Source organism: Cnephaeus nilssonii, assembly GCF_951640355.1.
Source record: "Cnephaeus nilssonii genome assembly, chromosome: 1".
Taxonomy (NCBI): domain Eukaryota; kingdom Metazoa; phylum Chordata; class Mammalia; order Chiroptera; family Vespertilionidae; genus Cnephaeus; species Cnephaeus nilssonii.
The window spans coordinates 117,859,336-118,138,363 of NC_137072.1; the positions used below are offsets into that span (position 1 = coordinate 117,859,336).

General features: G+C 55.2%; 14 protein-coding genes across 29 annotated transcripts; 9 read left to right on the top strand and 5 right to left on the bottom strand.

Annotated features, from left to right (window-relative positions):
• Nucleotides 1–18,376: 18,376 nt before the first annotated feature.
• On the top strand, nt 18,377–22,070 carry CPLX1 (complexin 1). The gene is made up of 2 exons (XM_079772557.1): nt 18,377–18,612; nt 21,766–22,070. The coding sequence occupies exons 1-2, from the start codon at nt 18,451–18,453 to the stop codon at nt 21,961–21,963; spliced, it is 360 nt and encodes a 119-aa protein (XP_079628683.1). The 5' UTR covers nt 18,377–18,450; the 3' UTR covers nt 21,964–22,070.
• Nucleotides 22,071–30,044: 7,974 nt separating this feature from the next.
• Nucleotides 30,045–58,673, bottom strand: PCGF3 (polycomb group ring finger 3). Of its 4 annotated transcripts, none has more exons than XM_079775226.1 (11): nt 58,476–58,672; nt 48,280–48,317; nt 47,874–48,018; nt 47,003–47,120; nt 45,880–45,976; nt 45,603–45,658; nt 44,339–44,449; nt 42,768–42,856; nt 40,536–40,673; nt 33,754–33,834; nt 30,045–33,236 (listed from the first exon to the last, which is right to left on the bottom strand). In XM_079775226.1, exons 4-11 carry the CDS (start codon nt 47,109–47,111, stop codon nt 33,189–33,191), a joined length of 729 nt encoding a protein of 242 aa, XP_079631352.1. In that variant the 5' UTR covers nt 47,112–47,120; nt 47,874–48,018; nt 48,280–48,317; nt 58,476–58,672; the 3' UTR covers nt 30,045–33,188. The 4 variants fall into 4 exon arrangements, with proteins under 4 accessions (XP_079631352.1, XP_079631350.1, XP_079631351.1 ...); XM_079775225.1 differs by lacking the exon at nt 30,045–33,236 and adding an exon at nt 33,254–33,643 and having other exon boundaries at nt 58,476–58,673; XM_079775224.1 differs by lacking the exon at nt 48,280–48,317 and having other exon boundaries at nt 58,476–58,583.
• An 8,944-nt stretch (nt 58,674–67,617) lies between these two features.
• Nucleotides 67,618–74,640, top strand: SLC49A3 (solute carrier family 49 member 3). Its single transcript, XM_079775254.1, has 10 exons — nt 67,618–68,158; nt 70,810–70,968; nt 71,084–71,297; nt 71,440–71,516; nt 72,151–72,288; nt 72,425–72,541; nt 72,930–73,082; nt 73,298–73,455; nt 73,562–73,671; nt 74,399–74,640. The coding sequence occupies exons 1-10, from the start codon at nt 68,024–68,026 to the stop codon at nt 74,626–74,628; spliced, it is 1,491 nt and encodes a 496-aa protein (XP_079631380.1). The 5' UTR covers nt 67,618–68,023; the 3' UTR covers nt 74,629–74,640.
• A 450-nt stretch (nt 74,641–75,090) lies between these two features.
• On the bottom strand, nt 75,091–80,636 carry MYL5 (myosin light chain 5). Of its 10 annotated transcripts, none has more exons than XM_079775268.1 (8): nt 79,340–79,511; nt 78,448–78,538; nt 77,428–77,535; nt 77,209–77,284; nt 76,522–76,626; nt 76,053–76,131; nt 75,491–75,539; nt 75,091–75,226 (listed from the first exon to the last, which is right to left on the bottom strand). In XM_079775268.1, exons 1-8 carry the CDS (start codon nt 79,375–79,377, stop codon nt 75,125–75,127), a joined length of 648 nt encoding a protein of 215 aa, XP_079631394.1. In that variant the 5' UTR covers nt 79,378–79,511; the 3' UTR covers nt 75,091–75,124. The 10 variants fall into 10 exon arrangements, with proteins under 10 accessions (XP_079631394.1, XP_079631392.1, XP_079631397.1 ...); XM_079775266.1 differs by lacking the exon at nt 75,091–75,226 and adding an exon at nt 79,966–80,096 and having other exon boundaries at nt 75,370–75,539; nt 79,340–79,465; XM_079775271.1 differs by lacking the exons at nt 75,091–75,226; nt 79,340–79,511 and adding an exon at nt 80,589–80,636 and having other exon boundaries at nt 75,370–75,539.
• Nucleotides 80,637–80,685: 49 nt separating this feature from the next.
• Nucleotides 80,686–81,979, top strand: ATP5ME (ATP synthase membrane subunit e). The gene is made up of 4 exons (XM_079775356.1): nt 80,686–80,825; nt 80,993–81,047; nt 81,507–81,605; nt 81,909–81,979. Exons 1-4 carry the CDS (start codon nt 80,790–80,792, stop codon nt 81,932–81,934), a joined length of 216 nt encoding a protein of 71 aa, XP_079631482.1. The 5' UTR covers nt 80,686–80,789; the 3' UTR covers nt 81,935–81,979.
• Nucleotides 81,980–85,195: 3,216 nt separating this feature from the next.
• On the bottom strand, nt 85,196–104,944 carry PDE6B (phosphodiesterase 6B; the record flags this gene model as incomplete). The annotated part of the gene is made up of 22 exons (XM_079778967.1): nt 85,196–85,257; nt 86,095–86,248; nt 88,217–88,300; nt 89,678–89,752; nt 90,045–90,108; nt 90,587–90,694; nt 90,902–91,002; nt 91,263–91,350; nt 91,521–91,630; nt 92,123–92,230; nt 93,582–93,728; nt 94,116–94,181; nt 94,504–94,647; nt 94,862–95,011; nt 95,845–95,892; nt 96,059–96,125; nt 97,045–97,109; nt 97,307–97,381; nt 97,452–97,592; nt 100,747–100,836; nt 100,968–101,120; nt 104,477–104,944. The coding sequence occupies 22 exons, from the start codon at nt 104,942–104,944 to the stop codon at nt 85,196–85,198; spliced, it is 2,568 nt and encodes an 855-aa protein (XP_079635093.1).
• Nucleotides 104,945–112,242: 7,298 nt separating this feature from the next.
• TMEM271 (transmembrane protein 271) lies at nt 112,243–113,725 on the top strand. Its single transcript, XM_079777208.1, has one exon. The coding sequence runs from the start codon at nt 112,251–112,253 to the stop codon at nt 113,334–113,336; it is 1,086 nt and encodes a 361-aa protein (XP_079633334.1). The 5' UTR covers nt 112,243–112,250; the 3' UTR covers nt 113,337–113,725.
• Nucleotides 113,726–127,486: 13,761 nt separating this feature from the next.
• Nucleotides 127,487–157,142, bottom strand: PIGG (phosphatidylinositol glycan anchor biosynthesis class G (EMM blood group)). Of its 3 annotated transcripts, none has more exons than XM_079775124.1 (13): nt 156,867–157,142; nt 155,887–156,092; nt 151,509–151,718; nt 150,149–150,337; nt 148,940–149,081; nt 144,773–144,985; nt 142,930–143,147; nt 142,458–142,736; nt 141,135–141,592; nt 139,014–139,205; nt 130,916–131,225; nt 130,087–130,296; nt 127,490–128,762 (listed from the first exon to the last, which is right to left on the bottom strand). In XM_079775124.1, exons 1-13 carry the CDS (start codon nt 157,009–157,011, stop codon nt 128,490–128,492), a joined length of 3,045 nt encoding a protein of 1,014 aa, XP_079631250.1. In that variant the 5' UTR covers nt 157,012–157,142; the 3' UTR covers nt 127,490–128,489. The 3 variants fall into 3 exon arrangements, with proteins under 3 accessions (XP_079631252.1, XP_079631250.1, XP_079631251.1); XM_079775125.1 differs by having other exon boundaries at nt 127,493–128,762; nt 130,133–130,296; XM_079775126.1 differs by lacking the exon at nt 139,014–139,205 and having other exon boundaries at nt 127,487–128,762.
• A 6,662-nt stretch (nt 157,143–163,804) lies between these two features.
• LOC307102960 (disintegrin and metalloproteinase domain-containing protein 21-like) lies at nt 163,805–166,334 on the top strand. Its single transcript, XM_079776762.1, has one exon. It carries the CDS (start codon nt 163,891–163,893, stop codon nt 166,084–166,086), a length of 2,196 nt encoding a protein of 731 aa, XP_079632888.1. The 5' UTR covers nt 163,805–163,890; the 3' UTR covers nt 166,087–166,334.
• A 14,637-nt stretch (nt 166,335–180,971) lies between these two features.
• Nucleotides 180,972–183,167, top strand: LOC307115212 (disintegrin and metalloproteinase domain-containing protein 21-like; the record flags this gene model as incomplete). Its single annotated transcript, XM_079798313.1, has 1 exon — nt 180,972–183,167. The coding sequence occupies one exon, from the start codon at nt 180,972–180,974 to the stop codon at nt 183,165–183,167; it is 2,196 nt and encodes a 731-aa protein (XP_079654439.1).
• Nucleotides 183,168–189,685: 6,518 nt separating this feature from the next.
• Nucleotides 189,686–263,556, bottom strand: LOC307096797 (uncharacterized protein). 2 transcript variants are annotated; one of them, XM_079766392.1, is made up of 7 exons: nt 263,281–263,556; nt 262,301–262,506; nt 235,429–235,516; nt 233,819–234,024; nt 196,937–197,095; nt 193,531–195,503; nt 189,686–193,044 (listed from the first exon to the last, which is right to left on the bottom strand). In XM_079766392.1, the coding sequence occupies exons 1-7, from the start codon at nt 263,423–263,425 to the stop codon at nt 192,714–192,716; spliced, it is 3,108 nt and encodes a 1,035-aa protein (XP_079622518.1). In that variant the 5' UTR covers nt 263,426–263,556; the 3' UTR covers nt 189,686–192,713. The 2 variants fall into 2 exon arrangements, with proteins under 2 accessions (XP_079622518.1, XP_079622519.1); XM_079766393.1 differs by lacking the exon at nt 193,531–195,503 and having other exon boundaries at nt 192,922–193,044.
• On the top strand, nt 213,434–216,242 carry LOC307096813 (disintegrin and metalloproteinase domain-containing protein 21-like). The gene has a single exon (XM_079766427.1). It carries the CDS (start codon nt 215,009–215,011, stop codon nt 216,101–216,103), a length of 1,095 nt encoding a protein of 364 aa, XP_079622553.1. The 5' UTR covers nt 213,434–215,008; the 3' UTR covers nt 216,104–216,242.
• On the top strand, nt 241,971–250,812 carry LOC307096808 (disintegrin and metalloproteinase domain-containing protein 21-like). Its single transcript, XM_079766422.1, has one exon. It carries the CDS (start codon nt 243,335–243,337, stop codon nt 245,693–245,695), a length of 2,361 nt encoding a protein of 786 aa, XP_079622548.1. The 5' UTR covers nt 241,971–243,334; the 3' UTR covers nt 245,696–250,812.
• Nucleotides 263,557–271,262: 7,706 nt separating the features above from the next.
• LOC307102318 (disintegrin and metalloproteinase domain-containing protein 21-like) lies at nt 271,263–274,150 on the top strand (the record flags this gene model as incomplete). Its single annotated transcript, XM_079775832.1, has 1 exon — nt 271,263–274,150. Exon 1 carries the CDS (start codon nt 271,778–271,780, stop codon nt 274,148–274,150), a length of 2,373 nt encoding a protein of 790 aa, XP_079631958.1. The 5' UTR covers nt 271,263–271,777.
• Nucleotides 274,151–279,028: the final 4,878 nt, after the last annotated feature.

The window sequence follows — 279,028 nt, forward strand, 5'->3', positions numbered from 1 at the left end:
CCGAATGCTGCGGGCCGTGAAGGCGCTGCAGAGGCTTAGGGCCAGGGCTCAGCAGGACAGCAGGGTCAGGGTGGCTTATGAGCCTCCTCCCGGCCGCTGGGCCCTGGAGACCGGCTCCCGGCGCTTTGAGGAGGTGACCCCTCCTCTCCTGGTGGTGAGGCAGGTGAGGGGGCCCCACCGCTCCCGTCAGCAGGCCCCGATGCCCACATCCTTCACCCAGTCAGGTGCAGGCGGGGGGTGGGGGGGCGAAGCGTGTGCATGTCCCTGCCTGGTCTGCGGGAACCGGGCACTGGTTCCTCCACTCTCGCCTGGCTGAGCTCTGCTGGGTGCCGGTGGTGTGAGCACCTGGCCTGAGCTCAGGCCCACCTCCCGCTGCTGGAGGCGAGCTGGTCGGAGACTCGCACAGGCTGGGCCAGGACCCCTGTCCAGTAGGCGGACGGTGCTAGGGGGAAGGAGAGGCCCCAGATGCTCGGACCCAGGGCAGAGCCTGCGCTGGACAGTGCAGCCGTGGCAGCCGTGCCGCTGGCAGAGAGGAAGGACCACGTTTGTTATGCACCCGCCACTATTTTTAGCTTTTACTTCTTTTAAGAAATGATGAGCAGCCTCAATAGTCCTGCGCTCTCGCAGGAAGGTCTCGGGCCGGAGCCTGCAGGAGCCGTCTCCCCTTCGGTCTCCGAGGCCCTCGCCCCTCCTGCCTGACTGACTCCCAGGTGGTCCCGGATCCCAGGTGGCCGGCCAGAGCGGCTCCTACCCTACAGGCCACAGGCTTGTCCACTCCAGGAACGGGCTGGCCTGCGCCCAGGGCCTTGCCCCTGCCCAGCTCTAAGGGACATTCTGCCCACACCGCGGGACCTGGGTGGCCCTCACCCAGCCCTGCAGGGCCTTGCCCCAGAGACAGGTTCTAGGCTGGACGTGGGCTCGGATAAGGGGCCTGGTGCGGGATGCACCTCCACGCTGCCTGTCCGGTTAGCACTCCAGACCCGTGGCCTGGGCTGGTGGTCGGCCCTGCCGTGGGGCTGGTCTGGGAGCCCAGGTCTGGGCAGAGCCGGGAGTCCCCCACCCCCGCCTGGGTCCACAGGGTTGGGCCTCCCTCCCTCTGTGACATCCTTAGAGCCAGCCTGGGTGCCCGGTGGCTGGGGGCAGAGCTGACGGGCCTTGCTCTGAGCCCCCAGTGCCCGGGCCACTGCCAGGAGCCACCCTGCGTTCCAGCCTGGGCCTGCCCGGCTGGCTGCTCTCCGTGCCACAGGAACCTCCCACACAGGCAGCTGTGGGGGTGGATGGGAGGGCAATTCACAGGGGTGTTGGCTCTGTTCCCACGAGGGCCCGGGATCCAGCAGGCCCTGGTGCCCCTCACCTGTGGGCCTCACGCTCAGGCCAGGAGCCCTCCTGGGCGGAAGGAAACCCTGCCGCTCCCCTGGGGGAGGGGGACGCAGAGCGGCTCCTGCAGCTGCCCTGAGCCAGGCCTTTTAGGCAGGAGTGGGGGCCGGCCCACTGGGCAGCACCCTGGGGCCCAAGTCCCCACTCAGCTGTGCGGACACCTGGGGCCTCGTTGCCTGCGGATGGTGTGATGGTTCCCACTCCATTCCCACCAAGGCCGGGGCTGGGCCGCTGCCGAGCTGTTATTCCTCCTGGTTTCCGGGCGGACTTGTCCTGGGGTCCTGAGCAACTCAGCCTGGGCCCCGATGCCCCCACCCGCCAGGCCCCGATGCCCCCACCCGCCAGGCCCCGATGCCCCCATCCGCCAGACCCCGATTACCCCACCCGCCATGCCCTGATGTCCCCCACCATCGAGGCCACAATGTCCCACCAACGACCAGACCCGGTCTTTCACTCACTTGGTAGTGACCCTCTGTGGCCCTTAACGCCATCGGCTTTCCGTGTCACCTAGATTACCGTGGTCGGCAAACTGCGGCTCGTGAGCCACATGCGGCTCTTTGGCCCCTTGAGTGTGGCTCTTCCACAAAATACCACGGCCTAGGCAAGTCTATTTTGAAGCAGTGGCGTTAGAAGAAGTTTAAGTTTAAAAAATTTGGCTCTCAAAAGAAATTTCAATTGTTGTACTGTTGATATTTGGCTCTGTTGACTGATGAGTTTGCCGACCACTGGCCTGGAAGGTACACTTTAGGAGGACAAAGCTGTACTGCCATCACCAGAGCCACTGCTGAACCCCCAGGATAAACCTGGGAACCCGAGCCCTAAACTTAACCCTATCCTAATCCTCAACCTGACCGTACCCTAAACCTAACCCTAACTATCCTAATCCTGACCCTACCCTAAAGCTAATACTAACTCTACCCTAACCGTAACCCAAAACCTAATCCTATCCTAACCCTAACCCTAACCCTAACCCTACCCTCACCCTAACCCGAACCCGAACCCTAACCCTACCCTAACCCTACCGCTACCCCTAACCCTCACCCTAACCGTAAACCTGGCTGGGCCCGCCTACCTTGGGGGAGAGGGGGTGGAACAGGTGCCCCTGAGGCTCCCGAGATGCTCTGCTCCCCTGGGTGAGTGTGGGGCCTGGACTTCCGCTCCCTCCTGGCGGAGCAGGGCCCTCGCACGCTGCGCCCACAGGTTAGTGTGAGGCTGTCTGCTGTCCGCGGTGTGGCCTGGGCACCTCCCCGGGCCAGGAGCCCTGCTGGGACGGGGCTGCCCTCCCGCCCACCAGACCCTGGGCCCTGCCGGGCAGCCCTGAGGGGACAGTTCCCAGCCCCTGTGAGACCAGGGCCACCACCCTCCTGACCCTGACCTGACCCACCAGCTCTGCGGCCTCTGTGCTGTGTGGCAGGGCTGGTGTGGGGTGAACTGCCCAGAGCGGAGGCCAGGTGTGCAGGTGAGTGTGGGAGGGAGCAGGAAGCGCGGCCCCCTGAGCGGAACAGCCTGGGGGGCAGGGCCTCTGTGGAAATGGACAGTGAGGACACCCGACTGGGCCCATGTCTCAGCACCCCAGGACCGGATGGGGTCTGGGGATCGAGTTGGTTCTCAAGACTGGGCAGCACTGAGCCTTGGAGACTGGACCTGCCCCGTGGAGGCATCAGGGAGGCACGCGCGATTCTGCCCAGCTGCTCACGTTCCTGCTCCCTGTTGCAGCCTTTTAAGTAATAACGGGATCCCGTGGGAAGATGGCCCGGCGGTGGGCGGTGCCAGCGACTATTATTCAGCTTGTTAAATTATTAAGTTTGCATTTGAAATGTCTGGGGAGTCCCAGGTGTGCCAGGAGCCCCTCCCAGGCCCCCTCAGGGTCTGCACCCCCTGCCCGCCCCCATGCAGCAGGGTGCCCTGGGGCACGGGAACGCCAGGGAACAGGCAGGCAGCTGGCACCAGTCAGGCCTCCTTGGAGGGAGCAGAGGGGTGCCCAGCAGGGGCTTCCCGAGAGGCGGGGCGGGGGCTGGAGCAGGGAGGGCAGCGGCTGCTTCTGCCATCTGGAGTGACCGTGGGGGGCAGAGGGGACCTGTGGACGGCAGGGGTCCCACAGGCAGCACCAGGTCTCCTTCAGTCATGCTCTGGGTGGGACTGCCGGCCGGTTTCTGGGGAGCAGTGCTCTGAAGAGCTATTGGGGTGCTGGGCTGACCTGGTGGGACACCTCCCCTCACCCAGCTGCCTGCCATATCCCTCCCCATCCCACCTCCGTCCACCTCCCCTTCCCACCTCCGTCCACCTCCCCATCCCACCTCCGTCCACCTCCCCATCCCACCTCCGCCCACCTCCCCATTCCACCTCCGTCCACCTCCCCATCCCACCTCCGTCCACCTCCCCATCCCACCTCCGTCCACCTCCCCTTCCCACCTCCGCCCACCTCCCCATCCCACCTCCGCCCACCTCCCCATCCCACCTCCGTCCACCTCCCCATCCCACCTCCGTCCACCTCCCCTTCCCACCTCCGTCCACCTCCCCTTCCCACCTCCGCCCACCTCCCCATCCCACCTCCGTCCACCTCCCCTTCCCATCTCCGTCCACCTTCCCATCCCACCTCCGTCCACCTCCCCATCCCACCTCCGTCCACCTCCCCATCCCACCTCCGTCCACCTCCCCATCCCACCTCCGTCCACCTCCCCTTCCCACCTCCGTCCACCTCCCCATCCCACCTCCGTCCACCTCCCCATCCCACCTCCGTCCACCTCCCCATCCCAACTCCGCCCACCTCCCCTTCCCACCTCCGTCCACCTCCCCGTCCCACCTCCGCCCACCTCCCCTTCCCACCTCCGTCCACCTCCCCGTCCCACCTCCGCCCACCTCCCCGTCCCACCTCCGTCCACCTCCCCGTCCCACCTCCGTCCACCTCCCCGTCCCACCTCCGTCCACCTCCCCGTCCCACCTCCGCCCACCTCCCCGTCCCACCTCCGTCCACCTCCCCGTCCCACCTCCGCCCACCTCCCCGTCCCACCTCCGTCCACCTCCCCGTCCCACCTCCGCCCACCTCCCCGTCCCACCTCCGTCCACCTCCCCGTCCCACCTCCGTCCACCTCCCCGTCCCACCTCCGTCCACCTCCCCGTCCCACCTCCGTCCACCTCCCCTTCCCACCTCCGTCCACCTCCCCGTCCCACCTCCGTCCACCTCCCCTTCCCACCTCCGTCCACCTCCCCGTCCCACCTCCGTCCACCTCCCCATCCCACCTCCGTCCACCTCCCCATCCCACCTCCGTCCACCTCCCCATCCCACCTCCGTCCACCTCCCCATCCCACCTCCGTCCACCTCCCCATCCCACCTCCGTCCACCTCCCCTTCCCACCTCCGTCCACCTCCGTCCACCTCCCCATCCCACCTCCGTCCACCTCCGTCCACCTCCCCATCCCACCTCCGTCCACCTCCCCATCCCACCTCCGTCCACCTCCCCATCCCACCTCCGTCCACCTCCCCATCCCACCTCCGTCCACCTCCCCTTCCCACCTCCGTCCACCTCCCCATCCCACCTCCGTCCACCTCCCCTTCCCACCTCCGTCCACCTCCCCTTCCCACCTCCGTCCACCTCCCCATCCCACCTCCGTCCACCTCCGTCCACCTCCCCTTCCCACCTCCGTCCACCTCCCCATCCCACCTCCGTCCACCTCCCCATCCCACCTCCGTCCACCTCCCCATCCCACCTCCGTCCACCTCCCCATCCTACCTCCGTCCACCTCCCCATCCCACCTCCGTCCACCTCCCCATCCCACCTCCGTCCACCTCCCCATCCCACCTCCGTCCACCTCCCCTTCCCACCTCCGTCCACCTCCGTCCACCTCCCCATCCCACCTCCGTCCACCTCCGTCCACCTCCCCATCCCACCTCCGTCCACCTCCCCATCCCACCTCCGTCCACCTCCCCATCCCACCTCCGTCCACCTCCCCATCCCACCTCCGTCCACCTCCCCTTCCCACCTCCGTCCACCTCCGTCCACCTCCCCATCCCACCTCCGTCCACCTCCGTCCACCTCCCCATCCCACCTCCGTCCACCTCCCCATCCCACCTCCGTCCACCTCCCCTTCCCACCTCCGTCCACCTCCGTCCACCTCCCCATCCCACCTCCGTCCACCTCCCCATCCCACCTCCGTCCACCTCCCCATCCCACCTCCGTCCACCTCCCCATCCCACCTCCGTCCACCTCCCCATCCCACCTCCGTCCACCTCCTCCAGGCCCAATGCCATAAGGACAGAGGCCACCCCCAGGGCCTGACGAGCCCCCCTGGGGCTTCAGCCACCCTCAGCCCAGCCTTGCTCACTGGTGCAAATTCCCACTAAGCCCCCACAGTCACTCAGCTGGCTGTGGGTCTGGGTCTGTCACCAGGACCGGGTCCTCTTCCCAGCACTCGCAGGACCCGAGTCCTCCTGGGTACGGCTCCGAGGCCCTGGAAGCCTGGCTCGGGGCCCGCCCATCGCTGGGCACCCGGGTGTCGTGTTCTCCCTCCTGCCAAGCTGCACTGCGCCCTCCAGTCCTCTGCTCCCCGCCGCCCGCGCCCGCCTTCCTCCTCCCAAGCACCCATCACTCTGACCCACCTTCCCATCCCACCTCCATCCACCTCCGCCCACCTCCGTCCACCTCCGTCCACCTCCCCATCCCACCTCCATCCACCTCCATCCACCTCCCCTTCCCACCTCCATCCACCTCCGTCCACCTCCCCATCCCACCTCCGTCCACCTCCCCATCCCACCTGCCAGCAACCCGTCTCCCTGGGAGGGCTGGCATCCCTGGCTCGGGGCCGGGCAGATGTGAACTGAGGGCCCGCTGTGTGTGGCGAGGGTAAGACGGGTAACAACAGAGAGAGAGAGAGACCGGTAGGAAGAGACAGCGAGAGGGCGGGAGATGGTGACCCCACAGCTGACCTCTGAATGGTGACCCCCAGGGAGAAGGGGGGATGGAGACAGACGTGGAGGGTCGGCAGCGTCCAGGGAACAGCAGAGGCCTCTGTGCCTGAGCCTGTCCCGGGCAGTGAGCCCCGGCTCGGGGTGGGTGCACTGGGGGCTGCAGACTCCAGCACTGGGGCTGGGCCCTGCCCTGTCTGCTCTGGCAGCCTGCCCCTCCCCGGCCTGCAGGCCGCACCCGCCCAACCTGGGGCCTTGAGGTCAGGGGGTGTCTCTCTGCAGGTGGCTTGTGGGGTCCTCTGGGGGGTTGCCCGCAGGATGTCAGCTGTGGGTCATCCCATCAGTGGGGCAAGGACCCTGAGCTGGGGATCCTCAGACCCTGGAAACGGGTGACCCCTCCACAGCTCCTGTCCCCAGACCTGCACAAGGCCTGACCTTTGACCCATCTCATAAAGAGATGAAGCGGCCAGGGCCAGCGTGGCTCCGTGGTTAAGCGTTGATCTATGAACCAGGAGGTCACGGTTCGATTCCTGGTCAGGGCACATGCCGGGGTTGCGGGCTCGATCCCCAGTGTGGGGTGTGCAGGAGGCAGCTGATCCATGATTCTCATCGTTGGTGTTTCTCTTTCTCCCTCCCCCTCTTTCTCTAAAATCGATAAAAAAGAATATTTAAAAAGAAAACAAAAGGCAGAAATGTGCTCCTCCCACTCTTGGAGGTCTGCAGCCCTGGCGGGAGTCCGCTGTCCTGCCCTCCCCCCCCCCCCCCCCCCCTCCGGCTGGCTCAGTCCCGCCAGGGCCTGGAGGGGTCAGAGGGCAGCAGCCGGGCAGAGGGGTGGCGGACTGGGACCAGGCTGAGGTCCAGGGCAGCAGCGGGAAGGGGCGCGTGAGGAGTGGCCGCCCCTCCGTGGGGGCAGGGGCCGGGGCAGCCCCAGGACCCACCCCTTCCATCTCGCCCCGCGACTCCCCATGACTCAGCCTGGCGGGGCCGGTGACAAGTGACTGCGGCCACCAGGCAGCCGGCCCTGCGGTTCCGGGAGATGCGGGCCCGCAGCCCTCTCCCCGCACGAGGCCCGCGCAGGGACCCCGAGAGGGGCGGGCGCAGGAGGCGGACCTGCGACCTTGCAGCGACCGCCAACCGCCGTCCCGCAGTGCAGCTCCGCAGAGGCAGCGCCGCGCAGGGAGGGGGCGGCGGGCGGGGCGCCGGGGAGCAGTGCTCTCCCCCCTCCCCCTCCCTCCTCCCCCCTCCCCCTCCCTCCTCCCCCTCCCTCCTCCCCCCTCCCCCCTCCCTCCTCCCTCCTCCCTCCTCCCGCGGACCGGGTCTCCCTTGGTCACTTTCATTGAAAAAACAGGCCAGGGCTCGTCTGCGGGTCTCTCTCCGCCAGGGGAGGGGGTTCAGAAGTCGGGGGGCTCCCTTCTCCCGCTCAGAAGAGGCCCGAGAGCGGGGGTTGGGGTCACTCGGGTTCGGGACCGCTGCGCCTCCCCGCACCCGCGCTGGGAACCCCCTCCCGTGGCGGAGCGATTGGGGAGGGGGCGACCCCCACCGCCAGGCCTGGCCCTCTTCAGCCCAGGAGGGACTTTCCCACTAGCTTTGCGGTGTCGGTCCCGCACGCGCTCACGAAGGACCCGGCGAGGGGAGTGCGGACCCTGCGGGAGGAGGGCGGCCCCCACCGGGTCCGCACCGCGGGGCGCAGCGGCACAGGGTCTGGGATTCAGGCGGCCGGTCCCCCCGAGGACCCCCGACCCCCGCAGCCGGCGGGGGGAGGGCTCTGGAGGAGGAAGATGGGGGCGCGGCTCCGCAGTCCCCGCCCCCGCCCCCCGCGCCGCGAGCCGCGCGCCCCGCCCTCCCCGTCACGCTCGGGGGGCGGGGAGGCCTCCGTGTGACGCGCCTCCTCGCGGTGCCCTTCAGCCGCCGCCGCAGTTCCTGGGGCGCCACATGGACCCGGTCGGCCCGAGCGCGCCCCGCCGCTGACGCCCGCCCGCTAGCCCGCACCCCGGCCCGGGAAGGTAACCGGCCCCGCGCGCAGCCCCGGCCCCGGCCCCGGCCCCGGCCCCGGCCCCGGCCCCGGCCCCGGCCCCGGCCCCGGCCCCGGCCCCGGCCCCGGCCCCGGCCCCGCTGGGCAAGCCCTCGGCCGGCCGGCGCTGTCCACCCGCGCGGTGCTGAAGCGGCCGGCCGGCGCGCCCTGCCTCTGGCTCCGTCCCGGCTCCTGCCTCCCGCGGCTCCCGCCCGGTCCTGCCCCCCTGCCCTCCCCTGTCCTCTGTCTCCTTTCCTCCCCGGGTGCCCCCCCCCCAGGGCCGCTCCGCAGAGCCGGGCAGCTCGCCCGCCGCAAAGCCCAGAGGGACGGCGGCGACGGGAGCCAAGCCCGCGCCCTGGGGGAGCCCAGCAGCACCCCGACCTCTGCGGGGGCCCTGCGGTCCCCTCTCCCCAGGAGCCAGGGGAGAAGTTTGGGAGAGAATCTGCTTTGCGGCAGAGGCGCCCTGCGCGCCAGCGCTCTGTGGGGGGGACTCCCGCCCCCTGCCCAGCGCACAGCGGGTCCCTGCAGAGGAGGGCGCACAGGAGGCAGCGGCTCTGCGGGGACCACCCCCCCCCCCCCGCACAGGCAGGTTTTACAGGAAGCACCTCCCCACCAGAGTGCCACCTGGCCTGGACCCAGGGGCGCCCCCATTTAGAGGCAGGTGGAGGGGTGGTCTGCCCAGGCTGCCCCCCCCGGCTCTCCCACCCCCCCTTTGTGGTGGGCGGGTGGCAGTGGGTACGGGGTCTCCCCTGGATGGAGCCAGGCCTCCCAACACCTCCACCAGCAGCCACAGGGCCCTCCCCGAGGAGCACCCCTTCGGGCCCCACCCCCCAAACCTGACTCTGGATGGACCCCATCCCCCGTCCCCCTCCCCCGGCCCGGGCCCATCAGGAAGCAGCAGAGCCAGTCACCTCCCAACGCCCCTGCTTCCTGCAGGCCGGCTTCTGGGAGCCGTGCCTCTCCCCGCCACTGACACCCCACCCCGCTCCAGGACCTCGGGGCCTGAGACCACTGCAGACCCAGCGGGCGTCCTGGGACCTGCTGCCCTGGCCAGGGTGTCGGGGGCGGGGAGCCCCTCCACAGGGACCCGCCGGCGTGTCCCCTCCCGGCCGGGGTCCAGGGAAGGATGCTCTCCCAGACCCCAGCGCACACTCGGGGGGAGGGAGGCAGGACGAGGAGGAGGCCCCGCAGGTGGGCTGGGCGGCCTGTGACCGGCTCCTCTCTCCCAGGCCCAGGACTCGGCGGCCACACTTGGTTGTGAGTTGGGACCCCCCGGAGCTGCCGCTGAGGAATCAGAGCCGGTGCCATGGAGTTCGTGATGAAACAGGCCCTGGGAGGTAGGAAGGAGGGGGGTGGGGCACGGTGCACCCAGCAGGCGGCAGGCCGCACACTCGGCGGCCAGGGTGCTGCAGGGGTCGAGCTGAGCGAGCAGCAGCGCCTCCTTGGGCCTGGGCACTCCCAGGGAGGGTTTCAGGGGCACGAGGGACAATCCTCCTGCAGGTGGTGGCCCCTCGGGGAGCAGAACCACCGCGGCTGGACCTGGGGTGGGGGCAGCAGGGGACACAGGGGACGGGGCTGGCTGAGCACAAGACAAGGGACGTGTCCCAGACAGCGGGGAGCCGCCCCTCCGTGCCCAGTGCGACCTCCTGTGTTTTGGGGGAGGGGACCCCTCAATCTGCTGACCCCCATTTGAAGTGCATCCTGTGCCTACAGGGCTCCAGGCATCCTCATGGCCGGAGACCCCGGCCCCAGGGGTGGGTGAAGAGGGGGCCCGGTCCACACAGAGCAGGGGCGCTCTGGTCAGCCAGGCGGTGGGCCATCCCGCGCTCCTGCCCGGTCTCCCGTGATGGGGCCCGGCTCCTGGTGGCCGTGACAGACGCTGCGAGGGCATCTCCCTTGGCCCCACCCTGGCCTGCTGCCGTCCACTGCGTGGCATGAGGTGCCGCTGCTGTGTCGGGGGGGCCGGGAGCTTGCCCGGAGGTGGGCGCTGCCGTCAGGGACGGGGTGAATAGAGGGGCTCGCATGGGGCATGTCTGCTAGAGAAGTGACGTGAGCAGACACGGGGCCTGGCCCGGGCCGCACGCCCCGAGACTCCAGGGTCAAGGATAGACAGGCTCCAGGCTGCGTCTAATTATAATGATGACGTCACCGGGACGGGATTCAGGACCGCGCAGCATCCTGGCACCGGGGCCGCGTTCCGCCAGCCAGCGCAGGCTGCTGCAGATAATTAATGAGGCGGCTAATTCGGGCCCAGAGGTGGGCTCGTAGGAAAACCCAAGTCTCTGATGTGGCTGTCGACACGGCGGCAGTGAGCTGGGTGCCTGCCAGCCGCATGCCCTCTGCGTGTGTCACCCAGAGTTTCCCCTGCGGCGGCGATGGGGCGCCCCGGAGGGTGTGGGAGCTGCGAGGGGGCGGCCCCGGGGTGTCCTGGCTGCCCAGTGCTCCCGGACATTCGCTGTCCTGGCTCTGGGGGGCTGGGGCTGCGCTGGCCTCCTGGTGAGACTGGACTTCTGTCCTGTTTGCCGCCCCTGGGCGCGGTGACAGCGAGACGGGCAGAGACCAGGAATATTCCGAGGGAGACAGACGAGCCCCAGGCACAGAGGAACCTGCAGGACTGACCCGGAAACCGTCAGAGGGGGTGAACCCAGAGAAGCAGGGACAGGGATGGAGCCGGAGAGAGGAGCTACGGAGCAGAAACGGGGGGGAGAGAGAGAGAGAGAGAGAGAGAGAGAGAGAGAGAGAGAGAGTGTCAGGAAGTGCCCCAGGACGTGCGAGACGAGATGGAGGGAGACAGATGCGAGACAGACAGCAGCGAGGCTTCTGGGAGCCAGGCAGGGGCGCCAGCTGCCCGAGCCCCGGGGGAGAGACGGCGCCTGGACGCAGGCTGAGGACCCCGCGGAGACGGGGCCGGGGTGTGCGAGCAGAGAGGGCTGAGAGGGGCCACGGGGAAGGACAGAGACAGACAGACACAGGTGCGTCCAAACAGGAGTGGAGGGGCAGAGACCCGAGCCAGCTCCTCAGGCAGCCGCAGCAGGAGGGGCAGGACGCCCTGCGGCCGAGGTGGGCGCTGGCCACCTGAGGCTGTGCCCAGGACACACTTCCAGCGCCTCCTCCCCTGCCCGACCCCGTGTCCCAGGTGACCGCCTGGTGGGGACCTGCAGGAGACGGGCGGGGGGGGGGGGTGACTGCGGCCCCCGGTGCACTGCTGGCTCTGCTGGGCCTCGTCTCTCGGGCTGTGGAGGAGCCGGTCTGGACGAGCCGGGCCTGGCACGCGGCAGGTGCCCTCCGTCTGTGGGGCCTCACACCTCTGGCACCTCTGGCACGGCCCTGGGCGGCGAGCAGAGGGACCCAGGTGCCAGCACATGGACTGTCCGGGCCTGCCCACCCCAGCAGGGCCCGCAGCACGGACTGTGGCCTCGTGTGGCCTCCTGGCGCCACGCTGTTTCTCGAAGGGCGGGGGCAGCTGTGGCCGGGGAGGAGGAGACGGGCACCGAGGGCCGCCCCCCCGAGACGGCAGGGTCGGCCCAGACACGCCAGCCGCGGCCCCGGAGTGGACGTGGGAGGCGCACACGGTGTCTCCAACGCAGCTGGAGGGGACTGGCAGGGCCTGTGGGAGCATCTGCTCTCGGGGCCTGACCAGGGCTCCCCGTCCCCTCCAACCAGCAGACGTGACCCCAGGCACAGCCGCTGGGCCTGCCCCGAGGCCAGGGCGCCGAGGGGGAGGTGGCGAGAACGCTCCTGGGCCAATCATTCAGGAAGGCTCCGCGAGGCCAACTTCCCGCCACCCCACGGCGCCTTAGACAAACGCAGATTCACGTCAGCCCAGGCTCAGTCCTGAGAAGGGAGGAGGTGCCCCCGGGGCCGGGCCTCGGCTCACGGCCGCCTCCCGCTGGGCCTGGCATCCATCACTGACCTGCAGGGTCCGGCCTCCAGCGGATAATTTGAAGGAACTGTTTCCCCCGAGGCCAGGAAGTGCGCCCGGCCTGGAGCGACTGGGCAGAGCGTGGCCTGTCAGGTGAGCGTGGCCGGGTCGACGCTCCTCAGGCCCAAGCAGGCAAAGTGGCTATTTTGGCCTCAAAGCCCCGGTTCAGGCGTCTGTGCCGTCACCCGCCTCAGGGCGACACGGTCTGTGTCCAGAACATGCCCAGGCCTTGGGGCCTGTGGGGGTGGGGGAGCAGGGCGGGCTTCCTGGAGGAGGGGACGTCTGAGCTGGGCTCAGGGCCCCCCTCGCCGAGCCCACGGCAGCCGGGGGTCGAAGGAGAACTTTGCAGGACCTGCCATCCGGGGCTCCGGGGCTGGTCAGTGCGGACGGGCCTGCAGGGAGTGAGGGCCCTGGAGGCACAGGCTGTTGTGTGTGGGAGGAGGAGGCACTGGGCTTTGTGGGGCTGGAGGGGCTGGAGGGAAGGACCTGCCTGCAGGCGGAGTGGGTGGGGTGCCCCGGGCGGCTGCTGTGGGGGGCTGGGCACAGTGCCAGGAGGGCCTCGGGGGCTCTGCGGCCAGGGGCCCCGACCCCTGTGGGTGGTGGGCCATTCACTCTCGGCCAGGTCGCCCTGGGGTTCCGTGTCCAGACCATGACAGCCCGAGAGAAGGGAGGGCGTGCCCACCCAGGGGCTCCCACAGGTGGGAGGTGCTGGGGTGGGGAGGGCAGGGGGTGGTCAGAAGGGGCTTCTGTTTGCCAGACCCTCGGGGAGGGAGCCACCGGCCACTGCTCGCTCGGCCGTCTCGGGGGCCAGGAGGTGTGGGAGGGGGGTCAGGAGGGTCAGGTCCCCCCGGTCCTGTCCCCTCAGACAGGTGCCCAGGCGGTGAAGGGTGGTGAGTGAATGGCAGAGAGAGAGGCTGAATGGAGGGACAGGCGACGGGATTACTCCTGTCCCTGAAGCCCGGCCACGCCATCTGCTGCGAGCTTGTCTCTGTCGGCTCACTAATTGGCGTCTTCATCTCGCCTCCGTCTCTGTGTGTCCTCTCCCCAAAGCCAAGACCAGACGCTCTGCCTACGGCCACAGGCGGGCGGGGCCTCTGAGGTCAGGGCGGCCGAGGGGAGGGGCTGTTCCCAGCGGGAGCCCCCAGGCCGATAACAAAGGTTTGCAGGACCACAGAGGGGTTGGTGGGGAGAGAGCCTGACTCCCGCACTTGGAGTGGTGAGTGGCTTAAAAGCTGGGGAAGCATCCCGTGGGGGCAGCGACCCTCGACCTTCCCTCAGGTCACCTTCAGGAGGCGGGGCCCTGGGGCCCCCCTCACGCAGGAGGGGTGGGCTCGCCTGTGCTGGCAAGGACGGCGGGCGGGCGAAAGCAGCTTCCTTCTAACCAGGCCGTCCTTGCTGGCTGGTCTGACCTTGGCCGGCAGGGAGGGGGTGGACGAGCGAGTGGGAAGCTCTCCTCGGAGCCTCGTTAGTTCCCCACCCTGGAGGGCCCCTCCCGTTACAGGGCCCGGGGTGCGCGCCCTGCGGGGGGCGGGGTGTCTGGTGAAGGGACTTTGCCTCAGCAAGAGGTTTCCTGTTCCCGGGGTCACACCTGACCCTCCCGACTGCGCCCCTAAAACGCTTCCTCGGTGTCACTGAGTTTCGTGGGCCGAGGGATCGCTCACCCTCTGCGTGGAGCAGACGTGCCCTTTGACAGCTTCGCTTCAGCTCTAGTTGTCAGTCGAGGCCGCAGCCGCGTCGTCGGGGCCCTCGCCTTCCCCGGGGCTCTGCCCGCACGCGCCCCCCCTTCCGGCTTGTGGCTCAGATCCGGAGGACTGTGTTCCTCACACAGAAAAATCTTTCAATCTTTGCATTCAGTTTTATTAGAGACATTTACACACGGTTATTTTTTTTACCGTGAGAGTGAATTTTCCCGTCATTAACATGGTGACTGTTCAGCCCTGGCCGGTGCGGCTCAGTGGATAGAGCCTCGACCTGAGGACTGACGGGCCCAGGTTTGATCCTGCTCAGGGCACAGGCCCGGGCTGCAGGCTCCATCCCGTGTGGGGCGTGCAGGAGGCCGCCCATCAGTGATTCTCCCTCATCGGGGATGTTTCTCTCTCCCTTCCTCTCTGAAATCAGTAAGAGGAACAGTTCACTGCAGGGAATTGAAGTTCTGAAGGAAAGTGTGAAGAATGACGTGGAAAGTGGAGGCACCGTGCCGTCCTGGCCACGCCTGGCTGTGTGTTGTGGACAGTGTTACAGATGCCCCCCACCCCCCCTGCCCTGCCCCCGGCCGTCACCATCCATTGTCTGGGGCCCCGTCTCCCCTCCTGCTGGATCCTTGGGGACCTTCTGAGGGGGGCATGCGAGGCCAGGGGCGTCTCTGTTCGGCTCTCACGCGTGTGTGGGCGTGAGGCTGGGTCACGTGTGTGCTCCACCCCAGAGGTCGCACCGCCCTGCCCCTGTGAGAGGGCCCTGGGGGCTGGAGGTGGCGTGGGCAGGCGGGAAGGGCTCGGTAGTCACAGGCCTCCTGGAGGGGTGAGCTGTGGCAGGCCTGTCTGCACCCCACCCCAGCGGCACCCTCTGCAGGGAGGAGGGCGAGGGGGTGTCAGGACGCACAGGAGCGAAGGGTTCTCTCATAGCGAACCTCCACTTCCTTAGAAGGAGCCCACGGAGCCCGAACTCTGAACAGCCGACTCCTCGCCCGGCACGGCCCGGCCCCCCCCCCGCGCCCCCTCAGCTGAGTGTTGGGGTCGTGCTCACAGAAACAAACTGCGGGATCTTCCTCTTTCCCTCCCTCCCTTCATCCGTTTTCCAACGGGCGGGCACAGGTGGTCAGGCTGTTCTCGCGGCAGCCATTTCCCACGCGTGTCCCCCGGATCCGCTTGTCTTTCCGCTGTCCTTCCGTCCCCCGGAGCCGGCTGCTGTCGCGGTGTTTCAGGGTTGAATTGTGCGCCTGAGCCCGGCTTCTCCCCCAGAGCGGGAGCCGTGGGGAGCGGTGCGCAGGCGTGTTCCCACGCGTCCTGCTGACCTGGGGGCGTCCGGGACGCCAGTCCCCGTGCTGTTGCCGGACGGGCGGAGGCTCGGACCTCGGTTCCCAGACGTTGGCCACGTGGTCAGACTCATGTTCTGACTCCTCTGCCTCGGAGCAGTTCTGCCCGGGCCCCTGGTTCCGCCCGGGCCGTGTGGCACGGCGGCGGTGTCTCCGAGCCTGACCTGTGCTTCTCCCCTTTATTGTGATAACGACACAGAACACACAGCCGCCCTCAGAGCCCGGCTCAGGGGCAGAGGCTCCATCGCCCCAGGGCTCTCCACCTGCCCCATCGCACACGGATGCCCCGCCCTTCTGTGGGTTTGACACCCCAGGGTCCGTGAAGGACATCACGCAGGCCCTTCACACGCCGCCTGTTCACGGAGCACGAGAGCCGTGAGGCTCGTCCACGTTGCAGCCGGTGCCACTTCTTCCTCTCCGGGGCCGGACGCCATCCCACCCGGGGCTGGACGCGCCCTGTCCACCCGCCGTCCGCCGGGGCACGGGCTGCTGTGAACACAGGTGTGCGAACATCTTCCACGCTCTGCACCGAGGGCCGCCCGCTGGGCCACGCGCTGCTTCTGTATGTAATTCTTTTGAAAATGTTTTTATTTATTTCAGAGAGAGGAAGGGAGAGGGAGAGAGAGAAACATCAAGATGAGAGAGAATCGGTGACCGGCTGCCTCCCGCAAGCCCCACACTGGGGATGGAGCCCACAGCCCCAGGCCGGCTCCCGGACCCGGAATCAACAGTGACCTCCTGGCTCCCAGGTGGACGCTCAACCACGGAGCCACGCCGGCTGAGCTTCTGAGTTTGCCTGCTCTCCACAGCGGCTGCCCGGCTGTGCCTCCCCGGCACGTGCCGTTGGCGGTGTTGTGTGCCTGTGAGTGTCCGTAACAGCCACTCCTGGTGTGCGTGGCCTCTCGCTGGGGGTGGACTGGCCTCCAGGAACATCCCAGTGGCCTCTGAGAGGAAGTGCCGGTCAGGCGTGGGCCCGGTGTGGCCACGATCTCTTTTCTATCCTTAATCATGTTCACACGTGGGGCTTCCTCCTCCTCCTTTTCCCAACACGGCATCGCTGGGATCCTCGTGTCCACCCCTGCCCGTCACGGCACACACGGCCCCTCACGCTCACGGCTGCCTGGGCGTCCCTGCCGCGGCGCCTGGTGGCCGGTGCTCACGCGGCCACGTGCCCAAGGTGTCACCTCACCTCCTGTCACTTGCCGGGGCCGTGGCGGCGTCTGCAGCTGTGTGCCCACGGAGGAACGCGTGTTTTCCTGGCACGGGCCCGGGGCAGGTGGCGGGCGGAGGGCTCTGTGGGAAATTCGGACCCTCCCAGCAGGCACGAGCGAGCCGCGCTTCCCCGTGGTGGACGTCCTCACAGACCGCCTCCCGCCTGCGGCCTCCGCGGTGTGGGCTGGGCTTGTGTTCAGCGTGAGGCGGGCGGGAACGGAGCTGTTGGCCGAGGGAACCTCAACACCTCGGGGCCGCTGTGGGAAGACTGGCCTTCCCCACGAGTTAACTTCGCGGCTTTTTAAAAAGTCAGTATCCTGGCAGGTGTGGCTCAGTGGATAGAGTGTCGGCTTGCGGACCAAAGGGTCCCGGGTTCGATTCTGGTCACAGGCACGTGCCGTGGTTGCAGGCTCCTCCCTGGCCCTGGTCGGGGCGCGTGCAGGAGGCAGCCCACGGATGATGTGTTCCTCGCACATCGAGGTTCGCCCTGTCTCGTCAGAGTGGCTGAGGGAATGGCCTTTGAATTCCACATTCCCGTTGTTTACGCACCTCGTCTCTCCAGAGTTTGCTGTTCCCCCGGGTCCTTCGGATCCTCTGCACCGATGAGCATGTCCTTTGCCAACAACCGTTTGCTTTTCATTCGTTAAGAAATATTTTTTATTGGTTTCAGAGAGGAAGGGATAGAGAGAGAGAGAAACATCCATGGTGAGAGCGAATCATGGATGGGCTGCCTCCTGCACGCCCCCCACTGGGGATCCAGCCTGCAACCCGGGCCTGTGCCCCGAGCGGGCGTCGAACCCTGACCTCCTGGCTCGTAGGTTGGTGCTCACCCACGGAGCCCCGCCGGCCGGGCTGCTTCTGTCTTATTGACCTTCACGCCTTCTCTTGTCTTGCTGTGGTGCAAGGCCTGGGTCCTCCGGGGGAGGGGGCGCGAGGGGCACCCCTTCTTGTGACTGAGCCGCGAGAAAGGCGTTCAGGACCTCACTGTGGACTGTTAGCTGTAGGCGTGCGAGGTCCCCTGACAGATGATGCATTTCTCTGAAACGTAAAAATTCTTTATCAGCCGGATATTTGCTGAGCACCTTCCGGGCACGGGTCCGAGTCCCTGGGTTGTGGGGTTTGCGCCTGCCTCCCCCACACCCGCCAGAGAGGAGGCCGGCGGGCTCTGGCCTCGTTACCAGGGGAAATGTCGGGAGAATGTGTAAGTGACTCCGTGACCCAGTTTCCCTTGAGTCTTTGGCCCCAGATCTGCTCTGCAAAGCTGTGCAGAGGTGGCTGAACCCGGACCCCAGGCGCTCCGTCGGCCTGGACCCGTGCCCACGAGGCCCGCGGTGACCGGGTCACCTGGACCTCCTCACACCCCATGAGCCACAGAAGTTCCTGGCGCCAGAAAGGCCCCCGGGGGATCGGCACGGCCCAGAGCCAATCCAGAGCTGTGTTTCCCGCCAACGGCCGGTGGCTTCCCGGCCGGCGCCCTCTGCCCACACGGCGGTCAGGGACTCTGCGTCTCCGCCTCAGGGTGTAGTCCCGAGGCGCGTGCTGGCAGCCGCGGGCAGCACTCATGGGGGCGACGCGAGGTCAGAGGAGGGGACGCCCTTCAGAGACGGAGGATCCCAGTGCGTGGGGGTGGCCGGCCCTGGGAGCAGTGAGCCGCCAGCCCCTCCATCCACGGTCCTCTCCGCGGTCCTCCTCCAGTCCTTCCGGGGGCTGGGCCGTGGCCGGACACAGGCCCCAAAGAAGACACACACCTGCCCGCTCCGGGGGCTCACGTGCACACTCACACACACACACATGCACACACACACACACACACACACACACACACGCCTCCTGCTTCCTACACAGGCCCGTGCACACACACTGCCTCCCGCCCCCACAAGCCCACGCTCCCCGTGTGGACAGAACCGGTGAGTGCTGGGCGGCCCGTCTGAGCAGGGCCTCCGTGGTGGGGCTGCCCCGACTCGCCCGCTTCCTGTTCCAGGGGCCACCAAGGACATGGGCAAGATGCTGGGGGGCGACGAGGAGAAGGACCCTGACGCGGCCAAGAAGGAGGAGGAGCGCCAGGAGGCCCTGCGGCAGGAGGAGGAGGAGCGCAAGGCCAAGTACGCCAAGATGGAGGCCGAGCGCGAGGCCATGCGGCAGGGCATCCGCGACAAGGTGGGCCTGAGGGGTGGGCCGGACAGCTGGGTCCCAGGACAGGGGACTCTCCCAGGGACCTCACCACTGGGGGTGCAGGACCCAGCTTGGGGGCTGGGGGCCTGCCCTGGACACAGGGATGCTGCCTGGGTGGGGCCTGTGGGCTGGGGGGCCTCTCTCCACCCCCCTCTTTTTCAAAAATTACATTTTTATGGATTTAAGAGAGGAAGGGAGAGAGAGAGAGAGAGAGAAACATCCATGATGAGAGAGAATCATTGATGGGCTGCCCCCTGCACGCCCTGCCTGGGGATCGAACCCTGACCTCCTGGTTTGTAGGTCGATGCTCAGCCCGAGCCAGGCCGGCCGGGCCCACCCTCCTCGTTAAGCTCCAGGGGACAGAGCTTGGACTGCGGCTCAGGAGCCGTGGGAGCTGTCCCCGGGGTGGCCGTGCCCTCGGTCCTTCCTGCTCCCGACGCGGAGCCGTCCTGCCCTCGTGGGTGGGGGCTCCCAGGCGCCCCTGGGGGTGGGGGCTGGGTGGGGGGCCGTGAGCCTCCGAGGGATCTCCATGGTGCCCGGCCCCGGCCCCGCCGAGATGCCTGGATGCCTCGGTGTTCCCAGTGAAGGGCCTGGCACGGAGCCGGGCCTCGCGGGGTGGGGGGGGGGTGCGGGGGGGAGGGGGGGGTGCGGGGGGGCGGGGGGGGAGGGGGGGGTGCGGCGGGGGGGGCGGGGGGGGCAGCCTCTGCGCCCGTCAGTGGACACGGGGGCCACACACCCAAAGGTCCTTCCTGGCACCTGCAGGCGCAGCTCACAAGCCCCGCCCCAGACGGCGGCTGCAGCCCGGAGCTGTGGGGGAAGAGCCGGGACAGGCTGTGCCGGGGGCTCGGGGACTGGTGGGGAGACGGGACCCGATGGGGGTCGTCAGAGGACAGGGAGTCAGAGTCAGAGACAGAGACAGAGTGAGGAGCCAGAGGCGGCGGAGGGTCTCACAGGCCCAGGTCTGCCCCTCACGCTCCAGCCTCCAGACCGTGGCCTCTCCCGGGAGCACTCACCTCAGCAGAGGTGCCCCTTGACCTGCTGGGGCAGGGCGCCCCTGGTGGCCAGCGTGGGCTTAGAGCCTGGCACCTCCTTGCCGACCCCCACGGTGACCCACGGTGTGCCCAGGTCCCCGGCACCGCCCAGTGACCCAGCGCCATGACAGGTGGGCAATGGCCCGTGACCGCTGGTTGGGTCATGGCTCCGATTCTCACTGTCCAGCAGCATGGCGATGCCCCTCCCAGCCCCCAGGGGTAGGTCACCAGGGGTCAGCGAGGACGGCTGGGCGCCTGGGTGGTCAGTGCCCGGGGAACAGCTGTGACGTTCACCTGGGCTCTGGGCATGGGAGCCGCAGACACGCTCCCAGCCAGGACACGTGGGGCCAGGCTCTGAGGTGGAGCCGGCTCAGGAGCCCCTCCCCTTCGGGGTAACCTTGACCCTCAGGTCAAGTCCAGGGTGAGTGGCCTTGGCCTCAGAAAGCCCTCGAGCCTCCGGAGCAAATGGGCTGGGTCCTTCCGGACCCCAGAGGGGATGCCCCCGAGGGTGCTGGCCCACAGGTCCCCTCCCAGCCCCTCGTCAGGGTCTCTGCTCCACGGGCACCACATCCTCCGTTACACGTGTGTTCCCGCCGCCACCCTTGCTTCAGCGAGCACCGCGTGCTCCGGGGCACGTTCCCCTCTGCTGTGTGGGTGTGGGCTCTGGGCAGCACAGCCCCTGGGTGGCCCCGGCCCACGCGTGTCCCCGCCACGTGCACAGCGTCCTGTGGGGGAGGAGGCTGCCGGGCTCCCTGCCCTGGGCTGGAGGGAAGCGCTCGGGTCTGACCTACTTTCCGGCGGCGTCTCTCTCCCCCACGCTCTGCTCCACTGGCTCCCGCACACGGCCCTCCCGCTCGGCGCCCTGGGCTGCCTCCCCGTCCTGCTCCCCTCCCCGGGGAGGTCCCCCCAGAGCAGTGACTCAGGAGAGGGCTGTGCTCGCTGCACCCGTCCCAGGGGAGAGCCTGGGCCTGCCGCCTGCTGACCCCATGTCAGTGCTCAGTGGGGGGCCCTCTGGGCAATGTGCCTGCCGCTCCAGACATTCTGGGGTGCCCACTGCCCCTCGGGAGAGAGACCCTCCCGGAGGTCGGCTCGGGTTCGGGGCTCAGAGGGGCGCGGAGCCGCACAGGAACCCAGCCCTCGCCCCCTCCAGCCGCAGGCGCCCTGATCCCAGAGCCGGAGCGTGGCTTCCTCTCCTAGTCCCCCTGCAGAGGGCAGCCTGCTCCTCCCTGAAGCCACCCATGCACCCCAGGGAGGGGGAGCTGAGGGGCCCCCAGCGGGGGTGGGCAGTCAGCCCCCCTGAAGCAGCGGGACGGGCTGGAGAGAGCTAATGAAGAGAGATAAGGGGGGAGGGGAGAGGAGGGCCCCCCCCCACCGGTGCAGAAACCCCCATCAGCAGGCCCTGCAGCCTGTCAGCAACTGTCAATCACTGACCCCGCACCCTCTCCCCATCATCCCTCTTTAGAACTTGTGATCCAGTGCCTTAGGCCTGACCGAGGGGCACCCCTCCCCCAGCCTTGGCGGGTCCTAGCTTAGTCCATGGATGACCCTGTCTCCCCAAAGCCACGAGGCCAGCATGGCCCTGCCTGGCTCCCAGCAGCCCTGAGGCCGGAGGTCCTGTGGGCTCAGGTCTGTCTGTGACCACAGGCTCCCCTGGCCAGTGCTCCGGGGGCGGGGGCACCGATGGGTCCGGCAGGGGGTGCGTTCCTCCCAGAATCTGTGCTCAGTCCTGGAGCCTGCAGGCCAGCTGTGCTCCCTTGAACCTTGTGGGGAGCCCGTCCCCCACCCTCGGCAGCCCTTGGGGTCCCGGGCTTGTGGCAGCATCACTCCCACCCCCTCTCCGTGTGCAGGGCTTTCTCCTGGCTCCTCTCTTTGTCTTGTAAGGAAGCTGCCTGGACCAGGACCCAGGGCTGTCGGGTTCCTGTCTCTACCGTAACTACACCTGCAACGCCCCGTTTCCCACTTAGGTCACGGTCTGAGGTCCCGGTGACAGGGTTTGGGCGGGAACACCATTCAACCACTACAGCGGGAGACTTGGGTAGGGGGGAGGCCTGGCGGGATCCCCCGGCCCTCCCCGCTGGGGAGCCCCCTGACCCCGCTGTCCCCACAGTACGGCATCAAGAAGAAGGAGGAGCGCGAGGCCGAGGCCCAGGCCGCCATGGAGGCCAACGCGGAGGGCAGCCTGACGCGGCCCAAGAAGGCCATCCCGCCGGGCTGCGGGGATGAGCCCGAGGAGGAGGACGAGAGCATCCTGGACACGGTCATCAAGTACCTGCCCGGGCCGCTGCAGGACATGTTCAAGAAGTAACGCCGCCCCCCCCGCCCCCCACCCCCCGCCCTGAGCCCCCTCCCCTCTTCCGAGGCCCCGCAGGGAGTCGGGAGCAGAGTGCAGCCCCAGCGCCCACATAAGCCATAGTCCCAGGTCCCCCGCCCCCTCGCCTCGGGAGCCTCCGCCCCTCCCCACCCCGCCATCGCCGCCGACACAGGGCCCCCTGTGGCCCGCGCCGGAGGCCGGGACAGCGCACCCCAGCTCCTCCAGACCCTCCCCCAGACCTGGAACCCCTACCGCTCCCGCCCTGCACCGCCCACCCCGCAGCGCCTGAGGCGCCCCCGAAAGGGCCAGCCCCCACCTCCCTGGGCGCTAGTCCCTGGTCCCCGCGTCGGTGCGCGCTCGTTCGGCCCAAACTCAGGAGCACAGCCATAGGGGAGGGGGGCGGCCGTGCTGGGGGGCGGGGGTGCAGCCCCCCCATGTCGGGTCAGCCGGGACCCCAGGACCTCCCCGGCACTGACACCTGCCCACGGCTGCCCGCGTCTCTCCGTCTGAACGCATCAGGTTCGTGCGTGTTCGTCTGTCCTTCCCTCTTCCTTGGCCTGCTGTCCTGCAAGGCTTTGCCGCTTATGAACGCCACGGCCCAGACTAAGGGAAACACAGCAATACGATCAGAGGGGACATCCCGCCCGAGTGTGCACAGAGCGCCCCTCACACACCCTAACAACTCCCGGTGGCCACCTCGTCTTCCCCGAGGCTGCTGGGGAAGTACCCGCCCCCTCTCACCTCTGATACCCTCCCCGGCAGCCGGCCCGGAGGGGACCCAGAGTCCCCCCGCCCCCCCGCCCTTGACAGCGGCGTCTGGAGGGGCGTCCTGCCCTCCTCCATCCCTTCCGCAGGGCCGGGCCCCTCCAGGGGCGGATTCGACAGACACTCTGACCCGCCCAGGCCTGGCCGCCTCCTTGCCCCGTCCCCACCCTTGTTTGTTGAATCTCAGGTAAATGAGGTCGAGTGTGTCTGGGGGTGTATCTGGCCAGAAAGCCCGCCCAGCCCTTTGTGTCCACGTCCGTTCATCATGTCCACGTGCTGTGGCCAGGGCGCGGCCTCCCGCTGTTAGAGAAGCCATACACGAGACTGCAATACCACCGCGCGCCGTCCAACGCGCCCCGCGCCCTGCGCCCGCCCCTCCCGGCTCCTGTCTTTCACTTACAAAGCCAGCTCAGAGCAGACACCCCGCACCCGTTCCCGCGCATGGGGCGCCCGGAGCAGCCAGCTTAGCTAGACCTCGGTGTCGTCGTCCGTCTGTCCTTGCGCGGCGCCTCCTCCTGCATGACGGGGCGTCGCGTGTGTCCTCTCCGGATGGAGTCACAGCCAATAAACACAGTGATTTCACGCCTGCTCGCCAGAGTCCTGACTCCTCTGGGAGGGGTGGCGGCCCCACGGCCCCACAGGGGTCCACACCCCCGGCCGTGCCAGCTGGGAGACACCCTCCCCTCTCGCTGGGCCACGGCCGGGTCTCCCCACCACCCTGACCGGCCTGCGGAAGGACGCACCTCCCTGGGGAGCAGCCAGGGTAGCCATCTAACACGCAGACTGGCCCGCAGCCACCCCCTCGCTCACACCGCCTGCAAGACCCGTGCGGGTTTTCCTTGCCCTCAGCCACCCCAGGCCCTGGGGGCCCAGGCCCCATCGCGCTGACCACGTCCAGGGCCCTGCGCCGCCCAAGGGTCCTGCCCCGCGTCTGTCCTGGGTCCTCAGGCAGGCCTCCGTGCCCTGCAGCTCGGGGTCCCACCCGCAGGGGAGGCCTGCCCCTCTGGGCTGAGGCCATTTGCGGTGCCGGGGGACCTGCTTGACCTTGAGCACCCCGACCCAGCCCTGAGGTCAGCCCTGCTGTCCTTCTTGTGGACGCCGCCCACGTCCCTCCCGGGCCCACAGCCACCCCGGAACGTGCCGCAGGCACTCTTGTCCCCAGAAAGGCCTGCTGAATCCCACTTTTGGGGGCCTCTCTCCAGGTAGGTGACGAGTTGGGGACACCTATGGTTTTCCTCCTGCTGCTGCTGGGCACGCAGGGAGCCCGGCAAAGCCGTCCAGTCTCCGAGGTAGAAAGGCCGCCTCGTCCCTGCAGGGGAGCCAGCACCGGCCCTGCCTCTGCCTCAGGCGCCTGGGAGGAACCCAGCTCTCCGCCCAGCACAGGGCAGGGGGCGTGTCTCCCATCCCCCTCCTGCTGCCTGGGGGTTCAGGGGGCTCGGGTCCTGGGTACCGCTGAGCCGTCCAGTGCACCCTCCACCTGCGGAGGGAGCAGCTGTTCACCCTCTTTCTCTGGATCCAGAACTCAGTCTTTGCAGCCGCTCCGTAGTTGGGCTCTACAGGCCGCCCCCTGCAGGCCGATCCTAGAAGGGCACCCACCATGCAGCCTCCCCGCCCCCACGCCCCGCCTGGACCCGGCTTGGACCTAAGCACCGACCCCCGGTGCCTGGGGACCTTCCCTCAACCCTGCCAGCCCGTCCTCAGAGCTGGCGGGCGGGGCCCCTCCGGTGCTGGGTCCGAGGGCTCCAGGGAGAGCCCGCCCTCATGCTTCCTGAGCCGGCTGTGTGTCCAGGGCAGTGCTAGGCGCTGCGGCCGTGGGATCTGGCTTTCCCGGCGGCAGGTAAACAAGACCGGGCCGAGCGGTGCCGTCCCGGGGGCGCGGGGCAGGGGGCGGAGAGGGCGGCGGGGCCCTGGCTCACTGGAGGGTGGTGTCCGCGGGGCGTCGTGGGAGACAGCGTTTCAGGCGGAGGAACGGCCAGGCCAGGGCCGGCTCCCGGGCCGTGACGGGGCCCTGTCCGGCCTGCTTGAGGCCACGCTGCCCGTTGGCAGCTTCTTCCCGTCCGGACGTTTAACTGCGGGACAAAGCCGAGCCCCGGGCGGTGCGGGGCTCCCTCCAGGGACGTCCCTCCCGGGGCAGGAGGCCCCCTGACGGCCCCTCCCCGGCCCGGGGCGCGCCAGCCCAGGAGCCCTGCCCTGGGCGGGCGGCCGGAGTCACAGCCGCCGGCCCCCAAGGCCGCCGGGACAGAAGGTGGAGGTCGGCCACGAAGGCCATGTGTCCGGTCTGCTAATCCGCAGCCAGACGGACCCTGCTGGGCACGGTCGCGGCCAGCGCGGCGAGCCTGGGTCCGCGCCACCTGCCGCCCGGGAGCCGGCCCTGCTCCAGGCGCAGGGTTCCCCTCGGCGGCGAGGTGGGGCCCCGGGCGGGATCGGCTCGGGCGGGGGCGGGGCGGCTGCCTGGAGGCTCAGCTAGTGCGTCCCGTCCGCGCGGCTCCGAGGACGGAGGCGCCTCGGAGCAGGACCCCAGGCCGGGGCCGCGGAGCTGCCGCGGGGAGGAGGTGTCTGAGCCGGGCGCGCGGGGCTCCGGGTCCCCTCCGCCTCTCTAGGCCCCGCCCCCGCCTAGCTGGGCCAATCGTGATTGGCTCCGAGGCCACGTGGCAAAAGCCTGGCCAATTGGAACCGGGAGTCGCCCACGCCGTCTCGGTTTCCCCGGAGCCGCGGGCCCCGGAGGCCGGTGGCGGGGTGGCTCGCGGGCCAGTGCAAGACTCGTCCTGGGCCGGGGCCGCGGAGGGGCCGTCCTTCGCCGCGAGCCGGAGGCAGCGCCGGTGGGGCCTCCCTCCCGCTGCCCGAGGACAGCCTGGGGGACGGGGGCGCACGCAGTCCCGGGGCCGCCGCCGGGTGGGAGGGCGCGGTCGGCCCGGAGTCCTGCTTCCTCGAGGGGGGCCGCTGAGGCCTGGGCACCGCCCTTAGCCCCGGGCGCCCGGGCGATCGCTTCCCGCCCCGAGGACGAGGCCTGGGGGCCGAAGGCTGAGTTCTACAAAATAAAGCAATTTCCTGCGCCCGAGGGAGACCGCGGAGATTTACGCCGAGCGGCGGGCAGAGGGCTCTGTCAGGAGGCGGGCCCGGCCTTCAGGAGACCCGGGCTGTGGGGTCGGGAGCCCGCGGCCCGGAGCTGGTGCGGGGCGAGCAGAGGGGGCTGCACACTGTATTCCTTGGAAAGGCACGTGTTAATGCTCTTTCCCATTGATTTTTAGGGGGAGTGTGCGGGAGAGGGAAAGACAGAGAGAAACACATCCACTGGTTGCCTCCTGCACGCACCCAGACCGGGCCCGGGCCGGGGAGGAGCCCGCCACGAGGTACGTGCCCTTGACCGGAATCGAACCGGACCGAAGGGTCCGCAGGCCGGCGCGTCCTTGGGGGGTTTGCAGCGGGAGCGCCTCGGCCGGTGCGTTCCCCTGTGAGGCTCCCGCAGTGTCCGCGGCCACTCCCACCTCCATCTGAGACGTCTCCTTAGAATCCTTCGTCGTTTTAACCAGTTGGGTTGTTGTCTTTATGAGAAAATTAATAGACTTCATATTGAGCAGTTTCAGGTTCACAGAAAAATCGAGTGGAAAGTACCCAGCATTCCCATGGACCCCCGACCCTCGTCAGCCTCCCCTGTGGTTAGCATGGCCTTAGTGCGAACCAACACTGAGTGTCACTAACTGAACTTCCGTTTTTCTTGCACATTCCGTGGGCTGGACAAGGGTGGGACATGGGTCCAGGAGATGTCACACAGACCAGTGTCACTGCCCTCGAACCCCTGAGCTCCGCCTGCCCCTCCCTCCTCCCAGACCTCCCGCTGCGCTCCACGGAATGCATAGCTTTTGCAGGACGTCACACAGCGGGATCACGCCCGGGTGGCCTTTTCTCGTTGGCCTCTGTCACTGAGTGACATGTGGTTAAGGTCCCCCTGTCTCTTCCTGCTGAATCACATTCCTTTGTCGGAGGTGACATAGTCCATCCACCTGCAGGGGACAGCTTGGTTGTTTCCAAGTTTCCGAGACTGAGTAACGCTGTTCTAAACATTTGTGAAACGTGTGTGTGGCTAGACGTTATTTGGATAAATACCAAGGACGCGGCTGCTCGGTCATATGGTAAGAGTAGGTTTAGTTTTGTCATAAAACGGCCGCACGTCACACCCCACCAGCACTGGGCGAGGTCCTGCTGCTCCACGTCCCACCAGCACTTGGTGGTGCCAGTGTCCTGGATTCTGGCCATTCTGACAGGGGTCTCATTAGTATAATCTGCAGTATTCCAATAACATGATTTTGAGCATTTATTCATGTGCTACTTGCCATCTGTGTATCTTCTTTGGTGAGGTATCTGTTCAGGTCTTTTGCACATATTTAATTGAGTTGATTTCTTATTTTTGAGTTTTGTTTTTTTAAAAAAATATATTTTATTAATTTTTTACAGAGAGGAAGGGAGAAGGATAGAGAGTTAGAAACATCGATGAGAGAGAAACATCGATCAGCTGCCTCCTGCACACCTCCTACTGGGGATGTGCCTGCAACCAATGTACATGCCCTTGACCGGAATCGAACCTGGGACCTTTCAGTCCGCAGGCCAATGCTCTATCCACTGAGCCAAACCGGTTTTGGCTATTTTTGAGTTTTAAGAGTTCTTTGTATACTTTGGATGACAGTCTTTTATCAGATACTAGTGAGGTTCCTTGGCCTGGCCTGTGGGGATCAGGCCGAAACCAGCTCTCCAACATCCCCCGAGGGGTCCTGGATTGCGAGAGGGTGCAGGCCAGGCTGAGGGAGGGGTGCACAATTGGGGCCAGGGAGATTGGCCAGCCAGGGAGGGACTGTGGGAGGGTTCCAGGGTGTGTCCCTGGCGATAGGCCAGACCCCAGCAGCAAGCTAACCTACCAATCAGAGGATCTGCCCCCTGGTGGTCAGTGCATGTCATAGTGAGCTGTTGAGCAGCCTTAGCATATTATTAGCATACTAGAGGCCCGGTGCATGAAATTCGTGCATGGGGGGGGTGTCCTCAGCCTGACCTGCACCCTGTCCAATCCGATAGCCCTCAGGGATGTCCTACTGACGGCTTAGGCCCACTCCCCGTGGTTCTCTGCTCTCTGTGGGGCCTGCCTGCTCCACACTGCAGCAACTGCCAAGCAGGCCCTGCTGGGTGCTGCCTGCAGGCTGCACTTCACTGCTCCCGGGTCGCTGAGGCTGTGCTGGGTGCTGCCTATGGGCGGCACTTGCCTGCTCCCAGGTCGCCACGGCGATTGCCAAGCAGGCCGTGCTGGGAGCTGCCTCCGCCCTGTCAGAGGCAATGTGGTTAATTTGCATATGCACTCCTGATTGGCTGGTGGGTGTTGCGAAGGTACGGTCAATTTGCATATTTCTTTTATTAGTATAGATTATGCTTTGATTGGTTGAACAGATGACCGGACACTTAGCATGTTAGGCTTTTATTATGTAGGATCAGTGATGTGCAAATATTTTCTGCCTGTCTGAGGCTTGTCTTCATTCTCTTAACTGTCTTTCCCAGAGCAGAACCTTCTGCTTTAATGAAGCCCAGCTTACCGCTTTTTTCTTTCGCACATGTGATGTTGTATCAGAGACCTCATTGCCAAACCCAAGGTCATTTGGAGTTTCTTGTTATCTTTTAGGAATTTTATAATTTTGTATTTTACATCAGGTCTGTAATCCATTTTTTTATTATTTTAAAATATATTTTTATTGATTTCAGAGAAGGGAGAGGGAGAAACATCAATGATGGGAGAGAATCATTGATCCACTGCCTCCAGAATGCCCCACACTGGGGATCAAGCCCACCACCCAGGCATGTGCCCTTGACTGGAACTGAACCTGGGACCCTTCAGTCTGCAGGCCAACGCTCTATCCACTGAGCCGCACTGGCTGGGCAGGTCTGTAATCCGTTTTGAGATGATTATTGAGGAAGGCGTGAGGCTTGTTTGTTCTTTATTGTTTGAAACCGTTGCTGCAGCACCACTTGTGGGGACGACCGCCTTTGTGGGTCTTTGGGGCGTCTTTCTCTGGCCTCTCTATTCTGTTCCTTTTACCGACACCACCCGCTCCATCGCCGCACCTCAGCCTGGAGCCGGGCAGTCCAATCTATCCTCCGACCTTGTTCTCCCCCTCGTATTGTGTGGGGGCCAGCTGGGCACTGACTTTTTGGGGAAAAGCACTTCGTAAGTTACATAAACACCTAGTCACTGAACTGTACACTTGAAACTAATATATTGTACATCACCTGTAATAGAAAGTTATTTTTAAAACTAAGGGTTGTTTTTTTTTTTTTGCCCTAGCTGGTTTGGCTCAGTGGCTAGAGCTTCAGCTGCAGACTGAAGGTCCTGGGTTCAATTCCAGTTCAAGGGCATGTACCTCGGCTGCAGGCTCACTGCAGGCTAGATCCCCGGACTTTGGTAGGGGTCGGGTGCATATGGGAGGCAGTCAATATGTCTCTCTCACATTGATGTTTTAGAAAAAAGAAACTAAGGTTTTTGAGCCTAGGCCAGTGGTCGGCAAACTCATTAGTCAACAGAGCCAAATATCAACAGTACAACGATTGAAATTTCTCGAGAGCCAAAAACCGACTTCTGCACATGGGCCACGAAGTTTCAATCGCACTGTATGTGCGCGCCCGCACGTGGTATTTTGTGGAAGAGCCACACTCAAGGGGCCAAAGAGCCGCATGTGGCTTGCGAGCCACCGTTTGCTGACCACTGGCCTAGCCCTCTCCCCTCCAAGTGGTCGGATGGGAATTTCATGTGAGCATGATGGGCCCTGGACCCCAGATTAAAACTATTCTCGGCATGGGGGCTGCTTTGGATGAGCTGAGCCTTGGCATCGAGTCCTCCCCAATGTGTGGGCACCGCTCCACCCCCGCAGGCCCGAACAGAACGAAGAGGCTGAGTGGGAGGGGCTGCTGCCCACCTGATGGCCGAGCTGGATGCAGGCTTCTCGGCCCCTGGGTGCGCGGCCTGCGTCCTCCTGGGATGCTGGGCCTCCACATCCTGTGAGCAAACTCCTCGGAGAAATCCATGTCCACAGAGCGTGTCTGTGTATCACCCCTGCCTGCCGGCTGGCCTCCCGCCAGCCAGCACTCACCGCCTTCCCCGCCAAACCGCACCATCCCCGGGCCCCTTGACAGCACTCTGCGTCCTAGGTGCCACGTGGAGCCACGTGGCGAAGGCCTGAACCCCGGGATCCAGACCGGGGCGCGCAGCCTGGTTTCCCACGGCAACCTTAGACTCTTACAGATATGGTGGAGGATAAGCCCCCAGCCTGCGAGACTGAGCTGTTTCCTTTGCTTTTATTACAAGCATATAATATTAATTGGCAAAACACTGAATACAAGCTTCACTGTCATAAAATCAAAACATTTAAGCAATATTCCAAAAAAGATTTTAGACAAAACTAGCCACCAATAGTACAAAAGTTACACACCAACACAAAGCATAAAAATGTAAACTTTCAAATTAAACAAAAATATGCATCCGCATTGCCACCCCATAACCCATGGCAGCCGCGTCGCCACGGGCGGCAGGCTCCGCCCGAATCCGCACCGACTGGGAAAACGTGGTTTTCTTACACCCAACAAGCTGTGGGGACAGACACCTGCCCCTCCAGGGACACCCTGATGTGGGGGCGTGGCCCTCCCTGCCCGGCAGCGCCTCACGGGAAGGTGTGGCCTGGACCTTTTCTCGTCTGCTCATCCCAACGCCTTCCGTGTGCTGCAAGCCGAGGCAGACACACCTTTAGGGCTAAGGGCACAGGTGATGTGTGGGGTGCACATGGGTTCCCGAGGAGAGAGAGAAGCTGTTGTCTGCACTAGCGTGATTGCCCATGTTGAGAGCACATCCAACATCGACAGACGTCATGGAGATCAGCTGTTTGCCCCTAGACACTCAACCCAATGACACTTGGGTCAGCGGCACAGCCGCGTGCTTAGGCACCGGACGGTTGGAAGGACTCCTAACCAGGCCGCCCGAGGGCTTGGGGCCTGGGACTGCACCTCACACCTGGGCTGCCGAGGTGTGTGTGCGTGCACGCCAGGGCCTGAGCACGCGGGGTCGGTGCGAGGCCCACACACACGGCCCGTCTAGATGGTGCCACAGGCCCGCGGCCGCTTGCCTGCCGGGTCACCTGTTTGTAATATTGCTGACAGGCGATGCGTAATCCCGAGAACAGCATTCTTATCATAACAACGAAAAAGGAAAACCCAAGTAGCTTAGTGTGCAGGTTTGGAATCCCACGTACATTCCCGTCCGATTCGACGTCGGTAACACGTGTGGAGCCTATTGCACAAAAGCATAAAAGCATAAACAACGCTCCTCATCGCACAAACGGAAACAGGACGACCCCCGAAAGCAAAGGAAGAAGCTTGCAAAACATCCCTTTCACCTTATATGCCTGTAAACAAAGCGGGCACGGACCAGATGACTGATGGGAAAATAGGATAGAACGCTTAAAATAGAATAAATAATTTTATAAAGTTAAGTTTTCTTTTTCAACCCCCCAAACCTTAAATTCCATATTATATATTCTATCTGAATTTTCTGTTTTCGTGAAAACCGCACGGTGAGTCCCACGGCTGCTGAGGGCGCAGGCGCTGAGCGGCCGTCCCAGCCGCACACACGGGAGGGAGACGTCACGGGAACTCCGCCTGGGAAACCCCGAGGCCTGCCACTCCGGCCGCCTCTCACGCAGGAGAAAGCGACTCAGCCTCCCGAGCCGAGGCCACGGGCTGCAGTCCGACCAGCAGGTCCCGCGTCTGTGTGAACAGTCTCACGAGGAAATCGTAGAAAAATAGGCTCTGCTGCTGGGCTCCCCGGGTCCTGCGGCCAGAAGAGCGGCCGGCCCGCCGCACCTCTCGGCGTGTCTCAGGTATCAGCTTAGCACCATAGCAAATGCAAATTCAAGTGGTCGCACCGAGCGACAGGCCACAACGTGCGTCGGGCGGCTGCAGACACCATCGGCCCAGTCTGAGTGGGAACCACGTTTCTGAAGGTGGACTCACGCTGTTCACCCCTCTTCACCCCCGGGAACCCCCTCCCCTGACGCTTGGAGACCGCACGGGGGTCCTGGGTTCGACAGATGCGCCAGCGGCAATGTGTGTTTTGAGGTAGACAGGTCATGGTTGCTCACACACATCCACTCGCCAGGCCTCGGAGAGCAACGGAGAACCGCATGGATGAACAGGACGGGGCCATGGCTGACACAGCGATTCGACCAATCCCTAACAACGGGTTTCGATGGTTTTAAAGGCCTTACGTTAAAATTGCCTGGACTGAATTAATTTGGAGATTTTTCTTTTTGCTGACGGCTCATCAGTAGCTGCTTCTGAGCCTTGTGTACATGGAACAGGAAGCAGCAGCCCACGAGCCCACAGGTCTGGAGCCAATCAGAGAAAATTCTAGTCCCTGAAGTGAGGACTTCATGGGAAAGCCAGCCCAGAGGCAGGGTGGGTGTAGGGCCAGGACCACAGGCCTGAGGGGCAGGGACGGTGGGAGGGGCAGGGGGACCTAGGAGTGACCATGAGCCCAGGACCACACTGACACGGGAACGTGACCACGGGAACGGGCCTTTCTCCCCGATCTCGCCTTCAGCATCCCAAGGGACTGTTTTAAAGGAACACGTTTGTGTGCTGTCAAATGTTTTTTCTCTGATTCCACAAAAATATGAACGCTTGGGTGGAGAAAGGGGTGAGAAAGCGAGCGTCCCTGGGGCTGGGTTTGGGTCGCTGAGCGCTGTCCCCATGCCCGGCCCTGGTGCTCGGGGAGAACCACCGGGACCGGCAGGGAGGGCGGGCACCCCGGCAGCGGGGACGAGGGGTCTGGGACTCCCTGTGGCCACCAGCTCCCTCTCCGCGGGCACGGGGCAGCGGGAGGGAGCGTGCTCTGACGATGGCGCCGTTCAGTGGTCAAAGTGACTTTACTGAGACGGCTGTGCACACAGGGCCAGGCCCGGGTGCCGGCAGGCGCACGGGGGCTCCCTCAGGTCACGACAGGGACACCAAACCCCGCGGGAACCGCACTGTGAGTGGCAGCCTCTTTTGTTTTGCTCTTGAAGCAAATCCTTCTAGATCTCCCGGGAGCTAACGGCAACAAAGTCATCACCCACCATGAAAACGCTTTTCAGTGACTTAGTGAGGACCCAACCAACACACGCGTGTTTTTATCATGAACCCTAACTCATGAACGGAAACGACGGAGACTGTGGAGACCTGGGGAGCCGGGGAGGCCGCGGGTCCGTGAGCTGAGGGTCGTGAGGGCCGGTAGCCGCGGGAGCCGTGAAGTGTGTCGCCACCTGTCACCGTGCTGCTGGTAGTGTCTCGTCGAGTGTGAACTCTCGTACAAAAGTGATAAATACTCTCTGTTCAGAAGTCTGGCCCCGGGCCTCGGGTCCGCGCCCGTGCTCCGTGCCCGGGCCGTCTGCACGTCACAGCAGGTCCATCTTGGGTCTGTAGTGCAGCAGGAGGGGCGCCTTCTGTAAGACAGGCCGCGGGGCCACACACGGCTCAGCTGGACCAGAGCGGCGCGCGGGCGCCCGGGGAGGGAGGGCGAGCGGAGGGTGCGGGCTCCTGCCCCCGTCTCAGACCTCTGAGGGCCCCTCCCCGGAGGACAGGGCGCCGCCCACCTGCTCCCACCTTCACAGAGAGCCCAGGGAAGGCTGGAGGCGCCCGGCAGCGGCACCCCCCACGCCACCAGGAGGGGTGCGGGAGGCGGCTGGGCTGCGCTTCACAGCTCCTGCGACTGGACCTTTATTTCTAAACGCTCAGACGAAGAGGTGCAGCCCGCCGGCGGCTCCCTGGCCGAGCGTCATCCGCGCACGGAAAGGCTGGGTCAGTCCCCGGTCGGGTGCATACGGGAGGCAACTGATGCGCGTTTCTCTCTCTAAAAACACGGACGACCACGCCTCGGGTGAGGACGAAAGCGCGTGCACAGACAGTGTTGGCGGTCGTAGCAGGTCCTAAAAACCACACACACCAGCACGAGGGCCTCACCTTGAACCTCCACCGCGTGACGACCACGAACTTGAGCGTGTGGTCCTTGCCCAGGATCTCCTCGTTGCATAAGATGTCCAGCTGGCGGGAAAGACGCTGGGTCAGCGGGGCCGGGCACTGAGGGCACTCAGCACCGGGGCCTCGCCTACCCAGCCGGCGCAGGGGGGAGCGGGAAGCTTGGCCACACCCCCCGGGCAGCCCGCCTCGTCCACCTCCCGGCCAGGCTTGTCCCGCCCACCTCCTGGGGAAAGGGAATGGGCTCCCTGTCGCTACTTTCTTTTTAAAAAAAGGTTTTTAGAGCCTTTTAGGTTCACAGCAAAATTGAGCAGATGATCCAGACTCTCCCACGTGCCCCGTCGCCCCCCACCAGCACCCCTAGAAGGGAGACGCCCGTCACCACCACCCAGAGTCCACGAGGGTCGCCCGTGCTGACGCCCTGTGGGTTTGCACAAAGTGCCCAGCACAGTCTCACGGAGAACCTGGAACCCTCGTGCTCCGTCGGCTCAGCCGCCCCCTGGTGACCAGGCCGCCACAGGGGGAGTCCCGGTGGGCAGCCTGGCACACTGGCCTCCGTCACTGGGCCACAGCGTTGACGGCTCCCCCACGGCTCCCCCCGGCTCCATCGCTCATTTCCTCGTCGGGCAGAAGGATGCCCGGGGTCCGGATGGATCGGGGTAGTTACCCCACCTGGTGAGGGCACCGTGGCTGCCTCCAGTTTAAAAGGCTTGGACTGATTACGAGTAAAGCTGCGACAGACATCCGTGTGCAGGTCTCTGCAGACGTGCGTCTTTAACTCCCTTGAATGTTGACTGTGGAGCCTGATGCTGGGCTGTGTGCGCACGTCTGGTTTTGTGAGAAACGACCAAGCTGCACGGCACTGAGGCCCTGCTGCTCCGTGCCCAGCACGTGGGGTCCGTGCCCAGGATCCGGGCCATTCCGACACCGACACGTGTGCTGTGTCGCTGCTGCTTCAGCTTCCACTTCCCCGGCGAGACAGGACGCCAGGCAGACGGTTGTAGGCGTCTCCTCAGGCAAGAGTCTGAGGTCTGAGCCTGAGAGGGCAGTCGCCCGCGGACAGACCGTCGCCCGCGGACAGACCGCCGCCTGCGGACAGACCTTCAGACAGACCGTCACCCGCGGACAGATCGTCGCCCGCGGACAGACCTTCAGACAGACCGTCGCCCGCGGACAGACCTTCAGACAGACCGTCGCCCGCGGACAGATTGTCACCCGCGGACAGACCTTTGGACAGATCGTCGCCCACGGACAGACCTTCAGACAGACCGTCGCCCGCGGACAGACCGTCGCCCGCGGACAGACCTTTGGACAGACCTTCAGAGAGACCGTCACCCGTGGACAGACCGTCGCCCGCGGACAGATCGTCGCCCGCGGACAGACCTTCAGACAGACCGTCGCCCGCGGACAGATTGTCACCCGCGGACAGACCTTTGGACAGACCGTCGCCCACGGACAGACCTTCAGATAGACCGTCACCCACGGACAGACCGTCACCCACGGACAGACCGTCACCCGCGGACAGACCTTCAGACAGACCGTCACCAGCAGACAGACCGTCACCCACGCCTGAGCTCGCTGCAGGCAGTTCAGCAGGTGGGTTCCAGGCTCCATAGGTTCCTGGCTCTGAGCCCCTGGGGTCAGGCCCTTGGAGAGCTGCCACCCTTTTCTCCCCACTCATCGACCAGGCTGAGACTTCCGGGCACAGATCATGCTGGGTTCCTCCCAAAAGCGGGGGCACCCTAGGATTCACAGTAGCTGTCGGAACAGCCGATCAGCTCCTCACAGCTGCTAACAACACGTCAGCGCCTGCGCCTGGCGCCTGTGCGGCATGCAGGTGCCTCTGGGTTGAGGACGGTTCGCGTTTAGAGAAGGCAGTGCGTCCAGCGGTGGGCAGCGCTCTCGCAGCGGCTACGTCAGCCCTGCGGCCGCGTTCCACTCTCCCTGGGCTGCATTGTCACCGCCCAGCCTCGCACCGAAGGCGACTGGCCTGCGGGGGAGTGGGGCTGGAAAGCTGGGAGCAGCGTGGCCCCCTCACTTCCAGGGGAGAAAAATGAAAAGGGACCCTGAGCCTGGCCGGTGGCTCGGGGTTGGGCGCTGTCCTGTGCACCGAGAGGTCCTGGCTCATTCCCGGTCAGGGCACATGCCTGGGGTGCAGGCTCGCTCTCCAGTGCGGGGGTGCAGGAGGCGGCCGATGTCTCTCTCCCTTAAATCAATGAAAACACATCCTTCGGTGAGGATCTGGGAGAACATGTACCGTCTGCTGTCCTTGAGGCTCCAGGACATTCTCATGTGACTCCCGAAAGCTCAGGGCCACCACCTGTGCGTTCGGCGGGGCGTGTGGCCGTGGGAGCCAGCCGCAGCCACCCTGGGCAGCGACCAGAGGGGTAAGAATAATGTGGAAACGGCATGCAGGGCGCCCAGGCTCCGCCGACCACTCTGTGCACTGACCGCGGTCCACGGAGGACAGCGCTCGAGACCCAGCAGTGGGGAAGGCGGGAAGCACCACCTCCGGTCCGCCTGTGCCGGTGCCGCCTGGGAAGCTGTCCACACGGCCAGGGCGTTCCCAATAGCCTCACGGACACGGGAGGAAAGGTGACTGAGTCTTGGTCGGATGTGCCCTCGCTGGGGAAGGACCTCCTTGTGCACAGGCCCTGCCTCGGCTCCGGCTGGCCTGTTAGCGGAGCTCCCGGCTGGGGACCCGGACCTGCCCGGTGACCCAGAGCCCCTCACCGGCAGGTGCTCGGCACAGTCCCACCTCCACTCACGCACCACCTCAGCCTCAGGTGCGGGCGCATGCTTGAGGGTGTTACGATTCAATAGGCAGAGTTACACGGACTCTGAACACCGTGGCCCAAGACAGGACCCTGTGCATCTGGCTCGGCTTCTCCACCCGCAGGCGATGGCGGGAAACACATTTCATCGTTCTCAGGGCCCAGCTGCTTTTCCGGGGTCATGGCACACATGCTCTGCAGAGCAGTCTCGGGGCGCCCCGAGGGGGGGTCCTGACCTATACTCTCAGCCGGCTGTTTACTGTAGACACACCTCCTGCCTTGAAGGGCCCGGGGCTGCGGAAGGACAGGGAGCGGCCGCTCGCTCATGAAGCCATCAGGGCCAGGGTTTTCCTTGTGGGAGATTTTTGACGAATGATTCAATCTCCTTCTTGGCTGTAGGACTATTCAGATTTCCTATTTGTTTGTGGTTTAGTCTTGGTAAGTTTCGTGTCTCTAGGTATTTGTCCATTTCATCTAGTTGGGTTATCCAACTTGCTGGGGTACAGCTGTTCACAGTATCCTATATAATAAAGAGGTAATATGCAAACTGACCCTCACACCCTCACAAATATGGCTGCCACAAGATGGCCACTCCCATGTCATCACAAGATGGCTGCCCCCACGTTGTCACAAGATGGCAGGCAGGGGAAGGCAGTTGGGGCAACCAGGCTGGCAGGGGAGGGCCGTTGGGGGCGATCGGGCTGGCAAGGGAGCAGTTAGGTGTCAATCAGGCTGGCAGGGGAGCAGTTAGGGGGTGATCAGGCAGGCAGAGGTGGTTAGGGGCAATCAGGCAGGCAGGCAGGTGAGTGGTTAGGAGCCAGCAGTCCCAGATTGTGAGAGGGATGTCCAACTGCTGGATGTCTGACTGGCAGTCAGACATCCCTCGAGGGGTCCCAGAATGGAGAGGGTGCAGGCTGGGCTGAGGGGCACCGCACCCCCCGTGCATGATTTTCGTGCACCGGACCTCTAGTTCTCTTATAATCCTTCTTATTTCTCTAGAATCGGTAGTGATGTCATTTTCATTTCCAATTTTAGGACTTTTTATTCTTCTTTTCTTAGTCCATTCTAGCTAGACCTTTTTGAAGAACCACTGATTTTCTCGGTTGTTTTTCTATTCTCAACTTGCTTATCTGCCATAACCTCTATTACTTCATTCCTTCCGCTGCCTTTGGGTTTAGCCTGTTTCTCCTAGTTCCGTAAGCTGTGAATGGAGGCTGTTGAGGTGAGGTCTTTCTTGCTTTAAATTTGATTGTTTACCGCTGTAGCGCTCCCCCTCACTGCTTTGCTGCTGCCCATGCGTTTCGGTACGTTGTGTTCTCATTTTCCGTCATCTAAGTATTTTCTCATTTCTCTTTGATTTATTGATAAATTGTGTGTTGTTTAATTTCCACAAGTTTGTGTATTTTCCAGATTTCCTTGTGTTACTCATTTCCACCTCCGTTCCTTGTGGTCAGAGGAAATATAGTTTGTGTCTGCCCTTCTCTGATAAGACCTATCACTGGGTTTAGGGCACCTCCTGGGTAATTCAGGATGATCTCCTCACCTCCACATTCTTTTTTTTCTTTTTTTCACATCCACATTCTTAACACATATCCGAGGTCATTCTAAGTCACACTCACGTGTTCTGGGGGTTAGGAGATGGGCATATCTGTTGGTGGGGTTGCCATTCAACCTACTACAGGCAGCTTTGGTCGCCCAAACCCACACCCATCCACTCCATCTCAACATCCCCAAGAGTTCACATCCAGATACCAGCAGCTTAACATCCCAGACCTGTCTCTGACTCACACTGACCAGGTGTAGTGAGCTCCAGGTGGGGTCCACCCTGGGCAATGCCCTCTCCCGCCTCGGACCTGGAACACGAGGGTGAACAGGCACGGGGAGACGGGCCTGTCCCACGGGGAGGTGGACGAGGAAGCATAAGGGTGACTGGTCTCAGCAAGCTTGAAGTCCAGCAGGGGAAACGCCAGAGGCTGCAGGAGGAGTCACCACAGGGGCTGAGGGTCTGCCCTCTGCCCGAAGCCCTTCTCCCTCTTCCTGAAGGGCAGCTCACGCAGGCACCGAGGAGCTCCATCTGCTTAGACCCTGCATGAAGAGCTTGGAAGTGATGGCCTCTCCTCGCTTCCTGTCCAAGTTGGCGGCGTTTCTGCTGACACAGCACTCTCATCAACCCTGTGGGTCTCCCGTGGCTGTCACGGACCCAGTCTCCCGGGATAGCTCCTCTCCTCTCCTCTCCTCTCCACTCCTCTCCGCTCCTCTCCTCTCCTCTCCTCTCTTCTCCTCGCCTCGCCTCACCTCGCCTGCAGCTCATCTCTCAGCGGAAGGCTGTGCAGCCACACCTGGCCCTCTCCGTGGAGCATGCCTTCCTAACATGGCGTTCCTGACATAACCATCTTTTTGCGTCTCGATAGGCTGTGGACGTACAAGATCATCAAGTGCTAGCTTGCTTTTGCTTAGCCGTTCTTTTCTGAGCTCATCTCTCCTTGCGTACTTTATTGTATGTAGAGAAACTAGGCCACGCGTTCAATACTTTGCTTGGACATCTCAGCTAATTATCCAAGTTTGTCACTTCCAAGGTCTGCTTCCCACACACGGCAGGAACCAGCCAGCCGCATTCTCCGTTTCCACACCACACTCCTCGTTCCCTCCGAGTCCCCACCAGAGTGTCTTCCGTGCCCGTTTCGGCGACATGTACCTCTAAGAAGCCCCTCACTTCCCCCGGGCCATCGCCAGAATCACCTGGAAGGGCCGGACTCCTGCAAGTCTCTTCAAGGTGACCTCCACGGCGTTTAAAGTTGTTTCTCAAAATTCTTCTCATCTCTACCTATCACCCAATTCCAAAGCCACACCCACGTTTTTGGGGATTTGTTAAGCATCACCCCACTTCCGGTACCAAAATCTAGTTTGGTTTTCTATGGCAACTGGCGGCTTAAACAGCTGAAGTTCACTCTCTCACGGATGTGCCGGAGCAGAGCTCCTTCCTGCCGCTCCAGCTCCTGGGGCCCGAGTCCCGAGCTTGTGTCCGCCTCCCTCTCTGTCCTCACACCACCTCTGTGTCTCAGGTTTCCGCCTGCCTCCCTCCTGTGAGGACACTTGTGATTGGCGTGAGGTCCACCAGATGACCCAGGGCTACTTCACCTCAAGGCCCTTCGTTACATCCGAAAAGATCCTTCCCCCAAAAGGTTCCATTCACAGGTTCTGAGTTAGGCTGTGGCCACAGCTGGGTCGGGGCCACCGCCACCCCACTGCTCTCTCTACAACGCACCTCAAGTCCGTCATGTCTCACCACTCTGGTCCCTCTCCCCTGGCAGTCCTGTCAGAGAGCCCCCCGCTGGCCGCCCTGGCTCCCATTTCTGTACCCCAGCTTGGGGACTATTTTAACCCTTTGCACTCGCTTGCTTTTTTCTCGATTCCTTTATTCTAATGCTAACCGTGTCGAGTCACACACGACATCCGAGTGCAAAAGGTTAAAGCCACAGCTCAGATCAGTGTCCTGCGCTCAAAGCCTCTCCTTGCGCCTCTTCACGCACAGCTGGCTCCTGCGGACAAGGTCACCCTGGCATTGGTGCTGCTGCAGGAGGGCCTGTGACTCCTCAGCTGTGTGCTCCCAGCCCCCCGCCACTGAGCACACAAGCCACCAGGCTGTGTTTATTCTCGGCATTTGTCACAACTGCACAGTGTTTTACCTACCTGCCTACCCACCCAGTCATCCCACCCACCGCCGTCCATCCATCCGTCTGTCTGTCTGTTGAACTTAAACCTGCAACACATTTTAACAAGCTCTCTCATCACCCCCACTCCCATTCGCGGTCTCTGGGCCATCCTGCCTCACTGCTTCCTGGTAGACTCTGGGCATAGGCAAAACAGACAGATTTTTTTTTTCTAATTTAAACTCTCCAAAGAAAGTTGTAAAAAAACCCACCAAAACACAAAGCTCGAAGCATCACTCTGAAATAAGAAAGGCTGTTTGGCGCCCGCTGCGGGGCCCAGTACCTCGTTGAAGGACGAGAGGTTGAGCTTCTTGGCGATGAACTTCTTCAGGTGCAGCACGGTGGCCTGGGCGGAGCAGCGGATCCACTTGCGCTTCAGGCCGCGCAGCTTGCTGCTGTTGCACTCCAGGCAGATGCTCACCTTCGGGAGAGAAGGCAGCGCTGGGCGGCTCGCCATGGGGTGTCGGCGCTCTACGACCCCCTCACAGCCAAGAAGGCTGACTTTCTCCAAGTCAGAAACCAAACCGACCCCAACACCACAGGAAAGGAATTTTAAAAATCACTTTCACACACATTGTCTTAAAACCCACGGACTGTTTGCCACATTGTGAAAGAGGATCTGACGCTGCCAGGTCTGTCTGACTCAGACTTCAAGGGGAACCGAGAACTCTGCTCCCTGTGGGCTCTGTCTGGTCTCGTCAGACCCCGAGGCGGGAGCCGTCTGGAAGCTCCTGTGCGGGACACAACGTGCCGTCTGCCCACACGCTGTGCTGAGCACCCTGCTGTCGAGAGGCCCACAGCACGACAGGCCCCGCGCTCTGCAGGACGTGTCGTGTGGGGAGCGGTGTCCTGTTGGCCACTGCAGGAGCAGGAGCCGGGGGCAGCCTGTGGTTCACGAGGCCCCTCCCGACCATCAGCAGGGCGGGGGAGGGAGGGTGGGTCTGCGTCCGTGTGGGTGAGAGGAACCAGGGTACCACCCTGAGGGAGAGGGGCCTGGGGCCTGGGAGCCACAGTGTGATGACTGTCAGCTGCCGAGTCACCAGGTTAGAGGTCGACAGGACACGGGATTCATCACGTTCTTCTACAGAACCCGTGTTGCCTACTTTTCCCTTCTTAGTCTAATACTGTAGTAAATGACGTGAATAGATGCCTCAACGTTAACATTTTAAATTACCTTTTACGACCCACTAGGTGTCATGTTCTCGTGAATTATTTGCAGGGAAAATGCCTGCACCAAACTACTCAGTGACAACCAGAGACGGCTCAGGTGGCCCACGGGGTGTGGAGGGTGAACTTTACCCTTTTTATATTTAAAATGTTTTAAGTGAGCATATGTTACTTTGACAATTAAAAAAGAAATAAAAATAAAGGAGGTGGCAGGAAAAAACTAAGAAAATGAATGAACATTTTGTGTTTCTACTTTCTTTCCCTCATGGCCTTTCTCTGTTTTAAATGAGAGCGAGTCCCACGGGCGTGCTGGGCTGTGCTCTGTGGCCTTAGGGAGTGGGACCTCAGGGAGCGGGGACCTTAGGGAGCAGGGACCTTACGGAGCGGGGACCTTACGGAGCGGGGACCTCAGGGAGTGAGTGACCTTAGGGAGTGAGTGACCTTAGGGAGTGAGTGACCTTAGGGAGCGGGGACCTTAGGGAGCGGGGACCTTAGGGAGTGAGTGACCTTAGGGAGCGGGGACCTTAGGGAGCGGGGACCTTAGGGAGCGGGGACCTTAGGGAGCGGGACCTTACGGAGCGGGACCTTACGGAGCGGGACCTTAGGGAGCGGGGACCTTAGGGAGCGGGGACCTTAGGGAGCGGGGACCTCAGGGAGCGGGGACCTCAGGGAGCGGGACCTTAGGGAGCGGGGACCTTAGGGAGCGGGACCTTAGGGAGCGGGGACCTTAGGGAGCGGGGACCTTAGGGAGCGGGAACCTCAGGGAGCGGGACCTCAGGGAGCGGGGACCTCAGGGAGCGGGACCTTAGGGAGTGGGACCTTAGGGAGCGGGACCTTAGGGAGCAGGGACCTTAGGGAATGAGTGACCTTAGGGAGCGGGGACCTCAGGGAGCAGGGACCTCAGGGAGCGGGACCTTAGGGAGCGGGACCTTAGGGAGCGGGACCTTAGGGAGCAGGGACCTTAGGGAGTGAGTGACCTTAGGGAGCGGGGACCTCAGGGAGCAGGGACCTCAGGGAGCAGGGACCTTAGGGAGCGGGGACCTTAGGGAGCAGGGACCTCAGGGAGCGGGACCTTAGGGAGCAGGGACCTTAGGGAGTGAGTGACCTCAGGGAGCGGGACCTTAGGGAGCGGGACCTTAGGGAGCGGGACCTTAGGGAGCGGGACCTTAGGGAGTGAGTGACCTTAGGGAGCGGGGACCTTAGGGAGCGGGACCTTAGGGAGCGGGACCTTAGGGAGTGAGTGACCTTAGGGAGCGGGGACCTTAGGGAGCGGGACCTTAGGGAGCGGGACCTTAGGGAGCAGGGACCTTACGGAACGCGGGGGCACAGGGGGCGCCAAGGCACCGACCTGCTCGTCGCTGCGGTGGTAGTCGCTGTCCTCCTCCTGCTTCTCCTCCGCAGCCTCCGTGTGGGAGCTCTCGTCTGCTTTGGCTTCCCCTTTCAGCAGAAAGAGAACGTCCTGTGTTTATTAAACCCAAAATGCTAAGCCGTCCACTCCTCTGTACACTTGAAATGCTAGGAAACCAGGGTAAGGCCCGGCCGGCACGGCTCAGTGGCTGAGCATCGACCTATGAACCAGGTCACAGTTCCATTCCCAGGCAGGACACACACCCAGGTTGTGGGCTTGATCCCCAGTGTGGGGCGTCAGGCAGAAGCCAATCAGTAAGTCTCTCTCATCATTGATGTTTCTGTCTCTCTCTCCCTCTCCCTTCCTCTCTGAAATCAATAAAAATATATTTAAAAATTTTTTAATTACATATGTTTTTTAAAAAACAGTGTGGTAAGAATTTGCACCACAAAGCACACGCCAGAGGCTCCTCAGTCGGGGCCCCCGAGGCGGGCTCCGCATGTGGTCTGCAGCGGTGGGAGGGGCACAGAAGGCGGCCTGGGAGGTGACAGGGGCCACCGCGGCTCGGTCACCACTGCTGCTCCACACGTAATGCCTCCACACCAGCCTGCACGGTGCCCCCACCGGCACAGCTCAAACCACTATTTAACCAAATAACTGCCACGGGTCCAAAACGGAAACCACCTCCACATGCCACGGTATTTTGAATTTAATTGCATCTATCGATGCTTATGGCGTACAAAGGGTTAAAAATAGATTTTTATTGATTTCAGAGAGAGGAAGGGAGAGGGAGAGAGAGAGAAACATCAATGATGAGAATCATGGATCGGCTGCCTCCTGCACGCCCCACACTGGGGGTTAAGCCTGCAACCCGGGCCTGTGCCCTGGCCAGGAATTGAAGGGTGACCTTCTGGTTCACAGGTCAACACTCAACCACTGAACCACACCGGCCGGACTCATCACCACTTTGAAATGAAGATGCCCATGGTTGCCACGCGGGGACAGACTCCCGGGTCCCCAGCATGTTCCCGACCGCCTCCCAGGGCCCAGTGGTGCCAGCAGCCGCGCTTTCTCCCGACGGTTCCCGAAGCGCAGGAGGCCTCAGGTTCCCAGGGATTTGTGTGGTCCACAGGAAAACACCACACATCAGAGACTGCTTTAACTTGTTACTCGATGTACAGACTTAAAGTGCCATTGACTTTACATGGAAGCCACACTCCACTTTGCCATCCTACAACACAACTCCCCAAACTCAGGGAACTTGGAGCCACTGGCCATACCCCCCAGGTGCCCTCTGTCCCCAACCCCAAGGGATAACCATGTCACTGACGTTCACAAAGGTTATTACTCTGCACTACAAACTGCCTGGGGGTCGAAAGAGGCAGGCGGGGACGGGGGGACGGGCACGGGATGAGGACAGGATATAGGGGACAGGGGACGGGGTACGGGGACAGGGGACGGCGGACGGGGACTGGGACAGGGGACGGCGGACGGGGATGGGGACAGGGGACGGGGGACAGGGACGGGGACGGGAGCTCTCAGGAACAGCCTGGCAGCGATCCATCGCTCACCGTTCCGATGGGGGTCCGAGTGCTGCTTCGCAGAGCCAGTCTCGCCCTTGATGTCCCCAGGCACCTCCAGGCCCAGCTTGTGGTAGAACTCCCTCTGCTTCCGCATCTCGGCTGTGAGAGATCAGTGACAGCCTTTACCCTTATGCAGGCCATGCGTCATGTGAACGCTCGAGTCACAAACATCACACGAAGAACACAGATGATTACAAGTTGGAAGATGCATGAAAGGGAGTAACCTTGAACTGGGGTTCCCAGGGCCCCGAGCGGCCCAGCAGAACGGACAGGGGTCCGGGTGTGACTGACTTTGCCCACGGCTGCACGCCTAAAACCTTCTCTAGTGACTTTGCCGGTTCCAGGACTAACACTGCTCACGTCAACACGCGTCAGGGCGTTTCAGTCCCACATGGATGCATGCGGGACCAGGAAGGACTTTAACATCCAAGTTACATATTAAAGCCAGACATGCTCTCTACTGACCTAAGGCAGTAGCTGAATCTTCAACTATCACCCTCTCTTGAACCTTGGCACTGAGAAGATCCAGACTCCCTACCAGCCTCACCGTGGAGGGCACCTGAGTCTCGCCAGCAGGTAGCGCCCGCCCGCCTGCGTGGAACGGAGCTCGCCCCCCACGCCCGATAAGGGTGAGGACAGTCTCAGCCTTGAGCACCCCGCAGAACTTTTATATATATATATATATATATATATATATATATATATATATATATGTTATTGATTTCAGAGAGGAAGGGAGAGGGAGAGATAGAAACATCAACAATGAGAGAGAATCGTGGATCGGCTGCCTCCTGCACGCCTGCTACTGGGGATCGAGCCCACAACCTAGGCATGTGCACTTGACTGGAATCGAACCCGGGACCCTTCAGTCCGTAGGCCGAGGCTCTATCCATTGAGACAAACCGGCTAGGGCTAGGCAAAACTTTTGAAAGAATGGCCACTCCCACTTTCAGGATGGGCATAGCCCAGAGCATTTCTTTTCAATTCTCCATGAAATCTGACTGTAAGTACAGTTATTCTGCTTGGCACCCCTGTGCCCGCTGTGCCCCCACAGCCCAGACAGCACTGGCCACACAACGCCCACACCAGGGCTGAGGGTGTAGACGAGGGACAGACGACGGATGAGACCAGCGGGAGATGCCAGTGAGTTCAGAGCAGGGACAGATGGCGGTTCTGCCAGAAGCTGGGGCCTCGTGTCCAGCCCCGCCCCGCCCCGCCCCGCCCACTGCGGAGAGAGGCGCCCGACACCCACCTTCCTGCAGGCCCGGCACCAGCTTGTACACGATGTCCTGCATGGTCCTGTCATGCCTGCAGGAAGAGCAGCACGGATTAGCCGGCAGGATCCTCGCCTCTCACACTCCTCAGCAGGGCCTCCCGTGGCCCGAGTTCCCTCTAGGCGAGTCCCCCCGTGGCCCGAGTTCCCTCTAGGCGAGGCCTCCCGTGGCCTGAGTTAATGCCTGCTGGACTCCTCAGTCCCACGGACGGCAGCCCTGAAGTCCCCGGACCCCGTGTGTCCACCAGGCGCTCACCCGATGTACTGCAGTGGGTGGCTCTGGTGGATGACGATCCTGCAGGTGGGACAGGTGTTGTTCTCCTCCAGGTACTTGACCAGGCAGCTCCGGCAGACTGCGGGCAGAGGCAGAGTCACCGGTCCGACCTGGGCCCAGCCCTCCCCCCGGCGCTGTCAGCCGCACCCCTGCTGTCTCACGAGGAGACGAGGAGCAGAGGCCAGAGCGCGGGAAAGCGGCTGGGCCGGTCTCACTTGGGCTCGCGGTCCAGTGCTATGCTGGCCTGAAAGTTCACAGGACTTTCTTTGTGCATCAGAAATTCAGTGAAAACAACATAAATTATACCCCCATTATCTAAAAATACAACTCACTTCAAATAAAAAACTACTGAAACTGGAAAATACCTTACTTTCTAAAGTGAAAACCACAGGATCAGAACGTGCCAGGGCCCTGGCCGGGCGGCTCAGTTGGCGCGTCGTCCGTGCACCAAGAGGCTGCGGGTTGGATTCCCGGCCAAGGGCATGTCCTGGTCGGGGAGCATATGGGAGGCCAGCAATAGATGTTTCTCTCTCACACGACGTCTCTCTCTCCCTTCCTCACTCTAAAATCAGTGTAAAACGCTAGAAGGAATGGCAGGTATTACAGGACTCGTAGTTAAAGATCCTGTCTGCCATGCCCTGAACAACTGCATCGCCAGGGAGCCATGCTGGCTGCTTGCCCGGCGGGGCCACGTCCACACAAGCCAAGAGCCTTCCCCATTCAACCACATAAGGCGGAAGTCCCCGACCCCCGTGTAAAACGTGTAAGAAAGCAAGCATTCCTGCCCGTCAGGAATGAATTCCACGCCACAGCTGTCTGTTCTATGCAAATCACACAACTTCACAGACTGAGCTTTCTGAAATGGTATCTCTATTGAAACACCCACAGTATTTTTAACTTGAAATCACTTTTCTGATTTATCCTCAAGATCGTTTTTATTCCTGCTTCTGTGTCCTGCCTTGTACTTGAGCTAAAACTTTTGGTTAAAAAAAAAAATTGCCAAAGTATCCAAGAACAGATGACTAGAAACTGTCAGTGTGCACTCGGTCAGACAGTGTACAGGCACACGCTGTCAGAGGCCACATTCTAGAACATTCTCACATACACGTGTGCAGACACTCGGTCACGGTGGTCGCGTCGATGAGGTACCCGCTGCACAGACGGCAGGTGATGTGGGCGTTTATGTCCCAGAGTTTAATCTTTCTGGTCAACATCTTTGGCTTCTGCAAGAGAAAAATGCGCATTAATTAATATCTGAAATATTCCGGTGCATTTCATCCAAGGTTCAGGTTCCGAGAAAGGAAGTCAGAGGACGTCCCTCCAGGAGGCCTCGGCGTGCAGAGGGCAAGGCTGCCCCACACCTGGGCCAGGCCCAGGCCCCTTCCCAGCTAACGGCACAGTCCTGCCCCCGCCGATCAGGGCCGAGGCGCCCAGACACCACCTACCGAGTGACAGGCGACCCCAGGGGACCAGAAGGATGGCGGTGTGCCGCACTCGGGGACACGTAACCGCGACGGGACTCCTGCTGAGAGCCCGAGGGCGGGAGGCCACCGTCCACAACACCAGGTCACGAAGGCCGGGAGGGACAGGGCGTGGATGCAGCGCCGCCGGAGGGCCGCCTGCCCAGCTGGAGAGGAGGCCCTGTGTCCACTGACCACGGCATCTGCGACAGGACCGCCCTGTCCTGACGCCTGTCGCCACCGGTGGGCAGAGGTGGCCCTGAGCACCCTGCGCGCTGCGTACTGACACCGGAGGGGCCTGTCTGCTTGGACCAGGGCAGCGGCTCCAGCTGCAGTTTAGTGCCCGCTCCAGGCGCCCACCTTGCTGCGCCTCTCACAGGTGCTTTCCAGGGCGGAGGCAGAAAGCCTCAGTAGGGAACAACCCTGTCCCTGAGCGCCGCCCCCTGACGTCACCCCTGTGAGCGCCCCGTGAGCACCGACCTGTGACGTCATCCCCTGAGCGCGCCCCACGATTACCTCCTCTAGACGCCTGGGTCCGCCGCTCCCTCCGCATGGGCGCTCAGGCCTCGGCTGTGCCGCTGAGACGCCCCGGCTGCCGCGCTCCGCACTCCGCGTCTTCACCCCTGCGCCTTCCTTCCGTCCTCTGCTCCTTTTCCATTTTCTGCACAGAAACAGCCGGTTCAGTCACTCACGGGCGACGTGCACTCCGGCACCGAGTTCTGGCCGGGATGTTTAGATCCCGCACAGCAAGGAGCCGGCAGGACGCGTGGATTCCATGCCCCAGCGGCGCTCTCCCGAGCTCTCAGAAAGCTCCTTTCAGGAGTCCCCAGGCGCCGCCTTCCTGTGGCCACAGGGCCCCACACGGAGGGAGGCAGGGCACACCCAGCCCTCCGCATGCGGAGGGAGAACCAGCTGCTCTCACCTGGATGGGTGGCCGGACCCTCTGCTACATGCTGGGGCCTGTGGAGAGACAGACAGCAGGTGTCACCAGTGCTGCCGGCCGGGCCCCCCCACTGTGACCCCCACTGTGACCCCCACTGCGGCCCCCACGGCGGCCCCCCACACTGTGACCCTTACACTGTGACCCCCACACTGTGACCCCCACACTGCGACCCCCACGGCGGCCCCCCACACTGTGACCCTCACACTGTGACCCCCACTGCGGCCCCCACACTGCGACCCCCACGGCAGCCCCCCACGGCGGCCCCCACACTGTGACCCCCACGGCGGCCCCCACACTGTGACCCCCCACGGCGGCCCCCACACTGTGACCCCCACGGCGGCCCCCACACTGTGACCCCCACGGCGGCCCCCACACTGTGACCCCCACTGCGGCCCCCCCACTGTGACCCCCACGGCGGCCCCCACACTGTGACCCCCACTGCGCCCCCCCCCACTGTGACCCCCACGGCGGCCCCCACACTGTGACCCCCACTCTGACCCCCCACTGTGACCCCCACGGCGGCCCCCACACTGTGACCCCCACGGCGGCAATGGCCTGGTCAGTGAACAGTCGGTCCCTTTCCTTGCTGAGAACCAAAAGGAAAGCAAGAATGAATGACAGTGAAGGGCAGGGTCGACCAGAGGACACAGGCAGGTCTCTGTGGCTGTGGTGTCATTGAGGCCAGGTGCGGCGGGGGGAGGGGGTGGGGGGGGTACCGTGGGGGCAGTGGGGGGCCCGGGGGACAGTGGGGCAGGGCCCCAGGAGGCAGGATGGGGGTCCGTGAAAGCTCCGGAGGAGGAGAAGCGTTTCGGGGCACCTGGTGGCAGGCTGGGCCTCCGGGAGGGACAGGCTATGGCTGGCTGTTATTTAACTTCTGTGTGATGAGCAGGGTGTCTCTCGGGACCACCCGCCCAGGGACATGCATCGGGGCCCCTCCCGCAGGCTCCAGTCTGGGTTCAGGGCACAGCGGGGACGAGGATGTGGGCTCTGTGGGAGATGGACTAGACACCCACAGCACACTGTGTATTCGGGACCAGGGAGAGCCCGTGAGGCTCAGTGGGCCAGAGCCTTGCCGGACAGGAGCCAGGTGGGCGGGTAAGGGTCGGCCACGGGGCTGCAGGAAAGGCAGTGGCGGGCCAGTGGCCCGAGGCTCTGGGAGGACCACGTGCAGAAGTCACAGCCCTAACGCCGTGCGAATGCTTGGGGTTTAACAACAGAGGATAAACACAGCCGTGGACCCACGGGCCAGAGAAACGCAGCTCGAGTTCACATTACATCCCATTTATATCATCTGACTCCCAGCTTTCCCATAATTGCATTTTTTATTAACTACTCTTTGAAGCTCAATTAAGTTTCACACAAAAAAGGCAGAGGGAGGGAGGCAGGAGGGAGATGCGGACCTGGGGCCCTTACACGAGGCTGTGCCGGCCACATCCCCTGCCCAGCAGGGTGGCGTGGCTGTGGCTCCCTAACCTGTCCCAGTGCCGGCCTCGGCCAGCAGCAGACAAGAACAGGTGCCTGGGGCCGCACCTTCACGGGGAAGAGGCAGTGACGGTAACCGCAGCGGCCAGGTAAGGTCGGAAGGTGGCCGCAGGTGGAGTGGGGCGGGGTGCCCGTGAGTGCTTCACTGAACACGTGACACGTGAGCAGCAGTCGAATAGTGTGGGCAAATCTGTGCCAGCCAAGTTGCAGATTTGTATAAAAGGACACGTTCCTGGTGGAGGCCGTAAACAGAAAACCCAGGAAGTCCGGTAACTACTTGGAAGCCGGCTGTCGTGTCTCAAGGTCGGCTCTCCTGACCCCCAGCTCAAACAACTCCCCGGGGGAAGCAGTAAGGACAGTGTTTTCCACCTCGTCTTAGGAAGCTACCGTAGCGTGCACACCGGCCAGGCGGGGCGGGAACCGCAGACCGAGCCCACGGTGGACAGAGAGCCGAGGAGGCGCCGTGTCCCGTCGGGAGAGCAGGTCCCTAGTGCAGCAGTGCGTGTAAGAAATACAGGTAACTGTGACCAAAAGGAGAAAGATGTAAGATCTCCCAAGGCACCCCAAAAATCACTCGATGAAATTCATTACCCATTCCCAGTTTCTGTTGTTGTTGATCCTCACTGGAGGGTCTCTCCCCCGGCATTTAGAGAGTGGACAGGAGAGAGAGGGACACATCGATGTGAGTGAGAAACACTGATTGGCTGCCTCCTGCAGGCACCCGACGGGGGCCAGGTGGGCGCCCTTGAATGGAACGGGGCGCACTGGCTGGTGCTCTAACCACCGAACCACCGGCCGGGGCTCCATTCCTGAGTTTTTAAAAAACGTAGAGAATTAGGAATAGCTCTGGCCGGTGTGACCCAGTGGTTAGAGCACTTGCCCATGGATTGAAGGGTCATGGCTCAATTCTGGTTGAGGGCACGCACTTTGGTCACAGGCTTGATCCCTGGCCGGGGTTGGGGCACATGCAAGAGGCAACCAATCAATGTGTCTCTCTCACATGAATGTTTTTCTCTCTCTCTCTCTCTCTCCCCCTCCCTTCCACTCTCTCTAAAAATCAATGGGAAAATAGCCTCAGGTGAGGATTAACAGAAACAAAAGTAAAAAGTGGCCTGGCCGGTGTGGCTCAGTGGTTGGGCACGGACCTATGAACCAGGAGGTCACGGTTCGAATCCCGGTCAGGGCACGTGCCTGGGTTGTGTGCTTGAGCCCCAGTAGGGGGTGTGCAGTAGGCAACTGATCAATGGTTCTCTCTCATCACTGATGTTTCTATCTCTCTCTCCCTCTCCCACCCTCTCTGAAATCAATAGAAATACATAAAAAAAAAAAAAAAAAAAAAGCAGCCGAGTCTGGTGGCCTGACCCCGTGGCAGGCCTTTCGGAGCAGAGTTCTCTGGCTGGTGAGGGGCCGTCAGAGGGATGAGCCCTGCTGGCTGGGCAGAAAGCAGAGCCGTGTCAGCTGCCACAGCCCGGGGCACGGGACTGGGCCTGGGAGCTGAGGGCGGCCCAGCTCCAGCCAGTGCGCAGGGAGGGACAGGGCCCTAGACCAGAGACACCACCGGGCTGACGTGCTATTTCGGCCTCTGTGGCCCGAGCCAGCCCCGCTGTGCTGCCCCAGACCTGTGGCGAGTGAGTAGGGGCCCTGTTAAGCCACCAGGTGCGTGGCAGTCCGTTACGCAGCCACAGAAAACAGGGCAACAGTATCTAGAAATAGGGCCGCTCCTCACCAAAGAAAGCCCGTTTCCCAAGCACGGAACGCAGTGGCCACCAACTCTGCAAAACCTCCACCTGGCGATGACCCTCCCGGCCTAGAGACAAGACGGGCTAATTAACCCTGGTACGCACTGCACTGTGCCCCCTCATGTGGGGCCTTGGGGGCGATTAGGCTTAGATTCATGGCGGGGTCCCGTGTCGGGATCAGTGAGCACAGCGGGAGGGGTCCTCGCCCGGAACCAAACCACCAGCACCAGGATCTCGGACCTCAGATCCCGGGAAGCCTGGGACCCTGCCTTTGGGCAGCCGGGCTGGCTGAGACGCCCCATCTGATGGCTGTGGTCTCGCCAGGTGCCTGGATGAAAGGCCCGGGAAAATGAACTGCTTCTCGCCGGCCCATCTCTGTGGAAGGAACGGCAGTTACTTTCTTTGACAGAGAAAGTCGGTTCCCATGAACGACTTCCAACACCTTCTACCCACTCAGCCGGGTACAGAGTTGGCTAAAAGCATCGAAGCCGACGGCGGGACTCCGTGTGCCCCAGAAAAAGACGGAGTGGCCCGTGGACACTCCTGCGCTGAACGGGCCCAAGGGCCAGGAGTTCAACCTCCAGCGAGACACAGTGTAAGTCGGTCGCCAGACAAAGGCCCGGCTCCCGGCTCCTGTGCAGGACTCCAGGGCTGTCCTGACAGCCTTTGCTCCCCGGCAGGCTCCTCCCGCCCAAGGCCCTGGACATCGGGGCCTGACAGGTGTGCCCAGCAGCACAACCCAAGTGATACCCACCCGGAGGGCGTGACCCCAGACAGCACAGCGTGGCGCACGCGCCTCTCCCGCACTCCCCGGTGCGGAGCATAGCGGGGACAGCACCCCAGTGAAGACCAGAAATCCCGACAGGCGTCTGCAAGCGATGACGTGGGGGCCGCGGAGCCCGACATGGGAAGACAGGAAGGGGCACGGCCTGGGCCACGCTGGGAGCCTGCCTGTGTCAGGGGAGGGGACATCGCCGCCAAAGACGCTCTCGAGACACCCGGAGATGTGGAGGTGAGCAGGATATTAGCTAACTCGAGAAAAAGGGCCCAGCCCCACGTGTGAGGATGGTCCTGCAGATCTGAGGAGACCCCTTCCTGGCCCTGCTGCCTGAGTCCCCTCAGGAATGCACGGCCAGCCGCAGCCACTCTCACGATCCGACAACAAGCACGTACTAGGACAGTGATGGGCAACCTTTTGAGCGTGGAGTGTCAAACTTCGCCAAAAAACTGAGCATAACTCGGGTTATGTCACTTTGAGGAAAAAACATTATTTCACAAATGTTTCATCCTCAGGAGCAGCAAATGTTTCATCCTCGGCATGCGGCCGCTTCAGCGGCCGCGTGTCATTAGAAATGGCTACGCGTGTCAGTGCTGACACGCGTGTCATAGGTTCGCCATCACTGTACTAGAAAGATATGAAGCAAACGTGGCAAGACAAACGATGACGGGACCGGGGGGTGTGTGGGGGGGAGTTGCAGGTGCTCACTGTATAATCCTTTCCGTTTTCTCCACGGTGTTTTCCCCCAAATAAAGCACGGGTAGGAGAGTAAGATGAGCCCAGCTGGCGTGGCTCAGTGGTTGAGCGTCGACCTATAAACCAGGAGGTCACGGTTCGAATACCAGTCAGGGCACACGCCGGGTTTCAGGCCCTATCCCCAGTGGGTGTGCAGGAGGTAGCCGATTGATTATTCTCTCTCATCGTTGATGTTTCTATCCCCCGCTCCCTCTCTCTTTCTCTCTGAAATCAATAAACGTGTTTTTAAGAGAAAGAAAAGTAAGATGAAGACTTGAAATCCAAGAAGAGGACAGGCTAAGCCTTCTTGGCCCCTCACGTGGCACCTGTGGCTGTGCCTGGGTCTCCCGCGGGGTGGGCGGGCAGGCAGGCGGGGGGCGGCGGGAGCAGAGCCATCCTGCGGGCTCAGGAATCAGGACACCTTCGGATCAAGGCCAGGAAAGGAAGTCACCAAGGAGCAGTGAACAGCGGCTCCCAGCTATTCTTTGTGGAGCACCCAGGACGGGCAGGTCCTGCTGAGAATCCCACGCAACACCCGCCAGAGCGGGGCTTCAGGGAGGTCTCGGGCAGCTGCCTACGGTTCATCTGGAATCCGCTGTCAATGTGGCAAAGTCCAACAAACCGGATACGTTTGCAACCAAACCCACTTACCCTCCACTCCCGGAATTCACCTCATACATCGGACGCCCGCCCTCCTCAAAATCCGGCCGGCCTCCCACTCGGCTCCTAAGAGCTCGCTTTGCTGGTGAGTTTTAGTTCCTATCAGGGAACGCTCCGCTGCCCTCGGCGGACAGCCCTGAGCACGCGTCTGAGGCAGCAGCCCTCGCCACGCGGGACGCGCCTCTCCCGCCTGGTCACCTGGCCCGTCAGCTCCCGGCAGGAAAGGTCCCTCCTCTGCAGCCTCGATGACGATGACGAGCTCTCTCTCAGCTGCTGGACCACGGAGCCTGGCTCCACGCTCCCCAGACCAACAGCAAACACAGGCAGGCGACAAGCAGCTGTTCCCAAACCTCCACGTATTCCAGCCGCAAAGGAAAACTACGTTTTCAACTTCAAATTCGACTCCGACCATTAACCACACAAAGCTCCAAATGAAACAGCCAGCCATTTAACAGATTAAAGAATAAAAGTACAGACTGAGAACAAACCTTGCTCTATGACCTAAACCACACAACCCAAAGGCTAATTCCCTCACCAGATGCCTCCCTCACGGGGCTCCGGACAGGTCTTCGGGAGCCCTGTGGGGCCTGTGCCCGGCCGGGCCGGCTGGGAGCCCTCCGGCTGAGCATCGGGCCCTGAGCTCCGGGCCTGCACGGGCTCTGGAAGCGCTGCTTCCTCCACGGGTCAAACATCCAAGATGTTCCGGGACCTCCCCTCTTACAGACTCCCCGACAAAGGCCAGTGCACAGTTGTTGGAGCAAAACCACTGGCGGGAAAGAAAGGATGAAGCTGTCGAGGAGTCCGACCGCGCCGACACCCCAGGATTTAATCTGCGGGGACTGCTCTGCTCCAGGGAAGTCCCTAAAGAGCCCCCACCTGTAGTTCACCCCTCACATGGCAGCTCAGTGTCATCCAGCTGCCAGTCCTGAAGACGCTCCACAGCACTCTCCCTGCATGCAGCTGCCACCCACCTGGGCACTTCTCAGGGGCAGGCCCTGTGTTAGCTGACACCGGGCAAGTGCAGGCTCTACCTCCGCCCGTGACGCCCCCCTAGTCCCCCTCCCAGTGACTCCAGCCCCTCCTAGTCCCCCCCAGTGACCCCAGCCCCTCCTAGTCCCCCAGTGACCCCACCCCTCCTAGTCCCTCCCAGTGACCCCAGCCCCTCTTAGTCCCTCCCAGTGACCCCAGCCCCTCCTAGTCCCCCAGTGACCCCACCCCTCCTAGTCCCTCCCAGTGACCCCAGCCCCTCTTAGTCCCTCCCAGTGACCCCAGCCCCTCCTAGTCCCCCAGTGACCCCACCCCTCCTAGTCCCTCCCAGTGACTCCAGCCCCTCCTAGTCCCTCCCAGTGACCCCAGCCCCTCTTAGTCCCTCCCAGTGACCCCAGCCCCTCTTAGTCCCTCCCAGTGACCCCAGCCCCTCTTAGTCCCTCCCCGTGACCCCAGCCCCTCCTAGTCCCCCAGTGACCCCAGCCCCTCTTAGTCCCCCAGTGACCCCAGCCCCTCCTAGTCCCCCAGTGACCCCAGCCCCTCTTAGTCCCTCCCAGTGACCCCAGCCCCTCCTAGTCCCTCCCAGTGACCCCAGCCCCTCCTAGTCCCCCAGTGACCCCAGCCCCTCCTAGTCCCCCTCCCAGTGACCCCAGCCCCTCTTAGTCCCCCAGTGACCCCAGCCCCTCTTAGTCCCCCAGTGACCCCAGCCCCTCCTAGTCCCCCAGTGACCCCAGCCCCTCCTAGTCCCTCCCAGTGACCCCAGCCCCTCCTAGTCCCCCAGTGACCCCAGCCCCTCCTAGTCCCCCTCCCAGTGGCTCCAGCCCCTCCTAGTCCCTCCCCGTGACCCCAGCCCCTCCTAGTCCCTCCCAGTGACCCCAGCCCCTCCTATCCCCACACCCTGTGGAGTTCCTCCCCTCAAGTGTGGGCTGGGCCCTGGGCCTCTAACAGACAGAATATGCCAAAAGGGATGGGTGTCACTGCCAAGATGAGGTCATGAGACTGGCCTCCTTCTAGCTCCCTCTCACTCTGTGGCTGGCTCCTTCTGAGCCGACGGATGGGGAGCCCCCGTGGAGGGGAGCCCCCGTGGAGGGGAGCCCCCGTGTGGAGGGGAGCCCCGTGGAGGGGAGCCCCGTGGAGGGGAGCCCCCGTGTGGAGGGGAGCCCCGTGGAGGGGAGCCCCCGTGTGGAGGGGAGCCCCGTGGAGGGGAGCCCCGTGGAGGGGAGCCCCCGTGGAGGGGAGCCCCCGTGTGGAGGGGAGCCCCGTGGAGGGGAGCCCCCGTGTGGAGGGGAGCCCCGTGGAGGGGAGCCCCCGTGGAGGGAGCTGGCCTCTCAGGAGTGAGCCTAGAAGCAGCCCCCCCCACTCCATGGAGCTCCCACCAGCACCCTGGCTGCAGCCTGGGGCAGCTGGGGACCCGGCTGAGCGGCTCCCAGACCCCTGGCCCACAGAGACGCAGAGGATAACTGCTGGTCTCCTAAGACACTACGTTTTGGGGTAATTTGTTGGACAGCAATCTATAAAGACTACAACCACCGGCATGACCACACCTTTAGAAACCCAAAAGTGTGTGTGTGTTGGGGGGGGGGGGGGGTAGGGGGCGGGAGCGGCCGGGGGAGGTCAGTGGGGGGACAGGGAGACATATGTAATACTTTAAACACTAAAGAACTTAAATTAAAAAATCCAAAAGTGGGGAAATACAGAGCCTAACCCAACAAAACACTGCAAGCCTTTTCCAAAACGTCGCAGAGCAAATGAAGTCAAGTGTGTGTTTAAAAAGGAATCAGAAGTCGGCACTGAGGAAGCTGTGTGGTTCCCTCCGGCAGATAAACTTTTCTAACCTGGACTCCGTGGGGACGCCCGGTGAAGACTGGTCCCAGGAAACAATAACGTGAGCATCTAACGTGCTTTCTCCCGATAACCAAGTGACGCTGGGGCACAAAATGAAATACTGAACTGACTAGTTCAAGTACCTCTCCTGGGAGCCCACGCAGCCGCAGTCAGATTTCTATCTCACCTACCGCCCAGGGCTGGCTAAGTTTGCAAGCCCAAGGCAACCGATCTTTCTTCACGTATTCCTGCTCGCACGCCTCAGTCCCAGCGCTGCCCGCTGACCTCGCGCCAGGCGGCCAGCGCCAGGCAAGGGGCTGAGTGAGGCCCCTGCCTGGGGGCCTTCCCTTCTCTCAAGCCCGTCCCCCCCCCGAATCTTACGGGATACATCCTGGAGCCCTTCCCAGGCGAAGGGCAGCATTCAGCGCACCCTACTTTTTCATCACCACTCCGACTTCAAGGAGCACAGAGCCAAGTTCTAGATGACACCCTGAGTTACAGGTTTCAGGGAAGCAAAGGGCCCATCCCAGTTCCTCTGACATGTCCCCTTCCTGAAGTGGGGAAGGTGCCCGAGTCACCCGACATGCACCCTGGCCTGCTCCAAGCTCCAACTTTCCTCCCACTGTCTCCCTCCTCCCCCCCCCCCCCCCCAACACACACACGTCGGAAGCCCAAACTCCTGGCTTGGACCCACCCCTCCCGGAACCTCCTAGACACAGGAAACACCTCCGGACTCAGGATGGGGGGGCGGGGTGTGCATCCCCAGGACCTGGAGAATGGGGTGAGTTTGGTGACACCACCAGAGGGAGAGCCAGGCAGTAACCACGGGCCAAGGCCAGGCCAGGAGCCCAGGAGCCCAGGAGCAGGGGCTGGGAGGACAGGGGGCAGCTTTCTGGTCCGGGGAGTGAACACAGTGATGGCCTGGGAGCCGGCGTGGACCAGGAGCCCCTCTTGAATCCCCAGTGCTGGGGGGGCAGGGGGTGGGCCCCAACCCTGCCTCACATCTGCCTCCGAGACCCAGCCAGGCGGCACCTGCTGAAGGTCAGAGGTCTGCAGGCCCGCCCTGGTGCTCAGATGTCTCTGTGCTCAGGGGCCTCACGGAGGGTGTGCACCTGTGGGGCCCAGGTGACCAGGGTCCCTGATGCTCGAGAGCCTTCACAGCACGAGGGTCCAGCTGAGTGGGCTGGGGAGTTTCGGGGCACCCCTGGGTCTTGTCTCAGGGCCCCAACTCCTGGGGGCCTGGCTTGGGTCCCCGCACTCCGTATGGTCCCCTAGCGAGGCCTGGGCACTTCCCACCACTTGTCCGGCGTCCTGGCCTGGCTGAGACCTGTCTCCAAGCCCAGCTGTTACCAGGTTCCCGGCCCTCCCCGAGAGCCTGGCCTTCATGGTCCTGCCCCGGCACCCCCACCCTCCTAAGGGGCCTCTGTGGGGCCCTGTTCACCCCCAGAGCCTGTCACATGGCTCAAGCCCTGCCTGCTGGGACCGTCCGGGGGTCCCGGCCTCGGGGAGGGGCTGTCTCAGGTCCCAGGACTCGCAGGACTGCCCCAGGATCCGGCCTTTCTGGATCTGGGGTCCCAGTCCTCCGAGTGGGAGTATCCCCGAGTCCTGACCTTTCCACGGCCTGTCCCAGGTGCAGACCTCCCAGGCGACCCCTCCAGGGTCCCGCCCGCCCTGGTCCTGCCCAGTCCCAGGGTCTGCCCAGTCCCAGGTCCCGCACTCCCCGTGACCCGAGCTGGTCGCGGACCCTCCTCGATGCCCATCCCGCGGGGGACGCTCTCAGCGACTGTCCCGAGTCCAGCGTTCGCTGGTCCCGCGGTCGGCCCTCCCCGGCGGCGTGTCCTGGGGTTCGGCCTCCGGGGGCCTGCGGGCCGGGCCGGGGTTCGGAGCCTCCCGGGCCCGGACACGGCCGAGGCCGCGGCCTGAGCGACGGGCGCCGCGGGCCAGGCCGGGCGGGGCGCGGACTCACTGACCTGCCGTCTCGGCTGCGGACGAGCGGGGCGCACGCGGGGGCAGCGCCGGGAGGGGAGGGGGCGCCGCTCCCTCCGGGTCCCCCCCAAGAGCCGGAGAAAAAAACCCGTCCGGAGTTTAAAACAAAGAGGCGGAAATGCCCGAACGGAGCCGAGCGCCGAGTCAGGGGCGCCGCGCTTGGAGCATGCGCGTTGCGCGGCCCAGCTCCCACCCGGCGGCCGGGAGGGGGCGGGGCCGGGAGGGGGCGGGGCGGGGCGTGGCCAAAGGGCGCAGGCGCGTTCTGCCGGGGCTCTGAGGCGCCGCGGGAGGGGAGGGTGCTAGGGGCCGGGCGTGGGAGGGGACGTGCTCAGAGTGTGGGCGGGGTCGGAGGGGGCGTGTCCGGAGGGAACATCGGGGCGGGGCTCTGCGGAGGACTCCCTGGGCACGTGTGACCCGCAAGGGGTCGGAGCGGTGAGGCCGGAGGCGGGGTCTGGAGGGGGCGTGGCCTGGGCGTAGGTGGGGCTTTGTGGAGGCGGAACGGGGCGGGGCCTGGCGGAGGCGGGACTTTGGAATGGGGCTGGCGGGGGCGGGGCCTGGCAGGGGCGGGGCCAGGCGGAGGCGTGGTCTGGAAGAGGCGTGGTCTGGGGCGGGGCCGTGTGGAGATAGGGCCTTGCGGGGGCGGGTTGGCAGAGGCCGCCGGAGGAGCCTGGTGGGCGCTGGGACAGCAGTCGCGGGGCCTGCGGGGCCTGCGGGGCCTGGGACCCTGCACGCAGCTCACGCTGATTTCTGCTGCTCCTGGACCAGGGTTTCCTCCGGCGGAGGCGGTGTCGTTCTTGCATTCCTGTCCTTGGCAACTAGCACGGAGCGCCCGCTGTGCACTAGTCAGGCGCCCTGTGGACAGACAGGAGCCCTGCCTTTGGCTCCTGGACGATGGGTAGCCGGGCTGACCCCACCACTCCCCTGTGTCCACCTTTGCTCAGACCCCGCCCTGGAGCTTTAAACAGTGATGGTGACTTCTCCATCCCAGTGGGCTCCACACTCCGGCAGGGACAATAGAGGGAAGCAGCTGGATGGGGAGGCCGAGGTGGATGGGAACCGAAGGGACACAGAGGGAGCCAGCCCTGCAAATACAGGTAACCGAAGAGTGCAATACTGAGATTCTGAAAACTACCAAACATTGCAGAATGAAATCAAAGAAGGTCTGAATAAACAGAAAGATATCTACCACCATGGTTGCAGCCAATATTGTTAAGATATTCATTTCCCCCAATTTGATCTACAAATTCAACACAATCCATATGAAAACCCAATTGGTTTCTCTGCAGAAATTGCCACGCTGAGCCTAAATTCATATGCAAATTCAAGGGACCCAGAATAGCCAAGACAATCTTGATAAAGAAGAACAAAGTTGCAGGACTCCCATTTCCTGACTTTAGAAATTACCACAAAGCTACCGTAATCAATACAGTGTGGTGCTGGCCTAAGAAGAGACAAGTGGGTGAATGGATTAGAATTGAGAGCCCAGATATAAATCCTGACATTTAGATCAATTGGTTTTCAAGAAGGGTGCTAAGACAATTCCATGGAGAAAGAAGTCATCTCAACAAGTGTTGCTGGGAAAAAATGAACATTCCCATGTTGAAAGAACGAAATTGGACTCAGCATATCCCATATGCAAAATTAACTCCAGTGAATCACAAAGGCCTAAATGGAAGCGCTCAAGTTATTAAACTCTGGGAAGAAAACATAAGCATAAATCTATTTGACCTTGGATTAGGCAATGGTTTCTAAGATATGACATCAAAGGTACAAGCAACAAAAGAAAAACTGGGTAGAATATCATCAAAATAGCCCAGCAGGCGTGGCTCAGTGGTTGAGCATCGACCTACTAGTATAACCAGGAGGTCAAGGTTCGATTCCTGGCCAGGGCACTTGTCCGGGTTGCAGGCATAGTCCCCGGTAGGGGGCATGCAGGAGGCAGCCGATCAATGATTCTCTCTCATCATTGATGTTTCTATCTCTTTCTCCCTCTCTCTCCCTCTATGAAATCAATAAAAATACATTTTAAGAAAGAATATCATCAAAACAAAAAATTTCTGTTTCAAAGGACACCATTAAGAAAGCTAAAAGAGCCCAGCTGTTGTTGCTCAGTGGTTGAGCATTGACCTATGAACCAGAAGGTCATGGTTCAATTCCCAGTCAAGGAAACATGCCCGGGTTGTGGGCTCGATCCCCACTAGGCAATGTGCAGGAGGCAGCCGATCAATGATTCTCATCATTGATATTTCTATATCTCCTCCCTTCTTCTCTGAAATCAATAAATATATATTTAAAAAAATAAAGTGAAAAAAAAAACAACCCAAAGAGTGGGAGGAAAATTTTGCAAATCATATATCTGATAAGGCATTAGTACCTAGAATACATAAAGCATATGTAAGAAAATAAATAATGTGCCCTAACTGGTTTGGCTCAGTGGATAGAGTATCAGCCTGCGGACTGAAGGGTCCCAAGTTCGATTCCAGTCAAGGGCATGTACCTTGGTTGCGGGCACATCCCCAGTAGGGAGTATGCAGGAGACAGCTGATCGATGTTTCTCTCTCATCAATGTTTCTGGCTCTCTATCCCTCTCCCTTCCTCTCTGTAAAAAAAATCAATAAAATATATATTAAAAAAAAAAGAAAATAAATAATGTATAAGTTGTTACTCAACAATAAAAAGACAAACAATTTAGAAATGAACAAATCATCTGAATAGATATTTCTCTGCAGAAAATATACAAATGGTGACCAAGCGCCTGAAAAATTGCTCAACATAGTCTTCAGGGAAACACAAATCAAAACCACAGTGAATACCACTTGACACCCACTGGGACGGCTGTAACCAAAAAGACAGGCAGACAAGTGTTGCCAGGGATGCGGAGAGGTTGGCACCCCGGGCACGGCCGGGAGATGTAATCGGTGCGTCTGTGGAAAACAGTCTGTCAGTTCCTCAGAAAGTTAGCACACAACCCTGCAGTTCCACTCCTAGGTGTAGAGCCAAAGAAATGGAAACATACGCCCAGCCCTGGCTGGTGTGGCTCAGGGGATAGAGCGTCGACCTGCAGACTGACGGGTCAGGATTCAATTCTGCTCAAGGGCGCATGCCCAGGTTGTGGGCTCAATCCCCAGAAGGGGGTGTGCAGGAGGCAGCTGATCAATGATTCTCTCTCATCGATGTTTCTATCTCTCTCTCCCTCTCTAAAATCAATTAAAAAATATTTTTTTAAAAGAAGAAAACACGTCCACCCCCAAACCAAGACAGTGTTCATAGTAGCAAAACCCATAGTAGCCTCAAGCTGGAAACAACTCAAATGCCAATCAAGTGATGAATAGATAAATAAAATGTGGTATGTCCATAAAATGAAATATTATTTGGAAAAAGAAAAAGAAAGGAAGTACTAATACATGCTACAACATGGCTGGACCTTGAAAACATTGTACTCAGGGGGAAAAAACAGGCACAAAAGACCACATACTATGATTCTATTTACATAAAACTAGAGGCCCGATGCACGAAGATTCGTGCAAGAATGGGCCTTCCTTCCCCTGGCTGCTGGCACTGCCTTCGCTCTGGCCCGGAGGCACCTTTCTGCCTTCTCACGCTGCCCAGAGGCCTGGAGCTGCTGGGGTGGTGCGGACTGCCCCTGCCGCCGGTTGCTTGGCGCTTGTGTATGAAAATCAACCCATCATCTTTGTTGGGTTCATTTGCATACTCACTCCTGATTGGCTGGTGGGCATCACGGAGGTACGGTCAATTTGTATGTTTCTCTTTTATTAGTGTAGATGTCCAGAATCGAAGATCCAAAGAGACAGTGAGCAGATTAGCAATTGGGGGGGGCTGAGTCCAGGGGGGTGCTGGAAAGCTGGGGGAAATGGGGCGTGGCTGCTAATGGGCACAGGTTTCTTTGGGGGGCGATGAAATGTTTTAGAATTGCATAGTTATTGTCGGGTGTTTCTCTCTTTTCCACATCCAGCATGGAAAAGGAACGGGTCTAGTTCCTGAGTAGAGGAGCTGGGGATTGAGAAAGAAATAAAAAAAGAAAGAGAGGAGAGAGAGAGAGAGAGAGAGAGAGAGAGAGAGAGGAAGATAGAGAAAAAGAAAAAAGAAAGGGAAAGAAAGAGAAAGAAAGAAAGAGGAAGAAAGAAAGAAAGAAAGAAAGAAAGAAAGAAAGAAAGAAAGAAAGAAAGAAAGAAAGACGCAGAAATAGAAACATAAAGCTGGAAGCCGGGTGGGACGCTGCCTCCTCTGATGGAGGGGCAGGGACCCTGAGCCCATGCCGAGCATTTATTTATATATCCCCAAATACCAGGAAGTATCACCAAAACTTAGGATCAAAGGAGCTTATTTGCATTCTTGAGTAGGCCTGAGCATTCCTGGTGCCTGACTGGATTTACATATCAAAGTCACGACACCTGGGCTGAAATGAAGGCCAAGCTGATAACATGTCCAGCCTTTTTGGGGAAGCATGTTCCCAGGGTGTGGCTCTGCCTATCGCCCTGAGTTCAGCTGACAATAATGAAAGAAATGCCCATGTGTCTTCCCAGGGGGCCCTCTACAGTTATGGTTGCACATATTTGCAAATATACTAAAATCTACTGACCCATACACATTAAATGGGTGAATTGTACGACATGAGAATTCAATCTCAATAAAGCTATTATTTTATTTTTTAATATGTTTTTATTGATTCCAGAGAGAGGAAGGGAGAGGGGGAGAGAAAAACATCAGTGATGAGAGAGAATCATTGATTGGCTGCCTTCTGAGGGCCCCCTACTGGGGATTGAGCCCACAACCCAAGCATGTGCCTGGACAGGGAATTGAACCATGACCTGGTTCATGAGCTGCTACTCAACCACTGAGCCACACCGGCTGGGCTAGAAATATTCTTAAAAAACAGATCCAGCCCTAGCCGGTTTGGTTCAGTGGATAGAGCGTCGGCCTGCAGAACAAAGGGCCCCAGGTTCAATTCCGGTCAAGGGCATGTACCTCGGTTGCAGGCTCCTCCCTGGCCCGGGCCCTGGTTGGGGTGTATGCAGGAGGCAACCAATTGATGTGTTTCTCTCACATCGATGTTTCTCTCTGTCTTTCCCTCTCTCTTGCACTCGCTCTAAAAGATAAATGGAAAAGTATCCTTGGGTGAGGGTTAACAAAATAAAACAAAATAAAAACACAGATCTGATCGGGAAGCCGTTGTCCATGGATACCTCCTGTCCCTGTGTCTGCAGGTCCCGGTCCTCAGAGCAAAGTCATGCACAGCCTCGTGTACCACGTTTGCCTCCAGAAGGTCCGGTCCGGGGGCGACAGGAAAAGGACACCTCTTCCCCTTTCTGGAGGACACTTGCTCACGATCCGGAGTCAAGAGGAGGTTTCTCTCTGTAGAAGGCGGATGGGTGAGTTTCCTAATGTCAGGGTTCACCTTCTGAAACGCCCCCCACTGCAGGCACGGCCACCCGCATACCCCTGGGGACGGAGCCAGAGGGACCAGATGCAGGCGTGGCTGCCCCTGTGAGAACAGCCGCTCTTTGCCTCGGGCCCGGCCTCGTGTGTTCTGGGGACCACGATCAGCGATCTCCCCGCTTGCAATGGAGCGGAATCTCACACCCGTCACAGTTTCTGATGGAACACACTCATCTCACACCAGACACACACACACAGCGGACAGGGTTCCCACACGTGCACCGAAGAATTAGGTGCAAGGTCCTTCCCATTCAGACAGAAGTAGGCAACCATTTCACCCACACATACACGGAAGTCAGAGGCCCATCTCACATCACACGTGCCATTAACCCCGACGGCCTTACACAGCACACCCCAGACACACACTAAGCTACCCACTCACGCCAGACACATGCACAAACAGGGGACCATCAGGACCCGTACAACACCAGGTACCCCTCTCTCCCCTCCTCACTCTCTCACAGACACGTACTCCAGATAGTCCTTAGACCATGCTCATCTCACACGACACACACACACACAAAAGCAAGAAAACCAGCTTTTTCTGAGTTCACAGGCTCAATGGGTCTGAGCAGTAGAGACGGATGGGAGCACAGGGTCCTCGATGGGAGGGGCCAGCAACCTGGGTGCCAGGTACTTGTTGCCACACCTTGGGGTGTATGTGAACCCCCCCCCCGACTGGAGGCAGAGAGAGGAGAGGGGCACCCCCAAGGGCTTCCCTCTGGCAGGGAGCGCAGGCCACAGTGAGCAGGGCGGTCTTCTTCAGACAGCCCCTACACTGTTTCCCGTGGGCATGTCCCGAGCTGGCCTGCTCTCCGGAGAAGGAGGGGGTCACGTGTCTGCTTTGAGGAGCCTGAGAATCCAGATTCCGCCCAGCCCACTCAGCTCCCCGCCTCGGGTGGTGTGAGTGTGGGCTTCCGGCAGCTGCGACCTGGAGGCTGAGCAGGCATGAGTGAAGGCCTGCACTCCTGGAGGGCGGGGTTCCTCTGGAATCAGGTCCGGAAGGTTAGGCAAGGGATGTGGGTGGGGGGGTCACCCGTGAAGAACCTGCCAGGCAGGCCGGTGGGGGGCGAAGGGGGCAGGGAGGGGTGCAAGCAGAAAGGTCACCCGCCCCTACACTGCTATTCTCAGCCACCGCCACGGCGCTCCAGGGTTCAGGTGTGGACACACCTGGGCCTGCCCCCACAGCGCTGACATTCCCTTGACAAGAGCCGATAATAAGCAAAAACAGGTCGGGGCGGACCACCGGGCCGCATGTCTTTCCCGACGTTTCCCTCAGCAGAGGAGGTGTGGCCTTTGCGCCAGGCTTGGCAAAGTGAGGCTCTCCGTTGCTGACTTCCGAGCACACACTGTTTAGGGAAGAAGACACATTCGCCTGAAAAAGCCTCGCCTGGTGCTTGTTTTGGTGCCGAGAGGGGCCTACATTTGGTTAAGTAAAAAGGAGGTGAAGAAATGGAAACCGACTTAGTCATAATGGTGCGTGCTGAATGTTATTTTAAACAAGCCGTTACATATAAACTGAAAAGCACGATGTAGGTGTTTTTCATGTGAAAACCACTGAAAGATGCCACAATGTGCTGGACCCGAAGGTGTGCCCGTGGACCTGGGCTCCGGGGAGGCTTCTGTGAACGGCGTGCGGCCAGGATGCGAAATGTGAACCACTTAGGCGCTTATGGTGAAGACACTGGCCCAGAACTTAAATAAAACAGTTTCACTGGAAGTAGAAAAGGCTATTGCCTCCCAATGAATGTCCTCTCCACAGTGTGTGAGTTTTACAAGTTTTATTTTGCGCAGTGGCTGTAACATTTTACAATCTTTTAAAATCTTTTAAAATCTATTTTCAGCCCTGACCTGTTTGGCTCAGTGGATAGAGCGTCGGCCTGCGGACTGAAAGATCCCGGGTTCGATTCCGGTCAAGGGCATGTACCTTGGTTGTGGGCACATCCCCGGTAGAGGATGTGCAGGAGGCAGCTGATCGATGTTTCTCTCTCATCGATGTTTCTAACTCTCTATCCCTCTCCCTTCTTCTCTGTAAAAAATCAATAAAATATATTTTAAAAAATCTATTTTCATTGATTTCAGAGAGGAAGGAAGAAGGAGATATAGAAACATCCATGATGAGAGGGAATCCCCCTCCTGCACGCCCACACAGGGGATCGAGCCCACAATCTGGGCATGTGCCCTGACCAGAATCGAACCGTGACCTCCTGGTTCATAGATCAATGCTCAGCCACTGAGCATACCAGTCGGGCTGGGCACATTTTTACAACCCTATCAGCAACGCGTGAGTGACCCAGTCACCCATGACCTTGCCACTTGATGTCACTGTTTTTAGTTGAGCCATTCTGAAGGGTGTGTGGTGTCTTACCATGGATTTAATTTGCATTTTCCTAAAGGCTAACAATGTCAGCCACGCCTCACTAGTGCCATCTGCATGTCCTCTTCAGTGACACGTCTCTTCATTCTTCATGTCTTATGCCCATTTTCTTTCTTTTAAAAAAAATATATTTTATTGATTTTTTACAGAGAGGAAGGGAGAGTCAGAAACATCGATCAGCTGCCTCCTGCACACCCCCCACTGGGAATGTGCCCGCAACCAAGGTACATGCCCTTGATCGGAATCGAACCTGGGACCCCCTCAGTCCACAGGCCGACGTTCTATCCACTGAGCCAAACAGGTCAGGGCTGCCCATTTTCTCACTGGACTTTTTTGTTGTTGTTGTTTTTACTGTTGAGTTGTTTTTTAAAAAAAAATAGATTTTTTTTTTTATATTGATTTCAGAGAGGAAGGGAGAGGGAGAGAGCAATAGAAAAATCCATGATGAAAGAGAATCAGTGATGGGCTGCCTGCTGCACGCCCCCCACTGGGGGTCAAGTCCGCAACCTGGGCACCTGCCCTGACCGGAATTGAACCTTCTGCCCTTCATCGGCCGGCCGACTCCATCCACGGAGCCACACCAGCCAGGGCTTTCCCGAGGAGTTTTGAGGCCTCTCGTCTCCTCGAGGCTGCAGTGCTTTGTTGGATGTGTGGTTTGCCAATGTTTCCCCCGAGTCTGTGCCTGCAAACACCCCCTTAGGAATTGTGTTGGACCTCCAGGTCAGCCTGGGAGAACTGATGTTGATGCTCCCCATCCATGAGCATGGTATGCCTCCGTCTTTTAGGTTTTTGTTGTGTCATTTTTAGCATTCAAGTCCTATGTGCATTTTGCTAGCTTCACACACAGGGACCATTTCCTATGAAGTAATGAACTGTGGGAGGCCTGTGTCTAACTTTGGTTCCCACGTCCGCTGGCTCTCGCCTTCTATCCTGCGGCCTTGTTGAGCAGTGAGCTCCACACAAGGGCCCAGGCCTGGGAGGAGGCCCGGAATCTGAGCCAGAGGGGCCCAGGGGGTGGGCCCCACAGCACTCAGCGCACACCAAGCCCACGCATGGCAGCCCCGGGGGCATCAGGTGTCCTCGGAAGTTCCCCTGGGGCAGATGGACTGCGGGTGGGGACACCCCTCCTCGCTGCCTCCAGCCCACAGGCCTCTCAAACAAACAGAAACCACGTCCTCCTCTGCGTGTTTTCTCAGCTGACCTGCAGGCACTGACCCTGCGGGGCAGGCTCAGCCCGCCCTTTCCTGGGCAGCAGGACAGCTCGCCCCGCCTTCCCGCCCCGCCTGGGCCCCGCTGCCGCCGGGTTCCGGCCTCCCTGCAGGGCCGGGCAGGGGAGTCCGGGCTCCTGGCTCGGTGGCGGGGACTCCAGCCCCGACCTGCAGGCGGGCCCGGCGGCTCCCGGGCCTGCTGGGACCTCCGGGGTGGAGGGGGCGCGAGGACCTCTCCACGCCCTTTCAGGAAGCGCCGGGACCTCGGGCGCCCTCTCCCGCACCCACCCTCGTGGGCGTGCCCGCCGCGGGGCCACAGAGGCGGCGCTTGGCCCCCCGGAGGGCGGGGCCGGGTCTCGGTGCTGGTGGCCGACTCTTCCCCGCCGGACCCCCGCAGAGTCGGCTTCACCGCGGCCCCGGCCCCGGCCCCGCGCTCCGGGCCCCTCCTCCAAGGGCGGTCCCGACCCCAGCGCCGCTCCCGCCGCGGGCGATGGCGGGGCCGGCGGGGGACGCGCCGGGGCCCCCCACGTCGCCGACCCTGGGCCAGCTGCGGGGCTACCGCGCCTACGCGCGCCGCTGGGTGTTCCTGCTGGTGGTCAGTCTGCTCAGCTGCTCCAACGCCACGGTAGGGGGCGTCGGGGAGCCGAGGGGAGTTTGGGGGGCACCGGGGGGCGGGGCCTCGGGGCCCCAGACGGGCCCCAGCGCGAAGTCCCTACCGCGGTGCTCGGTGTTCGGGGCGCGCGTGGGCGGGGGTCCTGCCACCACCCGGGGGGCGGGCGGGGGTGCCGGGTGCAGGGTTCTGTGCTCTGTGGTCGTCGGCAGCGGTTCCCCGGGCGGGCGGGTGGGAGCCTGGACCGATAAACGGCCTCTCCCCCTGAGAAACCCCACACGTGGGCCGGGCCTTCCCCCGGCGCCCCTGCTCCCCCACCCCTTCCTCTGCCGCCTGCGCCCTGACGCCCTCCCGGTTTCTGGTTCAGCCTGCCCGCCCTCAGCCCCCCGCTGGGGTCCAGTGACCTCATCGCCTGGCCTAGACTTGTTCCCAGACCAGGGGCTCAGCCAGTTCCTGGGGCCCAGCCCCCGGCCTGCTCCTCCCCCAGACTCACCCTGAGCCCCCAGTTGCTCTCCCCAGAGGCCTGTGCCCCTCTCTCCCCAGCCGGTCTCAGGCAGGCAACTGGGCCTGTGAACTTTTCTCCACCTCTGCCCGGTTGGACACCCCCCCCCCCCCCCCATGTCCCTGAACTTGAGCAGAGGGTGGGGCCTGGAGAAAGAACGGACCCTAGCTAGGCTCTCCGGCTGGTCCAATAACCAGACGACGGAGACAGATCACCAAGATGAGTAACCCCCTTTAACCACGCGTGTGCCTGTGGGAACTCACACTCAGGAGGGTCAGAGACCACAGATCAGTGAGGTCCAGAGGGCTTTCGAGCCAAGGATGGGGCCAGGCGCCTGGGATGTCGGGGGCGGGGGGGGGGGGGGGGCTCACTGCAGGATGGTAATTGTCCAGGGACAGGCGTTCGCCCTGCTCTCCAGCTGATAACTGGACACAAAGCTGATAACCCGACAGGGGACACGGCCGCCACGCCAAGTTCCTCACGGAGGCAGTCTGCCTTCAGCTCCTGCCCGAGGGGCGCGTCTTGGGGAGGCCTGTCCTGAGCCCACACCTGACCCTCCGTGGCCACCTGCGCACAGGCCGGCTGCGGGACTGCCCAGAGGGCTGCCCCTGCTCCCACGCATCTCACCTGGGGTACGACTCCTCGACTCCTCGGCCTCCCACAGACCTGCAGGACTGGTCGGTCGGGCAGCCTGGGGCCTCCATGTCATCCTGTAACTCGAAGCCAAAGAAGCCAAAAAGCAACCGTTGGCAGTGGGAGGGGAGGGTCTGGGCCACAAGCTCTGGGGAGGAGGGAGGTGAGGGTGAGGCCAGCGAGGGGTGGGCTCTGCTTGTCCGGACCGGTCTGGAGAGCATGCCATGTGGCCTCCGCTGGCTCAGGCGGGCAGGAGACAACCAGGCCCGCCCGGGACTCTCTGAACCTAGAGATCCGTCCCCTGCTCTGTCCTTTAAATGAGGAAAGAAAGGCCCGGCTGGCGTGGCTCAGTGGTTGAGTGTTGACCTCTGAACCAGGAGGTCATGGTCAGGGCACATGCTGGGGGCTGCAGGCTTGATCCCCAGTGTGGGGTGTGCGGGAGGCAGCCAATCAATGATTCTCTCTTATCATTGATGTTTCTATCTCTCTCTCTTCCTGCCTCTCTGAAATCAATAACTTTTAAAAAGAGGAAGAAAAGGCAGCTGTTGCAGAACCTCAGCCATGTGAGGGTCTGTGGTCAGCAATCTCAGTCAGGAAGTTGGGTCCCTGCCTGTGGCTCTGGCCCTAGGGTCAGCTCCTGGGTTCTCTCCACGGGAGGACTGTGAGCTTGGGTTTGTGACCCCTCTCCTGGATCATCCCGGCCCACCTCCCTCCTCCCTCCTCCCTCCTGCAGGGCCCCTCCCCCCTCAGGGGCCAGTTGGCTGGTCACCTCCTCCAGGAAGCCCCCCACCCCCATCCCCTCCGGCCGCACTCACTGTTTGCTGGAGGTCTGCTGAGTGGAGTCCCAGCGAGACCTGGTGCCTACAGCGGGAGCGTCTCCTGCTTGGAGGCTCTCCCTCCAAGACACCCCATCTCCTGTGGGGGAGGTGGGGGGCTGGCCTTGGAGAGGCCCCCCACATCGAGGTGTTCCCTGGGACGCAGCGTGCATTCAGGCAGAGGTGCCTTCTCGGCTGTCTTCTATCCCAGCCCAGTACCCCACCACCGTCTCTTCCCCTGGGCCGTCCACAGCTCTTCCCACCCTGCCTCCTTCCCCGTCCACCCGGACATCAAGGGTCGCCCCAAACGTGCTCCCCTTCCCGGCCTGTCCATGCACCGGGGTCCGGGCCGCTGGCTCTGCCATCCCAACGCCTCTGCCAGCTTCCTGGTCCCGCCGTGCCCAGCGCCCGCCTGCCGCACAGCACCTCCCCCGGACAGCACTCGGCCTCTCGTGGCAGGGTTAGTCCGGAAGGCCCATCATCCTGCCGCCCTGGCCCGGCTGTTGGCCCCCTTCTGCCTGCAGGGAGAGCGCTGTCCACAGTCCAGGCGCGCTGTCTGACCCTCCACCTGGCAGCCTTCCTCGGGTGACCAGGAGAAGACCCTGGCCATCACGGGATGGCTGGACACTTACTCAGACTGGCGGCCAGCCCAGGAGGGCGGGGCCGTGGTGCCTGTGGTGCCCGCCCCTGGGCTGACGCCAGCCTGTGCCCTGCAGCTGTGGCTCAGCTTCGCGCCCGTGGCAGACACCATCGCCCAGTACTTCCTCCTGTCCACCGAGCAGGTCAACTGGCTCTCACTGGTCTACCTGGTGGTGGCCATCCCGTCGGGCCTGGCCGCCATCTGGATGCTGGACTCAGTGGGGCTCCGCTGGGCGGTGAGTTAGACCCATCTCAGGGCGGCTGTGGGATGGGGCGGGCCCCAAGGGCTGGGAGGCCATTGCCCCTCCCAGACCAGAGTCCCCAGGCAGAGCTCCTGACCGCTCCCTGCAGACCATCCTGTGTGCGTGGCTGAACTTTGCCGGGAGCGTGCTCCGTAGCCTGCCCTCCATAATGATTTGGACCCAGGCCCCGTTTGCCTTCCTCATGGGTGGCCAGAGCCTCTGTGCCCTGGCCCAGACCCTGGTCATCTTCTCTCCGGCCAAGCTGGCTGCCTTGTGGTTTCCTGAGCACCAGCGGGCCACGGCCAACATGGTTGGCACCATGGGTGAGTTGAGGGGTGAGGCCGACGTCTCCTCTGGCTCAGTGAACGGATCCTGGCCCCTCTGCGCTCCCAGGTCTTGGAGACAGAGGGCTCCCCTGTGGGCTGGGGACACAGACCTGACGTGTGTCTCTGTCCATCCATCCAGCAAACCCCCTGGGCATCCTCCTGGCCAACGTGTTGTCTCCTGCTCTGGTGAAGAAGGAGGATGACGTCCCCATAATGGTGAGGGGGGCTCATGGGGTGCACCCACATACATGTGTATGTGTGTGCTATGCATGCATGTGTATGTTTGTGTGGTGTACGTGCACATGTTTGTATGTGGTGTGTGTATGTGGTGTGCACGCACATGCACGTATATTTGTGTGGTGTGTATATGTTTGTGTGGTGCTCACGTGTGTGTTTGTGTGGTGCATGCACACACACGTGCATTTATGTGGTGCGCACACATATTTGTGTGGTGTGTGCACACATGTGTGTGTTTGTGTGGTACACACATGCACGTTGTGTGTGTGTGTGTGATGTGTGTTTATGTGTGATGTATGCGTGCATGAGTGTTTGGCTCTCGTGTGCACAAGTGTGTCCACACGTCTTTGAGAGTGTGCACCGGCCCCCGGCAGCCACACGGGCAGTGCTCTCAGCGCAGCACTGCCAAAGCTGCGGGTGCAGGGCCGCCGGACGGGCAGGCCCCCCGCCTGGCTCACCCTTGCCCACGCCACCCAGGGAGGTGGGTGAGGTGGCGTGGAGCCCGGGCGGCACGCCCAAGGGGCCGGTGCAGTGCATGTGTCTGCGGGGCCTGCGTGTACCTGCACACACGTGTACCTGCACACACATGTGCTGCGTGCACTCCCCTCCCCAGCTGGGCGTCTACATCATCCCTGCCGGCCTCGCCTGCCTGCTGGCCACCGCCTGCCTCTGGGAGAGCGTGCCCCCCACCCCGCCCTCCGCGGGGGCTGCCCACTCCAACTCGGAGAAGTTCCTGGACGGGCTGAAGCTGGTTGGTTTTGTGGGCCCTGGGGCTGGGGAAGGTCTGGGGCAGGGAGAGGCGGGGGGCGGGGCCGGGGGAGGGGGGCTGGGCCCGTGGGAGCCCCCCCTGTCCTGCTGGGCTCCTGGCTGAGCGGCCCTGCCCTCAGCTCGCGAGGAACAAGGCCTACGCCGTCCTGGCCGTGTGCTTCGGGGGTGGCGTCGGCATCTTCTCCAGCTTCTCGGCCCTCCTGGAGCAGGTCCTCTGCGTGAACGGCTACTCCAACGTGAGTGTCCGCCCTGCCCGGGGTGGGGGCCCACGCAGGACGGGGCTTTGGGAGCCTGTCACCCCGAAGGCTGTTTGCTCTGCGGCTCCCGCGTGTGGCCGCGGAGTGACCTCCCCAGGCCCTGGTTCCACATTTGGGCAGGGACCTCCTGTTGTGGGCACTACTGAGATGTGTGAGTGAGGGGTCCGTGCCAAACACGGTCGCCGGCGGTGGGCTGGGGCCGTGGGGCCGTGGAAGAGGGGACTGTGCGGGTTGGGGTGCGGCCGTGCGAGGGCGTGCACAGCCGGTGGTGCAGGGGCCTCAGCACGGCTCAGGGACCCGCCGTGGGCTCCCCGGGGAGGCGCCTGTCCTGAGGGCGCCTGATGCCGGGGCCCGGCCTCTCCTGCAGGAGTTCGCAGGCCTCTGCGGGGCTCTCTTCATCGTGTTTGGGATCCTGGGGGCGCTGGCTCTCGGCCTGTACGTGGACCGGACCAAGCGCTTCACGGAAGCCATCAAGATCGGCTTCTGTCTGACCTCTTTGGTCTGCGTGGCCTTTGCCCTGGTGAGTGTGCCCGCAGCCGAGCCCACCGCCCGGGGAGAATGGGTGCTCCCGACGTGGGCAGCTGGCAGCCCAACCACAGGCACGTAGGCCCTGCCCGCGGGGCACAGCCTCCTCAGCCCCTGCCCCACTCAGCCAGCCGGAGCCCGTGCGGGCCTGCCGGGCCGGCGTCCGGGGCTGGGGTGTCTGACTGCGCCTCCCACCTGCTTGCCGCCCAGGTGTCCCAGCTGCGGGGACAGACCGTCGCGCTGGCCGCCGTCTGCTCCCTGCTCGGGCTCTTTGGCTTCTCGGTGGCACCCATCGCCATGGAGCTAGCCGTGGAGTGCTCCTTCCCCGTGGGTGAGGGCGCGGCCGCGGGCCTGGTCTTCGTGGTGGGGTGAGTATGTGCAGGCCTGGGCTGGGGCCACCCCGACCGGGGCATCTGGCACTGTGGGGGGCAGGGAGCCGTGTCGGGCGGGGCTGAGGGCCTTGTGGCTGTCCAGGCAGGCCGAGGGGGTGCTCATCATGGTGCTGCTGACCGCCCTGACTGTGCGCCGCTCGGAACCATCCTTCTCCACCTGCCAAAGCGGCCAGGACCCCCTGGACTGGAAGGGTGAGTGTCCCAGCCCACGGGAGCCCCCGTAACGCAGGCGGAGAGGGCAGGGCCTGCGCCTCCACCTGCGCCAGCCCTGGGAACCTCCCTCCACGGGCCCTTTTGCTGGGCACCCACTGGGCAGGGGCAGGATGGGGTCAGAGGGCAACAGGCAGAACCCAGCTCAGCATGATGGGAGCAGCCCTGAGGCCCTTACAAAGCCCAACCTCTGTACCCGGTGTGAGTCGTGTTAACATGAGATCAGGAAGCCCTCGTCGGTGTGGCTCAGTGGATAGAGCGTCGGCCTGCGGACCGAAGGGCCCCAGGTTCAATTCCGGTCAAGGGTACAGGGTGCATGCAGGAAGCAACCAACCGATGTGTTTCTTCTCACATCGATGTTTCTGTCTTCCCCTCTCTCTTCCACTCTCCCTAAAGATCCATGGGAAAATATCCTCAGGTGAGGATTAAAATGAGATCAGGAAAAGAAAAAGAGATGAGAGAGAGGGTGGGAGGCAGAGAGAGAGGAGAGACACAGACAGACAGAGAGACAGAGTGTAGATGGCACAGAGAGGTGGGGTGTTGCACCCGGGCCCCGAGACCGTGCCAGCGACAGCGTCTGTGACCTGCTCTTGGGGCAGGGGGGCTGGGACGGGATCTGACCCTGGTCACCGTGGTCGTGGTCAGTGGGGTCAGCTGGGCTCTGCTGGCTCCATGGCCAGGCCTCAGGCTGGCTGCTGTGTCCCCCCAGTGTCCATGCTGACGATGGCCGGCCTGTGTACCCTCCTGAGCTGCTGCCTGGTACTCCTCTTCCACACCCCCTACCGGCGCCTGCAGGCCGAGGCCCGCTCGAGGCCCTCCCTCCAGGACCTCAGGAGCCCGGCCGTGGACCACGCACCCCTCCAGCAGGCCCTCCCCCCGGCCCCGCTGGGGCACCCCCAGGACCCTGGCAAGGACACTGCAGGGGTGGCTCATTCCTAGAGCCTCCCTGGACGTGCAGGGGCTGAGAGGCAGCCCGTGGAGGGGAGGAGCCGGGAGAGGCGGCCGAGGCTGCGCCCGGGCGGGTCCTGCAGGGGCACGAGGACTGCAGCAGGCACAGTGCAGGTGCAATGTAGGGGGCATGGCTCATGGGGAGCTGGACAGGCTGTGGGCCCTGAGGGCCCCTCGATGTCAGAGTCTGGAGTGCACGGGGGTGGGGAGGGCCTTCCTTGAAGGAGCCCATCCCAGAGCCTCTCTCAGCCTCCATTACCGAGTGACCAGACACCCAGCCTCATGTTGACAGGGGTGGCCTGGGTGCTGATGGGTGGTCCAGGCTGTTCTGGGGGGGGAGCAGATGGAGGGTCCCACAGGCTGATGCCCCCCAGGCAACTCCTGCCCCAGGTGGACACGTCCCCTCCCCACAGACACTTGCAGGCAGGTTGGTGGGTTCAGGTTTATTGAACTGGCCACACCAGTTGGGGTGGGCTGGGGGCACCCCTCACTCCTCCTTCTCCTCCCCATGGGTGAGCACATAGCTCAGCGCCTTGTAGTCCAGGTTGCCTGCAGCGTCGATCTTTGCAAATTGCAACATCTGGTCGACCTGTGGGCAGGGTGGTGGGTGTCAGGCCCTGCGGGAGGGCAGAGCAAGTGGGTCCCAAGGGGTGCTGCCCGAGGGTGGCAGGCCCCCACCTCCAACCTGCTCTGGGCTTGTTTCTGTGCTTGTGGGGATGAGGGGGGCTGGGGCTCAGCCGCTGGGTGTCCCACCCACACCAACCCTCCAGCCTCTCAGGGCCAGGGCCCACCCCCAGCCAAACCCTGGGGTCCCCAGGGCTGTGGGGGAGGGGGGGTGGGGCCGGGGCCAGACCTCCTCTGTAGTCATCTTGTCCGCCTGGGACATGAGCAGCCGCTTGATGCTGAGGACAAGGAGGGAGGCACCAGGTTAGGCTGCTCGGGAGAAAGGGTCAGCCCTGGCCGGTTTGGCTCATGGATAGAGAGTCAGCCTACGGACTAAAGGGCCCTGGGTTCAATCCTGGTCAAGGGCACATGCTGGGGTTGCGGGCTTGATCCCCGTGCAGGAGGCAGTCCATCAGTGATTCCCTCTCATCGTGGATGTTTCTATCTCTCCCTCCCTCTCCCTTCCTCTCTGAAATCAATAAAAATATATTTTACAGAAAGAAATAGTCAGCACCGGACAGCTAGACCGCGAGGGGGGCTGTGATGGGGACAGCGACGGGGGGCCTTGGGAGGCCAATGCCGGGCACCCGGACCAGCCTGTTCCCAGGGCTTGGCCCAGGGAGCCCCAGAGCCACTGCGGGGTGTGTGGGCAGGACTGGTTTACCCTCGGGTGCCTGGAGGACTCGGGACCTTGGGGAAGCGGGTGGGGTGGGGTGGGCTTGGTGCCCTTCAGGCCCTGCGGCCACACTCACTAGTCCTTGTTGATGCTGCCTTTGCCCTCGGGGTCCAGCATCTTGAAGGCGTTCAGGATGGTCTCCTCGGCATCCGTACCTGCCACAGAGGCTCCGGTCCTGCTCCACCCTGGCCCCCCACTCTGCCCTCAGCCCGACGGCCCCGGCCCCTGCTCCCGACAGCCTGAGGCACGGGCAGCTCCTGCCCCGGGGGCTCCTCTCTGGCCCTCACGGCCCGCCGAGGCCCAGAGCCTGGGCGGCACTCAGTGAGGGGACAGGGGCCACCAGTGGCCAGCAGGAGGCAGGGCTGGGCTGAGGGTGGAGCTCCCAGCGGCGGGGGTGGGGTGGGGGGTGGGATAGGGAAGATGTGGGGGCCACACATGTGGGTCCCAGAATGCCGGCTCCTGGCTGTTGCAAGGGATCTGATTTCACGCGTGCAACGTCTGGATTTCTGAATCAACTGCCGCGTTGGCGACGGCCCGAGGCTCACCAGTCAGCTTCTCCCCGAACATGTTGAGGAAGGTGGTGAAGTTGATGGGCCCCGAGGCCTCCTGCAGCATGGCGTCCAGCTCCTCGTCCTTCACATTGGTCTTGCCTGTACAAACACCAGGTCACGGGGCAGCCCCGCCCTTGCTGATGCATGCACTGTCCCCCTGGCAGGTGCCCGTGGGGCTGCCCACCTCCCTTGTCCTCCCGGTGACCCCAGGACAAAGCGGGGAGGGAGGCCAGCAAATGGGGGACTCCTGGCCCAGGCTGGTGGGTGCAGGTTCTGCATGTTAGAGCCCCGAACCCTGAACCCGGGAAGGTGGGCTGCTGAGGAGGGGAGGAGCCCCCATGGAGCGGGAAGGCCTGTGACCTCACCTGGGCACGAGGGGACCCATGGGGAAGGCAGGTGTGTGGGAATCCCTGCAGGTAGACGCAGCCTGCCCTCCCTGGGCTGCGGGCAGGACGCCTCAGGCTGGGAAAAGTGTGTCCCCCGATGGGGAGGGCGGGGAGCAGGACCTGCCTCTAGCTCTCACCCCGTCCTGGGCAGTGGTGTTCCTTCCTGGACCTAGTCCCAGCCCCCCGCCCCCTTGGCTGTCTGCCCCCCTCTGCCCTGTGACCCCTGACAGCCCTTGCAATGCAGAGGTGAAGGCTGAGGGCCTGGGGCTGGGGTGGAGCTCTGCCCGGCACCCACCCAGGGAGGCGTAGGTGTCCTTCAGGTCCTCCTTGTCGATGAAGCCGTCTCGGTTCTGATCCATCAGTGTGAAGGCCTGGAAGGAGGCCGCCCAGTGAGGCCCGGCGCCCACTCTGACTGCCCTGGGCAAGGCCCCCACGGGGTCTCCTGGCCACCTGCGGCCCCTGGGTAGGAGCTGGGGGGGGGGGGAGGGGTTCTCCTACACGAGCAGAGCCTCACCTCCTTGAACTCCTGGATCTGCGTCTGCTCAAAGTTGGAGAAGACGTTGGAGGACGCCCTCTGCGCCCGGAGGGCGCCCCCCTCCTTCTTCTTGGTCTTCCTGCTGGCCTGAGTGAGAACACAGGCTGAGGCTCCGGGCCAGGCCTTGGGGGACTTGATGCAGAGGAATGGCGGACCGGACCGTAGTGGCCGGAGTCTGGGCCCACAGGCTGGGCAACTTCAGGTGCTGGTGAGCCTGGGAGCCCTGAGAAGGCGCACCTTGAACTTGGCCCTGCTCCGTCTGCAGTCCAGCCAGGAGCTGGCTGGGGGTCCAAGGAGCCAGCGGACCGTGCAGGGGCCAGCAGTAGATGGGTTTGTTCTGGGTACCCCGCTACGGCGACAGCCAAGACCCGTCTTCCAGCCCCAGACTGTTACTGGGCAGCCTCAGGGCACAGATCCCCCCAGGCCCAGCCGCCAATACCTGTGCACACACTCACCTTGTGTGCACACCCTCACACCGTCACACTCGAGAGAGCTCGCGTGCACCCCTGCCCGGCTGCCTGCCTGCGCACACTCACCATGCCAGGTCCGCCGGTGCGATGGTCTGTGCCCTCCCTGTCGGGTCGTCCGTCTTAAGCTCCTGCCCACTCCCCCAGGACAGCTCGCACTCTGCCTGTCACTCCCTATAAGGACAGGCTCGGGCCCCCCGGGGACCGGACAACTGCCGAGTGAGCTCCACTGTCAGCAGTGACTCGGATGCCCCCTCCTGCCCCGCCCAGCAGGGCCCCAGCCTCCCAGGCCCCTCGCGACAACTCCCTCCCAGGAGCCCCGCTATCCTGTGCACCTCCCGGTCCCTGGACCTGGACCCAGTGGCTGGTCACCAAGCATCTCCCACATACAGTTCGCGTGCCCTCACTTCCCTGCCTTAGAGGCAGAGAGGTCGCAGGGCCCTAACCCTGGCGCTGGGGCCACCGCTGCCGTCCCCACTTGGGTTCACAGAGGAGATGGAGGGCTAGGTGGGCGGGCTGGGCCAGCACTTACCTGGTCCTCCCACACGCCAGGGCCGTGGGTGCCCGTTAGCATACAGTCAGAGGCTGATGTCCTGGTCCCCAGCGGGGCAGCAGTTGCGGCCCTGGGTGTGCAGGGATGAGGGCATTGCGGGGTCTGTGCAGCCACAACAGCTGGCTGGGTGTTCCTGGCACCGCTCTGAACCCTTGCCCCCGCTGCAGCTGTAGCAGGGCACACGGAGCGAAGGTGGGACCACAGGCACCCCGAGGAACCAGGGGAGGCGCGGCCCACCCGCAGGGATGGGGGGGGGGCTTTCAGGGGCTCTGCCCAGAGGATGTGGGAGACGTGGGCCTGGGCTGCACCTCAAACGGGGGCTCCACGGTCCCCAGCTGGGTGGGGTTGGCTGGGCCTGGAGGGACCCCAGGCCGGGCTGCAGGAGTGGGGAGGGCCACACCCAGGGGGGAGGCATCTGAATTCTGTGCTCACAGGCCCAGCAGGGGAGGCAGTGGGCCAGCAGAGCCCCCCGGGGGCGCTCCTGGGCCGGCCAGGCTCTGAGCACAGCCCTAAAGATAGCCTGCAGGCTGGTTCCCCCGAGAATCTCGGGATCCGGCATGGACAGCTGGCCCTGACAGGTGCAGGGACGCAGCAGGCCATCCTGGTGCCTCGAGCCAGGTGAGACCCCCACCACCCACCCCAGGAAAAAGGCCCTGGCCACGGTGGGTGTAGGGGCTCCAGGGGTCTGCCTTTGGGGGGGGGGGTGCCTGTGTGCCTCTGGGGCACCCCCCACCCAGCGGGAGCGCTGGCGTGTGGCCCCACCTGCTCTCTGCCCCACCTTCACCTCACACTTATTTTTGACTCTGGAAGCAGGAGTTGCTGAGGAGCCTGGTTTATTTTAAAACCAGGGAAGGGTGAAGATGGTTGTCACCTGAGGTCACCGCCCAACTGCTCCGGGGCAAGACGCATGTGCTTGAGTGTGGGCACTCGGTTTATCCTGTACCTTGTGGGGTCCGCGAGCCTCCTCTCTCCCTCCGGGAGCCCTGAGGGTGGAGGCCTGCACCCAGGAGAGGGCCTGTACCACCCCCCCCCCCCCCCCACGCCTCCAGCCTCCCCAGCCCGGGAAAAGCACAGCGACTTTCCAGCCGGGACACCGGGCCAGGACTGCGGAGAAGGCGGCTGAGAGTGCCGGGCCCTGGAAGGGGCCGCTCCCCGCCTCCGTCCCAGATGCACTGATCAGACTTACTCCTGTCTGAGCCTCGTGCCCCGCATTCCCTCCCCTTTGGGTGCAGTTCAGGTCTCTTCCCAAAGCCGGGGCTTGGTGAGGAGTAAGCAGGCCCCCCCCCCCCGCCCCCCCGCTCCCCGCTCCCGTCCCTTCCAAGGCAGCCGGCAGAGCCGACCCTCCTGGGCCCAAGCCCTGGCTCTCAGGGAGCTTCTCCCAAAGGCGCGGGGCGGGGCAGAATGCTCGGGTGGGGAGTCCCCGGGGCGGGCCCCAGCCAGTTGCCATGGGAACCCTGCGCCAGCACGGGGCGGGGGGCCGGGCAGCCCCTTGCACACCTGGGTCTGCCTGGCGGTGTTCCCAGGGGCGCTGCCCACAAAGCTGGGGAAACGGCTGCTCCGAGGGGCGAGGGGGCTCAGCGGGAGGGGAAGGGACCCCGCGGGGGCGGCCGTGGATTCCGCCCAGAGGCCCCTGAGGCCCAGGTTCAGGGGGACCTCGGACTGCAGGTCCCGAGGGCAGGAGCGGGGCGACCCAGGGAGCCGGCCCTGCAGGGGGACTCCTCCCGGGAGCCTGGCCCGGGGTGGTGGGCAGGCACCCGCGCAGGCTGGACGCAGGAAGGGGCCCCGCGGCCACAGTGCGGGGCTCAGCCGCCTGCCCGGGCGGCCGGGGGACGCTGCGTCCCGGACCGCCCAACCCGGCCGCCCAGATTTTCTGGAACGAACATCAGCTCCCAGCGCCCTGCGGTGGAGGAGAGGGGCCCAGGGGCGGCCCGGGGCGGGGCTGGCCGCACTGCGTGGGCCTGACGTAAACTTAACGTTCGGGCCACGGCGCGCGGGCCTCCACGTGCGCTCGCTGAGCCCGGGCGTCCGGGCTGCGAGCTGCTCACTCCCGGGGGCCCGCGCCGTCGCCCGCCCCGCCCACCCGCCGCCATCGCGCACGCGCAGCCCCCGCGCAGCCCGACCTCCTGCGCGCACGGTGACGTCACACGTACGCCCTGCGGCGCGCACCGCTCCCTCCGGCCGCCAAGGGGCGCCGCGCTCGCTTGTCGCCGACGGCGCATGCGCTGGCTCCCGTACACTTTGGCGACTTCACGGCTTTCCGGGGCCTCGTGACGTCTTCGTCCGCCCCGGATTGTGTTTCCGGTGCGAGGGTCACGGACAAGATGGTGCCGCCGGTGCAGGTTTCTCCGCTCATCAAGGTGAACTAGGGTTCGCGGCCGCCTCCCGGCGCTCGGCTGCGCGTGGGCCCCGCGGTGCGACATCGCCCGCCTCCCCCCGCCCCCCAACCCCGTGGTGCGACCCGGCCCCCCACCCTCACCCCGCACCCCGGCCCCTCCCGCCGCCTCTGACCGCCCTCTCCCCGCAGCTCTGCCGCTACTCCGCCCTGTTCCTCGGCGTGACCTACGGAGCCAAGCGCCACAGTGAGTGACGGGGCTGCCCGCCGTCCCCGCAGTGCCGCCCCGTAAACCCGGCACCGCCCCCCCGAGGCCTGGAAACCGGGTGTTTGGAAACCTGGGGGGGGGGGGTGGTCCTAGAAACCGGGGGGTAGGGGTCTGGGAACACGGAGGGCTTGGAAACCTGGGGGGGCCTGGAACCTGGGGTGTCTGAGAACTCGGGGGGCCTGCAAACCGGTGGTGGTTGACAGCTGGGTGGGCGAGAGCTGCGCTGGGCAGTGGGACCCAGTCGCCCTCTCTGGGCGGGGCTCTCTGTTGAGGGGTGCCCTGCAGGCCTTGCCGACATGGAGGTAAAGGAGAACGAAAAGCAGGCACGTGGGGTTCATAGCGCGCCGGAAGGGAGCACTGGCTGGGACTGAGCTGCTTTTAGGAGCGTGTCCGCGAGGAAGCTCATTGGCAGTGCCTCCTTCCCGCTGCCCCCGACAGGTTACCTGAAGCCTCGGGCGGAAGAGGAGAGGAGACTAGCCGCCGAGGAGAAGAAGAGGCAGGATGAGCTGAAACGGATCGAGAGAGAACTGGCAGAAGGTACTGGGGTCTGAATCTTACAGATTTGTCCTCCGCCCAGATTTTCTGGAACAAACATCAGCTTCTAGCGACCTGCAGTGGAGGAGAGGGGCCCAGGGGGTGGTCCAGGGGAGCGGCGCACCCCGCCTTAGGCGAGGCCACAGGGCCTGGACGCACGGCTCCCTCTGACGTGCAGGGATGAGGCCACCAGGGGCGGGAGTTGAAGCCCAGCCTAGTCAGGCTCCATGGGGGCTGGGTGTGGAGTGTTGAACACCCAGAAGCCGAAGTGCTCCTTTTAAGTTGCTCTCCTTCTTCGTCTTCCAGCCCGTGACGACAGCATCCTGAAGTGAGCGCCCTCTCCGAGCAGTGCCATGAATAAAGCTTGTGCTGTGTGAGGCTCTGGCTCTGGCTCTCCTTGAGTCCTCAGTGTGCGAGTGACGGGGCGGGAGGGGTTTCTGAACAAGTATCACCCACCACAGGGCTGCCGCGGGAGAGGCCACATGTTCTGGGACAATGGCTGCCCTTACTATGCTCTGGGCCTGAGCACCCGGAAACCTGGCGGGGTGGGGGGAGGGGGAGGCCTGGGGTCCCGGGAGCCTCAGGGCTGGGTCTACTTTATCTGAGACGCCTGCGGCCGACTGCGGAAATACCAAAGGCACCCGGGGGTTGGGGGAGCCTGAGGATTTGGTGGGGAGTTAGGAGTCAAGTGGGAGAGATCAAAGGGGTGTGGAAGTGGGGGGAGAAGGAAGAAGACACCAGTTGGATGCGAGTAAAAGGAACCCAAGGTGTAAGGAGAGGAGACCGGAAGGTGCGGGGAGCATCAGAGGAGGCAAAGAAGAGCGCTGACGTGGCGTCCTCCCCTGAGGGCCTGGGAGGGCCCGGGAGGGCCCGTCTGACCAGCAGCTGAAGGTCAAGGTGCCGCTTTGGAATTGAGACGTATTTTGTGTGAAGTCATTCAGGTTGCTGGCTCATTCCGCCCCCTCCCCTCAACTCTGCCACCTCAGGTCCCTCTGCCTGCCCATCCTAGCTTTAACTCAGCCATGATGGCCCCGCTGGAGTCCCAGGAACTTGGCCGTTGCTCCCTAGTCCCTGGCATGACAGGATTCCCTTGTCACCTCCGATTGGCTCTGGCTTCAGCCTCAGAACTGGCTGGGAAGTGATGGCAGGTACACTCGGCTTCCAGGAAATGCAGGGCTACGGGTCTGGGTGCCTGGACACACGTGTGGACTGTGTGTCCAGGGACAGGCAGTCACAAACAGCACTGTTCTGCTCTGCCTCAGAGGGTAAGGCACGGGCTAGCTGGATGCCTGGGCAAGTTAGCTCTCTGGGAGATGGGGTTTGGTTTAGGTAGCGCTTACGGGCCCTTTTGCTTTGGCAGTTTATGGTCTGTGGGCACATACAGATTAGAAGCCACATTCTTCAACCTGCAGTTGGAGAGCTGCCATTCAGGACACACATGGCCCCTTGTGGCTGCTTGAGCTGAGTGTGGTCCTCCGCGGCCCAAGAAGCACCCCCAAACCAGCCTGCAAGCTCAGTGTTCAGGCCTCTAAGCCACAGCCCATCCTCTGTCCTTGCTTTCTGCTCTGGCCCAGCCTGGGTTCTCTGAGCTTTGAAGAGGTGCATCTCTCTCTCGAGGGAAAATGATGCTTGGGGGTCCCCAAAATGAAAGGAAACCACATTGGGGGCTCTCAAGGAGAAAGGAATCCTATATAATAAAGAGTAATATGCCAATTTACCCTCACACCCTTGCACAAGATGGCTGCCCCCATGTGGTCAAAGATGGCCGGCAGGGGAGGGTAGTTGTGAGCAATCAGGCAAGCGGGGGGGGGGGGGGGGGGAGCAGTTGGGAGTGACCAGGTCTGCAGGGGAGGGTAGTTGGGGGTGACCAGGCCTGCAAGGGAGGGCAGTTGGGGGCAATCGGGCCGGCAGGGGAGCAGTTAGACGTTGATCAGCCTGGCAGGGGAGTGGTTAGGGGGTGATCAGGTTGGCAGGCAGGCGAGTATTTGGAGCAGCAGTCCCAGATTGTGAGAGAGATGTCAATTGGGCCTAAACCAGCAGTTGGACATCCCCTGAGGGGTCCTAGATTGGAGAGGGTGCAGGCTGGAATGAGGGACCCCCCCCCCCCCCAGTGCATGAATTTTGTGCACTGGGTCTCTAGTATGGGTATAAGAAAGGGAAAGCATTTCAAATCAAGAAGCAAAACAACTTGAAAATTAAATGGCACCAGAAGATGGCAAAAAAAAAAAAAAAGGAATGATCATCCACCACAGATGTGTGTGTGGGGAGCACAGGAACTCTGTCGGGCATCCAGGTGGGATCCCCTAAGGGTGCGGTTTGTAATGGAGAAACAGCTGGACCGTCAGCCTTCTGAGCTGGCCCAGGCCCTGGGCACAGGGTGGGGGCTTGCAGTGCAAAGGTGGGGGTGGGGCTGATGCCCTCAGGTGAGACACGGATCTCCAGCTCCTCTGTGACACCCAGGGAGGGGATGTGGCCCGAGGACAGGACGGGGCTGGGCCGTACCAAGGGAGAGCCAGGCTCTGCTCTTTCTCGCCCATTTCCTTATAAAACGAGTTCGTGTGCACGTGGAAGGGAATATGGGGAGCAGCACCCCAGCACCTCAAAGCCCTGGTTTTGGTTAAGTGAGGCCCCTGTGAGGTCGGTGAGATGGTGCCGAGTTCCTCTAGGACCTGGAGGAGCCCAGCCCCAGGCACAGGCCCAGGTCAGCCACCAGGTGCCTCTGGCCCCTCCCTCTGAGGCCTGGCTGTGTGGGGGCGTCCAGCCCACCCCGCCCCATCCCTGGGGGGGAACACCTGGTGCCATCGGAAGGGGCTGTACCCCAGCGGAAGGGAGTTCCCCGGGGAGTCGTGTCACCCGGGAGCTCACATCAGGAGTTAAAAGTCCTTCATTTCTGCCAGAGAAGTAGCACCCCTCTCACCTGTGTCCTTGCTTCCCCGTTTGGGGGTGACTGCCTTTCTTCCTGGCTCAGATGTGGAGCCATCGGAGGCGGAGGCGTGTGGTGCTGCTGTAAGGGGACCCCCAGCTGCAGAGGAGGAGCCTGGGCAGCCGGGCGCTGGGAGACCGACCTGCCCGACCTCGTCCCTCAGCAGCAACACACACGGCCTTTATCAGGGGTTCTTTCTCACTGCTCACTCGGGTCTGATCGCGCTCTGCTCACGGCCTCACCTTCTGCCAGAATTTTTCCAACTGGTCATGTGCAATGTGCCCTCGGCCATACTTTCCACCACAGAAAAAAAGGGGCAGCTTGTTTTCATTTATTCTACAATCTGGTCACATATTGTTTCCTAAGCCAGCTGGGAGACAGCATCTCTGTATCCACATAAACACAGTGCAGGCTTCTCCCCAGAGCCTCCCACACTGGTCACAGACTCTCAGGGTCTCCGGTGTGACCACGTATCAAAGGCGATGAGTGTAAGCGCAGGGCAGGCTACACTGTTATTTGTCGTTGACTTCAGTTGATAAAAACACAAACCTTAAAAAAAATTCAAAGTATCCAGAATCGTCTCAGGCTTCCTAGCCTCTGTACCGGGTGGTTAGAGGCGGAGTCCGCGTGGGCCTGCTGCGTGTGGAAGCCCTCAGGCGCCCCGAGTGGCTCACAGGAGGCAGCAGGTCGAGGACTTGGGTGCTGGGCCACCATTGCAAATTTCTGTGCCCCCTGCAAGGGAAGGCGAGAAGGTGAGGGAGGGCCACGCATGCCCCAGCCGGGCCCCCTCCCGGCGGCCTGCGTGCCCTCTGCCGGCCCTGTGGGAGGGGAAGAGCGTTTGTGGTCAGCTAAGCCGATTACTGGGGCTCACCTTTCTCATCTCGGGCCCGGCCTCCCACCGCCCTGACACTGTCTTGGTTCCCGCCCCACAGCAGGGAGTCGCAGGGAATAGCAACCAAAGCCCCGGAGCTGAGTGGCCGAGCACAGTGGACACGAGGCCTCGCGGCCCGGAGTCCAGCCGGGCTGGCTGAGCCGCTCCAGTGCAGCCACCTTCCCACAGCTCAGGACGATCAGGCCAAGGACTGTGCTGGACACAGCCCAGGGAGTCGTGCACACGGCTCCTAGCTCTTCCTTTCCTGTGTGTGCACGTGAGCATGTGCAGGCATGCGTGTGTAGGTGCATGTGAGTGCGTGTGCGGGGGGGGGGGGTTTCTGAGTTACTCGGAGGGGCTGTGCTTTGAAGGAAAGGTCTGTGAAGAGTTGGTGGTATCTCAGTGGGCTGTCCCCCCTTCGTAAAGGAAGTAACACTCCACAATCACTTCCTGGGAGGAAACGAGAGTCCCCACTAGGACCAGGAGGAGGGAGCCCTTTCGTCCGGGCTGGTGAGTTCCTGAGTCAGCAGGTCCCACCCGTGGACGTGGTCGGGCCTCCTGGTGGCGGCCTCCCCTGTGGCCGCCTCTGCAGTGAGGGCCCAGGGACACCTGCCGCTCCTCCCAGCTCACTTCGTTGTTTGTCTCTTCCCTCGCACTGACTGGTCAGCCCGGTGCCCGCCCTGCGCCTCGGGGCCCACCTTTCTTGGCCACGGTCCTCTCCTCCTGCTGCTTCTCCTCCTCCAGGGCCCGCGCTCTCTCCTCGTGCTCGTCGGCCAGCGCCTTCCAGTGCTGCCGGTTGTTCTGCAGGCGCTCCAGCATGGGCAGGATCTCCTCGTGGAAGCGGGAGAACTCCTGGAAGGGAGCCCAGGCGTCGCGACCGCCCGGGCGGGTGGAAGGGACAGGTCACGACCCTGCCTCCGCCTCGGTTTGCTCTCAGGAGAACCCTGAGGCCTGCCTGGTGGGAGGGGGAACGGCCACCGAGATGCCACTTCCCAGCAAAGCCCGGAACAGGGAGAAGGGCTTGGCGTTGGCGTTCGGGAGCTGTGGGCGTGAATGCTTATAACACACACCGTCATAGCGGGCAAGGACCCCAAGAATAGAGTAGAGAGAGTCAACTGCAGAGGGGGTGGGGGACTCACAGACATGTGTGTCTTGTGCTCCTTCTCCCATGCCTCACACACACTACACACAGTGCACACACCACACACAGTGCACACAACACACACAATGCACAAACACCACACACAATGCACGCACATCACACACAGTGCTCACACCACACACAGTGCACACACCACACACAGTGCACACACACCACACACAGTGCACACACTACACACAGTGCTCACACCACACACAGTGCACACAACACACACAATGCACGCACACCACACACAATGCACACATAATGCACACACTACACACAGTGCTCACACCACACACAGTGCACACACTACACACAGTGCTCACACTACACACAGTGCTCACACCACACGCAGTGCTCACACCACACACAATGCACACACACAACACACAGTGCTCACACATCACATGCACATCACACACAATGCCCACACACTGCATACACTACACACAGTGCTCACACCACACACAGTGCACACAGTACACACAGTGCACACAGTACACACAGTGCACACACCACACACACCACACACAGTGCACACACCACATACAGTGCTCACACCACACACAATGCACACACCACACAGAGTACACACACTACACACAGTGCACACACCACATACAGTGCACACACCACACACAGTGCACACACCACACACAGTGCACACACCACACACAGTGCACACACCACACACAGTACTCACAGTACATACAGTGCACACACCACACACAGTACTCACAGTACATACAGTGCACACACCACACACAGTGCTCACAGTACACACAGTGCACACACAGTGCACACACCACATACAGTGCTCACACCACACACAATGCACACACTTCACACATAATGCATGCACATGACACACAATGCACACACATCACAGAGAATGCACACACCACACATGATGCACACACATCACACACGATGCAAGCACATCACACAATGCAAACGCACCACAGGCAATGCACACACATCACACACAATGCACACACATCACACAATGCAAACGCACCACAGGCAATGCACACACATCACACACAATGCACACACATCACACAATGCAAACGCACCACAGGCAATGCACACACATCACACACAATGCACACACATCACACAATGCATGCACATCACACAGGCATGTGAACACACAAGCTGTGGGCATGCGGGTGCAGCGGGGAGGGGATGTGTGGTGAGCTGTGACCTGTGAGGTCAGGACTGCATAGCACATCCTGGTCCCGCCTCCCCCCAGCAAGACAGCTGTGGAGGCAGGAAATGGGGTTGGAGTTGCAGTGGAGGGCAGTGTGGTGTCCTGGGGGCCGAGGTGGGGGTGGGATGGTCCAGTCAGGGCTGACTTCACTCAGAACCAGGCAACATCCTCCTTGGAGCGTGGGGTCGGCCCTGCTGCCCGAGTGGCAGGGTGGAGGCCCTGGCCATGTTGGGCATCACAGGAGGGCCGTGTGGTCAGATGCCCCTCCGTCCCTGGCCAGTCCCCTGAGCTGTGACCTGCTGTCACTTGTCAGTTATGCAGCCCGTGTTTCTGGGCAAAGCACGCCCAGCTCCAGGGGGCCATGCTGTGCTCCGGGCTCACAGACACTGGCAGGTGCACCTGCCGTCAGCCCCGCAAACAGCGCAGGCCACGGGAGCGCCGGGGGGCCCTGTCTGCTGCTCACCTTGTACACGAAGGTGCACACGAAGTCGATGAAGCCGACCTGCAGTTTGGGGAGCTCAGCCGCCTTGTTCCGGTCCATCATGGGCTTTGGGGGGAGCAGGGACACAGTGAGGGGCAGGGGCAGGGGCAGGTGGGTCCGGCACATCCCCCAAGTACCAGGACTCACTCCCCACCCACTCGGATGAACACGTCCATGGAAACGCACGGAGGAAGGTGGAGCCCTGGCCCCGGCCCAGCCTGCCTGACAGATGCTGGCCCTTGGCAGGGCAAGCCCAGGATGCCCCACGCGCCTTGGAGCCATCGGGCCCTGGTTCCAGGGCTTCCGTATCAACGTCATAGTGCTGGCCTGCCCCAGGTCTCCTAGGTCCCCGAGACGCCGCGCCCCCAGAGCGGCCCCCTCCATCTTCCCCACGGAGCTCTCCACGGTGCTGAGCCAGGACCCCAGGCTCCCTGAGAGCGACCCCAGTTCAGGGAGCTGTCCAGGGTGCTGAATCAGGCCGCAGGTGCCAGAGAGCGACCCATCCAGCCCCACGGGAGCTGTCCAGGGTGCTGAACCAGACCGCAGGCGCCGGAGAGCGGCCCACCCAGCCCGCCAAACACAGGAGCTGTCCAGGGTGCTGAACCAGGGGCGCAGGTGCTGGAGAGCGGCCCATCCAGGCGCCCCCACCCCCGAAAAAACAGGAGCTGTCCACGGTGCCAACCCGGGACCCAGACCCCCTGGCACAAGCCCCTGGTAAGCTTAGACCGCTGTCCTCGTTGTCCACACCCTGCGGACCCACCAAGCTGCCTCCTGTCAGTCCCTGCTTCACAGTTACCCACGGTCTAGACGGGCTTGGGGAGAACGGGCCAGGCAGGGCCCTAGAAGCCTGGCCCGGAAAGGACAAACCGGCCCGGTGCCCCCGAGACACTGCTGGTCAGGGCGCCTCTCCTGCTGTCTGCACCCGCCCAATGCCTCCTCAGGCCTGTGTTCAGACCACTCTTCACCAAGTGGGGTTGGCTTGTGAGCAAACCCCCTCCCCATCTCTCCTCGTGTTGGACCTACTACCATCTCCTTTCGTGTCAGCCCCTGGTTCTCTTGCAGGTGCATCGCGGTTTTGCAGAATAGTCATGACCCACACTGATGACCCACAGACCCCCGCACCACCCAGGTACCGTGTGTGGGCCCTGGCTCCAGCAACTCCTCCCTGGTTCGGCACCCTCCCTGGGGCCATGTCTGTCCCACCTGGGACTTCCTGGGCCGCTGAAGGCCCAGCCATGTTCACGGTGGAGCCTCTGGCCACGATCCACTGCCTGGTTCCACCAGATTCAACCTTACAGCTTCACCCGGATCCCGAGCCACCGGCACCCACACCCCATCTCGTCACATGACCCAGAGTGAGAGCCCAGGACTTCAGAACCGGACACCCTGTCTGCACTGAGCCAGGACCACGCCCCGGGCGGGGGTTCTGGGAGCAACACTCACAATGGGCTGCTGATCCAGAACTGTCCTTTCCAGGTCCCCTTGTTCCCAGAACTCCGCTGCCACCAGCAGTGCCACCTGGGGGCACAGAAAAGGCAGTCGTTCATCCGGTGGGGTTCAGTGGGGTTCAGCGCTGGGTCAGAGAGCGACCCATGGACATGCCAGAGGCTATGTGTCCGCGGTGTCCACCCGGACCCCTGGGAACCCCACACACGTGAGCACAGGGCACCCTCCACCCGGCGGCCATGGGTGCCCGGCCCCAGCACAGGGCAGTGCCCTGAGCACCGCTTGCAAACCGGGGTCTGCCCCACGTCTGGCTCCCGCAGGCCAACCCCACCAGGAGGCAGGCGGCGCCCAGGCGATGGCTCACCTTGCTCTGGATCTCCCAGGGCTTGGTGATGGCAGACAGGTCGCAGGCCGTCATCATCATGGCCCTGTGAGCAGAGGGCGCTGGAGGCGGGTCCAGGCTGGCCCCCTCGCCCCCGCGCCCCTGCACCCTCCTGCCCGCGCAGCCTGGGGACCGTGGGGCGCAGGTCCTTCCGGAAGAGGCAGCCTGTGCTCCCCACTGCACCCCTGCCCCGCCCCTCTGCACCGCACGCTGAAGTCAGCCAGTGCGTATCCCGAGCCTCGCAGTGCGTGGCTGAACCGTCTCCACCGTGTGGACTGGCGGGCTCCTGGCTGAGCACGTGATCGCCAAAGGCCACGCCGAGACACTGGCCATGGTGCTGAACCAGGCCCAGCCACCGGCCTGTCCCTGGTGCTGTGGGACCCCAAATCCCCCTGAAACGAGGAGCAGGACGGAGCTCCGCTTTCAGGCACCAAAGCCTGTAAGGAAGGAGCTGTTCCTGCCGCAGAGCATGGGGGGCTTGGGCCTGGGGGCCTGGCGGAAGTTTGCGGGAGTAACCGGCTCACATGACGATCTCCTTCCGCGTCGTCTCCAGCGACAGGAACTCGGTCCAGCTTCGCCGGTCCGCGTAGCTCTTAGACTCGTCCACGATCTTCTGGAACATCGTCCTCTTCCTGAACCCCGAGGACACGGGGACTGTGGGCGTCCCCTCCCCCTCCGCCCTTCCCCGCCCCCCACGCAGGCCCCGCCCACACGCGTGGTCCAGCCCCACCGCCCTTCCAGGGAGGTCTCGCCCGGAGTGCAGGCTCCTGCGGCCGCGGGGTCTCCCCGGTGCCCCCACCCGGGCCTCTCCGCCTCCGGGCCCCCCACGCGGGACTCACTTGAAGTAGAGCGCCAGGTCCGTGGCGATGATGGCAATGTCCATGAGGTGGATCACGTGCTCGTGCTGCCGCCGGTTCAGGTTCTGGTAGATGTTCAGGCTCTGCGGGGGGTGGGGGGAGCCTCAGTCCGTCCCCCACCCCAGGGACGGGCACCAGACTCAGGCGGCCTCCCCCAGGGAGCCCACCCTCCGCGGGGAGACTTCCTGCGCCCCCTCCGGCTAGGGCGCACGGTCAGACTCCCGTCCCCAGGAGGCCAGGGGCGCGGACCTGCCCAGGATGGCCCGGGGTGCAGGGGGGCCCAGGTGCAGGGGGTCCAGGGGGTCCTCAGCCGGGAGATGCGCGCGCACGCGGGGACTCGCACCTCCTCCGCCAGCAGGAACTTCCCGAACTCCAGGTGGTGTCGCTCCAGAATGGAGGAGCCGTGCAGCTTGGCCAACGGGTTCTGGGACCTGCCAGGTTTGGGGAGAAGGGAGCAGCCCCGAGTGGCCTGGAGGGCCCGTGGGCGCCACAGCGCAGGTCTCTGCTTCCCCGCCAGCTGCACGTGGGCCTCCCGGCGGGGCCTTCCCCACGGGGCCCTCTGGGCGGGACCCCTGGGCACCCTGGCACCGCCCGCGCCTACTTCATCTGGAACAGGTTGTTGGTGCCGCGGTGGTCGATGTCGTGGCACAGGCCGGCGGTGACCATGGCGAAGGCCTCTAGGTCGGTGTAGTAGCTCTTCAGCTTCCCCGTCTGCGGACACAGGCGCCCCAGTCCTGCACCCGCACCCGCACCCGCACTCCGCTCCTGCTCCAGGGGCTGAGGGCTGTGGGGTGGCCTGGGGGCTGGGCCTGACCACCGTCCCTCCCCGCCAGGCGAGGGGCGGCCTCTGTTGAGCCCTCCAAGGCCCCGCCTCCCATGCGGAGGAGCCCCCGGACCCCTGGCTTCTGGGTGCCCTGCCCCTTTGGCCCAGGAGGTCTTCACAGCCCTGGACAGGTGTGTGTGTGGGGGCGCCTCCCACCCCCGTACCCCGGCTTCTGGGTGCCCTGCCCCTTTGGCCCAGGAGGTCTTCACAGCCCTAGACAGGTGTGTGTGTGGGGGCGCCTCCCACCCCCGTACCCCTGGCTTCTGGGTGCCCTGCCCCTTTGGCCCAGGAGGTCTTCACAGCCCTAGACAGGTGTGTGTGGGGGGGCGCCTCCCACCCCCGTACCCCGGCTTCTGGGCGCCCTGCCCCCCTCCAGGCACCGTGAGCAGCGTGAACATCGTCTGCGCCACGTTGAAGCCGTGGCGCCAGTTGTGGTAGGTGATCCTCCGGTAGCCTTTGCTGACGGAGAGCAGGAACCGCACCAGCACCTGTGGGAGCCGAGCCGTGTCTGCCGTCGCCGGGGTAGGCCAGGGCCGCGCAGCCGAGGGGCCAGGGTCTCCATCCCATTGCCCAGCCCCAAGTGTGAGAAGAGGACCCCAGCAAGGGGTCGAGGGTAGTTTATTTTTTGTTAATCCTCACCAGGGGATGTGTTTTCCATTGATTTTTAGAGAGAGTAGAAGGGAGGGAGGGAGGGAGAGAAACATCGGTGAGAGAGACATATCAAGCGGTTGCCTCAGAATGCGCGTCAACCTGGGCCCGGAGCAAACCTGCCACCCGGGTATGTGCCTCGACCGGGAATGGAACCCGTGACCCTCTGCGTGGCCGAGTGCTCACTGGTCACACCAGCAGGGCAGGGAGGGGGCGTTTCAGAAGAAAAGGCCTGTTTTGGGCAAGCTGTGGGCACCTGGCTGGTGGCTGAAGGTCCTGAGGCTGGGTGGGGTGAGGGTGGAGGCTGGGGAGGGGGTGGGGGCGGAGGGCCGCTATCTCTGGACCACAGAATGTGGCCCCAGGGGTGCCTCTTATTCTTCTGTGTGTAATCCTCGCCCGAGGATATTTTTCCATTGCTTTTTAGAGAGAGTGGATGAGAGGGAAAGACCGAGAGAAACATCGATGTGGGAGACACATCGATTGGTTGCCTCCTGCACGAGCTTGGACCAGGGCCCAGGCCGGGAGGTTCGTGCCCTTGACCGGAATCAAACCCGGAACCCGTCAGTCCCCAGGCCGACGCACTATCCACGGAGCACACCAGCTAGGGCTGTTCTGTGATTTTTAGGGCCAGGAAATTATTAGGAAATAATTTTTTCTGTCCACGTTTTCTATAATTTTTTTCTCTTGTGTTTCTTTCTTATTTAGTGGACCACCTCCTGGGAATGTGGCCTGCTGCCCTGAGTCGGCAAGAGGGAAGGTGTTTCCCTCGGTGGTGGTGGGAGCCGAGGCTCGGGGTGTGAAGGGACCGCCGGGCAGCCCCACCGGGCGGTCGGATGGCTGCCAGGACCTGGTTCCAGCCGGGGTGGTGGGTGCTCTCTGCACAGGTGATGGGCTGCTGTCTCCCCCGCCATGCCGGAGCCCACTATCACCCAGATGCACCTTAAGGTCACATTGCCTGGAGCGCCTGTCAATCAGACTTTCCATCTGTCCATCCGTCCTGCGGTCAGCTCTTCCACCCCACGCTCTACCTGTGTTTTACCGGCCTGCACTGCCCATTCTGTAATGAACAGGCCTGCCCCAAGTTCAGTGCAGGACCTGGGACCCTGGCCACGCCCTCACCTCCTGGGGCACCTGGGACCCTGACCACGTCCTCACCTCCTGGGGCACCTGGGACCCTGACCACGTCCTCACCTCCTGGGGCACCTGGAACTTGCGGACCACCCCCAGCTCGTAGTACATCTGGATGCCGCATTTGACCAGCTCCAGCTCCGTGCACTCCAGATCGGAGAAGTGGAACTCGTAGATGTCGAACTTGGTGGGCCCTGGCAGCACTTCCTTCTGTGGGAGGGACGTGGCTGCGGGAGGCAGGCCCCCCACCCCACTGGCTCCTCGTCTCTCCTCCCAGGACCCTCTGTCCAGCCCCGATGCCCCAGTGACATCTGCCCTGCCAGTCGCTCTGGCCTGTGCCTGTACACGGGCCCGCCCCTCTCCTCCGACCCGCGGTCCAACAACAAGAACTTGCCTAACTGGGCAGACACAGTGATGTTGCCAGGGAAACAAACGCAGAGATACGCACGTGGGAAGGTGCACGGACACACGGCAGGCGTCTGGCACGTGGACAGCGGCCACCACCGCAGGGACACCCCGTAAGCACCCTTAGTCTCCCGGCCCCCATCCTCAGCCCCCACCCCCGGCCTCCACCTCGGGGTGGGGGCAGATTCTGACCAAGATTTCCCGCAGCTCCTCCTCCTCGCAGTCAGCCGGCTCCTTCCCCAGGCGTTCTCGTGTGGGCTGAGAGGGAACCGATGCGCTGTGAGTCAGTGACACGTCAGCTACGCCCTTGTGAGTGTGGGACAGGCGACAGCATCCCCTCACCCCTGTGACTGGGGCAGAGGCCTGAGGTCGCTGCAGGAGCCCAGGGGAGGGAGCGTCCTGCCTCAGAGATTGGGAGTGTGCGTGGGCAGCTCACGTCCGCACATCCCTGCCTCTCCTGGAGGATGGAGCCCTCACCCAGCCGAGAAGGCCCGGGAGGGACCCACCCTGGGCTGGCAGGGCGGGTGGGCCTCCAGGACAGGCCTGCTCCTGGGTGTGCGTCCTGCGTGGGGGGCAGTACCAGGATGAGCTGGATCTCGTCCTGGTCGCATCGCACGTGGTACAGCACCATGTCCTGGGCGATGTCCTTGCGGTTGCCCAGCTTGTTCATCCTGTCGTGGGTGTCGGTGTTGAGCACGGACCAGCCCAGGAACTGTGTGAGGGACTGCGGAGGGCATAGGCGTCACCCCCGCGGGCACCGCCGTCCAGGTGCGGGGGCCCAGGGCCGTGCGCGCTCCTACGGGGCGGCAGGGTGCCTGCCAAGCCCTGGCCCCGAGGGGACCTCGCACGCTGCCTCCCGTCCACTCTCTGGGGCCGTGCAGGTCGGGCGGGGGAGCAGATGGCGTGTCCCCGCGAGCAGCCCCTGAGGCAGTGCTTACCTCCATGAGCACCTCGTCCTGCTCGTCGAAAGGCTTCCCGTCCTTCCTGTTGTAAAAGGTGGCGACCCCCACGATCTCCTCCTTCTTGTTGACGATGGGCATGGACAGGACGTTCCTGATGGCCCAGCCGGAGTCGTCCAGAGGGCCTTGCTGCGGGGACGGGTCGGCATCGGAGCTGACGGCCCGGCCCTGCCCTCAGCTGCAGAGGGTGGGTCCCCTCCCCGCCCGCGTGGGGACTTTACGCCCACAGGGCCGCGGGCACGCCCCACAGCACACTTCCCCGGGCCAGTGCTCCGGACACGCAGGGCCCCCCTTACAGGCACCGCCCCCCCCAGACCAGGCAGCTGGCCCTTCCTCGACGCCCTGGTGCCTGGCCAGTCCCCGAGGAGCCCTCGGTGACGAAGCCCTCTTCCCCCCTCCGCCCTCCCGCACGTGCCCTCTGCCTCCTCCAGAGAAGAGCCTGTCCGTGTCCCCAGGGGAAGGCGTGGGGAGCAGACCTGAACCCTGGAACCCAGCAAACCCGCAGGCAGGTGACATGAGATACAGGTGCCCCCCGCCCTGCATACACACTTGGAACAGTTATAAAGTCAGAGTTTATTAAGTTGAGTGAGTTATCAGCTGTTAAAGTGTGTGTACTTTTTTTTTTTTGCGGGGGGGGGGGGGGACACCCTGTATGTGTTTGCCGCTGTTGGACACTGCGATTTTGAGGTTGTTTCTTAAGCAGTAAAAACCAATTCTGGCCCGGCCGGTGTAGCTTAGTGGTTGAGCGTCAACCTAGGAACCAGGAGGTCCCGGACCGATTCCCAGTCAGGGCACAGGCCCGGGTTGTGGGCTCCATCCCCAGTGCGGGGTGGGCAGGAGGCAGCCGATCCATGATTCTCTCTCATTGATTTTCTCTCGCTCTTCCTCTCCCTTCCTCTCTGAGATAAAATACAAATTCTGAACCCGATCCCTTCATGCCTGTCCTGCTGGTAAACAGCTACCTGAAATGTGAACATCTCGTCCGCAGGGGCGTTCATGATGTTACAGATCTGCGAGGAGCAGAGAGCAGTCTCAGCTGCACAGCCGAGTGGACACAGGATTCTGAAAGTGACTGTCCAGCCCGGAGCTTGGCCGAGCGGGGGCAGGGGCTGGCGGGGGTGGCCCCAGGCGGCTGGTGGGAAGGCTGGGGCTGGAGGCAGGGCCTTGGGGACTCACAAAGCCGCTTTCTGCCACGTAGGTTGGAAGGCCACTGGCCAGGGCCCAGTGGTCAGCTGGGGGTGTGCTGGGGAGAGAAGCAGAGGGTTAGATGGGTCAGACCCAGGGGTGTGAGGCGTGTGTGTGATTGTGGCAGTGTGTGTGTGTGTGCGTGCGTGTGCGTGTGCGTGCCTGTGTGTGTGTGTGCATGTGTGTGTGTGTTCCCGTTTGTTCTGTTCTCTGAGCTCCGGGCGGAGCAGGGATTGGGGGGGAGGGAAGCTGGGGAGGCTGCGGGCAGTGGAGGGCGTGGTTGGGGGCATTTGTGCTGCCTCATCCGCCTTCTCTGCCCACGATGAGGCCACTGGCCTAGTGGGATCCCCTCCCCCTCCTGGGGCCTCTGGAGCTGAGCGCTGGTCCCCTGTCCCGTGGCCGGGTCGGGATCTGAGGGTCCCAGTCTTTGTGGGGGCCTGTGGGGCCTGGGGCCCTGGCCTCGTGGCTGTAGGGCTGGCACCGGGCCCTGCCCTGAGCTCCACCCAGCTGTGCTGCTCCCCCCGCGGACGTCCCCCGGTCCATCCCACTGGGTGTGCAGTGTGAGGAGACCTCGAGGGCTGCTAGCTCAGGCGCTGTGGCAGGGCCCCTGGACGCCCCCTGGGCCCCTGGACGCTCCCCGGGCCCCTGGACGCCCCCCGGGCCCCTGGACGCTCCCCGGGCCCCTGGACGCCCCCTGGGCCCCTGGACGCTCCCCGGGCCCCTGGACGCTCCCCGGGCCCCTGGACGCTCCCCGGGCCCCTGGACGCTCCCCCGGGCCCCTGGACGCCCCCTGGGCCCCTGGACGCTCCCCGGGCCCCTGGACGCTCCCCGGGCCCCTGGACGCTCCCCGGGCCCCTGGACGCTCCCCGGGCCCCTGGACGCCACTGCGAGGTCCCCCCTTCATTTTCTCCAGGGTCAGCGAGCCAGCGCCTCCCACCCACGTGGGTGCCCACAGCCCAGGATCTGCTGGCACTCACGGGATGACCTTGATGTCTTCCTTGCCGTGGAGGATGTAGTCGATGACTTTGTAGAAGAGGATTTCCTGAGGACCAGACCACAGCGGGCGGTCGTGAGGGGCTCCCGGCCAGCACCCCGGGAACCTCTGGGCAATGAGGCGTCTGTCCCTGGCTCCCCAGCCCCCCTGCCCTCCCCCCTCCTTGGCTGGGCTGGGACAGGCCCGTGCTGCCCTGGAGTTGGGGGGTGGAGAGCGGCTGGCCTGTCCCCCCCGCCACGACTCACACGGCCGTCGGGTGTCCGCGGGCCTGCGTACGGCTGGGCCTCTCCCATCAGGACGGGCCACACGTCGAAGAATTCCTGGCGGAGAAGAGGGAGAGTGGTGAGCCAGCCCCGCGCGGCCCGGCTGGGGGGGTGGGCGGGGCCTCACCTTCTCCTTGGTCATGTCCAGGAGGCCCACGGAGTAGCGGTCACAGTTGAGGTAGGCCCGCACCGTGTAGAAGGCTTTGTGGAACTGCCGCTCGATGTCCGTCAGCTCCTCAAACACCTTGTTGGCCGACCACAGCAGCACCTGCAGGGGCGGCACCCACGGCCCATGTCCACACCCATGTCACCCCTGAGACGCCGTGCACAGCCCCTGCCGCAGGGCCCTGGGGGACACTGAGCCAGACGGCCCCCCAACGGCATCTCTGAGGGGCCACCGAGCGGCACCAGCCCCCACTCCTGCGGCCTGACCCCGGGGCCTGGGAGCCTCCTGGGGGACGAGGCCTCCAGCTCCGGCCACGTCCCTGCCCCACGCGGCCTGGTGTGGCCTCACACCGGGTCCGTGAGTGAGGGAGGGAAATCAGTGGCCGTGAGCTCGGAGGGCAAAGCCGGGATCAGCCCGCCCTGGTCAGACGGCGGGGGCAGGACTCTGAGGACACGAGCTCATGGTGTCCTGGGCCAGCAAGGTGAGGAGAAGGATGGTTTCCTGCCACGTCCCCGAGGCCCTGGATAACCCACCCCCGGGGCCTCAGCCGATGGCCGGGCTCCCCCTAACTCCAAGGGGAACCGCTCCCCAGTTTCTCCGTCTCTTCAGCCACAGCCCAAAGGCAGGGCACCTCCTGGCTCCGGCCTGTCACACCCGCTCCCCCCCCAACACCTGTCGTCAGCCTGAGCACTGCCTGGGGCAGAGCCCCTCCTCCTGCAAGATCATCCCTGCCTGGCTCCCCTCTGCCAGCCCCCCCACGGCCCCCGCGGCCCCGCTGTCACCGGCCGGGACTGGCTCTCATGATCCCACCTGCTGTGTCCTCTTGCCAGGAGGCAGCCCACTGCCCACGTAGACCAGGCGTGCCTCACTGTCCACCGCTCCCTCCCCTGACCCAGCCAGGGCCTGGCACAGGCTGCGCCCAGGGCCTCCACAGCCCGCGTTCGTGGAGCCAGACCCCCGACAGCGCCCATTCCTTCCTGACCTCAGGAAGCACAGTCTCAGGGTCTGGTCACTCGGCCACAGCTGTGAGGTCAGGAGGCCACCCAGCCCCGCCCAGAGCCTCCGTGCTGCCGACGGCGCAGAGGGCGGTGAGATCCGCAGACCATCTGAGCTGTGGTCCTGTGGCCAGCTGCCCCCGGAAGTCTACACATGTGTCGCCCACGCGTGTCGCCCACACGAGTCAGCTGGTGGATGAGCACCTCAATCCTGCTGCTAAAGGCCTGGTAGCGAAAGGCCTGGGCACGCCCCCCACACACTTGTGTGAGGACACCCACCCGGTTCGTTCCCCAGGAGCACTGAGGTGGGGCCCCCCACTCCCACCCGGCCCTCCATCACCCCTGAGCCCTGATTTGACCAGGGACCTCTCACGGTGCGGCACCCTCGCCAGGAGCAGGTTCTGTAACAGCCGGAGGAACGGGGCGCAAGGGCTGGCGGTGTGTCTGCGGCGTTCTGACCCCAGCAGCCTGGCCGCACAGGCCCCGCCCGCCTCTACCTCCGGAGTGGAGCCCGGATCTTCGGACACGCCAGGTGGCTGTTTAGGCAGCGGCCTCCTGTAGCCGCGAGGTCGGCGTTTAGAGCAAATAGCCCTGAAGGCTCTCTGCCCCAGTCAAGACCCGGCCCAGACGCCGCTCTGACTCGGGGTGTCCTGGGACTTCACCCCCAGGCCTCGCGCAGGGCCTGTGCTCCGTCCCTCTGGCCGAACCTCCGCCCTCCTCTGTGGGGGGGCCCTGGGCTGGTTCTGCTCGATGGTTACGACTCATGTCTGGTTTGGGCCTGACCTCTCTGGAGAAGCTAGAACCTCAGATTCTTTTATTTTTTTAATCTTCAACCCGGAGTGAGGATATTTTTTGCATTGATCTTTAGACAGACCGTGGGAGGGAGGGAGGAGGGGGAGAGAGGAACATCAGTGTGACTGAGGCACATCTATTGGTTGCCTCCTGCACACGCCCCAACTGACCGGGGCTTGGGATCGAACCTGCAACCGAGGTACATGCCCTTGACCAAGAATACAACCTGAGACCCTTTGGTCTCACTGAGCAAAACTGGCCAGGGCTCAACACCAGTATTATTAAAGGTAAATGACAGACGTTTAAAAAATTGGGAAGATTACATTAAAACTATATTCACATAGGTATTCATATTCCCTTCCAATTATCCATCTTTTTAAAAAATATATTTTTATTGATTTCAGAGAGGAAGGGAGAGGGAGAGGAAGAGATCGAAACATCAGTAATGAGAGAGCATTAGTGACCAGCTGCCTCCTGCACGCCCCACACTGGGGTTCGAGCCCACACCAGGGCATGTGCCCTGACCGGAATCGAACCATGACCTCTTGGTTCATAGGTCGACGCTCAACCCCTGAGCCATGCCGGCTGGGCTCATCGATGTCTAACAACCAACATCAAAGCGATAACTGTTCACAACCACAAATGTCAAACCGGGACCCTAACACAGGCATCACGCGTTCTATCAATTGGCCCAAGTCTGCGAGGCCATCACCAGACTGACGTCCACGGGGATAAATAGGCTCAGAACAGCCTTTCCTCTGCGGCAGGAGCAGGAGCCCTCAGCTCCCTCATCCCGTCCTGGTCATTACAGACACGCGGGCTGCGTGACCGACACCAGTATTCCTGCCGGGCGTGTGCTAATTTACCTAATCGGAGGCGTTACTGTTTGTGGCAAACATCGCACGACGGCAGCTTTTATTCGTTCTTATTCTCATTGCAGTGACTCTCCCCGAATTCCCAGGGGCCGCATGTGACCCAGGCTGTGTGTGCACCCCAGGTCAGCCTGCACTTCGGCGAAAACACCCGCTGACCCAGCAAACCTCGCAGCAGAGGCAAGCCGAGCTCCCGGAGGCAGGGGACACGCAGGGGACACGCAGGGCACCGAGGCCGCATGCGTCAGCCTGCACTCTTTCTCACAGCACCAACCACCGCCCCCCCTCCCGCCCCCACGCCCTCTCTCAGGGAGGCAGACGCTGTCCCGTGTCCCGTGTGGCCAGGGCCACACCACCAGGGATCTCGGCCTCAGAGCGGCAGGATTGTGGTTGGGGGGGGGCTGGCAGGCAGGGCCCCAGGCGAGGGATGGCAGCCCAGGTGCCAGGCCCAGCCTCTGATGCCGGCCGGCACACACAGCACCACACCATGACGCCTGGCAACCTGCCCAGGTGGACCCAGCCCCGCCCGCCTTTGTCCAGAGCGACTAGGGGGCCTGAACCCCCGGCTGTGGCCAGGAGGCAGGGCCAGGCGGGTACCTGTCCGCGGCGCGTCTCACAGTTGTGCAGGTAGCTCAAGTGGTAGATCTTCAGGTTCAAGGCCCCGAAGTTCAGGTACTTCAGGAAAACCTGGAACATGGTTCAACCACAGGAGTTAAAGCCTGTTTCCCGGCGAGCATCCTCGTGCATCGAGGCGCCCACGGACAGAGGGACGGGGGTCAGAGCCACGCGCACCCCCTGGGGGGAGGCCCGGCACTCACGTCCTCGTCCTCGCGGGTGAAGCCCGGCCCATCCAGCTTGTTCACAGCCATGACCACGGCCACCACGTCCTTGCCGTTCATGACGGGCGTGGCCAGGAGGCTCCTCGTCTCGTAGCCGGTCAGCTCGTCGGCGAAGGTGCTGAAGTGGGGGTTCTGTGAGGTGACGGAGCAAAGACAGAGGCTGTTGCTTGTGGGCCTGGGCTCGGGGTGGCCCCGTGGAGGCTCCAGGCCAGTGCTGACGCCCAGTGGCCCGTCCCGGCCGGGGCGCCGGGGAAGCTCAGAGGACGTGCCACGGACCCAGCTCAGTCCCTGTCACGCCTCCTTGGCTTCCAGACTCCGCAGTCCTCACAGCCCCCCACCCCGTGCCCCACCTGGGCTGTGGGCAGAACTGGGTCCCCCCACACCTGACACCTGGGTGCCCTCCTACTCCTGGCTGCAGCTCCTCCTGCCTTCCACCGACGGGGCCAGACCCATGGGCTCCTCCCCCAAACACACGTGTGGCTGAACTAAGGGAGCACAGTCTGATGGGGCGTGTTTGGGGGCAGCCAGTGCGTGGGCGTCGAGGGTTCCTTGGGGCCCCAGGATCTGTCCAAAGCCCCCACAGGCCTCCCAGGCCTGTGTTCCAGCTGGGGTCTGCCCCACGGGGCCGCTGCCCCAGGTGACAGCCGTGAGCACCTGCCCCAGGGGCTCCCACCACCCCAGCACCTGCCCCAGGGGCTCCCACCACCCCAGCACCTGCCTCAGGGGCTCCCACCACCCAGCACCTGCCCCAGGGGCTCCCACCATCCCAGCACCTGCCCCAGGGGCTCCCACCACCCCAGCACCTGCCCCAGGGGCTCCCACCACCCAGCACCTGCCCCAGGGGCTCCCACCACCCAGCACCTGCCCCAGGGGCTCCCACCACCCAGCACCTGCCCCAGGGGGCTCCCACCACCCCAGCACCTGCCCCAGGGGGGTCCTACCACCCCAGCACCTGCCCCAGGGGCTCCCACCACCCCAGCACCTGCCCCAGGGGCTCCCACCACCCCAGCACCTGCCCCAGGGGCTCCCACCACCCCAGCACCTGCCCCAGGGGCTCCCACCACCCCAGCACCTGCCCCAGGGGCTCCCACCACCCCAGCACCTGCCCCAGGGGCTCCCACCACCCCAGCACCTGCCCCAGGGGCTCCCACCACCCAGCACCTGCCCCAAGCGGCTCCCACCACCCCAGCACCTGCCCCAGGGGCTCCCACCACCCAGCACCTGCCCCAAGCGGCTCCCACCACCCCAGCACCTGCCCCAAGGGGCTCCCACCATCCCAGCACCTGCCCCAGGGGGGTCCCACCACCCCAGCACCTGCCCCAGGGGGTCCCACCATCCCAGCACCTGCCCCAGGGGGGTCCCACCACCCAGCACCTGCCCCAGGGGCTCCCACCACCCAGCACCTGCCCAGGGGGGTCCCACCAACACCTGCCCCAGGGGCTCCCACCACCCAGCACCTGCCCCAGGGGCTCCCACCACCCAGCACCGCTCCTCACGTTCCTCACTCAGGACTGTGCAGGCCGACGGTGGCGGCCCCTCGCGGCCCCGGAGGGTTCTCTCTCTGGGCCCTCGGCCGGGCACTCCCTGCAGGGCCAGGGGCCCCAGGAGCTGTGGGGAGGCAGCCTGTGGGCCTGACCGGGAGGGCTGGTGTGTGGCTCAGCCAACCCCTCCCCTCCCACCTCCCCTCCCCGCCTCCCCGATTCCCCGGGAGGCAGCCCCGCCCGCAGCGGCACCACGTGTGCGAGCCCTGCGCGGTGGCCGTGTCCAGCAGCGGCACCAACATGGGTTCACAGGGCTCAGCTCTGACCCAGGAAGCCCGCAGCGGCTTGGCCGTGAGCAAGTCTGTCTGAGCCGGAAGGTCCCACGTTCCGAGCCCTCCGCCCGCCAGCTCCTGGCTCCTTCACAGCGCCGGCCGCTCCGGCGTCCACACTCCTGGCCATGCTGCCGGCCTCCTGCCTGTCCTTGCGCCCGTGGGACCCGCACGGACGCGCAAACATGCGCTGCCCGCGGGTGGACGGAGCCTCGGAGGGTCGGGCACGTGGGGCCGGAGCCATGCTCTCGGAGTCGAGTCACGGAAGCCCTAGGCTCGTCCTTGTTCCTCTCCCTGCGCCTGGGCCCGCTCCCGGCTCCCTGCCTGTGCTGCTTCTGCTCCCCTGGCTCCCCCCGCCCCCCCTCCCCCCGCTCCTCTGTGGGGTCACACCCTTCCGGGTCCGGCCCCACCCACCGCCTGCCGAGGGGACCCCGGTGCCGCCTTGGCATGCCCGTCACTCAGACCCTGTAGGACCGGAAGCCTTGGGATTTCTCTAAAGTGTCCCCAACGCTGTAGCCACTGCTCCCCCACGGCAGCATCCCCAGGCCTCACCCTGCCCCCCGCACTGGCCCTTCGTCCTTCAACCACACGACTCCAGCCACCACAACGGGGTCCAGACACCTTGGCTACAGGCAGGACCCTCTGGGGACCACAGCTCTTTGTGGGGGGGAGTCAGGACCTACCCCCTCCGCCCCCGAGCCAGGACCTGGGCCCATGGTCTTGGCCCAGCCACTCAGCCACAAGCCCTCAGGGTCTGGGAGCTGTGAAGGTGTTGACAGGCAGACCTGCAGCCCCCTCACACCCCGCACACCTGGCTCCAGGAACAGCCCCTGCGGCTCTGCCCTGAGTGGCTGGCGCCCGGGGCGGAGCCCAGACTCTGCCTCAGTCTCCCCTCCAGAGCCACCTGGAAACCGAGCCCTGACGGTGCTTAGGGATTGGGATGCGCTTTGGGGAGATCCGCTCTCTGGTGACTTTTGACTCTGGTCTCTGTTCACTGCATCCGGGATAAGGAGAGCCCGTGGCCTGCGGCCCCAGGGGCTCCTCCGATGCCGCCGGCCGCCTGGGAGACCCAGGGAGACCGCCCTGCAGGGGCGGGACCTGGTCTGGGGCAGCCCCGAAGGTGGACCCAGACCCTCAGAGCAGCTGTGCGCACCCACGGCACAGGTGTGGGGTGGGGAGGCTGGAACACCAACCCCTGAGGGGACAGGACCGGGGAGGGGTCCCCACTATGGAGCGCCTGTTTCTGGGAAGTGGGCGCTCCTGACGTCCCGATTCTTGGTGACCCATTTCTTAAAAAGGGAGCGAAGGGAGAGGTTAATCCTGGAGATTACGCTGCTCAGGCCGCGGAGGCCGGTGGTGGGAGCAGAGGCGCTAAGAGGATTGCCGCCCGGCTGCCTCCTTTCCAGCCTGGGGTCCGCGTGCCCGTCTGTCCGTCTCCAGGGACAAGGGGCCGCGGCTGCGTGGGGGCTCAGCCCCTCCTGACTCCTTCGTGGGCAGGGAAGAGGCGGATCGGGTCATGGCTCCTGCTTCTAGCTCCCAGGCTGGGCCCCCCAGGGGCCGGGAGACGGCGAGGGCCCCTCCCCGGCTGCAGCCTCTCCCTGCTCTTCCCGGGCGCCGCTCCCACCCCCACCTCGTGCGGCCTGCTGACCTACCCCCGCGAGGCATGGCTGGAACCCACCTCCCTCACATCCTGCACGTTCACCGTCTTCTTGGTCTGAGCCACGTGGCCCACAACCCCGATGTCCAGCGGGAAGACGATCTCAGAGTCGGGGGGCACCAGGCAGTCCTCCAGGACGCAGCCCGGCCGCACGCCGAAGAGGCGCGTGGCGAGCTCGGCCGTGCCGTTGCGCTGGCGCAGCAGGAAGAGGCTGCAGCAGTCGGCGCGCAGCAGCGGGCCCAGGCGGCGCAGCAGCTTGAAGAGCACGAGCTCCATGTTCACGTTCTCCTGCATGTCCTGCACCAGCTCGAGCAGCGCCGCGCCCTCCCGCACCTGGCACAGCTCCCGGAAGCTGGCGCCGGCCGCGGGGGGCCCGTCCTCGCAGGCCCGGGCCGCGTGGTCCGGGCTCAGCGCCTTCCCGAAGTACCGGTCTGCGAAGCCGGGGTTCTGGTCCAGGTACCGCCGCACCTGCTCCTCGCGGAGGCTCATGGTGTCCAGCTGCCCGACCCGAGCCGCCGCCGTCCCGGGTGTGTGCAGACTCCCCGCAAACACTGTCATCAGCAAAGCCTCGCTTAGCGACGATTAGAGGCCCGGGGACGCCAGCTGACGCGCCCACGCCTGCCCCCTCGCCTGAGGCCCGGCTTGCTGCTGCCCGGGAGTGACAGGGCCTTCGGGACACCCCAGCGGCTGGGGGGCGGGCTTCCCTCCCGCGGAGGGAGGTGACCCTCTCTACCTGGTCCCACAGGCGGCCCGGACCTGGGCTCCCGTGTCCTGCACAGGAGGGCATCTGCCTCGGGGAGACGCAGCCCGGTCCCAGGCCTGGAGAGGGGTCCCATGAGGGTGCAGCTTCGGCTCCACCCCCACAGAGGGAGGTGGGGACAAGGGAGGGAGGGAGGGGGCCCAGCCCCTGGCCTGGGGCGGGAGGGGCTCGCACACACTCTCCCTTTTCCATGCTGGGAAGAGGCGGCCGGGGCATCCAGTCCACAGGTAAGGGGTCTCAGCTGGAAGAGCTGGCGCCCTTAGTTCAGTTGTCTGAATGAACCCTCCTCCCCCCTCCATGTTTGCCCACAACCTCTGGCCGTGTTTTACAGGCGAGTTCGTTCCCGAGCACCCGTGCCTCACGCAGGGACTGGCATGTCTGGGTGGCAGCACGCACCTCTTGCCGAGGGCCTATCCGCCCGCCCCCGATGTCATCAGATTGAGCTTCTCTGTGATCCATGAGGTGAAAAAAGGTGAAGGGGCCACGGGAGGACTTGCCCCATGTCTGTCTGACTCTCTTGCTTCACAGAAAAAAGACTGTGTGAACACGCATGAGTCTGTGTGTGCCCGTGCATAGGTGCACACGCGCACACACGTGTGTGCATACATGTGCATGCATGTGCCCGTGTGTGTGCATGTGCACCATGGACTGTTGGAGGCTGGGGTAGAAGCTCTGTCCCTGGGAACCAGTGTGCACATCTCAGGGAGCCCGGCGGCCCCTGGCGTTGGGTTCACCGGGGGCGGCAGTGAGGAAGCCGCCTGTCTGCCGAGGCGGCAGCAGACCGTCTCAGGGGAAGGGTTCTGGGCCTCTGGTCACGGACTCCACGTCGCTGGGTCTCCTCCGCACGGAGCCGTGTCTGTGTCGCTAGCACACTCTCCACCGGATGCGGGGCTTGTGTGTGAGTCTGGCTGTTACTGCACTCAGCAGGTGAAACTGTGTGTGTGTGTGTGCGCGCGCACACTCGTGTGGGAGTGTGCACAGTGTGCACGCCGGCTGGGGCGCCTCGTGTGCTTGGACGGGTGTTCTCCACTTGAGCATGTCCCAGGGATCTCGGGGCTCTGGGCCCTGCAGCTGTGACACCACCGGGCCCAGCTGGCCGGGTGTGGGGGGAGGGGCTTGAGGCTCCTGCCTCCCCTGAGCCACGCGGCCGTTCCTCTCGGGATCTGCTCCCAGGTCCCCACGTCTCCTGAAAATAGTGGGTTCTGACGGGATGGTGGCGGGCCTGCAGCTCTTGGATCTGGGCCAGGGCTGCCGTCGCCTCACTGGTCGTCAGCCCCAATCAGCTTCAGGGTGCTCCCGGGGCATTGGCTCCAGAGGCCCTGCTCTGGGCCTGGAGAATTGGGTCTTCGGGGCACTTCCCAAATCTGCCACTCACCCCGCCCCGAGGCCCGCCCTCCGGTCCTGCCAGCCGTTGGACTCTGCTCCCTCGGCACCCCACAGTTGACCTCTGTGGCTCTGGCTCATGGAGGACGGGAGGGAGTGTCACTCTCAGCAGCCCTGGGGTGGGTCCACCCTTAGCCTTGACCCCTCTTCCCTGAAAGCGTCACTTCTCCGAGGGCCACCCCCCAGGTGGGGGCCTGAACAGAGAGAACAGACCACAGCTGCTGTGCCACCAGGAAACCGGAGTGAGGAATAGCATGGTGGGTGTTAGCAAGAGGGCTGAGTTAATCCTGTACTCCAGTTTGTGAGGCATCATCACCATTGGTCCGTGCATGGTCCCTCTTGCATCTTATTTTATCTATCCATCATATTTAGCTATCTATCCACCATCCATTCACCACCCCCACCCACCTATCCATCCTTCCATCCCCTTATCCATGCATCCATTCACCATCCCCCACCCACCTACCCATCTATCCATCATCCATCCATTCACCCACCATCCATCCACCCAACACCCACCCACCCATCCATCCCCCCATACACTCATCCATCCATCCATCCACCATCTGTCCTCCCAGATCCTGTCTTCAAGTTGGACTAACCCTTCCAGTATCTGCCATCCCATCACACCTTAGAAAGTTGGGGAGTGCCAGAGACCAGTGTGTAACAGCATTGGCATGGAAGTGCAAGCAGGAACTTGGAAGGCCATCAACCTTGGGCGGTCAGCAGGGCTGTGGCCAGCACACGATTGCTACTGCTGTGATTGCGATGGCTCGAGGTGGTTTCCTGACCCGATCATCTTTACATTGTTTACTGAACTTTACTGACCTTTGATCCTATCTGCTCTGCCTGCGTGCATTGCTAAAGGGCAAATGTGTGACAAAACTGAGTAAAAGCAGGCAGGACCCAGACTCGGGTATTCCTCTTCTCAAAAGAGGTCCCACCTGGCCCCCATGCCTTTAAAATTCGTTTTTCTTCTACAGTGTCTCAGTGTATGTCGGCCCTCCCACAGGTCACCCGGAACCTGCTGTGCAGGCTGTGGCAGGGGAGTATAAAAAGTGAATTTTCCTTTGATGAATTCAAGTTCAAACTAAGGGATTTAATTTGCTCATTGTTATTTTAAGCCACTAAGCAATGTTTATAGCATTAAATGATTACATAAAAAGAAATGTCTCTTTAAAAAAAAAATAAAAAATAAAAAAAGAAATGTCTCAAACCAGAACTAGAAAAAGAGCAAACTAAAGCCAAAGTAAGCAGAGGAAAAGGGAATAATAAAGAAGAGTGGAAGTCAATGAAATAGAAAACAAAAAATGAAGAAAATGATCAAACTAAACACTATTTTTAATGATCAAAAATATTAACCTGCAGCCAAATTGGTTTTTAAAAAGCGCATCACACAGCCCTGGCCAGTTTCCTCAGTGGTTAGAGCAGTGGCCGGTGGACCAAAGGGTCATAGGTTTGATTCCCGCCAAGGGCACGGACGGTGGGTGCAGATGCCCCAACCTCAGGAGGGGTGCAAGCAACCAATCTATGTGTCTCTCACACATCGATGCTTCCCTCTCCTCCTCCTCCCTCCCTCCCACTCTCTCTAAAAATCAATGGAAGGAATATCCTCCAGTGAGGATTAAAACAAAAATTAAAAAGACACCACACAAATTACCAATATCAAAAATGAAAGAGGAACTTTCACTAAAGACCTGAGACATAAAAGAGTAAAAATATTTAAAACATTTTATTCTTTCCGTTTTACTGAGGTATATTTTTCATACAATAACAGTAGCAGCTTATAGAGGAATAATGTAGACAACGCTAGGCCAACAAATGTAAAAATTGTGATGGAGAAATTCCTCAAAAGATACTAATGCTCCTTCCAGAAAAAATATATATCCCTATACATGTTTTTAAAATTAAGTGTTAAAATCATCCCATAAAGAAAACTTCAACCCCAGACGGCTTCACAGCTGAACTCTGCCAAATACTCAAGGAAGAAACAACACCAGCTCCACAGGTGCTCACAGAAAACACGAGGGAGAGACTGGCCGCGTGGCACGGCTCAGCGGGTGAGTGCGGACCTAAGAGCCTCTCTCCCCCTCGCCCTTCCTCTCTGAAATCAATAAAAATATTTATATTTTAAAAAACGAGGGAGCCCTTCCCCACTCATTTTGCGAAGTTAGCACCCCAGACTCTGAAAGGAGATGGCAACAGTACAAGCAGAGCATGCTGCAAGCGATACCTCTCACTAACACAGACACCGAGGTCCTCAGGGGAGAACAGCGCACCGAGTCCCCTGTGGAGAGGGCAGGACATGAGGACTGCACCCGCCTTCCCGCCCCTACTCAGTCTTCCCGCCCGTTATAATAACGTTATGGTCATAAGGAAACCCCTCTAATGTATGAAATAACTATTGTGTGAAATGTTTGCTGGTGGGAACCCCAATACTCTGTAACTCCCAAAATTAATGAACACCCCACTATCTTGATGTAAAAGCCCTGAGCCCTTAAAGTGTAAACGCCCTGCTCCTAGCATAAGGCACACCTCTGGCCCACACTGATAAGGACACAACTTGTTTACCGCCGTCTATATAAGCCTGGGACCGTCTTCAGTTGAGGTCTCCTGCCCGATAAGAGGAGGACTCCACGTCGCTCCGAGAGACAAGCCCCTGATTGCTCTGCTGTGTGAGCCTGAACCAACTGCGGCCGCCTGCCTGTCTCTGTTTTTGTCGTCTGTCCTTCCGTGTGCATCTCCGGGTGGCCTTTGCTGGAGCCCAGGACCCACTAGGAATAGGTAAATAAACCTGTGTGGTTGCATACTGATTCTGTCTTGTGTGTCCTGTGTTCCGGTTCGGCTCAGCTGTCTAGACATTGAAGCACCAGGGGATAGGCCGTTATTACTGACTCCTGGTCACCTGCGTTTGCCCCACTAAGTCTATACAGATTATCAATTAATTGGGGCATAATTGGGACGATGCCCCTACTTATCGGAGCGGGAACGGGCCTTGGGCTGAGCCTTCCTTCACTCGGAGGACGCCGTGCTGGGCTCATCACTGTGTGGGAATGTCTTTCCCTCTTCCAGCTCAATGGGCACCCTCATCCCGCGTCAGCGTGTGCCCCCACGCACCTGGCCAGCCCCGGGTGTCTGTGCTGGGCAGGGGGGCGGCCAGCACTGGAGGGGTGCACGACGGCTAATGGCCACGAATCAGCTGCTGGGGGCCTCCTGGCTTTGGGGGAGCAGATCCGGCGGATGGGCTGTCTGTCACTCCTCAGTGTGGGTAACGCTTGACCCTGCTCTGCGTTCCTGCGGGAGAAGTATTTGTCCTCTTCCTGGTAAGAGGCAGCAGAGGCTGCTGGCCTGACCATGACCAAGTGGGACTGACCTCAGGAGGGCAAGGTTGGCTTAACATGGACACTGTGAGCGTGACTCACACGGGAACAGGCTGAAAAGGAAACACAGCAGATACAACAATAACAAAGTCTTGCCCAGCTGGCGTGGCTCAGGGATTGAGCTCGGACCCATGAAGCAAGAGGTCACAGTGTGATTCCCGTCAGGGCACACTCGCTCCCCAGTAGGAGGAGTGCAGGAGGCAGCTGATCAATGATTCTCTCTCATCATTGATGTTTCTATCTCTCTCTGTCTCCCTTTTTCTCTGAAATCAATAAAAATATATTTTCAAAAAAGAGTGTACTTAAAAAAGAAAAAAAAAAGAAAAGAAAAGCAAGCCACGCAAAGCACCCATTGGTCAGGACTCAGGCACCCGACTGGAGTGCGTAGCTAGTTACTCCCGGGAGCTCAGGCCGAGATCTCACACGCGAAAGGCAGGCGCGGGCGCGGGTGCGGGTGGGGCAGAGGGAGCGCCCTGCAGACAACCGGCGCCCGGGCGGCGCGAGGCCGTGAGCGGAGGGCCAGGGAGGTGGTCGGGGTACAAGTGTCCCGGGAAGGGTGGGTGCCGGGCGCTGGCAGAGAGAGGCCAGATCCGGAGAAATGCTGCTGCCCCGCCCAGTGTGGGCCTCGCTCCGCCCGCGGTTCACCGAGCCCCGAAGCGAATGGATCCGCAGCTCAGCGTGGACAGGCTGCTCCGTCCTGCTCCGCGGGGCTGGCTGCGAACCTTGTCGCCCTGGAAACCAACACGGTCTCCGGGACTCAGCTCCCGGTGGCTCCGCTCACGCGCATGGGCGCACGACTTACACACCGGCCTTCAAACCTCCACCTTCTGTGCGAAGGCGGCTCAGGGTTCCACTGTCCCGGGAAGTCACCCCCGCGGGCGGGCGGGCGGGCGGCGGGCGCTCCAAGGCCGCAGTCCCCGCCGAAAATACGGCGAAGCCGGCTCCTGCCCGCGGCGGTCCACGCGGCGGACGGTGTCGGTGGGAGGTGGGCCTCCGCTCACCGGCACCGAGGACGCTCCGCACGGAGCGGGTCCCCACGGCAGCCCGGCACGTGGGAGGCAGGACGGAGGTGTGTGCTCAGGGCGCCCCCGCACACGCCCCTCGCCCGCCCGCCTCCCCGGATCGGCGCAAAGCTGTTTGCACTGCGCTTAGCCCGCGGGTGAGTCATGGCTCCCGGCCTCCGACTGCCGCGCGGGGACCGCGCAGGCCCCGCTGCCGCCCGAGGTGCCTCGGGAGCCGTGGAGACGCCGCGTCCCAGACCGATTTCAGGAAGAGCCTGGGGTGCCCTGAGGGCCCGGGGACCACCTCGCCCGCCCCGCCTCCTCTCACCGGCGGGCATTCCCACCCCAGCCCCGCTCCGGCCGGGAACGGCCTCCTAAGGAATTAACTCACCGCCACCCGCGTCCGGGGCTCCGGCCTGACCCGGGAGAAGGGCTCACCGAGGTTCTGCCTGAGGCCTCACCTCCACTCACACCCCCGTCACACCCCCTCGCACTCCAGCCAACCCCCCCCCCCCCCCCCGCATCCAGACTCCGCTTAACCCCCTGGCACCCGGCCCCCTCCCCCGGGACCCCTCTCCCGCCCCTTCTCTCCCCCAGCCCGGCCCCTCCCCTTCTGCACTCAGGCCCCCCAGCCCCGGCCCCCCTTCCCCGTGCCGCCGCCCCTGCCGGCTTCCTCGGGTCGCGGCGCTGCACGCCGGTGGCCGTGGAGAGCGGCGGGACTCGCCGCCTGGGGAGCGCAGACGCAGCAGCTCGGGAGGTGGGAGGTGGGAGGTGCTGGGGGGTGGGGCCTGGGGGCCCTCCGTAGAGAGGCCGGGGTTGGAGGGTGGCCTTGCCTAAGCGGCCGAGGGCGCCCAGACTCGGAGGAAGGTGGGGGAGACGCGTGGGGGCCCCTCTCCTCCGGGAGCTGGCCGAGGGGCGTCCTCGGGGCGGCGGGGGCCGGGGGCGCGGGAGGGCGGCGCCTGGGCCAGGCGCGAGGCCGCGGGCCGGGTGCGGGGAGCGCAGCGCCCTGGGCGGGGCGCCGCGGGCTGGGGTGGGGGCGCGCTCCCTGCGGGTCTCCGCGCCGCCCCGGTTCCCGGCGCGGGGCCGCGGCGGCGACGGGAGGCAGAGGATGCGGGCTCCGGCGGCGGCGGCGGTGCGGGCCCGGGAGGACGCGGGAGGATGAGGGGGAGGCCGGCGGTCCGGCCGCGCGGCGCCGGGAGGAGGCGCAGGCGGCGGGGGCGGCGGCGGGCGGCGGCGGGCGCGCGGGGTGCGGGCCGGCTCGGGCGCGGAGGATGAAGTGGAGCGTCCGCGGGGCCTGCGCCGCGCTCTCCGCCTGCCTCCTGCTCGCCTGCGCGCTCAGCGCCGCCGCCGTCGGCCTCAAGTGCTTCTCGCTGGGCTCGGAGCTCCGCGGGGAGCCGTTCCGCCTCGGGGCGGCCGCCGGCGCCTTCTACTCGGGGCTGCTGCTGGCCGCCGGCCTCTCGCTGCTCGGCGCCGCCCTGCTCTGCTGCGGGCCGCGGGCCGCGCCTCTCGCGGGGCCGGGCCAGGGGCTCGGGGTCCCCGCCGCCCCGGCAGGCGCTCCGGAGACCGCGCCGGGCGCGCCGGGGGCCGCCGCCGAGCCCGAGGGGCCGGGGAACAGCCAGAACCTGCTCCTGCTCGGCGCCCTCGTCTTCATGCTCGGGGTCCTGAGCGCCTTCGCGGGCGCCGTGATCGACGGCGACGCCGTGTCCCTCGTGGAGCGCAAGTACTCCCACTACTGCCTGCCCCCGCGTGCGCCCGCCCCGGCCCCCGGCCCCGCGGCCCCCGCCCCCGGCCCGGCCCCCGGCGCGCCGCGCGCCCGCGCCACGCCCGCCAAGTGCCGGCAGCTGAAGGACTACCAGCGCGGCCTGGTGCTCTCCACCGTCTTCAACGCGCTCGAGTGCCTGCTGGGCCTGCTCAGCCTGCTGCTGGCCAAGACCTACCGGGCGGCGCGGGCCCGGCGCGGGCGGCGCGGGCGGCGGGGAGGCCGGGCCCTGGCGCGGCCCCGCGGCGGCTCGGGGCTCCGTGCGCAGCCGCCCGCTTCCTGGGTGCGGCGGGGCCGGCGGGGCCGGCGGCTGCAGCCTCGCCCGAGCGAGGCTTCCATCCTGGCCCCGGAGGAGTCGGACTTCGTCGCCCCCGGGGACTGCGCGGGCTTCGCGGCGCACCACGCCGTCTCCTACATCAACTTGGGAGTCGTCCGCGCGTCGGACGAGGCGGGGGTGGAGGTGTGCTGCGGCGGGCACCCGTCCGTGGAGCTGCCGGGGTACGCGCCCTCGGACCCTGACCTCGACGCCTCCTACCCCTACTGCTGCCGGCCGCCCCGCGAGACGGCGCGTCCCTGGGAGCCGAGTCGCGCCTGCTGAGCCCCGACCCCCGACGGACTCGCGGGCCGCCTCCCCACCCATCGCCGCCGCGAGGGGCGCGGGGCCGGCGGGGCCGAACCAGGCCGGCTGTGGTGTCGCCTCCCACCGAGTGCCCCGCCCCCGCCCCTCGCCGCGAGACTGGCCTCGGGTGTCGCCGTGTCTGTGTCTGGGAGGTTTCTCTTCTTTTCCGTGTCTGTTCGTGTCCGGATTCCATTTTAAAGTTTACAATAAATGTTTGGGGTCAGCTCGCCCCCACCGCCCTTCTCTCTGGCAAGTCCCTTCCCCGGGGCGAGGCGAGGCTCCCAGGTCCCGGTGCGAGCTGGCGGCGAGGAAGACACCGCTCCTCGGCGGCGAGGACACAAGGACCTTCTGGAACGAAAGACGGGGACGCACCGCCGGCAACACTTTGTACACGGATGTGCCTGCTTTTGTCAAAACTTTCTTACTGTAAAGCTCCAGAAATGGTGACAATGTTTGGTAAATTTATTGCAATTTAAAATTGGCCAGTCCCTTTATTAAATTAAGTGCTGTGTCGTTGGAGTTAGAAGATGTCGTCGCACAGATCCGTTTGGGGGGCGGGGAATGGCTGCGTTTACGGGACGGAAGTAAATTCCCGCAGCGCACTCTGCTTGCGGGTGGACTAACCCAGCCTCTTTCTGAAGCGAGCGTTCCGTGCGCACCAGGCCCCAAACATTTCTCTTTTTGGAAACTGGTGATGAGGTTTCTGCTGCAGAGCTGAGCTTATTTTTGGTTAATGCATATGAATTTCCAATCCTATTTTGGAAATCCACAGGCCTAGCTTTTCTGGCAAAGGTTATTTTCCTGTTGATGAATTTGGTCATTTGAACATTATACCATTTCATTTAAAATACACCCCTCCGCTGTGATGTGAAGGTCACAGGTTTAAATCATTAGGATGTCTATTTACACACACAGTGTGAAACGCATTCCACATGTGGTGTGGTGAGTGTCCCCCGGCCTGGTGGGCTGGCTGGGAGCCAGGCGGGCTCAGGTCTCAGGGAAAAGGTGAGTCGGGCCAGAGCTGAGGTGTCAGGCAGGTGTGCGCTGACTCTGAAGTTGCTCAGAGAAGAGCCCCACTCTTACCGAAGGGTTTGACCTCCTGCAAAATGAGGTGGGGACACCCCAGTGTGAAGGTCACCTCTGCCAGAGAAAAGTGAAAGCAGTGTGTCCCGTACTTACGTTTGGGGTCCACTTCATTGTGAAAAAGTAGCCAGGTTTGGGGATGGAGGTGCTTCCCAGTGCAGGCTGTAGGGTGAGACCTCTCCTCAGCTCCCCGGTGCCCCGCCCTAAGCCCTAGATCCCCTGGACTCTGGCCACCAAGGCTCCCGGCCTGGTCCCGGCCCGGCCGGGCTGCCCAGCTGCAGCAGATGCTGTTAGGGAGGTGTGGAGGCCCGTCACCATCCGGTGGGATGGGCCCATCAGCCTGACCTCAGGCTGTAAAACTCATCCGATCAAAGAGGCAACGAGCCAAAGTCCTCTCGGAAACATGGATGCCGCCTGAGAAAGAGTCATCACGTCCGGGGACTGGGTTCTCACCCACAGGCCTCCTCAGACGCGTGTCCAGATGAGCCCTCTGGATGCAGCCAGGTTGAGGGCATGGCCCGAGCACTACTGCCTGGCCCCTCTCCGTCCCCACACCAGCAGCCCCTGGCCAACAACCTAAGGCAGCAAATGTGATATGTGGCAGCAGAAGTGACTTTAAAAACACTTCTCTATCTGCCTAAGTCCAACCAATCAGGCCCTGCCCGCAGTCCCCACTTCCGGAGCCGGGCTGCGCCTGCGCTCCACTCCCGGCACCCACGTGCCACGCCTGCGGGGACCGCTCAGAGCTGCAGAGTGGAGGTGGTCCGGTTGATGTGACAGAGGACATCAGACCTCAGACCCTTGTTCTCTGAGGTGCTTCCTTCTACACGACGGGTGCCGTGTACCTGTTGGATGCCTTATACGTCAAAACCAGGGGCCTCCCCGAAGTTTCAGACTTTCTGGAGATGGAACAGAGGCAGCCCTGGCCCAGGACCCGCAGCGCCCTCCTGTGTGGGCGTCTGGCCAGGCAGCAGGGAGCGTCTGGGTCACATAGAAGTGAATTTCAAGGCAACAAAAACCCAGGTGACATTTTTAAAGATGCAAATGTTTCTAACTTCACGAATACTCTTAGCCCCACTCAAGACAATGATGTGCGACACTGGGGTTTTATTTTTTAAAGTTTATACAGGAAATGAAACCCCAAATATCCCTAAGCTGAAGATCTAAGACCAACCTCAGGGAACAAGTGGGGTCCGGAAGCTTTGAGCTTCCTGTACTCGGGACCGGCTTCCTGGCGTGGGCTCCACGCCCCGACGCCCACGTCCCCCACACTCCCACGGCTACGCCCCATGGCTGCACCCCTCACCTGCACACTGCCCACACTCCCTGCTTTCTGAAAGTGCCCATTGTTTGGAATTGACTCTTTGGGAGACCAAGGCGGTTCTGGGGCCTTCCTCAGAGTGGGTCTTATCGTGGCCCATGGAGGCCGCCCCAAGAATTTAGGGTCACAGTGAAACAAGATTAAACACATCTTAGAGTTTTTACATGGCGTGATGCTGAGTGTATAGGTGGTTGTCTTATGTTTTTGTTAGTTTTTGTTTTTGTGAATACTCACCAAAGGATACTTTTTCATTGATTTTTAGAGAGAGTGGAAGAGAGAGGGAAAGACAGAGAGGAACATCGATGTGAGAGAAACACATCGATTGGTTGCCTCCTGCACGCGCCCCAACCAGGGCCTGCACGGAGAGCAGCTTGCAACCGAGGCATGTGCCCTTGACCGGAATCGAACCCGAGACCCTTTGGTCCGCAGGCTGACGCTCTATCCACAGAGCCAAACCGGCCAGGGCTATAAGTTGCTTTTTTAAACATAAAGGTTGTTTACTTTTAAGAGAATAATTTAGTTAAGATAACACGTGATGTGGTCGCCATGCCAGCCAGGCTCTCTGCAGACAGGTGGACAGCTGGGCCTGGGCCTCAGGCCTTGGGCTGCCACATGTTCCTTCATCGGAGCAGCTCGGCCCTGCTGCAGGAATCTGAGCCACGCAACTGGCGTTTTGACTGGAACACAATTAAACAACCCGCGAAGTTAAAAGCCGTCAGATGGTGTTTGTGGTGAAGATTGAGCTGCTGGCGATTAAATGTTTTATTTAGTGCCATGGCCCAGCACACTCCAATATGCACACAGATACAGCACATACACTCAAGTGCACATGCATGCATACAGGAGCACATGTGGGTATACACATGAGCCCCCATGTGTGTATATGCACACAAGAGCACACATGCACATGGGAGTGCATGCAACTGTAAAATCAAACAGTGCACACACATGCATGTGTGCACAGCACACACATATTGCACTCATGTGCACAGACGTATACATACACACATGCACTGTCGCCTGGGCATGTCTAAGGCCAGGCCAGCAGCACTGCCTGGGGTACCCAGGATCCCGGGGAATCTGAGGGGAGTGGCCTGGCTGTGGACTGCACCCCGGGCACAAACACCAGAATGTGCATGTAGGGAGCATGGCTCTGAGGGGGGCTAGTGGGTGCTGAGCCGCAGGTTGGCCCACACTGGGCCACAGGAAGGTGGGGCACGCACCCCAATGCCTGCACAGACTGGCCAGCCAGCTGCACTGGAGCTGCACTAGGGTCTGGGCCAGCGGTGGGGGCCAGGCCGAGTCCCGGGGCCCCTGGGTGGGTCTGTGTCGCATAGACATTGTGCGTGGTGGGTGCCGAGCACCGGGGCCACCTTTGGCTCGTGCTCCCCACGGGACCAGACTGTGCCCGCAAGGTGATTATTGCCCCAAAGTGCTGTTTCTTCACCAAGACTGGAAAGAAACTACTACCTGACAGACCGTAGGAAAGTGAGCTCTGGCGCATTGACTGAGTGTAAACTTGGTGGGCCTGTGGGCCATTTTCAACTCTGCCACAGAGACAAAAGCTCATGTCCGCTGGTTCACCTTCCAGATGATCTGATGTCTTTGCTTAATTTGCTACTTTTCAGCGCAGTAATTGACAGGAACAAAACACCCACAAAAGGGAAGGAAGGTTAACATAGGAAAATAGTGTGCATGTCTCCTGTCCCCAATCTGAATTCTCCTCGCGACTCCCGGCTGGCCGAGGACAGCGGGCCAGCCCCTCAGGGAGCTGTGTTTACAACAGTTTTCTTAAAATCTCCGCGGTTAGTGGGGGTCTGCTCACAGCGTGAGTTTGCCACTTTAGGTGCCCTGATCCTCAGCAGGATGTCTGAGATCCGACTCCAGGACCACGCACGCCACAGCAACGCCCGCCTCCCCACCCATGTCCACGTGGCTCTCCTCCTGGCCCTGCAGACTGTGCTGTGGCCAGACCGGCCTGGGTGTGTCAGGGGCAGGAGGGCCGGGCAGGTAAGTGGGTGAACAGAGGCTGCTCTGCCGAGCGCCCCTACCTGGGCCTGCTCAGGGCACGGGAGCGGCCCCAGCGTGCCTGTCTTTCTCCCCGTCACCCAGGCCTGGGTTTGGCCTGTGCACCTGTGAGGTCTTTTTTGTTGTTGCTGCTAATCCTCACCCAAGGATATTTTTCATTGATTTTTAGAGAAAATGGAAGGGAGGGGGTGGGGAGGAGGAGGAGAGAGAGAGAAAGGAGAGAGAGTGAGAGAGAGGAGGGAAACATCAATGTGAGAGACACATCGATTGGTTGACTCCTGCATGCATCTGGAACAGGGCCAGGGATCGAACCCATAACCCAGGCATGTGCCCCAACCAGAATCGAACCTGAGACCCTTCAGGCCACAGGCCGACGATCTAACCACTGAGCAAGACCAGCCGGGGCCATTTTAAATGTTAACAGTTTAAAATGTTATTGCCCATGTTTGGTCCACATTTCTCTCTTAGTTTTTATTTATTTAAATAAATCTTTATTGTTGAAAGTATTACATATGTTCCCTTTTTCCCCCATTGACATCTCCCAGCCCATTCTGCCCCCCACCCCAGGCCTTTACCACCCTAGTGTCTGTGTTCCTGGGTTATGCATATACGTGGACAAGTTCATTGGTTGATGTCTTCCCACCTGCCCACCCTCCATAGACCCAAAGACATAGAAGCACAGAACAGATCTCTTAGTTTTAAATATAGAAAATGTTATAGGAGCAGCTTGGGCTACCGCCTCAGGGTGGCTGTGGTTGTTTCCCGGAGATTTTTCTGTTGCTGTTAATCCTTACCCGAGGACGTTTTCCATTGATTTTCAGAGAGTGGAAGGGAGGTGGAAAAACAGAGAGAAACGTTGATGGGAAAGAGACACATCGACTAGTTGCTTCCCACATGTGCCCCGACCAGGGGTTGGGGATCGAGCCTGCAATCGAGGTAGGTGCCCTTGACGGGAATTGAACCTTCAACCCCTCAGTCCTTGGGCCCACGCACTGCCATGGAGCCATACCGGCTGGGCCCAGCGAGAGTCTATGACCCCATCACCCCGTGCGTGTCTGCCACATGCCTCACGGGCGCTCTGCACGCTTCCCAGTTCGCGCAATGGTGCTATCTGCACCTCGTCTTGTGCAAGGTGCTTGTTTTGCACCAACATTATGTTTGGGGGGGGGGGTTATTTATTTATTATTATTATTTAAATACTAGTGGCCCAGTGCACGAAATTCATGCACGGGGGGGGGGGTGTCCTTCAGCCTGGCCTGCACACTCTTCAATCTGGGACCCCTCAGGGGATGTCCCACTGCTGGTTTAGGCCTATGGGATCGGGCCTAAACCGGCAGTCGGACATCCCTCTCACAATTCGGGACCGCTGGCTCCTAACCGCTCACCTGCCTGCCTGACTGATTGCCCGTAATCACTCTGCCTGCTGGCCTTCTTGCCCCAAACTCCCCCCGCCCCCCTGCCCGCCACCTGCCTGCTCACCCCCAACTTCCCCCCCTTCTGGCCTGCTCGCTCCCAACTGCCCCCGCCTGATCACCCCCAACTGCCCTCCCCTCCTGGCCTGATTCCCCCTAACCGCCTCTGCCTGGCCCTGCCACCATGGCTTGTCCGGAAGGTCTCCCAGTCCAATTAGCATATTACCTTTTATTAGTATAGATATTTTTATTGATTTTTACAGAGAGGAAGGGAGAGGGATAGAGAGTTATAAACCTCAATGAGAAAGAAACATCGCTCAGCTGCCTTCTGTACACCCCCTACTGGAGATTGAGCCTGCAACCACGGTACAGGCCCTTGACCGGAATCGAACCCGGGACCCTTCAGTCTGTGAGCCAACACGACCCTCTATCCACTGAGCCAACCAGTGAGGGCTGTTTGGGGATTTGAGGGGACGCCTCCCTCAGCACCCCTCACTTGTCTCCTGTTGGGACCTCACTGTTTGCACCCGCCTTCCCGTTACTGGGGAGGTTTGTGCTGTTAGCAGTGTCATCTGCACCCTGGTTCTCTGGCTTTAAAAAACAATGGCTTGTTGTTTGCTTACAGAGCCCCTGACACATGCTCTGGGCTCCCCTTTGAGGTTTGCAAATAACTTATCCCAGGGTTTTAAAATCTGTTTGTGGTATTTTGTAAAAACGTAAATCACATTTATTAATCTTTTCCTTTAGTGCTTGTCTTATTTTTTTCTTGCTTAAGAAATCCCCCCTACCCCAATGTTTTATGTCTCCTTTTCTTGTAAAAGTCTTACAGTCCTGCTGTCATATTTAGGTCTTTTATCCACCTGGGAATTTATCTTTGTTTATAATGTGATCTCACTTTTTATCTTTTGTTTATGTATGTGTGTGTGTTCATCTATCTATATCTATCTATACACATCCATCGTCTATCCATCATCCACCATCCATCATCTACCCTTTACCTATCCCTCTCCTTTATCATTTTTCCTTTATTGTATGAATAGCTAATTTCTCTAGCACCCCTTCTCTTTTATCACGGTAACCCAATTACTTCAGTGCTTTATGACATCTATTAGTATTGAGCTGTTTGTAACATATCTCACATAATGATATTCTATATTTACACAATTTTTCTTCTTTGTTCTGTTCTTCCTGTTGATCCACATGTCCCACATCTCACTTCACCGAAGTGCTGTCCGGGGCACGTTCCCTGTGCATTTCCGGTAAGACTGCCCCGAGCCGCGCAGAGCTCACAGGACGCAGACTGGCCTGGCTGTAGGCGTTCTCTCGTTAATTCGGGTAGAACGCCATCTTGACAAACATGAGTCCTTCCATCTCTGGATAGATCTCTCTCTTCACTTATTTAGGTGTTCTTTTATGTTTTTCAATAAAGTTTAATACTTTTCTCTGTAAACATCTTGCTTGGCTTTTGTTAGATTTTTCCCGAGATGCACTTTCGTTTTTGTGGCCATTGTAAATGTTGTCTTTTTAGAAACTACATTTTCTATGTGTCTGTTGCTGGTCTAAAGACTATTGCTGACCCGGTATAGTGACCTGGTGCCCAGCAACATGCCAAACATTTCTTCACGGTTCTAATAACTTGACTGTTTCCGATGTCATCGGTGCCGGTGACGGCTCTGTGTCTGGCTTGCTGACCCCCGGCCTGCGTTCTGGGGCGCACGTTCTTGCTGAGACTTCCCACACGACCGATCCTTTGGGCTAGACGTGGGGATGGCAGTCCTCCTCTTGGTTCTTTTTTTTTTTTAAATGAATCTTTATTGTTCAGATTATAACAATTTTCCCTCCTTTTCCCCCCTTAGCTCCCCTCCAACCGGTTCCCACCCCACCCTCTGCCCTTACCTCCCCCACACTGTCCTCATCCATAGGTGTACTATTTTTGTCCAGTCTCTTCCCGCACCCCCCACACCCCTTTCCCCCCGAGAATTATCAATCCCCTCCCTTTCTATGCCCCTGATTCTATTATGTTCACCAGTTTATTCTATTCATCAGATTTTTAATTCACTTGATTTTTAGATTCACTTGTTTATAGACATGTATTTGTTGTTCATACTTTTTATCTTTATCTTTTTCTTCTTCCTCTCCTTAAAGAATACCTTTCAGCATTTCATATAATACTGATTTGGTGGTGATGAACTCCTTTAGCTTTTTCTTGTCTCTGAAGCACTTTATCTGACCTTCAATTCTGAATGATAGCTTTGCTGGGTAGAGTAATCTTGGTTGTAGGTTCTTGCTATTCATCACTTTGAATATTTCTTGCCATTCCCGTCTGGCCTGCATAGTTTCTGTTGAGAAATCAGCTGACAATCGTATGGGTGCTCCTTTGTAGGTAACTGTTTTTCTCTTGCTGTTTTTTTTTTTTTAAATATATTTTATTGATTTTTTACAGAGAGGAAGAGAGAGGGATAGAGAGTTAGAAACATCGATGAGAGAGAAACATCGATCAGCTGCCTCTTGCACACCCCCTACTGGGGATGTGCCCGCAACCAAGGTACATGCCCTTGACCGGAATCGAACCCGGGACCCTTGAGTCCGCAGGACGACGCTCTATCCACTGAGCCAAACCGGTTTCGGCTCTTGCTGCTTTTAATATTCTCTCTTTGTCTTTTGCTCTTGGCATTTTAATTATGATGTGTCTTGGTGTGGTCCTCTTTGGATTCCTTTTGTTTGGGGTTCTGTGTGCTTCCTGGATTTGTAAGTCTATTTCTTTCACCAGGTGTGGGAAGTTTTCGGTCATTATTTCTTCAAATAGGTTTTCAGTATCTTGCTCTCTCTCTTCTTCTGGCACCCCCATAATTCGAATGTTGGTACGCTTGAAGTTGTCCCAGAGGCTCCTTACACTACCTTCATATTTTTTTTTATTCTTTTTTCTTTTCTGGAGGAGTGTTTTTTGCTTCTTTGTATTCCAAATCTTTGACTTGATTCTTGTGATCCTCTAGTCTGCTTTTAGGTCTCTGTATAATATTTTTTATTTCAGTCAGTGTATGCTTAATTTCTAGTTGATCCTTTTTTGTATCCTCGAGAGTCTCATTGAATTTATCGGCCTTTTCTAGGAAATTCTTGAAAAACCTTATAACCGTGTTTTTGAACTCTATATCCAGTCATTTGCTTTCCTCCATTTCCTTTAATTGTGGCCTGCCTCTTTGTCTTCGCATTTTAGCTACTTCCCTGAGTTGATAGCGTGGCTTTGTGTGCTAGGTGTCCTAGCAGGGCCCAGTGGCTCAGCCTCCCCAGTTACCTGAGGTGGACACTCTTGGTGCAGCCCTTTATGGGCTGTGTGTGCAGTCTTGTTGTAGTTAAGCCTAGATTGTTGTTAGTATCACTAGGGGGAGTTGACCTCCAGGCCAATTGGCTGTGAGGATCAGCTGTGTCTACGCTGGGAGAGCTTCTGTACTCAGCTTGGATGGGGCGGAATCTCAGGGTGGAGCAGACAGCCCCGCCCTATGAAGCCCCTGTGTCTCAGTGTCCCACAATAATGGCTGCACGCACCTCTGAGAGAAGGCTGCCCTCGAGTTCCGCCCGCTGCCAGACAGTCCAGTTTCTCCCCGAATGAGTCTGGGTCCCCAAAGTCTCACCTGGAACTGGAGTTCAGTGCAGTTGGAAGGTTTTGTTTCCCTCCTGAACGAGAAAGCTAGTCACGCGCTTGCTGCCTGCCCTTTCCACGTGCCGCGCCTCCGCACCTCTGCCTTCCGGAGGTCCCGAGTCTCAGTGTGCTTTTTCCTGACAGTCCAGTTTCACCCCGTATGAGTCTGGGTTCCCCGAATCTCGCCCGGAACTGGAGTTCAGCGTAGAGGGGAGCCTTTGTCTCCCTCCCGTTCGAGTAAGCCAGCCGTGTATTCAGCCACTTGCCCTCTCCGCGCGCGGGTCTCCTCACCTCGCTCCTCCGCAGCTCCTCTGAGTCTCAGTGTCCTTTTCTCTTTCCTTCTAGTTGTAGAATTTCCACTCAGCCAGCTTTCCGGTGGTTCTGGACGATGTCCGCTCTGTCTTCCAGTTGTAGTTTTGAAATTGTTATGCGAGGCAGCAGTATAGGTGTTTACCTATGCCGCCATCTTGGTTTCTCCCTCCTCTTGGTTCTAACTTCAGTCTTTAGATATGGGGGCTGTCCCTCTGAACACATGAAGGAAGTTTCCTTCTTTGGCTAGTTTGCTAATAATTTTTTGTTGTTGTTTCCATAAGTGGGCATTCAATTCTAAAGTGAAAATTGATAAAGGGTACCTCAATTGCAACTGGAGTTGGAAAGGCTGAGAGAGGAAGCCCCACTTTGTCAATGGCCCCAGGTGGAACTGCTCTCCGGCCCAGCAACAAGCCCAGCCAATGGAAACGCTGCAGCTCAGCCAATGAGAAGCGGTGGCCACCGGACCTCCTCCTTTGCCCAAGGAACCTGACTTTTTCTCTTGCTGCAACTGTCCGTCCTGCCCCCGGAGGTGTCTCTGCCTGTGGGGTGAGCTGCAGCCCAGCTCATGGACCATTCACAAGACCCACGGATCCCCAGATTTAATCAATTGGATTTTGTTCTTAACACTGTGTGTCTTTTCCCCCCTGTCAATTACTATGATCATTTGTTTTCTGTGGTGATTTACACTAATACATATTTTGATGTAAATCAAACCAATACTGCATTTGATTTAAAAGTCAGTGATGGTTTTGTTTTCCCCTCTGACTCTGTATTTCCACCACTTCCTCTGCTAATATCCATTTTTATGGAAAAATGGTTGCATTCTGTTATTTCCATTTTGGACAGGATTACTGTTTTCTTCTGGCTGAGCCCCGAGATTAGTTTTCTTACACCCACAAGTTGACACACAACCTTCTCTCCTCACCCTCCCAAAGAGTGTTGGCATTAAAAAAAAAAAATCCGTATTCTACTTTATTAAGCTCATAGACATTGTTCACAGGGGAGGCATGTGGTGGTCCTGACTGCATTCTTGTTTCTAGGAATCTGGGCCCACGCCATCCCAACGTTTGACAGAGGTGAGAACAACATGCTGTCCTGATTCAGATGTGCCCACTAACTCAGAACTCCTGTTCCTATGGCCTCCCTCCGGACACGGCTCTGTGGTCTCCCACCCTCACCGTCAGGAACCTGCCTGCAGCTGCACACAGTGTCCAGGGCTCTGTGAATGGCACACGGGGCCGAAAGATGCTGGTCACGTGTTTATAGCAGCTTTATTCATAACTGCCAAAACTTGGAAGTAAACAAGATGTCGCTCACTAGATTCTGTGTCCACCCAGACAATGGAATAGTATTCAGCACTCAAAGGAAATGAGCGATCAAGCCATGACTTTTCGTGGGGGAACCTTAGATGCATGTTGCCAAGGGGAAGAATCCAATCTGAAAGACTACATGTGGTGGGATTCCAGATATGTGACATTCGGGGAAAAGAAAAACTATAGGGTGTCCCTCCAAATGTATACACACACTTTGAATAGTTATAAAGGCAGTGTTTATTAAAATACATTTCATTTTCCAAGTTGAGCTACCAGCTGTTAAAGTGTGCATACATGTTTTGGGGACACCCTGTATTTAGACAGCAAATAATAAAAAACAAAGAGAGAAAAAAACCACTCTCCTAAAAACCTTTGAAAGGCAAGGGGAGAAATCCAGACAGAGAAAACCTAAGGAAGAAAAGAGGGAGGGCTAGGGAGGAAGGAACCAGGCAGAGCAAGTTGGATGTAAGGAAGAAAGGGATCTGGGCCAGACCACCAGCAGGCACAGTGATGCAGACTCTGCTGGCACAGAACCCACAGCAGACACTTCCCGGTGCTGTGGGAACCACACCAGAGCACGCCGATGGCCAGGGCCAATTAGGCTGCGGAAATCTTTATCAAAGTGTTCAAGGCTAAGAGGCTATACACAGATGCAAGGTACAGCAATCTCATGGTGCACTGGGCAGGCGTCCCCTGCTGTAACCCAGATGGTTGCTGCCACTATTTGGCAGAGCCTCTTTTGTCTAAATAGTATTAAAGTATGTTACTGAGGGTACTGAGGCTGTGCGCTTAGATGCAGCTGCTGAGAGGCTGTGGGTCTAGAGGCAGCTCAGATAATGGCTGTGGGGACAGAGGTTGCTGCTGCTGTGGGAATGGTGTATTGTTGCCTAGCCAGTGTGCAGCTACCTGCTGTATGGGACTTTGTTGTGGAGAGCTGCTTTGTCTAATGGGTCCTTGTGAGCAATGGCTACGTGGCCACTGGCTCCTACAATAAAGACTCTTATATTCACAACTCGTCATGGCTTCTCTGTCTACCACCCAGCGTCCCAGAAAGTCCAGCCCCGGGCAGAGGGGTTCGGACCCGACAGTTGGCGTAGTAGGGCAGGATCAGGACCTACTTGGACCAGTTGGCAGGATGGCGCAGTGAGTGCTTTCAACAGCACAGTGAGCAGGGTCCAAGTAGGAACTTGCTCTGACAATTGGCACTGTGAGCAGGATTTTGGAATAAATACTCCAAGAATTAGATCTTGCTCTGACAGATGCAAAGTTCAGGAAGTCCACATATATGAATCCTCTTTGAAAAGATTCAAAATAAAGGAAAGAAAATAAAGAGTAAGCAGCGTGGAAAGGCCTGGGGGCAAGCTGTGAGCCATTTATCACAGAATCAAAACCGACCAGTTGTGTAGATTACAGCACAAAATCGGCGTGTCATAAATTGTGATAATAATCCTATAAAAGAAGTTGTAAGTGGGGGAAGGGAAAAAGGGGGTGTGATAATTCTGTCATGTTTTATAGCAAGGAGTCCAGGGATATGGACTAAAATAGGAAAGAGTAGTTAATTTTTAAAATGAACATTTAAAAATATTTTTTCTTAAATTTTTAGGAATATTTTTTTAAAATATATTTTATTGATTTTTTACAGAGAGGAAGGGAGAGGGATAGAGAGCTAGAAACATTGATGGGAGAGAAACATTGATCAGCTGCCTCCTGCACACCTCCTACTGGGGATGTGCCTGCAACCAAGGTACATGCCCTTGACTGGAATCGAACCTGGGTCCCTTGAGTCTGCAGGCCGACGCTCTATCCACTGAGCCAAACCGGTTAGGGCAAATTTTTAGGAATATTTTATGAACTAATACTTCTTGTAAGAAGGATCAGTTATCCAAAGTTCAGCACTTTCTCTTTTTCTGTTAAATTCAGAAAAATTACATTAAATGCTCTGAATTAAAAATAGCAATAGAGTGGAGCCTGCTGGACAAATCGCCCCGAGACAGTTTCCTAAGTGTCCATGACTGCTGCTTCTGGGTAGTGATAGTTAAAAATACTTTCTTGCCCTAACTGGTTTGGCTTAGTGGATAGAGCGTCGGCCCTCGGACTGAAGGGCGCCGAGCTCAATTCCAGTCAAGGGCATGTACCCTGGTTGCGGCCACATCCCCAGTAGGGGGTGTATAGGAGGCAGCTGATCGATGTTTCTCTCTCATCGATGTTTCTAACTCTTTATCCCTCTCCCTTCCTCTCTGTAAAAAAATCAATAAAATATATTAAAAAAATACTTTCTTTAAAAAATGTGGTGTTTTTGCCCCAGCTGGTTTGGCTCAGTGGATAGAGTGTCAGCCTGTGGACTGAAGGGTCCCAAATTTGATTCCAGTCAAGGGCACATACCCGGGTTGCAGGCTCAATCCCCAGTAGGGGGAGTGCAGGAGGCAGCCAATCAACGATTCTCATCACTGTTTCTCTCTCCTTCTCCCTTCCTCACTGAAATCAATAAAAATGTATTTTAAAAAATGCAGTGTTTTTATTGAGTATTTACGATTAAAAAATTACAAGTGATATCAAGTCATTATTTCTTAACAAGAGGGGGCAGGCCCTGGGGAGGCCAGGAATCGAGGGAGGAGAGGGGAGAGAGACAAGGTGGTGGAGGCCGAGAGAACTTCCCATTCTTTCTAGATTACACTGCCCCTCCGAGTCAGAAGTGTTCACGGGGCCGGACTGTGCGTCTGTGGTGACTGTGGAGGAGGAGGGCCTCCCCCAGGACGCCCGGGGGCAGGACCGTGACGAGAGATGGAACCCACCTGCGTTGTGCCCGGGGACCTGGCGCACCAGATGCCTCTCACCTGAAAGAATGACCACCTAGTGGTTTGGGTTTGGGGATGTGGCCGTCATTTCCTTGAAAACCAAGCGGACTGTCGTTGCCAAGACAACTCGGGATGTGCTGATGAGCTCTGAGTTTTCACACGAAGTTAAAGAGTTCTGGAACACTTGCACCTGCCCCCTTGCTCCCAGCATTTAGAGTTCTGATAAGGCTGTGGGCGATGGAACTAGTGGTGTTTGGCTTTGCATCAGGAACCGTGTTGCCGTGTTGTTTTCCAGATGAGAGTGTGATGGAGCCACACCTGGGGAGGGTCCCCTCAGAGCACAATGGCGCAATGCAGTCAGTGCAGCCCAGGCCGGGCACGGTGTGGTTTCAGACTGCACAGCACAACTAAGCTTCCTTTTCAAAGTAACTTTATTTTGAAAAAGTTTAAATCTCACAAGAAGCTGCAAAAGCAGTACAGAGACCCTCGTCCCACACCAGCTCCCCCTGTGGCATTTAAAGCTGCAGGGCTTGTCGACACGGGCGTGAAGCTCAGTGCACGCACTCACTGCTTTGCCTCTGGCGCACCTTCCAGTTTCGGCCCAGCATTGACACCGAACACCCACAACGACCACGAACAGACCACACCCTCCTGTCCGGCCCCAGGCTGCACGCCCGCACCTGCACACAGCACAGCAGACTGAGCGCAGAGCCCAACCGTCCCCACCTGAGTCAGACACTCGGGAGATTTGCAAAAATATAAGATAATGCCACTCTTCTTGCTAATTTGTGTGTGGAAAATAGTTATTTTTCTTAAAAATATATTAAAGTTTACATATTTTTAAATGAATAAATTGTTTTGAAATGTCTGTTTTAATTTTCAATGCCATCAGTGCTGACAGCTCCGGGAGTCCTAAGGTCGAAAGGGTCGAGCCTCTGAAGGTCGCACACGGGGCACCCACTCTGGCAACCTTTTTACGCACTACGCAAACACACAGGGTTGGTCACAGCCTAACTCATCCAGAGGCAATTACAAGCCCAGCAGTTTCTGTAGTGACTGTCTACAGGGGGATATGACTCATATTCAAACTAAGTATTTTAAAGTGACCTTTTATTAAGCCACTTACTACTGAATTCAACTTCAAGTATAGTCGTCCAAGCAATTGAAGCTATTCATCCATATTGTAGAATTCACCTCTTCTTTTTAGAATAATCTTGCACTTACACCTACTTTAATTAATCAAATCCATGAAGTAAACAGTAGACTTTAACAATGTGCTATTTTCCCAGCGTCTGCCTTGGTGCCGGACCGGTCCACAGCGGTGAAGCACAGGCAGAGGGCGGCTGTGACGAGCAGGTGCATGCCCTCGTAGAGGAGCTTCGGGGAGAACACACTCCAAATGAACAGGTGGTAGCGCAGGGCCGTCACCAGGACGACGTAGGTGGACACCGGGACGGAGCAGAGCAGCGCGTAGCAGAAGCAGGCGTGCCTCAGCGCCGAACCGCTGCGGGTAAAGGGAAACGGGTTAGTGCTCCGTGCTCTGTCCCAGGGGCACTAACCAGTCACTGACATTTGTATTTTGAAAACGAGGAGGTAATGCTTGCTCCTGGGCCTGGTCAGTCTGGTGGGCAGAGGCGACTGAGGAGACGAGGCTGCAGGCAGACGCCTCCTGTCAAGCTACTTCACGCCCCATTTTGCAAAAGTACCTAAAAACGATATGCACGCACTGCTATGCTCTCACGTGTATTATAACCTATAAACAACAAAAGAAAACCGCACAAGACTATGACCAACTATATGCCAACAAACTGAACAATCTGTGAGAAACGGATAAACTCATAGAAACGTACCATCTCCCAAGTCTGAGTTAAGAAGAAAGAATCTGAAAAGACTGATAACTACTCATGAAATCAAAGCAGGAATAAAAAAACTCCCCACAAACAAAAATCCTGGACAGGATGACTTCACAGGTACATTTTACCAAACACTTAAAGAATTATTAACATGCATTCCTCTTAAACTATTCCCAAACATTCAAGAGGAGGGGAGGCTCCCAAGCTCATTTTACGTGGCCAGCATCATCCTCATTCCAAAACCAGACAGAGACACTGAAAAAGAAAATTATAGGCCGCTATCCCTGATGAACATAGATGCAAAAATCCTCAACAAAATACTAACAAATCGAGCCCAGCAAGATCATACACCACGACAAGGGCTAAACAGAGCCCGGAAGGGAGGCCAGCCCCATGGTCTAGGACAGAGGTGGTGACAAGAGTGCACAGTGGGTAGACAGTCTCTCAATAAAGGGCACTGGAACCGGGACAGACGTGCAAAACATGAAGCTAGGCCTCCAACTTACACCACATAGAAGAACCAACTCAAAACGAATCACAGACCTAAATGCAAGATCCTGAGCGTCAGCACATGCTGCCTCCCTCTACGCTCAGACACACGCTGCCCCCACCTGCTCCCCTGGACAGGCCGTGCTCCGTGAGGCCGCCTGACTCTGGTGCTCTGGCCCTGGGGTAACTAGTTCACTCTCCATGGCGGCTCCAGACATGAGCTCCTGCAGCAAGTCCTTGTACACACACCGTGGGTCCCACTAGTGACCCAACCATCAGGAAGGGGACCCCGGGAGCTCGTCACCTCCTGGAGCCACGGCACCAACAATGAAAGAGAACTGGGAGAAGCTTCGTCGACAGGTGGGCCCTGGCCCCTCCCTGCCCCTCGCCTGGGGAGTGGGTCCTTCTCAGCCACAGGAACAGGGGCTTCCACAGTCACACTCCAGGGTCACCCCTCCTGCCACCCTGGCAAAGGGAGCTGCGCACTTGAGGGGCACGGCCAGACTGCCGAGGGACAGAGGAGGAGCTGCACCTGCTGGGCTCCCAACTCAGGAAGTTCACCAAGTGGCTGGCCCACAGCACGGGCCCCGCATACGTCGCAAATGCCGTCAGGAACATGGCTGGGACCTCCACGTAGGTGTTCAGGCCCACGAAGCCCGCCGAGATGTCCACCGTGGCGATGTTGTTGGAGTTTCCCTGGAACGATATGGCCATGCTCACAACACGGCCATGTGACCGTGAGAAGCCAGGAGCCCCGGCCGCCCGCCCGCCCTTCTGTCCTGGCTGACCCTGTGTGTCACACAGACACAGGACACACTTCCAAAGACGGCGAGGGGTAAGTGCCAGGTCTGAGCGTGGAGAGACTATACAGACGGACGTCTCTGATGAGCTGCAACAAGGTCTGCCTTTCCTCAGATCTCTCTACTTCACATAGACACATGACACACCCTCCCCCCGGGACCCTGTCCGAGGGCTGCATGGGACCCCGGGAGGTCACGCGGCCCAGGGGCCATTGCTGGAGGCTGAGGGTGGATGCTGGGCCCAGGGGATTAATGACTGAGGGGACAGGCGAGCAGGATGGCCACGAGAGCACAGTCTCCACCTCAGCAGATGAAGCTGTGCAGATGGTCCGGCAGCAGCCATGCCTCACGCAACTGCTGCGTCATGTCTTACAGACACGCACACGGCAGGAGCAGCACCACCACGCTACACGGACAGCTCTTTCACCGAACTAACACTGCAACTTCCCAAAGGAAAACTACAAGATAAATGACCAAAAGTTACTGGTCTGCCCACCAAGATAACGTGAACCTACCTGGAAATAGAAGAACGCCTGACCAAACCAATAGTGCATGACGGTGACCTCCGCGGCACCGTGCCTCAGGGGCCTCCAGACGAACCTGGTCAGCAGGGTCTGGATCAAGAGGCTGCACGCCAGGACAGGAAGGTTATGTGGCCTCAAGAGCAAGGCCGCCAGGAGCACCAGTCCACTGTACACGTCCCACAGACCGGCAGTCTTGGCCGGGACGTCTGCAGCGAGGACTTGAGACTTAAGCACGTCTCTGATGCCCGTGAACAGAATGCCAAGGACAAACACGTACACAAAACGCGCTTCAATGATGCCCCTAAGAAAAAGCAAAACAAGTTAGCACATATTTCCCCACAAAGACCGAGTGTCTACTCAGCTAACAAGCCCCAGCCCCGCCTGCCGGGTGCCCAGTGGAAGCGCCAGGACCCCTCTGTGTGTGCCCTCCGCTGATGGAGCTGGCGTACGGGAACCTTCCTCCTCTTGTCCAAGGATGACCTGGTACAGCTCTGCCAGGAACAGCCACGAGCTCACAAACACTGAGACACACCTGCACGTGTCTGCACACACAATGATTTGGTCCACACCATCTGTTGTTGTGGGCAAGTTAATTAGGACTTCTGATGCTCAACCGTGTTATTTGCAAATGAAGAGAGACGGCACCTACACCCCACAGAGCCGTCCTGGGAACTGATGGAGGGACTGCATGTCCAGTGTTTGTGCAGGTGCCTGCTGTGAACTGAATATTCCCACACGTCACCCACAGCTGTCTGCAGAGGACACTATTTGTGACAACATGCCAAAGAACTTCATCGTGTGAAACATATTCCTAAAACATACTTAAATAAATTTCATACCTGGCCCTATCCAATTTGCAGCCCCACCCAAGCTGTTGCAGCAACTTTTTCATGTGAATAAGTCTGTCCTGGTTCAGGTTCCAGACTGAGAATAAACAAATGATCTTCCCTGTCACAGAAGGGAGTACAGGCAGCTGCCATTCTGGCCCGCGTGACTTGCAGCTCCCCTGGGGCCGCCATTTTGAAATGGCAAAGGTCAACCCCTTCCTTTCCCCTTTAAATTAGCCAATCGTGCAAGACTGGGAGCCTAAGCTCTCCCATCAAGAGTGAGGGACAGATCAGGTGTGTCAGCAATAAAAGCCCGAGTGGACGCCTGCTCAGGATGTGCACGCTCCCAGCCCCCATGCACACGCACCTCCTGCGGGAGGAAAGGGCTCCCGAATGTCCTTCGTGTTCTGCCAGGACCCCGGTTTTAGGGGATCACCTTATTTCTAAGGAGACTTTTTAAAAACCTCTCAAACAAGCAGCAGCTGGTGTTAGCATACCCCATAACTATCAATAAGAGGCCCAAGACCCGGCATTAGCACCAGCCTACCTTGCTTCACAGCTTGCCCTCAGCTGGCATTTCCAAGCCCAATACAAGTAACAGCCATACGCAGATAGCTCTGTAGCTCCTGCAGGGTGGCTCCAGGCAGTGGCTGACTTTGTACCTCCCGGAAGGCACCAGACCCAGTACACCTGGCGGACAGCTTCAGACCACACCAGATTACAACGGTACACATCCACAAGCGACACATTCAAGAGGCAGACTCAGTGAGCACCAAAGCCCCAGTGAAGCAAGTCCTGCTCCATAGGGGTGTCTCCTGCACAGCAGTTCTCACACGGTAGTTGCAGCCTGGTCTGCACAGCCAATTGGCCTGGAGGTCAACTCTTCCCAGTGATGCCAATAGCAATCAAGGCTTAACTACAACTAGATATAGAATTCAAATGAATGGTTACAAGATGCTCAAGGATGCTCAATGAGAGCTTCAAGGGACTTAGTGAAAATGTGAAAGACATGCAAAAGGACCAGTCAGAAATTAAGCATACACTAACTGAAATACAGAATAATTTACAGGGACTCAACAAGAGAGTAGAGGAGTCTGACCATCAGATCAACAATTTGGAATATGAGGAAGCAAAAAACACCCAATCAGAAAAGCAAAAGGCAAAAAGCATCCAAAAATATGAAGATAGCCTAAGGAGCCCCTGGGACAACTTAAAATTTATCCGCACTTGTGTTATGGGGGTGCCAGAAGGAGAGAGAGCAAGATACTGAAAACCTATTTGAAGAAATAATGACGGAAAACTTCCCCCACCTGGTGAAAGAAACAGACTTACAGGTTCAGGAAGCGCAGAGAGTCCCAAACAAGAGGAACCCAAAGAGGACCACACCAAGACACATCATAATTAAAATGCCAAGGGTTAAAGACAAAGAGAGAATCTTAAAAAGCAACAAGAGAAAAGCAGTTAGTTACCTACAAGGGAGCACCCATATGACTGTCAGCTGATTTCTCAACAGAAACTATGCAGGCCAGAAGGAAATGGCAAGAAATATTCAAAGTGATGAAAAGCCAGGACTACAATCAAGATTACTCTACCCAGCAAAGTAATCATTTAGAAATGAAGGTCAGATAAAGAGCTTCCTAGACAAGAAAAAGCTAAAGGAGTTCATCACCACCAAACTGGAGGAGGAAGAAGGTAAGGAGGAGGAGCAGGAGGAGAAAGAAAATGAAAAAGAAAAAAAGATAGAAAATACAACAATAAAATGGCAATAAATACATATTTATCAACAATTAAATCTAAAAATAAAAATAAAAGAACAAGGAATCTAATGAATAAAATAAACTGATGAATAAAATAGAACGTGAGGCATGGAAACATGGAACAGACTGACGAATCTCAGGAGGAGGTGCAGGAAGAGATTAACCAAAGATATTCATACTAGAGGCCCGGTGCACTAATTCATGCACGGGTGAAGTCCTGAGGGGGATGAGGGGGACCGGGATGCGGGGTGAAGTCCTGAGGGGGGTGAGGGGGACCGGGATGTGGGGCGAAGTCTTAAGCGGGGTGAGGGGGACCTGGATGCGCTTGCCAACCCGGGATCCGGATCCGTTACGCTGATGTTCGCGCCGGTTGTCGGGAGCCACCTGGTGGCTGCTTTCACATCCTTTCTTCCTTGCGGAGCATCTAAGGAGCGGAAGCGGCTGTGGTGCCTGAGGCCGACTTCCAGGAGGGCGGTGCTGTCGGGCTTGTGCCTGTGGTGCTGGCCCGTCGGTACCTGGCCCATTCTTCGGAGACTGGTCCTGCAGGACTACTGAAGGAGTGAGTGGCTGCTGCTGGACTGGTGGGCCACTGGGTCGGATCTGTCAGCTGAGCGGCGCTCCCACCGTGGGAGCGCACTGACCACCAGGGTGCAGCTCCTGCATTGAACGTCTGCCCTCTGGTGGTCAGTGTGTATCACAGCAACCGGTCTTAAAGGTCGCTTAGGCTTTTATATATATAGACTAGAGGTCTGGTGCACAAAATTCGTGCATGGGTAGGGTCCCTAAGCCTGGCTGGCAATCAGGGCCGATCAGGGCCTTCTGGCTGCTGGCCGGGTCCTCCCTTCCCTGGCTGCCAGCTGGGGCTTTCCTTCATTCTGTGCCACCCCCTGGTGGTCAGCGCACATCATAGCGAACAATTGAACTCGCGGCCTCCCAGTCGAACTCCCGAGGGGACACTTTGCATCTTAATGGATATATATCACCTATGGACACAGACAATAAGGTGGTGAAGGTCTTAGGTGGGACGGGAACCAAGTGGAGGGGGTCATGGGGGGGGGGGGAGGGGGATACCTGTAATACTCTTAACAATAAAGGTTTAAAAAAATGTCATACAAAACAACAAGAAAGCCCACTGCATGGGAGAACATATTTGCCAATGATATTTCAGATAAGGGTTTAATCTCCAACATTTACAGAAAACTCATACAACTTAACAAAAGGAAGATAACGATCCAATCAAAAAATGGGCAAAGGACCTAAATAGACACATTTTGAAAGAGGACATACAGAAGGCCGAGAGACATATGAAAACATGTTCAAAGTCACTAATCATCCGAGAGATGCAAATCAAAACAACAATGAGGTACAATCTCACACTGTCAGAATGGCTATCAAATGACAAGTGCTGGCGAGTCAACAAACGACAAGTGCTGGCGAGGATGTGGAGAAAAAGGAACCCTCGTGCACTGCTGGTGAGAATGCAGACTGGTGCAGCCACTGTGGAGAACAGTATGGAGTTTCCTCAAAAAGTTAAAAATGGAACTGCCATTTGACCCAATAATCCCACTTGTAGGGATGTATTCCAAGAAACCAGAAACACCAATCAGAAAGATATATGCGCCCCAATGTTCATAGCAGCACAACTTACAATAGCTAAGATTTGGAAACAACCTACGTGCCCATCGGCAGATGAGTGGATTAAAAAACTGTGGTGCATCTACACAATGGAATACTATGCTGCTATAAAAAAGGAACTTTTACCATTTGCAACAGCATGGATGGAACTGGAGAGCATTATGCTAAGCGAAATAAGCCAGTCAGAGAAAGATAAATATCACATGATCTCACTCATATCCTCTCTAATAAAATGGTAATATGCAAATTAACCACCACTCCGCTACATAGGCCACGCCCACCAGCCAATCAGGGTGAGTATGCAAATTAACCCCATCCAAGATGGCTACAGCCACAGAGAGCAACGTTTCCCAGGTAACAGAGGAAGCCAAGCTTTCCAATAGCCGTTGCAGGCCTAAGCCTCCACTCAAGCTACAAAGTTTCAATTATAGAAGGTAAACAAATTCAAACAAATGGCGCAGAATGGAGCTTGAGAGAGCAGGCCAGGGTTGCCGGCGGCAACAAGCAAAGCTTTCCGCACACCCTGGCCGGGCTCACCCACTCCAGGTTACAAAGTTTCAATTGTAGAAGGAAAATAAATTCCAGATACCAGGGCCTACGCTTGGGTTGCCAGGGGGCATGGCCGGCCTGCAAACCACCACAGGCCCCTTGCTCAGGCCGCCCCACGCCCCAAGGGAACCCCACCCTGATCCGGGACACCCTTCTGGGCAAACCAGCTGGCCCCCACCCCTGTACCAGGCCTCTATCCTAGCTAATAAAAGAGTAATATGCAGATTGATCATCACTGCAACACACAATATAGCTGCCCCCATGTGGTCAAAGATCCTGCCCCCATGTGGACACAAGATGGCCACTACAAGATGGCCAGCAGGAGAGGGCAGTTGGGAGGCACCCGGCCTGCAAGGGAGGGCAGTGGTGAGGGACCAGGCCTGCAAGGGAGGGCAGTTGGAGGTGATCAACCCTGCAGGAGAGGGCAGTTAGGGGTGACCAGGCTGGCAGAGGAGGGAAGTTGGGGGCAAACAGGCTGGCAGGGGAGCAGTTAAGCATCAACCAGGCTGGCAGCGGAGTGGTTCGGGGGTGATCAGGCTAGCAGGCAGAAGCAGTTAGGGGCAATCAGGAAGGCAGGCAGGCAAGCAGTTGGGAGCCAGCAGTCCTGGATTGTGAGAGGGATGTCCGACTGCCGTTTAGGCCCGATCCTGGTGGGATCGGGCCTAAACGGCAGTCGGACATCCCTCCAGGAGTCCCAGATTGGAGAGGGTACAGGCTGGGCTGAGGGACAACCCTCCGCCGTGCACGAATTTCATGCACCGGGCTTCTAGTGTGGGATATAATGATCAACATAATTTGATGAACAAGAATAGATCCAGAGACTAATGGCAGGGCAGGGGGGGTTAGAGAGCAACCAAAGGACTTGTACGCATGCACATTAGCATAACCAATGGACACAGACACTGGGGTGGTGGGGGCTTGCCCAGGGTGGGAATGGCTGGGGGTGGGGGTCAACTGGGGAAATAGGAGACAGATATAAAGCTTTAGACAATAAGTAAATTTTTAAAAATTTCATAAAGCAAGTATTTTATCCTGGAAAGGCTGATCATTTACAGTAAAGCTAGGTGCCCCACCTGGACTCTCCTGGCGCTTCCTCCGTCCTAAGCCCTTCCTTGTTTCCCTGTCCCCAGCTTCAATAAACATCCTCTCAAAATAAAAAAATAAATACAGTAACGCTAAGTTAGAATTTTAAATGAAATAATCAAAATAACATATATTTTGAAAAAATAAACTTTCATATTTTCTTAGGAAGGTTTATGCACTTTTAAAACATTACCTTTCTAGTATGACGCGTTTAATCCAAAGAGTGGAACACTGTCCACTGAGGCCTGCCATGGGCCACACCCTGCCACGGAGATGTGGTCAGGCGCAGGCCGCCCAGGCGGGAACCAAGCTGAGCAATGACCGACCCTCAGGATCAAAGAGAATGAATGCAGCAGAGGCCTGAGTGGTCAGAGCTTGAGAGGGGAGGGCTGGGCTCTGTCTGCAATGCCGGGCGGGCTGAACGCCGGGCGATGAGGAGGAAGAGCGCCAGCGAGGCCTGGCCTCCCACGCCCGCTGAGCATGGGCTTCCGTGTGAGGAGAGCCAGGAGTTAAATGGAAAGGCAAGTTTTAGAAGATGGATGGGCAGCAGCACTGGGGCCCGAGAGGGGAGAAGCAGCTGTCAGGTGCTCTAGACTCAGGACAGCTCTGGGATGAGCGGCTCTGGAAGGAGGGGCCGAGGACCGGGACAGAGGCTGGGGCAGGAAGCACTTGGCAGGAAGAATGTGAACCCAGCAGCACGCATCTCCTTGGTGTGATCCCCATTCAAGGCCCGAGACCCCAGAGAAGTTGGGAGGCTCACAGGCAGCGGTCACAGGGTGGGTGGGCGCCCTGCTGCCTGGCCACGTCCACCGATGCTGCGTGGAGCACTGATCACTCACGAAATGAAACACACCGGCCTATAGCCGCTGGGCCTGTGAGAGGATGACCCTGCCCCAAGCTCTGAAGCGAGTGATGCTGAAATTGGTGCGTCAACCAGAGAGGAAAGGAGGGTCTGTTTGTGTCACAGACAACTGCATAAACATCCGGAAGTGGGGCTTCCATCTCCTGCACGTGCCCAGCCTCAGACTACAAGTGCACATCCTTTGGGATGCCTGCATACCACGCTGTCCCCAGCTGGCCTCCCTGTGTCGGGTGAAGTCCCCTCAGCCAGGCCCCTGGCATCCCTGACTACCCACTCCAGTTGGCAGGCCATTTCCAGGGGTACCTCGTGCCCCTCAGCCACCTACCCAGCCTGGCACGGCCCTCAGCTTTCAGCTGGACTTTGTGTGAAGATGATCAGAAAAGCAATACAGCCCTCACCGGTGTGGCTCAGTGGATAGAGCGTCGGCCTGCAGACTGAAGGGTCCCAGGTTCGATTCCGGTCAAGGGCATGTACCTTGGTTGCGGGCACATCCCCAGTAGGAGGTGTGCAGGAGGCAGCTGATCGATGTTTCTAACTCTCTATCCCTCCCCCGTCCTCTCTGAAAAAATCAATAAAATATATTTTTTAAAAAGAAAAGCAATTTAGCACTAGTGAAATGGAGGCCAGTGCCATCTGTGAGTCTGTCACATGAACATGGACAGCGATGCCCCTACTTCACAAGCTCAGGCCACACAGGGACAGCCTGCTGCTCTGCGTCTTTGCATGTCCTGTGAAAACACACGACTCAGCAGATGCTGAGGAGCTGTGAGCCCAGAACAAGCCTCGCTCGCTCAGAGGCTCCCCCACGGCTGGCCCTGCCGCCTCCCACGTAGCAACGCTAGTGCCTTGGAGAGCAGAGCGCCGCCCCCCCCCCCCCCCCCCCCCCCCCGCCTCGGGCCTCCTCGCTGCTTGAGAGGACACCTGGGTCGGAGGGTCCGCACGTTTCAACAGTCCTGGGACACTGCCCACTCGTCTCCAGGAGACACAGAGCAGCTGCCCTGACCTGCAGCGCGTCTCGAGGCTCAGCGGCACGAAGCTCCTCAAGGGTTCCCTCCAAGACCTGGGTGAGTTTAGTTTTCTGCCGCGTTTCCCAACTGCAAGGCAACACCCACTCTCTCTTCTATCTCATTTTGTCTTGACCAAGCAACACTGAGTCCTTGAGACTCCTTGTTTTTTAAAAAAATGACCCTCAAACACCTCACTGCCGAGCTACTGTGTCTCCCAGCAGGACAAGGGAAATGGTCAGTTCACTGAGCGTGCTCAGTCAGGCCCCAGGATCTGTCGGTGAAACCACTTCACCAGCAACAAACTCCAACGTCCTAAAGACAGCAGGCAGGTGTCCCTTCACAAACCAGCCCCGGGCCGCAGCACACTACCTGGAAATGTCCTTGTTGCCTTGTTGCCATGGGGACAGCACGTGGCCAGTGGCTGCCCTGTAGCAGTAGACACCCAGCAGGCCAAGCGCCAGGGCCCCCTTGGACACCGGGGAGCACCTGCTCTGAACCAGCGCGAAGATGGCGAGGAGGGAAAGGGCAGCGAGGATGGAGAGTTCGGCTTGGTGGTCAGAGCTGAAAGGGAAGGGAAGTGCCAGGAATTACCCACAAGTGCAGCTAGCGAGGCCTGGGTCTGTGCTGAGGGGCTTCCTAAGGACTGTGCTAAAATTAGCTGATTTTCCTGACAAGCATGGAAGAAAATGGTTGGTGACTTAAATGCAGACTGAGGCTCTCACAATGTACAAATGAAGAGCTACTGCCCTGACCTACTGCTTCTCGTCCACAGTGGTCCACCCCCCCTCCGCCATGCGTCCCTTTTCTGGTTGCCACATGTTCCCTACACAGGTGAGGAGTTGCTGGGCAAACCCTGTGCTTCCCAGGGTACATCCCACTCCAGGGAGTCATGCATCTCCTTGGTGTGATCCCCATTCAAGGCCCGAGACCCCAGAGAAGTTGGGAGGCTCACAGGCAGTGGTCACAGGGTGGGCGGGCGCCCTGCTCCCTGGCCACGTCCACCGCTGCTGCGGGGAGCACTGATCACTCACGAAATGAAACACACACGAAGGAAACTCCCCTTGGGAACAGGCAGAGGGTGCTTGTGGGCAAGGTCCTGCTCTAGGGGTGGCCACACGGGGTCCACTCGTTGTTGCTGTTTAAACTGGACACTTACGTCCTGTCCTGGTGGTAAATGGTCACAACTGAAAAAGAACCAGAAGGCGAGCCTGGATGCCCCAAGCAGCTCTGTCCTGGTCCCGTGGCCGCCTCTGCAAACTGGCAGGGACAGCCTGAGACGCAGCAGCAGCCCAGGTGGAAGGGCCGGCCCAGTGTGAGGAGGAACAGCACCCCTCCGCCCCCCGCCCCGCCGCAGTTTCCTGAGCAGTGAGGCGGGGGTCACCGTGCGGTCGCAGGGCTCCGTGGGCTCGGGCTCGGCTCCTCTCTCCAGGTCTCTGAGAGCGAGGAGTGGGCTTGCAGCAGCACCGCGAGGAGCGCTGCCCGGGGTGCTGGGCCGTCGGGTGGCTAGTAGCTGACACTGGGATGGGAGATTCCCCACAGATTCCACAGTCAAGGACGGAGCCGCACCTGGGCTGGAGGCACAGGCCACACTGTTTCCCGAGTGACTATTGTGTGGAGCCAGGTCGCGGCCTGACCCAGGCGGGCCTATCCCTTCTGTTCCCTACCTTGTTAGATGAAAGCTGTGCCCTGTTATTCTACCTGAAGCTCCCAACTGCAGGTGGGAGTAAGCATTTCCCTGTTCTCCTGCTGAAGTTTCCTCTGCATGCGTCTGTGACTGTCCGGAGCCCCTCACAGTGCCTGTCCGACTGTCCTGAGCCCCTCACAGCACCCCGTCTGTCCTGAGCCCTTCACAGCGCCCGTCCGACTGTCCTGAGCCCCGCACAGCACCCCGTCTGTCCTGAGCCCCTCAGTGCCCATCTGACTGTCCTGAGGCCCTGTCACAGCGCCTGACTGTCCTGAGCCCCCGTCACAGTGCCTGACTGTCCTGAGCCCCCGTCACAACGCCTGACTGTCCTGAGCCCTTCACAGCGCCCGTCCGACTGTCCTGAGCCCCTCACACTGATGTCTGTCTGACTGTCCTGAGCCCCACAGCGCCCCCTCTGTCATGAGCACCTCTTTCCTGTCTGGTTTTCACCTGCTGCACTTCTCTCAGGTATTGAAGAAGCACCCGCAAAGCCACTGGCTGTCGAGGGCTTCTGACCACGTACCTCACAGCCTGTCCTGTCGTCCTGCCAGGAGCAGCTGGCCAGGGCAGAACCAGCTCCTCGCTCACAGGTTCTCAAACGTCGGTTGGTGATTCAGCAATAAAACCAACCACATTAGGCTAGCCTCATGAAAGTTTGCTTTTCAACATCAATTCATGGGCTAGGGTGTATTTTTCTAATTCTTCAAATCTCAAATACCACTTCCATCCTGAACATGGAAAATGGGCCCCACGTGGAGAAAGGCGACTGCTGGCCAGCTAACTGCGGCCACGGCTCGTGCTCTCACCTGGTGAGCCAGTGTCCCAGGTCAGGGCGGTGGGCCCACTGCACCCCCGTCTGGTTCAGAGACCGCAGCAGCCGGCAGCAGCCGAGGACCAGCCACGGGCTGGCCAGTGCCATGTACTTCTCACGGCCGCGGAGTCCGTCCAGGGCAGAGGGGCTCTTGCGTGCTTGGTCGAGCTCTAACACGTCACAGCTGACGCTCCTGTCCTGCAAAGCTGATGCCGGGCCGGCAAACCCTCCTTCCGCGCGTGAGCAATGCCGAGGCTCCCCGTCGCCCCCCAGAAAGCAGGTTCTGTAGCTCTCGTGACACAGAGCCAGGCACAGGGTGCTGACGAGGAAGTACCAGGTCTGGTGCTCCTCCTCGATGAAGCTGCTCGCACCCAGACTCAGGACGTGGCCCGCAGTCCCCGCCAGGATGAGGAAGTCCAGCTCTGACCACCTCCACGGGGAAGGAGCTGGGTTCTGGGAGAGGAAGATGCACTTTGTAAGGGAAACCTGAAAACCGCACACGACTTGCTGCGTGCTGGGCCCAGAACAGAGCCCACAAAGACCCTCATCGGATGCTGCCCCTGCTCTGGAGGAATGGCCCGTCATCCTCGGCACAGCCCATCCTCAGCCCGGTGACAAGACGTGGATGTCTAGACCCGCACCACCTGGGCAGTGTGGGGTTCAGAGACCTGGGCCCGGCCCCTGGACCCAGCCCTTCATACATATCTTCGTCCTCTCGAGCCTGGGTCGTCAGGCAGCCACAGCCAGTTCCCGCTACTAAAACCAAAGAACCGCAACGATATTTCCCAAGAATCCAACCATGAATTTTCCAGAAATCCAGGAAGTTTCCACTGAAACGTTCATTCTACTGAAACGACCAAGTTGGCATCACACACCATCCCTTCCATGTGCCAACTTGAAGCATATAAAACTAAAGACAGCCCGGCCAGTGTGGCTCAGAGGTTGAGGTCGACTTATGAAACCCGGAGGTCAGGGTTCGATTCCCGGTCAGGGCATATGCCCAGGTTATGGGTTCGCTCTCCAGTGTGGGGTGTGCAGGAGGCAGCTGATCAATGATTCTCTCTCATCATTGATGTTTCTATCTCTCTCCCTCTCCCACCCTTTTTCACTGGGACCCTGTCTTCCCACCTGACAGGCGAGGCCTGGGACCTGTCAACACGGAGCTGAGAGTGTGAGTTGGGCCCAGAGCCTGGAGACAAGGCTGCCCTCCCCGGCTCGGCCACGCTGTGCCTGCCGCACATGTCGGGAGGGAGAGGTATTGAACTACAAAGTGCGGCCTACACAGGGAGACACGTCCCACCTGTGGAGCCAGCCTTACCCTCCTCAGGAGCTTTCCATCCACACACGTCCTGGTCAGAGCGGACAAGACCCCACAGAGCAGCGCGGAGACCAGCGCCAGCACCCCGCCCGCCATGGGCCACGTGAGGCTGCAGAGGTAGCGGGAGCTCTCGGTTGAGGTGCACACGACCACGTGCACGGCCCAGAGAAGCAGGAACGTCAAGTAGAAGAGCAGAGAACACACGGGTGACAGAGGGACCTCCAGCTCCGCCGTGGCGCCCAGGGCCTGCGGGACGCTGAGCAGGAGCAGGGCGAGGACCTGGGCGGGAAAGCACGGGCTAAGCCACAATGGGCCGCAGGGAATGGCCCAAACCACGCCTCCAGCCACCCGCCCGGACAGGACTGTGCACAAGGGCACACGTGTTCTACAGGCACTCCAGTGTAATGTTCTGGCTGGGGCATCGAGCCAGCTCCACAGGTGAGCCTCGCTCCGCTCCGTGAGAGCACCGTACCTCCAGAACCACGACGGTCCCCACCACCATCGAGTAGATGTCGTACTGGGCCACCTGGCTGCTCAAGGTCCGGCTCAGGGTCTTCAGGGTGTCCAGGTACTGCCTGCGGACCTTGGCTCCCAGGTTGAGAAGGACTTCTGAGTTATTTTCCTCTAAGTACAGTCTGACCCAGTTTCCGTGCAGCCTTTCTGACACCTTAAACTGTTCGAATCCAGGCTCTGACAAGAAGAGGAACAGGTTGCGGACACAGCAGACGTAGGCACTGGTTTCCCAGTGTGCTTCCGCGGCCTGTGGGAGAACCTGACAGCTGGCGCCCAGGAACCTTCGTGTATGGGCTGGTCATGGGCCGGTCATGGGCCAGCACCCTCTGACCTCCTTCCAGCCAACCTCCCCCCACCCTTCTGCCTCCGCCCCTGGCCTTGCCTCTCTCCTCCCTTGCTCGCCCCCCCCCCCCCCCGCCCCGCAATGGAAAACCACCCAGAAATGCATCATGTTAACAGACCCTCAACTTTACAGAAACCTTCCCACGCTCGCGCTGCAGGACTGGGCGGGTGGGTGCCTGATGCCGTCTCCACCACGTCCACGACCCGTCCCTCCCTGCAGGGCTAACCCGCCTGCCTCTCAGCAATAGCTTGCATCTTCTGCCGGCTCTGAACCGCGAGTCCTCTGGGCAGCATGGCCTCTGCCTCCGCTGTACAAAGCGGGGCTGCTGCAGCAAGCCCAGCCCCAGTAGCTGCTGGCTCCCCAGGTCGGCCGGCCTTCCTCTCAGAGCTGGGCCAGACGCAAGGACTTCCTTCCGGGGGCTCCCTGGTGCTCAGGGCACTCTCCCGCCTCCCAGCAGGGCCACCCCAGGTGTCTGGGCTCCTCCTTGAGGCCTCCACCCCCCTGCAGTGGTGTGCTGCCCAGCTCTCCGTCACAGCCAAGACGGAGCCCTCGCCACCCTCTGGCACTGCCGCGTCCAAGCCCTGAGCGGCACTGCTCCTGCAGCAGCTCTCTACACGGCGCTCATTCCTGCTTCTGGAAATCCTTTCGTTGGCTACTTGGCTTCCTCGACACCTACCCCTCACCCACGAGCACCACCTGGTGAACCTGCTCCCCTACAGCCATTCCCACCTCCGTACAGCCACCCGTTCCTTCGCTGTTCAGCAGAAGCCTGCGTCAGGCCTTAGCTCGGGCTCATTCGGGCCGATGTCCGGGGTACCAGCAAGCCCTGCCAGCACTGCGGTCAGCATCCAGACGGCCCCCTCCCGTCCCAGCTCCATCGCCACTGCCACCACCTGGGCCCACCCTCTCCGTGCCCCGCAGCCTCCTCCCAGCTCTCCTCTGGCCTCCCCGGCCCCAGAGCCTCTCAAGTGCTGGCTGCAGAGCTCAGGCTCTGCAACTCAGGACGAAAGCGAGAGCGCCTATTCCAGCCAGGGTCCCAGAGGCCCCCACACCCCTGACCTCCCATCCTGTGCCTTCCTCTGCTCCAGCCACTCGGCCCCTTCATTCCTCCAAAGTGAGGCACGCCCCCCTCCCCCCAGGACCCCGAGTCTGCCACATGCTCCCTCTCAGGCTCTCGCCACCTGCACACCACCTGACACCAATGGCCACCTCCTGCTCTCCCTCTCAAGCTGCGCTCCGTGAGGGCAGCCCGGCCCTGCTGTCCAAACAGAAACTGAGTGGGAAGAGTTACCACTTGTTGACTGAATACACTTATGGGAGCACGTGACTGAGACAACGGCCTCTGGGTGCTGTTCACGGTGATGGCCGAGCTCTGAAAGCAGAGCAGCCTGCACAGCCAGCAGCAGTGAGGACCAGGCACACGGGAGCCCCAGCCTGACAGAGGGTGGCCACAACTCACCTCTCTCGTACACCGGGACACTTGCTTGCAACAGCCTGCTGAGCTGCACGGCATTCAAGTGTAGGAACCTCAGCTGTTCCCGCATGGCTCTGCCCTGGACGACTGGGAACAGGAAGCGACCCACACTGTGCTGCGGGATAGGCAGGCCGAGCCCCACCGCCAGGGTGGCAGCCAGGTCGGTCTGCTGCACATGCTCTGGGGGCCTGACTTCACCTAGGGGAGAAAGCAGGGTAAGCGACAGGCTCGCGGACACACTTGACCTTCTACGAGGGGCGTCAGTCACCCTCTCTCCAAACCATTCCCTGTAGATTTACATGGAGCACCTCACTGCGTTGTCAGTGGCACGTGTCTTCCCTGACGCAGCCACGGCGCCTGGGAGATGCCGGCACAGGGAGCAGGTGGCTCAGCAGAGGGTCACCTGGGGGTCCCTGGTGGCCCCGCCCTCTGGATGCAGAGTGGTGCTCATAGCCCCTCGGGGCACCTCTGGGAAAGCAGCGGAGGCTGGCCCAGTGCCACGGCCTGCGCACCTGCAGCTCTTTGTGCTAAGCAGGGGTTGGCGTCTGACGGACCCTGCAAGGAGCCTGGGTGAATCAGGACCTGGGCTCAGGCCTGGCTCTGCCCCAGGCCCCGAGAGGCCCTGGACAGGAAGCTCAGCACAGGCATCCTCTTCTCTGTGGAGAAAGCCCCCCGCTTCCCCCAGACGCCTGATGCAGGTGGGCCAGCGGGCCTGGGACCAGCCTCTCCCTCTAGGGCGAGTTTGTAGAGGTTTAGCTTTGATTATGGTAATTTTGGGTTGTATGAAAATTTTTTTCAATTGGGTCAAATTTATTCTTCTTTTCTGACCAACTCTACTGATGCCTCCTGGGTTATACTTAGAAGTTTTCCACTCCAACATTATTTTTCTTCTCACAGTCTCTTACATTGAGGGCTTGTTCTGAAACAAAACAAAGCCCTCAGCACTGACAGTGGGGGGCGTCCCAACACTGACTGCACAGCCCCGCCGCTGCGCTCACAACTGGCTGTGCCCTACAGAAGCGCACCCGACAGCAACAGCACAGAGGGACGGTCAAAGCTGTACTGGAGGAAAAGGACACTACACAACCCAGCCGGTCAGGGCACACGCCCAGGCTGTGGATTCCATCCCAGTGAGGGGCGTGCAGGAGGCAGCAAATCAGTGATGCTTTCTCATCACTGATGTTTTCATCTCTCTCCCTCTACCTTCCTCTCTGAAATCAATAAAAATATATATTTAAAAAAAGACACCATATGAAAATATGTCTTCACAAACACTTGTTCACGAACGTGCACAGCCCCCATCCACTGATGAATGGACGCAGCGTGTTCACACAACAGGTATCACTCAGCCGCACTGCAGGGCCCTCTATCCTGGCGCACAAAACCACGCGCCCCAGGGCTCCTTGCATTCGAAACCTAACAAGGAGGCAAATCTAACAGCCACAGAAACACAACTTGCTGGAGGGGAGTGGGGAGTGATGGGGACCACTCAGCAAAGTTCTAAAACTGATACTGACTCAATGGACAAAAGGAGTGAAGTCTGCAGAATGTAACTATTCTTAAGCACATCAACAAGTTAAACACACACACCCGCAGCCCTCCAGGCCATCTGCCCTCACAGCCACGGGCCTCCCAGCCAGCCCAGCTGTCCTTTTCCTCCGAGTCAGCCCCGCTGCATGGCCCACCCTCACTCCTTCCTGCTGCTCGGTGGTATCTGCTGTGTGGATGCACCACGTTCAGCAAACTCATCAGGGGTTGGGTTTCCACTTGGCTGTCATGAGTAATGTTGCTGTGAACATCCGTGAACAAGTGTTTGTGAAGACATTTTCACACGGTGCCATTTCCACCACAGGAGCTCAGGCACCTGGGCCGGACGAGAAATGCAGGGAAGCAGCTGTTTCTGGTGCAGGGCTCTCACTCTGCTCCGTGGCCACCCTGCTGTGGTCCGAGTGAGGGATAGTGGGGAGCAGAGGCCGTGCTGTGGTCTGAGTGAGGGATAGTGGGGAGCAGAGGCCGTGCTGTGGTCCGAGTGAGGGATAGTGGGGAGCAGAAGCCGTGCTGTGGTCTGAGTGAGGGATAATGGGGCGCAGAGGCCGTGCTGTGGTCCGAGTGAGGGACAGTGGGGCGCAGAGGCCGTGCTGTGGTCCGAGTGAGGGATAATGGGGAGCAGAGGCCGTGCTGTGGTCCGAGTGAGGGATAATGGGGTGCAGAGGCCGTGCTGTGGTCCGAGTGAGGGACAGTGGGGTGCAGAAGCCGTGCTGTGGTCCGAGTGAGGGACAGTGGGGCGCAGAAGCCGTGCTGTGGTCCGAGTGAGGGATAGTGGGGAGCAGAGGCCGTGCTGTGGTCCGAGTGAGGGATAGTGGGGCGCAGAGGCCGTGCTGTGGTCCGAGTGAGGGATAATGGGGAGCAGAGGCCGTGCTGTGGTCCGAGTGAGGGATAATGGGGCGCAGAGGCCGTGCTGTGGTCCGAGTGAGGGATAATGGGGCGCAGAGGCCGTGCTGTGGTCCGAGTGAGGGATAGTGGGGTGCAGAGGCCGTGCTGTGGTCCGAGTGAGGGATAATGGGGCGCAGAGGCCGTGTTGTGGTCCGAGTGAGGGATAGTGGGGTGCAGAGGCCGTGCTGTGGTCCGAGTGAGGGATAATGGGGCGCAGAGGCCGTGCTGTGGTCCGAGTGAGGGATAGTGGGGTGCAGAGGCCGTGCTGTGGTCCGAGTGAGGGATAATGGGGCGCAGAGGCCGTGCTGTGGTCCGAGTGAGGGACAGTGGGGCGCAGAGGCCGTGCTGTGGTCTGAGTGAGGGATAATGGGGAGCAGAGGCCGTGCTGTGGTCCGAGTGAGGGATAATGGGGTGCAGAGGCCGTGCTGTGGTCCGAGTGAGGGATAATGGGGCGCAGAGGCCGTGCTGTGGTCCGAGTGAGGGATAGTGGGGTGCAGAGGCCGTGCTGTGGTCCGAGTGAGGGATAATGGGGCACAGAGGCCGTGCTGTGGTCCGAGTGAGGGATAGTGGGGTGCAGAGGCCGTGCTGTGGTCCGAGTGAGGGATAATGGGGCGCAGAGGCCGTGCTGTGGTCCGAGTGAGGGACAGTGGGGCGCAGAGGCCGTGCTGTGGTCTGAGTGAGGGACAGTGGGGTGCAGAAGCCGTGCTGTGGTCCGAGTGAGGGATAATGGGGTGCAGAGGCCGTGCTGTGGTCCGAGTGAGGGATAATGGGGAGCAGAGGCCGTGCTGTGGTCCGAGTGAGGGATAGTGGGGCGCAGAGGCCGTGCTGTGGTCCGAGTGAGGGACAGTGGGGCGCAGAAGCCGTGCTGTGGTCCGAGTGAGGGATAATGGGGAGCAGAAGCCGTGCTGTGGTCCGAGTGAGGGATAGTGGGGCGCAGAGGCCGTGCTGTGGTCCGAGTGAGGGATAATGGGGTGCAGAGGCTGTGCTGTGGTCCGAGTGAGGGATAATGGGGTGCAGAGGCCGTGCTGTGGTCCGAGTGAGGGTGGCGGGTATAGAGGCCGGTGCCCTGGTGGGCCCTGTACCTGTTCACTGGAAGGCTGGCTCCAGCAGTGCTGGGTGATGGCAAGGAACTGGGAGAGAAAGCCACGGCGTCCACAGGAACAACAGCACGTGAAGCGAGGGGCACAGGCAGGCCTGCGTGGAAGGTGGTGGGTGACGGCCAGGCCTGAGGCGGGGATCGGGGGGAGGGTCAGAGGGGCGCGTGTGTTTGGGTGCAGAACTGGGTGTGTCAGTGATGACAGATGAGTCCTCAGTTAACCTTGCTCGGACTGGTCTGGTGACAGGATATTGACATGGCTATTCACCCTATAGTTTCTAACAGCGGGTACTCTAAGGCGATGTAAGCACTTCTGTTTCTCTCGGTTCGTATATGTGCCTCCAAAGTCGCTAAGCTACGGGCATTCTTACTGACAGTCCCGGGCATCCAGGCAGCGGCATTCATACAACTGAATTCCCACAAAGGTTACTTGTATTGTAATCATCAGGGCAAGAAACCTAAACTCCCAATCCTGACTGCCCCTCGCCCTGTTAATTTTCATTCTGTCATTGCTCAGGATATTTCAAACTTAGCTTCCAAGAATAGTTTTAAAATTAAAACCAGGTGATAGAAAAAAGCATTAAAATGCAGTTTCAGCATGTTAGCCATGTCTAAGTCCTCACCAGGCTTCCTCTCGAACGCCGAGCTGGTGAGGAGCAGTGCGGTGCTCACTTCCTCCAAGGAGGAGGCCCCGTGGCCCCCACTCTCGGACATGCCGTGGTCGCCACAGAGAACCAGCAGGCTGGGCGAGAGGTCCTCTCTCTCCTGCAAGGCAAAGGGGCCATTTCAACGGCATTGACACCGGGAACACGTACTCGCTGAGAAACCAACATCAGGTTTTAGCTGTCATGAGCAGTTGCTTTCTAAATTAGTGTTTTTTTCCTTTTACCTATGAGCTTACAGACAGATCAAAGGGTCAAGGTCAAATAATGTCATATATGAAACAAACAGAATCACGTGGAGGTCACACAGCACAGCGGGCTTGGACACAGGGCCTCTCAGGGCAGAGGATTTGGGCCTGGACCCCTTTGCCACTTCCGAGCTGTGAGAGTGCTGGCACATTACTCTGCGTGCCTCGGTGTCCCCATCTGTCAAATGCAGCCACCTTCCTGCTCCTGGGCTCCAGCCATGACCTCTGCTGCCCAGGATGTGCCTGGCAGCTCCACCTCGCCCTTGCTCTTGGCCTGGCACATCGGCCCCCTCCTGTCCAGCCTCTGCTCTCATCTCCCATGACTGCCCAGGCTGCTGAAAACCATAGCCCCTCAGATGCAGTTCCCTCCTCCTGCCCCCATTGTCCTGTGGCACATCACCTTCAAGAACACGCATGCAGCCTGGCTGGCATGGCTCAGTGGTTGGGTGTTGCCCAATGAACCAGGAGGTCATGGTTTGATTCCCGATTAGGGCACATGCCCAGGATGTAGGCTCGATCCCAGCGGGGGGTGTGCAGGGCGTGTGCAGGAGGCAGCGGATCCAGGATTCTCTCTCATCACGATGTCTCTCTCTCTCTCTCTGACATAAATAAAATTATTTTTTTAAAAGAGCCCTGATGCACTTGCTTACTGTGCTTCTTGTCTGCCCTCCTGGCTGGAGCCCACACCCCGCAGACACCCAGGCAGGCCCAGCGTCCCGAAGGCCCTCAGGAAGCAGGAGCGGGAGGGATGGTGATGGTGGAGACAGAGCCACTGGAGGCGGGACCAGGCAGGTGAGCATCACTGGCACCGTGCTGGCTGAGGCTGCCGAGGGACGGTGGGCGTGGCATTTACTCAGGCCACCTGAGCTCACGCGCCAGCTTTAGCTTTTCTGGCACCAAGACCCTCTGAAGTGCAGCTCACCTCTGACAGCAGTGAGGTGTGGATTCTCATCAGGATGCTGTCCATCTCGCTGAGCTTGCGCCCAATCAGGGGGCTGCTGGGCCCGGAAATGTGGCCGATGTGATCCAGCCCCAGGTAATGGAGGATTAACACATCCCAATCCCCTCTTTTCAATACTTTATCCAAATGCCTCGTCACGTTATCGTCCACCTTTAAGGGGAAAGTGCATGTCAAGAGCTCCCGTAATGGCCTAGATCTTCACTCCCCAAGAAAGTGATGCGGTCACTATAAATCATACGGTTTAGTTTAGGTGACAGGACTAGTGGGAGTTTGAAAAGACCATGAAAAAAAAAAAAAAGAACTGCCATAAAGAATTAAACAAACATCAGATGAGACGAAACTTTCACTGACATCGTTTCACACCTCTAGGCTGCAGACAGAGTATGTTATACAGATGGACCAAGCAGGGTCTGCTCCGAGAACATCTCTGTGGGCACCACTGAGCAAGGACCCAGGACCCAATTAGACAGGGAGGGCAGTTAGTGAGCACAGGACAGTGCCCAGGGTTCAAGTGACCAGCATGAGAGCTGTCCTGGGAGGGAGGAGATAGCATTCTGTGACCAGCTGCCCCCAACAGAGCCATTTAGCCTGGTCAGCCCCGACCCCTCCGCTAGCCTACCTCCCTCCCACTGAAAAGCCTACAGCAGAGAAGTATTTCTGAGTGACTGTACACAGGAGAGGGAGGGGCCCAGTTGCCGCTGGCCAGCACTGCTATGCTGCACAGGCCACTGCAGCAGAGGGCATCTGTGTCAGCCCACGGACAGGTGTGGGGGTGCAACGCTGACCGCCCTAAAGCCAAGTCCAGACATGTGGTGCCACTGCCCTTAGGGTCTCCCTCTGCACCCAGGCTCAACTTTTCAACGAGGGCTCTCATCACTCCTCCCCTTGGTGAAGCAGCACTCCCAGCACAGGCTGATGCCTCTCAGGACCACCCACCCAGCTTGTCCTTGACCCTGTGCCTCCCACTCGACGCTGACCCACTTGCAGAGGGACCCACGGCCTCGGAGCCCCAGGCAGTGTGGCAGCCTCGGACTCGGCCTCAGACAGAGGCTGTCACCACTCTATCCTTTTGGGACGTCCCCACTCACCTGTGCACCCAGCTCACCTGGCTCCTGGCTGGATTCTTGACACTTGCCAATTGGTGCTTAGCCTCCAGAGAGCCGTGCTCACACCTGCACCAGGGCTCACGCCCTGGCTGTCAAGGTACAAGTGAACCACATCTGTACTGTCTCCACACCCTCCCAATAGAGTAACAAACATCACACAGACAACGCTGCCTCTCTGCCTAGTAGGATCTATGTTTCTTATTTTAGACACTGACCTCTGTATAATCTGACACAAAAAATGAGGTTGTTCCATCATATTCCACAAAGTGCTGTGGGAATAACTTCACCCATGTTTCGTCTCCATAGAAGATGATTCTCTTCCCTGCGGCTTTTGCCTGTGTGATGACATTGTCTTCCAGCAGAGCGGGCGAGTTCAGGTTTCTGACGACATCCACGAAGCCAGGGAGGCTCCCTGTCATCAATGCCTGCAGGAGGGAACACTCTCGGATTAGACTTTGGGGCCCAAAGTGCAGCAGTGGGAGGGGTGCTGGCCACTACACAGATGAAAGATGCAAGCATAAAAGTAGGGCATCCCCAGTACCGGAGCGTGGGTCAGTCTTACGACATATGGGGAAAGCTACCCGCAGATTCTGGCAAAACCAGAACGCTTCACCGTGAACGCCTGACCCCATTTCAGACTAGGAGAGGATAAAGGAGGCGCTGAAGGAGCCAGATGACGGCAGTGCCAGAGGAGAAGAACCAAAACAAGCGACAAAGGGTGGTGTGCGCTCAGACCTGCGTGTTCACACCCACGGCCAGGCTCTCACCTGAGCTTCAAGTCTGCAAACTCCATGTCCTGATTCACAAACCAGAGACTCTACTGTCCAATCCCAAGTGAAAGAGCAGCTTCCACACCCCTCTCAGGAGTTCCCCCGGGAAGCTGGCCCAGGTGTGCTGGTGGGGACCCCTCCCCGCCCCCACCATACGGCCCCATAGTTTCTGGGAGAGGGAGGGGGGTGACATCTTCACCCCTTCCTGCGATTGGAGTAAGTCAACAGCCTCCCTCATTTTAGCCCAGAGTCCAAGAGGCCGCCACGATGGGGCGCGGTCTCTGTGGTCGGTATCTCCCAACAACCCACAACACAAGTGCCCGGGCCTGTGCAATGCAAACCAACAGGCATCGGGTCGCACCCAAGGAGGACTTGCCAAGACTTCTCCAACAGCAGCAGACATGTGCGTTCACTGGGCGTCTAGAACGCATGTGAGTTCGCCCCATTTTCTCCCCCAAGAGCAAGATGACACTGGATAAAATTGTCAAAATCACCACTTGGGGACTTTGAAAACTCACCAAGGATAGACAATCCATTGAGAAGTTCTTACTCAAGACAAACTGCAAGGTGTCAGTAAGTACTGTGAATCCCCGCAGTGCTTTAAAGGGGCTGCGCCCTCCGCCCTGGCTCTGTGCTGCAGGAGCGGAGGACAGGAAGGCCCTCGATTTGGAGCTGGCTCCAGGGAACAGTGCCACGCCAGGGTGTGGCATCCATGGCAAGGCCACATTAACAGCTGCCCGAGGCGCCGTGCTGGTTGTGGTAAGAGACCAGCCCAAACTTTAAAAGGGGATTGGAGGAATGAGATAGATGTAGTGGACCCCCATCAGCTCCACCTATTCCTGGCACCTGGAAGGCTGTGTGTACACTCAGGAGACCGGAGAGGGAGGGCCTACTTACTAGTTCCTGCTGGCTAGACAGAAGGCCCACCCACAGAGAAAGTGAGAGTCAGGGCGGACGCGTAAGTCCCTGACCAGTGAGCATCTGGCCCGTCCCACACATGACCCCACTAAGGGTGGTAGCCTCACCACATTAGGTGTTTATGCACAACTTCTGACCAATCACTAGCCTATGCTGACCCCGAGTGACCCTTGGAAATACTAGCCTAAAACTGAAAACAAGAATTAGAAAAACAACCTCAGAGACATCAGTTGCCCTACACTCAGGAAGAAACTCCCTAGGCCTAGTTCAGGCAAGCCACACCACACAAACAAAATAACAGCGACAACAACAGCCACCACTCCTGGGTGAGGGTCAATCTCGAGTAGAGGTGGGGAGCATGGATATACACACGTTATGTCTCGTCAAACTATATACACATACAAATGTATGTGCTGGATTGTACAAAAATTCTATATCAACAAAGGTATTTCTGTTTTTTAAGATTTTTTTATTGATTTCTAGAGAGATGAAGACAAGTGTAGTGGACTTCCATAAGCTCGATGCAACAGAGGTAAAGGTGACATCCAGCCAAAGCCCACAACCAGGACGTGCGTCCTGACCAGGAATTGAACCAGCAACCTTCCGATGCAGGGGAAGGACACCCAACCGTGACACCCAACCAAGCCACACTGGCCAGGGCTAAAGTTAATTCTTTTTCTTTTTTAAAATATATTTTTATTGATTTCAGAGAGGAAGGAAGAGAAAGAGAGAGATAGAAACATCAATGATGAGAATCATGGATAAGCTGCCTCCTGGACACCCCCCCACTGGGGATTGAGCCTGCAACCTGGGCATGTGCCCTGACCAGAATCAAACCTGGGACCTTTCAGTGTGCAGGCTGATACTATCCACCGAACCATACCAGCAAGGGCTAAAGTTATTTCTTAAAACGTGAGCCTCTCTCTTACCCCAAATTCTACTTCCTAAAGACAACTGGTTATTTTTGGTAAGTACCCTTTCATACTTTCTTTCTGTAGGTGTACAACCAAATTTATACAAAGATACATTTTTCACCAAAATGGTAACAGAATATGTAAGTAATTTTACAACTTGGTTTTTTTTTTCCAATTAATAACAAACCACGGATTTCTTTCCCCAGAAAACAACAGCTATAAAAACTACACACACACACACACACACACATTTTTTAACCCTTACCTGTGGATATTTATTCCTTTTAAAAGACTGGAAAAGGGGGGTGGAGAAATACGTGAGGGCACACATCAATTGGATGCCTCTTGCACACGCCCCGACCGGGTCGGGGATGGAACCTGCAACCCAGTATGTGCCTTTGTGGGAGGGCTGACACTATCTAGTGAGCCACACCAGCCGGGGCTGTTTTTAGTGTTTGAATATACAACATATTTACATCCAATATTTGAATGCACAATATATTTAAACACCACCATTGTAATGGGCATTTACTTTAAAAAGCTTCCAATGGAAGTACCATTTGAGCTGAGACCTGAGACTGAAGAGTTGTCTAGGTGAGATGAGGTGGGGCCTTCCTAGGGAGACAGTAAACTGCAAAGGCTCCAAGCCAGGGGCAGTGCGCATGGGAGCTAGCTACACGTGATCCTGAGAGGAAAGGGAGCTCAGACGAGGGGGAGGTACACGGGCAGGACAGCCACGAGGCCTGGGTGAGTAGGCACAGTGGAGGGCACTCAGTTGAGTAGCACGAGCTGGAGACCACATTGGACTGGATGAGGGAGGTGGCTCAGTTCAGCTATATTCTCAGAATTAAGACACCTGTTCACCTCATTTCTCATGAAGAGTAGGTTACCATCCATCTTTAAATTTTTACAATGTGATAGACAAAACTTGGCCTTGCAGATGGTTTTGAGTTGCTATGATTACTAGTAAAGTAAAAAGAATCTTTTCACATGTTTAATGGACATTTCAATTTCTTGCCCTGTGGAACTCCTCTTACCCTCTGGGCTGGCACCCCAGGGAGCATGCAGGTAGCAACCGAGTTGCAGTTGGGGGCTGTAGGAAGTATGAAGTGAGAACTCAAGTCTGTCAGCTCCTTGGAGGTTCCCGTGGCTGCCATGGCCTTGGGAATGGGGGTTCTTGCCTTCTGAGGGAAGGACCTGTCTCAGTCACCCTGCTCAGCAGTGCTGCCGTGTGCTGCCCCATGACAGCCAGTCATTGGAGCCAGGCAGCCTTGTGCTCCAGTCCCCATTGCAGTTGCGTGACCTGGGTACTTCAAGCCTGTTCCCTCCTTTGGAAACGGTCCCTAATAAAGCTTCAGTCTTTTCTTTACCTATAGTTCCTGGGTGAGGCACTAGGCACTTGAAAGCCACATTCACTAGCTGAGCACCTGCAGGCAGTTTACACAGCGAGAACTGTGGAGGCCAGACCCTGCTGGGTCAGTCACTGTATGCTTCAGTGCTGGGAAAAGTCTGAGTTTCCCTTCTCATCCATAAAGTCAAGAGACTGGACGAGATAACCCTAAAGGCTTTCCAGGAGTATAACTGACCTAATGGCCATTACAGAAAATAACAGGGTAGCAAGGAGGATGGCATCCCTGAGACTAGGCTAGCCTGGAATAACTGGCTTTCAATCCTTTATGCCTCCCAGGAAGCATGAACTCTGGCTACTTGAAAAGGGGTACAAATCGTGGTCTCAGTTCTACCTTACTATGTCAGGCTTCTTTGTCTGTCTACTGCCCCAGCCAGGCTGAGAGCAGTAAATGCATTTCAAATGTGGACAAGTAACAAACTATAAAGAGCCCTCTGCACCTCTTAGAGCCAAACCATCCAATCTAATAAAGAGCTAATGTGCTAATTAGGACGAAGCGGGGGCTGCGAGGGCTGTGCCCCTTGTGAGAATTTCGTGCATCTGGCGCCTAGTGATTTATGAAACACGGTGTTAAACTGTTTACCTTGATTCGAGGCATAGTAACTGTAGGTGGCTTTGCTTCAGCCACAAAACTGTGAGATGCTCCTTTTTCCACAAGGTAAGTTGTGTAGGGCATAAATTTCACACCTTTTGACCCAAACACAAAATCATCTCTCAAGGCATCGATCAGCATAATAACAACTTTCCTGAAGAGAGGTGGGGGGAGCTTGGTCCAATTGGAACTGGCCCCTAAAAGGGTTTGAAAGGAAAAGAAAATTGAGTTGTCCACTTTACTTAGCATTCCATCACCTATAACCTAGTTGCTGCCCACTTCTCTAGCACAGCTCCTGCCACGTACCCACCCACCCACCCACAGAACAATGCCCTCCCCTACAGGGTGGGGGGCGGCTCCCACCAGGTAGCTCGGGAGCCCCAGGACCGAGTCAGGAAGTTCTGGGCCCGGGGAGTCCCTGCCGAGGCGAGGGCCCTGGAGCGGTAAATGCAGGCGCTGGACCTGCGAACACGCGCTTCACTGCGCGGAAGGGCGAGCTTCTGCCACTTGTGTTCACGTGGTCAGCGGCTCGTAGTGTGTGGACCTGGGGCAAGACGGAGCCTCTCCCTGGCATGGCCTGCCGGGAGGGCGAACCGAGCAGGGGTCCCTGCAGGCGGTCGTCACTACCGGCGACAAGGGGCCTGGCGGAATGTAAGAGAGAAAAGCGAGGGCTCAGCAGGGATCCCTATCTGTTGTGACTCAATGAGCAAAGCGGGTGCCGGGAACCCAGGGGCTCCGAGCTGCTCGGGGAAGGGGCGCGGGCTGGAGGGTGGCGGCCCGGCTGGGAGCGCTGGCTTTCGGTGACCAGACCGGAGGGCCGAAACGGGGCTGACAGCGCGGTTGTCAAGTTGTCGGACAGACACAGAGAGAGAGGCTGGAGCGGTCAGGAGAGGGGCCTCGGGTGGGGGGTCCGGGAGGGGCTCAGGAGGAGGGTCCTCCGGCAAAGGAGCGGGCCGGGAGCGGGGCCCTACCTGCCGAGGGCTCGGGCGCCGCCGGGGGCTCGGGCTTGGAGGAGGAGCGCACGGGAGGCGGGAAGAAGCCCCGCAGGAAGAGCGCGACTCCCAGCACCTCGATCACCACGCAGCCCGCGGCGAAGGCCCCGCAGCCCAGCCGCATCGCGCCGCCCGCCGCCGCCCGGCCGCCTCCGGCTGCGGAAACAGCGGGGAGCAGGTGCGCACCGCGGCCCCGGCTGCAGCCAGCCCCGCGCGTCCGGGCGGCCTGCGCTCCACCGACACACCCGCGAGGGGCGAGCGCTTCCGGGTGCCCAGCCGCCCGGTTGGAGGCCCCGTACAGCACTTCCGGCGCGCCGCCCAATCCCCGCAGGGTCCCCGCCCACCCGGATCCCCGCCCACCGGCGAATCCCGCCGCGCGGCCCCGCCCACCCCGCCGTGGAGCCGGGGGCCATTGGGCCGGGGCCCGCCCATCTCCCGCCGGGTTTGGGGGTTGGGGTGAGAGTCGTGGGCTAAGGAGTGAGGGCAGAGGCTGGAGGGGAAGCCCCGCAACCGAGGGGCGGGGTCGGGGCGCCTGTGGCTCCGTGAGCCAGTCCAGCAGACAGGGGCGACTCACGTGAGCGTTTATCCCGAGCCGCCCGCCAGGTGGCAGACGGGCAGGTCACCCCCAAAGCCTGCTCTGCATCCCCCCGTAAGCCAGCGGCCTGTAAGGTAAGAAGGACAAAGATTACCTGGGGAAGTAGGCCAAAGGAATAAAAATGTGTGTGACGGTTACAGATTAGAAGTGTTAACGGAAAAAAACATTCAAACCTGTAAAGAGTTTCCGTGCCTTTATTTGAGCCCAACTGTCGACAATTACCCAAAAGCAGAATCTCAATGTATTGGGGTAATGCCCCGGACATCCGCAGTCCCTTCACACCGCTTTGCACACTGCAAGCAAAGGTGGAGACGCAGTGGGCCACATGAGATCCACCGGTGACAGACCAGGGAGGGGGGAGAAAACAACGCGGGGAAGCCTCCGGGAATGGACGAAAAGTAAAGCGACACGTACTTCTACCCAGGTGGGCACAGGACAGTCAGCAGTCAACAGCCAACATAACAGCAACGAAGGAACTTACGGTATCCTTCCCGCCCTGGCTGTGCCCTTGTTTTAGAAGACCAGAGAGAAACCAAGCAACGCTTAGGGAAATGGAGTTACACAGCTTTATTAGGCCAGTGGACTCAGAGGAGGTTGCCTCTCAAATTCTGAGCAAACCCATGTGATGGAAGCCCCTCTTTTACCCCCTTTTGGTGTCTTTGTCCCCCAAATATGGATTATACTTCCAGACCGTTCTCAGGCTTTGTAAAAAGCCACACACAAGTGTTGGTGGTTGAGACCATACCTAAGGGCCTGGCGCCAGCGCTATAACCCCCCTCCAGGGGCTGTGTCATGGTTTATGGTGCTGTAAGATGGGAGCATTTAGGTAACAGGTCTTGCAAGACCAGTCGGTGGAGAAAGGGGCAGTGACTTAATTATAGGTCATCAAGAATGTACATTAGGAGAGGAACCAAGATGGCGGCAAAGTTAAACAACTAAACTGCCGCCTCGCACAACCATTTCAAAAATACAACTAAAAGACAAAAGTCTACCACCCAGAAGCACGGGAAAGCTGGCTGAGTGGTAGATTTACAACTAAGAAGAGAAGGGAGCGCAAACGCTGGAGAGCTGAGGTATGCAGGCGCGCGCGTAGCGGGCTGGTGGCGGGCGACTGGGCGCGCGGCTTTTCTTCAAACCGAAGGGAGACAAACTCCCGATCACTCTGAACTCCAGTTTCTGGGGACACGCGGGGGACCCAGACGCCTACGGGGAGAAGCTGGACTCTCGGCCATCGGTCGGAGAGTGAGAGTGACTTTTTTGCAGAGGTGCGCCCAGCAATCAGGGTTCGCTGCGCTGGAGCGCGGGACACAGGGACTTGGAAACGCGGAAAGGCAAAGATGGCTGAAGGCAGCCATGGCCGTTGGCCACGCCTCAGCCTAGTGACGCCCTGAGACCCCGCCCCGCCCTGAGACCCCGCCCCGCACATTCTACAAACCTGCCCAGGCTCCACACAGCGGCTTTTACATATAAATGGCCTGTTCTGTGGCAGCTCAACCAAATTAACTGCAGCTCCAGTCAGACTGCTCCCAAACCACCCAAGCAAAGAGGAGAAAACTGTAGCTCTTGCTGTAGCTCCTGCTGGGAGGCCTCAGACCTGCACCCCATTGGAGATCCAGACACTAGGGTATCTAGTGGTCGGTGTGGACGACACCAGATTTCAACCACTCTCATAAGGGACACATTCAAGTGGCAGACTCAGTGAGCACCAAAGCCCTACTGTGTCTCCAGCACAGCAATTCTTCCGTTATAGACACAGCAGGTCCTCACAGCCAATTGGCCTGGAGGTCAATTCCTCCCAGTGTACCAACAGCAATCAGGGCTTTTAACTACACCAAGACTTTCCACTGAGCCCACAAAGGGGTGTACAAAGAGCGACCACCTAGAGTGATTGGGAAAGCTGAGCTACTGGCCCCTATAGGTCACTGACCACACAAAGCCACTCAATCAACACAGGGAGGCAGCCAAAATGCGGAGACACCGAAGTATGTCACGAGTAGGAGAGATGGAGGAAAGCAAACTAATGGACGACACAGTGTTCAGAACCACATTTATAAGGTTACTCAAGAATCTTCCAAAAACCGCTGAGAAACTTGAAGAGACCTTCAAGGACCTTAATGAGAATACCAAAAAAATGGAAAAGGACCAGTCAGAAATTATGCATACACTGTCTGAAATAAAGAATATACAGACACTCAACTGTAGACCACCGTACCGGAAGAGTCAAACCAAAGATCTGGAATATGAGGAAGAAAAAAATACCCAACCAGAGAGGCGGAAAGAAAGAAGAATCCAAAAGTGTGAGGATAGCGTAAGGAGCCTCTGGGATGGCTTTAAACGTACTAATATCCGAATTTTTGGGGTGCCAGAAGAAGAGAGAGAGCAAGATACTGAAAACCTATTTGAAGAAATAATGACAGAAAACTTCCCCTACCTGGTGAAAGAGTTAGACTTACAAGTCCAGGAAGCGCACAGAACCCCAAACAAGAGGAATCCAAAGAGGACCACACCAAGACACATCATAATTAAAATGCCAAGAGCAAAAGACAGAGAGCATCTTACAAGCAGCAAGAGAAAAACAGTTAGTTACCTACAAGGGAGCACCCATACGACTGTCAGCTGATTTCTCAACAGAAACTATGCAGGGCAGACGGGAGTGGCAAGAAATATTCAAAGTGATGGATAGCAAGAACCTACAACCAAGACTATTCTACCCAGCAAAGTTATCATTCAGAATTGAAGGGCAGAAAAGAGCTTCACAGATAAGAAAAAGCAAAAGGAGTTCATCACCACCAAACCAGTATTATATGAAATGCTGAAAGGTATTCTTTAAGAAGAGGAAGAAGAAGAAAAAGATAAAGATAAAAAGTATGAACAACAAATACATATCTATCAACAAGTGAATCTAAAAGTGAAGTGAATTAAAAATCTGAGGAACAGAATAAATTGGTGAACATAATAGAATCAGAGGCATAGAATGGGAGTGGATTGATAATTCTCAGGGGGAAAGGGGTGTCTGTGTGGGGGGTACGGGAAGAGACTGGACAAAAATCATACACCTATGGATAAGGACAACAGGGGGGAGGTAAGGGCAGAGGGGGGGTTGGGAACCGGGTGGTGGGGAGATATGGGGGGAAAAAAGAAGAAACAATTGTAATAATCTGAACAATAAAGATTTATTTTAAAAAAAAAGAATGTACATTAGATTGCTGGCACAGATGCAGATTGCTAGGCCCCTCCCCCACCCCCCAAATATCAGGGTTACATTGGACTTAGCCTTTTAGCCTTCTCACCCTGAGGGGTCCGGAAAAAGGGAAGCCACAAGTCACTCTGACATTTCACAGTTATGTACCCCCAGATGCAAAAAGACAATAGGCTCAGCCAAGATCAAAGTTGATTTTTGCCAAGGAACTAGCCTAGAACATGACCACCCACCATAAACTGCTCTCTAATCAAAGGTCTTCAATTTCAGACCATCCTCTGTGGTCCTCCCCCACCCCCATCCCTTCCTAAAAGACTACCATGCACTCCGCCCCCCTCCCCCTGCCCAGCCCCCAAGCCCGCCAGCCAGCATGTAGCCCCTTTCCAGTCCACACAGGCAATGTGGGCTGGGGATTTGCAAAGCACAGGCTCATCTGGGACTCCATTGTTTTCTTTCTGCAACAAGGTTGTTGATCTTCCCAGGGTAGTAGTTCTCCAATACTCCCATGTCCCGGGCAGTGCAACTCTTAGCCAGGTGAGGATATGCATTCTCTAATAGAGCAGAACAATCCCAGTTCACAGAGCAGGATTGCCATTTCTTCCCCTAGTAAAAGAGGGGGAAAGTGGATGTGGGCTCCCTGAGAGAGGCTGGGTGGGGATGGGGACAGGGGATCTGAACGTGGTTGTTCCCAGGAGTGCCTGATTCCCCTAACCTGAATACAGAAAACCTCAGGAGTGTTAGGTTTGATGGAGAAATTGAATCAATACCCCTCCCCCGGGAACTGGCTTTTTAGGTCATTTCACTATGGATATTCCCTTTGCTGAGGCCACATTTCACTTGTGCTGACCACGTCCATTCTCTCCCCTCCGGGTATGCATAAAGAAGTCTTCGGCCCCCAAAAAGCCCGCAAAAGTCCTTTAACGGCCGCTGACTGCTGTCACTGGGTGCTGGCGCCACACAGGCTCAGCCACGTGGTGTGCGGATGACCAAATAAATCCCTCCTCATTCTGGTCTCCTGTGTTCCTCCTTTGGCTCCTTTGGCGACCTAACAAGGAGCAGCACACAGCACTCCTCGTCCCTCCCTGGGTCCCAGCTATCCTTTGTTACCATGTGGGCCACCCCCAGGTTGCGGGATGTCTTGCCCCAAACAGGGACACTTCCCCAAAGGGCCACAAAGCCCCACAAAGCCCCACATGAAGACTCTACATGGTGTGTGTTGTAGATGGTGGATGGGCACCCGGTGTCTGACCTGTGGAGTCAGATCAAAGCTGGGGTCAGCAACCTTGGTACTTGGGTTCTGTCTGGGAAAGAATTCAGAGCCACGACCCAAACTGTAAGAGAAAATTTATCTGGCAAATCACAGAGGGAGAGGAAGTAATGGCTAGAAGAAATGGGATTAGCAAACAAGTTATGAATGCAAAGAAAGAGCCCTTGGAGCTTGGGAGTGAGGAAGATGATGGTAACACGCCTGGGGCAGGGAGGGGAGGGGAGGGGAAAGGCAGGGGTTGTCCTGGGAAGAGAGTGAAACAAAAATGCTGTGGTGGTCGGTCAGAGTGCTTGTCTCACAAAGCTGAAGATTGGATTCAAAGACAAAAACGGTGGGTGGAAACCAACCTTTTGGGGGGATTGTGGGAGCACTTACTCTTCGATCTTGCTTGACCATGCCAACTGTTGGGAGCACTGGTCCTCGGATGCCGGGCATTAGACAGAGAAGACATGAGAAGTCGTAGGCACATACAGGAGAGACTATTGTAGATCAAGCAGCCATTGCTTCTCTAGGAGCCATTAGACAAAGTAGTTCTTCAAAATAGCCCCACAAGAGCAGCTGTAGAAAGCGGCCCATTGCCAGCTGGTCAGTAGAAGCGTATATAGACGCTCAAACAGAAGAGGCCTCATGCCAACTAGTGACACACGATCAAACAGAAGAGGCCTTGTGCCAATTCGTGATGCTTGTGCTACATTAACATAAACAGGTTACATCTGTTAACATAACGTCAACGAAAAAACCCATTGAGACCTGTAAAGAATTTTTGTGAGTTTATTGGAGCCAAACTGTGGACATGTGCCAGGAAGCAGAACCTCAACGAATTGAGATAATGTTCTGGAGATTGGCGGGTTACATCCGTATTTATACATTGCAATCAAAGGAGGGACGTAGGTGGTTTACATGAAATCCACTGGTGATAGATTAAGGAGGTGGGAGAAAGCAGAGCTGGGGAAACCCCTGGGATTGGATAAAAAGTGAAATGATGGACACATACATAGGTGGGTGAGGGAACAATTAACATGATAATGAAGGAATTTGTGGTATCTGTCCTGGTGCCCAGCACATTTGGTTGTGCCCCATGGGGTCCAGAGAAAGGGAGGTTACCAGTCACCCAGACATTTCAAGGGCCTGTTATTGTAGAGGCAAAAGGACAGATAGATAGGCTCAGTTAAGGTAAAGGTTGACCTTGTCAATGAATATATCGGCCTAGGACATAACTACCTACCCACCATAACTGCTCTTAGTTACAGTTTAATTTCAGACCATCCTTTGTAGCTACTTTAGGTCTCGGAGGTTGTAAGACTGCCATGCAGGCCTCCCCTGAGCTTGTCACGTTAGCATGTGGCCCCTTTCGACCACAACAGGTTTCAATGGTTTTTTACATTGGCATTATCATAGATGCAAAAGGACAATAGGCTCAGTTAAGGTAAAGACTGACCTTTGTCAGGGAAGATGCGGGCCTAGAACATGACTACCCAGTACAAACTGCTTTTTAATGAAAATGTTTTAAGTTCACACCATCCTTTGTGGCTACTTAAGGTCACTGAGTTTGCCAGGCCTCCATGCAGGCCTCCCCTGAGCTAGTCAGGTTAGTATGTGGCGGTTTTTCGTCCACAGTATGGAATTTAACTTTGCTGTAATGACATAGCGTGTGTGCAAGTAGCTACAGGGAAGCCTGACATGGATGCAATGGCACATGGGTCTGCTTCCTTCTCTCTTATTTCCACCTTAGCATTCACAGACAGGGTTCCCACCGCCCCCTCCTCAACCCCAGCTGACTGCACGCCCAGCCCACCCACGGCCACACCCTGTCATTGTTGCCTCAGCTGACCCAGCCACTCTGCCCTTGGCAGGAAGTGGCCACTGCAGATGGTGGGGACCAGGTTTCACTGAGGACCCTCCCTCTCTCCGTTCCCATCCACGGTTCTCCCCCACCAAGGGCATGAGGCTGGCAGAGGGCCCGGTCACCCTCAGGACGCCCCTCTTGCTGCTTGGGCTCTGGGTGGTGCTGGCTCCCGCCCAGTGTTCTCAAGGTCGTCCCTCCTGGCGCTACATCTCCTCGGAGGTGGTGATTCCCAGGAAGGAGCTGCACCATGGCAAAGCCGTGCTGGCAGCAGGCTGGCTCTCCTACAACCTGAGGTTCGGGGGCCAGAGACACGTCCTCCACATGCGGCGCAAGAGACTCTTTAGGCCTGGACAGCTGGTGGTGATGACTCAGGATGACCAGGGGGCCTTGCAGGTGGACTACCCCTTTTTCCCTCTCGACTGTTACTACCTGGGCTACCTGGAAGACGTCCCTCTCTCCATGGTCACCGTGGACACGTGCTATGGGGGCCTGGAAGGCATCATGAAGGTGGATGACCTGGCCTATGAAATCAAACCCCTCAAGGATTCCCAGAGGTTTGAGCACATCGTTTCTCAGATCGTAGCCGACACTAACGCCATAGGACCCATGTCCACGCTGGGACACAAGGCTGAGAGGCACCCGCTGGTCTCTTACCCGAACCCCAGTGCAGCCTCCAGGGTCAGCAGTAAGCTCTATCCATCCCACAGTGCAACTATGAAAGGCTGTCTCATGAGTGCCCATTCCACTTATACTCTGTACAACAATGTGTCACAGTGTGCCCAATTCCTGGTACATCTAGGTAGTTTAATAGACGCCATGTTGCGAGGTCTCGAAATGAGGTACTACATCAGCCTCATTGTCATTTATAATAAGGGAGAGCCAGCAGATATGAACAACTATTATGTGCCAGATGGTCCATTTGCTCGGAATTATGCTTCCAATATTTACAATGTATTTGAGCCACATTCAGGCTTAATCGTGAAAAGAGATGGGCCCCATGAACTTAATTTCAAACCAGCTACCTACGGAATATGCTCAAGATATGGTCTCATCTTTCTGGGCCACCTATCCAGACATTATTTATTGTTATCAATTATAGCCTCCCACCAAATAGGGGTCACTTTCGGTCTGTGGTTAGATAAGAACGACTGTGTTTGCCAGAGAAGGGCCACCTGCATCATGTACAGGTACCCTGTGTTGACAGATTCATTCAGTAACTGTTCCTTTGCACACACACAAAACATATTTTATAATTTTGGAGACTGCCTTTTTGAACGTGAAATAGTGTATTCAAACAGAAGCCTGACACCCATTCGATGTGGAAACTCTGTGGTGGAAGACAAAGAGCAGTGTGACTGTGGGACCTTCAAGCAGTGTTACACCAACCCATGCTGCGACAGTGACTGCAGCTTTACACCTGGGAGCATTTGTAACAGGGAAACCTGCTGCACAAACTGCACCTACACGCCCGCGGGGACGCTCTGCAGACCAATCCAGAACATCTGTGACCTTCCCGAGTACTGCAAGGGGAAGGACACGCGGTGCCCCAGTGATTTTTATCTGCAAGATGGAACCCCGTGCACCGAGGACGGCTACTGCTACCATGGCAATTGTACGGACCGCAGTATGCACTGCAAGGAGATCTTTGGGGAAGGGGCGCTGAGCGCTCCAGACGTCTGCTACAGCATAAATAAAAAGGGCCACCGATTTGGACACTGTAAACTTAACCTTGACTACGAAATAACACCTTGTGCTGATGCTGACGTTAAGTGTGGACGCCTACAGTGTGTCAACGTCACTCATCTGCCTCGGTTGCAGGAACATGTGGGGTTCCATCACTCCATATTAGGGGGGTTCTTGTGTTTTGGGGTGGGTGCACACCGAGGGACAAGCACAACTGATGTTGGTATTGTGAGACCTGGTACCCCCTGTGGGCGTGGAAAGTTCTGTCTCGAGAGATATTGCAATGCTACTCTGGCGGCCATAGACTACAACTGTCCCCCTTCGAAATGCAACTACAGGGGCATGTGCAACAATAACAGGAACTGCCACTGCCATGTAGGCTCGGACCCTCCCCGGTGCATAAACACTGGTGCCGGAGGGAGTGTGGACAGCGGACCCCCTCCAAGAAGAACGCGGACAGTGAGGGAAAGTGGTATGTCAGTGGTGTATTTGAGAGTGATTTTTGGTCGCTTGCTTGCCCTCATAGCTGCACTCCTTTTCGGTGTAGCCACGAATGTGAGAACTGTCCAGACCACTACAGTCACTGAAGTAAACGTTCATGGGAAGTAAACAAGTCAGCCTTCAGACCCCTGTACAACTCAGGCAACATGAAGAAACACCTTCAAAAAGTCACCATATCCGGCTGGCAGAGCTCAAGCCCACACTTCTGACCGGCTGCAGGGGTCCTAGCCCACATCCAGGGTGCGCACCGTGGATGTTTTCACACCACTCTCTCTGACAGCTCACTGGCCAGCGTCTGCAATAAAGCTTGAGCACCTCACGTTGGTGTCCTGTGCAGTCCTTGTAAGTCTGTAAGAGCCCTGAGTGAGCCTGAGGCTCGGGCCTGGAGAGGAGACCTGGTCAGCAGCTGGCCTTGCGCTGTGGAAGCCTGTCCCAGGATTAGTGACAGTTGCCACAGGTTCCTTAACGGCGAATTCCTGAGAGCTCCCCACAATTGTGCCCTTGAGCACCGAGTGTCCCTCAGTCCCTGGGTAATGTCTCCTCTAAACTGCTTGGGTTCAGGGCAATGGCGAGTTCCTCCCCTCCCCCAAACCTGCCTGTTTCACACGGGGTTGGGGGAGGGTGAGTGTGGGCTGTGGGCTGACAGTGAGGGTTCCTTGTCTGCTAGTGACCCCTGAGCTCCATGAAGAGCACCCTTCCCTGTGTGGAGGCAGACCAGTGAGTGGCACTCAATCAGAAAGAAGAAGTGGCCCTCGTGACTCTGGCCTCAGAGGGAGAAGGCAAGCCGAGAGCAGGTAACCCTCGCCTTACTTGCTCCATCAGAACCATCCTCTTGGCTTCTGTAATTTCGCTTGCTTCTCACATGATGCGCAGCCAACCTCCCAGGCTGCCACATGTGTGGAAAGCCCCCTGAATACCCAGAAGCTTATCATGTATGAAAAAAGGTCAGAACCCGGTCGCAGGGCTCAGCCTCTGGAGAGAACTCCCCTGAGCCCACAGTGGTGCAAATAAGTCTTTTTCTGAAACTCCGAGTGCATTTGGATTGTCGCTTCTGCCCAATCTGATTTCTGCCATCACATTTGTTTCCCTGTTTTTCGAGAAGCCAACAGCCACCTGGCCCTTTGAGCCACCATTGTCGGAAGCCATCAGAGGCAGCCGCTAAATTCGGGTTCTCGCGAAGGACAGGAAGGCACGCTGCTGGTGATTTCACTGATCCCGACCCTTGCTGGGCCCGAAAGTAGTCGGCCACTGCTGTCCTCGAACGGACTCCAGGGAAGACAATAAAGTCTGCCAGGACCAGGACATGAGACTGGTAAGTGTCCCCGGGGACCTTGGACCGAGTTCAGGCCCCCCTCGAAGGCAGAAAGGAAGCTTGATCACCTCCTGAGTAGTGTGGTCACCGCATAGGATTGGAGACTCCTAGGGTGGGAGTCTGGAACTCTGTGCGAATCTGTGTGCATGTGTGTGTATGACTGTGCCCCATGGCGTCAGCTATGGAGCCTGCGTGAGTCCCTACCTGCGGTTCTGTGGTGACCTCATATGGCTTAGGGCGGTGTCAGGTTCTGGGGGACACTGCCCTCCCGGCGAACCTGTTCCGGGTCAGGGGCTTATACTGACCTGCCAATGTTAAGGGGCACCTAATTCCCTGTGAGGGGAGTGGCCAGGTGGACGACAGGAAGAGCTCCCCTTAGTTTGTCTCTTGACACCGTTCACTGGGAGGTTTTTAGTTCATCATTTTGGACACCATCATGGGGGGTGGGGAGGGGAGTTCCTCACAACCTACAGGTGTGGAATGTATGATTAAAAACTTTAAGAAAGGGTTCTCAGGAGATTATGGGGTCAAATTGACCCCCGGAAAGCTGCGCACCCTGTGAATTGGAGTGGCCCACCGTTGGTGTAGGATGGTCCTCTGAAGGCACTCTTGATGTCCCCATGGTCCGTGCTGTATATGGGGTCGTTTCTGGAAGCCCCGGTCACCCGGATCAGTTTCCTTACATAGACCAACGGTTGGAAATAGCTCAGATCAACCTTCCTGGGTCCAGTTCTGCGTTACTGCTCAGGGACAGTGTAAGGTCCTCGTGGCACAAAGTGAAAGAAAGACTTCATGAAAAGAACAGAGGCCCCCCATATTAGAAGGGGACTCAGAGGAAGCTATTTCACTGCTGCCACCATACCCCCCAATGCCCCGCTACCTGAAGATGGGGAACCTCACCTGCCGGATAGCCTGCATGCATCGATCTCACCCCTGCCTGCAGCTAGCCCGCCGCTACAACCAGGGTCTCCTCACCCTGTGGGAAGACACCTTGGGTCAGCGGCCCAAGCCCAAGGACCAAGACCCCCAGGAGCAATGCAGATGCCATTGCGGGAGATAAGGGGTCCACAGAAAATAGGCCCTGATGGGACGTCCCAGAAGGGGGATGAGTCTTCTAGTACCAGCCATTCTCCACCACTGCCCTCCTCAACTGGGAACATCACATGCCGCCATATCCCAAAACACCTCAGGCAATGGTTGATCTCCTAGAATCCATATTTCAGACTCATTGCCCACCCTGGGTCAAATGTAAACAGCTCCTCCTCACTTTGTTCAACACAGAAGAACTCTGTGGAATAGTCACTGAAGCCAGGAAATGGCTGCAGACTCAAGCCCCAGCTGGACATCTACGTGGAGCAGCCTGGGCAGGCGAAGCTCGCCTGATGGAGAACCACGCTGGGACCCAAAGACAGAGGAAGGAAGAAGTCGTCTACAAAGATATCGACTCACCTTCCTCCAAGGGATCAGGGCAGGGGCCAAGAAGCCTACAAACATGGCAAAGACCTCTAAGGTCCTGCAGAAATGGGTTGAGAGTCTGATTTTTATGAGAGTCTGCGAGGCCTTCAGAGTCTACACTCCGGAGGCCCCTGAAAGCCAGCGCATGGTCAATGCTGCCTTTGTGGGGTAGGCTCAAACCGACATCAGACAGAAACCTCAAAAATTAGAGGGGTTCGCCGGAAAGAATGCCACTGAATTGATAGAAATTGCCAACAAGGTCTTTGTGAACCGAGACCGTACTACCAAGAAGGAGGAAGAAGGAAGAATGCAAAGGGAGGGGCTCTCCTGGCTGCTGCCTTGAGGCAACCAGCCCTGCTGAAGACCCCAGATGGAGACAACGAGGGACTAAAGAACCAAGAAGGAACGGGCCCCAGAGACGGGACCAATGTGCCTCCTGCACGGAATCGTGGCACTGGAAAATTGAGTGCCCCAACTGTCAGAAGGGGAAGCCAGGAGCTTCTGCTCCACCCAGCCGCTACGGGGCAGACCCACCAGAGGCCTACCAGATCGGCCTGGCAGGAGTAGATTCCGACTAGGAAAGACCAGCTCTATCCAACTTGGCCCCCATGAGCCCATGGTCCATGTGAAGGCTGGGGGCCAAACAGTCAAGTTTACGGTAGACACAGGGGCCGAACATTCTGTAGTGACTCAAAAGGTGGCACCCCTATCAGGACAACATGTCACCATTGTGGGGGCTGCCAGGACCAAAACCCGTAGACCACTCTGTGGCCCCCGACAATGCCCCTTCGGATCCACCAGGTAGTCCATAAGCTCCTGTATCTACCAGACTGCCCGGTCCCGCTGCTGGGCAGGGACCTGCTGGCAGAGATGGGTGCAGAGATAGCCTTTACTCTGGATGGATCGGCACGACTGTGCCTAGATAAGGAAGTCCCTCCCATGATCCTGTCTCTGCCGGCACCACGGGAAGAAGAATATGAGGCTGTATACCTCCCCATTCCTTAAGCCAACAGTGGCCCCAGAACTAGAGACTGAGTTTCCATTAGTCTGGGCAGAAGAAACCCCCCTCCCTCTGGTCTGACCCAAAACCACACCCCGATACCGATTGGCCTGAAGCCTGGAGCTCAGCCTGTCAAGATACGCCAGTATAGGGTGTGCGGGAAGCGCATCTGGGGATCCAGATTCACCTAGACTGACTACTCAAGTGGGGGCTTCTAAAGCGATGTCAGTCTCCGTAGAACACCCCCCTGCTGCCCACAGTGAAGCCTGGGACAAATGACTACCGCCCAGTACAAGACTGAAGGGCCATTAATGAAGCCGTTATCACTGCACTGGGCGCTGCCTAACCCATACACTCTGCTAGGACTCATCCTTCCGAGGCAGAATGGTTTGCATGCCTGGCCCTGAAGGACGCCTTCTTTTGCCTCCAACTAGTGCCCAATAGCCAGCCTCTGTGGGCCTTCCAATGGGAAAGCCCCACCACAGGCACAAAGGAACAAGTCACTTGGACTAGACTGCCTCAGGGATTCAGAAATTCACAACCTTGTTCAGCAGGGCACTAGCCTCTGACTTGGCCAGGTTCCCGGGACGGGACTTAGGACGTGTCGTCTTCCAATACGTAGAGGACCTCCTACTGGCTAGTCCCACTGGAGCCCAATGCTGGGAGGGAACCAGGGCTTTACTCAGGCTGCAGATGGAGGCTGGAAGTCGAAGAAAAGGGCACAGATTTGCCAAAAAGAAGTCGTGGTCGGATGGACACACACCCGAGGGTACAGGTCCCACGGGATGATCCTAACCCCTGTGGAGCAGGTGGGCCTGACAGGAGGCAGGAGAGAAGTGGGCACAGGTGGGCATGAGGGGAACAAGTCCGGAGCTCAGCACAGAGCTGCCTGGGCTGTGCTGGGGACCCTGTTGGTGGGAAATTCACCAAACATAGGAAGATGAGAGCACTGTGGATGGTCTTTGACAAGAAAGACAAAGGACACATGCAATATGGTGAAGAAAGGTCGCCAGGTCTGGTGCTACCTCATCAGCCAACGGGCAGTGTCTCTCCCTCATTTGTGTCTGCAGTGAGGCCATGAGAAACAAGAGCCACAAAGACGCAAGTGTCCATGGGGTTGGCTGAGCCTTGATAGGAAACCCCTAGGCCCAGGAGGTACAAACTTTCTTCCCCACCAAGTCCACAGGGGCTCCTGGGTCTGTGCTGGATAGGTCCTGATCCCCCTGCTGGTCCTGAGCCTCCTGCTGGTCCTGAGCCTCCATTTGCTGGTCCTGAACCCCCTGCTGATCCTGATCCCCTGTTCGTCCTGAGCCTCCATTTGCTGGTCCTGAGCCTCCATTTGCTGGTCCTGAACCCCCTGCTGGTCCTGATCCTCCTGCTGGTCCTGAGCCCCCTGCTGGTCCTGAACCCCCTGCTGGTCCTGATCCCCCTGCTGGTCCTGAGCCCCCTGCTTGACCTGAGCCTCCATTTGCTGGTCCTGAGCCTCCATTTGCTGGTCCTGAACCCCCTGCTAGTCCTGATCCTCCTGCTGGTCCTGATCCCCCTGCTGGTCCTGAACCCCCTGCTGGTCCTGAACCCACTGCTGGTCCTGAGCCCCCTGCTGGTCCTGAGCCCCCTGCTGGTCCTGATCCCTCTGCTGGTCCTGAGCCCCCTTCTGTCTCTGAAACCCCTGCTGGTCCTGAGCGCACCCTTCTCGCCTGGAACATCTCCTGGTAAATTAAGTGCCCCTTGCAGTCCTGGCCTCCTGTCTCCCTCAGGGAGGTGTGTGTCTGGGTTCACACTGAATTCCCATCACTGTGTCTCTCCCAGTTATACACTGCCTCGACCTTTGTGGCAGGTTCAGAATGACTTATAGGAGGGCCTACGACACAATATACACACAATGCAAAAATATGAATTTAGAAGGCGTTGGGGGCCAGGTGGAACTTCTTTTGTGAAGAGGAACACTGAGACCAGGTCCCATCTCATTTTATTCTCTTTGAATACACGTTTTCCCTTTAGCAATGCACACAGGCAGATCAAAGCTAAACTTTGGTAAACAATGCAAGGATTATCAGGTCAGGACATCTCTCAAGCCATTGCAATCACAGCAGGAGCAACACTTGTGGTGATATTCAGCCCTGCTGACAATAAAAGTCCATTGGCCTTCCAATGTCTCTTTTTGATGCTAACTGCTGTTTGCTTTAGCTTCCAGCAATACACTGCCCTGGCCTGGCTCTCAGGCTGCTCAGTGTTAAGTAAACTTGGCTCCTGGAGGTGTCCCTGGTGATGCTGAGGCAGGATTTCAGTGTCGCTTTATACTTTGTACTTCCACCAGCCCACATAACTTCAACCCACTGCGGCCCCTATCCCTGGAACCTGGTGGGTCCAGTGCATAGCATCACTCATTAAAGAGAATCCAGGGACAGTGCAGGTGAGGGAGAGGGTCTGCGAGGGCTTCAGCAGTCTTGGTCCCGACTGCTACAGCTTCACGTGGGACAGGACCCCTGGGCACAAGGAGCATCAGTCCTTTCAGCCACCTGCCATCCATGACCCCTGTCTCATCCCTGAGACCCTCACTTTGGGGGGCTATAAGCACGCACAGGAGAAGACCCAGCAGCCTCATCTTCTTCAACACCACAGAGCTGGGAGAAACCAAAATGGCAACAGAGATAAACACCGAAACTGCTGCCTCGCACAACAATTTCAAAACTACAACTAAAAGACAAAACGGACATCATCCAGAACCACAGGAAGGCTGGCTGAGTGTAAAGTCTACAACTAGAAGGAAAGAGAGAAGCACACTGAGACTCAGAGGAGCTGCAGAAGGCAGAGGTACTGAGATGCGCACGCACACTTGTGGAGAGGGCAGGCAATTGAATGCGAGGCTGCCTTTCTTAATTGGGAGGGAGACAAAAGCTTCCGACTGGGCTGAACTCCAGTTCCAGGCTAGACCCTGGGGACCCAGACTCATATGGGGAGAAACTGGACTGTCTGGCAGCAGGTGAAATTCGAGGGCAGCTTTCTCTCAGAGGTACTTGTAGTGATTACCGCAGGACACTAAGACCCAGGGGCCTCTTAGGGCAGGGCTGACGGGTTAACCAATGCTGTCTGCTCTGCCCTGAGACTCCGCCCCATCCAAGCTGAGCAAGGAGGCTTTTACAAGTCCTGTCTCATAAGGGTGTCTCCAGCACAGAAGTTCTCCCAGCGTAGACACAGCTTATTCCTACAGCCAATTGGCCTGGAGGTCAATTCCTCCCAGTGATACCAACAACAATCAAGGCTTAACTACAACAAGACTGTGCACACAGCTCACAAAGGGCTCCACCAAGAGTGTCCACCTCAGGTAACTGGGGAGGCTGAGCCACTGGGCCATATAGGACACCTAGCACACAAAGCCACTCTATCAACTCAGGGAAGCAGCCAAAATGCGGAGACAAATTAACAGGTCACAAATGAAAGAAATGGAGGAAAGCAAATGACTGGATATAGAGTTCAAAACCATGGTTATGAGGTTTTTCAAGAATTTTTTAGAAAAGGCCTATCAATTTAGCGAGACCCTCGAGGATATCAAAAAGGACCAACTAGAAATTAAGCATACACTGACTGAAATAAAAAATATTATACAGAGATCTAACAGCAGACTAGCGGATCGCAAGAATCAAGCGAAAGATTTGAAATACAAAGAAGGAAAAAACACTCAACTGGAAAAGCAAAAAGCAAAAAGAATCCAAAAATTTAAAGATAGTGTAAGGACCCCTAACTTCTTAAGGTGATGGCAAAAGGGTCACCAGGTCCTCCCACAGTGACGCCCTGACGTCCACAATCAGCGTCAGCATGCCAGACTGGAAAAACCATTAGTCTGACGGAGGACAGAGAGTCTTAGGTTCTTACAGGAAATCGTTAGAGAGAGAATGATTCTCTGAATACAACAGCTTTCAGCATTTCTGCACACTGAAGATTTCACTGAGAATCATCACATCCAGAGACCAAACTGTATTCAAATCCATTTAAAATTTAATAGGATACACTCACCAGAAAAAAAACTGACCTACTAGTGAAACCTTTTGGTGTATGGGACAATGCTCCAACCAATTGAACCAACTGGCATCTTACTATTTTTATAATATAACCACTGTCAGGGGCATCTTCCAACTTCTTCAGGGGCCACTGTGGTGGAAACAAATCGCAACATTTCCCAACTGAAAGACAGCAGTCTATCCCCTCCAAGGGCCTGCATCTGGCTGAAACCAAGTCATCCAGGAGAACAAAGAGAGCAAAGATGGGACAAGGACCGTCAGCGTTGTCAAGTTTCCATAGCTGAGAAGGAAGCTGCCCCTGAGTCAAAAATTTCCTCCCAGTGAAAACGGGACAGGATAATTTCGGCAAAATAACTAATATTTTTTTCATCTGTTTAGTAGCTGTGAGCTTAATTTTAAGAACAGAAAAAAATCTTTGCCAGGTAAGGGATCGTGTCCCTCTTTCAGTAAGGCACTCAAAGTTTTCCCTAATGACTTCTGCTGATCAGGAGGTAATGAGTGGCGTGCATGCTGCTGGGGATACAAGTATTGTCAATACTGCAATTAACAATCCGACACCAAGTCTTATCACATGAACGACTACAAGTGTTGGCACCCTTTAAGATAAAGAGAACAGACTAGTGATTTTGCAAGTGGATGTAACTAGTAAAAATAAAATCTATCAAAATAGAAAAAAAAATAAAGATAGTGTAAGAAGCCTCTGGGACAACTTCAAGCGTACCAACATCCGAATTATGGGGGTGCCAGAAGAAGAGAGAGAGCAAGATACTGAAAACCTATTTGAAGAAATAATGACCGAAAACTTCCCACATCTGGTGAAAGAAATAGACTTACAAGTCCTGGAAGCGCAGAGAACCCCACACAAAAGGAATCCAAAGAGGACCACACCAAGACACATCATAATTAAAATGCCAAGAGCAAAAGACAAAGAGAGAATATTAAAAGCAGCAAGAGAAAACAGTTAGTTACCTACAAGGGAGCACCCATACGACTGTCAGCTGATTTCTCAACAGAAACTATGCAAGCCAGACGGGAGTGGCAAAAAATATCCAAAGTCATGGATAGCAAGAACCTACAACCAAGATTACTCTACCCAGCAAAGCTATCATTCAGAATTGAAGGTCAGATGAAGAGCTTCACAGATAAGAAAAAGCTAAGGGAATTCATCACCACCAAACCAGTATTATATGAAATAGTGAAAGGTATTCTTTAAGAAAAGGAAGAAGAAGAAAAAGGTAAAGATAAAAATTACGAACAACAAATACATATCTATCAACAAGTGAATCTAAAAATCAAGTGAATAAAAAATCTGATGAATAGAATAAACTGGTGAATATAATAGAATCAGGGGCATAGAAAGAGAGAGGACTGACAATTCTCGGGGGGGCGGGGGAAAGAGGCGTGGGGGGTGCGGGAAAACACTGGACAAAAATCGTACACCTATGGATGAGGACAGTGTGGGGGCATAAGGGCAGAGGGTGTGGTGGGAATCTGGTGGAAGGGGGCTATGGTGGAAAAAGAGGAACAATTGTAATGATCTGAACAATAAAAGATTTATTAAATTAAAAAAAAAAAAGACCACAGAGCTGCCTTCCTAGAGACCTCAGCCCTGTGTGAGGAGAGAGCTGTGAGCCTGCACAGCACAGAGGGGATTCACCATGGCGTTAAAGAGACATTTGCATGTGGGACTCTGTTCCCATAAGTGGGAAGGACTGTGTTCAGTCTGAAATGCCCTTCTAGGTCCTGAGCACATTCCTTCTCCTGGACTCAGTCGCGTGGATCTTGGATGGGAGAACACTTGGGGTATGATGCAGCTTGGAGTCAGGTCAATGGATGGCCCCATCTTTCCAAGTTTAACAATAAATGCTGGACTAGATGAGTAGGTCACACCACTTTAATCTTATGTGCCATGGAATTCTTAAAAAGTGGATCAACATTATGTACAAACATCTTTCCAAGCTGAAAGAAAGACATTAAATAGGTTCAACATATTAAAATCAGATAACCACAATTTCATATAAAATAACATTTTCATGTCAGAGAAAAAGGAGAGGTATAGGAAATAAGTGAGAGATCAGTGAAAATGGAGAGGTAGCAGGATACAAAATGAACATTCAGAAATCAATGGCATTTTTGAAGTATGGTAGCAACCATACTTAGGTAAAAACTGAGTAATGAATCTGAGGTTTAGATTCATTCCCAAAAGACCAGTAGGGAATGAAATAAGGCTTTAAGGACATTCATACATTCATCTCAGGTAAAAACTGCTGTTTAAATTTTAACCCTGCTCTTTTGGCGTCTGCACGCACTTACTTGCTTAAACAATAGGGTAGCTACCTCAGCCCCCAGATTGAGACCTGGAAACTCACATTAATCCATACCACATCACAAAGGTAATTTTCCTGTGCCTGTGGACCAGAACCACAGGAGATTGATTCCCACTGACTCAGTGGCTCTAGGAGTTGACTACCTTTAGAGATTATTAACCCTGCTCAGTTCTGCTTTTTGTACAATCTGCTTTCGCAAGATAAGTCTGCATTCCAATGTCTAGAATTTAGAATTTAGTATTTAGAACAAAGGAAAATTCTTGTGGTTTAGACCTTTAAAAGGACTGCCTACAGCTGGGACGGCGCGGTCGTGAGGGTGGCCACCTGCGTGTGGTGCCCTCGCGGCTGTCCTGGCCAGTTTCAATAAATCCTTGCCTGCTTTTTTTTAAAATCAATTAGCAGCCTCCGGTGGTCTTATTTTTGACTCCAGGGTTCGACCCCACAACAATTTTAATACACCAATTATGAACTCTCAGAAAGAGAAACTGAAAAAACAAACAAACAAAAATCCCATTTTCCATTGCAACAAAGAAATTAAGATACCTGGGAAAAATCTTAACCAAGGAGCTAAAAGATCTATACTTGTAGAACTATAGGACACTGAGAAAAGAGATAGAGGAACATATAAACAAATAAAAAAAATATACTGTGTTTATGGATCTCTAGAATTAATACCACTAAAATGTCAATACCACCCAAGGCAATCTACAGATTCAATGCAATCCTTATTAACATACCAAGGGCATATGTCACAGAATTGAACAAATACAACCAAAATTTATATGGAACCATAAAAGACCCTGAATAGCTGCAGCAATCTTGAGAAAGAAGAATAAAGTTGGAGGGAATCACAATACCGGATATCAAACTATGCTACAAAGCCATTCTAATCAAAGCAGCCCAATACTGGCACAAGAACAGGCACATAGACCAATGGAACAGAACAGGGAACCCAGAAATCGACCCAAGTCTTTACGCTCAATTAATCATTGACAAAGGAGGCAAGGACGTACAACAAAGTAAAGACCGTCTCTTCAACAAATGGTGCTGGGAAAACTGGACAGAAACATGTAAAAGATGAAACCAGACCACCCACTTACACCATACACATGAATAAACTCAAAATGGGTAAAAGACTCAAATGTAAGTCATGAAACCATACAAATCCTAGAAGAAACATAGGCAGCAATATCTCAGGCATCTCCCGTATCAGAATTATTGCCAATATCTCCTAGGGCAAGAGAAACAAAGGAAAATAAACAAATGGGACTACATCACAGTAAAATGCTTAGGACAGGAGGCCACCCAAAATGTGGTGGGGCACCCCACTCCTTAAACTAGCCTTTTTCTCTTCATGGGTACAGACGTCCTGGACGCATCCCCCAGATTGTGAGAAATGGCTGGTGTATTTAAATTTCAAAGGACGTACTGGGAAACAAAAACATGACCAAAATGAGACCTTTAATTACACCCTGAAGAGTGGGTGTCCATTTCACAGGATGACCAAGAGACCTAATAATTAATGGGCTAAGACTTTTTATAGTTACCTCCCTTTGTCTAGGCCCTAGGGGAATCTTTCTAGGACCTGTGATATCGGCCACGTGTACCGCTTATACTCTCTCTCCTCACCCCCACACCCTGTTTGCTCTGGGGAAATTCAGTAATGGCTTGGCCACCTACTGTTTCTTTTCTATGAATATAAACCATAGGCATGCTCAATAGACTAACAATAAACAATTAAACCAAACAACAAACACAGGTAAAACAACAATGAACAGACAAGCGCCCATAACACGTAGACAAGACTTAATAAATCAGAGTCTTTCCATGGGTCTTTCAGATGTTTTACATTGCCTGGGACTTACAGCCAGGTGCAGCCCAGATCTCAGCCTGCTGTTCACAGATCTTATCATAGTCTGCTCTCCATAGCATTGACTGGCATCTAAAGTCATTTGAGCTAAAATCTGCCAGTTCCAAGGCATCATATGGTAATTTTCAGAGGAAGCATTAAAGAGTCCTTTTTAAAATGGACTGTTAGCCCCCATTTTCTCTAGTTGATGAGGCTTCTCACACTGGAGGTGGAGGATCAGGGGGCTTTACAGGCTGTACCTTAGGAGGAGAAGGTGACAAATCTTCCTGGCATCTGTAGGCTTTTGATGTCAATACAAAGTGGGCATAATGCAGTTTGAACAGGAGCCCCCAAAGTTAAAGATGACAAGGGCACTCGTTTTCCTTGAGCCTGGTTTAAGAGAGTACCTCTGACACCTTAATTCCTTTATCCTTGAGCATGCAAGGTAAACATTTACAATGATTTTTTGCCTTTTACTTCAAATCTTCCCCATTATATCTTGGCTGATTCCAGAAATGTCCCTGTCCACTTATGGTCGTGACTTCGAAGCTGGCAGGGGTTTTGTGCGCCCATGAGTTTCCACTTTCCTGTGAGTTTCCACTTTTCATTTTTCACTCAGGCAAATTTTCTCCTTCACTCTCCTGTTTGAGGCACCAATTGCTGTGACCTGCACAGCGAGGTTCAGGATCTCAAGGAGGTGCCGATGCACAAATGAAAATACTGTACATGAAATATGAATTTAGAAGGCATTGAGGGCCAGGTGGAGACCTCTTTCCTGAAGAGGCACACAGAGTCCAGGTCCATCTCCTTCCATTGCCTTCGAATACACATTTTCCCTTTAGCAATGCACACAGGCAGATCAAAGGTAAAGTTTGGTAAACAATGTAAGGATTATCAGGTCAGGAATTGCCTGGAGCCATTGCTCCCACAGCAGAGCAGTTTTGTGCTGATATTCAGCCCTGCTGAATATCAAAGTCCATTGGCCTTCCAATGTCTCTTCTGCACTTTTATGCTAATTGCCATTTGCTTTAGCCTCAGGCAACTGAGTGTAGGAAATAGGCCTCTGAGATCCAGCTCCAGCTTAGTCAACTTTTAATGGAACTGGTTATTGAATTTCCCCAGAACAAAGAGAATGTGGGGAGGAGGAAAGAGAATATAAGAACAAAGGACTGTGAGTGTGAGCCAGCATCACAATGGAAACCCCCAGGGGCGCCCATGACAAACTAGAGAGGGGGAGGTGGAGACAACTAGAAAAGACCTCAGCAACTCCCCACCCCCGTTTTTCTAGGAAGAGAGAAAGAAAATCATCAATGATGAGAGAGAATCTTTGATAGGTTGCCTCCTTCATCCCCTATAATGGGGATCAATCCCACAACCCAGACATGTGCCGTGATGGAGAACTGACCATGACCTTCAGGATCATAGGTCGAAGCTCAACCACTGAGCCACGCTGGCTGGCTTTCCATTGATTTTAGAGAGAGTGCAAGAGAGAGGGAAAGACAGAGACAACCATCGATTGGTTGCCTCCCGCACACACTCTAAACAGGGCTTGGGCCCAGTAGGAGCATGTAACCAAGGTACGTGCCCTTGATTTGACTTGAACCTGGGACCTTTTGGTCCACAGTCCAACACTCTATACACTGAAGCGAACCGGCTAGGGCAGCCTTTTTTCCTTTTTAATGGCCAAGTGTGATACAATGAGACCTAGTCCACATATGAGGAAAACCGTTAACCCCATAGCACTGAGCCCATGAGGAGCCAGAGGAGGGACTTTTGCACTCTGGGGAAAAATAGCCTGTGATGGCTACTCCATGTGTGCCTGTACAGCCCGACACCCTCTCTTTCAAGGACGTGTTAAAAGTCTCCTTTTTGCCGTACTTCTGTCTCCAAGCCCGTTATTTTAATCCAGACAGATGAACATTTCTTCGCTGAGGCCCAGTGTCCTGGGCTCATTGGAGGCTTTGTCCTGCTGCAGGTGTCTCGTGAGCTCCAGGCTGGGCAGTGTTGCTTCTTGGTAGTGTTAATGTGAAAACATTCAAACCTGTCAGAACTTTTGTGAGTTTAATTGAGCCAAACTTTAGACAATTGCCGGGAAGCAGAATCACAACGGATTGGGATAATGCTGTGGAGAATTTCACCTTGCTTCATACATTGTAATCAAAGGAGGAGACCAACCTGGGTTACTTGAAATCCATTGGTGATACATTAGGGAGGTTGGAGAAAGCAAAGAAGGAGGGTTGAGATGTTGGGTGGAGGGGGGCGGGGGCGACCTCTGGGAATGGATAAAAAGTGAAATGATGGACACATGCTTTTTTTACTTCTTTTGCTGGGTATAGGATAATTAACAGACAACAATTAACACCATAACAGTAACAATGAAGGAATCTGTGGTTGCTGTCCTGGAGCCTAGGGCATTTGCTTGTGCCCTGAGGGGTCTGGAAGAAGTTACAAGTTACCCTGACATTTCAATGATATGTTATCATAGATGCAAAAGGACAATTAGGCTCAGTTAAGGTAAAGACTGACCTTTGTCAGGGAAGATGCTGGCCTAAGACATGACTACCCAGTATAAAGTGCTTTTTAGTGAAAATGTTTTAAGTTCAGACCATGCTTTGTGGCTACTTTAGGTCACTGAGTTTGCCAGGCCGCTATGAAGGCCACCCCTGAGCTAGTCAGGTTAGTACGTGGCGGTTTTTCGTCCACAGCAGGGAATTTAACTTTGCTGTAATGACATAGCATGTGTGCAAGTAGCTAAAGGGAAGCCTGACATGGATGCAATGGGACATGGGTCTGCTTATTTCTCCCTTATTTCCACGTTAGCATTCACGGACAGGGTTCCCACCTCCCCCTCCTCAAACCCAGCTGACTGCACGCCCAGCCCCACCCACTGCCACGCCCTGTCATTGTTGCCTCAGTTGACCCAGCCACTCTGCCCTTGGCAGGAAGTGGCCACTGCAGATGGTGGGGATCAGGTTTCACTGAGGACCCTCCCTCTCTCCATTCCCATCCACGGTTCTCCCCCACCAAGGGCATGAGGCTGGCAGAGGGCCCGGTCACCCTCAGAACGCCTCTCTTGCTGCTTGGGCTCTGGGTGGTGCTGGCTCCCGCCCAGTGTTCTCAAGGTCGTCCCTCCTGGCGCTACATCTCCTCAGAGGTGGTGATTCCCAGGAAGGAGCTGCACCATGGCAAAGCCCTGCTGGCAGCAGGCTGGCTCTCCTACAGCCTGAGGTTCGGGGGTCAGAGACACGTCCTCCACATGCGGCGCAAGAGACTCTTTTGGCCTGGACAGCTGGTGGTGATGACTCAGGATGACCAGGGGGCCTTGCAGGTGGACTACCCCTTTTTCCCTCTCGACTGTTACTACCTGGGCTACCTGGAAGACGTCCCTCTCTCCATGGTCACCGTGGACACGTGCTATGGGGGCCTGGAAGGCATCATGAAGGTGGATGACCTGGCCTATGAAATCAAACCCCTCAAGGATTCCCAGAGGTTTGAGCACATCATTTCTCAGATCGTAGCCGACAGTAATGCCATAGGACCCATGTCCACGCTGGGACACAAGGCTGAGAGGCACCCACCTCTCTCTGACCCGAACCCCAGTGCAGCCTCCAGGATCAGCAGTAAGCTCTATGCATCCCACAGTGGAACTATGAAAGGCTGTCTCATGAGTGCCCATTCCACTTATACTCTGTACAACAATGTGTCACAGTGTGCCCAATTCCTGGTACATCTAGGTAGTTTAATAGACGCCATGTTGCGAGGTCTCGAAATGAGGTACTACATCAGCCTCATTGTCATTTATAATAAGGGAGAGCCAGCAGATATGAACAACTATTATGTGCCAGATGGTCCATTTGCTCGGAATTATGCTTCCAATATTTACAATGTATTTGAGCCACATTCAGGCTTAATCGTGAAAAGAGATGGGCCTCATGAACTTAATTTCAATCCAGTTATCTATGGACTATGCTACAGTAATAGTCTCATCTATCTGGGTCAACTATCCAGACATTATTTATTGTTATCAATTATAGCCTCCCACCAAATAGGGGTCACTTTCGGTCTGTGGTTAGATACAAACGACTGTGTTTGCCAGAGAAGGGCCACCTGCATCATGTACAGGTACCCTGTGTTGACAGATTCATTCAGTAACTGTTCCTTTCAACACACACAACACATATTTCGTCATTATGGACGCTGCCTTTTTGAACGTGAAATAGTGTATTCAAACAGAAGCCTGACACCCATTCGATGTGGAAACTCTGTGGTGGAAGACAAAGAGCAGTGTGACTGTGGGACCTTCAAGCAGTGTTACACCAACCCATGCTGCGACAGTGACTGCAGCTTTACACCTGGGAGCATTTGTAACAGGGAAACCTGCTGCACAAACTGCACCTACACGCCCGCGGGGACGCTCTGCAGACCAATCCAGAACATCTGTGACCTTCCCGAGTACTGCAATGGGAAGGACACGCGGTGCCCCAGTGATTTTTATCTGCAAGATGGAACCCCGTGCACCGAGGACGGCTACTGCTACCATGGCAATTGTACGGACCGCAGTATGCACTGCAAGGAGATCTTTGGGGAAGGAGCGCTGAGCGCTCCAGACGTCTGCTATAGCATAAATAGAAAGGGCCACCGATTTGGACACTGTAAAGTTACTGAGTTTTTCTATCCAGCTCGTTGTGGGCAAGCTGACGTTAAGTGTGGACGCCTACAGTGTGTCAACGTCACTCATCTGCCTCGTTTGCAGGAACATGTGGGGTTCCATCACTCCATATTAGGGGGGTTCTTGTGTTTTGGGGTGGGTGCACACCGAGGGACAGAAACAACTGATGTGGGTGCTGTGAGACCTGGTACCCCCTGTGGGGGTGGAAAGTTCTGTCTTCAGGGCTTCTGCAATGCTACTCTGGCGGCCATAGACTACAACTGTCCCCCTTCAAAATGCAACTACAGGGGCGTGTGCAACAATAACAGGAACTGTCATTGCCAAGTAGGCTCGGACCCTCCCCGGTGCATAAACACTGGAGCCGGAGGGAGTGTGGACAGCGGACCCCCTCCAAGAAGAACGCGGACAGTGAGGGAAAGTGGTATGTCAGTGGTGTATTTGAGAGTCGTTTTTGGTCGCTTGTTTGCCCTCATAGCTGCACTCCTCTTTGGTGTAGCCACGAATGTGAGAACTCTCCAGACCACTACAATCACTGAAGTAAACGTTCATGGGAAGTAAACAACAAGTCAGCCTACGGATCCCTGTACAAGTCAGGCAACATGAAGAAACACCTGCATAAAGTTATCATAACCCGATGTCAAAGTTCAAGCCCACACTTCTTTGTGGCTGCAGGGGTCCTGCCCACATCTAGGATGTGCATCGTGGATGTTTTCACAGCATTCTCTCTGACAGCTCGCTAGCCAGCGTCTGCAATAAAGCTTGAGCACCGCACTTTGGCGTCCTGTGCAGTCCTTGTAGGTCTGTAAGAGCCCTGAGTGAGCCTGAGGCTCGGGCCTGGAGAGGAGACCTGGTTAGCAGCTGGCCTTGCACTGTGGATGCCTGTCCCAGGATTAGTGACAGTGGCCACAGTTTCCTTTACGGCCAATTCCTGACAGCTCCCCACAATTGTGCCCTTGAGCACTGAGTGTCCCTCAGTCCCTCAGTAAGGTCTCCTCTAAACTGTTTGGGTTCAGGGCAATGGCGAGCTCTTCCCCTCCCCCAACCCTGCCATTTTCATATGGGGGAAGGGTGGGGTGGCTGTGGGCTGAGAGTGAGGGTTCCTTGTCTACTAGTGACCCCTTTGCGCCCTAGAGAGCGCCCTTTTCTGTGTGGAGGCAGACCAGTGAGTGGCACTCAATCAGAAAGAACAAGTGGCCCTCCTGACTCTGGCCTCAGTGTGAGAAGGAAAGCTGAGAGCCGATAGCCCTCCCCTTACTTGCTCCACCAGAACCAATCTCTTGGCTTCTGTAATTTTAAAAATATTTTTATAATTTAATAAATCTTTATTGTTCAGATTCTTACAATTGTTCCTCTTTTTCCCATCATAGCTCCCCCCACCTGGTTCCCACCCCACCCTCTGCCCTTACCTCCCCCCCAGTGTCCTCATCCATAGGTGTCTGATTTTTGTCCAGTCACTTTCCGCACCCCCACACCCCTTTCCCCCTGAGAATTGTCAGTCCACTCACTCCCTTTCTATGCCTCTGATTCTATTATATTCACCAGTTTATTCTGTTCATTAGATTTTTAATTCACTTGATTTTTAGATTCACTTGTTGACAGATATGTATTTGTTGTTCATACTTTTTATCTTTACCTTTTTCTTCTTCTTCCTCTTCTTCTTAAAGAATACCTTTCAGCATTTCATATAATACTGGTTTGGTGGTGATGAAATCCTTTAGGTTTTTCTTATCTGTTTAGCTCTTTATCTGACCTTCAATTCTGAATGATTGCTTTGCTGGGTAGAGTAATCTTGGTTGTAGGTTCTTGCTATTCATCACTTTGAATATTTTTTGCCACTCCCGTCTGGCCTGCATAGTTTCTGTTGAGAAATCAGCTGACAATCGTATGGGTGCTCCCTTGTAGGTAACTAACTGTTTTTCTCTTGCTGCTTTTAATATTCTCTCTTTGTCTTTTGTTCTTGGCATTTTAATTATGATGTGTCTTGGTGTGGTCCTCTTTGGATTCCTTTTGTGTGGGGTTCTCTGCACTTCCAGGACTTGTAAGTCTATTTCTTTCACCAGGTGTGGGAAGTTTTCGGTCATTATTTCTTCAAATAGGTTTTCAGTATCTTGCTCTCTCTCTTCTTCTGGCAACCCCATAATTCTGATGTTGGTACGCTTGAAGTTGTCCCAGAGGCTCCTTACACTATCTTCATATTTTTGGATTCTTTTTTCTTTTTTCTTTTCCGGTTGAGTGTTTTTTGCTTCTTTGTATTTCAAATCTTTGACTTGATTCTTGGGATCCTCTAGTCTGCTGTAAGATCTCTGTATAATATTTTTTTATTTCAGTCAGTGTATGTTTAATTTCTAGTTGGTCCTTTTTCATATCCTTGAGGGTCTCGCTAAATTTATCGGCCTTTTCTAGGAAATTCTTGATAAACCTTATAGCCGTGGTTTTGAACTCTATATCCAGTCATTTGCTTTTCTCCATTTCTTTCGTTTGTGACCTGTTTCTTTGTCTCTGCATTTTCACTGCTTCCCTGAGTTAGTAGAGTAGCTTTGTGTCCTAGGTGTCCTATGTGGCCCAGTGGCTGTGCCTTCCCAGTTACCTTAAGTGAACATTCTTGGTGTACCCCTTTGTGGACTGTGTGTACAGCCTTGTTGTAGTTAAGTCTTGATTGTTGTTGATATCTTGGGGGGGAATTGACCTCCAGGCCAATTGGCTGTGAGGATCAGCTGTGACTATGCTGGGAGAACTTCTGTGCTGGAGACAGCCTTATGAGACCAGACTTGCTACATTGCAAAAGCCTCTGTGCTTGGCTTGGATGGGGTGGGGTCTCAGGGCTGAGCAGACAGCCTGGCTTCCCGTCAGCACTGCCTTATGAGGCCCATGTGTCTCAGTGTCCATCGGTAATTGCTGTAGTCCTCTCTGCACACAAGCATTTACGACCATCAAGACCAGGGGTCCTCAAACTTTTTAAACAGGGGACAGTTCACTGTCCCTCAGACCATTGGAGGTCTGGACTATAGTTTAAAAAAAAACAATGAACAAATTCCTATGCACACTGCACATGTCTTATTTTGAAGTAAAAAAACAAAACGGCAAAAACACCCGCATGTGGCCCGCGGGCCGTAGTTTGAGGACGCCTGGTCAAGACAAAACTCCCGGAGGGCACCGGCTTTGGGACTCCCAGACGTGTCATGGGATTTCAACCTGTTCGTTCATGAAAACAGTGTAATCGCTCTGGGCATCCTAACACAGAAATTTGGGCCTTGACAGAGACCAGTGGCCTACCTTTCAAAGCAAATTGACCCGGTTGCAGCAGGCTGGCCACCCTGCCTGAAGGCCTTAGCGGCCACCACACTGCTGATCAAGGAGGCAGACAAGCTCACGTTGGGACAAAATCTAAACGTCAAGGTGCCCCACTCCATCATTACTTTGATGGACACTATGGGACAGCACTGGCTAACTCATGCTCAGATGGCCCAGTATCAAGGGCTACTATGTGAAAACCCACGAATCAGACTAGAAACAGTAAAATCTCTAAACCCTGTACTTTCTTGCCCATAGCAGCTGGGGCCTCAGAGCATGATTGCCTAGAGTTGCTTGATGAATTTGACTCCAGCTGGCCAGACCTGACAGATAAACCACTGCGTAATCCTGACCTCCTTCTGAATACAGACAGCAGTTGTTTCATGAGTGAGGGCAAAATATATGCTAGGTATGCAATAGTTTCAGATTTTGAAACTTTGAACTCAAAGGCCCTTCCTGAGGGATGGTCTACCCAAAGAGCAGAGCTGTGGGCCCTGGTGAGGGCATTAGAACTTAGCAAGGATAAGCAGGCCACCATATATACTGATTTGTGCTATGCCTTTGCTACCCTACATATACATGGGGCTATATACAAGGAAAGGGGACTCTTGACTACAGGAGGGAAAGGAATCAAAAACAAAAATGAAATCCTAAAACTGTTAGAGGTCCTCTGGGAACCAAAGGAAGTGGCAGTCATCCACTGCAAGGGGCACCAAAAAGGAAGGATCTGTCAGAGGGGAACCACCAGGCAGACACTGCAGCTAAACAAGCTGCAAGAGAACAGGCAATACCATCCAAAATCATGCTGGTCCCAGAACTACCTACACCCCCACAATATAGAGTTCAGGAAGAGAAATGGGCATAGCAAGAGGGTGGAAATATGATCAAGGAAGGATGGTGGATACTCCCAAACTCAGAATCTATGTGCCAGAGCAACTAGCCCACTGGGTGGTCCTCCAGCAACATGAACTCACCCACCTGGGAAAAACCTCTCTAGAAGCCTTATGGAGCCAGTACTACCTGATTGCTCGGCTTCTGTCCCTGTGCACCTCAGTCTCCCAATGCTGCCTCCTCTCTGTGCTTAAAACAATGCCAAGCAAGGCCCCATTGGGCCTGCTGGAACCCAGCGCTGCGGCCAAGCACCCTTTGAAGATCTGGAGGTAGACTTCACTGAAATAGGACCCAGCAGGGGAAGTAAATACCTCCCGTTTTTTGCCTGTGTTTTCTCAGGCTGGGTCGAAGTTTACCCCACACGCACAGAGAAGGCAACAGAAGTAACCAAAGCTCTACTAAGAGACATCATCCCAAATGCCATAAACTATGGGATCAGACAATGGCCCAGCCTTCATGGCAGAAGTAGTGCAGCAGGTAGCTAAGACTGTAGGCATCCAATGGAATTTACACACCGCCTACTGGCCTCAGAGCTCAGGGAAAGTAGAATGCATGAATCGGACCCTTAAGCAGGCTATGGCAAAACTGTCAGGAAACCAACCTGCCATGGCCTGACATACTGGCTCTGGCTCTCTGGAGGGTACATTGTACCCCATGGGCAAAGATAGGGTTCTCCCCCTTTGAAATCCTATACAGGAAACCTCCCCCAATAATCAAACTCAGGAGGGACATAAAAGAACTAGTAAATTTAGAAATATAGAAGCCATTTGAAGGACTAGGAAAAACCGTCCTTAGGGTACATAGGTGGTAACTGACAGAATACCCATCTCTCTGGCAATAATGGTACATCCCCATAAGCCAGGGGACCAAGTCTGGGTAAAAGACTGTAAAAAGGAACCCCTCAAACCCATCTGGAAGGGGCCCTATTTAGTAATACTAACCACTCCCACAGCCCTTAAAGTTGCAGGTCTGAACACCTGGATCCACCACTCCCGAGTGAAGGCAGCCCACACGCTGAAGGACAACCAACCTGAGTGGAAGACAACTCCCAACCAAGACAACCCTCTGCGGGTCACCCTTAAGAAGACAGTAAACCAGCTGATCAACCTACACAAAAGCCTAAGGACTTCGTCAGTGGACCCAGTGGTCACCACCTGCTGGCCTGAGCCTGGCTTCAGATGCTGTATCCTTACTTATCTTTCTCTGTTAGCAATATTAACTATCCTCTTCCTTGCTCTCCTCCTTTGTTGCTGAACTCTGGCATTCCTAACTCCCCAGATGAGCATTATCCCCAACCATCAATCTTGTAGTTCCTCTGGCAGCACACACTTGATCTAAAAAAAGCCATTTAGGTTATAACCCTGTTAATTGGACTAGGAATCACTGCTGGAATAGGTACTCATATTGCAGGAATAGCCTCATCAACCTCCTATTTGCAGAAATTCAGTAGTATTACAAAACAGAAGGGGTTTAGACCTACTAACTGCTGAAAAGGGAGGAATAAACCTCTTCTTAAATGAAGAGTGTTGCTTTTATGTTAACCAATTAGGAATAGTTAGAGCTATGGCCCAACAATTAAAGGAATGGGTTGCAAAAAGGAGATAGGAATGGTCAGAATCTTGAAACTCCTGGAGTAATATCTGGAATTGTGCATCTTGGATTCTCCCACTCGCTGGCCCTCTCCTCATGCTTCTCATGGCACTCCTTTTTGGCCCCTGAATTCTCAACATGCTAAGCCGTTTTATTTCCTCTGCTTTAGAAGCAATAAAACTGCAGATGATGCTTCAAACAAAGAACCTCAACTACTGATACTACCCTCTGGATGGCAAGAAGCCCTGGTTGCTGCATCCCCTCCCCATTCGACACCCCATTCAGCAGGAAGTAGCAAGAGCAGTGGGCACCCCATTTCCTTCACGCAGCACAGCGGGAAATCCCTTGTCCATACCTAACCTTAAAATAATGATGTTGTCTAAGTCTGCCAAGAGCACATATAACTCTCACCTTACATGCTCCACCATAACCATGCCCTTGGTCTCTGTAATCTGTGCTCACGACCAGCAGCAGGGCCTCAGGACCAGCAGTGGGTTCAGGACCAGCAGTCCTGAACAAACACTGTTTGTCCTGAGCGCCCCCTGCTGGCCTGGAACACCCCCTGGTAAATTAAGTTGCATCAGCCAACCACCCAGGTTGCCACATGTGTGGAGAGACCCCTGAATACAAGGAAGCTTATCCTATATAATAAAAGTGTAATATGCAAATCCCCTCAACTGGAAGTTCTACTGGAGTTTGACCAGAGGCCGAGGCTGGCCCACCAACTGCCTGGGACCCCTCCCCCTGGGCAGCCCAACCTCAATTGGCCACCCACACCCTGATCGTGGTGGGCCGGCCGGACCCCACCCAGGCACAAATTCATGCACCAGGCCTCTAGTCATGTATAAAAGGTCAGAACCTGGGTGCCTGGCTCAGGCTCTGGAGGGAACTCCACTGAGCCAGCAGCAGTGCCCATAAAAGAGTCTTTTTCTGAACCACTGCTGTGTTTGGATTGTCGCCTCCCACCAGCCTGATTTCTGTCATAACAAGAAGAGCCTGCTTATGTGAGCCTCTCCTCCCCACTGTGCACTGCAGAGAGCGGCTGTGAGTGAGAGCTGAGTCCTGGGGAGGCACCAGGACTTTGCTAAAAACCCAGGCCTGTGGGGCTGGAAACCCTCCTCCTCTGTGTCTTCATAGTTTTCCCCTAAACGCCATTGTACAATGTCATGTAAACCTGATGAAAGTAAACCTTTAGGTGAGCATTTAAAATTAGGTATTTCCTCGGTGCAACCCAGGTTCATCATGTGGAATTTAAAAGCCCAAATCCCCACAAATTCAAGGGCCTGGGTGTCTGTGATGGACAGACATGTCAGGTGGATGTTAGAAGCTGAGGTTGGAACCTCTTTCTCCTGTGACGGGTAATGTGGGGGAGCAGGGAAGAAGGAGAAGAGCTCTGGGCTCAAGGAGCTCAGAGTCTAGGTCTGAGTCGGTAAGAACTAGACAGTGGGTCCTGCTGGGGTGGTTTCCACATGCACTTGAGTCACTGAGCAGCCAGAAGGTCGCTTGTGTTTGGATGGACACACACCCGAGGGTACAGGTCCCACGGGATGATCCTAAACCCTGTGGAGCAGGTGGGCCTGACAGGAGGCAGGAGAGAAGTGGGCACAGGTGGGCATGAGGGGGACAAGTCCTGAGCTCAGCACAGAGCTGCCTGGGCTGTGCTGGGGACCCTGTTGGTGGGAAATTCACCAAACACAGGAAGATGAGAGCACTGTGGGTGGTCTTTAACAAGAAAGACAAAGGACACATGAAATATGGTGAAGAAAGGTCACCAGGTCTGGTGCTACCTCCTCAGCAAACGGGGAGTGTCTCTCCCTCATTTGTGTCTGCAGTGAGGCCATGAGAAACAAGAGCCATGAAGAAGGAAGTGTCCATGGGGTTGGCTGAGCCTTGATAGGAAACCCCTGGGCCTAGGAGGTACTGTAAGACCCCCCAAAATGAGACCCTTACTCTGTCCCACGAATCGACGGCGTCCCCAATCACCCGCAGGAGGCGTCACTTGATGCAAACAGCAAGAGGCTTTTATTCCAGCATGCTGGGGCTCAACTCGTAACTCACGCAGGAGCAGAGGAGTTAAGCAGCCCAGTAGGAAATTTTACAGGCTTATAAAGACAAAAACCACATGTTGGGAGGGGTCATACATGAGAGGGAGGAAAAGGGGACCAAATGCTGCCGGGGAATTCAAAAGGGGAGCTGGGCTTGTTAATTTCATGTTTTATGACAGGGCTTTTTCCTGGGATAGCCTTGATGGTCTGGCTACTATCACCCGGAGGGAGACTTGGAGGAGTTGAGATAAGACACACAGCTTTACAACTTTAATGGTCCTGTTCCCATCACAGGAAGGGAGACCTTGGGGAGTTGAGATAAGACAGGCAGCTCTCAAAAAAATTCTTTATTCTTACATTCCCCCATTTGCTTTTGGGTAAGTTCTAATCATGGAACTTCTGTCTCTACATACCCTTCTCCGAGGCTGTCTCCTTGGCGGAGGGACTGGTAATGCTGCCTGAGCATTAGTACCTGCACAGCACTTATTCTCTCCCTGACGAAGGTGACTAGGCGATTTAAGATGCAGGGCCCAAAAGTGAGAATTAAAAGCAGTATAATAAGGGGGCCCATCAGGGTGGATATGAGGGTGGTGAACCAAGGGGATCGGTTGTACCAACTTTCAAACCACCCTTGATGCGCTTCCCGATCTCGTTGTCTGGTTTCTAATCTTTCTCTAAGTTTGGACATGGAATCCTTTATTACACCAGAGTGATCTATGTAAAAACAACATTCTTCCTTTAGTGCAGCACATAATCCACCATCCTTGAGGAATAGGAGATCTAAACCTCGCCTATTCTGTAGTACCACCTCGGACAAAGAGGTCAATGACTCTTCCAATTTTGTGATTGATTGCTCTATATCTTTCAGATCCTCATTTACAGCTGCCCGTAACCCCTCGATGTACTGAGGAGTCTGGACGAGCGCGGCCGCCCCTGTTCCTACCCCGGCCGCCACTCCCAGACTCAGTAGGGCGGCTAGAGTGAGCGAGATCGGCTCCCTCTTCTGTTTACGAGGCCGTAGGTTGAACTCTGCCTCGAACGAACCTGCCTCGTGGTAGATAACTCTAGGTACCAGTTGTACAAGGACACAGTAGTCTTTGGCGGTGTTGAACACCGATGAGGAAACACATGGGGTCAGTCCTGTACTGCAGGCCCACCATCCACCTACGGGGGGGACCAGATAGTAGTTGGCAGTTGTTTGGGGGCTTTCTATGGTCCGATTGCACAGATACCTACGGTTTGTAGGAACTGTGCCCAAGCAAGTGCCATGCCCAGAGACTTCTGTAAGGGTGAGCTTACTATTCAACCCCCCAGCTACAGGAGTCATGGGAGGTAGTATTATTAAAGGTCCCCGAAAAGGCGATGCCCTCATAATACGGAGGGCTTGACGCTAGACATAGCCAGCAAGACTCGGTCAGGTTAGGATTGGAGGCATTGAGGACGCTGAAAGCTCCCTGTATCAGGTTAAAGAGTTTCTGCCCCGTGCTCGGTTTCTCGGGTCTATTTGCTAAGCCGAGGATCGAGGGAGTTGGGGTTGTGACTGGGTTGGGCCTACTTGTGGAGGTTCGGGGATCGGGTGGCCTAGTATGGGCAGTTGGTGACCGCTGTTCAGACAGTACGAGGTTAGGCCCTACCTGGACCGCGGTCGGAGTTTCAATCTTAAGCTTGATGGTAAAGGAAAATCCATTGTCATAACCTGACATATAGAAACGTAATCCCCATGCTCTTCCCTTAATCCAGTCACGGAATTGTTTTCCCTTTTCCGTGAAGGAGATATTCAAGGGATTACACCACCCTTGGTTATAACAGTTTACTACCGTAAGATTTCTCTGCACTCTTATTAGATCCCACGATGAGGTGGGGTTCCAATAAGTATTTCCAGTAGTTTCACAGCCCCATTCTGTGCAATAATAATGGTCTATTCCTCCACACCTTCTTGCTTCATTCCTTGACCTCCCATCCCGAGGGCAGACATAGAAAGGGGTCCCTTGTACCCTACTCCGGGCCCGTGGGTAGCTACAACCTGGGGCCCCCCAGGTGACTTGATTGTAAGCCGCAGTACCGTCTAGTGGCCGGGGGTTACGGACCTCCTTGAAGGAGTAAGAGGGGATGTCCCAGTTCTCTAATCCCGCTACCAAGGCGCAAATGTCTGGGGTCAGGGACGGCCACCAGGCCCAAAGGGGGGCCTCCTTGGTGGAGCTCCATATTATATCTCCAGTCCGGGAGAAGACCTGCCATGTTAGTCGTTGAGGGGCATGAGGGTTAGGACTACTTATCGGCGGGAGCGTCAGCAGGAGCAGGAACACGGTGAATGCGGAGCTTGAGGGGATTGTCCAATTTTTCCACTTTCCACGCTGGGTCTGGGGGGGGTGGGCGCGGGCTTGACATGTGAAGCGTGGATCCAAGCGGCGATGCCATGGACCTTTACTGCAGTCGGAGTTGTGAGCAGCACTATGTATGGTCCTTTCCACCTCAGTTCCAAGCTGGCCGCACGGTGGCGCCGAATGTACACCGAGTCTCCGACCTGGAACTGATGAGGCACTTGCAGGTCTCCGGGCTTGTAGGCCTCGGCCAACCGATTCCACACTTCCCTCTGCACAGTCTCAAGGGCTTTTAATCTGGTGTACAAAGATTGAGAGAAATAAGATTTTGGGGAAGGGAGGTGTGGCAGGGTCATGAGTGGGGGGTGAGCCCCATATAGAATTTCAAAAGGAGTTAGCTTTAGGGAGCCAGGGGTATTGCGTACCCTAAACAAAGCAAAGGGAAGGAGGACTGTCCAGTCTGTTATGCCAGTCTCTAAGGATAATTTAGTCATGACCTCTTTTAAAGTTCTATTCATTCTTTCTACTTGCCCTGAGCTTTGGGGCCTATAAGCACAATGTAATTTCCAATCAAGCCCCAGGATTTTGGCCAGTCCCTGACTTACCTGGGCAACAAACGCAGGGCCGTTGTCTGACCCGATTACCTTAGGCACCCCGAACCTCGGGAAGATGTCTTCTAGTATTGTCTTGGCCACCACCTGAGCAGTCTCCTTCTTGGTAGGAAAGGCTTCAACCCATCCTGAAAATGTATCTATGAATACTAATAAGTATCTGTATCCATACCTGGCTGGTTTTACCTCAGTGAAGTCTATTTCCCAGTAACTCCCAGGGCGGTCTCCTCGGAGTCGTTTGCCCTGAGTTAGCTTGCTGGGCTGGGCATTCACCATCTGGCAAGGCTTGCATTCTTTTACAGTTGTATCTGCGAGCTCTCCTAATTTCATGATATAATACGGTGATGACTGGACAATAGTTTTTAAATGTTTTGGGCCCAGATGAGTTAACTTATGAAGATGTCTGAGAAAGATGATAGCCTGTTTTTCTGGGAGGATTCTTTTCCCTTCTGAGGTTTCCCGGATCCCCTCTGGAGTCTCCAGGTGAAATCCTAGTCTGTCCATTCTCTCAAGGTCTGGTTCTGAATATTCAAAGCTCCTGATTGAGGGATATATTGCATCCTCAGGGTGAGACTTCGGTTTCTTTTCAGACAAGGATAGGATGTTAAGTCCCTGGGCCGCCTGCTTGGCTTCTCTGTCAGCCCTTTGGTTCCCTTCTGCAACCCTGGTCCCTCTTTTCTGATGTCCGGGGCAGTGAATAATTGCCACTTTCTTAGGAAGGTGGACGGCCTCTAACAGGCTTAGAATTTCTTCTTTATTTTTGATTTCCTTCCCTGCCGAGGTCAGTAGCCCCCGCTGCCGGTAGATGGCCCCGTGTACATGAGCAGTAGCGAATGCATACCTGCTATCAGTGTAGATGTTAATCTTCTTCCCTTCTGCCAACCGTAGAGCCTGGGTCAGAGCTAGTAACTCAGCCTTCTGAGCCGATGTCCCTTCGGGTAGGCTGCTTGCCCAGATAATTTGCTCATTATCCACTACCGCCGCCCCGGCCACCCGTTTACCTTCTATTATGTAGCTGCTTCCATCAGTGAACCAGGTTAGCTGAGCGTCTGGCAAGGGCTGGTCTCGGAGGTCCCTGCGGGTCCCCGTTTCTTCTGCCAGTATCTCTTGACAGGTATGCAGCACACTCTCCTGGGTGGACGTTTCAGGTAGTAGGGTAGCTGGGTTGAGGATGGCAGGCGGCCCGAACTGGATCCTGTCTTCATTCAGTAGGAGACTTTGATAATGAGTCATGCGGGCGTTGGACAGCCACCGATCAGGGGGCTGTCTGATGATACTCTCCAAGGAGTGAGGGGCAATGACTGTTAGCTTTTGTCCCATAGTTAATTTGTCAGCATCTTTCACTAAAACTGCCACTGCCGCCACGGACCTCAGGCAGGCAGGCCAGCCACTAGCAACAGGATCTAGTTTCTTGGAGAGGTAGGCTACCGGCCTCTTCCACGGCCCTAGAGGCTGGGTCAGCACTCCTCGGGCTACTCCCCTCCTTTTATCCACAAATAGGACGAAGGGCTTTGCTGCGTCCGGTAATGCTAGAGCTGGGGCTGACAGTAATGCCTTCTTGATGTCATCAAAGGCCTGCTGTTGGCCGTTACCCCACTCAAACGGGGCACTCTCTCTAGTCAGAGGGTAGAGGGGAGCTGCCAGGGTAGCGAACCCGGGGATCCATAAGCGGCAAAACCCCGCAGTCCCTAAAAATTCTCGCACCTGGCGGGGTGAGCGAGGAACGGGTATCTGAGTCACAGTTTGTTTCCTGGCCTCCGTCAGCCATCTCTGCCCCCCTTTGAGGGTGTACCCCAGGTACGTTACCTCTCTTTGGCAGATCTGGGCCTTCTTGGCGGAGGCCCGATATCCTAAGTGGGCAAGTTCTTCTAGCAGTAGTCCCGTGCCCCGTTGGCACTCTTCCTCTGTGGCCCCGGCTAGCAGTAAGTCATCTACATACTGCAGAAGAGTTACCTGGGGATGGCTGGCACGGAAGTGGGTCAAATCTTGGTGGAGAGCTTCATCAAAGAGGGTCGGGGAATTCTTGAACCCCTGGGGCAATCGGGTCCAAGTCAGTTGTCCTGTAGTCCCGGAGTCAGGGTCCCGCCACTCGAATGCAAAGATGTTCTGGCTGGAAGGGTGTAGTCGCAGGCAGAAGAAAGCGTCCTTTAAATCCAAGACAGTATACCAAATATGATCCGGGGGGAGAGAGCTCAACAAGTTGTAAGGGTTGGGTACAGTGGGGTGGATGTCCTGCACCCGTTTGTTCACTTCTCTTAAGTCCTGCACCGGGCGATAGTCTCCTGTGCCAGGCTTCTTAACAGGTAACAGGGGAGTGTTCCACGGCGACTGACACTTTACTAGGATGCCCTGCTGAAGGAGGCGCTGAATATGGGGCCTAATTCCTTCCCGGGCCTCCTTAGTCATAGGGTATTGGCGTACAGCCACAGGAGAAGAAGTGGCCTTAAGCTCTATGACTACAGGGGGCCTTTCTGTGGCTAATCCTGTTCCAGTCATCTCAGCCCACGCTCCCGGATACCTACTCAACCAGTCATTAATGTGACTTATCTCTGCCCCCGGTTTCTCAAAAAGTCTATGTTCATCATCTAGGCGTATGGTCAGGGCGGTAGCCATTCTCTTGCTTTGGGTCACCTCCGGGCCCTCGGGGGTGAAGGTAATCTGGGCTCCCATTTTGGTTAGGAGATCTCTCCCAAGTAGAGGCGCAGGGCACTCGGGGATGACTAGAAACGAGTGGGTTACCTGTCCCGTTCCTAAGTCTACTGTTCTTCGGGTAGTCCATGAGTACTGCTGGTGCCCTGTGGCTCCTATCACCCACGATTTTTTGTGGGAGACGGGCCCAGACGGTTCGAGCAGGACCGAGTGTTGAGCCCCAGTGTCTACTAGGAACTCAACTGGCTTCCCCTCCACCTTTAGTGTTACCCTAGGCTCGGGGAGGGGTTCCGAGCCCCGTCCCCACTAATCTTCTTCTTCCAGGGCTAACACTTTCTTGGAGGGCCCGTTCTTCTTATTCCTAGGGCACTCTCTAGCCCAGTGACCTTTTTCCCTACAGCAGGCACACTGATCTTTGTCTAATGGGGTGCGGTTGCCCAGGTTACCTGACTTTTTAGCCCTGCTTTGGGTCCGTTCCTGGTCTCTCTCACTTACTACTGCGGCCAAAATCCGTGTCAGGTTTTTCTCCTGCTTGCGATCCCTTTTGTTTTCTCTTTCCTCTCTTTCTTTTTCTTTCCTCTGCTCTTTTTCCTCCTCAGTTTCCCTCTTATGGTACACTTTCTCTGCCTCCTTAACCAGATCCTGTAGGGTATAATCCTGCAACCCTTCTATTCTCTGCAACTTTCTCTTAATATCTACCGCTGACTGCCCTATAAAAGCCATGGCCACGGAAGCCCTTTGCCCCTCAGAGGTAGGGTCAAACGGAGTGTAGTGCCTGAAAGCTTCCATTAAGTGCTCAAGGAATACTGATGGGGGTTCCGTGGCCCCTTGGATCACCTCTCTTACCTTAGCCAAATTAGTGGGGCGTCTCGCTGCCCCGCGGAGGCCAGCCACTAGAGTCTGGCGATAGACTGTCAGTCGCTCCTTACCTTCTGCCGTGTTGAAATCCCAGTCAGGCCTGGAGAGGGGAAAGGCAATCTTGACAAGGTGGGGGAGCTGGGTGGGTCGTCCTCTGTTCCTGGGACGTTCTTCCTTGCTTCTAATAAGATCCTCTTCCTCTCCTCCGTATTGAAAAGAGTCTGCAATAGCTGTTGACAATCATCCCATGTGGGTTGATGAGAGAACATTAAAGACTCTACCAGCCCGGTTAAGCGCTGGGGATCCTCTGAAAAAGGAGGATGGTTAGTTTTCCAGTTATACAAGTCTGCGGAGGAAAAAGGCCAGTACTGGAGAGGTTGACGAGGGGCCGGCCCACCATCCGTCACCACTGGTGGGGGCCCATAAGCTCTCAGGGGAAGGGCAACAGTGGTGTCGGGAGTCATTCCGCGGCGGCTCCTGGTGCTCTGTGCAGGCCCTAGCAGAGATTCGTTAGGGGGAGCAGAGGGGGCAACTGCCGGGGGCGGCGACGCTTCTGGCTCCCCCCGACCTTCTACAGGAACCAAGACAGGAGGATAGGAGGGGAGGTGGGTCAAGGAGAAGGAGGTCAGTCTGGAGGTCTGGATAAATCTTCTTGGGGGGGTCCGAGTGACTGGATTTCCCCCCAGAACTGGGAGTTTGGACGGCGAAAACTTGAGCAGCCGGAACTGGAGCGGCCGGCACCTGAGCAGTCGGTACCGGAGCGGCCGGCACTGACACAGCCGGCACCGGAGTAGCTGGCACTGGAGCAGCCGGTACTGGAGCGGCTGGCACCGGCACAGCCGGCACCGGAGTGACTGGCACCGGCGCGGCCAGTACTGGAGCGGCTGGCACCGGCGCAGCCGGCACCGGAGTGGCTGTCACCGGCGCGGCCAGTACTGGATCAGCCGGCACTGGAGCAGCTGGTCGGGGCTTGGGTTTTGCAACCCAAGGTTGGACCCAGGGGGGTGGATTTTGTACCAGGTCCTGCCAAACCACGATGTAGGGCTGCTGATCCCGATGGGCTCCAGGTTCTTTCTGAAAAACAATCTCTTTAACAGCAAAAATGACAGACAGGTCAAAAGTCCCTTCTGCTGGCCATCCTATATTAAAAGTAGGCCATTCTGAGGAGCAGAAGGTCCTCCATGGGCCTTTCTTGATCTCAACTGATAGGTCGCGACCTCTTCCCTTAACTTCAGTCCAATGGTCTAATGTCAGACTAAGAGGGGTTGTCACAGTCTGTCCCATCGTCAGTTCGTACGTCGTCAGAAACACAAATAACAATAACGCTACAGACACGAGGACCCACTTACTCCACCTTGTCCGCCACAAATACACAACAGAACCAGACGGGCGCGATCCTAACAATCTCTGATCCAACAGTTGAACCCGATCAGCGCCCTCACAATAGGAGACTACCAGGCGTCCCTCGCTCTCCTCCACCCTCGGGGCGTCCCCCAGGGCTGCAACCTGTGGCCCTCCAGGCACGTCTACCGGCCACTGCTCGGCCACTCTCACGAGTTGCCGAGCAGCTGCCAAACCAAAAGTGCGCGCGCACACAACACCAGTCCAACTGGCGAAACACAGGACAAAGACAGACAATCTCGCACAGGACAAAGACAGACAATCTCGGGGTACCCCTTCTTACCTCCAAGGTCGACTCCGCGGATGAGGGGGGGCCGTCAATTTCCCGGCCAACGCACCAAATGTAAGACCCCCAAAATGAGACCCTTACTCTGTCCCACGAATCGACGGCATCCCCAATCAACCGCAGGAGGCGTCACTTGATGCAAACAGCAAGAGGCTTTTATTCCAGCATGCTGGGGCTCAACTCGTAACTCACGCAGGAGCAGAGGAGTTAAGCAGCCCAGTAGGAAATTTTACAGGCTTATAAAGACAAAAACTACATGTTGGGAGGGGTCATACATGAGAGGGAGGAAAAGGGGACCAAATGCTGCCGGGGAATTCAAAAGGGGAGCTGGGCTTGTTAATTTCATGTTTTATGACAGGGCTTTTTCCTGGGATAGCCTTGATGGTCTGGCTACTATCACCCGGAGGGAGACTTGGAGGAGTTGAGATAAGACACACAGCTTTACAACTTTAATGGTCCTGTTCCCATCACAGGAAGGGGGAGACACCTTGGGGAGATAAGACATATGGCTTTACAACTTTAAAGGTCCTGTTCCCATCACAGGAAGGGGGAGACACCTTGGGGAGATAAGACATATGGCTTTACAACTTTAAAGGTCCTGTTCCCATCACAGGAAGGGAGACCTTGGGGAGTTGAGATAAGACAGGCAGCTCTCAAAAAAATTCTTTATTCTTACAGTACAAACTTTCTTCCCCACTAAGTCCACAGGGGCTCCTGGGTCTGTGTTGGATAGGTCCTGATCCCCCTGCTGGTCCTGATCCCCCTGCTGTTCCTGATCCCCCTGCTGGTCCTGAACCCCCTGCTGGTCCTGATCCCCTGCTGGTCCTGAGCCTCCATTTGTTGGTCCTGAACCCCCTGCTGGTCCTCAGCTCCTATTTGTCCTGAGTGCCCCATGCTGGCCTGGTACATCTCCTGGTAAATTAAGTGCCCTTTGCAGCCCTGGCCTCCGGTCTCCCTCAGGGAGGTGTGTGTCTGGGCTCACACTGACTTACCCTCACTGTGTCTCTCCCAGTTATACACTGCCTAGACCTTCGTGGTAGGTTCTGAATGACTTATAGGAGGGCCTACGACACAATATACACACAATGCAAAAATATGAATTTAGAAGGCGTTGGGGGCCAGGTGGAACTTCTTTTGTGAAGAGGAACACTGAGACCAGGTCCCATTTCATTTTATTCTCTTTGAATACACATTTGCCCTTTAGCAATGCACACAGGCAGGTCAAAGGTAAAGTTTGGAAAACAATGCAAGGATTAACAGGTGAGGAAATCGCCTCCAGCCACTGCAATCACAGCAGGAGCAACACTTGTAATGATTTTCAGCCCTGCTGACAATAAAAGTCCATTGGCCTTCCAATGTCTCTTTTTGATGCTAACTGCTGTTTGCTTTAGCTTCCAGCAATACACTGTCCTGGCCTGGCTCTCAGGCTGCTCAGTGTTCAGTAAACTTGGTTCCTGGAGGTGTCCCTGGTGATGCTGAGGCAGGATTTCAGTGTCGCTTTATACTTTGTACTTCCACCAGCCCACATAACTCCAACCCACTGCGGCCCCTATCCCTGGAACCTGGTGGGTCTAATGCATAGCATCGCTCATTAAAGAGAATACAGGGACAGTGCAGGTGAGGGAGAGGGTCTGCGAGGGCTTCACCAGTCTTGGTCCCGACTGCTACAGCTTCACGTGGGACAGGACCCCTGGGCACAAGGAGCATCAGTCCTTTCAGCCACCTGCCATCCATGACCCCTGTCTCATCCCTGAGACCCTCACTTTGGGGGGCTATCAGCAGGCACAGGAGAAGACCTAGCAGCCTCATCTTCTCAAGGACCACAGAGCTGCCTTCCTAGAGACCTCAGCCCTGTGTGAGGAGAGAGCTGTGAGCCTGCACAGCACAAAGAGGATTCAAAATGGGGCTTGAAGAGACATTTGCATGTGGGACTCTGTTCTCATAAGTGGGAGGGACTGTGTTCAGTCTGACATGTCCTTCTAGGTCCTGAGCACATTCCTTCTCCTGGACTCAGTCGCGTGGGTCTTGGATGGGAGAACACTTGGGGTATGACGCACCCTGGAGTCAGGTTAATGAATGGCCCCATCTTTCCAAGTTTAACAATAAATGCTGGACTAGATGAGTGGGTCACACCACTTTAATCTTATGTGCCATGGAATTCTTAAAAACGTGGATTAATATTATGTATAAACATCTTTCCAAGTTGAAAGAAAGACATTAAATAGGTTCAACATAGTAAAATCAGATAACCACCATTTCATATAAAATAACATTTTCATGTCAGAGAAAATGGAGAGATATAGGAAATAAGTGAGAGATCAGTGAAAATGGAGAGGTAGCAGGATACAAAATGAACATTCAGAAATCAATGGCATTTTAATACACCAATAATGAACTCTCAGAAAGAGAAACTGAAAAAACAAACAAAGAAAAATCCCATTTTCCATTGCAACAAAGAAATTAAGATACCTGGGAATAAACTTAACGAAGGAGGTAAAAGATCTATACTTGGAGAACTATAGGACCATGAGAAAAGAGATAGAGGAACATATAGACAAATGAAAAAAATATACTGTGTTCATGGATCTTTAGAAGTAACACCACTAAAATGTCAATACTACCCAAGGCAATCTACAGATTCAATGCAATCCTTATTAACATACCAAGGGCATATGTCACAGAACTTGAACAAATACAACCAAAATTTATATGGAACCATAAAAGACCCTGAATAGCTGCAGCAATCTTGAGAAAGAAGAACAAAGTTGGAGAGAATCACAATACCGGATATCAAACTATGCTACAAAGCCATTCTAATCAAAGCAGCCCAATACTGGCACAAGAACAGGCACATTGACCAATGGAACAGAACAGGGAACCCAGAAATTTACCCAAGCCTTTACGCTCAATTAATATCTGACAAAGGAGGCCAGGACATACAGTGGAGTAAAGACCGTCTCTTCAACAAATGGTGCTGGGAAAACTGGACAGAAACATGCAAAAGATGAAACCAGACCACCAACTTACACCATACACATGAATAAACTCAAAATGGGTAAAAGACTCAAATGTAAGTCATGAAACCATACAAATCCTAGAAGAAACATAGGCAGCAATATCTCAGGCATCTTGCGTATCAGAATTATTGCCAATACATCTCCTAGGGCAAGAGAAACAAAGGAAAATAAACAAATGGGACTACATCACAGTAAAATGCTTAGGACAGGAGGCCACCCAAAATGTGGTGGGGCACCCCACTCCTTAAACTAGCCTTTTTCTCTTCATGGGTACAGACGTCCTGGACGCATCCCCCAGATTGTGAGAAATGGCTGGTGTATTTAAATTTCAAAGGACGGACTGGGAAACAAAAAACATGACCAAAATGAGACTTTTAGTTACACTCTGAAGAGTGGGTGTCCATTTCACAGGATGACCAAGAGACCTAATAATTAATGGGCTAAGACCTTTTTTAGTTACCTCCCTTTGTCTAGGGCCGTGGTCGGCAAACTCATTAGTCAACAGAGCCAAATATCAACAGTACAACGATTGAAATTTCTTTTGAGAGCCAATTTTTTTAAACTTAAACTATATAGGTAGGTACATTGTTATTAACTTAATGAGGGTACTCCTAAGCTGGCCTTTGCTAAAACCTCAGGAGCCAAAGAGCCGCATGTGGCTCGAGAGACGCAGTTTGCTGACCACTGGTCTAGGGGAATCTTTCTAGAACCTGTGATAGCGGCCACAAGTACCTCTTGTACTCTCTCTCCTCACCCCCACACCCTGTTTGCTCTGGGGAAATTCAGTAATGGCTTGGCCACCTACTGTTTCTTTTCTATGAATATAAACCATAGGCATGCTCAATAGACTAACAATAAACAATTAAACCAAACAACAAACACAGGTAAAACAACAATGAACAGACAAGCGCCCATAACACGTAGACAAGACTTAATAAATCAGAGTCTTTCCATGGGTCTTTCAGATGTTTTACATTGCCTGGACTTACAGCCAGGTGCAGCCCAGATCTCAGCCTGCTGTTCACAGATCTTATCATAGTCTGCTCTCCATAGCATTGACTGGCATCTAAAGTCATTTGAGCTAAAATCTGCCAGTTACAAGGCATCGCATGGTAATTTTCAGACGAAGCATTAAAGAGTCCTTTTTTAAATGGACTGTTAGCCCCATTTTCTCTAGTTGATGAGGCTTCTCACACTGGAGGTGGAGGATCAGGGGGATTTACAGGCTGTACCTTAGGAGGAGAAGGTGACAAATCCTCCTGGCATCTGTAGGCTTTTTTTTTTTAATAATTCCTGCTCAGAGTGTTTTATTGTTCAGTCTCAATATTAGAACAGATCTGCTGACACCTTTTATTTTTCTCTTCAGAGAGAAAAGTTATTGTTTTATTATCTATCATTCTTTTTTATTTTTTATTTTTGCTATACATTTTTAAGGTATTATATGTGTACATAACTTACCATTGCCCCCACACCACTCCCATACATGCCCTCACCCCCCAATGTTTTGCATTTGTTGGTTATTCTTATATGCATGCATACAAGTCCTTCGGTTGATCTCTTATCTCCCCCACCTCTCCCTAACCTTCCTGCTGTAATTTGACAGTCTGTTTGATGCTTTACTGCCTCTGTATCTATGTTTTTATTCATCAGTTTAAATATTATTATCCACAAATGAGTGAGATCATGATGTATTTTTCTTTCATTGACCGGCTTATTTCACTTAGCTTAATGTTCTCCAATTCCATCCAGGTTGCTGCAAATGGTAAGAATTCCTTCTTTTTTATGGCAGCATAGTATTCCATTGTGTAGATGTACCACAGTTTTCTGATCCAGTCATCTGCTGACGGGCACATAGGCTGTTTCCAAATCTTAGCTATTGTAAATTGTGCTGCTATGAACATAGGGGTACATATATCCTTTCTGACTGGTGTTTCTAGTTTCTTGGGATATATTCCTAGGAGTAGGATTACTGGGTTAAATGGGAGTTCCATTTTCAGTTTTTTGAGGAAACTCCATACTGTTCTCCACAGTGACTGCACCAGTCTGCATTCCCACCAGCAGTGCACGAGGGTTCCTTTTTCTCCGCATCCTCGCCAACACTTGTCGTTAGTTGACTTGTGGATGATAGCCATTCTGACAGGTGTGAGATGATACCGCATTGTCGTTTTGATTTGCATCTCTCAGATAATTAGGGACTTTGAGCATGTTTTCATGTGTGTCTTGGACTTCCTTCTGTCTTCTTTCGAAAAGATTCTATTTAGGTCCGTCGCCCATTTTTTTATTGGATCATTTATCTTCCTTTTATTAAGTTGTATAAGCTGCCTGTAGATGTTGGAGATGAAATCTTTATCAGTGATAACATTAGCAAATATGTTCTCCCATACAGTTCTCCCAAATATGTTCTCCAAAAATATGTTTTGTTTGTTTCTTTTGCTGTGCAAAACCTTTTTATTTTGATGTAGTCCCATTTGTTTATTTTCTCTTTAGCTTCCATTGCCCTAGGATCAGTATCAGTGAAGGTCTTTAGGCATATGTCTGAGATTTTGCTGTGGATTCCTCTAGTATTTTTATGGTTTCCCATCTAATGTTTAAGTCCTGTATCCATTTTGAGTTTATTTTTGTGTATGGTCTAAGTTGGTGATCTAGTTTCATTTTTTTTGCATGTATCTGTCCAATTTTCACAACACCATTTATTGAAGAGACTGTCTTGACTCCATTGTATGTTCATGCCTCCTTTGTCAAATATTAATTGAGCATAGTGGTTTGGGTCGATATCTGGATTCTCTATTCTATTCCATTGATCTGTATGTCTGTTCTTGTGCCAGTACCAGGCTGTTTTGAGAACAGTGGCTTTGTAATACAGCTTGAAATCTGGTATTGAGATCCCTCCTACTTTATTCTTCTTTCTCAGGATTGCTGTGGTTATTCAGGGTCTTTTTTTATTCCAGATGAATTTTTGGAGAGTTCTTTCTAGGTCTGTAAAATATGCCATTGGCATTTTAATGGGGGAGTGCACTGAATCTATAGACTGCTTTGGGTAGTATGGACATTTTAATGATATTGATTATACCAATTCATGAACAGGTTATGTTCTTCCATCTGTTTACATCTTCCTCTATTTCTTTTTTCAGTGTCCTGTAGTTTTCTGCGTATATGTCTTTTACCTCCTTAGTTAAGTTTATTCTTAAGTATCTTAATTTTTTTGGTGCGATGGTAAATGGGATTGCTCTTTTTAGTCTCTCTTTCTGTAAGTTCACTGTTGGTGTATAGAAATGCCATAGATTTCTTGGCGTAAATTTTGTATCATGCTACATTGCTGAATTCATTTATTAAGTCTATTAGTTTTTTGATGGAGTCTTTTGGGTTTTTTATGTACAATACCATGTCATCTGCAAATAAGGACAGCTTCACTTCTTCTTTTCCAATTTGGATGCCTCTTATTTCTTCTTGTTGTCTAGTTGCAATGGCTAATACTTCCAGTACTATGTCAAACAGGAGTGGTGAGAGTGGGCATCCCTGTCTTGTTCCTGTTTTTAGGGGAAATGGTTTTAGTTTTTGCCCAATGAGTATGATGTTAGCTGTGGGTTTATCATATATAGCTTTATGTTGAGGTATGATCTTTCTATTCCCACCTTGTTGAGAGTTTTTATCAAGAAAGGGTGTTGGATTTTGTCAAATGCTTTTTCTGCATCTATTGATATGACTATGTGATTTTTATCTCTCAATTTCTTTATGTGATGTATCACGTTTACTGATTTGTGGGTATTGTACCATCCTTGCATTCCTGGGATAAATCCTACTTGGTCATGGTGTATGATCTTTCTGATGTACTGCTGGAGCCGATTTGCTAGAATTTTGTTGAGGATTTTGGCATCTATGTTCATGAGGGATATTGGTCTGTAATTCTCTTTCATTGTGTTGTCTTTATCTGGTTTTGGTATTAGGGTGATGCTGGCTTCATAGAAGGAGCTTGGAAGTGTTCCTTCCTCTTGAATTTTTTGGAATAGTCTGAGGAGGATAGGTTTTAGTTCTTCCTTGAATGTTTCGTAAAACTCCTCTGTGAAGTCATCTGGCCCCGGGCTTTTGTTTGCTGGAAGCTTTTTGATGACTGCTTCAATTTCTTCCATAGTTACTGGCCTATTGAGCTGTTCAGATTCTTCCTGATTGAGTTTTGGAAGGTTATATTTTTCTAGGAATATGTCCATTTCCTCCAGGTTGTCCAGTTTGTTGGAAAAGTGTTGTTCGTAGTTTTTAACAATCCTTTGTATTTCGGCGGGGTCTGTTGTTATTTCACCTATTTCTGATTTTGTTTATTTGGGTCCTCTCTCTTTGCTTCTTGGTGAACCTGGCTAGAGGTTCATCAATCTTGTTTATCCTTTCAAAGAACCAGCTCTCAGTTTTGTTGATCTTTTGTATTGTTTCTTTGGTCTCTATGTCATTTATCTCCACTCTGATCTTTAATATTTCCTTCCTTCTACTTACACTGGGCTTTTCTTGTTGCTTTCTTTCTAACTCTTTGAGTTGTTTGGTTAGGTAATTTATTACCATTGTTTCTTATTTTTTTGCACTAAGTTTGTAGAGCTATGAACTTCCCTCTCAAGACTGCTTTTGCTGTGTCCCATAGATTTTGGATTGTTGTGTTTTCATTGTTATTTGTTGCCAAGATGTTTTTTATTTCTTCCTTGATCTCTCTGGTAACCAAGTCATTGTTTAATAGCATGCTGTTTAGTCTCCATGTGTTTGATTTCTTTGGATTGTTTTTATTGTAGTTGATTTCCAGTTTTATGCCACTGTGATCTGAGAAGATGCATGATATGATTTCTATCTTCTTTTTTTTTAATTATAAAGGCATGTTTATTAAAATATATTTCACTTTCAAAATTTTAAAATCAGCTGTTAAAGTGTGTATACATTTTTTTGGACACCCTTTATATGCAGAATTTTATGTTCCTGAATTTTTTTTTTTTTTAGTCTTCTCCTCCATTCTCTTTTTTATTTTTATTTTATTTTTTTAAATGAATCTTTATTGTTCAGATTACAATTGTTTCTCCTTTTTCCCCCCATATCTCCCCACCACCCAGTTCCCACCCCCCCTCTGCCCTTACCTCCCCCCGCTGTCCTTATCCATAGGTATATGATTTTTGTCCAGTCTCTTCCCATACTCCCCACACAGACACCCCTTTCCCCCTCAGAATTATCAATCCACTCCCATTCTATGCCTCTGATTCTATTAAGTTCACCAGTTTATTCTGTTCCTCAGATTTTTAATTCATTTGTTGATAGATATGTATTTGTTGTTCATAATTTTTATCTTTCTTCTTCTTTTTCCTCTTTTTAAAGAATACCTTTCAGCATTTCATATAATACTGGTTTGGTGGTGATGAACTCCTTTAGCTTTTTCTTATCTGTGAAGCTCTTTATCTGACCTTCAATTCTGAATGATAGCTTTGCTGGGTAGAGTAGTCTTGGTTGTAGGTTGTTGCTATTCATCACTTTGAATATTTCTTGCCACTCCCGTCTGGCCTGCATGGTTTCTGTTGAGAAATTAGCTGATAATCGTATGGGAGCTCCCTTGTAGGTAACTAACTGTTTTTCTCTTGCTGCTTGTAAGATTCTCTCTTTGTCTTTTGCCCTTGGCATTTTAATTATGATGTGTCTTGGTGTGGTCCTCTTTGGATTCCTTTTGTTTGGGGTTCTGTGAGCTTCCTGGACTTGTAAGTCTATTTCTTTCACCAGGTGTGGGAAGTTTTCGTTCATTATTTCTTCAAATAGATTTTCAGCATCTTGCTCTCTCTCTTCTTCTGGTACCCCCATAATTCTGATGTTGGTTCGCTTGAAGTTGTCCCAGAGGCTTCTTACACTATCTTCAACTTTCTGAATTCTTTTCTCTTCATGCTTCTCTGGAGGAGTGTCCTTGGCCTCTTTGTATTCCAAATCTTTGAGTTGATTCTTGCGATCCTCTAGTCTGCTGTTGGGTCTCTGTATAATATTTTTTATCTCAGTCAGTGTATGTTTAATTTCTAGTTGGTCCCTTTTCATATCCTCGAGGGTCTCATTGAATTTATCGGCCTTTTCCATGAAATTCTTGAAAAACCTTATAACCGTGGTTTTGAACTCTATGTCCAGTCGCTTGTTCTCCTCCATTCCTTTGGTTTGTGATCTGTTTCCTTGCCTTCTCATTTTCTCTGCTTCCCTGAATTGGTAGGGTAGTTTTGTGTACTAGATGTCCTATTGGTTCAATGGGTCAGCCTCCCAGTTACTTGAGGTGGACACTCTTGGTGCACCCTTGTGTACTGTGTGTCCCCCAGCAGGAGCTACAGCAAGAACTAGTTTTCTCCTCCTTTGCTTGGGCGGTTTTGGAGCAGTCTGACTGGAGCTGCAGTTAATTTGGTTGAGCTGCCACAGAACAGGCCATTTATATGCAAAAGCCGCTGTGTGGAGCCTGGGCGGGTTTGTAGAATGTGCGGGGCGGGGTCTCAGGGCGTCACTAGGCTAGGGCGTGGCCAACGGCGATGGCTGGCGTCAGCCGTCTCTGCCTTTCCACGTTTCCAAGTCCCTGCGCCCCGTGCTCCAGCGCTGTAAAACAATGATTGCTGGGCGCACCTCTGCAAAAAAGTCACTCTCACTTTCCGACCCGATGGCCGAGAGTCCAGCTTCTCCCCGTAGGAGTCTGGGTCCCCCGCGTGTCCCCAGAAACTGGATTTCAGAGTGATCGGGAGCTTGTCTCCCTTTGGGTTGAAGAAAAGCCGCGCACCCAGTCGCCCGCCGCCAGCCCGCTTCGCGCGCCTCCGTACCTCAGCTTTTCAGCATTTGTGCTCCTTTCTCTCCTTAGTTGTAAATCTACCACTCAGCCAGCTTTCCCGTGGTTCTGGGTGGTAGAAGTTTTGTCTTTTAGTTGTATTTTTGAAATTGTTGTGTGAGGCAGCAGATTAGTTGTTTAACTATGCCGCCATCTTGGTTCCTCTCCGATTTCTATCTTCTTGAATTTGAAGAGACTTTGCCTATGTCCCAACATATGGTCTATCTTTGAAAAGGACCCATGTGCACTTGAGAAGAATGTATATTCTGTGGCTTTGGGGTGAAATGTTTTGAAGATGTCAATTAATTTCATCTGGTCCAGTGAATCATTTAGGATTGATGTTTCTTTGCTGATTTTTTGTTTAGAGGATTTGTCCAATGGTGATAGTGGGGTATTAAAGTCTCCTACTATGATTGTATTGCTGTCAATCTCTCCCTTGATATCCTCCAGGAGTTTTTTTTTTATGTATTTGGGTGCTCCTGGGGTGTGTATATGTTTACCAGAATTATTTCTTCTTGTTGGATTGCTCTCTTAAGTATTATGAAGTGGCCTTCCTTATCTCTTGTTATGTCCTTCACTTTGAGATCTAATTTGTCAGATATAAGTATTGCTACCCCAGCTTTTTTTTCATTTCCATTAGCCTGGAAAACCTTTTTCCATCCCTTCACCCTCAGTCTGTGTGCGTCTTTTTTTCTGAGGTGGGTTTCTTGTAGACAGGAGATATATGGGTCTTGTTTTCTTATCCAATCCGTTACCCTTTGTCTTTTGATTGGGGCATTTAATCCATTTACATTTAAAGTTATTATTGATAGGTACTTATTTGTCGCCATTTTTATTCTTTACCCCTATGTTCCTTCTTCGCTTCCTATATCTTTTTTTTACAGCAGATCCTTTAGCATTTTTTGCGTTGCTGGTTTGGTGGTAATAAATTCCCTTAGTCCTTTTTTTGTCTGTGAAGCTCCTGATTTCACCCTGTTTTGATTGATAGCCTTGCTGGGTACAGTATGTTTGGATTCAGACCCTTCCTTTGCATGACTTTTATATTTCATTCCATTCCCTTCTGGCCTGATGAGTTTCTGTTGAGAAATCAGTTGCTAGTCTGATGGGGGTTCCTTTGTATGTAACTTTCTGTCTCTCTCTGGCCGCTTTTAAGATTCTTACTTTGTCGTTGGTGTTTGCCAATTTAATTAGACTATACCTTGGTTATAGTCTTGTGGGGTTCATTTTGCTTGGGACTTTGTGAGCTTTTGGATTTGTGTGGGGTTTTTTCTTCCCTATATCAGGGAAGTTTTCTGTCATTATTTCTTCAAACAGGTTTTCTATTCCTTGCTCAGTTTCCTCTCTTTCTGGAATCCTTATTATGCGGATGTTGTTTTGTTTTGTGTTGTCCGAAAGTTCCCTTAGGCTCTCCTCCTGCTTTTTAATTTTTTTTCTAGCAGCTGCTCTACTTGGGTATTTTTTCCTATCTTGTCTTCTAGCTCACTGATGCGGTCCTCTGCTTCTTTTAGTCTACTCTTGATGCTTTCTATTGAGTTATTTACAGCAACAATGTCATTTTTCATTTCTTCTCGGTTCTTCTTTATTTCCTCTTGGTTCTTACTCATATTGTCTAATTTGTCTTCCATTCTTTTCAGGCACCTTATGACCATTTCTCTGAATTCTTTCTCTGATAAGTTGCTTGCCTCTATTTCGTTTACTTCCTTTTCTGGTGATGCCTGCTTTTCTTTCATATGCGGGCTGTTTCTTTGTCTCCCCATGGTCTCTCTTCTCCGGATGTCTGGTTATGTAGTTCTCTCTCTCCTGCGTTGATTTAAAGGCACAAAATACAACACAACCAGGTACAACACACAAAGCACTGAACAGAATTGTATTCATGATATTAATAACCTCCAATAAAGGTGACCACCAGAGAAAGGCAAATTAGGGGATAGGAGAGAAGGAAGAGGAAAAAGAAAGAAAAAAAAAGGAGTGTCAAAATGAAATTGGGAAAAGGAAAAAAAAGAAATGGAGACCATAAAGAGACTAAGAAAGAAAAGGGGAACAAAGTATATATATGGGGAGAAAACTCCAATAGAACAGCCACTAATCCAAGCAAATGCCAGCAACAAGTACCTGGAGATTAGTACAAACTACAACATCAACTAATATCAAGCGAGGCGAGGGAAAACAGAAGCAAAAAACAAACAAAAATAAAGGAAACAAAACAAACAAACAAACAAAAATAAGCAAAACAATCTCACAAAAAAGCATAAAAATTCAATATAATCAACATTCAAGCAAACAACATCAAAAGGACAGAGAGAAAAGCAATTTTTTGGATAGTAGACAGCAAAGAGAGAGGTGTGTATGGACTTGGAGCAGGGGATTGGAAATTAGATATATAAGTAGGGTGAAATTTTAACAGGGGATAAACAGAAAGAATAGGGAAAAATCTAAATCAGAAAGGGGGTAAGAGAAACAGAACACCAAAAGGGGAAAGGTTAGGAAGAGAGTGATGGCATAAAGGTAGAATTGAGATAGAGTAAAACGATGCTAAAGGAAAGATGAAAATAGAATGTAGAACACTAATCCCAAATTAAAATAAAGAGAAAACAAAATGACACTTAAAAAAAAAAGGTAAAATAGTAGTCATAATACTGATTGAAAATAAAAATATAATAATTAAAAAGGTAAAATCAAGTGAGGAAAAAAGAAAAAAATTAGTTTCTTAAGTAAAAGATGCAAAAAATGAAAATAAAAAAATAAAATAAATAAAATGTGCAGTAGTGAAGGTCATTCACTTCCTCTATTGTTCTGTTTGGCACGCCTGTTTCCAAGTCTGGGCAATATTGCAGTTCCCTGTGTTCCACTGCTCCTCAGTGTTGTAAGCCAGTCCTGATTTTTAAGGAGGCGGTGTCTTAATTTCTCGTATTCCTTTATTTTTGATTACACAAGAGTCAGTTTGTGATTCAGCCCCTGGGTGGCAGTGTTTCTGGATTGACTTCCGGACCTATTTGGCCTCTCTAGCCTGTGTTTAGATCCTTCTTTCCCTGTGGCACTCAATACCGGTTTGTGGGAGTGGGCTGCCTCAGAGCTGGCTCTCCGATGGTCACTCCCCGCTCCATTCCCCAGGATTCAGAAAAACAACTTTCCCCTGCAGTCTCCCAGGGTGTCCCCAAATGGGTGATCCAATGTATTGGGCTTAGTAATCAGAAGCAAGGATTTGAAGAGGAAAAAGCCCAAGTGTGCGAAAAATGGGTCTGCGCACAAGTCTTCGCAGACCCCTTTTCCCACTTGGGTCTAAGCAGCCGGCACACTTTTGATATTTTTAGTATGTCCTTTGGTGTCAGATCAAAATGCGTTGCTTTTTAGAGATCCCTTCTGTTAGCAGCTCTGAGGACCCCCTTCCACATTCACGGATCACTTCAGCCCCACCAACCACGGATTTTTCTAGGCACTGACTTTCCCAGTCCCCCAGATCCCGCAAAGCGCGTGTTTCTCTCTCCCTGCCGGGACCAGAGACCTCACTTATCCCAGGCGAAATCTTACCTTTCTGGGGTGGAGTGTAGAGCTCCTCTGAATCCACGTATTTGGGGACTGGTGTTGTAGGGCTTGCAGCTGTTCGGTGGTTGCCGCAGTTATAGATTTTCAGGCTTCCAATAAGATCCACTTTCTCCTTCAAGATGGCGCGGTATCCGTGTCTGAGCCCGTAGATCTGGGAGGGGACCCAGCAACAGTGGGGGCTGCCTGGTCAGGAGAACCCCATCCTGTAGTCCCCTACCTTCTGCTGGAGTTTAGCTGTACCTTAACTTGTCAACAAACACTCCTCGTGCGACCCTCAGCTGTTCTTTCTTTTTGCTCCAGGACAAGACTCGGAAAACATCTGTCTATTCCGCCGCCATTTCCTGAACCACATCTGTAGGTTTTTGATCCTCAATACAAAGTGGGCATAATGCAGTTTGAACAAGAGCCCCCATAGTTAAAGATGACAAGGGCACCCGTTTTCTCTGAGTCTGGTTTAAGAGAGTACCTTCTGACACCTTAATTCCTTTATCCTTGACCATGCAAGGTAAAAATTTACAATGATTTCTTGCCATTTCCTCCAAATCTTCCCCCTTATATCCTGGCTGGTTCCAGAAATGTCCCTGTACACTTATGGTCGTGACTTCAAAGGTGGCAGGGATTTTGTGCGCCCATGAGTTTCCATCTTTCTTGTGAGTTTCCACTTTTCATTTTTCACTCAGGCGAATTTTCTCCTTCAGTCTCCTGTTTGAGGCACCAATTGCTGTGATCTGCACGGCGAGGTTCAGGATCTGAAGGAGGTGCCGATGCACAAATGAAAATGCTGTACATGAAATATGAATTTAGAAGGCAATGAGGGCCAGGGGGAGACCTCTTTCCTGAAGAGGCACAGAGAGCCCAGGTCCATCTCCTTTTCAATCCCTTCGAATACACATTTTCCCTTTAGCAATGCACACAGGCAGATCAAAGGTAAAGTTTGGTAAACAATGTAAGGATTACCAGGTCAGGAATTGCCTGGAGCCATTGCTCCCACAGCAGAGCAGTTTTGTGCCGATATTCAGCCTTGCTGAATATCAAAGTCCATTGGCCTTCCAATGTCTCTTCTGCACTTTTATGCTAATTGCCATTTGCTTTAGCCTCAGGCAACTGAATGTAGGAAATAGGCCTCTGAGATCCAGCTCCAGCTTAGTCAACTTTTAATGGAACTGGTTATTGAATTTCCCCAGAACAAAGAGAATGTGGGGAGGAGGAAAGAGGATATAAGAACAAAGGACTGTGTGTGTGAGCCAGCATCACAATGGAAACCCCCAGGGGCGCCCATGACAAACTAGATAGTGGGAGGTGGAGACAACTAGAAAAGGCCTCAGCAACGCCCCCCACCCCCTTTTTTTCTAGGAAGAGGGAAAGAAAATCATCAATGATGAGAATCATTGATAGGTTGCCTTCTTCAGCCGCTATAATGGGGATAAAACCCACAACCCAGACATGTGCCGTGATGGAGAACTGAACCATGACCTTCAGGATCATAGATCGAAGCTCAACCACTGAGCCTCGCTGGCTGGCTTTCCATTGATTTTAGAGAGAGTGCAAGAGAAAGGGAAAGACAGAGACAACCATCGATTGGTTGCCTCCCGCACACACTCTGAACAGGGCTTGGGCCAGGTAGGAGTATGTAACCAAGGTACGTGCCCTTGACTTGACTTGAACCTGGGACCTTTTGGTCCACATTCTAATGCTCTACACACTGAACCGCACCGGATAGGGCAGCCCTTTTTTCGTTTTAATAGCCCAGTGTGATACAATGAGACCTAGTCCACATATGAGGAAAACCGTTAACCCCATAGCACTGAGCCAATGAGGAAACAGAGGAGGGACTTTTGCGCCCTAGGGAGAAATAGCCTGTGATGGCTACTCCATGTGTGCCTGTACAGCCCGACACCCTCTCTTTCAGGGATTCGTTAAAAGTCGCGTTTTTGCCGTACTTCTGTCTCCAAGCCCATTATTTTAATCCAGACAGATGAACATTTCTTCACTGAGGTCCAGTGTCCTGGGCTCGTTGGAGGCTTTGTCCTGCTGCAGGTGTCTCATGAGCTCAAGACCCGGCAGTGTTGCTTCTTGGTAGTGTTAATGTGAAAACATTCAAACTTGTATAGAACTTTTGTGAGGTTAACTGAGCCAAACTTTAGACAATTGCCGGGAAGCAGAATCACAACGGATTGAGATAATGTTGCAAAGAATTTCACCTTACTTCATATATTGTAATCAAAGGAGGAGACCAACCTGGGTTACTTGAAATCCATTGGTGATACATTAGGGAGGCGCAAGAAACCAAAGGTGGGGGGTGAGACGGTGGGTGGAGGGGGGCGGGGGAGACCTCTGGGAATGGATAAATAGTGAAATGATGAACACATGCTTTCTTTTCTTCTTTTGCTGGGTATAGGATAATTAACAGGCAACAATTAACATGATAACAGTAACAATGAAGGAATCGGTGGTTGCTGTACTGGAGCGCAGTCCATTGGGCTGTGCCTGGAGGGGTCTGCAAGAAGGGACTTGACAAGTTACCCTGACATTTCAATGATATGTTATCATAGATGCAAAAGGACAATTAGGCTCAGTTAAGGTAAAGACTGACCTTTGTCAGGGAAGATGCTAGCCTAGATCATGGGTACCCAGTATAAAGTGCTTTTTAATGAAAATGTTTTAAGTTCAGACCATGCTTTGTGGCTACTTTAGGTCACTGAGTTTGCCAGGCCGCCATGCAGGCCTCCCCTGAGCTAGTCAGGTTAGTATGTGGCGGTTTTTCGTCCACAGCAGGGAATTTGACTTTGCTGTAATGACATAGCATGTGTGCAAGGCGCTACAGGGAAGCCTGACATGGATGCAATGGACACAGGTTTGCTTCCTTCTCTCTTATTTCTACCTTAGCATTCACGGACAGGGTTACAACCTCACCCTACTCAACCCCAGCTGACCGCATGCCCAGCCCCACCCATGGCCACGCCGTGTCATTGTTGCCTCAGCTGACCCAGCCACTCTGCCCTTGGCAGGAAGTGGCCACTGCAGATGGTGGGGACCAGGTTTCACTGAGGACCCTCCCTCTCTCCGTTCCCATCCACGGTTCTCCCCCACCAAGGGCATGAGGCTGGCAGAGGGCCCGGTCACCCTCAGAACGCCCCTCTTGCTGCTTGGGCTCTGGGTGGTGCTGGCTCCCACCCAGTGTTCTCAAGGTTGTCTCTCCTGGCGCTACATCTCCTCGGAGGTGGTGATTCCCAGGAAGGAGCTGCACCATGGCAAAGCCGTGCTGGCAGCAGGCTGGCTCTCCTACAGCCTGAGGTTCGGGGGCCAGAGACACGTCCTCCACATGCGGCGCAAGAGACTCTTTAGGCCTGGACAGCTGGTGGTGATGACTCAGGATGACCAGGGGGCCTTGCAGGTGGACTACCCCTTTTTCCCTCTCGACTGTTACTACCTAGGCTACCTGGAAGACGTCCCTCTCTCCATGGTCACCGTGGACACGTGCTATGGGGTCCTGGAAGGCATCATGAAGGTGGATGACCTGGCCTATGAAATCAAACCCCTCAAGGATTCCCAGAGGTTTGAGCACATCTTTTCTCAGATCGTAGCCAACACTAACGCCATAGGACCCATGTCCACGCTGGGACACAAGGCTGAGAGGCACCCGCTGTTCTCTGACCCGAATCCCAGTGCAGCCTCCAGGGTCAGCAGTAAGCTCTATCCATCCCACAGTGGAACTATGAAAGGCTGTGTTATGAGTGCCCATTCCATTTATACTCTGTACAACAATGTGTCACAGTGTGCCCAATTTCTGGTACAACTAGGTAGTTTAATAGACGCCATGTTGCGAGGTCTTAATATTCGGTTCTACATCAGCCTCATCGTCATTTATAATAAGGGAGACCCAGCAGATATGACCAACTATAAGGTTCCACAGGGTCCATTTGCTCAAAATTATATTCACAATATATTCAACTATTTTCTTATATATCCAGCCATGATTGTGAACAGAGATGGGCCCCATGAACTTGATCATAACCCATACCTATACGCGATATGCAGTCCTACAAATCTGTTCTATCTGGGTCAACTATCCAGACATTATTTATTGTTATCAATTATAGCCTCCCACCAAATAGGGGTCCTTTTCGGTTTGTGGTTAGATACGAACGACTGTGTTTGCCAGAGAAGGGCCACCTGCATCATGTACAGGTAGGTACCCTGTGTTGACAGATTCATTCAGTAACTGTTCCTTTCAACACACACAACACATTCTTAATAATAATGTAGACCGCTGCCTCTTCAGAGAAATAGTGTATTCAAACAGTAGCCTGACACCCATTCGATGTGGAAACTCTGTGGTGGAAGACAAAGAGCAGTGTGACTGTGGGACCTTCAAGCAGTGTTACACCAACCCATGCTGCGAAAGTGACTGCCGCTTTACACCTGGGAGCATTTGTAACAGGGAATCATGCTGTGCAAACTGCACCTACACGCCCGCAAGGATGCTCTGCAGACCAATCCAGAACATGTGTGACCTTCCTGAGTACTGCAAGGGGAAGGACACGCGGTGTCCAAGTGATTTTTATCTGCAAGATGGAACCCCATGCACCGAGGACGGCTACTGCTACCATGGCAATTGTACGGACCGCAGTATGCACTGCAAGGAGATCTTTGGGGAAGGGGCGCTGAGCACTCCAGACGTCTGCTATGGCATAAATAAAAAGGGCCACAGATTTGGACACTGTAAAGTAACTGAGTTTTTCCATCCAGATCGTTGTGCGCAAGCTGACGTTAAGTGTGGACGCCTACAGTGTGTCAACGTCACTCATCTGCCTCGTTTGCAGGAACATGTGGGGTTCCATCACTCCATAGTAGGGGGGTTCTTGTGTTTTGGGGTGGGTGCACACCGTGCGACAGAAACAACTGATGTGGGTGCTGTGAGACCTGGTACCCCCTGTGGGGGTGGAAATTTCTGTCTTCAGGGCTTCTGCAATGCTACTCTGGCGGCCATAGACTACAACTGTCCCCCTTCGAAATGCAACTACAGGGGCGTGTGCAACAATAACAGGAACTGCCATTGCCATGTAGGCTTGGACCCTCCCCGGTGCATAAACACTGGAGCCGGAGGGAGTGTGGACAGTGGACCCCCTCCAAGAAGAACGCGGACAGTGAGGGAAAGTGGTATGTCAGTGGTGTATTTGAGAATCATTTTTGGTCGCTTGCTTGCCCTCTTGGCTGCACTCCTCTTTGGTGTAGCCACGAATGTGAGAACTCTCCAGACCACTACAATCACTGAAGTAAACGTTCATGGGAAGTAAACAAGTCAGCCTTCAGACCCCTGTACAAGTCAGGCAACATGAAGAAACACCTGCAAAAAGTCACCGTATCTGGCCGACAGAGCTCAAGCCCACACTTTTGAGCGGCTGCAGGGGTCCTGGCCCACATGCAGGGTGCACACTGTGGATGTTTTCACACCACTCTCTCTGACCGCTCGCTTGCCAGCATCTGCAATAAATCTTGAGCACTGCACGTTGGCGTCCTGTGCAGTCCTTGTAGGTTCTGTAAGAACCCTGAGTGAGCCTGAGGCTCGGGCCTGGAGAGGAGACCTGGTCAGCAGCTGGCCTTGCGCTCTGGACTCCTGTCCCAGGATTCGTCACAGTGGCCACAGGTTCCTTAATGGCAATTCCTGACAGTTCCCCAGAATTGTGCCCTTGAGTCCCTCAGTCCCTGGGTAAGGTCTTTTGTAAACTGCTTGGGTTCAGGGCAATAGCGTGCTCCTCCCTTCCTCCAATCCTGACTGTTTCATATGTGGTCGGGGAGGGTGGTTTTAGGCTGTGGGCTGAGAGTGAGGGTTCCTTGTCTGCTAGTGACCCCTGAGCTCCATGGAGAGCACCCTTCCCTGTGTGGAGGCGGACCAATGAGTGGCACTCAATCAGAAAGAAGAAGTGGCCCTCCTGACTCTGGCCTCAGAGAGAGAAGGCAAACCGAAAGCAGATAACCCTCCCCTTACTTGCTCCACCAGAACCATCCTCTTGGCTTCTGTAATCTTTATTTTTTTATAATTTAATAAATCTTTATTGTTCAGATTATTACAATTGTTCCTCTTTTCCCCCCTTGCTCCCCTCCACCTGGTTCCCACCTCACCTTCTGTCCTTACCTCTCCCCTCACTGTCCTCATCCATAGTTGTACGATTTTTGTGCAGTCTCTTCCCACACCCCCACACCCATTTTCCCTTGAGAATTGTCAGTCCACTGCCTTTCTATGCCCCTGATTCTATTATATTCACCAGTTTATTCTGTTCATCAGATTTTTAATTCACTTGATATTTAGATTCACTTGTTGATAGATATATATTTGTTGTTCCTACTTTTTATCTTTACCTTTTTCTTCTTCTTCCTCTTCTTCTAAAAGAGCACTTTTCCACATTTCATATAATACTGGTTTGGTGTTGATGAACTCCTTTAGCTTTTCCTTATCTGTGAAGCTCTTTATCTGACTTTAAATTCTGAAGGATAGCTTTGCTGGGTAGAGTAATCTTGGATGTATGTTCTTTCTATTCATCACTTTGAATATTTCTTGCCACTGCCGTCAGCCCTACATAGTTGCTGTTGAGAAATCAGCTGACAATTGTATGGGTTCTCCCTTGTAGGTAACTGTTTTTCTCTTGCTGCTTTTAATATTCTCTCTTTGTCTTTTGCCCTTGGCATTTTAATTATGATGTGTCTTGGTGTGGTCCTCTTTGGATTCCTTTTGTTTCGGGTTCTGTGTGCTTCCTGGACTTGTAAGTCTATTTCTTTCACCAGGTGGGGCAAGTTTTCAGTCATTATTTCTTCAAATAGGTTTTCAGTATCTTGCTCTCTCTCTTCTTCTGGCTCCCCCATAAGTCGGATGTTGGTACGCTTTAAGTTGTCCCAGAGGCTCCTTACACTATCTTTAAATTTTTGGATTCTTTTTTCTTTTCCAGTTGCGTGTTTTTTGCTTCTTTGTATTTCAAATCTTTGACTTGATTCTTGCGTTCCTCTAGTCTGCTTTAGGTCTCGGTATAATATTTTTTATTTCAGTCAGTGTACGTTTAATTTCTATTTGGTTGTTTTCCATATCCTCGAGGGTCTTGTTAAATTTATTGGCCTTTTCTAGGAAATTCTTGAAAAACCTTATAACCGTGGTTTTGAACTCTATATCCAGTTGTTTGTTTTCCTCCATTTCTTTTGTTTGTGATCTGTTTCTTTGTCTCCACATTTTCCTGCTTCCCTGAGTTGGTAGAGTAGCTTTGTGTGCTAGGTGTCCTATACGGCCCAGTGGCTGCGCCTCCCCAGTTACCTGAGGTGGACACTTTTGGTGCACCCCTTTGTGGACTGTGTGTACAGCCTTGTTGTAGTTAAGTCTTGATTGTTGTTGGTATCATGGGGAGGAATTGACCTCCAGGCCAATTGGCTGTGGGGATCACCTGTGTCTATACTGCGAGAACTTATATGCTGGAGACAGCCTTATGAGACAAGACTTGCAAAATTGCAAAAGCCTCTGTGCTTGGCTTGGATGGGGCGGAGTCTCAGGGCTGAGCAGACAGCCTTGGCTTCCCGTCAGCCCTGCCCTATGTGGCCCCTGGGTCTCAGTGTCCGTCGGTAATCACTACAGTCCTCTCTGCCCACACTCGCGTGTGCACGCATCCAGATGTTTCCACTCTGCCATTCGCGGCTTCCCCAAGTTTCCGTGCTCTCCGGGCACCCGTATGAGTCTGGGTCCCCAGGGTCTCGTCTAAAACTGGGGTTCAGTGCTGTCGGAAATGGAGTTCACCGCAGTCGGGAGCTTCCGTCTCCCTCCCAGTAAAGCCAGCAGCACACTCAGCAGTTGGTCCTCTGTGTGCGCACTAGCGCATGCCTCTCCAGACCTCTGCCTTTCGTGGCTCCCCTGAGTTTCCGTGCGCTCCTCCCTTTTCCCGACAGTCCAGAATCCCCCTGTATGAGTCTGGGACCCCAGGGTCTCTCCCAGAACTGGGGTTCAGTGCAGTTGGAACTGGGGTTCAGTGCAGTTGGGGGTTTCCGTCTCCCTCCCACTAGAGAAATCCAGCCAGGCACTCAGCCGCCGGTCTACTCTGCACGCGTGTCTCCGTACCTCAGCTTTTTGCAGCTCCTCTGAGTTTCCGAGAGTCCCTCTGATTACTTCTAGTTGTACAATTTCCACTCAGCCAGCTTTCCTGTGGTTCTGGATGATGTCCGTTCTGTCTTTTAGTTGTAGTTTTGAAACTGTTGTGCGAGGCAGCAGTTTAGGTGTTCGCCTAAGCCGCCATCTTGGTTTCTCTGGCTCCTGTAATCTCTCTAGCTTATCGCATGATGCACAGGCAACCGCCCAGGCTGCTACATATGTGGAAAGACCCCTGAAGACCCAGAAGCTTATCTTGTATAAAAAAGGTCAGAACCTGGACGCAGGGCTCAGCATCTGGAGAGAACTCCCCTGAGCCCACAGCGGTGCAAATAAAAGCCTTTTTCTGAACCTCCAAGTGCATTTGGATTGTCACTTCTGCCCAGCCTGGTTTCTGCCATCACATTTGTTTCCCTGTTTTCCGAGAAGCCAACAGCCACTCTGGCCCTCTGAGCCACCATTGTAGGAAGCCATCAGAGGAGGTCGTTAATTTCAGGTTCCCGCAAAGGACAGGAAGGCACGTCGCTGGTGATTTCACTGGACCCCTGTTGGAGACCAGGTGTAAGGTGACACGGTCCTTGCACCTGAAGGGGCTAGCAAGGCTGGCCCCCTACCCACACAGTTTTCCCAGCCTGTTTGGATGGCAATTAATCAGTATAGTGAGAGCAGCCCCTGCCTACAAAGCTTTCCCAGGTTTGTTTATATGACTGCTATCAGTAGAATGAGAGCAACCCATTCATGGCTTGCCAGGAAGTCTGTAACTATTTACTGAGAATCTGCCTGATTTACTGTACCAAGAATTTGTCCTTCTACTCTATCTCTCCCTTAGAGATTAAGAGGAACAAAGAGTACATTCCTCTTCACAGACCTCCTATTCAGTGTTTTGTGTATTAAAGGCATTACAGAGTTAATAATTACTTAAATATATTAGCTTATTAAATTATATTCAAGGTTTTCAGCTTAAAGAAAAGCCAATGTCTTTGTAAGCAATTTAAGTAAGTATTCTAATGAAGTTACTAAGACCTTGTCTATACAAAAAGAAATTAACAGCCAGTTTAAAATTAAATTACCATACCTAGAACAAAGTATATCCTTACATAATATTATTCTACAATGTCATTATAATTTTTGATATTTTACAACAGCATAGTTTACATTTATCCCAAACAAACTTACAAACTACTTTTTTAAATATTTAGCAGCAATTTAAAAGGACATAAAAGGATTTAATCCCTTCCACTGTATAGAGGGACCCCTGGGAAGGCACTTGAGCATTCTATATTGGCCCCTCTTGCCCTTTTTACCAAGAGGGGCTCTCCCACAGCTGTTGCCTAAGCTTTCTGTTCATGCTAAGGTTGAAGCCTCATAGTAGCTAGTACCATAGATCTGTCTCTCGCCCAATGGCGTGGGCTGGGCCCTTCCTAGAGAAGAAACCTGGGTTCCCCAAGATATATGATCAATACCGGGGCCCCGCCAGCAGGCAAGGGGATCCCAAGGCATGTACTGGGCATGGAGGCCATGGGGGCATAGGCTACCAAGGAGACAGAACTGAACCTCACATCACCCTGCTTGGCCCTGGAGGATGGCTGGTTAGTCAAAGACGGGTAAGATTCCTCAGGGGAGGAACAACCTAAGACAGACACAGTCGCAGAGGGGCCATCAGGAGAGAACTTGGGGGTCAACAGAGGTGGGGCACAGAACCTCACCCCCCCAACATTGCAGGGGCCTGAACTCTAGCCCCTTCTGAGGGAGGTCTCCTGCCCCATGGCTGCTTCGCGCTTCCCATGCCCAGCTCAGATCGGCACCCAGATAACAGAGAAGTGGCTAACACAGCAGCTGCCCTATATCTAAATCCAGCCTAACACCAGGAATGCTCGGGGCTTTCTCAGGGATACAAATAATCCTTTCCATTAATATTTACAAGGTAAACTAAGATAGTTATTAAAATGTTAAATTTAAAAGTAAATTAGTAGTCAGCCTTACTATAAAAGTACTTATCATATAGCTAGCTATTCACCTATAGGCTCAACCTTCAAACTACAGCCTTACAGGTTACGTGTTAGAAAAAGAAAGACAGAGATTCTTAAATAAAAATAAAGAGGGTTCCTTCAAATATTATAAGAATTATAATTAAAAGCCTATATATTTAGCCCTTTATACTAAACTAAATAATTTATATTTTTCCTCTCTAATAAGTCTTATATAAAATTAAAGATTAATAGCAGAAACTTAATGTCATTTATTGTCCATAATCTAGGACAAATAAAGTTAATAAATAAATTAAGCTTTATTTCAGATTAATTTAAATTAGCTAATTAAAATAAGTAAATATTCATAAAAACTTAATTATACTAGACAAAAAAACTATTCCTAAAGAATTAACAAAACTTTATTGATAGTTCATCTCATAGTAAAATTACTTAACATACAGTAAATCCAAAGCAATCATATTTCTATACAAAAATTAAAAATAAAAGGTTATCAAGACTACATTAAAAATTTTACAAAAACCTCATAATAATACAAAAAAAGAGATTAATAGAATATTTTGAAAGAAATATCCTGTAAGTAAATTATATCAAGCCTTAATTACTTTAAAATTTTTACTCAAATATTAATTTTCATTTATAATACCAATAACAGGACACCCATAAAATCTTATAGTATTAAAATAAGCCAAAAGAAAATCATTTAGACAAAAGTCAAAAGGATCCCAACTCTAATTTATAGAAAAGATTTCTTTATTAACCTTTGGTTGAGAATATATTTATATATTTCTAGAAAAGCCCATATAGATTTCTATGACAACGGATCCCAGAGAAGACCTCAGAGAACTGTTCCAGCCACAGAATAGGCAGTGGCCCACAAGAACAAAGGTAAAACAGTCCAGAAATAAATACAGTAAAGACGCCTTACCATACTAGCAGTCAGCAGCTATACATTACTACAAGTTACCCAGGACCAAGGACAAGGAAGGTCGGTATACGTACTTCCAGATCTTATGTACACACCCTTCTATATAAAAGTCAAAATATTTAATGTTTTGTATTCTACCAGGAACCCTGGCTTACGGGCTTACTTTATTTCTAACACAAGGAATAGTATTAACTACCACATTAAAAGAAATACCATACCTCAGGCATTAACCATTTTTACAGATAGATCCAGTTCTAGAAAGGCTAGATCTACTACAGCAGAAAACACAGGTCCTTCAAACCCCTTATATTTTAGTAGAAATACAAGCTCTTATTTATGCCTTAACAGATTTTACTACAGAGCCCATCAACCTATAGTAATAGTACTTATATAGTAAGTACAGCAAAGATTATTAAAACAGCCACTATAAGGCACACTAATTCAGAGGACTTTTTAATTTAATTTTCAGCCTTTAAAATATTATTTAAGAACTAGAAGCCCAGTGCACAAAATTCGTGCACGGTGGGGAGTTGTCCCTCAGCCCAGCCTGTACCCTCTCCAATCTGGGACTCCTGGAGGGATGTCCGACTGCCCGTTTAGGCCCGATCCCACCAGGATCGGGCCTAAACGGGCAGTTGTACATCCCTCTCACAATCCAGGACTGCTGGCTCCCAACTGCTTGCCTGCCTGCCTTCCTGATTGCCCCTAACCGCTTCTGCCTGCCAGCCTGATCACCCCCTAACCACTCCGCTGCCAGCCTGGTTGATGCTTAACTGCTCCCCTGCCAGCCTGTTTGCCCCCAACTTCCCTCCTCTGCTGGCCTGGTCACCCCTAACTGCCCTCTCCTGCAGGGTTGATCACCTCTAACTGCCCTCCCTTGCAAGCCTTGTCCCTCACCACTGCCCTCCCTTGCAGGCCGGGTGCCTCCCAACTGCCCTCTCCTGCTGGCCATCTTGTGGTGGCCATCTTGTGTCCACATGGGGGCAGGATTTTTGACCACATGGGGGCAGCTATATTGTGTGTTGCAGTGATGATCAATCTGTATATTACTCTTTTATTAGATAGGATAGAGGCCTGGTGCACAGGTGGGGGCCAGCTGGTTTGCCCTGAAGGGTGTCACAGATAAGGGTGGGGGTTCCCTTGAGGTGTGGGGCGGCCTGAGCAAGGGGCCTGTGGTGGTTTGCAGGCCGGCCACGCCCCCTGGCAACCCAAGCGGAGGCCCTGGTATCTGGAATTTATTTTCCTTCTACAATTGAAACTTTGTAGTCTGGAGCAGAGCCAAGCCTGGGGCTCCGGCAGCCATTTCTGTGGCAGTTAATTCACCTTCTACAATTGAAACTTTGTAGCCTTAAGCGGGTGAGCCCCGCCAGGGTGTGCGGAAAGCTTTGCTTCCCCTGTTGCCGCCAGCAACCCTGGCCTGCTCTCTCAAGCTCCATTCTGCCGCCATTTGTTTGAATTTGTTTACCTTCTATAATTGAAACTTTGTAGCTTGAGTGGAGGCTCAGGCCTGCAACGGCTTTGGAAAGCTTGGCTTCCTCTGTTACCTGGGAAACCTTGCTCTCTGTGGCTGTAGCCATCTTGTATTGGGGTTAATTTGCATACGCGACCTGATTGGCTGGTGGGCGTGGCTTATGTAGTGGAGTGATGGTTAATTTGCATATTACCATTTTATTAGAGAGGATAGCAATTTCCATATTTTATTAGAAGCAATGTTCTCAGTATATTATCCACCTTCCTGTACCAACTTTCGGTGTAAATCCCCAAGGACTTAAACCTAATCGAATCTAGCAGAAGAATGCCACTCAATTGTAGAAAGAACCAAGCATACTCTTAAAATCATTTACTAAAAAACAAAAAAGGGGGAAACAGATGTTATGAGTCACCTCAAGAGAAGCTCAGTCATGCTTTTTAAACTTTAAATGAGTCACCTCAAGAGAAGCTCAGTCATGCTTTTTAACCCTTTACACTCGCTTGCTTTTTTCTCGATTCCTTTATTCTACTCGGGATTTAATTTTTTAAATACCCCAGATTTTACAAAGCGCGGCAGTAGAACAAAAAACTGGAGTTTCTTTTCATACAAACTTATTTATTTAATGTAAGAAAAGCCCAAATAAAGGAGGAGGGATGGAGGGAGGGAAGGGATGGGCAACCGATGCTAACTGTGTCGAGTCACACTCGACATCTGAGTGCAAAAGGTTAAACTTTAAAAAGTTTTTGAACTATGATACAGAGGATCGTACAGCAGGTGAAAGGCATCAGGCCTCCTATACAATAGCCTCCACCGAGTCAGCTAGGTGGAAGGAAGCATAAACCAGAAAAGAGTTTTATTAGATTCAGTAATAATGTGAAGAAGAGGTTGTGTTTTATATCTTTCCAGAAGGAGCAATGCAGCCAATTCAGGTGCCGGAGCGTTACGTGTGTCACCACAATGGACTCAGACAAGCTCCTGTGTCCCTTCACTCAAAAGGACTAAGTACTTCTCTAATAACAGCAAAGCGGAGGAAGAAGAAAACTGAAAACTACGCAAGGGACTGAGGTACCAACATAGAGTCATCTAAAGAAGTTAACGACTCAAGTGCAGCAGATTATGGAAAAGCAAGAAGTTGAAGCTACTTCTGCAATCATGTTCCTGCTCATGCTAGCATCTGTTAGCTGCCAGTCTTCTGCAAAGTCTTGCGCAGCCAAGTCCAAGGACTCTAAGTAAATATACACCAGCAGCAAAAGAGACTTTCTTTCATTTAGTAGCTAAAAATGTTAACATGTCCATAGTTTTGATTTCTCTCTTATTGTTTTATTATTATTTAACTAGAAGCCCGGTGCACGAAATTCGTGCACAGCAGGGGGTTGTTCCTCAGCCCAGCCTGTACCCTCTCCAATCTGGGACTCCTGGAGGGATGTCCGACTGCCCGTTTAGGCCCGATCCTGGTGGGATCAGGCCTAAACGGGCAGTCGGACATCCCTCTCACAATCCAGGACTGCTGGCTCCCAACTGCTTGCCTTCCTGCCTTCCTGATTGCCCCTAACCACTTCTGCCTGCCAGCCTGATCACCCCCTAACCACTCCGCTGCCAGCCTGGTTGATGCTTAACTGCTCCCCTGCCAGCCTGTTTGCCCCCAACTTCCCTCCTCTGCCAGCCTGGTCACCCCTAACTGCCCTCCCTGCAGGGTTGATCACCTCCAACTGCCCTCCCTTGCAAGCCTGGTCCCTCGCAACTGCCCTCCCTTGCAGGCCGGGTGCCTCCCAACTGCCCTCTCCTGCTGGCCATCTTGTGGTGGCCATCTTGTGTCCACATGGGGGCAGGATCTTTGACCACATGGGGGCAGCTATATTGTGTGTTGCAGTGATGATCAATCTGTATATTATTCTTTTATTAGATAGGATAGAGGCCTGGTGCACGGGTGGGGGCCAGCTGGTTTGCCCTGAAGGGTGTCACAGATAAGGGTGGGGGTTCGCTTGGGGCATGGGGCGGCCTGGGCGAGGGGCCTGTGGTGGTTTGAAGGCCGGCCATGCCCCCTGGCAACCCAAGGGGAGGCCCTGGTATCTGGAATTTATTTTCCTTCTACAACTGAAACTTTGTAGCCTGGAGCGGAGCCAAGCCTGGGGCTCCGGCAGCCATTTCTGTGGCAGTTAATTCACCTTCTACAATTGAAACTTTGTAGCCTTAAGCGGGTGGGCCCGGCCAGGGTGTGTGGAAAGCTTTGCTTCCCCTGTTGCTGCCGGCAACCCTGGATTGCTCTCTCAAGCTCCATTCTGCCGCCATTTGTTTGAATTTGTTTACCTTCTATAATTGAAACTTTGTAGCTTGAGTGGAGGCTCAGGCCTGCAACGGCTATGGAAAGCTTGGCTTCCTCTGTTACCTGGGAAACCTTGCTCTCTGTGGCTGTAGCCATCTTGTATTGGGGTTAATTTGCATACTCGACCTGATTGGCTGGTGGGCGTGGCTTGGCTGGAGGACGTGGCTTATGTAGCGGAGTGATGGTTAATTTGCATATTACCATTTTATTAGAGAGGATACCCATAGTTTTGCTCTTAACATTCAAGTTTGAAAATGATAACATGTATGTAATTTAATTTTGCATTGGCATTGTTTTAATATTAGAACTTTATTATTAATATTTAAATTTTACTTCTATTATTAGTAGCCTAAAAACCAAAAAAGGGGGATCTGTTGGAGACAAGGTGTAAGGTGACACGGTCCTTGCACCTGAAGGGGCTAGCAAGGCTGGCCCCCTACCCACACAGTTTTCCCAGGCCTGTTTGGATGGCAATTAATCAGTATAATGAGAGCAGCCCCTGCCTACAAAGCTTTCCCAGGTTTGTTTATATGACTGCTATCAGCAGAATGAGAGCAACCCTTTCATGGCTTGCCAAGAAGTCTGTAACTATTTACTGAGAATCTGCCTGATTTATTGTACCAAGAATTTGTCCTTCTACTCTATCTCTCCCTTAGAGATAAAGAGGAACAAAGAGTACATTCCTCTTCACAGACCTCCTATTCAGTGTTTTGTGTATAAAAGGCATTACAGAGTTAATAAACGCACCACAGCCACTCGAGGGCTCGTGGTCCTCCTGATCCCGCTGTTGTTTCTCTTGCTTTTGTTTCTCTTATTCTTTCTATTTCTCAATTCCCACCTCCCTACCTCAGCCTGGTTCAACCTGTCAGGCTGGCCCTGACCGACCCCGACCCTCGCTGGGCCCAAAAGTAGTCGGCCACTGCTGTCCTCGAACAGACTCCAGGAAAGACAATAAAGTCTACCAGGACCAGGACTTGAGACTGGTAAGTGTCCCCAGGCACCCTGGACCGAGTTCAGGCCCACCTACAAGGCAGAAGGACAGCTTGATCACCTCCTGAGTGGTATAGTCACCGCATAGGATAGGAGACTCCTGGGGTGGGAGTCTGGAACTCTGTGTGAATCTGTGTGCATGTGTGTGTGTGTGACTCTGCCCCATGGCATCAGCTACGAAGCCTGAGTAAGTCCTAACCTGTGGTTCTATGGTGACTTCATATGGCTTTGGGCGGTGTCAGGTTCTTGGGGACGCTATCCCTCCCAGCGAACCTGATCCAGGTCAGGGGCATATACTGACCTGCCAGGTTCGCCGGTGCCAGTGCTAAGGGGCACCTAATTCCCTGTGAGGGGAGTGGTCAGGTGGACAATAAGAGCAACCCTTTGTTTGTCTCGTGACACCGTTCACTGGGAGGGTTTTAGTTCATCATTTTGGACACCACCATGGGGGGCGGGGTGGGGAGTTCCTCACAACCTACAGGTCTGGAATGTATGATTAAAAACTTTAAGAAAGGGTTCTCAGGAGATTATGGGGTCAAATTGACCCCTGGAAAGCTGCGCACCCTGTGAATTGGAGTGGCCCACCGTTGGTGTAGGATGGTCCTCTGAAGGCACTCTTGATGTCCCCATGGTCCGTGCTGTATATGGGGTCGTTTCTGGAAGCCCCAGTCACCCGGACCAGTTTCCTTACATAGACCAACAGTTGGAAATAGCTCAGATCAACCTTCCTGGGTCCGGTTCTGCGTTACTGCTCAGGGACAGTGTAAGGTCCTCGTAGCACAAAGTGAAAGGAAGACTTCATGAAAAGTACAGAGCCCTCCCTCCCCCCATATTACACCTAGATGGAGAAGCCTGGGCACGGGAAGCCTCGCCTGATGGAGAACCACACTGGGACCCAAAGACAGAGGAGGGAAGAAGTCGTCTACAAAGATATCGACTCACCTTCCTCCAAGGGATCAGGGCAGGGGCCAAGAAGCCTACAAACATGACAAAGACCTCTAAGGTCCTGCAGAAATGGGATGAGAGTCTGGCTGATTTTTATGAGAGTCTGCGAGGCCTTCAGAGTCTACACTCTGGAGGCCCCTGAAAGCCAGCTCATGGTCAATGCTGCCTTTGTGGGGTAGGCTCAAACGACATCAGACAGAAACCTCAAAAATTAGAGGGGTTCGCCGGAAAGAATGCCACTGAATTGATAAAATTGCCAATAAGGTCTTTGTGAACCTAGACCGCACTACCAAGAAGGAGGAAGAAGGAAGAATGCAAAGGGAGGGGCTCTCCTGGCTGCTGCCTTGAGGCAACCAGCCCTGCTGAAGACCCCAGATGGAGACAACGAGGGACTAAAGAACCAAGAAGGAACGGGCCCCAGAGACGGGACCAATGTGCCTCCTGCACGGAATCGTGGCACTGGAAAATTGAGTGCCCCAACTGTCAGAAGGGGAAGCCAGGAGCTTCTGCTCCACCCAGCCGCTACGGGGCAGACCCACCAGAGGCCTACCAGATCGGCCTGGCAGGAGTAGATTCCGACTAGGAAAGACCAGCTCTATCCAACTTGGCCCCCATGAGCCCATGGTCCATGTGAAGGCTGGGGGCCAAACAGTCAAGTTTACGGTAGACACAGGGGCCGAACATTCTGTAGTGACTCAAAAGGTGGCACCCCTATCAGGACAACATGTCACCATTGTGGGGGCTGCCAGGACCAAAACCCGTAGACCACTCTGTGGCCCCCGACAATGCCCCTTCGGAGCCACCAGGTAGTCCATGAGCTCCTGTATCTACCAGACTGCCCGGTCCCGCTGCTGGGCAGGGACCTGCTGGCAGAGATGGGTGCAGAGATAGCCTTTACTCTGGATGGATCGGCACGACTGCGCCTAGATAAGCAAGTCCCTCCCATGATCCTGTCTCTGCCGGCACCACGGGAAGAAGAATATGAGGCTGTATACCTCCCCACCCGATAAGCTTTTTGGCAAGTACCATTTCATACTTTCTTTCTGTAGGTGTACAACCAAATTTACACCAAGATACATTTTTCACCAAAATGTTAACAGACTATGTAAATCATTTTACAACTTGGTTTTATTTTCCAATTAATAACCAACCACGGATTTCTTTCCCCAGAAAACAACAGCTATAAAAACTACATATATATGTATATAAACATCCATACACACCACACACACACACACACACACACACACACACACACACACACTTGTTAACCCTTACCTGAGGATATATTTTGCTTCTAAAAGACTGGAAAAGGGGGGTGGAGAAACGCATGAGGGCACACATCAATTGATTGACTCTTGTACACGCCCCGACTGGGCCGGGGATGGAACCTGCAACCCAGTATGTGCCTTTGACCGGGAATCAAACTCACGGCCCTTCAGTGTGAGGGCTGGCACTATCTAGTGAGCCACACCAGCCGGGGCTTTTACTTTAAAAAGCTTCCAATGGAAGTACCATTTGAGCTGAGACCTGAGACTGAAGTGTTGTCTAGGTGAGATGAGGTGGGGCCTTCCTAGGGAGACAGTAAACTGCAAAGGCTCCAAGCCAGGGGCAGTGCGCATGGGAGCTAGCTACACGTGATCCTGAGAGGAAAGGGAGCTCAGACGAGGGGGAGGTACACGGGCAGGACAGCCACGAGGCCTGGGTGAGTAGGCGCAGTGGCGGGCACTCAGTTGAGTAGCACGAGCTGGAGACCACATTGGACTGGATGAGGGAGGTGGCTCAGTTCAGCTATATTCTCAGAATTAAGACACACCTGTTCACCTCATTTCTCATGAAGAGTAGGTTACCATCCATCTTTAAATTTTTACAATGTGATAGACAAAACTTGGCCTTGCAGATGGTTTTGAGTTGCTATGATTACTAGTAAAGTAAAAAGAATCTTTTCACATGTTTAATGGACATTTCAATTTCTTGCCCTGTGGAACTCCTCTTACCCTCTGGGCTGGCACCCCAGGGAGCATGCAGGTAGCAACCGAGTTGCAGTTGGGGGCTGTAGGAAGTGTGAAGTGAGAACTCAAGTCTGTCAGCTCCTTGGAGGTTCCCGTGGCTGCCATGGCCTTGGGAATGGGGGTTCTTGCCTTCTGAGGGAAGGACCTGTCTCAGTCACCCTGCTCAGCAGTGCTGCCGTGTGCTGCCCCATGACAGCCAGTCATTGGAGCCAGGCAGCCTTGTGCTCCAGTCCCCATTGCAGTTGCGTGACCTGGGTACTTCAAGCCTGTTCCCTCCTTTGGAAACGGTCCCTAATAAAGCTTCAGTCTTTTCTTTACCTATAGTTCCTGGGTGAGGCACTAGGCACTTGAAAGCCACATTCACTAGCTGAGCACCTGCAGGCAGTTTACACAGCGAGAACTGTGGAGGCCAGACCCTGCTGGCTCAGTCACTGTATGCTTCAGTGCTGGGCAAGTCTGAGTTTCCCTTCTCATCCATAAAGTCAAGAGACTGGACGAGATAACCCTAAAGGCTTTCCAGGAGTATAACTGACCTAATGGCCATTACAGAAAATAACAGGGTAGCAAGGAGGATGGCATCCCTGAGACTAGGTTAGCCTGGAATAACTGGCTTTCAATCCTTTATGCCTCCCAGGAAGCATGAACTCTGACTACTTGAAAATGGGTACAAATCATGGTCTCAGTTCTACCTTATTATGTCAGGCTTCTTTGTCTGTCTACTGCCCCAGCCAGGCTGAGAGCAGTAAATGCATTTTAAATGTGGACAAGTAACAGACTATAGAGAGCCCTCTAAACCTTAGAGCCAAACCATCCTATCTAATAAAAGAGTAATATGCAAATTAACCATCATTCCGCGACAAAATGGCGACGCCCAAAGACATAAGATGGTGGCGCCCAGTCCTCTCAGGCCCACTGAAGTCCCCCAGTCCCAGGGAGGGCTGCCACTGAGAGCAGTCAGTATGAGGCCCGGGCTGATGGCCTGGGGGCTCCCCTGTACCCCCGGCTGATCTGTTCCCAGCCGTGGCCCTGGCTGCTGGCCTAGAAGGCGGTGCATCTCACCCCCCCCCCCCGCCCACCCCCGCGATCTGCTCCCTGCCGAGACCTGGGAAGTGGCCTGGGAGGCTGCGTGAACCCCCACACCCCCCGCGTGATCTGTTCCCAGCTTTGACCCTGGCAGTGGCCTGGGAGAAGGCGTGCACCCCCGGGCGTGATCTGCTAGCAGCCGCCACCCGGGCAGTGGCCTGGAAGGCCATGTGCACAATAGGCAAGATCTGCTCCCAGCCGCGTGCACCCCCCCACCCCCTGACCCTCAGCGTGATCTTCCAGCCGCGACCCGGGCAGTGGCCTGGGAGAAAACGCACAACCCCCGGCATGATCTTCTCCCAGCTGCGACCCGGGCAGTGGCCTGGGAGGCCGCTCACACCTCCCTCCCACCCACCCCCCGCACGATCTGCTCCCAGCCAGGACCTGGGCAGTGGCCTGGGAGAAGGCACACATGCACATAAACACACACACACACACACACCCCTGATCTGCTCCCAGCCGCGACCCGGGCAGTGGCCTGGAAGGCCGCGAGCACCTCCCCCCCACCACCCCCCACATGATCTGCTCCCAGCCAAGACCTGGGCCTGGGCTGTGGGCCTGGGAGGCGCCAGCACTGCCTATCCCCCTCCCACCCAGTGATCATCCCCCATCTGCAGTTGGGGGGTGGGGGGATGGCAGGGGGTGTAGGCCTGGGAGGCAGCCTGGGGTGTCAGCCTCCAAAGGGCCTGCGCCCACATGGAGTGATCCCCCCCCCCCCCACACACACACACACCTATAGCCTTGGAAATTCCCTTGCCCCCAGCCCAGTGATTGGAGATTGTGAGGGGGCGTGTATCTGGGCTATGCTGCCCAGCAAACCTCTCCCATTGGGTAGAAACTTCTGACCATGTGAGGGAGGTAAATGGGTTTTGTTTAAAATCTTTAGAAACTGCAAAGGAAATGTCTGAGGTAGGGTTTCACATCAGAAGTAACTTACAACTAATTTCTGAAGGCAAACAGGGGCGTTGCAGTTACATTACTGGAGAGTACCCCGAGGTCTGGAGGTTGGCTCAGCAAGGACAGTGGTGGGTGCTCCCCAGCCTGGTTCCTCAGCACCTTGGGCAAGGCTTGAGCCCACCCAGGAAGGCCTTTTCCCCTACAGTTTTCACCAGGCAGGGAGGTTTTGTAGACATGAGTAAGAAGTGCCCACGCACCAGTCTGAAGATGCCAGGGCCGGCAGAAATGACAATCAAACCGGGAAAAGAGCAAAACCAGAAACACCACCGATCCCAACATAGATCATCTTTTTCTTCAGCTGACTGTGTTTCCCTCTTCTTCATCTTCTGGAAGCAAGACAGATTCAAGTACTGACAATTCTACCAACGGAAAAGTTAAGAGAAAGAGAGGACAGAAAAGGAATAAAAGGAGAAAAGAAAGAAAGGACAAAAGATGAAACATCAAGAAAAAGAAAGAGAAGGAAAAAAGGAAGAAACAACCACATGATAGCATCTTTCCAAGGTCTCATGAAATTCCTGGTTAAGGAGTTTATTTTATGACACTTTTAGTTTGGGTTTACATTTTTACTGGTTTGTCAAGACATGGCAGGTACACTGTCCAATATGTTAAAGAAAAAACCCTATCCAATAAAGAGGGAATATGCAGGGGAGGGCATTTGAGGGTGACTGGGCTTTCAGGGGAGGGCAGTTGGGGACGATCAGGCTGGCAGGGGAACAGTTAGGCATCGATTAGGCTGGCAGGGGAGTGGTTAGGGGTGATCAGGCTGGCAGGCAGAATTGGTTAGGGGTAATCAGGCAGGCAGGCGAGCAGTTGGGAGTCAGCCGTCTCGGATTGTGAAAGGGATGTCCGACTGCCGGGTCAGACATCCCCCAAGGGGTCCCAGATTGGAGAGGGTGCAGGTTGAGCTGAGGGACACCCCCCACCAGTGCACGAAATTCATGCACCGGGCCTCTAGTCCTATCTAATAAAGAGCTAATGTGCTAATTAGGACAAAGCCAGGGCTGTGAGGAGCTGCCAGGGCTGTGCCCCCTGTGAGAATTTCGTGCATCTGGCGCCTAGTGATTTATGAAACACGGTGTTAAACTGTTTACCTTGATTCGAGGCATAGTAACTGTAGGTGGCTTTGCTTCAGCCACAAAACTGTGAGATGCTCCTTTTTCCACAAGGTAAGTTGTGTAGGGCATACATTTCACACCTTTTGACCCAAACACAAAATCATCTCTCAAGGCATCGATCAGCATAATAACAACTTTCCTGAAGAGAGGTGGGGGGAGCTTGGTCCAATTGGAACTGGCCCCTAAAAGGGTTTGAAAGGAAAAGAAAATTGAGTTGTCCACTTTACTTAGCATTCCATCACCTATAACCTAGTTGCTGCCCACTTCTCTAGCACAGCTCCTGCCACGTACCCACCCACCCACCCACAGAACAATGCCCTCCCCTACAGGGTGGGGGGCGGCTCCCACCAGGTAGCTCGGGAGCCCCAGGACCGAGTCAGGAAGTTCTGGGCCCGGGGAGTCCCTGCCGAGGCGAGGGCCCTGGAGCGGTAAATGCAGGCGCTGGACCTGCGAACACGCGCTTCACTGCGCGGAAGGGCGAGCTTCTGCCACTTGTGTTCACGTGGTCAGCGGCTCGTAGTGTGTGGACCTGGGGCAAGACGGAGCCTCTCCCTGGCATGGCCTGCCGGGAGGGCGAACCGAGCAGGGGTCCCTGCAGGCGGTCGTCACTACCGGCGACAAGGGGCCTGGCGGAATGTAAGAGAGAAAAGCGAGGGCTCAGCAGGGATCCCTATCTGTTGTGACTCAATGAGCAAAGCGGGTGCCGGGAACCCAGGGGCTCCGAGCTGCTCGGGGAAGGGGCGCGGGCTGGAGGGTGGCGGCCCGGCTGGGAGCGCTGGCTTTCGGTGACCAGACCGGAGGGCCGAAACGGGGCTGACAGCGCGGTTGTCAAGTTGTCGGACAGACACAGAGAGAGAGGCTGGAGCGGTCAGGAGAGGGGCCTCGGGTGGGGGGTCCGGGAGGGGCTCAGGAGGAGGGTCCTCCGGCAAAGGAGCGGGCCGGGAGCGGGGCCCTACCTGCCGAGGGCTCGGGCGCCGCCGGGGGCTCGGGCGCCGCCGGGGGCTCGGGCGCCGCCGGGGGCTCGGGCTTGGAGGAGGAGCGCACGGGAGGCGGGAAGAAGCCCCGCAGGAAGAGCGCGACTCCCAGCACCTCGATCACCACGCAGCCCGCGGCGAAGGCCCCGCAGCCCAGCCGCATCGCGCCGCCCGCCGCCGCCCGGCCGCCTCCGGCTGCGGAAACAGCGGGGAGCAGGTGCGCACCGCGGCCCCGGCTGCAGCCAGCCCCGCGCGTCCGGGCGGCCTGCGCTCCACCGACACACCCGCGAGGGGCGAGCGCTTCCGGGTGCCCAGCCGCCCGGTTGGAGGCCCCGTACAGCACTTCCGGCGCGCCGCCCAATCCCCGCAGGGTCCCCGCCCACCGGATCCCCGCCCACCGGCGAATCCCGCCGCGCGGCCCCGCCCACCCCGCCGTGGAGCCGGGGGCCATTGGGCCGGGGCCCGCCCATCTCCCGCCGGGTTTGGGGGTTGGGGTGAGAGTCGTGGGCTAAGGAGTGAGGGCAGAGGCTGGAGGGGAAGCCCCGCAACCGAGGGGCGGGGTCGGGGCGCCTGTGGCTCCGTGAGCCAGTCCAGCAGACAGGGGCGACTCACGTGAGCGTTTATCCCGAGCCGCCCGCCAGGTGGCAGACGGGCAGGTCACCCCCAAAGCCTGCTCTGCATCCCCCCGTAAGCCAGCGGCCTGTAAGGTAAGAAGGACAAAGATTACCTGGGGAAGTAGGCCAAAGGAATAAAAATGTGTGTGACGGTTACAGATTAGAAGTGTTAACGGAAAAAAACATTCAAACCTGTAAAGAGTTTCCGTGCCTTTATTTGAGCCCAACTGTCGACAATTACCCAAAAGCAGAATCTCAATGTATTGGGGTAATGCCCCGGACATCCGCAGTCCCTTCACACCGCTTTGCACACTGCAAGCAAAGGTGGAGACGCAGTGGGCCACATGAGATCCACCGGTGACAGACCAGGGAGGGGGGAGAAAACAACGCGGGGAAGCCTCCGGGAATGGACGAAAAGTAAAGCGACACGTACTTCTACCCAGGTGGGCACAGGACAGTCAGCAGTCAACAGCCAACATAACAGCAACGAAGGAACTTACGGTATCCTTCCCGCCCTGGCTGTGCCCTTGTTTTAGAAGACCAGAGAGAAACCAAGCAACGCTTAGGGAAATGGAGTTACACAGCTTTATTAGGCCAGTGGACTCAGAGGAGGTTGCCTCTCAAATTCTGAGCAAACCCATGTGATGGAAGCCCCTCTTTTACCCCCTTTTGGTGTCTTTGTCCCCCAAATATGGATTATACTTCCAGACCGTTCTCAGGCTTTGTAAAAAGCCACACACAAGTGTTGGTGGTTGAGACCATACCTAAGGGCCTGGCGCCAGCGCTATAACCCCCCTCCAGGGGCTGTGTCATGGTTTATGGTGCTGTAAGATGGGAGCATTTAGGTAACAGGTCTTGCAAGACCAGTCGGTGGAGAAAGGGGCAGTGACTTAATTATAGGTCATCAAGAATGTACATTAGGAGAGGAACCAAGATGGCGGCAAAGTTAAACAACTAAACTGCCGCCTCGCACAACCATTTCAAAAATACAACTAAAAGACAAAAGTCTACCACCCAGAAGCACGGGAAAGCTGGCTGAGTGGTAGATTTACAACTAAGAAGAGAAGGGAGCGCAAACGCTGGAGAGCTGAGGTATGCAGGCGCGCGCGTAGCGGGCTGGTGGCGGGCGACTGGGCGCGCGGCTTTTCTTCAAACCGAAGGGAGACAAACTCCCGATCACTCTGAACTCCAGTTTCTGGGGACACGCGGGGGACCCAGACGCCTACGGGGAGAAGCTGGACTCTCGGCCATCGGTCGGAGAGTGAGAGTGACTTTTTTGCAGAGGTGCGCCCAGCAATCAGGGTTCGCTGCGCTGGAGCGCGGGACACAGGGACTTGGAAACGCGGAAAGGCAGAGATGGCTGAAGGCAGCCATGGCCGTTGGCCACGCCTCAGCCTAGTGACGCCCTGAGACCCCGCCCCGCCCTGAGACCCCGCCCCGCACATTCTACAAACCTGCCCAGGCTCCACACAGCGGCTTTTACATATAAATGGCCTGTTCTGTGGCAGCTCAACCAAATTAACTGCAGCTCCAGTCAGACTGCTCCCAAACCACCCAAGCAAAGAGGAGAAAACTGTAGCTCTTGCTGTAGCTCCTGCTGGGAGGCCTCAGACCTGCACCCCATTGGAGATCCAGACACTAGGCTATCTAGTGGTCGGTGTGGACGACACCAGATTTCAACCACTCTCATAAGGGACACATTCAAGTGGCAGACTCAGTGAGCACCAAAGCCCTACTGTGTCTCCAGCACAGCAATTCTTCCGTTATAGACACAGCAGGTCCTCACAGCCAATTGGCCTGGAGGTCAATTCCTCCCAGTGTACCAACAGCAATCAGGGCTTTTAACTACACCAAGACTTTCCACTGAGCCCACAAAGGGGTGTACAAAGAGTGACCACCTAGAGTGATTGGGAAAGCTGAGCTACTGGCCCCTATAGGTCACTGACCACACAAAGCCACTCAATCAACACAGGGAGGCAGCCAAAATGCGGAGACACCGAAGTATGTCACGAGTAGGAGAGATGGAGGAAAGCAAACTAATGGACGACACAGTGTTCAGAACCACATTTATAAGGTTACTCAAGAATCTTCCAAAAACTGCTGAGAAACTTGAAGAGACCTTCAAGACCTTAATGAGAATACCAAAAAAAACGGAAAAGGACCAGTCAGAAATTATGCATACACTGTCTGAAATAAAGAATATACAGACACTCAACTGTAGATCACCGTACCCGAAGAGTCAAACCAAAGATCTGGAATATGAGGAAGAAAAAAACACCCAACCAGAGAGGCGGAAAGAAAGAAGAATCCAAAAGTGTGAGGATAGCGTAAGGAGCCTCTGGAATGGCTTTAAGCGTACTAATATCTGAATTTTTGGGGTGCCAGAAGAAGAGAGAGAGCAAGATACTGAAAACCTATTTGAAGAAATAATGACAGAAAACTTCCCCTACCTGGTGAAAGAGTTAGACTTACAAGTCCAGGAAGCGCACAGAACCCCAAACAAGAGGAATCCAAAGAGGACCACACCAAGACACATCATAATTAAAATGCCAAGTGCAAAAGACAAAGAGAGGATCTTACAAGCAGCAAGAGAAAAACAGTTAATTACCTACAAGGGAGCACCCATACGACTGTCAGCTGATTTCTCAACAGAAACTATGCAGGGCAGACGGGAGTGGCAAGAAATATTCAAAGAGATGAATAGCAAGAACCTACAACCAAGACTACTCTACCCAGCAAAGTTATCATTCAGAATTGAAGGGCAGATAAAGAGCTTCACAGATAAGAAAAAGCTAAAGGAGTTCATCACCATCAAACCAATATTATATGAAATGCTGAAAGGTATTCTTTAAGAAGAGGAAGAAGAAGAAAAAGATAAAGATAAAAAGTATGAACAACAAATACATATCTATCAACAAGTGAATCTAAAAGTGAAGTGAATTAAAAATCTGAGGAACAGAATAAATTGGTGAACATAATAGAATCAGAGGCATAGAATGGGAGTGGATTGATAATTCTCAGGGGGAAAGGGGTGTCTGTGTGGGGGGTACGGGAAGAGACTGGACAAAAATCATACACCTATGGATAAGGACAACAGGGGGGAGGTAAGGGCAGAGGGGGGGTTGGGAACCGGGTGGTGGGGAGATATGGGGGGAAAAAAGAAGAAACAATTGTAATAATCTGAACAATAAAGATTTATTTTAAAAAAAAGAATGTACATTAGATTGCTGGCACAGATGCAGATTGCTAGGCCCCTCCCCCACCCCCCAAATATCAGGGTTACATTGGACTTAGCCTTTTAGCCTTCTCACCCTGAGGGGTCCGGAAAAAGGGAAGCCACAAGTCACTCTGACATTTCACAGTTATGCACCCCCAGATGCAAAAAGACAATAGGCTCAGCCAAGATCAAAGTTGATTTTTGCCAAGGAACTAGCCTAGAACATGACCACCCACCATAAACTGCTCTCTAATCAAAGGTCTTCAATTTCAGACCATCCTCTGTGGTCCTCCCCCACCCCCATCCCTTCCTAAAAGACTACCATGCACTCCGCCCCCCTCCCCCTGCCCAGCCCCCAAGCCCGCCAGCCAGCATGTAGCCCCTTTCCAGTCCACACAGGCAATGTGGGCTGGGGATTTGCAAAGCACAAGATCATCTGGGACTCCATTGTTTTCTTTCTGCAACAAGGTTGTTGATCTTCCCAGGGTAGTAGTTCTCCAATACTCCCATGTCCCGGGCAGTGCAACTCTCAGCCAGGTGAGGATATGCATTCTCTAATAGAACAGAACAATCCCAGTTCACAGAGCAGGATTACCATTTCTTCCCCTAGCAAAAGAGGGGGGAAAGTGGATGTGGGCTCCCTGAGAGAGGCTGGGTGGGGGTGGGGACAGGGGATCTGAACGTGGTTGTTCCCAGGAGTGCCTGATTCCCCTAACCTGAATACAGAAAACCTCAGGAGTGTTAGGTTTGATGGAGAAATTGAATCAATACCCCTCCCCCGGGAACTGGCTTTTTAGGTCATTTCACTATGGATATTCCCTTTGCTGAGGCCACATTTCACTTGTGCTGACCACGTCCATTCTCTCCCCTCCGGGTATGCATAAAGAAGTCTTCGGCCCCCAAAAAGCCCGCAAAAGTCCTTTAACGGCCGCTGACTGCTGTCACTGGGTGCTGGCACCACACAGGCTCAGCCACGTGGTGTGCGGATGACCAAATAAATCCCTCCCCACTCTGGTCTCCTGTGTTCCTCCTTTGGCTCCTTTGGCGACCTAACAAGGAGCAGCACACAGCACTCCTCGTCCCTCCCTGGGTCCCAGCTATCCTTTGTTACCATGTGGGCCACCCCCAAGTTGCGGGATGTCTTGCCCCAAACAGGGACACTTCCCCAAAGGGCCACAAAGCCCCACATGAGGACTCTACATGGTGTGTGTTGTAGATGGTGGATGGGCACCCGGCGTCTGACCTGTGGAGTCAGATCAAAGCTGGGGTCAGCAACCTTGGTACTTGGGTTCTGTCTGGGAAAGAATTCAGAGCCATGACCCAAACTGTAAGAGAAAATTTATCTGGCAAATCACAGAGGGAGAGGAAGTAATGGCTAGAAGAAATGGGATTAGCAAACAAGTTATGAATGCAAAGAAACAGCCCTTGGAGCTTGGGAGTGAGGAAGATGATGGTAACACGCCTGGGGCAGGGAGGGGAGGGGAGGGGAAAGGCAGGGGTTGTCCTGGGAAGAGAGTGAAACAAAAATGCTGTGGTGGTCGGTCAGAGTGCTTTGTCTCACAAAGCTGAAGATTGGATTCAAAGACAAAAACGGTGGGTGGAAACCAACCTTTTGGGGGGATTGTGGGAGCACTTACTCTTCGATCTTGCTTGACCATGCCAACTGTTGGGAGCACTGGTCCTCATTAGACAGAGAAGACATGAGAAGTCGTAGGCACATACAGGAGAGACTATTGTAGATCAAGCAGCCGTTGCTACTCTAGGAGCCATTAGACAAAGTAGTTCTTCAAAATAGCCCCACAAGAGCAGCTGTAGAAAGCGGCCCATTGCCAGCTGGTCAGTAGAAGCGTATATAGACGCTCAAACAGAAGAGGCCTCATGCCAACTAGTGACACACGATCAAACAGAAGAGGCCTTGTGCCAATTCGTGATGCTTGTGCTACATTAACATAAACAGGTTACATCTGTTAACATAACGTCAACGAAAAAACCCATTGAGACCTGTAAAGAATTTTTGTGAGTTTATTGGAGCCAAACTGTGGACATGTGCCAGGAAGCAGAAACTCAACGAATTGAGATAATGTTCTGGAGATTGGCGGGTTACATCTGTATTTATACATTGCAATCAAAGGAGGGACGTAGGTGGGTTACATGAAATCCACTGGTGATAGATGAAGGAGGTGGGAGAAAGCAGAGCTGGGGAATCCCCTGGGATTGGATAAAAAGTGAAATGATGGACACATACTTAGGTGGGTGCAGAAACAATTAACATGATAATGAAGGAATTTGTGGTATCTGTCCTGTGCCCAGCACATTTGGTTGTGCCTATGGGGTCCAGAAAAAGGGAGATTACCAAGTCACCCAGACATTTCAAGGGCCTGTTATTGTAGAGGCAAAAAGACAGATAGATAGGCTCAGTTAAGGTAAAGGTTGACCTTGTCAATGAAGATACCGGCCTAGGACATAACTACCTACCCACCATAACTGCTTTTAGTTAAAGTTTAATTTCAGACCATCCTTTGTGGCTACTTTAGGTCTCAGAGGTTGTAAGACTGCCATGCAGGCCTCCCCTGAGATTGTCAGGTTAGCATGTGGCCCCTTTCGACCACAACAGGTTTCAATGGTTTTTTTGTTTGTTTTGTTTTTAATTTATTTATTGATTAAGGTATCACATATTTGTTCTCATCCCCCCATTCCCATCCCACACCCCTCCCCACACATGCCCCCACCCCCCTGTTGTCCTTAACCACTGGTTAGGCTCATATGCTTGCACACAAGTCCTTTGGTTGATCTCTCCCCTTTACCCCCACCCTTCCCTACCCTCCCTCTGAGGCCCGACAGTCTGATCCATGCCTCCATGTTTCTGGGTCTGCTCTTGTTCATCAGTCTATGTTGTTCATTATTTCCCCTAGATGAGTGAGATCATGTGCTATTAGAAATACACTTCTAAGAACCGAAAATGAGACAAGCAATCATGGTTATGCTGACAGGCAAATGAATCAGTCTGTAGTGAGTTTCTTTCTGGGCCAACAGTTCTTTTGAGACCCAATTTCAATGTCCAACAGTTCCTTATGTGTACATGTCAGCACCGACATTACAGTTCTGGATGGTGGACAAATGGTGGTAATGCAGGTCCAACTCTCTCTGGTTTGGTCCTGGGCAACCTGCAGTGATGCACAGCTGCTAACTGCTAGTATGGGAAGGCCACATCAGCGTCTTCCGTCTCTGGACTGCTTCTCTTCTGTCTTCATGGCTGGAGTAGTCCTGTCGATTCCTCTCTGTTGCTGGAATCCACATGGTCTCGGAGTTGTTTTCTGAAAATATACAAACGTATTCTCGACCAAAAGTTAATAAAGGAATATTTTCTATAAATTTGACTTGGGATCCTATTTCATTTTTTGCCCAAATGATTTTCCTCTGTCTTGTTTTGACACCTTGTGTGTTTTTCATGGGTGTCTTGCTTTTAGCCTTACAATTAATTTTCTAAAGTATTAATTTTCTAGATGTAATTTACTTACAGGATATTTTTCCTTACATGATATTCCTCTACTATCCCCTCCTTTTTTGATTTAAATGTTAGGAGGCTTTTGAAAATTTTATAATGTAGTCTTGATGGCTTTTAAATTTTAATTTTTTGCACTATAATATTACTGTTTTAGGTTCATTACATAGTGCACAATTTTATCATGAGATGAAGTACCAGTAAAAATTTTAGTTAACACTTTAGGAACACCTTTTTGTCCAGTACAATTAATTTTTCTAGAATATTCGCTTGTTTCAACTAGCCAATTTAAATTTGCCTGAAAACTTGACTACTATTTTACTGTCAAATTTATTACTCTAACAACAATCTGATTTTACCCTGTAAATATTGGTGGAAGGGATTATTTGCCTTCTTGAGTAGGTCCTGAGCATTCCTGGTGGCAGGCTGGATTTAGATATCGTAAACCCACTTCCCCACACCATGGGTATAAGACAACTCAAACAATTCTTGTTGGAGTGAGAGGGCAGCTGCTGTAGGCCAAGTCTCTGTCGGTCACCTGGGTCCTGATCTGAGCTGGGCATGGGAAGCACGAAGCAGCCATGGGGGCAGGAGACCTCCCTCAGAGGGGCTAGGGTTTAGGCCTCTGCAATGTTGGGCGGGGGGGGGGGGGGGGGTGAGGGTCTGTGCCCCACCTCTGTTGATACCAAAATTCTCTCCTGATGGCCCCTCGGAGACTGTGCCTGTCTTAGGTTGTTCCTTCCTTGAGGAATCTTACCCATCTCTGGCTAACCAGCAATGGTTTTTTACATTGACATTATCATAGATGCAAGAGGACAATAGGCTCAGTTAAAGTAAAGACTGACCTTTTTCAGGGAAGATGCTGGCCTAGAACATGACTATCTAGTATAAACTGCTTTTTAGTGAAAATGTTTTAAGTTCAGATCATCCTTTGTGGCTACTTTAGGTCACTGAGTTTGCCAGGCCGCCATGCAGGCCTCCCCTGAGCTAGTCAGGTTAGTATGTGACGGTCTTTCGTCCACAGTATGGAATTTAACTTTGTTGTAATGACATAGCATGTGTGCAAGTAGCTACAGGGAAGCCTGACATGGATGCAATGGCACATGGTTCTGCTTCCTTCTCTTTTATTTCCACCTTAGCATTCACGAACAGGGTTCCCACCTCCCCCTCCTCAACCCCAGCTGAATGCACACCCAGCCCCACCCACTGCCACGCCTTGTCATTGTTGCCTCAGCTGACCCAGCCACTCTGCCCTTGGCAGGAAGTGGCCACTGCAGATGGTGGGGACCAGGTTTCACTGAGGACCCTCCCTCTCTCCGTTCCCATCCACGGTTCTCCCCCACCAAGGGCATGAGGCTGGCAGAGGGCCCGGTCACCCTCAGGACGCCCCTCTTGCTGCTTGGGCTCTGGGTGGTGCTGGGTCCCGCCCAGTGTTCTCAAGGTCGTCCCTCCTGGCGCTACATCTCCTCGGAGGTGGTGATTCCCAGGAAGGAGCTGCACCATGGCAAAGCCGTGCTGGCAGCAGGCTGGCTCTCCTACAGCCTGAGGTTCGGGGGCCAGAGACACGTCCTCCACATGCGGCGCAAGAGACTCTTTTGGCCTGGACAGCTGGTGGTGATGACTCAGGATGACCAGGGGGCCTTGCAGGTGGACTACCCCTTTTTCCCTCTCGACTGTTACTACCTGGGCTACCTGGAAGACGTCCCTCTCTCCATGGTCACCGTGGACACGTGCTATGGGGGCCTGGAAGGCATCATGAAGGTGGATGACCTGGCCTATGAAATCAAACCCCTCAAGGATTCCCAGAGGTTTGAGCACATCATTTCTCAGATCGTAGCCGACACTAACGCCACAGGACCCATGTCCACGCTGGGACACAAGGCTGAGAGGCACCCGCAATTCTCTGACCCGAACCCCAGTGCAGCCTCCAGGGTCAGCAGTAAGCTCTATTCATCCCACCTTGGTACTATGAAAGGCTGTGTTATGAGTGCCCATTCCACTTATACTCTGTACAACAATGTGTCACAGTGTGCCCAATTCCTGGTACATCTAGGTAGTTTAATAGACGCCATGTTGAGAGGTCTTAATATGAGGTTCTACATCAGCCTCATCATCATTTATAATAAGGGAGAGCCTGCAGACATGAGAAACTATGATGTGCCACAAGGTCCATATGCTCAGAATTATGCTAACAACATTTTCAAATATTTTCTTACATATCCATCCTTGATTGTGAACAGATATGGGCCCCATGAACTTAATCATGAGCCATACATATACGGGATATGCAGTAGAACAAATCTCATCTTTCTGGGCCACCTATCCAGACATTATTTATTGTTATCAATTATAGCCTCCCACCAAATAGGGGTTCTTTTCGGTCTGTATTTAGATACGAGCGACTGTGTTTGCCAGAGAAGGGCCACCTGCATCATGTACAGGTACCCTGTGTTGACAGATTCATTCAGTAACTGTTCCTTTCAACACACACAACACATACTTAATAATAATTTAGACCGATGCATCTTCAGAGAAATAGTGTATTCAAACAGTAGCCTGACACCCATTCGATGTGGAAACTCTGTGGTGGAAGACAAAGAGCAGTGTGACTGTGGGACCTTCAAGCAGTGTTACACCAACCCATGCTGCGACAGTGACTGCCGCTTTACACCTGGGAGCATTTGTAACAGGGAATCATGCTGTGCAAACTGCACCTACACGCCCGCGGGGACGCTCTGCAGACCAATCCAGAACATCTGTGACCTTCCCGAGTACTGCAAGGGGAAGGACACGCGGTGCCCCAGTGATTTTTATCTGCAAGATGGAACCCCGTGCACCGAGGACGGCTACTGCTACCATGGCAATTGTACGGACCGCAGTATGCACTGCAAGGAGATCTTTGGGGAAGGGGCGCTGAGCGCTCCAGATGTCTGCTATGGCATAAATAGAAAGGGCCACCGATTTGGACACTGTAAAGTTACTGAGTTTTTCCATCCAGATCGTTGTGCGCAAGCTGACGTTAAGTGTGGACGCCTACAGTGTGTCAACGTCACTCATCTGCCTCGTTTGCAGGAACATGTGGGGTTCCATCACTCCATAGTAGGGGGGTTCTTGTGTTTTGGGGTGGGTGCACACCGTGCGACAGAAACAACTGATGTGGGTGCTGTGAGACCTGGTACCCCCTGTGGGGGTGGAAAGTTCTGTCTTCAGGGCTTCTGCAATGCTACTCTGGCGGCCATAGACTACAACTGTCCCCCTTCGAAATGCAACTACAGGGGCGTGTGCAACAATAACAGGAACTGCCATTGCCATGTAGGCTTGGACCCTCCCCGGTGCATAAACACTGGAGCCGGAGGGAGTGTGGACAGTGGACCCCCTCCAAGAAGAACGCGGACAGTGAGGGAAAGTGGTATGTCAGTGGTGTATTTGAGAATCATTTTTGGTCGCTTGCTTGCCCTCTTGGCTGCACTCCTCTTTGGTGTAGCCACGAATGTGAGAACTCTCCAGACCACTACAATCACTGAAGTAAACGTTCATGGGAAGTAAACAAGTCAGCCTTCAGACCCCTGTACAAGTCAGGCAACATGAAGAAACACCTGCAAAAAGTCACCGTATCTGGCCGACAGAGCTCAAGCCCACACTTTTGAGCGGCTGCAGGGGTCCTGGCCCACATGCAGGGTGCACACTGTGGATGTTTTCACACCACTCTCTCTGACCGCTCGCTTGCCAGCATCTGCAATAAATCTTGAGCACTGCACGTTGGCGTCCTGTGCAGTCCTTGTAGGTTCTGTAAGAACCCTGAGTGAGCCTGAGGCTCGGGCCTGGAGAGGAGACCTGGTCAGCAGCTGGCCTTGCGCTCTGGACTCCTGTCCCAGGATTCGTCACAGTGGCCACAGGTTCCTTAATGGCAATTCCTGACAGTTCCCCAGAATTGTGCCCTTGAGTCCCTCAGTCCCTGGGTAAGGTCTTTTGTAAACTGCTTGGGTTCAGGGCAATAGCGTGCTCCTCCCTTCCTCCAATCCTGACTGTTTCATATGTGGTCGGGGAGGGTGGTTTTAGGCTGTGGGCTGAGAGTGAGGGTTCCTTGTCTGCTAGTGACCCCTGAGCTCCATGGAGAGCACCCTTCCCTGTGTGGAGGCGGACCAATGAGTGGCACTCAATCAGAAAGAAGAAGTGGCCCTCCTGACTCTGGCCTCAGAGAGAGAAGGCAAACCGAAAGCAGATAACCCTCCCCTTACTTGCTCCACCAGAACCATCCTCTTGGCTTCTGTAATCTTTATTTTTTTATAATTTAATAAATCTTTATTGTTCAGATTATTACAATTGTTCCTCTTTTCCCCCCTTGCTCCCCTCCACCTGGTTCCCACCTCACCTTCTGTCCTTACCTCTCCCCTCACTGTCCTCATCCATAGTTGTACGATTTTTGTGCAGTCTCTTCCCACACCCCCACACCCATTTTCCCTTGAGAATTGTCAGTCCACTGCCTTTCTATGCCCCTGATTCTATTATATTCACCAGTTTATTCTGTTCATCAGATTTTTAATTCACTTGATATTTAGATTCACTTGTTGATAGATATATATTTGTTGTTCCTACTTTTTATCTTTACCTTTTTCTTCTTCTTCCTCTTCTTCTAAAAGAGCACTTTTCCACATTTCATATAATACTGGTTTGGTGTTGATGAACTCCTTTAGCTTTTCCTTATCTGTGAAGCTCTTTATCTGACTTTAAATTCTGAAGGATAGCTTTGCTGGGTAGAGTAATCTTGGATGTACGTTCTTTCTATTCATCACTTTGAATATTTCTTGCCACTGCCGTCAGCCCTACATAGTTGCTGTTGAGAAATCAGCTGACAATTGTATGGGTTCTCCCTTGTAGGTAACTGTTTTTCTCTTGCTGCTTTTAATATTCTCTCTTTGTCTTTTGCCCTTGGCATTTTAATTATGATGTGTCTTGGTGTGGTCCTCTTTGGATTCCTTTTGTTTCGGGTTCTGTGTGCTTCCTGGACTTGTAAGTCTATTTCTTTCACCAGGTGGGGCAAGTTTTCAGTCATTATTTCTTCAAATAGGTTTTCAGTATCTTGCTCTCTCTCTTCTTCTGGCTCCCCCATAAGTCGGATGTTGGTACGCTTTAAGTTGTCCCAGAGGCTCCTTACACTATCTTTAAATTTTTGGATTCTTTTTTCTTTTCCAGTTGCGTGTTTTTTGCTTCTTTGTATTTCAAATCTTTGACTTGATTCTTGCGTTCCTCTAGTCTGCTTTAGGTCTCGGTATAATATTTTTTATTTCAGTCAGTGTACGTTTAATTTCTATTTGGTTGTTTTCCATATCCTCGAGGGTCTTGTTAAATTTATTGGCCTTTTCTAGGAAATTCTTGAAAAACCTTATAACCGTGGTTTTGAACTCTATATCCAGTTGTTTGTTTTCCTCCATTTCTTTTGTTTGTGATCTGTTTCTTTGTCTCCACATTTTCCTGCTTCCCTGAGTTGGTAGAGTAGCTTTGTGTGCTAGGTGTCCTATACGGCCCAGTGGCTGCGCCTCCCCAGTTACCTGAGGTGGACACTTTTGGTGCACCCCTTTGTGGACTGTGTGTACAGCCTTGTTGTAGTTAAGTCTTGATTGTTGTTGGTATCATGGGGAGGAATTGACCTCCAGGCCAATTGGCTGTGGGGATCACCTGTGTCTATACTGCGAGAACTTATATGCTGGAGACAGCCTTATGAGACAAGACTTGCAAAATTGCAAAAGCCTCTGTGCTTGGCTTGGATGGGGCGGAGTCTCAGGGCTGAGCAGACAGCCTTGGCTTCCCGTCAGCCCTGCCCTATGTGGCCCCTGGGTCTCAGTGTCCGTCGGTAATCACTACAGTCCTCTCTGCCCACACTCGCGTGTGCACGCATCCAGATGTTTCCACTCTGCCATTCGCGGCTTCCCCAAGTTTCCGTGCTCTCCGGGCACCCGTATGAGTCTGGGTCCCCAGGGTCTCGTCTAAAACTGGGGTTCAGTGCTGTCGGAAATGGAGTTCACCGCAGTCGGGAGCTTCCGTCTCCCTCCCAGTAAAGCCAGCAGCACACTCAGCAGTTGGTCCTCTGTGTGCGCACTAGCGCATGCCTCTCCAGACCTCTGCCTTTCGTGGCTCCCCTGAGTTTCCGTGCGCTCCTCCCTTTTCCCGACAGTCCAGAATCCCCCTGTATGAGTCTGGGACCCCAGGGTCTCTCCCAGAACTGGGGTTCAGTGCAGTTGGAACTGGGGTTCAGTGCAGTTGGGGGTTTCCGTCTCCCTCCCACTAGAGAAATCCAGCCAGGCACTCAGCCGCCGGTCTACTCTGCACGCGTGTCTCCGTACCTCAGCTTTTTGCAGCTCCTCTGAGTTTCCGAGAGTCCCTCTGATTACTTCTAGTTGTACAATTTCCACTCAGCCAGCTTTCCTGTGGTTCTGGATGATGTCCGTTCTGTCTTTTAGTTGTAGTTTTGAAACTGTTGTGCGAGGCAGCAGTTTAGGTGTTCGCCTAAGCCGCCATCTTGGTTTCTCTGGCTCCTGTAATCTCTCTAGCTTATCGCATGATGCACAGGCAACCGCCCAGGCTGCTACATATGTGGAAAGACCCCTGAAGACCCAGAAGCTTATCTTGTATAAAAAAGGTCAGAACCTGGACGCAGGGCTCAGCATCTGGAGAGAACTCCCCTGAGCCCACAGCGTGCAAATAAAAGCCTTTTTCTGAACCTCCAAGTGCATTTGGATTGTCACTTCTGCCCAGCCTGGTTTCTGCCATCACATTTGTTTCCCTGTTTTCCGAGAAGCCAACAGCCACTCTGGCCCTCTGAGCCACCATTGTAGGAAGCCATCAGAGGAGGTCGTTAATTTCAGGTTCCCGCAAAGGACAGGAAGGCACGTCGCTGGTGATTTCACTGGACCCCTGTTGGAGACCAGGTGTAAGGTGACACGGTCCTTGCACCTGAAGGGGCTAGCAAGGCTGGCCCCCTACCCACACAGTTTTCCCAGCCTGTTTGGATGGCAATTAATCAGTATCGTGAGAGCAGCCCCTGCCTACAAAGCTTTCCCAGGTTTGTTTATATGACTGCTATCAGTAGAATGAGAGCAACCCATTCATGGCTTGCCAGGAAGTCTGTAACTATTTACTGAGAATCTGCCTGATTTACTGTACCAAGAATTTGTCCTTCTACTCTATCTCTCCCTTAGAGATTAAGAGGAACAAAGAGTACATTCCTCTTCACAGACCTCCTATTCAGTGTTTTGTGTATTAAAGGCATTACAGAGTTAATAATTACTTAAATATATTAGCTTATTAAATTATATTCAAGGTTTTCAGCTTAAAGAAAAGCCAATGTCTTTGTAAGCAATTTAAGTAAGTATTCTAAGGAAGTTACTAAGACCTTGTCTATACAAAAAGAAATTAACAGCCAGTTTAAAATTAAATTACCATACCTAGAACAAAGTATATCCTTACATAATATTATTCTACAATGTCATTATAATTTTTGATATTTTACAACAGCATAGTTTACATTTATCCCAAACAAACTTACAAACTACTTTTTTAAATATTTAGCAGCAATTTAAAAGGACATAAAAGGATTTAATCCCTTCCACTGTATAGAGGGACCCCTGGGAAGGCACTTGAGCATTCTATATTGGCCCCTCTTGCCCTTTTTACCAAGAGGGGCTCTCCCACAGCTGTTGCCTAAGCTTTCTGTTCATGCTAAGGTTGAAGCCTCATAGTAGCTAGTACCATAGATCTGTCTCTCGCCCAATGGCGTGGGCTGGGCCCTTCCTAGAGAAGAAACCTGGGTTCCCCAAGATATATGATCAATACCGGGGCCCCGCCAGCAGGCAAGGGGATCCCAAGGCATGTACTGGGCATGGAGGCCATGGGGGCATAGGCTACCAAGGAGACAGAACTGAACCTCACATCACCCTGCTTGGCCCTGGAGGATGGCTGGTTAGTCAAAGACGGGTAAGATTCCTCAGGGGAGGAACAACCTAAGACAGACACAGTCGCAGAGGGGCCATCAGGAGAGAACTTGGGGGTCAACAGAGGTGGGGCACAGAACCTCACCCCCCCAACATTGCAGGGGCCTGAACTCTAGCCCCTTCTGAGGGAGGTCTCCTGCCCCATGGCTGCTTCGCGCTTCCCATGCCCAGCTCAGATCGGCACCCAGATAACAGAGAAGTGGCTAACACAGCAGCTGCCCTATATCTAAATCCAGCCTAACACCAGGAATGCTCGGGGCTTTCTCAGGGATACAAATAATCCTTTCCATTAATATTTACAAGGTAAACTAAGATAGTTATTAAAATGTTAAATTTAAAAGTAAATTAGTAGTCAGCCTTACTATAAAAGTACTTATCATATAGCTAGCTATTCACCTATAGGCTCAACCTTCAAACTACAGCCTTACAGGTTACGTGTTAGAAAAAGAAAGACAGAGATTCTTAAATAAAAATAAAGAGGGTTCCTTCAAATATTATAAGAATTATAATTAAAAGCCTATATATTTAGCCCTTTATACTAAACTAAATAATTTATATTTTTCCTCTCTAATAAGTCTTATATAAAATTAAAGATTAATAGCAGAAACTTAATGTCATTTATTGTCCATAATCTAGGACAAATAAAGTTAATAAATAAATTAAGCTTTATTTCAGATTAATTTAAATTAGCTAATTAAAATAAGTAAATATTCATAAAAACTTAATTATACTAGACAAAAAAACTATTCCTAAAGAATTAACAAAACTTTATTGATAGTTCATCTCATAGTAAAATTACTTAACATACAGTAAATCCAAAGCAATCATATTTCTATACAAAAATTAAAAATAAAAGGTTATCAAGACTACATTAAAAATTTTACAAAAACCTCATAATAATACAAAAAAAGAGATTAATAGAATATTTTGAAAGAAATATCCTGTAAGTAAATTATATCAAGCCTTAATTACTTTAAAATTTTTACTCAAATATTAATTTTCATTTATAATACCAATAACAGGACACCCATAAAATCTTATAGTATTAAAATAAGCCAAAAGAAAATCATTTAGACAAAAGTCAAAAGGATCCCAACTCTAATTTATAGAAAAGATTTCTTTATTAACCTTTGGGTTGAGAATATATTTATATATTTCTAGAAAAGCCCATATAGATTTCTATGACAACGGATCCCAGAGAAGACCTCAGAGAACTGTTCCAGCCACAGAATAGGCAGTGGCCCACAAGAACAAAGGTAAAACAGTCCAGAAATAAATACAGTAAAGACGCCTTACCATACTAGCAGTCAGCAGCTATACATTACTACAAGTTACCCAGGACCAAGGACAAGGAAGGTCGGTATACGTACTTCCAGATCTTATGTACACACCCTTCTATATAAAAGTCAAAATATTTAATGTTTTGTATTCTACCAGGAACCCTGGCTTACGGGCTTACTTTATTTCTAACACAAGGAATAGTATTAACTACCACATTAAAAGAAATACCATACCTCAGGCATTAACCATTTTTACAGATAGATCCAGTTCTAAAAAGGCTAGATCTACTACAGCAGAAAACACAGGTCCTTCAAACCCCTTATATTTTAGTAGAAATACAAGCTCTTATTTATGCCTTAACAGATTTTACTACAGAGCCCATCAACCTATAGTAATAGTACTTATATAGTAAGTACAGCAAAGATTATTAAAACAGCCACTATAAGGCACACTAATTCAGAGGAATTTTTAATTTAATTTTCAGCCTTTAAAATATTATTTAAGAACTAGAAGCCCAGTGCACAAAATTCGTGCACGGTGGGGAGTTGTCCCTCAGCCCAGCCTGTACCCTCTCCAATCTGGGACTCCTGGAGGGATGTCCGACTGCCCGTTTAGGCCCGATCCCACCAGGATCGGGCCTAAACGGGCAGTTGTACATCCCTCTCACAATCCAGGACTGCTGGCTCCCAACTGCTTGCCTGCCTGCCTTCCTGATTGCCCCTAACCGCTTCTGCCTGCCAGCCTGATCACCCCCTAACCACTCCGCTGCCAGCCTGGTTGATGCTTAACTGCTCCCCTGCCAGCCTGTTTGCCCCCAACTTCCCTCCTCTGCTGGCCTGGTCACCCCTAACTGCCCTCTCCTGCAGGGTTGATCACCTCTAACTGCCCTCCCTTGCAAGCCTTGTCCCTCACCACTGCCCTCCCTTGCAGGCCGGGTGCCTCCCAACTGCCCTCTCCTGCTGGCCATCTTGTGGTGGCCATCTTGTGTCCACATGGGGGCAGGATTTTTGACCACATGGGGGCAGCTATATTGTGTGTTGCAGTGATGATCAATCTGTATATTACTCTTTTATTAGATAGGATAGAGGCCTGGTGCACAGGTGGGGGCCAGCTGGTTTGCCCTGAAGGGTGTCACAGATAAGGGTGGGGGTTCCCTTGAGGTGTGGGGCGGCCTGAGCAAGGGGCCTGTGGTGGTTTGCAGGCCGGCCACGCCCCCTGGCAACCCAAGCGGAGGCCCTGGTATCTGGAATTTATTTTCCTTCTACAACTGAAACTTTGTAGCCTGGAGCGGAGCCAAGCCTGGGGCTCCGGCAGCCATTTCTGTGGCAGTTAATTTACCTTCTACAATTGAAACTTTGTAGCCTTAAGCGGGTGAGCCCCGCCAGGGTGTGCGGAAAGCTTTGCTTCCCCTGTTGCCGCCAGCAACCCTGGCCTGCTCTCTCAAGCTCCATTCTGCCGCCATTTGTTTGAATTTGTTTACCTTCTATAATTGAAACTTTGTAGCTTGAGTGGAGGCTCAGGCCTGCAACGGCTTTGGAAAGCTTGGCTTCCTCTGTTACCTGGGAAACCTTGCTCTCTGTGGCTGTAGCCATCTTGTATTGGGGTTAATTTGCATACGCGACCTGATTGGCTGGTGGGCGTGGCTTATGTAGCGGAGTGATGGTTAATTTGCATATTACCAGTTTATTAGAGAGGATAGCAATTTCCATATTTTATTAGAAGCAATGTTCTCAGTATATTATCCACCTTCCTGTACCAACTTTCGGTGTAAATCCCCAAGGACTTAAACCTAATCGAATCTAGCAGAAGAATGCCACTCAATTGTAGAAAGAACCAAGCATACTCTTAAAATCATTTACTAAAAAACAAAAAAGGGGGAAACAGATGTTATGAGTCACCTCAAGAGAAGCTCAGTCATGCTTTTTAAACTTTAAATGAGTCACCTCAAGAGAAGCTCAGTCATGCTTTTTAACCCTTTACACTCGCTTGCTTTTTTCTCGATTCCTTTATTCTACTCGGGATTTAATTTTTTAAATACCCCAGATTTTACAAAGCGCGGCAGTAGAACAAAAAACTGGAGTTTCTTTTCATACAAACTTATTTATTTAATGTAAGAAAAGCCCAAATAAAGGAGGAGGGATGGAGGGAGGGAAGGGATGGGCAACCGATGCTAACTGTGTCGAGTCACACTCGACATCTGAGTGCAAAAGGTTAAACTTTAAAAAGTTTTTGAACTATGATACAGAGGATCGTACAGCAGGTGAAAGGCATCAGGCCTCCTATACAATAGCCTCCACCGAGTCAGCTAGGTGGAAGGAAGCATAAACCAGAAAAGAGTTTTATTAGATTCAGTAATAATGTGAAGAAGAGGTTGTGTTTTATATCTTTCCAGAAGGAGCAATGCAGCCAATTCAGGTGCCGGAGCGTTACGTGTGTCACCACAATGGACTCAGACAAGCTCCTGTGTCCCTTCACTCAAAAGGACTAAGTACTTCTCTAATAACAGCAAAGCGGAGGAAGAAGAAAACTGAAAACTACGCAAGGGACTGAGGTACCAACATAGAGTCATCTAAAGAAGTTAACGACTCAAGTGCAGCAGATTATGGAAAAGCAAGAAGTTGAAGCTACTTCTGCAATCATGTTCCTGCTCATGCTAGCATCTGTTAGCTGCCAGTCTTCTGCAAAGTCTTGCGCAGCCAAGTCCAAGGACTCTAAGTAAATATACACCAGCAGCAAAAGAGACTTTCTTTCATTTAGTAGCTAAAAATGTTAACATGTCCATAGTTTTGATTTCTCTCTTATTGTTTTATTATTATTTAACTAGAAGCCCGGTGCACGAAATTCGTGCACAGCAGGGGGTTGTTCCTCAGCCCAGCCTGTACCCTCTCCAATCTGGGACTCCTGGAGGGATGTCCGACTGCCCGTTTAGGCCCGATCCTGGTGGGATCAGGCCTAAACGGGCAGTCGGACATCCCTCTCACAATCCAGGACTGCTGGCTCCCAACTGCTTGCCTTCCTGCCTTCCTGATTGCCCCTAACCACTTCTGCCTGCCAGCCTGATCACCCCCTAACCACTCCGCTGCCAGCCTGGTTGATGCTTAACTGCTCCCCTGCCAGCCTGTTTGCCCCCAACTTCCCTCCTCTGCCAGCCTGGTCACCCCTAACTGCCCTCCCTGCAGGGTTGATCACCTCCAACTGCCCTCCCTTGCAAGCCTGGTCCCTCGCAACTGCCCTCCCTTGCAGGCCGGGTGCCTCCCAACTGCCCTCTCCTGCTGGCCATCTTGTGGTGGCCATCTTGTGTCCACATGGGGGCAGGATCTTTGACCACATGGGGGCAGCTATATTGTGTGTTGCAGTGATGATCAATCTGTATATTATTCTTTTATTAGATAGGATAGAGGCCTGGTGCACGGGTGGGGGCCAGCTGGTTTGCCCTGAAGGGTGTCACAGATAAGGGTGGGGGTTCGCTTGGGGCATGGGGCGGCCTGGGCGAGGGGCCTGTGGTGGTTTGAAGGCCGGCCATGCCCCCTGGCAACCCAAGGGGAGGCCCTGGTATCTGGAATTTATTTTCCTTCTACAACTGAAACTTTGTAGCCTGGAGCGGAGCCAAGCCTGGGGCTCCGGCAGCCATTTCTGTGGCAGTTAATTCACCTTCTACAATTGAAACTTTGTAGCCTTAAGCGGGTGGGCCCGGCCAGGGTGTGTGGAAAGCTTTGCTTCCCCTGTTGCTGCCGGCAACCCTGGATTGCTCTCTCAAGCTCCATTCTGCCGCCATTTGTTTGAATTTGTTTACCTTCTATAATTGAAACTTTGTAGCTTGAGTGGAGGCTCAGGCCTGCAACGGCTATGGAAAGCTTGGCTTCCTCTGTTACCTGGGAAACCTTGCTCTCTGTGGCTGTAGCCATCTTGTATTGGGGTTAATTTGCATACTCGACCTGATTGGCTGGTGGGCGTGGCTTGGCTGGAGGACGTGGCTTATGTAGCGGAGTGATGGTTAATTTGCATATTACCATTTTATTAGAGAGGATACCCATAGTTTTGCTCTTAACATTCAAGTTTGAAAATGATAACATGTATGTAATTTAATTTTGCATTGGCATTGTTTTAATATTAGAACTTTATTATTAATATTTAAATTTTACTTCTATTATTAGTAGCCTAAAAACCAAAAAAGGGGGATCTGTTGGAGACAAGGTGTAAGGTGACACGGTCCTTGCACCTGAAGGGGCTAGCAAGGCTGGCCCCCTACCCACACAGTTTTCCCAGGCCTGTTTGGATGGCAATTAATCAGTATAATGAGAGCAGCCCCTGCCTACAAAGCTTTCCCAGGTTTGTTTATATGACTGCTATCAGCAGAATGAGAGCAACCCTTTCATGGCTTGCCAAGAAGTCTGTAACTATTTACTGAGAATCTGCCTGATTTATTGTACCAAGAATTTGTCCTTCTACTCTATCTCTCCCTTAGAGATAAAGAGGAACAAAGAGTACATTCCTCTTCACAGACCTCCTATTCAGTGTTTTGTGTATAAAAGGCATTACAGAGTTAATAAACGCACCACAGCCACTCGAGGGCTCGTGGTCCTCCTGATCCCGCTGTTGTTTCTCTTGCTTTTGTTTCTCTTATTCTTTCTATTTCTCAATTCCCACCTCCCTACCTCAGCCTGGTTCAACCTGTCAGGCTGGCCCTGACCGACCCCGACCCTCGCTGGGCCCAAAAGTAGTCGGCCACTGCTGTCCTCGAACAGACTCCAGGAAAGACAATAAAGTCTACCAGGACCAGGACTTGAGACTGGTAAGTGTCCCCAGGCACCCTGGACCGAGTTCAGGCCCACCTACAAGGCAGAAGGACAGCTTGATCACCTCCTGAGTGGTATAGTCACCGCATAGGATAGGAGACTCCTGGGGTGGGAGTCTGGAACTCTGTGTGAATCTGTGTGCATGTGTGTGTGTGTGACTCTGCCCCATGGCATCAGCTACGAAGCCTGAGTAAGTCCTAACCTGTGGTTCTATGGTGACTTCATATGGCTTTGGGCGGTGTCAGGTTCTTGGGGACGCTATCCCTCCCAGCGAACCTGATCCAGGTCAGGGGCATATACTGACCTGCCAGGTTCGCCGGTGCCAGTGCTAAGGGGCACCTAATTCCCTGTGAGGGGAGTGGTCAGGTGGACAATAAGAGCAACCCTTTGTTTGTCTCGTGACACCGTTCACTGGGAGGGTTTTAGTTCATCATTTTGGACACCACCATGGGGGGCGGGGTGGGGAGTTCCTCACAACCTACAGGTCTGGAATGTATGATTAAAAACTTTAAGAAAGGGTTCTCAGGAGATTATGGGGTCAAATTGACCCCTGGAAAGCTGCGCACCCTGTGAATTGGAGTGGCCCACCGTTGGTGTAGGATGGTCCTCTGAAGGCACTCTTGATGTCCCCATGGTCCGTGCTGTATATGGGGTCGTTTCTGGAAGCCCCAGTCACCCGGACCAGTTTCCTTACATAGACCAACAGTTGGAAATAGCTCAGATCAACCTTCCTGGGTCCGGTTCTGCGTTACTGCTCAGGGACAGTGTAAGGTCCTCGTAGCACAAAGTGAAAGGAAGACTTCATGAAAAGTACAGAGCCCTCCCTCCCCCCATATTACACCTAGATGGAGAAGCCTGGGCACGGGAAGCCTCGCCTGATGGAGAACCACACTGGGACCCAAAGACAGAGGAGGGAAGAAGTCGTCTACAAAGATATCGACTCACCTTCCTCCAAGGGATCAGGGCAGGGGCCAAGAAGCCTACAAACATGACAAAGACCTCTAAGGTCCTGCAGAAATGGGATGAGAGTCTGGCTGATTTTTATGAGAGTCTGCGAGGCCTTCAGAGTCTACACTCTGGAGGCCCCTGAAAGCCAGCTCATGGTCAATGCTGCCTTTGTGGGGTAGGCTCAAACGACATCAGACAGAAACCTCAAAAATTAGAGGGGTTCGCCGGAAAGAATGCCACTGAATTGATAAAATTGCCAATAAGGTCTTTGTGAACCTAGACCGCACTACCAAGAAGGAGGAAGAAGGAAGAATGCAAAGGGAGGGGCTCTCCTGGCTGCTGCCTTGAGGCAACCAGCCCTGCTGAAGACCCCAGATGGAGACAACGAGGGACTAAAGAACCAAGAAGGAACGGGCCCCAGAGACGGGACCAATGTGCCTCCTGCACGGAATCGTGGCACTGGAAAATTGAGTGCCCCAACTGTCAGAAGGGGAAGCCAGGAGCTTCTGCTCCACCCAGCCGCTACGGGGCAGACCCACCAGAGGCCTACCAGATCGGCCTGGCAGGAGTAGATTCCGACTAGGAAAGACCAGCTCTATCCAACTTGGCCCCCATGAGCCCATGGTCCATGTGAAGGCTGGGGGCCAAACAGTCAAGTTTACGGTAGACACAGGGGCCGAACATTCTGTAGTGACTCAAAAGGTGGCACCCCTATCAGGACAACATGTCACCATTGTGGGGGCTGCCAGGACCAAAACCCGTAGACCACTCTGTGGCCCCCGACAATGCCCCTTCGGAGCCACCAGGTAGTCCATGAGCTCCTGTATCTACCAGACTGCCCGGTCCCGCTGCTGGGCAGGGACCTGCTGGCAGAGATGGGTGCAGAGATAGCCTTTACTCTGGATGGATCGGCACGACTGCGCCTAGATAAGCAAGTCCCTCCCATGATCCTGTCTCTGCCGGCACCACGGGAAGAAGAATATGAGGCTGTATACCTCCCCACCCGATAAGCTTTTTGGCAAGTACCATTTCATACTTTCTTTCTGTAGGTGTACAACCAAATTTACACCAAGATACATTTTTCACCAAAATGTTAACAGACTATGTAAATCATTTTACAACTTGGTTTTATTTTCCAATTAATAACCAACCACGGATTTCTTTCCCCAGAAAACAACAGCTATAAAAACTACATATATATGTATATAAACATCCATACACACCACACACACACACACACACACACACACACACACACACACTTGTTAACCCTTACCTGAGGATATATTTTGCTTCTAAAAGACTGGAAAAGGGGGGTGGAGAAACGCATGAGGGCACACATCAATTGATTGACTCTTGTACACGCCCCGACTGGGCCGGGGATGGAACCTGCAACCCAGTATGTGCCTTTGACCGGGAATCAAACTCACGGCCCTTCAGTGTGAGGGCTGGCACTATCTAGTGAGCCACACCAGCCGGGGCTTTTACTTTAAAAAGCTTCCAATGGAAGTACCATTTGAGCTGAGACCTGAGACTGAAGTGTTGTCTAGGTGAGATGAGGTGGGGCCTTCCTAGGGAGACAGTAAACTGCAAAGGCTCCAAGCCAGGGGCAGTGCGCATGGGAGCTAGCTACACGTGATCCTGAGAGGAAAGGGAGCTCAGACGAGGGGGAGGTACACGGGCAGGACAGCCACGAGGCCTGGGTGAGTAGGCGCAGTGGCGGGCACTCAGTTGAGTAGCACGAGCTGGAGACCACATTGGACTGGATGAGGGAGGTGGCTCAGTTCAGCTATATTCTCAGAATTAAGACACACCTGTTCACCTCATTTCTCATGAAGAGTAGGTTACCATCCATCTTTAAATTTTTACAATGTGATAGACAAAACTTGGCCTTGCAGATGGTTTTGAGTTGCTATGATTACTAGTAAAGTAAAAAGAATCTTTTCACATGTTTAATGGACATTTCAATTTCTTGCCCTGTGGAACTCCTCTTACCCTCTGGGCTGGCACCCCAGGGAGCATGCAGGTAGCAACCGAGTTGCAGTTGGGGGCTGTAGGAAGTGTGAAGTGAGAACTCAAGTCTGTCAGCTCCTTGGAGGTTCCCGTGGCTGCCATGGCCTTGGGAATGGGGGTTCTTGCCTTCTGAGGGAAGGACCTGTCTCAGTCACCCTGCTCAGCAGTGCTGCCGTGTGCTGCCCCATGACAGCCAGTCATTGGAGCCAGGCAGCCTTGTGCTCCAGTCCCCATTGCAGTTGCGTGACCTGGGTACTTCAAGCCTGTTCCCTCCTTTGGAAACGGTCCCTAATAAAGCTTCAGTCTTTTCTTTACCTATAGTTCCTGGGTGAGGCACTAGGCACTTGAAAGCCACATTCACTAGCTGAGCACCTGCAGGCAGTTTACACAGCGAGAACTGTGGAGGCCAGACCCTGCTGGCTCAGTCACTGTATGCTTCAGTGCTGGGCAAGTCTGAGTTTCCCTTCTCATCCATAAAGTCAAGAGACTGGACGAGATAACCCTAAAGGCTTTCCAGGAGTATAACTGACCTAATGGCCATTACAGAAAATAACAGGGTAGCAAGGAGGATGGCATCCCTGAGACTAGGTTAGCCTGGAATAACTGGCTTTCAATCCTTTATGCCTCCCAGGAAGCATGAACTCTGACTACTTGAAAATGGGTACAAATCATGGTCTCAGTTCTACCTTATTATGTCAGGCTTCTTTGTCTGTCTACTGCCCCAGCCAGGCTGAGAGCAGTAAATGCATTTTAAATGTGGACAAGTAACAGACTATAGAGAGCCCTCTAAACCTTAGAGCCAAACCATCCTATCTAATAAAAGAGTAATATGCAAATTAACCATCATTCCGCGACAAAATGGCGACGCCCAAAGACATAAGATGGTGGCGCCCAGTCCTCTCAGGCCCACTGAAGTCCCCCAGTCCCAGGGAGGGCTGCCACTGAGAGCAGTCAGTATGAGGCCCGGGCTGATGGCCTGGGGGCTCCCCTGTACCCCCGGCTGATCTGTTCCCAGCCGTGGCCCTGGCTGCTGGCCTAGAAGGCGGTGCATCTCACCCCCCCCCGCCCACCCCCGCGATCTGCTCCCTGCCGAGACCTGGGAAGTGGCCTGGGAGGCCGCGTGAACCCCCACACCCCCCGCGTGATCTGTTCCCAGCTTTGACCCTGGCAGTGGCCTGGGAGAAGGCGTGCACCCCCGGGCGTGATCTGCTAGCAGCCGCCACCCGGGCAGTGGCCTGGAAGGCCATGTGCACAATAGGCAAGATCTGCTCCCAGCCGCGTGCACCCCCCCACCCCCTGACCCTCAGCGTGATCTTCCAGCCGCGACCCGGGCAGTGGCCTGGGAGAAAACGCACAACCCCCGGCATGATCTTCTCCCAGCTGCGACCCGGGCAGTGGCCTGGGAGGCCGCTCACACCTCCCTCCCACCCACCCCCCGCACGATCTGCTCCCAGCCAGGACCTGGGCAGTGGCCTGGGAGAAGGCACACATGCACATAAACACACACACACACACACACCCCTGATCTGCTCCCAGCCGCGACCCGGGCAGTGGCCTGGAAGGCCGCGAGCACCTCCCCCCCACCACCCCCCACATGATCTGCTCCCAGCCAAGACCTGGGCCTGGGCTGTGGGCCTGGGAGGCGCCAGCACTGCCTATCCCCCTCCCACCCAGTGATCATCCCCCATCTGCAGTTGGGGGGTGGGGGGATGGCAGGGGGTGTAGGCCTGGGAGGCAGCCTGGGGTGTCAGCCTCCAAAGGGCCTGCGCCCACATGGAGTGATCCCCCCCCCCCCCCCACACACACACACCTATAGCCTTGGAAATTCCCTTGCCCCCAGCCCAGTGATTGGAGATTGTGAGGGGGCGTGTATCTGGGCTATGCTGCCCAGCAAACCTCTCCCATTGGGTAGAAACTTCTGACCATGTGAGGGAGGTAAATGGGTTTTGTTTAAAATCTTTAGAAACTGCAAAGGAAATGTCTGAGGTAGGGTTTCACATCAGAAGTAACTTACAACTAATTTCTGAAGGCAAACAGGGGCGTTGCAGTTACATTACTGGAGAGTACCCCGAGGTCTGGAGGTTGGCTCAGCAAGGACAGTGGTGGGTGCTCCCCAGCCTGGTTCCTCAGCACCTTGGGCAAGGCTTGAGCCCACCCAGGAAGGCCTTTTCCCCTACAGTTTTCACCAGGCAGGGAGGTTTTATAGACATGAGTAAGAAGTGCCCACGCACCAGTCTGAAGATGCCAGGGCCGGCAGAAATGACAATCAAACCGGGAAAAGAGCAAAACCAGAAACACCACCGATCCCAACATAGATCATCTTTTTCTTCAGCTGACTGTGTTTCCCTCTTCTTCATCTTCTGGAAGCAAGACAGATTCAAGTACTGACAATTCTACCAACGGAAAAGTTAAGAGAAAGAGAGGACAGAAAAGGAATAAAAGGAGAAAAGAAAGAAAGGACAAAAGATGAAACATCAAGAAAAAGAAAGAGAAGGAAAAAAGGAAGAAACAACCACATGATAGCATCTTTCCAAGGTCTCATGAAATTCCTGGTTAAGGAGTTTATTTTATGACACTTTTAGTTTGGGTTTACATTTTTACTGGTTTGTCAAGACATGGCAGGTACACTGTCCAATATGTTAAAGAAAAAACCCTATCCAATAAAGAGGGAATATGCAGGGGAGGGCATTTGAGGGTGACTGGGCTTTCAGGGGAGGGCAGTTGGGGACGATCAGGCTGGCAGGGGAACAGTTAGGCATCGATTAGGCTGGCAGGGGAGTGGTTAGGGGTGATCAGGCTGGCAGGCAGAATTGGTTAGGGGTAATCAGGCAGGCAGGCGAGCAGTTGGGAGTCAGCCGTCTCGGATTGTGAAAGGGATGTCCGACTGCCGGGTCAGACATCCCCCAAGGGGTCCCAGATTGGAGAGGGTGCAGGTTGAGCTGAGGGACACCCCCCACCAGTGCACGAAATTCATGCACCGGGCCTCTAGTCCTATCTAATAAAGAGCTAATGTGCTAATTAGGACAAAGCCAGGGCTGTGAGGAGCTGCCAGGGCTGTGCCCCCTGTGAGAATTTCGTGCATCTGGCGCCTAGTGATTTATGAAACACGGTGTTAAACTGTTTACCTTGATTCGAGGCATAGTAACTGTAGGTGGCTTTGCTTCAGCCACAAAACTGTGAGATGCTCCTTTTTCCACAAGGTAAGTTGTGTAGGGCATACATTTCACACCTTTTGACCCAAACACAAAATCATCTCTCAAGGCATCGATCAGCATAATAACAACTTTCCTGAAGAGAGGTGGGGGGAGCTTGGTCCAATTGGAACTGGCCCCTAAAAGGGTTTGAAAGGAAAAGAAAATTGAGTTGTCCACTTTACTTAGCATTCCATCACCTATAACCTAGTTGCTGCCCACTTCTCTAGCACAGCTCCTGCCACGTACCCACCCACCCACCCACAGAACAATGCCCTCCCCTACAGGGTGGGGGGCGGCTCCCACCAGGTAGCTCGGGAGCCCCAGGACCGAGTCAGGAAGTTCTGGGCCCGGGGAGTCCCTGCCGAGGCGAGGGCCCTGGAGCGGTAAATGCAGGCGCTGGACCTGCGAACACGCGCTTCACTGCGCGGAAGGGCGAGCTTCTGCCACTTGTGTTCACGTGGTCAGCGGCTCGTAGTGTGTGGACCTGGGGCAAGACGGAGCCTCTCCCTGGCATGGCCTGCCGGGAGGGCGAACCGAGCAGGGGTCCCTGCAGGCGGTCGTCACTACCGGCGACAAGGGGCCTGGCGGAATGTAAGAGAGAAAAGCGAGGGCTCAGCAGGGATCCCTATCTGTTGTGACTCAATGAGCAAAGCGGGTGCCGGGAACCCAGGGGCTCCGAGCTGCTCGGGGAAGGGGCGCGGGCTGGAGGGTGGCGGCCCGGCTGGGAGCGCTGGCTTTCGGTGACCAGACCGGAGGGCCGAAACGGGGCTGACAGCGCGGTTGTCAAGTTGTCGGACAGACACAGAGAGAGAGGCTGGAGCGGTCAGGAGAGGGGCCTCGGGTGGGGGGTCCGGGAGGGGCTCAGGAGGAGGGTCCTCCGGCAAAGGAGCGGGCCGGGAGCGGGGCCCTACCTGCCGAGGGCTCGGGCGCCGCCGGGGGCTCGGGCTTGGAGGAGGAGCGCACGGGAGGCGGGAAGAAGCCCCGCAGGAAGAGCGCGACTCCCAGCACCTCGATCACCACGCAGCCCGCGGCGAAGGCCCCGCAGCCCAGCCGCATCGCGCCGCCCGCCGCCGCCCGGCCGCCTCCGGCTGCGGAAACAGCGGGGAGCAGGTGCGCACCGCGGCCCCGGCTGCAGCCAGCCCCGCGCGTCCGGGCGGCCTGCGCTCCACCGACACACCCGCGAGGGGCGAGCGCTTCCGGGTGCCCAGCCGCCCGGTTGGAGGCCCCGTACAGCACTTCCGGCGCGCCGCCCAATCCCCGCAGGGTCCCCGCCCACCCGGATCCCCGCCCACCGGCGAATCCCGCCGCGCGGCCCCGCCCACCCCGCCGTGGAGCCGGGGGCCATTGGGCCGGGGCCCGCCCATCTCCCGCCGGGTTTGGGGGTTGGGGTGAGAGTCGTGGGCTAAGGAGTGAGGGCAGAGGCTGGAGGGGAAGCCCCGCAACCGAGGGGCGGGGTCGGGGCGCCTGTGGCTCCGTGAGCCAGTCCAGCAGACAGGGGCGACTCACGTGAGCGTTTATCCCGAGCCGCCCGCCAGGTGGCAGACGGGCAGGTCACCCCCAAAGCCTGCTCTGCATCCCCCCGTAAGCCAGCGGCCTGTAAGGTAAGAAGGACAAAGATTACCTGGGGAAGTAGGCCAAAGGAATAAAAATGTGTGTGACGGTTACAGATTAGAAGTGTTAACGGAAAAAAACATTCAAACCTGTAAAGAGTTTCCGTGCCTTTATTTGAGCCCAACTGTCGACAATTACCCAAAAGCAGAATCTCAATGTATTGGGGTAATGCCCCGGACATCCGCAGTCCCTTCACACCGCTTTGCACACTGCAAGCAAAGGTGGAGACGCAGTGGGCCACATGAGATCCACCGGTGACAGACCAGGGAGGGGGGAGAAAACAACGCGGGGAAGCCTCCGGGAATGGACGAAAAGTAAAGCGACACGTACTTCTACCCAGGTGGGCACAGGACAGTCAGCAGTCAACAGCCAACATAACAGCAACGAAGGAACTTACGGTATCCTTCCCGCCCTGGCTGTGCCCTTGTTTTAGAAGACCAGAGAGAAACCAAGCAACGCTTAGGGAAATGGAGTTACACAGCTTTATTAGGCCAGTGGACTCAGAGGAGGTTGCCTCTCAAATTCTGAGCAAACCCATGTGATGGAAGCCCCTCTTTTACCCCCTTTTGGTGTCTTTGTCCCCCAAATATGGATTATACTTCCAGACCGTTCTCAGGCTTTGTAAAAAGCCACACACAAGTGTTGGTGGTTGAGACCATACCTAAGGGCCTGGCGCCAGCGCTATAACCCCCCTCCAGGGGCTGTGTCATGGTTTATGGTGCTGTAAGATGGGAGCATTTAGGTAACAGGTCTTGCAAGACCAGTCGGTGGAGAAAGGGGCAGTGACTTAATTATAGGTCATCAAGAATGTACATTAGGAGAGGAACCAAGATGGCGGCAAAGTTAAACAACTAAACTGCCGCCTCGCACAACCATTTCAAAAATACAACTAAAAGACAAAAGTCTACCACCCAGAAGCACGGGAAAGCTGGCTGAGTGGTAGATTTACAACTAAGAAGAGAAGGGAGCGCAAACGCTGGAGAGCTGAGGTATGCAGGCGCGCGCGTAGCGGGCTGGTGGCGGGCGACTGGGCGCGCGGCTTTTCTTCAAACCGAAGGGAGACAAACTCCCGATCACTCTGAACTCCAGTTTCTGGGGACACGCGGGGGACCCAGACGCCTACGGGGAGAAGCTGGACTCTCGGCCATCGGTCGGAGAGTGAGAGTGACTTTTTTGCAGAGGTGCGCCCAGCAATCAGGGTTCGCTGCGCTGGAGCGCGGGACACAGGGACTTGGAAACGCGGAAAGGCAGAGATGGCTGAAGGCAGCCATGGCCGTTGGCCACGCCTCAGCCTAGTGACGCCCTGAGACCCCGCCCCGCCCTGAGACCCCGCCCCGCACATTCTACAAACCTGCCCAGGCTCCACACAGCGGCTTTTACATATAAATGGCCTGTTCTGTGGCAGCTCAACCAAATTAACTGCAGCTCCAGTCAGACTGCTCCCAAACCACCCAAGCAAAGAGGAGAAAACTGTAGCTCTTGCTGTAGCTCCTGCTGGGAGGCCTCAGACCTGCACCCCATTGGAGATCCAGACACTAGGCTATCTAGTGGTCGGTGTGGACGACACCAGATTTCAACCACTCTCATAAGGGACACATTCAAGTGGCAGACTCAGTGAGCACCAAAGCCCTACTGTGTCTCCAGCACAGCAATTCTTCCGTTATAGACACAGCAGGTCCTCACAGCCAATTGGCCTGGAGGTCAATTCCTCCCAGTGTACCAACAGCAATCAGGGCTTTTAACTACACCAAGACTTTCCACTGAGCCCACAAAGGGGTGTACAAAGAGCGACCACCTAGAGTGATTGGGAAAGCTGAGCTACTGGCCCCTATAGGTCACTGACCACACAAAGCCACTCAATCAACACAGGGAGGCAGCCAAAATGCGGAGACACCGAAGTATGTCACGAGTAGGAGAGATGGAGGAAAGCAAACTAATGGACGACACAGTGTTCAGAACCACATTTATAAGGTTACTCAAGAATCTTCCAAAAACCGCTGAGAAACTTGAAGAGACCTTCAAGGACCTTAATGAGAATACCAAAAAAATGGAAAAGGACCAGTCAGAAATTATGCATACACTGTCTGAAATAAAGAATATACAGACACTCAACTGTAGATCACCGTACCCGAAGAGTCAAACCAAAGATCTGGAATATGAGGAAGAAAAAAACACCCAACCAGAGAGGCGGAAAGAAAGAAGAATCCAAAAGTGTGAGGATAGCGTAAGGAGCCTCTGGAATGGCTTTAAGCGTACTAATATCTGAATTTTTGGGGTGCCAGAAGAAGAGAGAGAGCAAGATACTGAAAACCTATTTGAAGAAATAATGACAGAAAACTTCCCCTACCTGGTGAAAGAAATAGATTTACAAGTCCAGGAAGCGCACAGAACCCCAAACAAGAGGAATCCAAAGAGGACCACACCAAGACACATCATAATTAAAATGCCAAGTGCAAAAGACAAAGAGAGGATCTTACAAGCAGCAAGAGAAAAACAGTTAATTACCTACAAGGGAGCACCCATACGACTGTCAGCTGATTTCTCAACAGAAACTATGCAGGGCAGACGGGAGTGGCAAGAAATATTCAAAGTGATGAATAGCAAGAACCTACAACCAAGACTACTCTACCCAGCAAAATTATCATTCAGAATTGAAGGGCAGATAAAGAGCTTCACAGATAAGAAAAAGCTAAAGGAGTTCATCACCATCAAACCAATATTATATGAAATGCTGAAAGGTATTCTTTAAGAAGAGGAAGAAGAAGAAAAAGATAAAGATAAAAAGTATGAACAACAAATACATATCTATCAACAAGTGAATCTAAAAGTGAAGTGAATTAAAAATCTGAGGAACAGAATAAATTGGTGAACATAATAGAATCAGAGGCATAGAATGGGAGTGGATTGATAATTCTCAGGGGGAAAGGGGTGTCTGTGTGGGGGGTACGGGAAGAGACTGGACAAAAATCATACACCTATGGATAAGGACAACAGGGGGGAGGTAAGGGCAGAGGGGGGGTTGGGAACCGGGTGGTGGGGAGATATGGGGGGAAAAAAGAAGAAACAATTGTAATAATCTGAACAATAAAGATTTATTTAAAAAAAAAGAATGTACATTAGATTGCTGGCACAGATGCAGATTGCTAGGCCCCTCCCCCACCCCCCAAATATCAGGGTTACATTGGACTTAGCCTTTTAGCCTTCTCACCCTGAGGGGTCCGGAAAAAGGGAAGCCACAAGTCACTCTGACATTTCACAGTTATGCACCCCCAGATGCAAAAAGACAATAGGCTCAGCCAAGATCAAAGTTGATTTTTGCCAAGGAACTAGCCTAGAACATGACCACCCACCATAAACTGCTCTCTAATCAAAGGTCTTCAATTTCAGACCATCCTCTGTGGTCCTCCCCCACCCCCATCCCTTCCTAAAAGACTACCATGCACTCCGCCCCCCTCCCCCTGCCCAGCCCCCAAGCCCGCCAGCCATCATGTAGCCCCTTTCCAGTCCACACAGGCAATGTGGGCTGGGGATTTGCAAAGCACAAGATCATCTGGGACTCCATTGTTTTCTTTCTGCAACAAGGTTGTTGATCTTCCCAGGGTAGTAGTTCTCCAATACTCCCATGTCCCGGGCAGTGCAACTCTCAGCCAGGTGAGGATATGCATTCTCTAATAGAACAGAACAATCCCAGTTCACAGAGCAGGATTACCATTTCTTCCCCTAGCAAAAGAGGGGGGAAAGTGGATGTGGGCTCCCTGAGAGAGGCTGGGTGGGGGTGGGGACAGGGGATCTGAACGTGGTTGTTCCCAGGAGTGCCTGATTCCCCTAACCTGAATACAGAAAACCTCAGGAGTGTTAGGTTTGATGGAGAAATTGAATCAATACCCCTCCCCCGGGAACTGGCTTTTTAGGTCATTTCACTATGGATATTCCCTTTGCTGAGGCCACATTTCACTTGTGCTGACCACGTCCATTCTCTCCCCTCCGGGTATGCATAAAGAAGTCTTCGGCCCCCAAAAAGCCCGCAAAAGTCCTTTAACGGCCGCTGACTGCTGTCACTGGGTGCTGGCACCACACAGGCTCAGCCACGTGGTGTGCGGATGACCAAATAAATCCCTCCCCACTCTGGTCTCCTGTGTTCCTCCTTTGGCTCCTTTGGCGACCTAACAAGGAGCAGCACACAGCACTCCTCGTCCCTCCCTGGGTCCCAGCTATCCTTTGTTACCATGTGGGCCACCCCCAAGTTGCGGGATGTCTTGCCCCAAACAGGGACACTTCCCCAAAGGGCCACAAAGCCCCACATGAGGACTCTACATGGTGTGTGTTGTAGATGGTGGATGGGCACCCGGCGTCTGACCTGTGGAGTCAGATCAAAGCTGGGGTCAGCAACCTTGGTACTTGGGTTCTGTCTGGGAAAGAATTCAGAGCCATGACCCAAACTGTAAGAGAAAATTTATCTGGCAAATCACAGAGGGAGAGGAAGTAATGGCTAGAAGAAATGGGATTAGCAAACAAGTTATGAATGCAAAGAAACAGCCCTTGGAGCTTGGGAGTGAGGAAGATGATGGTAACACGCCTGGGGCAGGGAGGGGAGGGGAGGGGAAAGGCAGGGGTTGTCCTGGGAAGAGAGTGAAACAAAAATGCTGTGGTGGTCGGTCAGAGTGCTTTGTCTCACAAAGCTGAAGATTGGATTCAAAGACAAAAACGGTGGGTGGAAACCAACCTTTTGGGGGGATTGTGGGAGCACTTACTCTTCGATCTTGCTTGACCATGCCAACTGTTGGGAGCACTGGTCCTCATTAGACAGAGAAGACATGAGAAGTCGTAGGCACATACAGGAGAGACTATTGTAGATCAAGCAGCCATTGCTACTCTAGGAGCCATTAGACAAAGTAGTTCTTCAAAATAGCCCCACAAGAGCAGCTGTAGAAAGCGGCCCATTGCCAGCTGGTCAGTAGAAGCGTATATAGACGCTCAAACAGAAGAGGCCTCATGCCAACTAGTGACACACGATCAAACAGAAGAGGCCTTGTGCCAATTCGTGATGCTTGTGCTACATTAACATAAACAGGTTACATCTGTTAACATAACGTCAACGAAAAAACCCATTGAGACCTGTAAAGAATTTTTGTGAGTTTATTGGAGCCAAACTGTGGACATGTGCCAGGAAGCAGAAACTCAACGAATTGAGATAATGTTCTGGAGATTGGCGGGTTACATCTGTATTTATACATTGCAATCAAAGGAGGGACGTAGGTGGGTTACATGAAATCCACTGGTGATAGATGAAGGAGGTGGGAGAAAGCAGAGCTGGGGAATCCCCTGGGATTGGATAAAAAGTGAAATGATGGACACATACTTAGGTGGGTGCAGAAACAATTAACATGATAATGAAGGAATTTGTGGTATCTGTCCTGTGCCCAGCACATTTGGTTGTGCCTATGGGGTCCAGAAAAAGGGAGATTACCAAGTCACCCAGACATTTCAAGGGCCTGTTATTGTAGAGGCAAAAAGACAGATAGATAGGCTCAGTTAAGGTAAAGGTTGACCTTGTCAATGAAGATACCGGCCTAGGACATAACTACCTACCCACCATAACTGCTTTTAGTTAAAGTTTAATTTCAGACCATCCTTTGTGGCTACTTTAGGTCTCAGAGGTTGTAAGACTGCCATGCAGGCCTCCCCTGAGATTGTCAGGTTAGCATGTGGCCCCTTTCGACCACAACAGGTTTCAATGGTTTTTTTGTTTGTTTTGTTTTTAATTTATTTATTGATTAAGGTATCACATATTTGTTCTCATCCCCCCATTCCCATCCCACACCCCTCCCCACACATGCCCCCACCCCCCTGTTGTCCTTAACCACTGGTTAGGCTCATATGCTTGCACACAAGTCCTTTGGTTGATCTCTCCCCTTTACCCCCACCCTTCCCTACCCTCCCTCTGAGGCCCGACAGTCTGATCCATGCCTCCATGTTTCTGGGTCTGCTCTTGTTCATCAGTCTATGTTGTTCATTATTTCCCCTAGATGAGTGAGATCATGTGCTATTAGAAATACACTTCTAAGAACCGAAAATGAGACAAGCAATCATGGTTATGCTGACAGGCAAATGAATCAGTCTGTAGTGAGTTTCTTTCTGGGCCAACAGTTCTTTTGAGACCCAATTTCAATGTCCAACAGTTCCTTATGTGTACATGTCAGCACCGACATTACAGTTCTGGATGGTGGACAAATGGTGGTAATGCAGGTCCAACTCTCTCTGGTTTGGTCCTGGGCAACCTGCAGTGATGCACAGCTGCTAACTGCTAGTATGGGAAGGCCACATCAGCGTCTTCCGTCTCTGGACTGCTTCTCTTCTGTCTTCATGGCTGGAGTAGTCCTGTCGATTCCTCTCTGTTGCTGGAATCCACATGGTCTCGGAGTTGTTTTCTGAAAATATACAAACGTATTCTCGACCAAAAGTTAATAAAGGAATATTTTCTATAAATTTGACTTGGGATCCTATTTCATTTTTTGCCCAAATGATTTTCCTCTGTCTTGTTTTGACACCTTGTGTGTTTTTCATGGGTGTCTTGCTTTTAGCCTTACAATTAATTTTCTAAAGTATTAATTTTCTAGATGTAATTTACTTACAGGATATTTTTCCTTACATGATATTCCTCTACTATCCCCTCCTTTTTTGATTTAAATGTTAGGAGGCTTTTGAAAATTTTATAATGTAGTCTTGATGGCTTTTAAATTTTAATTTTTTGCACTATAATATTACTGTTTTAGGTTCATTACATAGTGCACAATTTTATCATGAGATGAAGTACCAGTAAAAATTTTAGTTAACACTTTAGGAACACCTTTTTGTCCAGTACAATTAATTTTTCTAGAATATTCGCTTGTTTCAACTAGCCAATTTAAATTTGCCTGAAAACTTGACTACTATTTTACTGTCAAATTTATTACTCTAACAACAATCTGATTTTACCCTGTAAATATTGGTGGAAGGGATTATTTGCCTTCTTGAGTAGGTCCTGAGCATTCCTGGTGGCAGGCTGGATTTAGATATCGTAAACCCACTTCCCCACACCATGGGTATAAGACAACTCAAACAATTCTTGTTGGAGTGAGAGGGCAGCTGCTGTAGGCCAAGTCTCTGTCGGTCACCTGGGTCCTGATCTGAGCTGGGCATGGGAAGCACGAAGCAGCCATGGGGGCAGGAGACCTCCCTCAGAGGGACTAGGGTTTAGGCCTCTGCAATGTTGGGCGGGGGGGGGGGGGTGAGGGTCTGTGCCCCACCTCTGTTGATACCAAAATTCTCTCCTGATGGCCCCTCGGAGACTGTGCCTGTCTTAGGTTGTTCCTTCCTTGAGGAATCTTACCCATCTCTGGCTAACCAGCAATGGTTTTTTACATTGACATTATCATAGATGCAAGAGGACAATAGGCTCAGTTAAAGTAAAGACTGACCTTTTTCAGGGAAGATGCTGGCCTAGAACATGACTATCTAGTATAAACTGCTTTTTAGTGAAAATGTTTTAAGTTCAGATCATCCTTTGTGGCTACTTTAGGTCACTGAGTTTGCCAGGCCGCCATGCAGGCCTCCCCTGAGCTAGTCAGGTTAGTATGTGACGGTCTTTCGTCCACAGTATGGAATATAACTTTGTTGTAATGACATAGCATGTGTGCAAGTAGCTACAGGGAAGCCTGACATGGATGCAATGGCACATGGTTCTGCTTCCTTCTCTTTTATTTCCACCTTAGCATTCACGAACAGGGTTCCCACCTCCCCCTCCTCAACCCCAGCTGAATGCACACCCAGCCCCACCCACTGCCACGCCTTGTCATTGTTGCCTCAGCTGACCCAGCCACTCTGCCCTTGGCAGGAAGTGGCCACTGCAGATGGTGGGGACCAGGTTTCACTGAGGACCCTCCCTCTCTCCGTTCCCATCCACGGTTCTCCCCCACCAAGGGCATGAGGCTGGCAGAGGGCCCGGTCACCCTCAGGACGCCCCTCTTGCTGCTTGGGCTCTGGGTGGTGCTGGGTCCCGCCCAGTGTTCTCAAGGTCGTCCCTCCTGGCGCTACATCTCCTCGGAGGTGGTGATTCCCAGGAAGGAGCTGCACCATGGCAAAACCGTGCTGGCAGCAGGCTGGCTCTCCTACAGCCTGAGGTTCGGGGGCCAGAGACACGTCCTCCACATGCGGCGCAAGAGACTCTTTTGGCCTGGACAGCTGGTGGTGATGACTCAGGATGACCAGGGGGCCTTGCAGGTGGACTACCCCTTTTTCCCTCTCGACTGTTACTACCTGGGCTACCTGGAAGACGTCCCTCTCTCCATGGTCACCGTGGACACGTGCTATGGGGGCCTGGAAGGCATCATGAAGGTGGATGACCTGGCCTATGAAATCAAACCCCTCAAGGATTCCCAGAGGTTTGAGCACATCATTTCTCAGATCGTAGCCGACACTAACGCCACAGGACCCATGTCCACGCTGGGACACAAGGCTGAGAGGCACCCGCAATTCTCTGACCCGAACCCCAGTGCAGCCTCCAGGGTCAGCAGTAAGCTCTATTCATCCCACCTTGGTACTATGAAAGGCTGTGTTATGAGTGCCCATTCCACTTATACTCTGTACAACAATGTGTCACAGTGTGCCCAATTCCTGGTACATCTAGGTAGTTTAATAGACGCCATGTTGAGAGGTCTTAATATGAGGTTCTACATCAGCCTCATCATCATTTATAATAAGGGAGAGCCTGCAGACATGAGAAACTATGATGTGCCACAAGGTCCATATGCTCAGAATTATGCTAACAACATTTTCAAATATTTTCTTACATATCCATCCTTGATTGTGAACAGATATGGGCCCCATGAACTTAATCATGAGCCACAACTATACGGGATATGCAGTAGAACAAATCTCATCTTTCTGGGCCACCTATCCAGACATTATTTATTGTTATCAATTATAGCCTCCCACCAAATAGGGGTTCTTTTCGGTCTGTATTTAGATAAGAGCAACTGTGTTTGCCAGAGAAGGGCCACCTGCATCATGTACAGGTACCCTGTGTTGACAGATTCATTCAGTAACTGTTCCTTTCAACACACACAACACATACTTAATAATAATTTAGACCGATGCATCTTCAGAGAAATAGTGTATTCAAACAGTAGCCTGACACCCATTCGATGTGGAAACTCTGTGGTGGAAGACAAAGAGCAGTGTGACTGTGGGACCTTCAAGCAGTGTTACACCAACCCATGCTGCGACAGTGACTGCCGCTTTACACCTGGGAGCATTTGTAACAGGGAATCATGCTGTGCAAACTGCACCTACACGCCCGCGGGGACGCTCTGCAGACCAATCCAGAACATCTGTGACCTTCCCGAGTACTGCAAGGGGAAGGACACGCGGTGCCCCAGTGATTTTTATCTGCAAGATGGAACCCCGTGCACCGAGGACGGCTACTGCTACCATGGCAATTGTACGGACCGCAGTATGCACTGCAAGGAGATCTTTGGGGAAGGGGCGCTGAGCGCTCCAGATGTCTGCTATGGCATAAATAGAAAGGGCCACCGATTTGGACACTGTAAAGTTACTGAGTTTTTCCATCCAGCTCGTTGTGGGCAAGCTGACGTTAAGTGTGGACGCCTACAGTGTGTCAACGTCACTCATCTGCCTCGTTTGCAGGAACATGTGGGGTTCCATCACTCCATAGTAGGGGGGTTCTTGTGTTTTGGGGTGGGTGCACACCGTGCGACAGAAACAACTGATGTGGGTGCTGTGAGACCTGGTACCCCCTGTGGGGGTGGAAATTTCTGTCTTCAGGGCTTCTGCAATGCTACTCTGGCGGCCATAGACTACAACTGTCCCCCTTCGAAATGCAACTACAGGGGCGTGTGCAACAATAACAGGAACTGCCATTGCCATGTAGGCTTGGACCCTCCCCGGTGCATAAACACTGGAGCCGGAGGGAGTGTGGACAGTGGACCCCCTCCAAGAAGAACGCGGACAGTGAGGGAAAGTGGTATGTCAGTGGTGTATTTGAGAATCATTTTTGGTCGCTTGCTTGCCCTCTTGGCTGCACTCCTCTTCGGTGTAGCCACGAATGTGAGAACTCTCCAGACCACTACAGTCACTGAAGTGAACGTTCGTGGGAAGCAAACAACAAGTTAGCCTTCGGACCCCTGTACAAGTCAGGCAACATGAAGAAACACCTGCAAAAAGTCACCATATCCTGCTGGCAGAGCTCAAGCCCACATTTCTGAGCGGCTGCAGGGGTCCTGGCCCACATCCAGGGTGTGCACCGTGGATGTTTTCACACCACTCTCTCTGACAGCTTGCTTGCCAGCGTCTGCAATAAAGCTTGAACACCTCACGTTAGTGTCCTGTGCAGTCCTTGTAGGTCTGTAAGAGCCCTGAGTGAGCCTGAGGCTCGGGCCTGGAGAGGAGACCTGGTCAGCAGCTGGCCTTGCGCTGTGGATGACTGTCCCAGGATTAGTGACAGTGGCCACAGGTTCCTTTAGGGCCAATTCTTGACAGTTCCCCCCAATTGTGCCCTTGAGCACTGAGTGTCCCTCAGTCCCTCAGTAAGGTCTCCTCTAAACTGTTTGGGTTCAGGGCAATGGCGAGCTCTTCCCCTCCCCCAACCCTGCCATTTTCATATGGGGGAAGGGTGGGGTGGCTGTGGGCTGAGAGTGAGGGTTCCTTGTCTACTAGTGACCCCTTTGCGCCCTAGAGAGCGCCCTTTTCTGTGTGGAGGCAGACCAGTGAGTGGCACTCAATCAGAAAGAACAAGTGGCCCTCCTGACTCTGGCCTCAGTGTGAGAAGGAAAGCTGAGAGCCGATAGCCCTCCCCTTACTTGCTCCACCAGAACCAATCTCTTGGCTTCTGTAATTTTAAAAATATTTTTATAATTTAATAAATCTTTATTGTTCAGATTCTTACAATTGTTCCTCTTTTTCCCATCATAGCTCCCCTCCACCTGGTTCCCACCCCACCCTCTGCCCTTACCTCCCCCTCAGTGTCCTCATCCATAGGTGTCTGATTTTTGTCCAGTCACTTTCCGCACCCCCACACCCCTTTCCCCCTGAGAATTGTCAGTCCACTCACTCCCTTTCTATGCCTCTGATTCTATTATATTCACCAGTTTATTCTGTTCATTAGATTTTTAATTCACTTGATTTTTAGATTCACTTGTTGACAGATATGTATTTGTTGTTCATACTTTTTATCTTTACCTTTTTCTTCTTCTTCCTCTTCTTCTTAAAGAATACCTTTCAGCATTTCATATAATACTGGTTTGGTGGTGATGAAATCCTTTAGCTTTTTCTTATCTGTTTAGCTCTTTATCTGACCTTTAATTCTGAATGATTGCTTTGCTGGGTAGAGTAATCTTGGTTGTAGGTTCTTGCTATTCATCACTTTGAATATTTTTTGCCACTCCCGTCTGGCCTGCATAGTTTCTGTTGAGAAATCAGCTGACAATCGTATGGGTGCTCCCTTGTAGGTAACTAACTGTTTTTCTCTTGCTGCTTTTAATATTCTCTCTTTGTCTTTTGTTCTTGGCATTTTAATTATGATGTGTCTTGGTGTGGTCCTCTTTGGATTCCTTTTGTGTGGGGTTCTCTGCACTTCCAGGACTTGTAAGTCTATTTCTTTCACCAGGTGTGGGAAGTTTTCGGTCATTATTTCTTCAAATAGGTTTTCAGTATCTTGCTCTCTCTCTTCTTCTGGCAACCCCATAATTCTGATGTTGGTACGCTTGAAGTTGTCCCAGAGGCTCCTTACACTATCTTCATATTTTTGGATTCTTTTTTCTTTTTTCTTTTCCGGTTGAGTGTTTTTTGCTTCTTTGTATTTCAAATCTTTGACTTGATTCTTGCGTTCCTCTAGTCTGCTGTAAGATCTCTGTATAATATTTTTTATTTCAGTCAGTGTATGTTTAATTTCTAGTTGGTCCTTTTTCATATCCTTGAGGGTCTCGCTAAATTTATCGGCCTTTTCTAGGAAATTCTTGATAAACCTTATAGCCGTGGTTTTGAACTCTATATCCAGTCATTTGCTTTTCTCCATTTCTTTCGTTTGTGACCTGTTTCTTTGTCTCTGCATTTTCACTGCTTCCCTGAGTTGGTAGAGTAGCTTTGTGTCCTAGGTGTCCTATGTGGCCCAGTGGCTGTGCCTTCCCAGTTACCTTAGGTGAACATTCTTGGTGTACCCCTTTGTGGACTGTGTGTACAGCCTTGTTGTAGTTAAGTCTTGATTGTTGTTGATATCTTGGGGGGGAATTGACCTCCAGGCCAATTGGCTGTGAGGATCAGCTGTGACTATGCTGGGAGAACTTCTGTGCTGGAGACAGCCTTATGAGACCAGACTTGCTACATTGCAAAAGCCTCTGTGCTTGGCTTGGATGGGGTGGGGTCTCAGGGCTGAGCAGACAGCCTGGCTTCCCGTCAGCACTGCCTTATGAGGCCCATGTGTCTCAGTGTCCATCGGTAATTGCTGTAGTCCTCTCTGCACACAAGCATTTACGACCATCAAGACCAGGGGTCCTCAAACTTTTTAAACAGGGGACAGTTCACTGTCCCTCAGACCATTGGAGGGCCGGACTATAGTTTAAAAAAAAACAATGAACAAATTCCTATGCACACTGCACATGTCTTATTTTGAAGTAAAAAAACAAAACGGCAAAAACACCCGCATGTGGCCCGCGGGCCGTAGTTTGAGGACGCCTGGTCAAGACAAAACTCCCGGAGGGCACCGGCTTTGGGACTCCCAGACGTGTCATGGGATTTCAACCTGTTCGTTCATGAAAACAGTGTAATCGCTCTGGGCATCCTAACACAGAAATTTGGGCCTTGACAGAGACCAGTGGCCTACCTTTCAAAGCAAATTGACCCGGTTGCAGCAGGCTGGCCACCCTGCCTGAAGGCCTTAGCGGCCACCACACTGCTGATCAAGGAGGCAGACAAGCTCACGTTGGGACAAAATCTAAACGTCAAGGTGCCCCACTCCATCATTACTTTGATGGACACTATGGGACAGCACTGGCTAACTCATGCTCAGATGGCCCAGTATCAAGGGCTACTATGTGAAAACCCACGAATCAGACTAGAAACAGTAAAATCTCTAAACCCTGTACTTTCTTGCCCATAGCAGCTGGGGCCTCAGAGCATGATTGCCTAGAGTTGCTTGATGAATTTGACTCCAGCTGGCCAGACCTGACAGATAAACCACTGCGTAATCCTGACCTCCTTCTGAATACAGACAGCAGTTGTTTCATGAGTGAGGGCAAAATATATGCTAGGTATGCAATAGTTTCAGATTTTGAAACTTTGAACTCAAAGGCCCTTCCTGAGGGATGGTCTACACAAAGAGCAGAGCTGTGGGCCCTGGTGAGGGCATTAGAACTTAGCAAGGATAAGCAGGCCACCATATATACTGATTTGTGCTATGCCTTTGCTACCCTACATATACATGGGGCTATATACAAGGAAAGGGGACTCTTGACTACAGGAGGGAAAGGAATCAAAAACAAAAATGAAATCCTAAAACTGTTAGAGGTCCTCTGGGAACCAAAGGAAGTGGCAGTCATCCACTGCAAGGGGCACCAAAAAGGAAGGATCTGTCAGAGGGGAACCACCAGGCAGACACTGCAGCTAAACAAGCTGCAAGAGAACAGGCAATACCATCCAAAATCATGCTGGTCCCAGAACTACCTACACCCCCACAATATAGAGTTCAGGAAGAGAAATGGGCACAGCAAGAGGGTGGAAATATGATCAAGGAAGGATGGTGGATACTCCCAAACTCAGAATCTATGTGCCAGAGCAACTAGCCCACTGGGTGGTCCTCCAGCAACATGAACTCACCCACCTGGGAAAAACCTCTCTAGAAGCCTTATGGAGCCGGTACTACCTGATTGCTCGGCTTCTGTCCCTGTGCACCTCAGTCTCCCAATGCTGCCTCCTCTGTGCTTAAAACAATGCCAAGCAAGGCCCCATTGGGCCTGCTGGAACCCAGCGCTGCGGCCAAGCACCCTTTGAAGATCTGGAGGTAGACTTCACTGAAATAGGACCCAGCAGGGGAAGTAAATACCTCCCGTTTTTTGCCTGTGTTTTCTCAGGCTGGGTCGAAGTTTACCCCACACGCACAGAGAAGGCAACAGAAGTAACCAAAGCTCTACTAAGAGACATCATCCCAAATGCCATAAACTATGGGATCAGACAATGGCCCAGCCTTCATGGCAGAAGTAGTACAGCAGGTAGCTAAGACTGTAGGCATCCAATGGAATTTACACACCGCCTACTGGCCTCAGAGCTCAGGGAAAGTAGAATGCATGAATCGGACCCTTAAGCAGGCTATGGCAAAACTGTCAGGAAACCAACCTGCCATGGCCTGACATACTGGCTCTGGCTCTCTGGAGGGTACATTGTACCCCATGGGCAAAGATAGGGTTCTCCCCCTTTGAAATCCTATACAGGAAACCTCCCCCAATAATCAAACTCAGGAGGGACATAAAAGAACTAGTAAATTTAGAAATATAGAAGCCATTTGAAGGACTAGGAAAAACCGTCCTTAGGGTACATAGGTGGTAACTGACAGAATACCCATCTCTCTGGCAATAATGGTACATCCCCATAAGCCAGGGGACCAAGTCTGGGTAAAAGACTGTAAAAAGGAACCCCTCAAACCCATCTGGAAGGGGCCCTATTTAGTAATACTAACCACTCCCACAGCCCTTAAAGTTGCAGGTCTGAACACCTGGATCCACCACTCCCGAGTGAAGGCAGCCCACACGCTGAAGGACAACCAACCTGAGTGGAAGACAACTCCCAACCAAGACAACCCTCTGCGGGTCACCCTTAAGAAGACAGTAAACCAGCTGATCAACCTACACAAAAGCCTAAGGACTTCGTCAGTGGACCCAGTGGTCACCACCTGCTGGCCTGAGCCTGGCTTCAGATGCTGTATCCTTACTTATCTTTCTCTGTTAGCAATATTAACTATCCTCTTCCTTGCTCTCCTCCTTTGTTGCTGAACTCTGGCATTCC

Bases quoted from the DNA above. Each gene is read 5' to 3' on its own strand.
- LOC307096808 (XM_079766422.1), top strand. From the start codon at position 243,335: ATGCACACCCAGCCCCACCCACTGCCACGCCTTGTCATTGTTGCCTCA.
- LOC307102960 (XM_079776762.1), top strand. From the start codon at position 163,891: ATGAGGCTGGCAGAGGGCCCGGTCACCCTCAGGACGCCCCTCTTGCTG.
- MYL5 (XM_079775266.1), bottom strand. From the start codon at position 79,377: ATGCGTCTTGCCCCGGAGCAGTTGGGCGGTGACCTCAG. The intron at 77,536-78,447 runs GTAAGTGCTGGC...GTTCTCACTCAG, and splicing joins CTGGCGTGTGGGAGGACCAG to GCCAGCAGGAAGACCAAGAA. The intron at 75,540-76,052 runs GTGAGTGTGGCC...CCTTGTCCTCAG, and splicing joins GGCAGCATCAACAAGGACTA to CATCAAGCGGCTGCTCATGT.
- ATP5ME (XM_079775356.1), top strand. From the start codon at position 80,790: ATGGTGCCGCCGGTGCAGGTTTCTCCGCTCATCAAG. The intron at 80,826-80,992 runs GTGAACTAGGGT...CTCTCCCCGCAG, and splicing joins AGGTTTCTCCGCTCATCAAG to CTCTGCCGCTACTCCGCCCT. The intron at 81,048-81,506 runs GTGAGTGACGGG...TGCCCCCGACAG, and splicing joins CTACGGAGCCAAGCGCCACA to GTTACCTGAAGCCTCGGGCG.
- SLC49A3 (XM_079775254.1), top strand. From the start codon at position 68,024: ATGGCGGGGCCGGCGGGGGACGCGCCGGGGCCCCCCACGTCGCCGACC. The intron at 68,159-70,809 runs GTAGGGGGCGTC...TGTGCCCTGCAG, and splicing joins TCAGCTGCTCCAACGCCACG to CTGTGGCTCAGCTTCGCGCC. The intron at 70,969-71,083 runs GTGAGTTAGACC...CGCTCCCTGCAG, and splicing joins CAGTGGGGCTCCGCTGGGCG to ACCATCCTGTGTGCGTGGCT.
- LOC307096797 (XM_079766392.1), bottom strand. From the start codon at position 263,425: ATGCGGCTGGGCTGCGGGGCCTTCGCCGCGGGCTGCGTGGTGATCGAG. The intron at 197,096-233,818 runs GTAAACAGTTTA...GATTGTCAACAG, and splicing joins TTACTATGCCTCGAATCAAG to CTATTGCAGACTCTTTTCAA. The intron at 195,504-196,936 runs GTAAGGAGCGAC...TTGGATTTAAAG, and splicing joins GGATTTCAACACGGCAGAAG to GACGCTTTCTTCTGCCTGCG.
- PIGG (XM_079775124.1), bottom strand. From the start codon at position 157,011: ATGCGGCTGGGCTGCGGGGCCTTCGCCGCGGGCTGCGTGGTGATCGAG. The intron at 143,148-144,772 runs GTGAGTTGTGGC...TCTTCTTGTCAG, and splicing joins TGTCCCGGTGTACGAGAGAG to AGCCTGGATTCGAACAGTTT. The intron at 139,206-141,134 runs GTGAGAGCACGA...CTTCCCTTTCAG, and splicing joins CTGGGACACTGGCTCACCAG to CTCTGACCACCAAGCCGAAC.
- PCGF3 (XM_079775225.1), bottom strand. From the start codon at position 47,111: ATGTTGACCAGAAAGATTAAACTCTGGGACATAAACGCCCACATCACC. The intron at 45,977-47,002 runs GTATGTGAGAAT...CTCTGCCCGCAG, and splicing joins GACCGAGTGTCTGCACACGT to TCTGCCGGAGCTGCCTGGTC. The intron at 45,659-45,879 runs GTGAGCGCCTGG...CTCTTCCTGCAG, and splicing joins CACCCACTGCAGTACATCGG to GCATGACAGGACCATGCAGG.
- CPLX1 (XM_079772557.1), top strand. From the start codon at position 18,451: ATGGGCAAGATGCTGGGGGGCGACGAGGAGAAGGACCCTGACGCGGCC. The intron at 18,613-21,765 runs GTGGGCCTGAGG...CTGTCCCCACAG, and splicing joins GGCAGGGCATCCGCGACAAG to TACGGCATCAAGAAGAAGGA.
- LOC307096813 (XM_079766427.1), top strand. From the start codon at position 215,009: ATGAGGCTGGCAGAGGGCCCGGTCACCCTCAGAACGCCCCTCTTGCTG.
- TMEM271 (XM_079777208.1), top strand. From the start codon at position 112,251: ATGAAGTGGAGCGTCCGCGGGGCCTGCGCCGCGCTCTCCGCCTGCCTC.